This window comes from Ranitomeya imitator, chromosome 2 (genome assembly GCF_032444005.1).
Source record: "Ranitomeya imitator isolate aRanImi1 chromosome 2, aRanImi1.pri, whole genome shotgun sequence".
NCBI classification, from domain to species: Eukaryota; Metazoa; Chordata; class Amphibia; order Anura; family Dendrobatidae; genus Ranitomeya; species Ranitomeya imitator.
The window spans coordinates 107,669,932-107,958,289 of record NC_091283.1 but is presented as its reverse complement, the minus strand read 5'-3'; the positions used below and the strand labels follow the sequence as shown (position 1 = coordinate 107,958,289).

The following is a 288,358-nucleotide window of genomic DNA, read 5'->3' as shown; positions in this document are numbered from 1 at the left end:
CTGGTATCCATGGCCATGCGCAGTGCATCTACTAGCCTCTCACTCCCCTTCTTCACGCTTCTTCAGACTAGGCGGCGTCAGCTGATCCCTAATAGCATGCCACGGCCGTGACGCCGCACAGTCTGAAGAAGCAGGAAGGAGGTGAGTGAGAGGCGATGATATGCACTGCGCATGCCCATGGATCCCTGGCCCGCAGTGGGACTACATTAGATGACACTGTAAGGTTGTATCTCGGGCAGCTTGGACGCACAGGCACTGCCAGCCTGACACCTACATGATGTCAGAAGACGGCCACCGCTAACTGTGCATGGCCAAGGGATAACATTACAGCGCGGGCTCCGTGACAGAACCAAACAACGTTGAGGAGGTGGCGCCCGGCACCAAGGGGGTTGGAATGACGGCTGTGCTGTGTCACATTACAAAGGAAAGTCCCACTTCCGGGATGGTTTGACGGTGTGAGGGGACACATTATATGAGTGTGTACTTCAGCGTTTGCAAGGAGCATAATTTTCGGAGCCACCATTTTCCATGTGCAGTATTACTGCTGTACAAGATGGCTCTTTCAGCAACAAATGCCTGGGGGGGGGGGGGTTAAAGGTTCCCTTTCAACTTGCTCCACTGCAGGCTTCGGCCTACACTCTGCTCCTCTTTGATTCCCTGGGTTTCAACACTGTCAGTTGCCACCTGGAAGTGTTGTCTACACAGAAAAAACACTAGGTGATGTGTCAGTGGGGTTCAGCACCGCCAGCTGTTCCCCTGCTGTGTAGTCGGCAACGTGTCCAGCACAAGCCACGCTGGCACAACAGAACAAAAGCTGCCACCAGTGCAGGCTTCGGCCTACACTCTGCTCCTCTCCTCCTCCTGCTGACCCTGGGCTCAAACACCGCTAGTTTTTGCCCGGAAGTGCTAGCTGCACAGAGAAAAACACCAGCCAATGTGTTAGTGGGGTTCAGCAACGCCAGCTCTTCCCCTGCTGTGTAGCCGGCAACGTGACCTGCAAACGCCACGCAGGCACATGAACTGAAATTAAAGGGAACCTGGCCCCACCCCCCCAGGTGTTTCTATGTATAACAGCCACCTAGTACAGCAGTACTGCTGCATTTGTACAAGGTGGCTGACTTTTTCTCCTTGCCCACGTTGAACTCAACACGTACAAAATGTGTCTCATTGAGACCATTCCACTGTCCCTGAGGTGTGACTTTCCTTTCTAATGATACGCAGCACCCCCCTTGGTAGCGTTTCCCGTCTTTTGTCATCATGGTTAGCTGGCTGCGCCTGTGCATCCGCCCTGCTAGAAACAACGCCCCTCGTTGTCATATTTATTTTGTCAGCGAGGGTGTGGTTTATGGGCACGAGCAGTGCATATGTTCGCCTGTCTTAACTCATCTCCTTCCGCCTTCTTCAGACTGTGCGGCCTCCTGGCCGTGGTAGGCGATAAGGGATCAGCTGAGGCCGCCCAGTCTGAAGCAGGTGTAAGGACATGTGTGAGCGGCAAACCTATTTACTGCACAAGGCCACGAATCCCAGCCACGCAGTGTGATTTTTTTGAAAACACACTGTGGGTCTGGGATTCATGTCCATCGCTAACCGCAACGGCCGACATGAAATGAGGTCAGAAGACAGGAAGCGCTCACAGCGCATGGCCAAGGGATCACAATAGCGCAGACTCCTGTACAGCAAATAACAACGCTCAGGAATCTGCGCCCAGCAGCTAGGTGTACATTTTGACACCTGTGCTGCACCTCCTTAAAAAGACAAGTCACGCCTCCACTACTGTTTGACAGTATAGTGGGCTAAATAGTGTACGTGTTTTATTCAGCGTGTGCAAGGAGCAAATTAAATAGAGCAACCTTTTACTTGTGCAGCATTAATGCTGCACAAGGTGTGGCTCTTGTACCTTGCAACACCTGAGGGGGGGTTAAAGGTAACCTTTGAAATTGGTTCAACTAGGCTTCGGCCTACACTCTGCTCCTCTCCTGCTGACCCTGGGCTCAAACACCGCTAGTTTTTGCCCGGAACTGCTAGCTGCACAGAGAAAAACACCAGTCAATGTGTTAGTGGGGTTCAGCACCGCCAGCTGTTCCCCTGCTGTGTAGTCGGCATCGTGTCCAGCACAAGCCACGCTGGCACAACTGACCAAAAGCTGCCACCAGTGCAGGCTTCGGCCTACACTCTGCTCCTCTCCTCCTCCTGCTGACCCTGGGCTCAAACACCGCCAGTTTCTGCCCGGACATGCTAGCTGCACAGAGAAAAACACCAGCCAATGTGTTAGTGGGGTTCAGCACCGCCAGCTGTTCCCCTGCTGTGTAGCTTGCATCGTGTCCAGCACAAGCCACGCTGGCACAACCGACCAAAAGCTGCCACCAGTGCAGGCTTCGGCCTACACATTGCTCCTCTCCTCCTCCTGCTGACCCTGGGCTCTAACACTGCCAGTTTTTGCCCGGACATGCGAGCTGCACAGAGAAAAACACCAGTCAATGTGTCAGTGGGGTTCAGCAACGCCAGCTGTTCCCCTGCTGTGTAGCTTGCAACGTGACCTGCAAACGCCACGCAGGCACATGAACTGAAATTGAAGGGAGCCTGCCCCCCACCCCCAGGTGTTTCTATGTATAACAGCCACCTTGTACAGCAGTACTGCTGCATTTGTACAAGGTGGCTGACTTTTTCTCCTTGCCCACGTGGAACTCAACACGTACAAAATGTGTCTCATTGAGACCATTCCACTGTCCCTGAGGTGTGACTTTCCTTTCTAATGATACGCAGCACCACCCTTGTTAGCGCTGCCCGTCTTTTGACATCATTGGTTAGCTGGCTGCGCCTGTGAGTCTGCCCTGCTCGAAACAACGCCCCTCAGTGTCTTATTTTTTTGGACAGCGAGGGTGTGATTGATGGGCATGTGCAGTACATATGTTTGCCTGTGTTCACTCATCTCCTTCCGCCTTCTTCAGACTGGGTGTCCTCATGGCCGCGGCAGGCGATAAGGGATCAGATGAGGCCGCCCAGTCTGAAGCAGGTGTAAGGACATGTGTGAGCGGCAAACCTATTTACTGCACAAGGCCACGAATCCCAGCCACGCAGTGTGATTTTTTGAAAACACACTGTGGGTCTGGGATTCATGTCCATCGCTAACCGCAACGGCCGACATGAAATGAGGTCAGAAGACAGGAAGCGCTCACAGCGCATGGCCAAGGGATCACAATAGCGCAGACTCCTGTACAGCAAATAACAACGCTCAGGAATCTGCGCCCAGCAGCTAGGTGTAAATTTTGACACCTGTGCTGCATCTCCTTAAAAAGACAAGTCACGCCTCCACTACTGTTTGACAGTATAGTGGGCTAAATAGTGTACGTGTTTTATTCAGCGTGTGCAAGGAGCAAATTAAATAGAGCAACCTTTTACTTGTGCAGCATTAATGCTGCACAAGGTGTGGCTCTTGTACCTTGCAACACCTGAGGGGGGGTTAAAGGTAACCTTTGAAATTGGTTCAACTAGGCTTCGGCCTACACTCTGCTCCTCTCCTGCTGACCCTGGGCTCAAACACCGCTAGTTTTTGCCCGGAACTGCTAGCTGCACAGAGAAAAACACCAGTCAATGTGTTAGTGGGGTTCAGCACCGCCAGCTGTTCCCCTGCTGTGTAGTCGGCATCGTGTCCAGCACAAGCCACGCTGGCACAACTGACCAAAAGCTGCCACCAGTGCAGGCTTCGGCCTACACTCTGCTCCTCTCCTCCTCCTGCTGACCCTGGGCTCAAACACCGCCAGTTTCTGCCCGGACATGCTAGTTGCACAGAGAAAAACACCCACCATTGTGTTAGTGGGGTTCAGCACCGCCAGCTGTTCCCCCGCTGTGTAGCCGGCATCGTGTCCAGCACAAGCCACGCTGGCACAACTGACCAAAAGCTGCCACCAGTGCAGGCTTCGGCCTACACTCTGCTCCTCTCCTCCTCCTTCTGACCCTGGGCTCAAACACCTCCAGTTTCTGCCCGGAAGTGCTAGCTGCACAGAGAAAAACACCAGCCAATGTGTTAGTGGGGTTCAGCACCACCAGCTGTTCCCCTGCTGTGTAGCCGGCAACGTGTCCTGCAAACGCCACTCAGGCACATGAACTGAAATTGAAGGGAGCCTGCCCCCCACCCCCAGGTGTTTCTATGTATAACAGCCACCTTGTACAGCAGTACTGCTGCATTTGTACAAGGTGGCTGACTTTTTTCTCCTTGCCCACGTGGAACTCAACACTTACAAAATGTGTCTCATTAGAGACCATTCCACTGTCCCTGAGGTGTGACTTTCCTTTCTAATGACACGCAGCACCCCCATTGTTAGTGCTGCCCGTCTTCTGACATCATTGGTTGGCTGGCTGTGCCTGTGCGTCCGCCCTGCCCGACACAACGCCCCTCGTTGTCTCATATATTTTGACTGCGAGGGTGTGATTGATGGGCACGAGCAGTGCATATGTTCCCCTGTCTTCACTCCCCTCCTTCCGCCTTCTTCTGACTGTGCGGCCTCATGGCCGCGGCATGCGATAAGGGATCAGCTGAGGCCGCCCAGTCTGAAGCTGGTGTAAGGACATGTGTGAGCGGCGAACATATTTACTGCACAAGGCCACGAATCCCAGCACCGCAGTGTGACTTTAGGAAAAGGCACTGTGGGTCTGGGATTTATGGCCATCGTTAACCGCACCGGCCAACATGAAATGAGGTCATGAGACGGCCTGCACTAACAGGGTATTGCCAAGGGATAACACAAGAGCGCAGTTTCCTGTACTGCAAATAACAACGGTAAGGAATCTGCGCCCAGCACCTAGGTGTAAATTTGTACAACTGTGCTGCGTCTCCTTAAAAAGACAAGTCACGCCTCCACTACTGTTTGACAGTATAATGGGCTAAATAGTGTACGTGTTTTATTCAGCGTGTGCAAGGAGCAAAATTAAGAGAGCAACCTTTGACTTGTGCATCATTAATGCAGTTCAAGGTGTGGCTCTTGTACCTTGCAACACCTGAGGGGGGGTTAAAGGTTACCTTTGAAATTGGTTCAACTAGGCTTCGGCCTACACTCTGCTCCTCTCCTCCTCCTGCTGACCCTGGGCTATAACACCGCCAGTTGTAGCCTGGAAGTGCTAGCTGCACAGAGAAAAACACCAGCCAATGTGTTAGTGGGGTTCAGCACCGCCAGCTGTTCCCCTGCTGTGTAGCCGGCATCGTGTCCAGCACAAGCCACGCTGGCACAACCGACCAAAAGCTGCCACCAGTGCAGGCTTCGGCCTACACTCTGCTCCTCTCCTCCTCCTGCTGACCCTGGGCTCAAACACCGCTAGTTTTTGCCCGGAACTGCTAGCTGCACAGAGAAAAACACCAGCCAATGTGTTAGTGGGGTTCAGCACCGCCAGCTGTTCCCCTGCTGTGTAGCCGGCATCGTGTCCAGCACAAGCCACGCTGGCACAACCGACCAAAAGCTGCCACCAGTGCAGGCTTCGGCCTACACTCTGCTCCTCTCCTCCTCCTGCTGACCCTGGGCTCAAACACCGCTAGTTTTTGCCCGGACATGCTAGCTGCACAGAGAAAAACACCAGCCAATGTGTTAGTGGCGTTCAGCACCGCCAGCTGTTCCCCTGCTGTGTAGTCGGCATCGTGTCCAGCACAAGCCACGCTGGCACAACTGACCAAAAGCTGCCACCAGTGCAGGCTTCGGCCTACACTCTGCTCCTCTCCTCCTCCTGCTGACCCTGGGCTCAAACACCTCCAGTTTCTGCCCGGAAGTGCTAGCTGCACAGAGAAAAACACCAGCCAATGTGTTAGTGGGGTTCAGCACCGCCAGCTGTTCCCCTGCTGTGTAGCCGGCAACGTGTCCTGCAAACGCCACGCAGGCACATGAACTGAAATTGAAGGGAGCCTGCCCCCCACCCCCAGGTGTTTCTATGTATAACAGCCACCTTGTACAGCAGTACTGCTGCATTTGTACAAGGTGGCTGACTTTTTTCTCCTTGCCCACGTGGAACTCAACACGTACAAAATGTGTCTCATTAGAGACCATTCCACTGTCCCTGAGGTGTGACTTTCCTTTCTAATGACACGCAGCACCCCCATTGTTAGCGCTGCCTGTCTTCTGACATCATTGGTTGGCTGGCTGTGCCTGTGCGTCCGCCCTGCCCGACACAACGCCCCTCGTTGTCTCATATATTTTGACTGCGAGGGTGTGATTGATGGGCACGAGCAGTGCATATGTTCCCCTGTCTTCACTCCCCTCCTTCCGCCTTCTTCTGACTGTGCGGCCTCATGGCCGCGGCATGCGATAAGGGATCAGCTGAGGCCGCCCAGTCTGAAGCTGGTGTAAGGACATGTGTGAGCGGCGAACATATTTACTGCACAAGGCCACGAATCCCAGCACCGCAGTGTGACTTTAGGAAAAGGCACTGTGGGTCTGGGATTTATGGCCATCGTTAACCGCACCGGCCAACATGAAATGAGGTCATGAGACGGCCTGCACTAACAGGGTATTGCCAAGGGATAACACAAGAGCGCAGTTTCCTGTACTGCAAATAACAACGGTAAGGAATCTGCGCCCAGCACCTAGGTGTAAATTTGTACACCTGTGCTGCGTCTCCTTAAAAAGACAAGTCACGCCTCCACTACTGTTTGACAGTATAATGGGCTAAATAGTGTACGTGTTTTATTCAGCGTGTGCAAGGAGCAAAATTAAGAGAGCAACCTTTGACTTGTGCATCATTAATGCAGTTCAAGGTGTGGCTCTTGTACCTTGCAACACCTGAGGGGGGGTTAAAGTTTACCTTTGAAATTGGTTCAACTAGGCTTCGGCCTACACTCTGCTCCTCTCCTCCTCCTGCTGACCCTGGGCTATAACACCGCCAGTTGTAGCCTGGAAGTGCTAGCTGCACAGAGAAAAACACCAGCCAATGTGTTAGTGGGGTTCAGCACCGCCAGCTGTTCCCCTGCTGTGTAGCCGGCATCGTGTCCAGCACAAGCCACGCTGGCACAACCGACCAAAAGCTGCCACCAGTGCAGGCTTCGGCCTACACTCTGCTCCTCTCCTCCTCCTGCTGACCCTGGGCTCAAACACCGCTAGTTTTTGCCCGGAACTGCTAGCTGCACAGAGAAAAACACCAGCCAATGTGTTAGTGGGGTTCAGCACCGCCAGCTGTTCCCCTGCTGTGTAGCCGGCATCGTGTCCAGCACAAGCCACGCTGGCACAACCGACCAAAAGCTGCCACCAGTGCAGGCTTCGGCCTACACTCTGCTCCTCTCCTCCTCCTGCTGACCCTGGGCTCAAACACCTCCAGTTTCTGCCCGGAAGTGCTAGCTGCACAGAGAAAAACACCAGCCAATGTGTTAGTGTGGTTCAGCACCGCCAGCTGTTCCCCTGCTGTGTAGCCGGCAACGTGTCCTGCAAACGCCACGCAGGCACATGAACTGAAATTGAAGGGAGCCTGCCCCCCACCCCCAGGTGTTTCTATGTATAACAGCCACCTTGTACAGCAGTACTGCTGCATTTGTACAAGGTGGCTGACTTTTTTCTCCTTGCCCACGTGGAACTCAACACGTACAAAATGTGTCTCATTAGAGACCATTCCACTGTCCCTGAGGTGTGACTTTCCTTTCTAATGACACGCAGCACCACCATTGTTAGCGCTGCCCGTCTTCTGACATCATTGGTTGGCTGGCTGTGCCTGTGCGTCCGCCCTGCCCGACACAACGCCCCTCGTTGTCTCATATATTTTGACTGCGAGGGTGTGATTGATGGGCACGAGCAGTGCATATGTTCCCCTGTCTTCACTCCCCTCCTTCCGCCTTCTTCTGACTGTGCGGCCTCATGGCCGCGGCATGCGATAAGGGATCAGCTGAGGCCGCCCAGTCTGAAGCTGGTGTAAGGACATGTGTGAGCGGCGAACATATTTACTGCACAAGGCCACGAATCCCAGCACCGCAGTGTGACTTTAGGAAAAGGCACTGTGGGTCTGGGATTTATGGCCATCGTTAACCGCACCGGCCAACATGAAATGAGGTCATAAGACGGGCAGCTCTAACAGGGCATTGCCAAGGGATAACACAAGAGTGCTGACTCCTGTACAGCAAATAACAACGCTCAGGAAGCTGCGCCAAGCACCAAGGCGTTATTTGGGACACCTGTGCTGCGTCTCCTTAAAAAGCCAAGTCACGCATCCACTACAGTTTGACTGTAGAATGGGCAAAATTGTGTACGTCTTTCATTCAGCGTGTGCAAGTAGACAAATTAATAGAGCAACCTTTCACTTGTGCAGCATTAATACTGCACAAGGTGTGTCTCTTGTACTTTGTAACACCTGAGGGGGGGTTAAAGGTTTCCTTTGAAATTGGTTCAACTAGGCTTCGGCCTACACTCTGCTCCTCTCCTCCTCCTCCTCCTGCTTCACCACGGGCTGTAACATCGCGAGTTTTTGCCCGCAAGTGCTAGCTGCACAGAGAAAAACACCCGCCATTGTGTTAGTGGGGTTCAGCAACGCCAGCTGTTCCCACACTGTGTAGCCGGCAAAGTGTCCTGCAAACGCAACGCTGACACAAAGCTGCCTCCAGTGCAGGCTTCGGCCTACACTCTGCTCCCCCTGCTTACCCTTTGCTCCAGCACCGCTAGTTGGGGCTCTAGGAAGACAATCTTTAATAGGCAACGCATCTGGGTTCCAGCACCGCCAGCTGGTTCTCGGCAGTGTTTTTGTCACAGGTACTCCCTCGTGCCAAACCTGGTTTCAGCACCGTCAGCTGTTTCCGGGTTGTGTCAAACTCGCTGAGACGCCTATGCTTGCCCCGTCGTGTTGCGGTCGGGTTAGCCAACTCCAGGGTGCCTCCAGTTTAGGAGCTTCCTATGTGGGCTGCGTGAACTGGTAGTCAAGGCTGGTTCTGTAGTGCCAGTAGGCCCAGCTCCCCGTGTAGGACTGTTGGGGTTCGGTAACTGCGGCTGCCTCGCGGCCTAGCTGTTCTCTCCTCTCCTGTGGGCCTTCGGGTCCACCTCCTGGTTCCAGCACCGTCAGCTGGTTCCAGGCCGAGCCTTTGGCTTAGGTGCCTCCTCCTGGGTATCCGAGTTCCGCCAACGTCAGGCGGTCCTTGGTAGTGCTTTTAAGCGCGGGCACCTACAGCTTAGTAACCGGGTTCCAGCACCGTCAGCTGGTCCTCGGTCGTGCCATTGGCTCTTGCACACTGGGGCAACGCATCTGGGTTCCAGCAACGCCAGCTGGTTCTCGGCAGTGTTTTTGACACAGGTACTCCCTCGTGCCAAGCCTGGTTTCAGCACCGTCAGCTGTTTCCGGGTTGTATCAAGCTCACTGAGACGCCTATGCTTGCCCCGTCGTGGTGCGGTCGGGTTAGCCAACTCCAGGGTGCCTCCAGTTTAGGAGCTTCCTATGTGGGCTGCGTGAACTGGTAGTCAAGGCTGGTTCTGTAGTGCCAGTAGGCCCAGCTCCCCCTGTAGGACTGTTGGGGTTCGGTAACTGCGGCTGCCTCGCGGCCTAGCTGTTCTCTCCTCTCCTGTGGGCCTTCGGGTCCACCACCTGGTTCCAGCACCGTCAGCTGGTTCCAGGCCGAGCCTTTGGCTTAGGTGCCTCCTCCTGGGTATCCGAGTTCCGCCAACGTCAGGCGGTCCTTGGTAGTGCTTTTAAGCGCGGGCACCTACAGCTTAGTAACCGGGTTCCAGCACCGCCAGCTGGTCCTCGGTCGTGCCATTGGCTCTTGCACACTGGGGCAACGCATCTGGGTTCCAGCACCGCCAGCTGGTTCTCGGCAGTGTTCTTGACACAGGTACTCCCTCGTGCCAAGCCTGGTTTCAGCACCGTCAGCTGTTTCCGGGTTGTGTCAAGCTCATGAGACGCCTATGCTTGCCCCGTCGTGGTGCGGTCGGGTTAGCCAACTCCAGGGTGCCTCCAGTTTAGGAGCTTCCTATGTGGGCTGCGTGAACTGGTAGTCAAGGCTGGTTCTGTAGTGCCAGTAGGCCCAGCTCCCCCTGTAGGACTGTTGGGGTTCGGTAACTGCGGCTGCCTCGCGGCCTAGCTGTTCTCTCCTCTCCTGTGGGCCTTCGGGTCCACCTCCTGGTTCCAGCACCGTCAGCTGGTTCCAGGCCGAGCCTTTGGCTTAGGTGCCTCCTTCTGGCTATCCGAGTTCCGCCAACGTCAGGCGGTCCTTGGTAGTGCTTTTAAGCGCGGGCACCTACAGCTTAGTAACCGTGTTCCAGCACCGCCAGCTGGTCCTCGGTCGTGCCATTGGCTCTTGCACACTGGGGCAACGCATCTGGGTTCCAGCACCGCCAGCTGGTTCTCGGCAGTGTTCTTGACACAGGTACTCCCTCGTGCCAAGCCTGGTTTCAGCACCGTCAGCTGTTTCCGGGTTGTGTCAAGCTCACTGAGACGCCTATGCTTGCCCCGTCGTGGTGCGGTCGGGTTAGCCAACTCCAGGGTGCCTCCAGTTTAGGAGCTTCCTATGTGGGCTGCGTGAACTGGTAGTCAAGGCTGGTTCTGTAGTGCCAGTAGGCCCAGCTCCCCCTGTAGGACTGTTGGGGTTCGGTAACTGCGGCTGCCTCGCGGCCTAGCTGTTCTCTCCTCTCCTGTGGGCCTTCGGGTCCACCACCTGGTTCCAGCACCGTCAGCTGGTTCCAGGCCGAGCCTTTGGCTTAGGTGCCTCCTCCTGGGTATCCGAGTTCCGTCAACGTCAGGCGGTCCTTGGTAGTGCTTTTAAGCGCGGGCACCTACAGCTTAGTAACCGGGTTCCAGCACCGCCAGCTGGTCGTCGGTCGTGCCATTGGCTCTTGCACACTGGGGCAACGCATCTGGGTTCCAGCACCGCCAGCTGGTTCTCGGCAGTGTTCTTGACACAGGTACTCCCTCGTGCCAAGCCTGGTTTCAGCACCGTCAGCTGTTTCAGGGTTGTGTCAAGCTCACTGAGACGCCTATGCTTGCCCCGTCGTGGTGCGGTCGGGTTAGCCAACTCCAGGGTGCCTCCAGTTTAGGAGCTTCCTATGTGGGCTGCGTGAACTGGTAGTCAAGGCTGGTTCTGTAGTGCCAGTAGGCCCAGCTCCCCCTGTAGGACTGTTGGGGTTCGGTAACTGCGGCTGCCTCGCGGCCTAGCTGTTCTCTCCTCTCCTGTGGGCCTTCGGGTCCACCTCCTGGTTCCAGCACCGTCAGCTGGTTCCAGGCCGAGCCTTTGGCTTAGGTGACTCCTCCCGGGTATCCGAGTTCCGCCAACGTCAGGCGGTCCTTGGTAGTGCTTTTAAGCGCGGGCACCTACAGCTTAGTAACCGGATTCCAGCACCGTCAGCTGGTCCTCGGTCGTGCAACTGGCTCTTGCACACTGGGGCAACGCATCTGGGTTCCAGCAACGCCAGCTGGTTCTCGGCAGTGTTTTTGACACAGGTACTCCCTCGTGCCAAGCCTGGTTTCAGCACCGTCAGCTGTTTCCGGGTTGTGTCAAGCTCACTGAGACGCCTATGCTTGCCCCGTCGTGGTGCGGTCGGGTTAGCCAACTCCAGGGTGCCTCCAGTTTAGGAGCTTCCTATGTGGGCTGCGTGAACTGGTAGTCAAGGCTGGTTCTGTAGTGCCAGTAGGCCCAGCTCCCCCTGTAGGACTGTTGGGGTTCGGTAACTGCGGCTGCCTCGCGTCCTAGCTGTTCTCTCCTCTCCTGTGGGCCTTCAGGTCCACCACCTGGTTCCAGCACCGTCAGCTGGTTCTCGGCAGTGTCTTTTGCTCTTGTACCTTCTGCTCCCCATCCTGGTTCCAGTACCGTCAGCTGGTTCCGGGCAGAGCCTTTGGCTTAGGTGCCTCCTTCTGGGTATCCAAGTTCCACCAACGTCAGGTGGTCCTTGGGAGTGCTTTCAAGCACGGGTACCTCCTGCTTAGTAACCGGGTTCCAGTAACGTCAGCTGGTCCTCGGTAGTTCCATTGGCTCTTGGACCTTCGGCTACCCATCCGGGTTCCAGTACCATCAGCTGGTTCTCGGCAGTGTCTTTTGCTCTTGTACCTTCTGCTCCCCATCCTGGTTCCAGTACCGTCAGCTGGTTCTGGGCAGAGCCTTTGGCTTAGGTGCCTCCTTCTGGGTATCCGAGTTCCGCCAACGTCAGGCGGTCCTTGGTAGTGCTTTTTAGCACGGGTACCTCCTGCTTAGTAACCGGGTTCCAGTAACGTCAGCTGGTCCTCGGTAGTTCCATAGGCTCTTGAACCTTCGGGTAGCCATCCGAGTTCCAGTTCCATCAGCTGGTTCTTGGCATTTTCTCAGCCTTCTTGTACCTTCTGCTACATTTCCAAGTTGAAGACCCTAAAGTCGACGACCCGGAAGACCACCCCGATGACGACGACGACGACCCGGAAGACCACCCCGATGACGACGACGACGACGACGGCGGAGACGACGACGGCAGAGACGACGACGGCGGAGACGACGACGGCTGAGATGACGACGGCGGAGATGACGACACTGGAGACGACGACCCTGGAGACGACGACATGGAAGACCGAGAAGCAGAAGAACAAGAGGCTGCAGACTAAAGAGCAGAAGAACATTAAGCATAAGACTTAATATCAGAGCAAAAGATATTATCTAAATTATATGCAGAAGAAGACTAAGCAGTGTATGGGGGTGAGTCCGTTCCTCCTCGTGGTGCCCCTGGATAAAGCCTGATGCTGCAGGCCAAACTGAACGCGGACAAATGTAACTTTTGTGACTGGCAGAACGGAAGGTGTAATCTTCCAACTTTTATAGATAACAACTACGGGAATGCCTGTCACAAATGAGAATATGATGAAGAAGTAGAATAGGAAGAATAATAACAGTGGAATAAAAAGAATATGTAGAATAGGAAGAATAATAATAGTTGAATAAAATGAATATGAAGAATGTAATAAAAAAAAAAAAAAGGTAAAGGATGAAGAAGAAGATGAATAAGGTGAAGAAGAAGTTGATGTCAAAGATGCTGATGATGATGAAGATGAAAGTGTGGGAAAAGAAAAAAAAAAAAGAAAAAAAAGAAGGGGAAGGGCGTGGAATAGTGAAACATCAATATCTGACAAAATAAAAAAAAAATTTACATAGTCAATATCTTTGTCACTCCGAACGTCTTAAAAAAAACAAAAAACATGCTATTCTATTTGATTGGGATAAACCTTTATGACTTTAATGTCTCCGCCACCTCCCCAAATACATCCGGCATTATTCTTAGTTGTTTTCCTTCATGTAGAATGAACCTACAAGGCAAGAAAGGGTTTATTTTAATTCCGATATTTTGGTCCCATTGACTTGCATTGGGATCGGGTATCGGTATCGGCGATATCCGATATTTTTTGAATATCGGCCGATCCAATCCGATACCGATACTTTCCGATATCGGAAGGTATCGCTCAACACTAACTATAACCCATTCAGTGAACATCGTAAAAAAAACAAAAAAAAACAAGGCGAAAAACAACGCTTTATTATCATACCGCTGAACAAAAAGTGGAATAACACGCGATCAAAAAGACTAATATAAATAACCATGGTACCACTGAAAACGTCATCTTGTCCTGCAAAAAATGAGCTGCCATACAGCATCATCAGCAAAAAAATAAAAAAGTTATTGTCCTCAGAATAGAGCGTCTAACGCCGCCCGAGGAAGCAACATTGCGAAACGCGCATTGGGATCTGCTTTTCCTCGTCCCGCATTTAGGTTGGTTCACTATGGGCATCCCTTCCCCTTCATTATGTCTGATATAACTCACTGCGTGTCATTTATGGATTTATGTTTTAGTACAATCTTATCAGTATTGGCCTAATTTCATAATACATGATCGTTGGCTTTTGTTATTATTCTCCCTGCATCACTTTGACCCATATGTTTACCTGGATTATACAGTTATTTTATACTCTGGGTCTTTGTATGAATTTTTGAATAGGAACTTCCAACGATCACCACCACATGACTTAGTGGTATATTCTATACATGGCTATCTGCATTGGGATTGTACTTGCATATTTGTATTATTTCATTTTTTGACAACAACCTGACCAACTTTTTTGCGGACGTGGCACCTTGATGTCATTACACCCTAATTTTCTCTGCATTTAGTTGCTTTTATGGTAATATTACTGTGTTGTTTGAATTTTTCAGTAAAATATCTATATATGTTCTCGAGAATTGTTCTAAGGCCCACTTTTTCCGTTTGGTTTAATAACCCATACCTGTCCGCCATACGTCCATGTCCCACGCTGTAAATCCATCTGAAGGGGTAAAATACAGTTACAACCAGGAGCGCTGCTTATGCAGCCGCTCCCCACTGTAACAGACTAGGGAATTAAATGAAGGTAACGTAGCTTCAGTGACTAGCGGTGCTGTCACCGAAGCTGCACCCCCTGGTAGCATAAACTCATATGAACTGTAGCGTGAGAAAATATTCAGAAAAATTCCTACGCTACAGTTCATATTTAAAATATTTGTTTGGTGGGGGTGCCATTAGCTGTTCCCAATGCTGGCGGGCGCAGAAAGTGCTCTGAAGCAGAGTTGCACAGCGCCATCAACTGTATAGTCGCCGTGGCTGGGAACTGAACATCCGCCTCCTATTGATTTGACTGTAAAAATCCTAAACAACCCCTTGAAATCTTACATTGGTCACGGAGCCTCATAAAGGGCTGATACTTCCTGTTCTGTAAAGATCACTTTTTATTAGTCAATAAAAAGTGAGTCTCTGCTACTGCACAGTGACTCACCCTGCCTGCGCAGAAGATAAATGCAGACTGCCCATGGGAGGGTGGACAGGGCTTCAGCAACCGCATGTGTGCATAGCGCATGCACAGAATTACAGTGCCAAACAGATCAGAGTGCTGCTGTTGGGAGGGGGGTACCATTATAATGAAGTCAGGAGGCAGGGATTTCTTCCAGGCACCGCACGCCCCAGAACCTGGAAGAAGTAATTAACATATAGCATGAAACTGGTTTTCTCAGCATCTACACCGCAGCTATGAGGCATACAGGTAAGAGTAGTTTAACCATTCTATTACCCATAGTAATAGAGAAAATACTCCAGGGGGTGACAGATTCCCTTTAATTGGCAATCCTTATAGTTGTTAATGTTCGGTCCTACATATGGACCTTCATCAGAACGGATTGCCTCTTGTAGTATGTATAGTAGTCTGCGTTATGCAGCGCTGCATAACGTCACTGTCATAGTGACAGTTGTCGCGGCTCCACAGCACTACATAACACATACTACTATACATACTACAAGAGGCAATCAGTTCTGATGAAGGTCCATATGTAGGACTGAAATGTTAACAACTATAAGGATTGCCAATTAACCTTGTTTCCTTCATTGCAACTTTGTGAGCGCCAAGTACTCTATTTGCTTGATTTGGCTTATGCTTACTGACTCTTACTTTCCGCAATGTTAGATGTTATCCTTAACTTAGAGGGTTGACAAAGTGCAATATAGTTGGTGGTTAATCAAAGAAAACTATATGTGATATTTGCGCTAAGTTCACCTATATGAAGCCATAAATAGTTAAAATACTGGGAAATGTCATAAACATGGTTCCCCATACAGGACTGTGATTAACAAGATGTGTTTACCTTAATATCAAAGAAAAGGAAATCTGTGTCCAGTGCTGACATGCGGAAAGGTCCTTCACTCATGCGCTGAAAGGTTGGTATCTGAAGCCTTCTCTGAATCTCTGTTCCAAAAATATCCAATATGTTGCAGAGCAAATAGTAGTATAGGAGACGCTGTCCCGGCCAGTGACTAGCGTACTCCCACAGAGCTTGGTAACTGCCGTGCACAGGCAGTGGCGGCCACGTGTATAGAGCTGAAGCCGACAAGGTGCAGGACCTTGTGTGACGTCACAGTCACGTGATGTGTACACGTGATGAGCTGCAAAGCTGCGGAGCTACGAATAGCACACAGGACCAACTAATCCTACGCGTTTCAGAGTCACTGACTCCTTCATCAGGGATGGTGGCATGCATCAATATAGATGGTGGCATGCATCGCGGATTGGTGCTTCTCTTTATATCAAAGGAACCAAACTATTACAGATAACTGATTTCGTTAATAGAAATGATGGTTACAACAACAGAAAAATGAACAGAAAGAAAAAAATCCCTTGTTTATATATTCTTATCACCTCACGAGTTATTTCTCAAGGCAAAATCCATTGGAAAGGCTCCAATTCATTTTATCTAGACAGCACTGCTGAGAGGCGTGAAACAGCTGTTGATAGGAGAGTTTAATCTGACTACCAAGGTTTCTGTCTCTTAAAGGGAACCTATCGTGTGAAATATATGGGGTTATTCTGCATGTTAATAGCATTCTGAAGCTGTGCAGCCACCGCACTGAGAGTTTGTCTACTGGGAGGAGCTTAACTTTCTTCCTACCAGCAACCTCTGACTATAAAGGTACCTTCACACATAACAATATTGTTAACGATATCGTTGCTTTTTGTGACGTAGCAAAGATATCGTTAATAAAATCGTTATGTGTGACAGCGACCAACGATCAGGCCCCTGCTGGGATATCGTTGGTCGCTGAATAAAGTCCAGAATTTTATTTCGTCGCTGGACTCCTGCTGACATCGCTGGATCGGCGTGTGTGACACCGATCCAGCGATGTCTTCACTGGTAACCAGGGTAAACATCGGGTAACTAAGCGCAGGGCCGCGCTTAGTAACCCGATGTTTACCCTGGTAACCATCCTAAAAGTAAAAAAAAACAAACACTACATACTTACCTACCGCTGTCTGTCCTCCAGCGCTGTGCTCTGCTTTCCTCCTGTACTGGCTGTGAGCGTCGGTCAGCCGGAAAGCAGAGCGGTGACGTCACCGCTCTGCTTTCCGGCCGCTGTGCTCACAGACAGTACAGGAGGAGTGCAGAGCACAGCGCTGGAGGACAGACAGCGGTAGGTAAGTATGTACTGTTTTTTTTTTTTTACTTTTAGGATGGTAACCAGGGTAAACATCGGGTTACTAAGCGCGGCCCTGCGCTTAGTTACCCGATGTTTACCCTGGTTACCGGCATCGTTGGTCGCTGGAGAGCTGTCTGTGTGACAGCTCTCCAGCGACCAAACAGCGACGCTGCAGCGATCCGGATCGTTGTCGGTATCGCTGCAGCGTCGCTTAATGTGAAGGGGCCTTAAGTCACAGAAATAAGCATATGCCGACAGTGACTGACAGCCATGGCTGCAGAGGATCAGTGCAAAGACAGCTGTCAGTCAGTCAGTCAATGTGCTGGGCCATACAGTGGCCAATCACTGTATACTGAGCAATGACTGAAGCCAGGCATCCCCTGCCAGGAGGAAATGAACTTTATTCCTCCTGGCAGCCTCCAGCTTTCAGTCATAGAGGCACGGCTTATGTCACCGCTCAGTTCATAGGGAGTGGCAGCTGTGACCACATCACGGTACTAACAGTTGGCTCAGCAGTGTATCAGTACAGAACAAGCTGTCAGTGCGGGGGCTTGGTTACAGACGTCTCTGTAGTGCACTATGTACTGAGCGTTGAGTGCGCCTCTATGACTGAAAGCCAGAGGCTGCCAGGAGGAATACATTTAATTTCCTCCTGCCAGTGGGGCTCTCACATACACAACTTCAGAATGCTATTAACCTGTAGATTAACCCCATGTTGTCAGCCTATTATCACTTCAAGATTGCCATGTGCATTTCTAGAACACTCATTCACAATAATCTCTCTGCATGATTGCACTTTAACTTTATGATTACTGATAGCCATAAATATACAGTATAGCTGGATAATATACAATACATTGGTGGTTATTGCTCAGATCAATGGTGAAATGTGGCGCAAATGACTTGATCGAGCACTATCATTGACAGTAACGGATTTTGGAAGTTGTATTTAAGTTCTCAATTTTTCCATATTTTCTTAAACAAAACCATTCTCTGTAGAATGAGAGGAATTTACTGACAGCATTTATTGAACAGGGTGGCAATTTTCCCTTAACATGCCGGTATATTGCCAAAGTTGTAGTAGTTTTTAATGTGTAATTTCCAGGCTCTAGGATCCCCAACAATTCTCTACGTAAAACACTGTGTCTCCTTTTTCTCCCATATTATACTACGTCTTGTCACCTATAATTTGCACAAGCATTTACACCAGTCTTATATTACCATATATTGATCCAGAATCTATCAAAATTGCTTCTAGGTTTATAAGTTTGTAACACATTGCCCATGATGCCCATGATGCCTATTATGCCTATTCAGAACCTCCCACTCCCGTCTCCAAGACTTTACACGTGCTGCGCCGATTCTTTGGAATGCACTACCTAGGTTAATGCGATTAATCCCCAATCCCCACAGTTTTAAGCGTGCCCTAAAAACTCATTTGTTCAGACTGGCCTATCGCCTCAATGCATTAATGTAAGGATCCCTGTGTGGCCTATTTAAAAAAAAAAAAAAAAAAAAATTGTTCTCATTCACTTTATGCAGTTAATAGCCCTCTGTGTCTGTACTGTTACATACTTAGGCAGTTAACTGGTTCATGCAGCTTTACATGAACACCCGAGCCTTACACTATGGCTGGTCCGAATAACTAAAGCAATTGTTACCATCCACCTCTCGTGTCTCCCCTTTTCCTCATAGTTTGTAAGCTTGCGATCAGGGCCCTCATTCCTCCTGGTATCTGTTTTGAACTGTATTCCTGTTATGCTGTAATGTCTATTGTCTGTGCAAGTCCCCTCTATAATTTGTAAAGCGCTGCGGAATATGTTGGCGCTATATAAATAAAAATTATTATTATATTATTATTACAATAGCTAGTGGGTATCTGAACATGTCACTCCGTTGTGGAAAGTCAACTTGAATGGCCAAAGTCAAGTTCTCTTACTTAGGCTAATTTCACATTTGCGGTTGAGTCCGGAGCGTATCGTCCGCAACCGTATCCGCAAGCAAAAATGCATGCCAATGCATGCTAACGCAGCGTTTTTTATCCGCATCAGCTTACTCATGATGGGAAAAAATGCTGCGTTTCCATGTGTATGTGCTTTTGATATGCATGCGTTCGATAGGATACGCAAATGTGAAACCGGCTTTAGTCATTATAACAAATAGATCCTAGAAAATGCAAGGCTATGTTCAGCGAAGATACCCTGAGATACCCTGAGATAACAATTTTAACATACATCATATTTATCTGTAATAAATTGCATGTATACAACACTTAATTAATTTATTAACAAAAGCCTAAAGATTAGATTAAACCCCAACCAGGTTGGTCAAGTATAGGGGTATTGTGATTTCATTCCTAACAGATGTGTGAACTATTTAATTGACAGTCATTGAATTGCTGTTGTTATTGAGTCGTCTACTGAATGTCAAAAACTTTTGTGATTTTTGTGATTTTTTTTACTATTTGAGGAGTTGGTAACTCCTTCAGTAGAAAATGTTAAGAGTTGAAGAGCTGGAGGGTTAAAAGACATTTTTCCAGTTGAGCCCCAATTTTGGAGTAGATAAAATAAAATTGTAAACTGAAAAAAAAAACTGGACAGTCAGAAACATATTTTATCTTGCAGAATATTACAGCACCTGCTTTAATTATTGTGATAGATACCGTATAAAACATTGCCAATCACCAAATTCACATCATATGTCTCACAGATTCCAAGTCATGCTGCAGAATATATCATGTGCCATGGTTCCCTTTGAATTTTCACTTGGCAGACTTGGATAAATATTAGATAAGAAAAGTTTACTTATAATATTTTCTTTTAAAAATTTTCGTTTAAAAATATCTTGTGTAAACCTGGAGCCAATAAATGACTGACTTATACTGGATTTCACAATGACATCATCCTCTGTAACTGCAGTAAACAGATTCGTAAATTCATGGGTAAAAGCTGAAGTCAACGCATCGTGTGTGAGCTGGTTCATTTTATGTCAAGCAAGTTTTATAGCTTACAGGTTGGAGCTGAAAGGATTTTGTTTGTTTGTGGCCCCCACGAATCTGCCATAAAGTGAATAAATAAGAATGGCATTAAATGGAATATGTCCATTGGTTTTTGCTACCTTATCAGAGAGCAGTATAACGTAGGGAAAGAAATCCTGATTCCAGTGATGCATCACTTAGTTTACTGGGTGCAGCAATTGGGAAACATTCAGAGTTTTTAAATGTAACATGTAGCAAAGCTCTGAAAACTGCCCTGGCCCACACCACAGCTTTCTGTGTCAATTGTATATTGACAGAAAGCTGCTAATCAGTGCTGGGGTGTGGTTGGACCAGGAAACATATGGGCAGCTATTCCTGTTGTCATGACTCTGTTGTCGGGTATCCCGGTACCAGGGCCTTCTTCCCAGTCTCTATCGCTAGGGGAACCCTAGCTCGCCCTGTTCCCTGGATTATTTGTGATGTGAAAATGCCGGGGTCACTTACCTTGCCTCAGCTCCTCAATCCACCTTCAGTCTGTACCCCTCCCCACCCAAGGAACAGGGGAGCAGTACTGTACCGTAATACACCAACCAGACTTACAAGGTAATATGAACAGGGATAAAGGAAAATCCCAATCATACACTCCCTGACAGAAGTTATGTCGCTTATCCATGTTATGTAAATAAAAGCTTATAACCTGACGTTAAATTCATCCATTGGTTGTATAAATTATTCTTTTGAAAGCTGAAACCCTCCGAAATGTGATTTAGGTTAAGAAAATAAATTGGCATCAATGCAGAAATATTGATCAGTTAATGGACACAGAATGGTCAGATTTTGGCAAGACAAAAGTTTTGTCGCCTGGTCATATAATGCACCCAATCCTAGTTTAAATCCTCACCTGTGCTCAGTAAATGATCGCTTAATTAGTGTGTATGTATAAAAAGAAACCCAGCACCCCAGACCTTCACTTGAACTGCAACTTGAGCTCTGACAACATGCCAAAATCCACCCTGGGACCAAAGCCTGGATTATCATGAGGCTGAAGACCAGATCTACTGCAGAGGTGGCTGGCACCTTTAATGTATCTCAGCATCAAGAGCAAAGAATTAAAAAAAGATTTGAAGAGACTGGAGATATGTTTGACAAGCCCATGTCCGGCAGACCTCGCAAGATAACTGCTTAGGAGGAACGTTTGTTGGTTAGAAAATCCAAAGCAAACCCCTCTTCCACTGCAGCAGAGCTCCAACAGGCCTGGTCTCCTCAAGTCCCTGTGTCAGCTAGAACAGTTTGCAGGATTCTGTCTCGAAATGGCCTCCATGGTCGAATCAGTGCCCAGAAGCCAGCACGAAACAAAAGGCAAATGAAAAACCATGTGGCATTTACAAAGTCTCACAGCCTGCTAAACAGATTGATGCTGGAAAAGTGGCAGAAGGTGGATTTCTCTGATGAATCTTCAGTAGAATTACACCACAGCCGCCGCAAATACTGCAGGAGACCTACTGGAGCCCGTATGGATCCAAAATACACCCAGAAAACAGTTAAATTTGGTGGTGGAAAGATTGTAGTCTGGGGTTACATTCAGTTTGGGGGTGTGCGAAACATTTGCAAGGTGAAAGGCAATATAAATAGCCTAAAATATCAAGAAGTATTAGCAACCTCTTATGTTCCAAATCATAAAAGGGGTCAAATTCTGCTGCAGGATGGTGCTCCATCTCATACATCCATCTCTACAACAAAGTTCCACCAGGCAAAAAAGATCAAGGTGCTCAAGGACTGGCCAGCCCAGTCACCAGACATGAACATCATTGAGCATGTTTGGGGTAGGATGAAAGAGGAAGCTTGGAAGACAAAACCAAATAATCTAGATGAACTCTGGGAGGCATGTAAGACTGCATTCTTTGCTATTCCTGATGACTTCATTAATAAATTGTATGAATCATTGTTGAACCGCATGGATGCAGTCCTTCAAGCTCATGGAAGTCACACAAAATATTAAATATGACTCTAATAGCACCACAACTATATTCATCAATGTTATGCAACATATATTTGTATTTTAAGTTAATTATTTATTTGAATATCACATTACTTTCTGACCATTCTGTGTCCATTAACAGATCAATATTTCTGCATTGATGCCAATTTATTTTCTTAACCTAAACCACATTTCGGAGGGTTTCAGCTTTCGAAAGAATAATTTATACAACCAATGGATGAATTTAGCGTCAGGTTATAAGCTTTTATTTACATAACATGGATAAGCGACATAACTTCTGTCAGGGAGTGTACAAATATACTCACACAAACAACAGAGGAATGCATCAAGGAGTGGAGAATGGGCAAAAACCAAAATAGGAGAAGATCAGCACACACACAAAACTTCTCAACAGTCTCAGATAAATCCACCAAATGCCTTTTCAAACAACAACCACAAACCACCATCTCCAACCATGCAGCATAAGCTATCTGACAAAGAGTGCTAGCCAGGACCCAGTTTAGATAGGAGATGAAGTGGCTAACGCTGGTAGTACTAATATTAGCAGTGAACTCTAGGCCAAATTGGTTATTATTCAACCTTATGATGAAGGCATTAAGGTCTTCATAAGAACCCTCCCATATAAAGAAGATATCGTCTATGAAGCGGCGCCAGGCCACTAGGCCCGGATGTAGTACCCCTTCCTTATAAATGTGTAAGGACTCCCACCAAGCGACGTAGGTATTTGCGTAACTAGGCGCAAATCTCGTCCCCATCGCAATACCCCACGTTTGAATATAAAACTGACCTTCATAAACGAAATAGTTATGCTGTAATATAAATTTAATACACTCCAAAATAAATTGTATCTGCTTGTCTGTGTATATATTAAGGCATAGAAGGAAGTATTCTGCTGCCTGACACCCCTTTTCATGGTTTATAACTGTATATAATGATTTAATGTCAAGGGTGCCCATTATATAGTTTTGTTGCCACTTGATCTTTTCCAAAAACTCCAATGTGTGGCCTGTATCCTTCAGATAGGCTGGAATTAACTGCATACATTTCTGCAGATGGACATCAACATATTTGGATAAGTTAGCTGTTAAACTGTTTATTCCGGATATTATGGGTCTACCTGGGGGGTTGATTGTACTTTTATGTAATTTAGGTATGTGATAGAAGATGGCTACACTAGGGTTTTTATTCATAATATAACCAAATTCCTTTTTGTTTATAATCCCTCCGGATTTGCCCTTTTGAGCCAAAATGTTTAATTTGCCAATAAAACGATTAGTAGGGTCGTGGCTTAATTTTTGATATGTAGTATGATCTTCCAAGAGTCTCATGAACTCATGATGGTACATGGTATGATCCAATACCACAATCCCGGTGTCTTTATCGGCGGGCCGCACAATGATGTTATTATTAGATTGTAAGTCTTTAATTGCTTTTCTTTCTTGTGAGGTTAAATTATGCAATACAAATTTATAGTTATTTTGATTAAGTTTCCTGATGTCCCGCAAAACCAATGAATCGAAAACCCGAAAAGCATTAGAATATTCTTGGGTGGGATTAAATGCTGATGGGTTAGCCAAAGAGGTGTGCACATACCCTGATGCACCATTAGGATTGTGATTAATAGAAAATGGCCCTTTTTTAATAAAATATTTTTTGATGGCTATCTGACAATGAGTGCTAGCCAGGACCCAGTTTAGATAGGAGATGAAGAGGCTAACAGTGAACAGCTGGGATCCTTAATGCAGGAAAGCTGATTAACCACTGCACTGTCAAAAGAAGTATGCACTGTTTAATATGAAGGTGAAGTGCTTCTAGTGCAGAAGTAGGAAAAATCAGATTCTGCAGTCTTGTGGCTTCTCTCTGTGGCAGTAAACTCATGACACCTGTAGTGATAATCTCCTGCTGATAAAACACTCATTGAATTGAAACAACAACACACAACCTAATAAGTGACACATCGCTGAAACCAGTGTCTTAGCCCCTACATTATGCTGCCACAAGAATACATAGCAAAAACCTGCTGCCAGATTACCTTTAAATACCAAATATAACATCAATAATGGTGTTGCTTATGAAATAATATTTTTTTTTAATTCTAAATTACATTTTCTTTTAAATGTAGCTTTATAAGTTTCAAATTGAATATGATTTAGGCAGATGTAGAAAAATATTGCAAAGTAAGAATGCTTTCAATATGAGAAGTAATAATACTTTTTGTTAGCAATTAACATCAGTCCAGAGCAACTGCTGCCATTTATTCTACAGTCACACCCAGCAATCCTTATTTTTGCCAGCATTTTTAACAATAGTTTATAGCAACATTTTCGTACAAGTCATCCAGCCAATAGCCCCCTTATGATTGGTTTATATTGTTATGTTACTGCCTTTATTGTTATGCCAGAATTCACAGGAATGTGTTAAAACAGTAAGGTGCAAGATTTGTGTCTAGTTGCTGTAACCTTTCAGCCAACATGTTGCATGAAATACAATGTAGAATTATTCTAAGGCAGGAATTTCATTTCTTGTGACAAATACATTTTTCATCGTGAACATGATACATTTTATATCTGTATATGTAAGGAGAGAGCAGTCGATTTAATCAGTTTTTTTCTTCAATCCTTTCACCCCAGCTCACTGTATATGCACATTCTCCAGTGCTTGCAAAAAAAGGCATATTTCATTCTGTATAGCACAGCATCATTTGTATTCAAAGATATTACTTTGTAGTTGCCTTATTTTTATGGTGTTGCTTGCGTCTGTTTAGAAATGGTGGCACCTACAGTTCTCCCTTGTGATTGCTCATCTCTAGTGACGATTCAATAGATAATTATTTTACCTATAAAACTGTTCAGTACAGCAGCCATACTGCAATCATCAACTGGTATGTCTGAAGAATCTTCAATTTTTCATACCTTGATTTACAATTCCCGTTTTGTTCAAATGTTTCTGGTTTTTAGTTTAGGCTTACCTGTCACCAGGTTTTCCCAATATAAAGTATGGCCACCACCTTTAGGGCCAATTGTACAGCATTTCTAGTATGCTGAATATAAGTTCACAAGCCCCACTGCCCAGCATAAAAAGACCATTTCTTTCACCCACAAACAGTATGGTCCTGTCTGATGGGCATCGCTGGTCTAGATTCAGCGCCTCCTCTCTTCCTCCAATCGTCATCCTCCTTCCCTACTTCATCCTACATCATCTACAGCAGGGGTGTCAAACTGCATTCCTCGAGGGCCGCAAACCATGCGTGTTTTCAAGATTTCCTTAGCATTGCACAAGGTGCTGGAATCATTCTCTGCAGGTGATTAAATTATCACCTGTGCAATGCAAGGAAATCCTGAAAACATGACCTGTTTTCAGCCCTCGAGGAATGCAGTTTGACACCCCTGCTCTACAGAGTGTCCCCCATCACACTCCTGCCCAGGCGCTCTTCTCTCTGCAGTGCTGGGGGCAGTGCAAAGTACTGTAGTATGCAGTTCTATGGCAGACATATTATCACTTCCAGGACTCTTTGTTCTTTTTTTACAGAAAAGAAAGTTCTCAATGATATTGGTTGTATTTTTTTAGATTGTTCTCCTGTTGCAGAATACATTTTGAGTCAATCAAATTCCTCCCTGATGGTATTGAATGATGGATACATCCTTTTGAAATCAGAAGTTGTTCAGCATTAGCTCAAAACTAGATGCAACCCATTGGACCTAGTTACACCCAACTACTATTTTGAGACGTCTGCCCAGAAGTGGTCTTCATGGAAGAATTTTGGCCAAAAAGTAATCCTTCAGCATTGAAGAAAAGCCAACTAACCAGGGTGCCAAATGAATGGCAGCAGGTGCTCTGGACTGATGAGTCAAGAGGCATATGGTTGGCAGGGGAGAGGTACAATATTGAGTGTCTACAGACAAAAGTGAAGCATGGTGGAGGGTCCTTGCAAGTCTGAGGCTGCAGTTCAGCAAATGGAGTTGAAAATTTGGTCTGATCTTTTAGATTTGCTGGTTTTATGATTTCTAATAGTCTATGAGTGCAAAAGTAACAATGTGCTAGTAATACAATATTATATGATGTTGTTATAAAATTAATTCTATAATTCACAAGATGCCACAATTCAATAAATGCTATTTGTAATTTTTATGCATGGAAAATATTTTCCACAAAATAATGGCATATTGCATACTGTTACACCTGGTCCCAGTTCCATACCTTTGTGGGATCCCCGGCGGGAGTCCCACTCTGTGCCGGCCCCATGCCGTCCTGCTGCAGCCCATGCTTCCTCTCTTCCCCCTGCTTCCTGGCATGCAGCCAGCAGGTCCTCGGGTAGAGTGCTTAGGTCGCACGTGCGCTCCCGCTCTCTTAAAGAGAGAGCGCATTTTTCAAAAAGTACTTCTGACCAATGGCATGTTAGTGATTACTATTTCTATCCCCTCTGCCATAGGGAGGGTGCCAGAGCAACAAGTATCCTCTGTTGCTAGGTTCTGGTTTCAGCTAGTGTGTGCTTAGTTTCTGAAGTGTTTTGCCAGTACTCCGCTTACACTGCTTTTCTCCGCAGACTGTCATCTGCCTGCTACCCGGCTATCCTGGACGACGTCCGTTCTGTCCACGCCAGTTACGTCACATCCCACCATTCAGCCATTTGTACCTCTGGACAACACCTGTACCACAGGTGTCAGCTCCTACCTGTACACCCAGAATCCACCGGTCAGCTCCACAACATCTGCTACCTCTGCTTGTCCGTTTGTCCCTCTGGGACAGCTGCCACGTGTCCGGGATCTAACTGGAGGTAGAAACCATGTCCTCCAGGCATTCCATTCTGACCCTGCTCATGGGGACTTACCACGTGTGTCTGGGGCTCACGTAGTTATGCCCCTTTCGGAGCCCCCCTGACCGTGGTCCCGAGGTTCCACAGATTAATCAATAAAACATGAATGTGAACTTCACTACCTGTGCCTCCGCTTCCGTTCGTTACACATGCATTCGTTACACATGCTAGTAACAGTGTCAATATCTAAAAATATGCTATATAGGTTTTAGTGAGCAAATAGCAATGGAGTGAGCATTAGGGTGCTGTAGTGCAGCGGGGTTGGTGCAGTGCGACAGATAGGCAGGGACCACAGAAAATTCAACATAAAAAGTGTCTTTATTCTCAGACTCACATAACAGGAGTGATATCCTCCGGATTGCTGTTGGGTTTCCACATATACAGTCCGTGTTCAAAACCTGATCCCGTGGGAAATGGCACCGCTATGTCTCTTGGGTGCATCAGCCGCTGTTTAAGATCCTGGCTCTGTGTCAGCTCCACACAGGCCTGGGTGCACAGAGCCTTCTGCTCTGCAGCTTGCAAACTACAAACTGACACCCAAGGCCAAACTGAGAGAATTAAATGGAATCGTGGCCATAGAACCACTTCCAAAACCTGGAGTGGAGAGAGGCATTCGCCCCACTACCAAACCTGCAAATCCCTCTAAAAATAAAAGCCACTGACGGATTTTCCTAAAAATCTGTCTGGGTCAACTACTTAGACCGAATCCACTCTTCCTTTTATTTTGCTTTGCGATTCACAGGTGTTCTGCTGTAAATACAAGGCACTCCAGCGGGTTTAACAAGACTCCATCCGCATCCTGGGGGACACATATTGACCCTCGCATATGATCCCCCTCACTGCCTCACAGTGCAAATAACATAACCAAAGTACCAACTACTGTCTTTGTGCAACCTTCACCAACCACATATATCAATAATCACAGCAGGTATATTAGTCTCTGTGTACTTAGCCCTAAGTATTCTGCTTGCTATATCACAAGTCTAGGACACTGACAACTCCCCAATATTTTCTCTCTGTCCCTATCCTGCTCCGTCAAAAAAACTGTAAGGAGCTGTGCTGTTTTCAGCTGACTACTCAGATTGATGAGCGGACTCTGCAATTTAAGGAACAATAACTGATTTTAGAAGTTATTCGACTTTCAGAAAAGTTAGTTGTGACCAGCGACTCCTAGAACTTCGAATATGACAGTGAAAGGGAGAGTTTGTCGGTGGTTGTTGTCTCATTCAATAGGAGTTATGGAGCCCTTTAAATTATGAAGATCCAGGGGTGGCTGCACCTTCTGCACCTAATTCCGTTTTATAAGGAGCAAAGTAATGTGTCTAGACTAGCCGGCACATTAAAAGCCGCCTCATATTTTTATTGCACAGAAACTCTTTAGTGACCTTAGAGGATCACAGAATTTACAGGTATGGACAAAAGGATGGACACCAAGTTGTATAAATGAAACAAATCTATCTTACTGCTGTTCCTTTAAGTTATGTAAATGTGACTCACCTGTGTTGGCTGGAAAAAAATAGTTATGTGTTTACAGAAATTAAGACATATCCTATGACAAACAGTTATGGAAGTTGTGAATTTAAGAACACGTACTTAGTTTCTAAAGGGCCAAATATGTTGGTTATTATCAGAGGAATTACTGTAGAGTGTGTAGGGGTTGATGATGCACCTGAGTCTAGGGGGACCCAAAAGGTATTTTAGTTATGGGGACTGGTCTCTGCTCTCCCTGCTCGCTGGGATGTACTCCTACAATGCACAATGACAGTGCGCTCTCTTGCCAGCTTGATAATTTACATTACAGCTGGCAAGGGAGTGCACTGTCACTGTGAATTGAAAAGGATATCATATAGTGACAGGAGAGCTCGTACTCAGCATACGTCGAAACTGAAAACTAACTCATGCTCTGTAGAGCAAGGACTAGCCCAGCCCCTGGACGTCACTGATGATGCTTCAGGGACAGGAGCTGCATCAGTAACCGCCCTGGTGTCGTCTCATTTGAGTATCCCAGCATGCATTAAAAAATCTCGAACAAAATGTCATCAAACCGGAAGTAGACATAATAAAAAATAAAACAGAGAGTAGAGAGGAAATGGGAAGGATGCTTTAATTAAAGTGTATTAGAAAAGCTATTAGATTATTACATTAAAGAGATAGACATTAGGGATTAAATCAATGTTAGTTTTGGGCCACCTCTTTAAATTAAGAAAAAAATGATGTAATCTTTCTCATTTCATTTCCAGTCCTTTAATATTTTTTTTTGCTGACTGCTTGTTTTCTATGAAACACAATCACTCATGAATCTCAACAGTTTAAGTGAGAAGATGCCTCGTAATTGAAAGCTGTTGTTATGCCTGTCCTCACTTCAAAGCCAGAAGAATGATGCAACATCCAGTTTCCCAGTCTCATTTACAGATCTGACACATACAGAGCAGCCTGTATTAGCAGTGCTGTGAAGAAGACACAAGTTATCTTGGGCAGCGCCATTTCTCGCCAAGAGCTCATTAGAAATCGTGTTTGCACTTAGTGAAATCTGCACACTTGACATCCATGGCTCACTTCAAATGAGCAACTCTCTTTTGTTACGTCCTGCTGATGATTTCAGCTCGAAGAATCCAAACCCACTCAAAGGACCAGCTGTGAGATGAAGGCATTGGATATAAATTAACTCACATGGGCCGTAAACCCTTAATGACTGGACTTTGCTAAATTTTCTAGAACTGAGCCAGCTCTGAGCTTTGGGCGTAATTTCAACAGAGAGGTCTTTGTCTGAGTTACCAGATGGACAATTAAGCTGAAGGTGCTTTGTTTGCTGTGTAAATAATTAAAATATTAGGACGTTTCTTGGAAAGATGTTGATAATAAAATGCCAATTTAATACAAATATCTTTTAAAAGCTTTACAACCGTATGTGGAAATATTTTATGGTTTAATTGTATTCAGCTTACAACTTTATTGACGCAATGTCGGAGACAGATTAATTTCTAATGTGAAACTGGGTTCTCTAAACTACTCCCCAGTGATTTCTTAAAGGGGTTGTCCAGTGAAAATAAGTTATGACTAGTGATGAGTGAGTATTTATTGCTTGGGTTTTCCTGAGCATGCTCGGGTGTCCTCCGAGTATTTTGGCGTGCTCGGAGATTTAGTTTCTGTCAATGCAGCTGCATGATTTGCGGCTGCTGGACAGCCTGAGTACATGTGGGGGTTGCCATGTATTAAAGCTGTCTAGCAGCTGCAAATCATGCAGCTGCATCGACAGAAACTAAATCTCCGAGCACGCCAAAATACTCGGAGGACACCCAAGCATGCTCGGGAAAACCTGAGCAAGGAGCATACTCACTCATCACTAGTTATGACCAATCCAATTGATAGGTGATAACTAGACATGAGCAAATAAATTTGAATGGGATTTACTTTGCCAAAATGCAGAATTGTATTAATTCATTTCCATTCATCAAATTTTCTGAACCATAAGGGCCATCAAAAGGTTAAAAAACATTTCAAAATCTTTATACACACCTTAACTGTCACTTCTCCAGCCCCTCTGTTTCTCACCGTCACCAATCCGGTCATCATCATATCTTCTGATCCTTGCTGCTCATGATGAAGCCCGGACCGATTCAGCACATATGCGCTCAGTATGACGTATCATGGGACTTTTCATGCAGAACTCTCTGGGGACTTATCAGAGCCGGCAGTCCCAGCTCATAGTGAGAGGCCCAGTGATTTCAGCGCTCACAACAGGGATCAGAGGAGAGATAAGTGGTGAGGTGAGTATAAGGATTTTTTTTTATTTTCTACATATTACAATTTTTTATGCTTTTCCTTATGGTCTAGAAGGACTCCAGAGCATAACAAGGGACCATAATTTTGTGTAGAATAACTTCTCTGTGAATCAAATTCTTTGGGAAAAAACTTGCTGATTAGTGTGTGTCACAATCAGCAGATTGGGGAATATTTATCCACGATGGGGAACTTTTATTCCCTGCAAAATGAAGCTGTAGGTCACATGCCCGACCGCCGCTCTATTAAATTTGTATGGAGCTACTGGAAAAAGTCAAGCTTAGCGCTTGGCAGCCCCAAGTGGAATGAGTGGAGCACGGTCGAATATGAATACTGCCGCTTCATTGTAACAGGGATAACAGTTTCTTCATCTATATTGGTTGTCATTTTGGTTTACGTTTTTCAGCATGTGGTAGTAAATGTGTCAATTTGGTATGGATTGAACTGCTGACATTACTAAGTTCATGAGCAGTCACTTCAAAAATAAGAACCCCTCTGCCTTGGGATCGGAGACACCGCGGCAATGCTGCGCGGGGTCCCGATCGCTGCCATGGAGACCCCTTGTCGCCATGACAACATCCAGGTCTCCAGAGCTGAGAGACTTCCTGTCATGAGCAGTGCATGTCAGGAAGTCACTCAGTGTCAGTGTACAGAAGCTGCAGCACTGACAGCTTCTATAGCATGCAGATCTATGCTATAGAAGTGATCTGCCTGCACAAAATGAGTGTCCCATAGTGTAACAGTAAGAATGAAATACATTTAAAAAAAATAAATAATTGTAACACAATTTTAAAAAATAATAATAAAAAATCAGTAGTTATTCTATCAATAAATAAATATTTGAATTAAAAAAATCTAAACAATAAAAGTACACATATTTGTCATCCCCGCGTCAGTAACGACCCGACCTATAAGGCTGCCATCACACTAGCAGTATTTGGTCAGTATTTTACATCAGTATTTGTAAGCCAAAACCAGAAGTGGGTGGTAAATGCAGAAGTGGTGCAAATGTTTTTGCAGCGCCCCAGGGTCCGGGTCATTGCAGTAATATCATTTTCCTCTAGGGGGAGTGATGTTTCGTTTGGAGGCAAAGAATGACAACCAAATCCAGGTATCACAAACATGCAACACATTTCGTACTCCAGGCTACCAGGGGGAGCTCTTTTCCTATTTAGTAGGGCATTCTTCACTCTTAGGTAAAACTGGTTGCCTGGGGAGGAAGTTAGTTAGTTGCTGGCTGAGCTTCGCTCAGGTAGTTGGTCCCTGACAGGGGTGGGAGCTTGTCAGAGATCCAGACAGAAGGACACGGAGCTGCGCCTGCCCTAAGTGCGGCAGTTCCTAAGAAAGGACACGACAAGTGAACTGTATTGTAGAGAGGGTGAAGAAGTCATAGCAAAGGACAGGATACCAGGAGGAGTTCTGCCCTACACAGGCTGCCTCCTTCTGAGGCGCTGGATCCCGGTAGCCGGAACACCGAGGGAGCAAAAGTCCTTTATGCCTTGCTCCAGAGACCGGCAGGACAGCTAACTGCAAGTTACTGATCCGCCCCTACACCTAGGAGGCAAGGTGGCACCCACGAGAGGCCGGGGCATGATAGAGTCCCTGTAAAAAGCCTCAAGCCACTGGTCATATGGGTTTGCCCTATCCATCTGGGGGACAGAGAGACAGAGACATAACATCTACAACATCTGTGAGGACCTTATGAGAGGCTTAGCAGTAAGGTACTGCAACACCAAGGCGCTAGAGGAAGGCTACTAATTTCTACCTGGATAAGGGGACTCTGGATTTTCCTCCAAACCGGCTGGACTCTGCCTGCCCTGGGGTCTGGTGCTCTGGACTGTGGATGCTGAAGCTTCAGTAAAAGAAAAAGAGACTGCAACCTTGTGTCCTCGTTCTTCACTGCGCCTCACACCATCCACCATCTACACACTGGGAAGCCCTGGGGACATACTTCACATGTGGGAAGGTATACCATCTAGCTGCCATAACATCACCCCAGTGGACCCCTCAAAGCAGCGTCGGTCACCCTGACTGAATACCACAGGTGGCGTCATGAACATTTCCCCTTTAAAGACCTTTCCCTTTTTTACTACGGACCTCCCGAGGGCCACGGACCGGGTCAGCCACCGTGACATTCCCCTTGAGAACTGAAGGACCCGGTACCGAGTACCCCTAGCCCTTGGGGGCACTCCATCTTTTGGTGTCACGAACAGGATCTACTTAAGCCTGAAAATTGGGTCATGTGCGACTAAAGACTGTGCCTAACTGATTTGTGCTACAACACAGTGCATTGCGCATTGCTGCCAAAATTCCCGCCAAAACCACCGCCATTACCACGCCACGAGGATCACTGGAGAAGAAGGGTGTACCATCGTGGGCGTGAACTGATTGAGAGTGCGACAGATTATGGCTGCCTAGTCCAACTATTTCTTACCTTGAGGATGTGTCCGTCAGCAGCCGAGATCCGCATCCTAATCCTAAATGGCGGGCGGAGACAAAGGAAAAGAAACCGCCCCTGGAGGAGAGAGTGGGAAAGAGACCAGGAAGGAGCCAGCCACGAGGACAATACCATGGCGAGCTGCCCGGAACCTGAGCGTGGGGTGGAAGCAGAGGACTCCCCCAGCCACCTGGAGACACCGCAGCCAGGCATCACCCGTTGGCCCTGACTTCCTGCAGACCGGTGTGGAGGAGCTCATAGACCAGCTACTGCAGATGTGGCTGAGTGCCAAGGTCCCATGTCAGACAGCACCTGCAGAAGATCCACCAGCACCGCTGCAGACTCCGCCGCCAACGGAACCGACCGGCACCGAAGACACCAATGCGGCAGATAAGAACGCTGACCCTACCCCGGTGACCGAGGGACTGCTGATAGGCCCCGTGGCAGGGCCGCCTTGTGCCAAAACTGCAGCCACTCTCACTATGCATACAGTTACCCCTACCTGCACCTTTACAAGGACCACTGTGTGTACTGTTACCACCACAGAGACTGCAGTAACTACAGAACCAACTGTAGCCTGTGCCAAGGTTCTCCCAGAAAAGAACTCAGTGGGCACTCAGACCCCCCATCTGGAGTGAGAGAGCCCCATATGTAGCACCTGGTAGCCGCCAGTACCCAAAAGGGCTACCTCCACCAGTGCTACCTCCTGAACTGCAATAGAAACCTACCGCAAACAGGAACACTGATTGTATATAGTTGACTGTTCATTCTTTTGCTGCTTTAAACCCATCTAGGATTATGTCTTAAAGGGGTCCTCAGTTCAAGGAGGATTCCAAGTTCTGAATCCGATCAGGGTTATTTCTAAAAGGGGTCCCCTGTTAAAGGGATCCTGTTTTGTTTTTGCACAAGTTCATCGTTGCCTGTTGCCTTAAAGAACTGTAGAATCATGGACGGTGAATGATTCCTCAACTGCTTGTAAATAGTTTGCATCGTATTAAAGGTGCTCCCTATTGGTTTTACAAGAAGAGCTTTTTGAAGAGACTGTTCCTGATGACATCGTGAAAGTTCTTGCTATGTTAGAGTTGATAACTGACTTAAATATTGGTCCTTTGCACTACCTCGCTGAGTTAATTAAATCCTTAAAGGGGATGTGAAGTGTTGCACTTTGCCAGAATAGAGTTAATGTAATAGATAGAATTAAGTTTACATAGTCAGTAATATGTAGTAGAAATATAGATAATAATAATAATAATAACATTGAGATTGAGTTAGATGAAGGAAAATGTTTAATATGATGCATTTGTGAATAAAATTGGAGACGGAAAATGCAGTGAGCCCAAGGGAGGGAAAATAGACAGTCCTGCATGTGAAGAAGAATAAAGGAAAATGTTGATTTGCACTTTCAAGGTTTTAAGAGATAGTATACCTGTAAGTGTAATGGTATTTCATAGTTAGTTAGAATATTGTTTTTGCTAAATGGTTCTATCCCAAAATGTAAATATGTTTTATTATGCAACGTTCAAGTATTTTCACCTCCTATAAAGGGAAGCACAGTTACATTAATTTGTTTCATTGTATTTCAAAAATGTGCATGTCTCTTACTAATGCATTGTTGTTTTCTTTTCCCAGTCCGCGAGTACTGGATTTAACGGGAGGGTGGGGGGAGTGCAGCTCCCCAGGGTCCTGGTCGTTGCAGTAATATCATTTTCCTCTAGGGGGAGTGATGTTACGTTTGGAGGCAAAGAATGACAACCGAAGTCAGAGATCCAGACAGAAGGACACAGAGCTGCGCCTACCATAAGTGTGGCAGTTCCTAAGAAAGGACACGACAAGAGAACTGTATTGTAGAGAGGGTGAAGAAGTCATAGCAAAGGAGAGGATACCAGGAGGAGTTCTGCCCACCACAGGCTGCCGCTTCCTGAGGCGCAGGATCCCGGTAGCCGGAACACCGAGGGAGCAACAGTCCTTTATGCCTTGCTCCAGAGACCGGCAGGACAGCTAATTGCAAGTTACTGATCCGCCCCTACACCCAGGAGGCAAGGTAGCACTCACGAGAGGCCGGGGCATGATAGAGTCCCTGTAAAAAGCCTCAAGCCACCGGTCATACAGGTTTGTCCTATCCATCTGGGGGACAGAGAGAGAGAGAGACATAACATATACGACATATGTGAGGACCTTATGAGAGACTTATCAGTAAGGTACTACAACACCAAGGTGCTAGGGGAAGGCTACTGATTTCTACCTGGATAAGGGGACTCTGGATTTGCCTCCAAAACGGCCGGACTCTGCCTGCCCTGTGGTCTGGTGCTCTGGACTGTGGATGCTGAAGCCTTCAGTAAAAGGTAAAGAGACTGCAACCTTGTGTCCTCGTTCTTCACTGAGCCTCACACCATCCACCATCTACACACTGGGAAGCCCTGGAGACATACTTCCCCTGTGGGAAGGTATACCATCTAACTGCCATAACATCACCCCAGCGGACCACTTAAAGCAGCGTCGGTCACCCTGACCGAATACCACAGGTGGCGTCAAGAACATTTCCCCTTTAAAGACCTTTCCCTTTTTTTACTACGGACCTCCCAAGAGCCACGGACCGGGTCAGCCACTGTGACATCCCCCCTTGAGAACCGAAGGATCTGGTACCGAGTACCCCTAGCCCTTGGGGGCGCTCCATCTTTATTGTACTTTTCCTCTAATTGTTCCACTCCTGGCTTTGGCTTAGAAATACTGATGTAAAATACTGACCAAATACTGCTAGCGTGACGGCAGCCTAAAACTGTCCCACTATTTAACCCCTTTAGTGAACACCATTAACAACAAAAAAAACAAGCCAAAAAACTATGCTTTATCATCATACTGTGTAAACATATAACCCAGACCCATTTCCTCACACTTGGGATGGGTAACACTCTAATAAATATATAAACATACTGACCAACAATACAGTTATTAAACTGCGCTGAATCAAAGAAGTGTTTCTTTTTGATTAAAAAGTTATAACTTTATTGACACAAACACAAACATAATACATATAATTAAAATAGTGCCTCTGAACCAAAAGAATCACAATAATGGCAGGTAAGCGCTAGCAACCATGCAAATTAAGTATAATTACAATTTTGTCAGTTTCCAAAAAGCAGCAAAAAATGATATTAATTCCTTAATGGGAATATATAGGATGAAGGACAATATTGTGCCAAAAAGTCATAAGGCATGCTAAGAAAACACCTTTATCCTTATACCCAGTTAGCTATTTGGGGTTTCATGCAAAGCATTTCATTGTTAATATTTGTGGATTGCTGCCAGAAAAACTGTGCAGGAACAAATTATGAAAGATTCTCCATTTTGTGCTAGATTCTCCATTTTGTGCTTTGACTCCATTTTGTTGTTGGTTAAAGATAAATTCTGTTATTTACTTAGGTAGAAGGTTACAGCTGCCGTGAAGTAACTCTGTCCTGTTTCTCACGAAGATAACATTTTGTTATTCAACTAGGCTATGGTTCATAATTGGTATAAAGACCTTGAGTGTTCTAACTTGAACCGAGCCAGATAAGAGACTCGTGGGTGTATCGCTATACAAGACTGAGGCATCTGGTAATATGTTTTTTTATGCCAAAAAGACATGACCATATCTGTAGTTTCCATTTTTCCTGTATCCTCATGGGTTAAGTTTTTCCTGCATTCTTATAGGTTAAGAACTGTGAGCGTGTTCTTATGCTGATTGGTTGAAGTAGAATTTGCTAATATGATAAAACTGCAACACAATAAACGGGGGCCCAGAGATCTGCTCGATCCCCCATACAGAGGCACGAGTCTCCATCTGGTCATTTTCAGTTGCCGGCAACGCCCTGTAGATTAATTTGGAAATCACTGAGTCAACCGTGAAGGATCAATTTAGATCCTCCCTCAACAGCTTGGCGCCTGAAACGTGGGGCCCCCAAACAGGAACGCCTCTGCCCCCCGGAGGACAACAAGACAAAGGACCCTCGGAGCGGACACAGGCACTGGAAAATTGGGAGTGATCATCCCCCACAACAACCACAGTAAGTTGGCAGTTATACTGTCCAGACTGACCGTTTGGTGTGGTTTTCCTGTGTTTGTGCTGCAAAGAGGATCTGAGGTTTGTCCCCGATGGTGGGGTGATTTTTGGGTGGAATCATATAGAGGTGTAGTTCCGTTGGGAGCCCAGTGCTTGAACCGTACCTCATAAGGGACGGACACCCCGGATTGACCAGTGATGTAATTCTCTTTATAGTCAAAATATCCTAAATTCCTGATCATTGTTAGAATCAGGTGTGGTGAGGTGATCGAAGATTGGGTAGGATACGTAACTCAGGTATATATTGATATACAGTAAATATATCCAGAGGCATCCGGAGGGAAAGTCTAAGACGCCCTCCTCCTTTCACTGAGTACCGTGTTTTTGGGTTGTCCCAGTGGGGGACAGGTAGACCCAGCGGAATAGACTATATACGGCTGCTCTAGTACTATGCACGACAAAGTAAGGATATTTAGCTCTAAAGGAGAATCATGTTTCCATGGAAGTAAGAGAAGACTGTTAATTTGTGTGATGAATCTGATATTGTTAGCCCAAAGATGGGGAAAATATTCTCAATCATTGGTTTTTCTAAGGTGTTCTGGCATGTGAATTGTGTGATGAAGGTTTTGTAGAAATTAATTAAGTCTGAGAACTGCTGTATTCCGTTTCTGTGTGAAATTTCCAAGATGGGAGGGGTCAAACATCTGCACTATTGCTTTCTTTTGTGTTGAGGAATGCTGTGATGTTCTTACCTGTTCTGTGTCTCTGGTATGGAGGGGGCACATAGCTGCATTCTCTCTGAATTTTCTATCCTTGTGTAGTATGTGCTGGGAGATCTGTGTTTTGTTTGAAGCAATAGTACAATATTGTATTGAAGTAGAAAGAAATATTGTAAGTTTAAGGTAAAATATTGTGCCTAGTTTTAGAAGGAAACTTGTAAGAGATTGTTTGGATATCAGTGTAATTGAAAGATTGGTAAAAGATTCATCTGCTTCAAGTTGAGTGGTTGATATATGGCAAATTAAGGATTAACAGAGGAAGTGAGTTCTGATTGTCTCTGTTATTGCTACGTTGAAAAAGGAAAGCTGTCTACTCCTATGATAAAGTCTGGATGTTTTGTGGTGCAGGAAGGTATTGAGAAAGCGATTGAGAATAATATGTCAGAAAGACAAACAATTAAAAATGATGATCTGGAACAGGGGGTCTCCCTGCTAGATGATAAGGTCCCTCCCCAGGAAATCAACCCTCTTCTCCCGACTGTAAGCTCTGTGCCCCTTAACCCCAAAGCTCCAATATATCCTGGGTTGCCAAAACTCAGTGCACCCCCACCCTATGATCCTGCCGGGTGGATTTGTGATGTATGCAGAGTTACTAATTCTCAGTGGAGACAGGTCTGTTACAATTGTGAAGCAAGAAGACCCGGAGTTGTAGCCCCCACCTTTCCCTTGCTAAACGCTGACGGCACTTATTATCAGCCACCGCCAGCACCAGTCCCTGCTGTGCCTAGTATTGCTAGTGGTTATGAGTATCCACCCCCTCCTACTTTAGTTACCCGATTCAGAAACATCCCCCATGGCCTTCTATAGACAAATAGCAGCGAATCGAGAGATTTATTCCACTCCCCGGAGAGATCTGTTACACTTACTCCATGTGAAGGCTGGAGAGGGGTATTTTCCAATTATTGAGGGTGGCATAATGTATAATGTGAACGGGGGAACCTATGAGAGTGATGTTGATTTCTGTAATGCTTTAAAGGTTTGGGCACAAGATAGACTAGCGGACCAAGCTACCTCCCTCACAGATGTCACACAGGATAAGGGGGAGACTGCCGAGAAGTTCTATGGGCGTCTTATGGTAGTATTTAAAGATTTGGGGTTTTCACTGTATAATAAAGCCCATTCACACCTTTTTGTGGCAGCTTTGATGTCCGGCCTTAAATCTGAATTGAAAGAGGCAATAATGTCTGTTAGACCTGACATTGAGAATTCCACTCCGGACAATGCATTAAAAGTAATTAAAAGTTTTCAGAAGAATTTAGCACGTTCTGCATCAACTGGGAAATCAAAGGTTAAAACTGTAGCTGCAGCGATTTCTGCTCCAATCTCAGCCCCCCCCCCAGCTGCAAGGAGGCAGCTCCATTCCTTATCAGTGGCCAACCAGACTCCAGCTCCTGACCTCCTCCCACCTTACACAAATCCAGTGCCATACTCCAATATCCATTTTAACCCTATGTCTGGAAATCTCCCTCCCAAACCCTGCCATGTCAATTCTCAGATCAAGAGCTTGTTTTAATTAGAGTATATGGCAGACCCAATAAATATACTCTTACAAAACCCATCCCTGTGGGACCCTTTACCTGAGGTTACTGCTCAGTTCGTAATCTCTCCCATATGTCCGGTAAATTTACTGGGGGCAGATTTATTATCACAGTTCCGCTCCAGAATATAATTCCAAGATGATGGTCAGATGGTATTTACGTTATATAACCCCTATGCAGATGAACATAATGAGATGTATATCTTACATGCCCTTCCCACGGTTATGATGGCCCTGATAGGCCCAGATTCACCCCCAATAATGCCTGTAGAACCAGTAAAAGTGTTTCTCAAACCTGGTGCCCCTTTTCCCAAAGTCCATCAGTACCCTTTGAAACATGATCAGGAGTGGGGCCTCAAGGGTCAAATACAAACGTTACTCGATAATGGTACTGTGTTTCCCCATGTAACACGTCTTTGTTCCCCGTTAAGAAAAAGACCCCACCCGGCCAACCCCCTGTGTACCGGCTGGTACAAGACCTACGGGCGGTTAATGCAGCTACTGTTCTAGAAACTCCGGTGGTGCCTAATCCACATATTCTTGTCCCAGATACCTCAGGATGCTGCTTGGTTCACAGTCATCGACCTTGCCAATGCCTTCTTCAGCATTCCATTACACCCAGATTGCCAGTTTCTGTTTGCATTCAATTATCAGGGACGACAATTGACGTGGACAGTTATATCATAAGGGGCCCAAAACAATCCCAATCAGTTTGCAAAAAATATGGGCGAGTGTCTTTTACCCTGGCAGTTAGAATATCCTTATGTCACGCTGCTTCAGTATGTGGGTAATCTTTTGTTGTGTGCACGAACAGAGCAGGAAGCCATTGTTGCCACTATTAGTCTCCTCAAGTATCTGGCAGATCTGAACTGTCGGGTTTCGGCCTCGAAACTTCAGTTCTGCCTTGGTCAAGTGATATTTTTGGGTCACTGTCTCCCTCAGGATGCCAGACACCTCATAGAAGAAAAAAAAGAAAAATAGCCGTCCGCTCCCTTCTTTTCCCAAAAGATGAGACTGAACTGCAGCGTTTTCTTGGACTATGTACTTATTGTTGTCAGTGGATGCCGGATGCATCCCGCATAATGCAACCTCTCTACAAAGCCCTGAAAGACGGTTCAAAATATGCTGATGATTTTGGCAGATTCCACACCGGATACACTGTTACTACTGAAGACACTGTAGTGCCCGGAGCTGCACTCCCTCCCTCCCTCACTTTCAGCACAAGTAGAACTTCAGGCTCTGTCTACTGCATGTGTTCTGGCCAAAGACAGGCGGGCTAATATATACATGGACTCACAGTATGCATTTGGTATTGCTCATGATTTCGGAGCCCTATGGGCCAATCGAGGGTTTATTACTACTGCCGGGACTCAGTGGAGAATGCTGAAGCTGTTAAAACCCTCAGAGAACTTCAGGCTCTGTCTACTGCATGTGTTCTGGCCAAAGACAGGCGGGCTAATATATACATGGACTCACAATATGCATTTGGTATTGCTCATGATTTCGGAGCCCTATGGGCCAATTGAGGGTTTATTACTACTGCCGGGACTCAGTGGAGAATGCTGAATCTGTTAAAACCCTCATGGATTCAATCAAATTACCTACCCAGGTGGCCATTATCAAAGTTAAGGAGCACGGTACTATGGAACAGTCCACAGACTGTTGGTAACACCTTTGCGGATATGCAAGCAAAAGCTGCTGCTCTCCTACCCGTTGAACAGACCATGCCAACTATGGTGACCACACGCTCTCAGCGTAAACAGTTACAAGAAACACTGACTCTACAGGAACCTGATGATCCACAACAGACTGAAGTTTTCTGTAGGACCCCACGAGACGGCTTAATGACGATGCAGAGAATGTCTCCAAAGGAAGAAATGAAGCAGTGGAAAGCTGATGGAGCACGTATGGACAATGGTCTCTGGAAAAAGGACCAACTTGTGTGTCTCCCTAAGCGGATGTATCCTGCTATTGCCATGTGGGCACATGGGCCCACACATCGAGGAAAAAAAAACAGGCCCTTGCCCTGGTACAAAAATTCTACTGGACTCCAGGTATTTCTACAGTCCTGACAGCACTCAACCGTGCATGTAACATCTGTCAGACCTGCAATCCCGGTCAACTTCAACGTGTACCCCCGAAGCACCTTGCTAAGCCCGACTATCCTTTCCAAAGGCTCCAGGTGGACCACATCACGTTGCCTAAGTCTGGAAGATATGAATATTGTCTGGTGGTTGTCGACATGTTCTCCAGTTGGCCAGAAGCATTCCCCGTTACCAACATGACTGCAAAAACCACAGCAAAGAAACTGGTGATGGAAGTTATATGCAGATATGGTGTTCCAGAAGTTGTTGAAAGTGACCAAGGCCCGGCCTTTTCTTCTCATGTGTATCAGGAGGTTCTGACAATGCTTGGATCCACTGTAGCCCTCCATACTCCGTACCATCCACAATCTAGTGGGAAAGTTAAGAGGCTGAACGGCACACTGAAGGGACAATTGACCAAAATGATGCAGGAGACTACGGCTCCATGGCCAGAGCTCCTACCCATTGTACTGTACCACATTTGTACTGCCCCTATTGCAAAACATGGCCTGTCCCCATATGAGATATTGTTTGGTGCTAGGCCCTCAGTTACAAATTTCCAGCCTCAGTAGTTATCAGAAGAAACTGACCGTGCTGTTCAATATGTTATTCAGCTTAGTAAAAATTTTGCTAACACCCATGTTTTAGTTTATTCTTCCCTTCCAGATTCAGCAGAAACCGACACTTGTCACAATTTGAAGCCTGGTGGTTTTATGGTCGTGAAAAGCTATGTCAGAAAACACGGACTAGAACCCTTGTATGACGGTCCCTACCAAGTCCTCCTCATTACTCCGATGTCAGTAAAGCTGGAAGGAAGGCCGATGTGGATCAACATATCACACTGCAAGCTGGTCAAACAGACTAGTAGCAAATAAGGGAACATAATGTTTTAGTTTTTTGTATTTCCATTTAATAATATTGGTAACCGCATGGGACAGTCTAAATTCTCCAATATCCTTGAATAATAAGTTTGTACAATATCATGAAAGATTAGTAGTACAGATGGGTATAGCCAATAAAATTGTCAGTTCTATTTTCATTTACCCTATGATTACACAAATGTGGGATAAATTGCTTAGGGCTACAGACTATCTAGATGATCAAATTTGGGGATATATTGGATATACTTAATACTACTGTTGTTGTCCAAAACTAACTTATCATAGTCACTAATCAATATACTGTAGTACTGGACTACTTAACAGCAGCACAGGGTGGTATGTGTCAGATTGGAGCCGCATGCTGTTATTATACAGATCCCAATAGTACTCTAAAGTTAAAGTTAGAAGATATTCAAAAAGTTAGAGATCAATATGATAAAGACAATGACTGTAATAAGGACAGTTGGTGGGCAGACACCTTCTCCTTTCTTAATCCAGCCAATTGGTTTGAGGGACTTGCGGCTGGATATCTGGAATCTTGCAAAGTTTGTTACATATCGCTGCCTTTATCCTTGTCATGTATGTAATACTAAAACTTGTTCTTTAGTGTATTTCTGTATGTATTAGGAAATTCTGCACTAAGACAACTAACGATGAAACCAAAAGCGTTGCCACCCCTGCTCTTCTCTACACCGATTTCACAAAGTTACCTGATGAAGAAGTTGAAGCCAAGTGTATGGCTATCTTCAAAAGATCCCCACCACCGTCATCAATAATTGTTATTCGTAAATTCTAGTATACAGGGGGGACGGGTACGCCGCAACAGCCATGGCTGGTAACATGGCACCAGTCATGTGAAGACCAGTAACCCTCGAGCTTATAGCTTGGGATAGTACCTCTGATGCTGGACATTAATTAACAAAATTTATCTAGGGGGGAATGTGAAGGAACAAATTATGAAAGATTCTCCATTTTGTGCTAAATTCTCCATTTTGTGCTTTGACTCCATTTTGTTGTTGGTTAAAGATAAATTCTGTTATTTACTTAGGTAGAAGGTTACAGCTGCCGTGAAGTAACTCTGTCCTGTTTCTCACGAAGATAACATTTTGTTATTCAACTAGGCTATGGTTCATAATTGGTATAAAGACCTTGAGTGTTCTAACTCGAGCCGAGCCAGATAAGAGACTCGTGGGTGTATCGCTATACAAGACTGAGGCATCTGTTAATATGTTTTTTATGCCAAAATGACATGACCATATCTGTAGTTTCCATTTTTCCTGTATCCTCATGGGTTAAGTTTTTCCTGCATTCTTATAGGTTAAGAACTGTGAGCGTGTTCTTATGCTGATTGGTTGAAGTAGAATTTGCTAATATGATAAAACTGCAACACAATAAACGGGGGCTCAGAGATCTGCTCGATCCCCCATACAGAGGCACGAGTCTCCGTCTGGTCATTTTCAGTTGCCGGCAACGCCCTGTAGATTAATTTGGAAATCACTGAGTCAACCGTGAAGGATCAATTTAGATCCTCCCTCAACAAAACCATAAAGCATGCTAAGAAAACATTCCAATCATTATGCCCAGTCATCTATTTAGGATTTCATGCAAAGCATTTAATTATTAATATTTGTTGATTACTGCCAGAAATATATCAATAAAAAAGTGTCAAGGGATGCCAGTACCCATAGGTAATCAGTAGGGTTATACCAAAAGCAGCACCCAATATTCAGGTTTTAGCAATACTAATGTCTCCCTCTAAACAGTCCTATAAGCCCTTATCCAGAAAACAACATCAACAATCAACAATTAATCAACAATGATTAATGCTGACTAAATTGTATGTATCTGGTAATGCTAATTTACCAAGATCAATATCCAAATATGCAGGTTTAATAGCGATAATATATCGACTTTACAATAGTGTTGAGCATTCCGATACTGCAAATATCGGGTATCAGCAGATATTCTCTGTATCGGAATTCCGATACTGAGTTCCGATATTTTTGAGATATTGGATACCGGAATCGGAAGTTCCCATAGTGCAATGATGCACAATAATGGAGTGTGGGCAGTGCGTGGGCGGAGACTGCGTGCGTGTGTGTGCGGGCGGGGTCTGTGCATGACCGTGGGGGCTCTGTTCATCTTGCCGCGGCTCTGTGCGGACTTGCCGGGGCTCTGTGCAGCTTGCAGAGGCTCTGTGTGGGCTTGCCGGGGCTCTGTGCAGGCTTGCCGGGGCTCTGTGCAGCTTGCAGAGGCTCTGTGCGGGCTTGCCGGGGCTCTGTGCAGGCTTGCCGGGGCTCTGTGCAGGCTTGCCGGGGCTCTGTGCGGGCTTGCCGGGGCTCTGTGTGGGCTTGCCCAGGCTCTGTGCGGGCTTGCCGGGGCTCTGTGTGGGCTTGCCGGGGCTCTGTGTGGCTTACGGGGGCTCTGTGCGGCTTGCAGGGGCTCTGAGCAGGCATTGTCCAATGGGACTACGAGTCCCATCGGACGATGCCTGCAACAGTGACAGTGATTGACACATTAGCCAATGATGGGACAGTAGTAGTCCCATCATCCGGCTAATGTGTTGAATGTAAAAAAAAAATACTACATACATACTACATACATACTATACATTCATACATTACATACAATACATACATACAGTACATTAAACATAGAGTTCATACTCACCATTACTTGTCACTTTGTTCCCCGAAGCCAGTGTCATCTGTAAAAAAGATTAAAATAACAAACAACCAATATACTCCCTGTCCACAGAAATCCACGAGTGTCCCACGACGATCTCCCGTGGAGAATGGCAGCATCAGCTATTGCGACCGCTCTCTAGGACCTCCAGGAACACAATGACGGGAGGAAAGTATCCTTCCGCACTGTAAATTTTCCCACGCAGCAATTGCCATAAAGTGAGACGTTGTCCTAAGGTAACCTCTCAGTGATGCACTGCAGGAGCCATTGTCTCCTGTCAGTGTGTCACTGACGGTCCTATAGAGCAGTGACATCACCCGACATCACCCTCTCTTCCCACTCCTGTGTAGCGGTGGGATATGGGGTAATAAGGGGTTAATGTCACCTTGCTATTGTAAGATGACATTAAGCCGAATTAATAACGAAGAGGCGTCAATAAGACGCCTATCCATTATTAATCAAATAGTAATAAAGGGTTAATAAAACACACACACATTAGGAAAAAGTATTTTAATATTCTTCATTTAACCATACTTACCATACTTCAGCGCCTGCAAAAAACGTAAAATAATAAACCGTAAACTACCTGTCCGCTGTAGTCCAATTAATAACGAGTGTCCCACGACAATCTCCCCTATAGAACAGTGACATTGGGTGATGTCACTGCTCTATAGGACCCTCAGTGACGCACTGACAGGAGACAATGGCTCCTGCAGTGCATCACTGAGAGGTTACTTTAGGACAATGTCTCACTTTATGGCAATTGCTGCGTGGAAAATTTCTCATACAGCAATGCCAAAAGTGAGATTTGGGACTACTTTTTTTACAGTGGCGGAGGAATACAGTGCAGAAGGATACCTTCCTCCCTTCATTGTGTTCCTGGAGCCCCTAGAGAGTGGTCGCAACAGCTGATGCTGCCGTTCTCCACGGGAGATCGTCGTGGGACACTCGTGGATTTCTGCGGACAGGGAGTATATTGGTTGTTTGTTATTTTAATCTTTTTTACAGATGACACTGGCTTCGGGTATCAAAGTGACAAGTAATGGTGAGTATGAACTCTATGTTTAATGTACTGTATGCCTGTATGTATGTATTGTATGTAGTATGTATGTATGTAGTATTATTTTTTTTTTTTACATTCAACACATTAGCCAGATGATGAGACTACTACTGTCCCATCATTGGCTAAAGTGTCAATCACTGTCACTGTTGCTGGCATCGTCCGATGGGACTTGTAGTCCCATTGGACGATGCCTGCACAGACCCCCGGCAGCCCGCACAGAGCCCCGGCAAGCCCGTACAGAGCCCCGGCAAGCCTGCACACAGCCCCCGCAAGCCTGAACAGAGCCCCGGCAAGCCCGCACAGAACCCCCGCAAGCCGCACAGAGCCCCGGCAAGTCCGCACAGAGCCCCAGCAAGCCTGCACAGAGCCCCCGCAAGCCACACAGATCCCCCGCAAGCCGCACAGAGCCCTGGCAAGCCCGCACAGAGCCCTCGAAAGCCGCACAGAGCCCCGGCAAGCCCGCACTGAGCCCTGGCAAGGCCACACAGAGTCCCTGCAAGCCCGCACAGAGCCCCCGCAAGCCGCACAGAGCCCCGGCAAGCCCGCACAGAGCCCCCGCAAGCCGCACAGAGCCCCGGCAAGCCCGCACAGAGCCCCCGCAAGCCGCACAGATCCCCGGCAAGCCCGCATAGAGCTCCGGCAAGCCCGTACAGAGCCCCCGCAAGCCGCACAGATCCCCGGCAAGCCCGCATAGAGCTCCGGCAAGCCCATACAGAGCCCCCGGCAAGCCCGCACAGAGCCCTGGCAAGGCCGCACAGAGTCCCCGCAAACCCGCACAGAGCCCCCGCAAGCCACACAGCCCCCGCAAGCCACACAGAGCCCCGGCAAGCCCGCACAGAGCCCTGGCAAGCCCGAACAGAGCCCCGGCAAGCCCGCACCGAGCCCAGGCAGGCCGCACAGAGCCCCGAGACACCCGTACAGATCCCCGGCAGGCCCGCACAGACCCCGCCCGCACACACAGACACGCACAGTGTTCGCCCACTCACCGCCCAAACTCTTCCCCCTTCCGGAACAGGACGTAGAAGGACAGAAAGGGCTTATTTACATTCCAATATTTGTGTCCCATTGACTTGCATTGGTATCGAGTATCGGTATCAGCGATATCCGATATTTTTGGATATCAGCCGATCAAATCCGATACCGATACTTCTTGATACCGGATGGTAACTTTCAACACTACTTTACAAGGATCATATACTACAAATGTTTCCCCAGAGACAAATCATCAGACCACAGCAATACTTGTTCACCCAGACCGGCATCAAAATATGCTGGTTTAGTAGCGACAATATATCAGCTATACAAGGCTCATGCAATACACTGTTGTTGATAATAAAGTTTGCCAAACACATAAATTAAGCTACGGAAACATGTCAATACATGTTACCTAACTGCATGGTGCTCCCTGTTTATGGCCGCGTGGCACGCTACACCTTGCCAAATCCCGACGCGCGTTTTACGACAGCTTCTTTCTGGGGGCGTCCCATGAGCCTTGTAAAGTTGATATATTATCGACTTTATATTATATTAAAATCGATATTATAGGACTGTTTAGAGGGAGACATTAGTATTGCTAAAACCTGAATATTGGGTGCTGATTTTGGTATACCCTACTGATTACCTATGGGTACTGGCATCCCTTGACACTTTTTTATTGATTTATTTCGGGCAGTAATCAACACATATTAATAATTAAATGCTTTGCATGAAATCCTAAATAGATGACTGGGCATAATGATCGGAATGTTTTCTTAGCATGCTTTATGGTTTTCCTGGCAGCAATCCACAAATATTAACAATGAAATGCTTTGCATGAAACCCCAAATAGCTAACTGGGTATAAGGATTGAGGTGTTTTCTTAGCGTGCTGTTATGAGAGGCAATTCAGTACCACAATGGACATAGCGGTCAGAGCACATACAGTGATCTGACAATAACCCAAAATCATAGAACTAGCTCTGAGACGTGGGAACTCTGCAGACCGCAATCCCTAATCCTCTCCAACCAACACTAGAGGCAGCCGTGGATTGCGCCTAACTCTGCCTATGCAACTCGGCACAGCCTGAGAAACTAACTAGCCTGAAGATAGAAAATAAGCCTACCTTGCCTCAGAGAAATACCCCAAAGGAAAAGGCAGCCCCCCACATATAATGACTGTGAGTTAAGATGAAAAGACAAACGTAGAGATGAAATAGATTCAGCAAAGTGAGGCCCGACTTTCTTAACAGAGCGAGGATAGGAAAGATAACTTTGCGGTCTACACAAAACCCTAAAGAAAACCACGCAAAGGGGGCAAAAAGACCCTCCGTACCGAACTAACGGCACGGAGGTACACCCTTTGCGTCCCAGAGCTTCCAGCAACAAAATAGACAAGCTGGACAGAAAAAATAGCAAACAAATAGCAAAGAAGAACTTAGCTATGAAGAGCAGCAGGCCACAGGAATGATCCAGGGAAAATCAAGTCCAACACTGGAACATTGACAGGAAGCCAGGATCAAAGCATTAGGTGGAGTTAAGTAGAGAAGCACCTAACGACCTCACCAGATCACCTGAGGGAGGAAACTCAGAAGCCGCCGTACCACTTTCCTCCACAAACGGAAATTCCCAGAGAGAATCAGCCGAAGTACCACTTGTGACCACAGGAGGGAGCTCTGCCACAGAATTCACAACAGCGTGCCTTATGACTTTTTGGCACAATATTGTCTTTCATCCTATATTATTATTATTATTATACATTTTTATAGCGCCATTTATTCCATGGCGCTTTACATGTGAATATGGGGCAAATATAGACAATTACATTAAACATGAGCAGATAACAAGGCACACGAGTACATAAGGAGGGAGGACCCTATATATCCCCATTAAAGAATTAATATAATTTTTGCTGCTTTTTGGAAACTGACAAAATTGTAATTATACTTAATTTGCGTAGTTGCTAGCGCTTACCTGCCATTATTGTGATTCTTTTGGTTCAGAGGCACTATTTTAATTATATGTATTATGTTTGTGTCAATAAAGTTGTAACTTTTTAATCAAAAAGAAACAACACTTCTTTGACTCAGCGCTGTTTAATAACTGTATTGTTGGTCAGTATGTTTATTTATTTATCATCATACTGCCAAACAAAAAGTGGAATAACACGCGATCAAAAAGACGGATATAAATAAACGTAGTACCGCTGAAAACAGCATCTTGCCCTGCAAAAACAAGCCACCATATAGCTCCATCACCAGAAAAATTAAACAGTTATAGCTCTCAGAATAAAGCGATGTAAAAATAATTATTTTTTATAAAATAGTTTTTATTGTATAAGGCCGGGTTCACATTAGCTTTTCTGTGCGCAGCGTATGCCTGCGTACAGATCTGCATAGATCCATATGCGTCTTGCATACCTATCTTTAACATTGTATATGCAGGGATATGCGTTTGCATCAGTTTGGGTGCTTATGCATCCGCATGCGTTGCTTCACCGTGCCTGCCGAACGCAACATGTTGCATTTTTTGTCACGTCAAATATGTGCAGGCATGCAGATGAGTGTGTCAAAACAACGCATGACTGTCTATGGGAATGCATTGGTACGCAAGGACATGCATACGCAAGCGTTTGATGCACATGCGTACTTCAGACTGAGCATGTCCAGGAACTGATTGAGACACGCCCTTTGTGTGTGGCTTGTGTCAAGGAAATTCTACTGGAAAAGCATACACAAATTCTCCTGGAAATATCGAGCGCATGTGCATAAACAACGCAAATGCAGGCAAAAACATATACAAACGCATGTACACGCAGCATTTTTTTGGCATCATGCGTAAGATTTATTTAACCAAAAGAAATTGATCCTTGTTATATCATTGTGTTATAATACTGACATAACAATCCACAAAAAAGTCTCAAATTGCCATACAATTGCCAAATGTCACGATTCCCCTGACAACTGTCACCAATTGGTCAGGATTCCCACCGTGACCGTCACCCCTACGTCACGGATTGAGGTGACTTTAGGCCAACAGACGGCTATCACATTTGCAGGGGGGCTTATCTTAGTTATCCCTCCACTCCACGATATGATGAAAAAACCACACACAAGGCTATTGACCTCTTAGTTTACAGCAGGGGCTTATTCTAGGTATCCCACTGCTTTTCAATATACCACGAACTGCAGGGATTTATGTATATCCCACTTACAGTTCCACTTAACACTTGCAGCTCTCTGGCGCCCCCTTACTCTCAGGTCAGATTAGGTACTGCACCCTGGGTAAGTAGTCGCCAGAAAGGCTGCCTGCTATGTACTGGCTATTGGGCACGCTGCAGCGACGCGATAACTACTCCCACTCAGGCAGGAACAATAATTAGCAACGCCGCAGTCGCTTCAGTCGCCCCCTGAGGAAGTGTTACGAAGCGCGCGTCGGGGTAAAGGGACAGAGATACGGACATCTTACCATATGTAAGTTTTGTTGCCAGATTGCCCATATTTTGAGACCGGCCACGATACCTTTGTTATATTGTCATAGGTCTAAGCGCCAGTATATTTACATGCCATATGGCAGTAACAATTTAAAAGTCCCATTGATTGGGTCACCTGGCATGCTTGTAAGCCGTGTGTATACACAAACCTTATCAGTTTGTTAGGTTCAGGTCTTTGTGTAGGCAGTTTTTTTCTGCATGGGGGCTTGTCTGGCTACTAATGTTTCATATTGGTTTCTTTGTAGATGTCATGTGTATTAATCCGCTCCATCACATTTGGAGGTTTTCTCTTATATAATTACTGTTGTTAAATTTGATGTGAATTATTAATAAATATTATTGAATCTAAGTATTATATGTGCATTGTGTATTGAGTCCAGTTGCGTTGTATGGCAATTTGAGACTTTTTGTGGATTGTTATCATGCGTAAGATGATGCGGATAAAAAATGCAGCAAAAACATGCATTTAAATGCGTTTTGGCATGCGTTTGCACATGCAGATGATATGCTGCGCACAGATACGCTAATGCGAACTTAGCCTAAAAGCACTGTCATGAACCGGGGGTGTTTGGTTGCCCCCAGTTCATTGTGCAGAGAATTATTTATCACACTTCCCAGTTCCGGTTTGGAACTTGCAGCTCTCTGGCGCCCCACTTACCTTCAGTCAGGAAACTGCACCTAGGATAATTAGTCGCCAGAAAGGCTGCCCGGTCGTGTACTGGCTATTGGGCACGCTGCCGTGAGGGTGATATAATTATTCACAGCCGCAGCTGAGCAATAGACTTATAAATCTTATTCCGTCAATGCCAGCGCTACCCACCTGCGCAGGACACTTTGCTGCCGCCAGCTCCTATTACTTACGATTAATAATGGGTCAGGAGCCAACCCAATTAGTAGCGTAATTTACGTCAGAGAACTTGGGGTACGTTTTAGAGCAAGGAGGACGAGACTAGTAAATATTTTACCTTTTACTCTAAAAAGATTAGGCAGTGTTTACAAAAGTATATAAAAACAATTGTATATACAGGACGATTACAAATAAAAAGGCATTAAAGATGAAAATAAACTTACATTTGTCTTATATCATGGCTGACCATGCGGCTTGGGGGAGGGGTGACATTAAAATGCATCACAGAGCCTCTCTTTAGCTGGCTCCCTGGGCAAGAACTAGTGCAAAATGAGCTCCCACTATCACTATCACTGAGTGGGCTGAGTTATGAAAGCACTCCTCTTTTCTAAGCAACCAAAATTTCCTTTATTTCATAACTCGGTGGGACAAGCTCGTGGCACGATGACATGACCACCATTGATCTTGGTTGGAGAGTAGCATTCTATTAAGTCTAAACATGACTTGCCTATTTATCTCAGGTAAGCAGTAATGCATTTCTCAGTTTCTGCTGGTACGAGACATTACAACACTGTGCGTGTCACTCTGTCCTGGCACATCCCAGATATGTAACTTTCACACTTATCTCCCTACCTGGGGTCAAATTATTCCATCTTGGATAACTCTCTGATACACAAAAAGCACATGGTTTCAGACAAAGAGCTGGGTGCTGCTCACTCACATTCTTGAGGGAGGGTGGGAAGGAGTATAGGATTACACATGCAGGCAGAGTGAGGAGAAGAGCTTTCTAGACAGTGAGGAGGGGCTGTGGGGGAACCACAGCTGCAGTGTGTGTCTCACACAGACCTAATGGATGTAGCAGAGCTCAGTGTGCGTGATAATATAGAATCAACTACGTCATATACCTGACAAGTGCCAAAACATTAAAAAATATAAATGAGGTATCGCTGTAATCGTACTGACCCGAAGAATAAAACTGCTTTATCAATTTTACCACACGCGGAACGGTATAAACGCCCCCCCAAAAAAAGAAATTGATGAATTGCTTATTTTTGTTCATTATGCCTCACAAAAATCTAAATTAAAAGCAATCAAAAAATGGCATGTGCCCAAAAATGATACCAATAAAAACGTCAACTCGTCCCGCAAAAACAAAACCTCACATGACTCTGGGCCAAAATGTGGAAAAATTATAGCTCTCAAAATGTGGTGATGCAAAAACTATTTTTTGCAATAAAAAGCGTCTTTTAGTGTGTGACAGCTGCCAAACATAAAAGCCTGCTATAAAAAGCAGCTATAAATAGTAAATCAAACCCCCCTTTATCACCCCCTTAGTTAGGGAAAAATAAAATAAAAAAATGTATTTATTTCCATTTTCCCATTGCGACTAGGATTAGGGTTGGGGTTAGGGTTGGGGCTAAAGTTAGGGAAAGGGCTAAAGTTAGAGTTAGGGTTACGATCAGAATTAGGGTTAGGGTTAGGTTTGTGGTTAGAGCTATGGTTAGGGTTGGGATTATGATTAGGGGTGTGTTGGGGTTAGGGTTGGAGTTAGAATTGGGGGGTTTCCATTGTTTAGGCACATCAGTGGCTCTCAACGCAACATGGTGTCTGATTTATTCCAGCCAATTTTGCACTGAAAAGTCAAATGGCGCTCCTTCCCTTCCGAGCTCTGCCATGTGCCCAGTGGTTTACCCCCACATATGGGATATCAGCATACTCAGGACAAACTGCACAAAAACTTTTAGGGTCCAATTTCTCCTGTAACTCTTGGGAAAATGTAAAATTTGGGGCGAAAATCATTTTTGTGAAAAAAAAAATATGATTTTTTATTTTTACGGCTCTACATTATAAACTTCTGTGAAGCACTTGGGGGTTCAAAGTGCTCACCACACATCTAGATAAGTTCCTTGGGGGGTGTACTTTCAAAAATGGTGTCACTTGTAGGGTTTTCCACTGTTTAGGCACATGAAGGGCTCTCCAAACGCGACATCTCACTTCCAGCCAATTTTGCATTGAAAAGTCAAATCGCGCTCCTTCCCTTCCGCGCTCTGCCATGCGGCCAAACAGTGGTTTACCCCCACATACGGGGTATCTGCATACTCAGGACAAATTGTAAAACAACTTTTAGGGTACAATTTCTCTCGTTACCCTTAATAAAATAAAACAAATTGGATCTGAAGTAATTTTTTTGTGAAAAAAGTGAAATGTTCATTTTTTTAAAAACATTCCAAAAATTCCTGTGAAGCACCTGAAGGGTTAATACACTTCTTGAATGTGGTTTTGCGCACCTTGAGGGGTGCAGTTTTTAGAATGGTGTCACTTTTGGGCATTGTCTATCATATAGATCCCTCAAAGTGTCTTCAAATGTGATGTGGTCCATAAAAAAAGGTGTTGTAAAAATGAGAAATCGCTGGTCAACTTTTAACCCTTATAACTCCCTAACAAAAAAAATTTGGTTCCAAAATTGTGCTGATGTAGACATGTGGAAAATGTTGAAAAAGATGCGAAACCGGGCTTGAGGGGATAACGACTCTAGAGCATAAGTGCGAAGCCTACTTATACAATGGTAAAATGCCTAAATGGAGAAGAAAAAAGGGGAGATAAAATGTGTGCATATATACCTGGGGGAACAGGGGAGGAAGGAAAAAGTGATGCACTGGAGGGCCCACGTAGGATGGATGGTACGAATGGCTCGGACCATATGTATATATATATATATATATATATATATATATATATATATATACAGTTAGGGCCAGAAATATTTGGACAGTGACACAATTTTCACGAGTTGGGCTCTGCATGCCACCACATTGGATTTGAAATGAAACCTCTACAACAGAATTCAAGTGCAGATTGTAACGTTTAATTTGAAGGGTTGAACAAAAATATCTGATAGAAAATGTAGGAATTGTACACATTTCTTTACAAACACTCCACATTTTAGGAGGTCAAAAGTAATTGGACAAATAAACATAACCCAAACAAAATATTTTTATTTTCAATATTTTGTTGCAAATCCTTTGGAGGCAATCACTGCCTTAAGTCTGGAACCCATGGACATCACCAAACGCTGGGTTTCCTCCTTCTTGCCAGGCCTTTACAGCCGCAGCCTTCCGGTCTTGCTTGTTTGTGGGTCTTTCCGTCTTAAGTCTGGATTTGAGCAAGTGAAATGCATGCTCAATTGGGTTTAGATCTGGAGATTGACTTGGCCATTGCAGAATGTTCCACTTTTTGGCACTCATGAACTCCTGGGTAGCTTTGGCTGTATGCTTGGGGTCATTGTCTATCTGTACTATGAAGCGCCGTCCAATCAACTTTGCAGCATTTGGCTGAATCTGGGCTGACAGTATATCCCGGTACACTTCAGAATTCATCCGGCTACTCTTGTCTGCTCTTATGTCATCAATAAACACAAGTGACCCAGTGCCATTGAAAGCCATGCATGCCCATGCCATCACGTTGCCTCCACCATGTTTTACAATGGATGTGGTGTGCCTTGGATCATGTGCCGTTCCCTTTCTTCTCCAAACTTTTTTCTTCCCATCATTCTGGTACAGGTTGATCTTTGTCTCATCTGTCCATAGAATACTTTTCCAGAACTGAGCTGGCTTCTTGAGGTGTTTTTCTGCAAATTTAACTCTGGCCTGTCTATTTTTGGTATTGATGAATGGTTTGCATCTAGATGTGAACCCTTTGTATTTACTGTCATGGAGTCTTCTCTTTACTGTTGACTTAGAGACAGATACACCTACTTCACTGAGAGTGTTCTGGACTTCAGTTGATGTTGTGAACGGGTTCTTCTTCACCAAATTAAGTATGCGGCGATCATCCACCACTGTTGTCATCCGTGGACGCCCAGGCCTTTTTGAGTTCCCAAGCTCACCAGTCAATTCCTTTTTTCTCAGAATGTACCCAACTGTTGATTTTGCTACTCCAAGCATGTCTGCTATCTCTCTGATGGATTTTTTCTTTTTTTTCAGCCTCAGGATGTTCTGCTTTACCTCAATTGAGAGTTCCTTTGACCGCATGTTGTCTGCTCACAGCAACAGCTTCCAAATGCAAAACCACACACCTGGAATCCACCCCTGACCTTTTAACTACTTCATTGATTACAGGTTAACGAGGGAGACGCCTTCAGAGTTAATTGCAGCCCTTAGAGTCCATTGTCCAATTACTTTTGGTCCCTTGAAAAAGAGGACGCTATGCATTACAGAGCTATGATTCCTAAACCCTTTCTCCGATTTGGATGTGGAAACTATCATATTGCAGCTGGGAGTGTGCACTTTCAGCCCATATTATATATATAATTGTATTTCTGAACATGTTTTTGTAAACAGCTAAAATAACAAAACTTGTGTCACTGTCCAAATATTTCTGGCCCTAACTGTATATATATGTATATATATTTTTTTATGTTTAACCCTCCTATATACTTTTATCCATTGTGGTTTTGTCTTGCACTTATCATCCTGCGTTTCCAACGCACGGTGTGTGCAATGTTCATAATTCACCCCATTTTTTAGGTTTTTTAATGCGTTATTTATTAAAGATTGTTTTTATTTTTGTATCTTTTTGTTTTTATCATGTACAGCCATTCAGGCACTCCACTCCCTCCCCATTGTACAGTTGTTCATATCCATATTGGTGGTGTGGTCATGGATTTATATCATTCCTGCATTATCTATTTAGCATTTTTTATTCTATTTATTCTTTAGTCTTTTGGGGGTTAGCAAGGTGACGGGCACAAGGGGGCATTCTTTGCGTCTGGAGGAGAGAAGGTTTTTCCACCAACATAGAAGAGGATTCTTTACTGTTAGGGCAGTGAGAATCTGGAATTGCTTGCCTGAGGAGGTGGTGATGGCGAACTCAGTCGAGGGGTTCAAGAGAGGCCTGGATGTCTTCCTGGAGCAGAACAATATTGTATCATACAATTATTAGGTTCTGTAGAAGGACGTAGATCTGGGTATTTATTATGATGGAATATAGGCTGAACTGGATGGACAAATGTCTTTTTTCGGCCTTACTAACTATGTTACTATGTTTATGTATATTCATCTGCCCTGACCAGTGCCTTATTCATTTGCATTATCACGCCTCCTTTTGTGCTCAGAATTAACATATAGTTAACATATAGTGTCTTTCACACACTGAGCTATAGGGGCGGGCCAGGCTGTCGGTGATTAACAGGGTACCGCCTTTATTAGCTGGGAGCAACAGGGGCCTGGTAACCCTGACGAAGAAGGACGCCGTTCCTTTGAAACGCGTTGGTAGCTTTTTGGCCCCAAGACTGCTCCGTAGCTTTCTGTGACGTCACTAGCCAGGTACCTTTGTCAGCCATTTTTTTCTCCCCACACGTATCCAGAGACGCCACCGGCCGGGGCTATCTCTGGCTCTGCGCAGCGTACCCACACCTGCAGCTCACAGACGCTCGCCTCGCCAGCTGCAGGAGTCATGTCAGCTCACCGCCGTCAGTGCCCCGCCTGCCGTTCGGTGAGTTTTTGTAGTAATCCTGATGCATATTGTCTCACTTACATTTTGTGTGGGTGGTTTCTCATTTATGCGGCATTAACCACACATTCGTAGCCCACAGGTTTTTAGACACAAGTGTGCACCAGCTTTCACTCACGCTGAGTCATAGCCCCCCTCCCTTTTTGCGTAGCCTGCAGGAGCCCAGAGATCAGTGTTCAATACACATCGAATCCATCAGAGGTACACCACCTACTTTCAGCCACCTGTCCTCGTCTGCTGGAATCTATATAATAGGTTAGCAGTTACCTCATATTTTATCTATTCTATATTGATGATTATTTTTATATTGCATATATATTGTATTTTGGTTGTAGACACGTACCATCCATCCTACGTGGGCCCTCCAGTGCATCACTTTTTCCTTCCTCCCTTGTTCCCCCAGGTATATATACACACATTTTATCTCCCCTTTTTTCTTCTCCATTTAGGCATTTTACCATTGTTTAAGTAGGCTTCGCACTTATGCTCTAGAGTCGTTATCCCCTCAAGCGCGGTTTCGCATCTTTTTCAGTTGCTATTGGTTTATCCATGACAGTTTCTCAGCACCCACCTGTCCCAATTCCTGCTGCTGAGGGTACACCCTTCAGTGTAGCGCTGGTGTTTTTTTCCTATTTTTTTCCTATGTGGAAAATGTTACTTATTAAGTATTTTGAGTGACATATCTGTGTGATTTAAGGGCATGAAAATTCAAAGTTGGAAAATTGCAAAATGTTCAAAATTTTTGCCAAATTTTCTATTTTTTTTCCACAAATAAACGCAAGTCATATAAAAAAAAGTCACCTCTATCATGAAGTACAATATGTCACGACAAAATATTGTCAGAATCACCAGGATCCATGGAAGCGTTCCAGAGGTATAACCTCATAAAGGGACAGTGGCCAGAATTGTAAAAATTGGCCTGGTCACTACCATGCAAACCACACTTGGGGGTAAAGGGGTTAATAAGTTGAACTATTTAAAGGTCAAGTGATTTTGCAACTGATACTTGCTAAAACTATTATTTCTTTATTACCTGGGAGTAAAACTACAGCAAAACAAATAACCAAATATTTTTAGAAGAGTCTGAATGCAAACTCTAGATATCTACACACATAAGGAACAAGTATTAAAACATATAAATACTGACAATCTGAAACATTTTCGGAAATAGGTGGTTTATTTGCTCCAGTACACTGTATACTTCTAATCACTGCATTCATAGTGCCTTTAGAGTCATTTGGAAAAACAATTACACCTGCCTGATCCTAGCAAAGCTAATCCAAGTAGCTTTGGCCTAGAATTGAGATTTATTTGATAGGAAAAGCTCTTACATTTATAATAATGTCATATTGTCCAGCAACACAAAACCTGTACAATGGAAACTCAGTAAAGTGTTGAAGGCAAGAATGGAAACCTTTTCATAATTAAGGTTACGTGAAAAGAAAACTCAAAATTTAGTGGTAAAATCAGACATAGTTGTGCCAGTGCCAATACAATGTGTCACCTTCTTATTAAATGCTTCGCTCGGACAACTGTCCAGCTGTGCACATGGGTATATTCAGGCAGGCACATAGGCACGAATTCTGTATTTTCTACATTATGGCCTTCCGTTCTTTTATTAAGTTATGCTTATTCCATTAATTTTAACTTTCCAAATAAACATTTTTTTTCTCATAAAGAAGTAACCTGTGTTTTTTTTCGTAGTTGATGCCAACCCTCTAAGGCATAAGAGGAAGCATTTAACTGCGCACAGACTCCTACACACGTGGATCTGCCAGTTACTTCTCTTCAACACACCATGCTTAATAGTCCCTACATTCTGGGTTTGGCGACAATGTTGACTTAAGAATAATCAACTTGCAGTCCGGCTACAAAACCAATGTCTTTAGGCTGCCTCTGATTTTCTCTTCCCGTGCAATGTTTTTGCTTTTAACAATGACCCTTTTCAGTCTTGTCCAGGTACAGAACCTTCACCAAGTCTTCCAGCTCTGTCCGGCAAATTCGAGTTTCACACATGTGGCTAATCTGAGCTTCACCCGCACTGAAGATTTTCCACTGGCCTAAAATTAAACAAGCAAGTAATAACTTAGAGGTTTCAAACTTAATTAGAAAGATTTGCAACATGAATTGTTAAAAAATATACTACAGGAAACAAACATTTATATACCTGTCTCACATATCACTGCTGAAAATGGCATATATCATGATATATTTAATTAAACAGCCTTTATGGATTAATGTATGCTACACTGTCTGCAATTTGTATTTTTGAGTATTCATTTTATTACTGAACAGCTACAGTGCTGTCAAGCCAAAAGGTTAATAAACCTGAAACCTGAATATTTAGGACAGTAAAACTGAGGTTTTATTTTTCTTATGAGAATATCTTTGTGTGCAGAAATATTATACAATAAATGAAAAAAATAGAAATGTTCCCTTCTCATTTGTTCATTTTCATGTTACAGTGAGAATAACCAAACCACTGAAAATGTACAAAAATACATTTCTGATATTTACAATATGGAGTCTATCAGTTTCTTAATTTGTTGCTGATCAACTTTTTGGGCAGCACCAAGCCCAGCGTCTTAGACACTGTTCAGAGAGGTGTACTACTATCCTTCGCCATAAGGGTAAGTTGACACAGGGCGTTTTTTCTGCAGCAAAACCTGATCATCTTGGCAGGAAAGAAGCTACGCCATAAATGCAGGTTTAGGTGCGTTTTTGGTGCATTTTTTTCATGCGTTTTTTTTTTCTCTTTGTGCTTGCCAATAAAGTTGAGTGCACACAGAGTAAAAAAACAACTTCCTGTAGATAGAATTAATAGATAGATTGATAGAATAGATAGAATAAATAGATAGACTGATAGAATACAGTAGATCGATTGATAGAATAGATAGATTGATAGAATCGATAGAATAGATTGATACATTACCTGCGGTATCCTCTTCCCTGGCATTTTCCCACGGTGTAGAGGTTACCTCCAGTCAGGCTGCGAGGAAGCGCAGGCTCGGTGACGTCACCGCTCGTTACTGAGACTGCGCCCGCTCTGTCTCATTCATTCCCAAGTACTTACAGATGGGAGCAGTCGCATTAGCAGCGCTCCTGGTTATAAGCTTTATCTCCCCCAGATACTGCGTGGGACACTCATTATATTGGACTACGATGGATCAGGGAGTATACTTTTGCTTTTTAATTTATTTTTATTACAGAACATCGATGGCTTTGCTTTGGAATGGCAGAATAGTAAAAATATTGTCAAAACTGTGTGGTGTTTTATTTCATTAAGACTTTTTCCTTACTGTGTGTGTGTGTGTGTGTGTGTTTGTGTGTTTATTTAACCCTTTAACTGCTATAGGATTAGTAATGGATATGTGTCTTATTGACACCTCTCCATTACTAGCCAGCTTAATGTCACCTTGCAATAGCAAAGTGACATTAACCCCTCATTACCCCACTTGCCACCACTACAGGGCAAGTGGGAAGAGTCGGGCAAAGCACCAGAATTGGCGCATCTAATAGATGTGCCTTTTCTGGGCAGCTGCGGACTGCTATTTTTAGACTGGGGGGGCCTATATCAATGGCTCCTTACCAGCCTGAGAATACCAGCCCCCAGCTGTGAGCTTTAGAAAGGCTGGTTGTCAAAAATGGGGGGACTCCATGCAGTTTTTTTAAATTATTTATTTAAATAATTTAAAAAAAAAGCGTGAGGACCCCTCTATTCTTGATAACTAGCCTTGCTGAAGCTGACAGCTGGGGTTGCAGCCCCCAGCTGTGAGTTTTGTCTGGCTGGCCGCTCTTGCTCTCACTGTAATTAAAGTGAATGGGGATTGGGTCCACTCTGCTGGATGACAGGCTGCATGGATGCATCATGCAGACTGCCATCTAGATGTAGCAGAGCCAAGTGTGACGTCACATCCGACTGTCCTTGACTTTCCTGCAGCAAATATGCTGCAAGAAAAGTCAACCTGGCTTATTTGCAGCGTTTTTTCACCATCCATTCAAGTGAATGGGTGGAAAACACTGGAAAAACGCTGAAAGAAGTGACATGCCCTATGCAAAAAAAAAAAAAAAAACTCCGCAAAGCACAAAATACTGATCACACAAAAACCCAATGTGTGTGCATGAGATTTCTGAAATCTCATAGGCTTTGCTGGTACTGTAAAAAGCAGCTAAAAATTAGCATAAAAAGCAGCAAAAAGCGCAGCAAAAACGCCCTGTGTGAACTTACCCTAAATCTCCCATTTAAGATGGACCCACAAGCAAGGGTGGATTAAGCGTAGCCAGGGCTGTTCAGACTCTGTGGGCCCCCCGGTCATGTGACTGGGTCATGCGAAAGGGTCATCATATAACAGAACCGAGAGGCGTAGCTAGGGTTTTGGTTCAGGGGGGCAAAGCTTCTGAGTGGGCCCCTAACCAGGTAACCTTGATTATAACTGGGTGACGTGCTCTAAGGCCTCTTTCACACGTCAGTGTCTCCGGTACGTGTACTGACAATTTTCTCACGTACCGGAGACACTGACACACGTAGATCCATTCAAATGAATGGGTCTATGTACATGTCTCCGTGTTTTCAAGGACCGTGTGTCCGTGTGCAAAACACGGAGACATGTCCGCTTTTCTCTGGCAGCACGTACCGCAATACATCCCGCACACGTGCACATGGAGAACAGTGTGCACTCTCCTCCGTGTGCACGTACCGCCCGCAGGAGAGACAGCGCTACAGTAAGCGCTGTCCCCACTGCTTGTGGTGCTGAAGGCGGCATTCATCTCTTGTCCCCTGCAGGAGAAGAGATGAAAAATCAAGTTTTCCAGGACGTCATCCTGACAACACTCTGGAGGACGTCCTTCCTCCCTTGCTGGGACAGGAAACACACGAGAGTTCAAAAAGTCCGGTCCCACCCCCAAACCTCAGTGTTTTTCCTGTCCCTTCAAGGGACGCACGAGAGCAACTTACCGGAGCTCAGGGGGATCGTGCGGCTCGTCCAATACCCTTCCCCCTGTCGAGAGGCTCAGGGCAGATACCCTCCAGTGGGGGGTCCCTCTGCTCCAAAGACCAGGAGTGGACAAGGCTCCTGGTGGCAGCCGCTCCTCCCGGAGGGAGGCTCTCGGCTGCGGACGTGGTTCCTGGAGGCCGGCGGTGCCCGGCTCGGCGTCTTTGAGCGGAAGTTCCCAGGGGCCGCGTCACTTCCGGTTTCGTGGCACCCGTTACCGTCACTTCTGGTAACGCTGATGTACGGGGGAGGTGTGCATTCCAGCGCGGTTCAGTCGGCGGCTGTAGCGCTTCTGTCTGGAGCTCTGAGGACCTCTGCAAGCATGGAAGGAAGCATGCCATCCGAGGAGGGGGTAAGTGCGCATAGCGCAAACTTCCCCACCTGCTCACACAGACAGGTGCTCCTTACCTATTCCCTATCTTATATCGTTTAAGGATAAGGGTACCCCCGCTGTCCCGCCTGGTCCAGTTAAGAAATCTGGCAAGGCCTCTGGAAAGTCCAGTAGATGCCCCATATGTAGCGTAAAGCTGCCAGACTCGCACGGGAAAACCTTATGTGCAGATTGCACATCCAAGGTTATGAGAGATGAGCAGCCCTCACTGCTATCGGAAATGAGGTCCCTTATACGAGAGGAAGTCCAATCCTCTCTGTCTAGTATGATGGAAAGATCTAGCCCTATTCCTGTCCGCAAGAGGGCCAGAAAGGAACGGGACTTTAAAGAACCAGAATTTTCCTCTGAAGACAGGTCTAACTCTGAAGACTTTGTCTCTGAAGAGGAAGGGGAGCTTCCTTCAGGAAACCAGGACCACCAGAGGAAGTACCTCTTCCAGGCTGAGAATACGAATGATCTGGTGCAAGCGGTGCGGAGCACAATGCAAATAGAAGAAACTTCTAAACCGCAATCCAGGCAGGACCTGATGTTTGGGGGACTTATGTCGCGTCGGCAGACAGTCTTCCCAGTTAGCGAGCATATTAAAGCCATGGTACTCGAAGAGTGGAAGGAGGCAGAACGTCGGCTGGTATTGTCCAAGGACTTTAAGGCTCGTCTGCCGTTTGACTCAGAGGAAGTAAAACTTTGGGACGAGATCCCCAAAGATGACATTCCTGTGGCAAAGGTTGCCAAAAGGACTGCTATTCCTTTCGAGGACTCATCAAACTTACGCGATCCCATGGATCGGAAAGCCGACGTACTGTTAAAGAGGACCTGGGAATCCTCTGCGGCGCTAATTAAGACCAACATAGCAGCTACCTCTGTAGCCCGGTCTATGTACCTTTGGTTGGGTCAATTAGAAGAGCATCTCTCTAATAAGACCCCGAGATCCGAGATCCTAAAATCTCTCCCTATAATGAGATCTGCCACGGCTTTTCTGTCCGACATGACGGCTGAATCAGTCAGATTTTCGGCCAGAAATAGTTCATTATCTAATGCGGCTAGGAGGGCGGTCTGGTTAAGATCATGGTCGGGAGATAATGCCTCTAAGACCAAGCTGTGCTCAATCCCCTTTTCAGGTACAAGGGTATTCGTCCATCTCTAGATACTATTCTAGAGTCAGCCTCTGACAAGAAAAAAGGGTTTCCGGAGGACAAGCCTAAGAGGTCGCAGTCCTTTCAGAGAGGGTTTCCCTTCAGGAGACAGTCAGACTTCAGAGGCGGTAGATCCAACAGGGGATTCAACAGGGGTTCACGTACCCAGGGTAATAGGAACAGAATTGTTTTCTTCAGCCCCTCCTCGAAATCTAAGTCTCAATGACGCCACCCTTATAGGGGGAGGCTTCGTCACTTTTCAGACAGCTGGGCCCAAATCACCAAGAATCAGTGGGTTCTTCGGACTGTGGCAGAGGGCTACAGGATCGAGCTTTATTCCCCTCCACCAGACAGATACATTGTACCTACGATGGTTCCTCGGGACTCGACCATGATGATAGACTTAATGGGGATGCTTTCCTCTCAAGTCATAATTCCAGTACCACCATTAGAAGTAGGCCAGGGTCACTACTCTTCCCTATTTTCAATAACGAAACCCTCCGGCGACTCTCGCACAATAGTAAACCTGAAACCCCTGAACCATTGGGTCAGGTACAAGAGGTTCCGTATGGAGTCAGTTCGTTCGGCAATCCTCCTCATAGATCAGAACGATGTAATGTGCACTCTCGACCTGAAAAGTGCCTATTATCAGGTTCCCATTCACCCTCTTTCTCAGAGGCTTCTGAGGTTTGCGGTAGTTCTGCCATCTGGGACCTGTCTCTTCCAGTTTCAGAGCCTTCCGTTCGGCCTTGCATCGGCTCCTCGGATTTTTACAAAGTTGGTGTCGGAGATTGTTGCTTTCCTAAGGAACCAAGGAATCAGAATAATTCCTTATCTCGACGACTTCCTCCTGGTGGCAAGTACTCCGGAGATTCTGGTAGATCACAGGAACCGAACCTTATCTGTGATGGAACAGTTAGGTTGGGTCATAAATTGGCAGAAATCCGATTTAACTCCGGAACACAAGAAGATCTTCCTGGGAGTGTGTTTGGATTCGGTAAACAGAATATCGCTTCTACCAGAGTCCAAGCTGGAGGCAATACGGATCCAGGTCAGATTCTTACTAGAACACAGAGTCTCAATAAGGATGGCCATGAGAATGCTAGGCCTAATGACGGCATGCATACCATGTGTAAGATGGGCACAGTTCCATTCAAGACCTCTGCAGAGATTAATCCTCTCCAAATGGGACCGGCGTCAGTCTTCTCTGGACAGTATTTTAAAGCTGACGTATCAGGTACGAAGGTCTCTCCTTTGGTGGACAAACCCAGAGAAGTTAAGGAACGGGGTGCTATGGTTTACCGATCCCTATGTGGTAATCACAACAGACGTCAGCGCCTGGGGCTGGGGTGCTCATTTAAAAGGCAGGATTCTACAGGGCAGATGGCCTTCAGACGTCGTTCACAGCTCCTCCAACTTCAAAGAACTGTATGCTGTTTGGGAGGCCTTGAAGAGGAACCATCAGATTCTGGAGAATCGACATGTCAGGATTCTATCCGACAATGTGACTACGGTTTCCTTTCTGAAGCATCAAGGAGGTCCAAGGCACTATCGACTTCAGGAACTGGCAGGGAGAATATTTCGCTGGGCAGAAAGATCGGTCCTTTCCATCTCTGCGGTTCACCTAGAAGGCTCCCAGAACGTCATTGCAGACTTCCTGAGCAGGAGAAAAGTGTTTGCAACAGAGTGGGAACTCAACCAGGATATCTTCCAGGATTTATGTCTTCGCTGGGGAACTCCCAGTATAGACCTTTTTGCAAACAGGAGAAATTCGAAGGTCTCAAAATTCTTCTCTCTGAACCCGCGGGATCTTCCGGAAGGGATAGACGGTCTGAGCCAGGATTGGACAGAACCTCTCTCTTATGCCTTCCCTCCTCTGGCATTAATCCCTGCCGTTCTCAAGAAGATCAAGGAAGACCGGGCTCGAGTTATTCTGGTTGTGCCATACTGGCCGAAAAGAAGTTGGTTCTCCCGTCTGGTAGACCTGGCAGTCGAGAACCCAGTAGAGCTGCCTCTCAGGACAGATGTAATCCACCAGGGTCCTGTGTATCACCCAAATCCAGAGAAGCTCCATCTCTCGGCCTGGATCCTGAAGGGATGATCTTGAAGGCCAGAGGGCTGTCAAGTCAAGTAATTGCCATGATCAAGGCCAGTAGGAAGCCTGTCACGTCAGCAATTTATTTGAAGATCTGGAGACGATTCTGTCTGGAGGGTGGCAGGTCCGAGATTGCGGCAGGCACTCCCGACTTACCTAGAATTCTAGATTTCCTGCAGGCTGGGTTTGACAAAGGTCTCAAACCAAGCACCCTGAAAGTGCAGATCTCCGCACTTAGCTCCTTTTTTGACTATCCCCTAGCATCTCACCCTTGGATAGTTAGGTTTATCAGAGCCACCCAGAGGTTACGCCCCAACATTAGGCAACTCTCGCCTTCTTGGGACCTTAATTTGGTCCTCAGGTTTCTCTGTAAAGATACTTTCACCTCAGCTGTTAATATGCCCATTTCGGTCTTAACTCGAAAGACGGCGTTCTTAGTAGCTATTACTTCAGCTAAGAGGGTGGGGGAGATTCAGGCTCTGAGCACTAGGGATCCGTACCTTCAGATTAGAGATGAAAGCTTAATCCTCAAACTTGATCCCTCGTTTATTCCAAAAGTAGCAACTCTTAAAAATAGGAACCAGGAAATCGTGTTACCATCCTTCTGCAATAATCCGGCTAATGCTAAGGAGAGAACTCTGCATTCTCTAGATGTCAGACAGGCTGTCCTTGACTATCTGGCAGCCACCAACTCTTGGCGTATTGATCCAAATTTGTTTATTTTGTTTGGTGGGAGAAATAAGGGCAAAAAGGCCTCTAAGGCCTCTATCGCTCGTTGGATCACTTCGGTGATCTCTGAGGCCTACCGATCAGAGGGGATTCCTCCTCCGGGGGGTCTACATGCACATTCTACTCGAGGGATAGCTACATCTTGGGCAGAGAGGGCTGGTGCCTCTCTAGAACAGATCTGTAGGGCGGCAACATGGGCCAGTGCTAATACCTTTTGTAAACATTATAAACTCGATGTTTTGTCTGGTAATCATACTGCTTTTGGGAGGAAGGTTCTCCAAGCCGTAATCCCACCCAGAGTGCTGTCAGGATGACGTCCTGGAAAATAGGTATTAAGCTTACCGTTAATTATGTTTCCAGGAGTCCATCCTGACAGCACGGTTAGTTCCCCCCCTGGTAATATGGATTGGCATGATATAATATAACTCTGGCAGAGTTGTAGTGTGTTCCTAGCATATGATGTAATATGTGTCTGATATTTAATGTAATATGTTCAATTGACCATTAAAATGTCTTTTCTGCATTTCCTTGAGGCGGTTCTTGTTACAACACTGAGGTTTGGGGGTGGGACCGGACCTTTTGAACTCTCGTGTGTTTCCTGTCCCAGCAAGGGAGGAAGGACGTCCTCCAGAGTGCTGTCAGGATGGACTCCTGGAAACATAATTAACGGTAAGCTTAATACCTATTTTTTTTGTGTTAAAAATAAAGTTTGGGGTCACCTCCCGCCACCCATCCCTCGTGCGCCTGCCCACTTGCCGAGAAATACTCACCCAGCTCCTGTGATGTATGCTCTCAGCGCCGGCAGCCTGTCTTGTGTAGCGGTCACGTGGTACCGCTCATTACAGTGATGAATATGCGCATATTCATCACTGTAATGAGCGGTACCATGTGACCACTCACACAGGACATAACCTCCATATAGTATAATGTGCCATATAGTCCTCAATATAGTACAAGGCAGCACCTCCATAGGCAGACCCTGTAGTATAAGACAGTACCCCTAAAGGCAGACCCTGCAGTATAAAGCAGCACCACCATTGGCAGACCCGGTAGTATAAGGCAGCACCCCATAGGCAGACACTATAGTATAAGACAGCACCCCCATAGGCAGATCCTGTAGTATAAGGCAGCACCCCCCATAGGCAGATCCTGTAGCATAACACAGCACCCCCATAGGCAGATCCTGTATATAAGGAAGCACCCCCACCCCCAAAGGCAGATCCTGTATATAAGGCAGCACCCCCAATAGGCAGATCCTGCATATAAGGCAGAACCCCCCCAATAGGCAGATGCTGTGTATAAGGCAGCAACCCCCCAATAGGCAGATCCTGCATATAAGGCAGCACCCCCAATAGGCAGATGCTATATATAAGGCAGCACATACACCCAATAGCCAGATCCTGTATATAAGGCAGCACCCCCGAATAGGCAGATCCTGCACATAAGGCAGCACCCCCCAACAGCCAAATCCTGTATATAAGGCAGCACCCTCCCCCAATAGGCAGATGCTGTATATAAGGCAGCACCCCCCAAATAGGCAGATGCTGTATATAAAGCAGCACCCCCCCAATAGCCAGATCCTGTATATAAGGCAGCACCCCCCCAATAGGCAGATGCTGTATATAAGGCAGCACCCCCCAATAGGCAGATCCTGCACATAAGGCAGCACCCCCCAACAGCCAGATCCTGTATATAAGGCAGCACCCTCCCCCCATAGCCAGATCCTGTATATAAGGCAGTACTCCCCCAATAGGCAGATGCTGTATATAAGGCAGCACCCCCAATAGCCAGATCCTGTATATAAGGCAGCACCCCCCAATAGGCAGATGTTGTATATAAGGCAGCACCCCCCAATAGGCAGATGCTGTATATAAGGCAGCACCCCCCAATAGGCAGATGCTGTATACAAGGCAGCACCCCCCAATAAGCAGATGCTGCATATAAGGCAGCACCCCCCAATAGGCAGATCCTGCATATAAAGCAGCACCCCCCAATAGACAGATCCTGCATATAAAGCAGCACCCCCATAGGCAGATCCTATAAATAAGCAATAAATACTCACCTCTCTTCCTCCTTGTTCCAGCTGCGCTCCCTGCTCCTGCTCATCTAGTGACAGCGGGTGCCGGGCGGTGATGTCATCGCGCCCGCTGTCAGTGTGGGAGATGATGGGAGAAGGAGCGCAGTGGAGCGCTCCTTTCCTCATCAATGCAGTGAGCTGTATCGGCTAGATGCCGATACAGCTCACCTTGCGATAATGGGCGGGGGGCCCACTGCTGGGGGGCCCACTACTGGCATCGGGCCCCCCACCTGCTCAGGGGCCTCATAGCAGCAGAGCAGGGAGATTGATTCTCCCTGCTCTGCTGCAGAATGTAACTGCATCAGCGTGCACAACTGGAGTTATAGTAGCGTAGCACCGGATGGGCCCCCTCAGATCACGGGGCTCGGGGCGATGGCCCCCTCTGCCCCCGGTAGCAGTCATGGACAAAAATTTTGAGAATGAGACAAATATTAATTTTTCCAAAGTCTACTGCTTCATTTTTTCTAATGGTAATTTGCATATACTCCTGAATGTCAGAGTGATCAGCTTAACAGCAATTACTGTACTTGCAAAATCAATATTTGCCCAGAAAATGAACATTAACCCCCAAAACACATTTCAACATCATTGCAGTCCTGCCTTAAAAGGAGCAGCTAACATCGTTTTAGTGATTGATCCATTAACACAGGTGTGGGTGTTGATGAGGACAGGGCTGGCGATCAATCAGTTATGATTAAGTAAGAATGACATCACTGGACACTTTAAAAGGAGGCTGGTGCTTGGTATCATTGTTTCTCTTCAGTTAACCATGGTTATCTCTAAAGAAACACGTGCAGCCATCATTGCACTGCACAAAAATGGCCTAACAGGGAAGAGTATCGCAACTACAAAGATTGCACCTCAATCAACAATCTATCGCATCATCAAGAACTTCAAGGAGAGAGCTTCCATTGTTGTCAAAAAGGCTCCAGGGCACCCAAGAAAGACCAGCAACCGCCAGGACCGTATCTTAAAACTGTTTCAGCTGCGGGATCGGACTACCAGCAGTGCTGAGCTTGCTCAGGAATGGCAGAAGGCTGGTGTGAGTGCTTCTGCACGCACTGTGAGGTGGAGACTCTTTGAGCAAGGCCTGGTTTCAAGGAGGGCAGCAAAGAAGGCACTTCTCTCCAGAAAAAACATCAGGGACCGACTGATATTCTGCAAAAGGTACAGGGAGTGGACTGCTGAGGACTGGGGCAAAGTCATTTTCTCTGATGAATCCCCTTTTCGATTGTTTGGGACATCTGGAAAACAGCTTATTCGGAGAAGAAGAGGTGAGCGCTACCACCAGTCTTGTCTCATGCCAACTGTAAAGCATCCTGAAACCATTCATGTGTGGGGTTGCTTCTCAGCCAAGGGAATCGGCTCACTCACAGTCTTGCCTAAAAACACAGCCATGAATAAAGAATGGTACCACAATGTCCTCCAAGAGCAACTTCTCCCAACCGTCCAAGAGCAGTTTGGCGCCCAACAATGCCTTTTCCAGCATGATGGAGCACCTTGCCATAAAGCAAAGGTGATAACTAAATGGCTCATGGAACAAAACATAGAGATTTTGGGTCCATGGCCTGGAAACTCTCCAGATCTTAATCCCATTGAGAACTTGTGGTCAATCATCAAGAGACGGGTGGACAAACAAAAACCAACAAATTCTGGCAAAATGCAAGCATTGATTATGCAAGAATGGTCTGCTATCAGTCAAGATTTGGTCCAGAAGTTGATTGAGAGCATGCCAGGGAGAATTGCAGAGGTCTTGAAGAAGAAGGTGTAGCATGGCTAAAGGGTTTGTAGTCGATGGGAGGTATGTGCCACATAAGTGCCTGGTTGCTGTAATGTAGCCCGGAGTATTCCTTTCTTGCACATAATCTTGTATATGTGTTTCAGGACCTGTGGTAATGTCAGACCACATGGCTAATCATGTGATGGGTTACTGGGTGGGGTTAGCTCTTTATAAGACTGGCTAATCCTTTACACAGCAGAGATGTGTGGAGGTGAAACCCTCCTGAGTGTGTTACGGCTTCAGGACTGAGCCGGATGAACTGGACACTTGTTTTTCTTTACCTGAACCAAAGGCTATTTGTTTTCTGTTGTTTGCAACATGGTTTGTGAAGCAATAAACCCGGTGAACTTTAAAGGAACATGTCTCCTGAGTGTCAGCCGTCGCAGCTGAGTGAGTGAAATCCTTACAATTGGTGGAGACGTGCGAGCAGCGTTCCCAGCGGAGACGTGAGTTTATTTTGAATGTCCTGGGTCAAGGCTGTTGCAAGCCAGCAAGCATTGCCGGAGAAAATGGAGGACCTGCTGAAACAATTGGTCCAGATGCAGTCACAGCAGGAGAAAAGGCAGCAAGAGACCAACAGGCTGTTGATGCAGCAGATACAACAGAGCCAGCAGGAGCAACGGCAGCAGATGCAACAAAGCCAGCAGGAGCAACGGCAGCAGTTACAACAGAGCCAGCAGCAGATGCAGCAGAGCCAGCAGGAGCAACGGCAGCAGATGCAGCAGAGCCAGCAGGAGCATCAGCAGCAGATGCAGCTTCTGGCAACCGCCATCCAGGGCAAGGCGAGCGCCCCAACCCCAGGTTTGGCTGATGACACCCACGTCCGGAAAACGGTAAGACGCGCGTTGCAGAAAATGACTCCCGGGGATGATGTTGAGGCCTTCCTGACGGTGTTTGAGAGGGTCGCTGAGAGGGAAAAACTTCCGCCAGAGCAGTGGGCAGAGGTACTTGCGCCATACCTGACGAGAGAACCCCAGAAGGCGTACTATGATTTGACCTTGCAGGATGCCAAAGAGTATCACAAATTGAAAGCCGAGATTCTCGCACGTTTGGGGGTGACACTGACTGTCAGGGCACAGCGAGTTCACTCCTGGGGCTATCACCGGGACAAACCACCTCGTTCCCAAATGTTTGATCTGTTGCACCTGGTCCAGAAATGGCTGCAGCCAGAATCCTCTGCGCCTGCACAGATGGTAGAACGGGTGATGATGGATCGGTTTGACCATTCCCTCCCGAGGCCTATACAGTCTTGGGTTGCCCAGGGTGATCCCCAGAATGCCGAAGAGCTGATCGGACTGGTTGAGAGGTACCAAGGGTTGGAAGGCTCCTTCGGGAGGCAGCCCATGCCGTACTGGGGATCCCAGAAGGCAGCTGAGTCCCAAAAAGGGGTGGTGCGTCCAAGGTCACAAAGGGCGGGGGAGGTGGTGCCCAAGGTCCCCACGGGTGATATTATTTGTTGGAGGTGCCACAAGCCAGGACATATAGCTGCCCGTTGTTCCCAAACCACTGAGCAGATGGACTGCAGCATGGGACGCCGTTGTTCATACTATGCGTATCCAGCTTGCAGTGTGAACTCTCCGCCCAACGAGGGACCTCAAGCATGTCCCGTGAAGGTGAACGGTCAAGCAGTAACGGCACTGTTAGACTCGGGGAGCCTAGTGACCCTGGTGAGGGCCACTTTTCCTCTCCACCTGCTCCCGGGAAAGAAGGTCGGAGTGCGGTGCATACATGGTGATGCAAAGGACTACCCTGTGGCCAGTGTGAACATTGAAACGACATGTGGCACGGAGTCCCACATAGTCGGCGTCGTTCAGGACTTGTTGCACCCTATAATTATTGGCCGGGATTTCTGTTTGTTTTGGGATTTGTGGGGGAAAGGTTCTGAGCTCCCTAGCAAGAGTAGGGAACCAGTGAACCCGGGAAGGGTGGTGCCACACCCAGAGTCAGACAGATTTCCTTTTTGTGTCCTGGCTGGAGATGAGGAGGAAGTGTCCCCTGCATCTGACATTCTGGAGTTAGAGGTATCCGGTGAAAATTTTGGGACTGCCCAACATAGGGACCCCACTCTGAGGGAAGCCTTTAATAATGTCACAGTTATTGACGGGGTGGTACAGGAGCCGGGGGCAGACACAAGATTTCCCCATTTTCTAATGAGCAGGGAGTTGTTGTACCGGGTCACGAGAATAAGGGAGGAGTTGGTAGAGCAGTTGGTAGTGCCGGGTCCATATAGACGGAAGGTGTTGGACATGGCCCATTCACACATCTTGGGTGGACACCTAGGGGTGGAAAAAACGCAGGAACGGGTTGTGCAGAGGTTCTATTGGCCTGGGTGCCACCGGGAAATAGTGAACTATTGCAGGTCCTGCCCTACATGTCAGCTAACTGCTCCCACTCCTCATTTCCGGAACCCCCTTGTGCCACTGCCCATTATTGAGGTGCCATTCGAGAGAATTGCCATGGACTTGGTCGGTCCCTTAGTTAAATCAGCCCGGGGCCATCAGTATATATTAGTCATCCTGGACTACGCCATACGCTATCCTGAGGCAATTCCCTTGAGAAATTCTTCTTCAAAGAGTATAGCTCGCGAGTTGGTCCATGTCTTTTCCCGGACAGGTCTGCCGAAGGAGATCCTGACTGACCAGGGGACACCTTTCATGAGCAAGGTGATGAGGGAACTATGCAAAGCCCTGAAAATCTCCCAGTTGAGGACCTCGGTGTACCATCCCCAGTCAGATGGCCTTGTTGAGAGATTTAACAAGACACTGAAGAGCATGCTGAGAAAAGCTATAGAGAAAGACGGTAGAGACTGGGATTGTCTCTTACCCTATTTGATGTTTTCCATTCGTGAAGTTCCACAGGCCTCCACAGGTTTCTCACCGTTTGAGCTTCTGTATGGCCGACATCCACGAGGACTCCTGGATATAGCCAAGGAAACCTGGGAAGCCGAAGTCACGCCCCACAGAAGCGTCATTGAGCATGTGGCCCTGATGCAGCAGAGGATTGCAAAGGTGATGCCTATCGTGAAAGAACACCTTCTCCAAGCACAAGAAGCTCAGGCCAGGGTCTACAACCGGTCTGCAAGAGTGAGGCAATTCAATCCGGGAGACCGAGTTCTTGTGTTAGTTCCGACAGTGGAAAGCAAGTTCTTGGCCAAATGGCAAGGGCCATATGAGGCTGTCGAGAAACTTGGTGAAGTAAACTATAAAATTCACCAACCAGGAAGACGGAAACCATTCCAAGTATACCATGTCAACCTTATCAAGCCGTGGCAAGATAGAGAGCCGACAGTAACTCCATCGTTGTTAAGCAACCCAGAAGATGAGGTTGGAGCGGTTACTATAGCGGAGACGCTATCGGAGTCCCAGAAACAGCAATGCCGGGAGTTACTCCAGAAAAACAGGGACCTGTTTTCCGAGTTGCCTGGGTACACGAAGGTCATAGAGCATGAGGTCCTGACAGAGCCCCATGTGCGCGTGAACGTGAAGCCCTATAGAATTCCTGAGGCCCGTCGAGAAATAGTCTCCAAGGAAGTGGAGCGTATGTTGAAGCTTGGAGTCATTGAGGAATCCAAGAGCGGTTGGTCGAGCCCAATTGTCCTGGTCCCAAAACCTGATGGGGAGTGGAGATTTTGCAACGACTATAGGAAGTTGAATGAGGTCTCCAAGTTCGACGCATATCCCATGCCCCGAGTTGATGAGCTCATCGAAAGGCTTGGGCCCGCCAGGTACATAACCACCTTGGATTTGACGAAGGGGTATTGGCAGATCCCCATGGCACAGGAAGCCAAGGAGAAGACGGCGTTTTCTACACCAGATGGATGCTTCCAGTATGTCCGGATGCCATTTGGCCTACAGGGAGCTCCGGCCACCTTCCAAAGGGCTATGGATAGAGTCCTTGCACCCCACAAGGCATACGCTGCTGCGTACCTAGATGATATCGTCATCTTTAGCCCGGACTGGGAGAGTCATCTGGAGAAAGTCCAAGCGGTGTTTGATGCTATAAGAGAGGCCGGATTTACAATAAACCCGAAGAAGTGTGCATTGGGTAAAGAAGAAGCTAAGTACCTTGGATACATAGTGGGTCATGGAGAAATAAAACCCCAAATCAGTAAAGTGGAGGCAATTCAAACGTGGCCAAAACCAGTTTCCAAGAAGCAAGTTAAAGCCTTCCTGGGAATCGTGGGATATTACAGGAGGTTCATCCCAAACTTCGCCACAATGGCGGCGCCTCTGACTGACCTGCTAAAAGGGACAAAATCAGTAATGGTTAAGTGGTCCGAAGAAACAGATTCAGCCTTCCAAGAAATGAAAGAGGCTTTATGTAAGCAACCCGTTCTGATGGCCCCAAACTTCAAGAAAGAGTTTATTCTTCAGACAGATGCCTCAGATGTTGGGGTGGGAGCAGTCCTTTCCCAAGAACTACATGGGGAGGAGCATCCTGTTCTCTATCTGAGTAGGAAGCTGTCCTCATCTGAAAAGAACTACTCAGTCGTTGAGAAGGAGTGCTTGGCCATAAAATGGGCAGTGGACACATTGCGGTACTATCTGCTGGGACGTAAATTTAGACTGGTATCTGACCATGCCCCGCTTAGGTGGATGAGAGAAACGAAAGGAAGAAATGCTAGAGTCATCCGTTGGTTCTTAGCCCTGCAGGACTTCAGTTTCCATGTGGAACATAGGGCCGGAAAGCTGCACGGTAATGCGGATGCCCTATCGAGAATCCCTTGTTTAGTGGGGGAAAGTGCCAAGCCCCACGGCTTTAGGCAGAGGGGGGAGGTATGTAGCATGGCTAAAGGGTTTGTAGTCGATGGGAGGTATGTGCCACATAAGTGCCTGGTTGCTGTAATGTAGCCCGGAGTATTCCTTTCTTGCACATAATCTTGTATATGTGTTTCAGGACCTGTGGTAATGTCAGACCACATGGCTAATCATGTGATGGGTTACTGGGTGGGGTTAGCTCTTTATAAGACTGGCTAATCCTTTACACAGCAGAGATGTGTGGAGGTGAAACCCTCCTGAGTGTGTTACGGCTTCAGGACTGAGCCGGATGAACTGGACACTTGTTTTTCTTTACCTGAACCAAAGGCTATTTGTTTTCTGTTGTTTGCAACATGGTTTGTGAAGCAATAAACCCAGTGAACTTTAAAGGAACACGTCTCCTGAGTGTCAGCCGTCGCAGCTGAGTGAGTGAAATCCTTACAAAGGATAAACACTGCAAATATTGACTTGCTGCATTAACTCATTAACATTAACTGTCAATATAACCTATTGGTACTCATAATATGATTGCAATTATATTTCTGTATGTGATATAAACATCAGACAAACACTAATAAAAACCAGAGGGCAGCAGATCATGTGAAAATATAATTTTGGTGTCATTCTCAAAAATTTTGGCCATGACTGTACGCTACTGCCTGAACCAGATTATTCCAGAAAAATAGTTGCTGAATGAAACGCCACTTCTCACCTATCACACATTAACAGTTCCCATCACCAGATCACACATATAGCCGGCAGCTTTTGTTTTGGCCAAAAGATTTTTCAAGCAGCCACCATAACACGGTAGACACTTTTGGCCGGGCCCTAGTCTATTGTAACCTACTAAATATTTGTTAAAATATGCAATACAATTTAGGTATATTTTTATTTTTCAATTTTTAAAATGACCAATAATATCACATACAAGGAACACCATGACCAGACCACATATTACCACCAGTGACCGAATAATATCACATACAAAGAACATATACCACCGCACCATGACCAGACCACATAGTACCACCAGTGACCGAATAATATCACATACAAAGAACAAATACCACCGCACCATGACCAGACAACATATTACCACCACAAAGTGACCAAATAGCACACACAAGGGACAAATACCGCAACACCATGACCAGACCACATATTACCATCAAATAGTGACCTAATACTGCAATACTGATCAGTAATAAAAAAACACAATACTATCACCATAAGTGCCAGTATTCACAGGAGATCTGTACTTAGTATGCAGTGTCTGTGTAGAGGTAATACAGTGTGTTATGACCTGGTGGTTAGGAGCACCCGGCACGACCTGATAGTTAAACTCACACAGGACAAGCTCTGGGATGTGGGAGCTCTGCTGACCACAGGCCCTAATCCTATCACAACAACTAGAAATAGCCGTGGAGTGTTCCTGACTCTCCCTAGATGCCTCTTCACAGCCTAAGAGCTAGCTAGCCCTAGAGATAGAAAATAAAGCCTACCTTGCCTCAGAGAAATTCCCCAAAGGAAAAGGCAGCCCCCCACATATATTGACTGTGAGTAAAGATGAAAGTCACAAACGCAGAAATGAAACAGGTTTCAGCAAAGGGAGGCCAGACTTACTAAACAGACAGAGGATAGGAAAGGTATCTTTGCGGTCAGCACAAAAAACTACAAAAGACCACGCAGAGTGTGCAAAAAGACCTCCGCACCGACTAACGGTGCGGAGATGCCACTCTGCATCCCAGAGCTTCCAGCTAGCAAGACAAAATCATGATAACCAGCTGGACAAGGAAACAATGAAATAATAACTATCAGGAACTTAGCTTCTGCAGGAGAAGACAGGTCACCAGAAAGATCCAAGAGCGAACTGAACCAATGCAGGAACATTGACAGCTGGCATGGAGTAACGATCTGAGTAGAGTTAAATAGAGCAGCCAACCAAAGGATAAACCACGTCACCTGTGTAAGGAACCTCAGAAGCTGCAGCTTCACTCACAGCCACCAGAGGGAGTCCATGGACAGAACTCGCCGAAGTACCATTCACGACCACAGGAGGGAGTTCGACAACAGAAATCACAACAACAGTGATCACCAGTGACATTATACACAGGACCTCTGTATATAGTATACAGTGTATAGTGTCAGTGTATAGGTAACACACTGACTCACCAGTGACGTCTCTAGGTGAAGTCCTTCATCTTTCATCCAGCACAGACCGCCATCACTTCTTCCAGCCAGGGCTCGTCTCTGCAGGAAATAATACAGTTATCTCGAGCTCCGCTTGCAGAACACATTACTGAATTTTTCCCAACTTCTACATTACACCACATGAAGAAAAAGAGGCAACATGGTGTCACTCTACACAGTAACAGGACCACCCCCCATTTAAAACAGTATACTCAAAAAATAAAATAAAAACATCACTGCAGTAATAATATCCCTTATTTAGCCCCTATGGTAATAATAATATCCCCCATCCTGGCACCGTGTATCTCATTCCTGGCTCCAGACATATGTTCTCGCATCCTGCACCATCTGTCTCCATCATATCCATCCTGCCCCATGATCCTGCACCATCTGTCTCCAATCATGCCCCATATCTACATTCTGCCCATGTCTCCAATCCTGCCCTATCTGTCTCCAGTCCTGCCCCCAGTATGTCCAGCATCTCTGCCCCCAGTGTCCAGCATCTCTGCCCCCAATGTGTCCAGCATCTCTGCCCCCAGTGTACAGCATCTCTGCCCCCAATGTGTCCAGGATCTCTGGCCCAAATGTGTCCAGCATCTCTGCCCCCAGTGTCCAGCATCTCTGCCCCCAATGTGTCCAGCATCTCTGCCCCAATGTGTCCAGCATCTCTGCCCCAAATGTGTCCAGAATCTCTGCCCCCAATGTCCAGCATCTCTGCCCCCAATGTGTCCAGCATCTCTGCCCCAATGTGTCCAGCATTTCTGCCCCCAATGTGTCCAGCATCTCTGCCCCAATGTGTACAGCATCTCTGCCATAATGTGTCCAGCATCTCTGCCCCAATGTGTCCAGCATCTCTGCCCCCAATGTGTCCAGCATCTCTGCCCCAAATGTGTCCAGTATCTCTGCCCCCAATGTGTCCAGCATCTCTGCCCCCAATGTGTCCAGCATCTCTGCCCCCAATGTGTCCAGCATCTCTGCCCCCAATGTCCAGCATCTCTACCCACTGTGTCCAGCATCTCTGCCCCCAGTTTCCAGAATTCTGGACCGGGTCCCCCGGATTTACGCTCTCAATTAAAAAAAAACCGAGTTCTTCTCACCTGACCGCACTCCTGCAGCGAAGCTCCCTCCTCGCAGCTGATGCGCGCACTCGCCGGCGACTGACAATTACATCAGACGCCGGCGACATGCACGCTGTGGCTGACGTCAGCTGCCAGCCTCCGATTGGCTGGCGGCTGTTAACTATTGACGTGTGGGTGCGAGCCCGCACGTCAATAGCGTTAAACTGCCGCAGCGCCAGTAGGGGCTTGGTGAGCAGATGAGACAGGGCCCGATGTGGGCCCCCTCTGCCCACCGGGCCAATACACCAGTCAGGGCAGTAATGCCCTGATGGCGGCGGTCAATCTGAGTGGTAGTTTGGAGTGTTGATCTGTGACTGTTGCTTGGTGTTTCGGCTATGTGCAAAACCTCATTCTCTTCTATTTGTTTTTCCTTCCTTTTCTCTTCAATGTTCCTCTGTGTTGTATGTGAGTGCTTATTTGTATGATAGGTATTTTAATTTATCCCTATACGTCCTCCCTTGTTAGTCTGATGTGCGTATATACACTATTACTCCCCACTTCCCTGGGTGGGGAAAGAGGGAGAGATATAGGGCTGATTCAGGAATTCAGGAAGGTACATGACCTCGGTGTCTTCACCATCAGATTTAATCTGGGAAGCAGGGATAGCTAGGTCGCCCCTAGCCTTATGGACAGGGAAGGAACCCCATAGCCCCGGGCAATCCATCAACATTGTTGTGACATTAACACTGGCCCATACTATTTTTTCAACCATCATGATTCCTATTAATGCTCTGGCTGGGCAACTGCAGCAGCTCAACCTGGAGGTGACAGATCTCAGTTATGCTGTTACACTACACCCAAATGCGGCTGGTCTGGAGAACGGTATTCACAGGCAGACCCAAGTGGAGCCCAAGATTGCTTTGCCTGACAGGTTCTCTGGGGTTGAGACAAGTTTGTTGTGTTCAGGGAGGCCTCTAAGCTGTAGGATAAGTTACGTCCTTACTCCTCTGGAACTGAGGAGCAACATGTGGGAATTGTAATTTCTCTCCTTCAGGGGGACCCTGAAACCTGGGCATTTTCTCTTCCAACCGACTCTCAGTTGCTTTGGACAGTTGAAGAATTTTTTCATGGCTGGGTCACATATACAATGACCCTGACCTCGTCTCTTTGGTCGAGTCTATGCTATGTCAGCTTTGGCAGGGAGACCGGTTGGTGGAGTAGTACTGCTCTGAGTTTTGAAGTTGGTCCACCGATACTAAATAGAATAACAGAGCACTCCATAGCCAGTTCTATCAAAGGTTATCTGTAAGGGAACCTTGGTCTGAGTCAACTGAGGAACCAATGCAGTTGGGTAGGGAGGCATGTTCCGTTAGTCCAATGGTAATTCAACGTAAAGGGGAGTGCGCTTCTTCTGTAGTGGAAAGGGCGATTTTGTGAGTGCTTGTCCTTCCATATCCCAACGTAAACAGCCACTGGAAAACTAAGGTGCACGGGTTGTGGGAAGGTTGATAATCTTGGTGTACTTATTTCCTCCGTTGGCAGATCTCAATTTTTTCTACCGTACAAGATCGATCTTGGCAAAGATAAGGCATTCATTTCTGCCTTTCTGGACAGTGGGGCAGGGATTAATTTGATCAATGCTAGGTTTACCCAGGCTCATGGCCTCAAACCACAAATACAGTACTGTATAGATCAATACCCATTATGGATAATGACTCTGCACCCTTGAGCCAGGGGAATGTTCTGTATGACAAAGAAAACAAGTCATGTATCATATTAGACTAAAGCAAATGAACAGTGAATAAGGGAGCTTAATTAGAGACCTTAAGAGATTCATTATCTGTGTGGTAGGCTACCTTTCTGTTACTGCTGGTTAGAGGAAAGACCTTGAGGAGGGGTCTCAATGGGGTAGTTATGGAATCATTTGAAACTTATTCTTGAAATGCATGGAGAAGAAATTGAGGGACAGGAACTGTGACGTAGACACTGAATCCTAGAGCCTCTAAAAATCATGAGAGAAGTGAAACTCTTGTAGAGTTAAGGTCCTGAAAAGCAGCATTTTATTGGAAGAGATGGACCTGAACTGTCAGGATGCTTAAAGAGAACAACACCTGACAAATGACTGACAGGTACTGTACTACAGCGTGGCCTCAGGTCTTTTCAGCAAACTGCTGATACACTTTCACTTCTAAATCAACAGAGCAGTCCTATGAAAAAAATTGTGCATTAATGTCAACTGTTTACAACCTCACCCAAAATAAGGAGATAAAAGATACTACCTTTAAATAAATAATACTGGTAACAACTATGTATCAGTAAAATGTAATCATTGTCATGTGGATCTGAGGTTAGAACCATGAGAAATTGAACCCAACAGATATTGCTCACCAGTCTGATGCACATTTACTCGCTGGATCACCGGGACAGGACACCATGACACTACAGCATGTTCCAAATTATTATGCAAATTATATTTTTCTCGGATTTTTCTAAATGGACAGTGCAAATGACAGTCAGTCTAATAAAAGTCATCACCCGTTAGAATATACATTGAATTTTATTGAAGAAACCTCCCAATGATAACAGTATAATGAATGAAAACTCAAAATGCACTGTTCCAAATTATTAGGTACAGTAGAATTTCTAAACATTTGATATGTTTTAAAGAAATGAAAATGCTAATTTGTTGAATTTGAATCATTAGGAGGTCACATTCACTGAACAAAAAAGCTATTTAACTCCAAAACATCTTAACAGGCCAAGTTACATGTTAACATAGGAACCCTTTTTTGATATCACCTTCACAATTCTTGCATCCATTGAACTTGTGAGTTTTTGGAGAGTTTCTGCTTGTATTTCTTTGCATGAAGTCAGAATAGCCTCCCAGAGCTGCTGTTTTGATGTGAATTGCCTCCCACCCTCATAGGTCTTTTGCTTGATGATACTCCAAAGGTTCTCTATAGGGTTGAGGTCAGGGGAAGATGGTGGCCACGCCATGAGTTTATCTCCTTTTATGCTCATAGCAGCCAATGACTCAGAAGTATTCTTTGCAGCATGAGATGGTGCATTGTCATGCATGAAGATGATTTTGCTCCTGAAGGCACGTTTCTGCTTTTTAGACCATGGAAGAAAGTTGTCAGTCAGAAACTCTATAGACTTTGCAGAGGTCATTTTCATACCTTCAGGAACCTTAAAGGGCACTACCAGCTGTTTCCCCATGATTCTGGCCCAAAACATGACTCATCCACCTCCTTGCTGACATTGCAGCCTTTTTGGGACATGGTGGCCATACACCAACCATCCACTACTCCATCCATCTGGACCATCCAGGGTTGCTCGACACTCATCGGTAAACAAGACTGTTTGAAAATTAATCTTCATGTATGTCTGGGCCCACTGCAACCGTTTCTGCTTGTGAACACTGTTTAGGAGAGGCCAAATAGTAGGTTTATGAACCAAAGCAAGTCATTGAAGGATCCTACACCTTGAGGTTCGAGGGATTCCAGGGGCACCAGCAGCTTCATTATCTGTTTGCTGGTTTGTAATGGCTTTTTAGCAGCTGCTCCGATAAACTTGCCTGGCAGAAACCTTCCTCATTATGCCTTTATCAGCACAAACTCGTCTGTGCTCAGATTCAGCCACAAATCTCTTAACAGTATGATGATCACGCTTAAGTTTTTGGGAAATATCTAATGTTTTCATCCCTTGACCAAGACATTGCACTATTTGATGCTTTTCGGCAGCAGAGAGATCCCTTTTCTTTCCCATGTCACTTGAAAACTGTGGGATGCTTAATAATGTGGAACATCATTTTTAAGTAGTTTTCCTTTAATTAGAATCACCTGGAAAACTAATTATCACATGTGTTTAAGCTTGATTTCAATGATCCATTGAGCCCTGAGACACAATACCATCCATGAGTTTATTTGAAAAACAAATCTTTATGATACTTATATTCAATTTGCATAATAATTTGGAACACGGTGCATAACATTGAGTCTTGTGAGAATGGATATCATCTCACTGGGGACAAGAGGTCAATGTTTTAGTAAGTATGACACACCAAGTAAAAAACAGAATTGATCCTAGCAATAGATACAGTGGCATGTAAAAGTTTGGGCACCCCAGGTCAAAATTACTGCTATTGTGAACAGTTGAAGATCAAATGATCTCTAAAAGGCCTAAAAGTTAAAGATGACACATTTCTTTTGTATTTTAGGCAAGAAAAAAATTGTCATTTTTTTTCATTTTAAAAATTACAAAAACGAAAATGAGCAGATGCCAAAGGTTGAACACCCTTGGAGATTTGTGTGTGCAAATAATGGCGGCCAAGGTTTTAGACTTTAATTAACCTGTTAGGGTTATGGCTTGTTCACTATCTTCATTAGAAAGGAGAGGTGATGCAAATTTCCCATCTATATAATAACCCAGCCTCCTCTTACCTTGTGCCAAAAAACAGTAGGCATGAGTTCTTCTAAGTAGCTGCCTATCACTCTAAAAAGTAAAATGTTGGAGGTCCACAAAGCAGGAGAAAGCAATAAGAAGATAGTAAAGCATTTTCAAGTTGCCCTTTCTTCAGATGGAAATGTAAGAAATGGAGGTTACCAGGAACAGTGGAGGTAAAGATAGAGTCTGGAAGACCAAGCAAAATTTCAGTGAGGGCTAAAATATCAGTGTAAAATTGTTAGAGAAGCAAATCAGAACCCACACTTAACTGCAAAAGACATTTAGCATAATCCGGAGTTATGGTACATTGTGCTATTGTTCAGAGACACCTGCACAAATATGGCCTTCATGAAAGAGTCATCAGTAGAAAACCTCTCCTGCGTCCTCACCATTAAATTCAGAAGTATGAAAAAGATCATCTAAACAAGCCTGATGCATTTTGGAAACAAGTCCTGTGGACCAATGAGGTTAAAATAGAACTCTTTGGTCACAATCATCAAAGGTATGTGTGGAGAAAAAAGGGCACAGAATTTCAGGAAAAAAACTTCTCACCACCCATTAATCATAGAGGTGGATCAATCAAGTTTTGGGGTTGTGTTGCAGCCAATGGCACAGTGACCATTTCATGGTTAGAGGGAAGAATGGATTCACTAAAATTTCAACAAATTATTAATGCAAACATATCACCATCTGTAAATAGCTGAAGCTGAAAAGAGGATGGCTTCTACAAATGAATAATGTCTTAAACACTAATCAAAATCCACAATAGGATAACTCAAAAGGCACAAGTTAAAGGCTTTACAATGGTGCCACAGTCCCCTGAACTGGGCATCATTGAAAATCTGTGGCTAAACTTCAAAATAGCAGTGCAGGCAAGATGACCCAGGAATCTCACAGAACTGGAAGAATTTTCCAAGGAATAATGGATGAAAAGCCCTTAAACAACAATCTTGGCTGGCTACAAAAAGCGTTTACAAGCTGTGATACTTTCAAAAAGGGGTGCTGCTAGATGCCAGCCATGCAAGGTGCCCAAACTTTTGTATCGTCGCATTTTCCTTTTTGTAATATTTACATATTTTTTTGCCTAAAAAAGAAAGAAAATTTGTCATCTTTAACCCCTTCATGACCCAGCCTATTTTGACCTTAAAGACCTTGCCATTTTTTGCAATTCTGACCAGTGTCCCTTTATGAGGTAATAACTCGGGAACGCTTCAACGGATCCTAGCGATTCTGAGAGTGTTTTCTCGTGACATTTTGGGTTTCATGTTAGTGGTAAATATAGGTCAATAAATTCTGTGTTTATTTGTGATAAAAACGGAAATTTGGCGAAAATTTTGAAAATTTTGCAATTTTCACATTTTGAATTTTTATTCTGTTAAACCAGAGAGTTATGTGACACAAAATAGTTAATAAATAACATTTCCCACACGTCTACTTTACATCAGCACAATTTTGGAAACAAAATTTTTTTTTGCTAGGAAGTTATAAGGGTTAAAATTTGACCAGCGATTTCTCATTTTTACAACGAAATTTACAAAACCATTTTTTTTAGGGACCACCTCACATTTGAAGTCAGTTTGAGGGGTCTATATGGCTGAAAATACCCAAAAGTGACACCATTCTAAAAACTGCACCCCTCAAGGTGCACAAAACCACATTCCAGAAGTTTATTAACCTTTCAGGTGCTTCACAGCAGCAGAAGCAACATGGAAGGAAAAAATGAACATTTAACTTTTTAGTCACAAAAATAATTTTTCAGCAACAATTTTTTTATTTTCCCAATGGTAAAAGGAGAAACTGAACCACAAAAGTTGTTGTCCAATTTGTCCTGAGTAGGCTGATACCTCATATGTGGGGGTAAACCACTGTTTGGGCGCACGGCAGGGCTTGGAAGGGAAGGAGCGCCATTTGACTTTTTGAATGAAAAATTGGCTGCACTCTTTAGCGGACACCATGTCATGTTTGGAGAGCCCCTGTGTGCCTAAAAATTGGAGCTCCCCCACAAGTGACCCCATTTTGGAAACTAGACGCCCCAAGGAACTTATCTAGATGCATAGTGAGCACTTTAAACCCCCAGGTGCTTCACAGAAGTTTATAACGCAGAGCCATGAAAATAAAAAATAATTTTTCTTTCCTCAAAAATGATTTTTTTAGCCTGGAATTTCCTATTTTGCCAACAGTAATAGGAGAAATTGAACCACAAATTTTGTTGTCCAGTTTGTCCTGAGTATGCAGATACCCCATATGTGGGGGTAAACCACTGTTTGGGCGCACGGCAGGGCTCAGAAGGGAAGGCACGCCATTTGGCTTTTTAAATGGAAAATTAGTTCCAATCATTAGCGGACACCATGTTGCGTTTGGAGAGCCCCTGTGTGCCTAAACATTGGAGATCCCCCACAAATGACCCCATTTTGGAAACTAGACCCCCAAAGGAACTAATCTAGATGTGTGGTGAGCACTTTGAACCCTCAAGTGCTTCACAGAAGTTTATAACGCAGAGCCATGAAAAAAAAAAAAAATTCTTTTCTCAAAAATGATTTTTTAGCCCGCAATTTTTTATTTTCCCAAGGGTAACAGGAGAAATTTGACCCCAAAAGTTGTTGTCCAGTTTCTCCTGAGTACGCTGATACCCCATATGTGGGGGTAAACCACTGTTTGGGCACATGCTGGGGCTCGGAAGTGAAGTAGTGACGTTTTGAAATGCAGACTTTGATGGAATGCTCTGCGGGCGTCACGTTGCGTTTGCAGAGCCCCTGATGTGGCTGAACAGTAGAAACCCCCCACAAGTGACCCCATTTTGGAAACTAGACCCCGAAAGGAACTTATCTAGGTATGTGGTGAGCACTTTGAACCCCCAAGTGCTTCACAGAAGTTTATAACGCAGAGCCGTGAAAATAATAAATACGTTTTCTTTCCTCAAAAATAATTTTTAGCCCAGAATTTTTTATTTTCCCAAGGGTTACAAGAGAAATTGGACCCCAAAAGTTGTTGTCCAGTTTCTCCTGAGTACACTGATACCCCATGTGTGGGGGTAAACCACTGTTTGGGCACACGTCGGGGCTCAGAAGGGAAGTAGTGACTTTTGAAATGCAGACTTTGATGGAATGGTCTGCGGACATCATGTTGCGTTTGCAGAGCCCCTCGTGTGCCTAAACAGTAGAAACCCCCCACAAGTGACCCCATTTTGTAAACTAGACCCCCCAAGGAACTTATCTAGATATGTGGTGAGCACTTTGAACACCCAAGTGCTTCACAGACGTTTACAACGCAGAGCCGTGAAAATAAAAAATCATTTTTCTTTCCTCAAAAATGATGTTTTAGCAAGCAATTTTTTTATTTTCTCAAGGATAACAGGAGAAATTGGACCCCACTAATTGTTGCGCAGTTTGTCCTGAGTATGCTGGTACCCCATATGTGGGGGTAAACCACTGTTTGGGCACACGTCGGGGCTCGGAAGTGAGGGAGCACCATTTGAATTTTTGAATACAAGATTGGCTGGAATCAATGGTGGCGCCATGTTGCGTTTGGAGACCCCCTGATGTGCCTAAACAGTGGAAACCCCTCAATTCTAACTCCAACACTAACCCCAACACACCCCTAACCCTTATCCCAACTGTAGCCGTAACCCTAATCACAACCCTAACCCCAACACACCCCTAACCACAACCCTAACCCCAACACACCCCTAACCCTAACCACAACCCTAATTCCAACCCAACCCTAACCCTAAGGCTATGTGCCCACGTTGCGGATTCGTGTGAGATTTTTCAGCACCATTTTTGAAAAATCCGCGGGTAAAAGGCACTGTGTTTTACCTGCGGATTTACCGCAGATTGCCAGTGTTTTTTGTGCGGATTTCACCTGCGGATTCCTATTGAGGAACAGGTGTAAAACGCTGCGGAATCCGCACAAAGAATTGACATGCGGCGGAAAATACAACGCAGCGTTTCCGCGTGGTATTTTCCGCACCATGGGCACAGCGGATTTGGTTTTCCATATGTTTACATGGTACTGTAAACCTGATGGAACTCTGCTGCGGATCCGCAGCGGCCAATCTGCTGCGGATCCGCAGCCAAATCTGCACCGTGTGCACATAGCCTAATTCTAAAGGTATGTGCACACGCTGCGGAAAACGCTGCGGATCCGCAGCAGTTTCCCATGAGTTTACAGTTCAATGTAAACCTATGGGAAACAAAAATCGCTGTGCACATGCTGCGGAAAAACTGCACGGAAATGCAGCGGTTTACATTCCGCAGCATGTCACTTCTTTCTGCGGATTCCGCAGCGGTTTTACAACTGCTCCAATAGAAAATCTCAGTTGTAAAACCGCAGTGAAATGCGCAGAAAAACTGTGGTAAATCCGCCATAAATCTGCAGAGGACCAGAATACGTGTACACATTCCTAAACCTAACCCTATCCCTACCCCTAACCCTACCCCTAACCCTAACCCTAACCCTACCCCTACCCCTACCCCTACCCCTAACCCTAAAATCTTTATTTTATTATTGTCCCTAGCTATGGGGGTGACAAAGGGGGGGGTCATTTACAGTTTTTTTTATTTTGATCACTGTGAGGTTTTATCACAGTGATCAAAATTCACTCTGGAACGAATCTGCCGGCCGGCAGATTCGGCGAGCGCACTGCGCATGCGCCCGCCATTTTGGAAGATGGCGGCGCCCAGGAAAGAAGACGGACGGACCCCGGGAGGCTAGGTAAGTATAAGGGGGGGAGATCAGGGCACGGGGGGGCGTCGGAGCACGGGGGGTGGATCGGAGCATGGGGGGGGATCGTAACATGGGGGAGGGATCGGAGAACGGGGGGGTGGATCGCAGTGCGGGGGGGTGGATCGGAGTGCAGGGGGGTGGGATTGGAGCACGGGGGGTGGGATTGGAGCACGGGGGGTGGGATTGGAGCACGAGGGGAGCGGACAGGAGGACGGGGGAGCAAAGCACAGGACAGAGGGGAGTGGTCCACAGATCGGAGGGCTGGGGGGGCGATCGGTGGGGTGGGGGCACATTAGTGTTTCCATTTATGGCCAATGATATTGCAGCATCGGCCATGGCTGGATTGTAATATTTCACCAGTTTTTTAGGTGAAATATTACAAATCGCTTTCACTTTCAACAGCCAATCAGAGCGATCGTAGCCACGGGGGGGTGAAGCCACCCCCCCTGGGCTAAAGTACAACTCCTCCTGTCCCTGCAGGCCGGGTGAAATTGGAGTTAACCCTTTCACCGGATCTGCAGGGACGCGATCTTTCCATGACGCATATGCTGCATCATGGGTCGGAATGGCACCGACTTTCATGACGCAGCGTATGCGTCAAAGGTCGGGAAGGGGTTAACATTAGGCCTTTTAAAAAACATTTCATCTTCAACTTGCTTAACTGTTCACAATAACAGAAATTTTTACCAGGTGTGCCCAAACTTTTACATGCCACTGTACGACCCCATATACTTTGAATGAAAATAGGTAACCCACTGATCATCTGATGTCCAAGGGGTCTCCAAATTCTTCTCCTGAAGTCTGGGACAGAAAAGGGTTGGGCAGTTGGATTTTAATGACTTGATATTTTAGTATGCAGTGAAGATGAAACACCTCTGGCAGCAGTTTAGTTCTTTCTTCTCGCTGAAAATATATGAACACTTGGCTGTTCCGAGATCTTATGTGTATGGGGGAGTTACGGAGAGTCAGGAGAGATTGCTGTATGTATGGCCAATATCTATCTTATGTGTTTGGCCAGCTTTAGCCACGAACAGTAACTGACAAAATCAACAACCATAGCAACAAGTACTAAGCTTTATAATCATATAATATTTGTATTTCATTATGGACCTTCAACTTACAACCAAAGTGAATTTATACTCAAATTGTTCATAGCGGATTTAAGAAATTGCTGTGGAACTGTCAAATTTCCACAGTGGATGAATAAGGTGAAATCTGCAGAAAATCTTCAGCAAAATTTTCTACAATGTCTAAACTTACACTAGATGTAAATATTACAAAAATGATACATACATGTAAATGCGTATACCAAAATTATTTAGCCTTTTATGCTTCGAGAATTATATCATTTGCTAACTTACTTGCTGTTGTTCGTGTTATCTGCTTAAATTCCTGTTGGTCTTCAAATTCGCCCTTAGACATTTTTTCTGTGTAAAACCGGCGCAGAACACCTACCAAATACAAGGGTTCATTGTGTTTAAATGGAACGGAGCAAGTGTGTCTAGTCATGTCTGGCTATGAATGATGTATCCCGAAAGGGCAGTCTCCAAATTTCTTAGTTAAGTAAATCAGGCAGCACACTGCAGCGCTAAAATATGCAAACATGAAACACAAAAATTGAACTGCATTACTGCACTAGAAATATGAAAAATGAGAGCGTTTAGCGCATAAAAATGGCCAAATTTCTTAGTCATTCATTACCTTTCTGGATTGTCCACACGTGAATTTCTGCCACAGGCGGCTCCTCTGTCACCACTGCTATTTTCCTGATTGTTTCTCCTTCCTCCAGGAACACAGACTCAAAGACAGGGATGGTGTCCTCACATAGGAAGTCTTTGTCACCTGACTGGGGGTCTGGGATTTCCTCTGTTATAATAAACAGACAACAAACTAATACCTATCACACATTTCCACAACTAAGTAGGCTGTAAATGTTCAATGAGTACCTCTAGCTTAGAAGTGCTCTCAGTACAATACTAAGGCATTGTATTTTTGGGAAATCCCAATTAAAGGAATTTTCTGCAGATGAGATTGTCCTACTTACTGATTGTAGCTGGATTTTATATCACAATCTTAAAGGTAGTATGCTATCAGAAAATTACCTAAATCAGATTTTTATATATACATAAAGCTCTGGCAAAAATTAAGAGACCACTGCAAAATGTTCAGTTTGTCTGATGTTTCTCTTTATGGGTATATGTTTGAGTAAAATGTAAATTTTGTATTTATTTTCTGAAAATGAGAAATGGTCAAAATAACAAAAAAAGCATTGCTTGCAGACCTCAAATAATGCAAAAAACCAAGTTCATAATCATTTAGAAGCAACAATACTGATGCTTTAACTCAGGAAGAGTTCATAAATCAATATTTGTGGAATAACCATGATTTTTAATCACCGCTTTCATGTGTCTTGGCATGCTTTCCACCAGTCGTTCACACTGCTTACGGCACAAATATTTAAGCAGCTCTTCTTTGTTTGATGGCTTGTGACTATCCAGCTTCCTCTTGATTACATTTCAGAGGTTTTTAATGGGATTCAGGTCTGGAGATTGGGCTGCCCATGACAGGGTTTTGATGTGGTGGTCTCCTAATTTTGCTACAGCTGTATATATAAGATAAAAAAGTTGAGGCAGCACACCATGTCAAAGTTGCAAAGTGCTCTTTAATAGCCCATGCGGCAACGTTTCGGTCCTAGGTGTGGACCTTTTTCAAGCAGTTACAAAAGTGCATGTGCAACCAAAATAACAAGTATTTAGCAGCAATATGAAAAATATACAGCATTGTGATAATAATTAATCATAATTTACATAAAGGTACAATGTAACATGATTACATAAAGTGATATAGTGCCCCCTGGAACTTTTCAATCTTTTACCACATATCATGCTTCAAACATAAAGATACCAAATGTAAATTTTTGGTGAAGAATCAACAACAAGTGGAACACAATTGTGAAGTTGAACGAAATTTATTGGTTATTTTAAATTTTTGTGGAAATTCAAAAACTGAAAAGTGGGGTGTGCAATATTATTCGGCCCCTTTAACTTAATACTTTGTTGCTTCACCTTTTGCTGTGATTACCGCTGCAAGTCGCTTGGGGTATGTCTATCAGATTTGTAAATCGAGAGACTGAAATTCTTGCCAATTCTTCCTTGGTAAATAGCTCGAGCTTAGCGAGGTTTGATGGAGATTGTTTGTGAACAGCAGTTTTCAACTCTTTCCACAGATTCTCGATTGGATTGAGGTCTGGACTTTGACTTGGCCATTCTAACCTCTGGATATATTTATTTGTGAACCATTCCATTGTAGATTTTGCTTTATGTTTGGAATCATTGTCTTGTTGGAAGACAAATCTCTGTCCCAGTCTCAGGTCTTTTGCAGACTCAAACAGGTTCTCTTCAAGAATGGTCCTATATTTGGCTCCATCTATCTTCCTATCAATTTTAACCATCCTCCCTGTCCCTGCTGAAGAAAAGCAGGCCCAAACCATGATGCTGCCACCACCATGTTTCACAGTGGGGATGGTGTGTTCAGGGTGATGAGTTGTGTTGCCTTTACGCCAAAAATATCGTTAGGCATTGTTGCCAAAAAGTTCGATTTTGGTTTCATCTGACCAACCATAGCACCTTCTTCCACATGTTTGGTGTGTCTCCCAGGTGGCTTGTTGCAAACATTAAACAACACTTTTTATGGATATCTTTGAGAAATGGCATTTTTCTTGCCACTCTTCCATAAAGGCCAAATTTGTGCAGTTTATGACTGATTGTTGTCCTATGGACAGACTATCCCACCTCAGCTGTTGATCTCTGCAGTTCATCCAGAGTGATCATGGGCCTTCATGGCTGCATCTCTGATCAGTCTTCTCCTTGTTTGAGATGAAAGTTTAGAGGGACGGCCAGGTCTTGGTACATTTGCAGTGGTATGATGCTCCTTCCATTTCAATATGATCGCTTGCACAGTGCTCCTTGAGATGTTTAAAGTTTTGGAAATTATTTTCTATCCATATCCGGCTTTAAACTTCTCCACAACAGTATCACAGACCTGCCTGTTGTGTTCCTTGGTCTTCATGATGTTCTCTGTGCTTCAAACAGAATCCTGAGACTATCACAGAGCAGGTGCATTTATACGGAGACTTGATTACACACAGGTGGATTAGATTTATCATCATTAGGCATTTAGGACAACATTGGATCATTCAGAGATCTGCAATTAACTTCTAGAGAGAGTTTGCTGCACTGAAAGTAAAGGGGCCGTATAATATTGCACGCCCCACTTTTCAGTTTTTGAATTTCCACAAAAATGTAAAATAACTAATAAATTTCGTTCATCTTCACAATTGTGTTCCACTTGTTGTTGATTCCTTACCAAAAATTTATATTTGGTATCTTTATGTTTGAAGCAAGATATGTGGGAAAAGGTTGAAAGGTTCCAGGGGGGCCGAATACTTTCACAAGGCACTGTATATGCTATCACTTTTTGACTTACCTGGACACACCTTACAGCACTTTCCATCTATTTTCTGAGGATATTTGCAAGGGTATTTCTCTGGGCAGCTAATTTTCTTGCACTCTTGTTTCGTGAAGTTGCATATACACAGCACACATTCCACGACTCCGAAGGCTCGCAAGCTAGGGTGCCAAGACTCTCCGTGGGAGTATGTTTTCCCATTGGAGACACATACTGCAAGGAACAAGGCAAATATAAACAGATGTTGCCTGAGACCTGCCAATGACCTGAATAAATTTATTATGATAGAAAATTAAGATGCAGAAAGGGTTCAGTGATTTAAGGGAACAATTCTTTTTTTTTAAAGGCTATGGTAGATCTGCCAACCACCCTTCATCACAGCAAGTACATAGTGGTCCAGGAGAAATCTTCTCCAAATATGATAAATAAAAAACAGGTTGATAATCATCGTACAAGTTATGTCAGTCTGTCTTACTTAAGATTCTTTGTTTAGCAAAAAAACATACTATAATAGATGCCATTGCCAAATACTTTGACTAATATGACATGGTATTCATCAACATGAATTATCAATAGCAATACTGAGCCAATTGTTTTCAGTAACTGAAAAAATTTAAGACCACCCTCATGTGAACAAATGATTGTAAAAAAAAAACAACTACAATTATTTCAATCAACAAGAGGAAAAATATCAATATTGGTGGAATAGAAAAGAGGGGCAATTGCATCTGGCAAGCAAACATATCACTGATTTCCTTTCTAAAATGGCCTTTACGATAAAAGATGGAATTCATTTGCTTTGGGCAAATACTCCACTTTTTATTTGCTCCAGTTTTCATACCTAATATTTTTTTTTTTTTAAAGTTGTACTTTCGTTTTGAGTTCAGTTCATCCTATCTGTTCCTAATAAAAATACATCTAAATTCTGGCAAATTGATCTAATTTGCTTTCTTTAAATCTACAATTTCTTCTCATTGAAGATGAATGCATTAATTTGCAGAACCCTGGTCCAGTGGACAGATCAGTAGTTTGTGGCTGCCAGGGGCCCCCAATGACTCTTCTGACCGGTAGGCCTGGCGTGATTTGAATGTTGTGGCGTGATTGGCATCGCACCTGGTCTACTGATCGATTCCCACCTCTCTATTTACGGTAGCTTTCATTTGTTGCTACCATATGCACCTTATATTATTTGTTTTGCTTTAACACCTGCAACAAATCATCATAGTCTTATGATATCATAGCCAAGACTTCACACATGCTGCGCCGATTCTTTGGAATTCACTACCTAGGTTAATACGATTAATCCCCAATCCCCACAGTTTTAAGCGTACCCTAAAAACTCATTTGTTCAGACTTGCCTACCGCCTCAATGCATTAACCTAACGATCCCTGTGTGGCCTATTTATAAAAAAAAAAAAAAAAAAAGGTTCCTCGCATCATGTTCTCATACACTTTATGCAGTATTAGCCCTCTGTGTCTGTACTGCTACATACTTAGGCAGATAACTGGTTCATGCAGCTTTACATGAACACCTGAGCCTTACACTATGGCTGGTCTGAATAACTAAAGCAATTGTTACCATCCACCTCTCGTGTCTCCCCTTTTCCCCATAGTTTGTAAGCTTGCGAGCAGGGCCCTCACTCCTCCTGGTATCTGTATTGAACTATATTTCTGTTATGCTGTAATGTCTATTGTCTGTACAAGTCCCGTCTATAATTTGTAAAGCGCTGCGGAATATGTTGGCGCTATATAAATAAAAATTATTATTATTATTATTATTATTATTATCATAGTTGCCAACAGTCAAAACTTTACTATATCCTAGTCTGCAAAAGTGCAAGGTTTAAGTAAACCGTGCACAAAAGCGTGCAGGACATGATTGTAATATCCATAGTATGCCAATTGATATGTTGGTGGATATGAATCACCTGCTGGCCTCAGGCTTTCCTTACGTAGTCATCTTTATTATCCCATCATAACTGCCAATCAACTAAATGCTTCTGACCTAAATTAATTCCAGTGGTATGATAGTTTCAATGAAAAGGGGTTTTCATTTTTTCACGAGAATTAATATACATTTCTGTCTTGTTTTATGTACCGTAATCATTTTTCACAGTTTTATGATCTGGTGATGTAGTATTAACACATTGAATAGCTCGTTTCTTTTCTTGTAACAGACTGAGCACCCATGTGCAGTGTCGGTCTGGGGTGCCAAGGACCAAATAATAACATTGATTCTGGGGGCCCACTATTCAGCTACATGCAAATTTAACATTACCCTCAATGAAAAATTGACCTATGTTTATATATAAAAATACAATGAAAAAATGAATGACAAGATGCTGACTTTGTCTGTACATAGTGAATCAAGTCTTTTGTACCAACTGCTGCTCATATTGGGTGAAGGTGGCCCTTCGGGGAATTCTCCTGCTCTTCTGTGCACCAGTCACAGTCTGCCCATGTGCATATCACATCCCAAGGACAGACTTCATCCACTGGAAGGTTCCTTTTGAATATCATGTTTTATATCAATATCATGTTACGGTACATCACCAAATTAGTGGAAAATATATTTTTGCATTTATAATATTTTCAAAAATATAAGTGATAAAAGTTTAGTTTTGTCAATTATCAAAATGCAAAATTAATGAACAAAAGAGAAATCTAAATCAAATTAATATTTGATATGACAGCCCTACACCTATACTTGGTTTTTGAAGGAATTCTGCAAGGAAGTTGTTGCAAACATCTGGGAGAACTAACTTGAAATCAGGGATCTATGGGGGTCAAATTATCACTATTAGGACTCCATGTTCTTGTATTTGTTGAAGATAGTTTTCAATGAAACTGGCTGTATGTTTTGGAGTCGCTATCCTGTGGAATAAATTTTGAGCCAATCAGACACATTTCTGGTGGTGTTGCATGGTGGATAAGTGTTTGTCTGTATTTCTCAAAATTGAGGACATTAAAGATTAAGAAATGATCAATATTGAAGACTGCGGATTTAGTGGTCAGCCAAGGAAATTTAGTGCAACAGATGAAAGACATATCATGCTTATATCCCTTTGAAACTGGAAGATGTCCAACAGTGCCAGGATCGCAGCAACCAGTGGGACCCATCTACTGTTTGGAGAAATCTGGCCAGAAATTGTCTTCATGGAAGAATTGCTCCCAAAAATTAAGCACAATACATAGGCATTTCAATGTGGGAAAATGAATGTAGGTACTCTGGACTGATGAGCCGAAATGTGAAATATTTGACAGTAACAGAAGGTAGTTTTTTCACTGAAGGGCTGGAAAGCGGTATAGTAATGAGTGTCTGCAGATAACAGTGAGGCATGGTGGAGGTTCTTTGCAAATTTGGAGCTGCGTTTCTGCAAACATAGTTAGCCATTTGATCAAGATTAATGGTACCTTCAATGCTGAGAAATATAACGAGATACTTATCTAAAATGCAATACCACCAGGGAGGCTGCTCCAAATTTATTGTTCAGCAGGACAACAACCCCAAACATACAACTAATATAATTAAAAATTATCTTCAGTGTAAAGATGAGCAAGGAGTCCTGGAAGTAAAAATATGCCATCATCAAGTCTATCTGAGATTACATCAAGAGATGTAAGGAGTTGCTCATTCCTCAATACACAGAAGATCTGTGGTTAGTTCTTTAAAATGCTTGGAACAGTTTCCTTGCCGAGTTTCTTCAAAAACTGTGTGTAAGTGTACGTAGAAGGATTGATGCTTTGATGCTCTTTTGAAGGCAAAATGTGATCGATCCAAATATTGATTTGATTTAGATTTGTCTTTTGTTAATTCACTTTGTGTTTTATTAATTTATAAAAATCAACTATTAACATTTTTATTTTAGAAAACATTGTCACTTTGCAGCATTTGAGGAATGTCTTAAGCAGGGAAAAATCACTTGCATGATATACCACACTTGATCAGGCAATAATTACCTGTAATGAATATAATATAACGGGTCTGTGATCCAATTGAAAGATAAATTACAAAGACACCAAACATAAGGGTATAAAGTCACCCTTTAAGACAAATATTTTCCTCCACCGCAATCTAAAATCATACCTGGAAAAGCCTTCTCTTTTGATAATGTCCCTCCAACCAATTCTCCCCAAACAAGCATTTTACGAACACTACATAACTCTGCTTTTGTTTCAAAAACTCAAACTGTCACTCCACTACTTTTCTTACTAAAATATAGATTACTGTAACTTCCTATTCTGAGACCAATGAACAGGTTGGCACTGACAGTCCTTCATTATGTTATAAATATAATGTATAATATAGGTTTTGGCCAAAATTACACCTTATATAGTATTATTCCACCTCTTATAACTGTCTTTTATATATGATAGTTTGTACGTTTGAAAAATAACCATTTTGTGTTCCTTTCTATATTGTATATTTAGATTTTTTTCTGAAGCTCTACTTAAATGATTTTTACAAATGTATTTAACAGAAAAGATTTCATAATTTACAGGACCAACAAAAATGATGGGCTTATACATAATTAATATCTGTACAATGTTTATTTGTTTTACTTCCGTTTTTACTCTTTACCTCTGCAGCAATGGATATTTTCATACAAGATCTTTAAAACATGCTGTCATCTTTAATTCATACAATTCTAAATTATTTCTTACAAATAGGCTATGTGCACACGTTGATTAAATGGATGCAGAAATTTCTGCACCATTTCTGTATCTCTGGGCAGGAAAAATGCATCTGCCAAAACACGCATTTGTGATGCGTTTTTTTCCCTGCATTTTTGACTGATTTGAGTGAAGTCAATGTTGAAAAACGCACAGAGAATTGACATGCTGTAGATTATTTTCTGCACTAAATCTGCAAGTCACAGGTAAGCAATGTGTGTATGACACTTTTCATTTCTCATTCACTCATGCATCAGGATTGCTTCAGGTTTTACTAGCAAATCTGCATGGCAAAAACGCACCAAATCTGCAACGTGTGCATAAGCCCATTATATGCACATTAAGTGCATATAATATATTTGCATTCACGGTAAGGTAAATATTGTTTTCTCATAAGATATAATTTAATATGTAAATATTATAAAGTCACATTATCCTACATTATTTGGTTGTATACCTTTGCCATGCTTGTGGTTGTTGTTTAATACTATCTGTACAATAGTTCCTGAAGCTTGTTGAGGGTCAGCCACAACTCCACGGTTACTTCTTGTATTAGGGTGTTTGTGGGCATTCATTGCCTGTCTCAGAGCACTTGAGCCAGATGAATGGTCATAAGAACGCTGATAAGAATGGCGCTATATGAATTTAAGCACAAAAATACATTTTATATTAAAAAAAACACTGTGCATCTCAAACCCATTCACATTAAAAGGTTCTTCCCGTGTACCCAAAGTGTGTAAAGTGTTTTCTAAAACTCAGTGTAGACAAAACCAAATTCACCATCTTTCCTCCATATCATGCAACTCCCCTACCTGATCAATCTATCATAATAAATGATGTTACACGTTCCCCTGTATCACTAGTGCGCTGCCTCAGTGAATCCCTAAACTCTGCTCTGTCCTTCAAACCACACATCCAAGCCCTTACCACCTCCTGCAATATCCTTATTTGTGGCCTCCCAGATAACACTCTCCCCTTCCTTCTCTGGTCCGTCAATAAAGCTGCTGCCCAATTAATCCTCATCTCCCCTCTATACCCCTCCACACTCGCCTTGTGCCAATCCCTTCACTGGCTTCCAATTTCCCAGCTAATTCAGTTTAAATTGCTAACAATGAGTTACATGGCCGTCGATCATCTCTTTCCTCCATACATCTCCAAACTGTCCTCTGATACTTTCCCACATGTAATCTCTGGTCCTTTGCAATTTACCTGATATTAAAAATCCTTTCCATTCTTAAGGACACATTTTTTTAAATATTTTATTGTGACTGGCTCACTGCATAGGTTGCAGTCTATAGGCAGCAGTCAACTATGTGCAGTGCTTACAAGATCTTTCCAAAATAGCTTGTAAGCAGAGTGTTGTTGCTGGCCCAGGTTGCTGAAGAATCCTGTTAGCGCTTGATCCCTTCTTATTGGCAGTATACTTACATTTAGGAGTTCCAACCTTACCCCTATATGGTATTCTTGCATGAAGTACTCCCTCCACACTATCTCCTCCAGCTTTAAGCACTCCTCTAATCGTAGTATCATCCTATCATCCTATCTTCAGCTTACCATTTCCAGTATATGCACATCTAGATTTACTCTTCTGTGCAGAGCTACTCAGAACAGTCACTACCTTGAGACCTGGTCTTCATGGTGGTAATGCACCAAGCTAATAGACAACCATGAGCCACACATTATGTGCCCGCGATGCACAGGTTGGTGACCCCTGATAAACACTAAATTACACACTTTCTCTGTACCTCGGAAACCATGCAATTTCCACAAATTCACTGAATAACCCTTGAGATCACATAGCTGAAAGAAACTATGAACTTTTTTGTTTTATGGATTGGCTTCTGTAGAGCATATGATATTATCATTCATATACTATATGTATGAACTAATCATTTACAGTCCCAAACATTGGATTGAATTACTGAATCCACTTACATTATGTTCCAAATATTATACAATCTTAAAGGGAATCTTTCCGGTCCCCCGTGTCCCCAGAAGCACCAGCAGGTGTGTCTACATATCTAAATTCCCTGCTTAACAGTCCCTGTGTTATATTACACACATAAAGAAATCTTTAGAAAAAGTATTTCTATAGCCCGCTTATGATATGTAAATGAGGTCTTTGACCAGTCAGTGGGGCGTTAGTGACCGCGTACACCCGGCTTCAAAGGAACATTGAGGGAAAGAAGCCATGCACATGTGCCAGGTATATATAGTGCTGTCGATGACAACGGCGCTTTTAAGCCATGTTATCACGCCCACAGGGATGTGATAACATGCTAAGTAGTCCAATTAGTCTGCAGACACCAACGTCCTGTCGACTAGTCAAAACCCTCATTTACATATCATAAACATACTTTAGAAATACTTTTTCTAAAGATTTGTTTCTGCGTGTAATGTAATACAGGGACTGTTAGGTAAGGTATTTAGCTATGCGCAACTGCTGCTGTTTGTGTGAGTGCGGGGGACCTGACAAGTTCCCTTGAACACGTCTTTTACAAATCAACATACAGTAGAAGGATGCATCACTTCATACTTACTGCTTCTCTATTAGATGGCTGTCTTATTGTCTCCGTTTCATGGTGCTCCCAGGACAACATCCCATCTCCTGTGGAAAAAGAAAGAGGAAGCCCCTTTATTTTCATAATACCTGATAATTTCTGTACGATGTTTGGATATGTAAGCTAGTGATTTTCTGGCAGTGTGTTTTGGTTGAATGACTGTTTAAGCTTTTGGGCCTAGGTGTCCCTTGACATGAAGGTAGATGAGCAGTTGTTCATGGTTGTCTGGATGAGAGAGTGTACGAGTTTCTGCCCTTGGGTACCTGGAAATAAGAACGTGCCTGAACCCAGGTCTATAGGTTAGTATGATATAGAAACCTACATGACGTTTTGATGTCTGTCTTTCTATCAAATCCCAATAAAAATGTCACCTATGATAACTTATTAATCATACCTAGAAAAGCAGCTTCCAAAGTGGTGATGCATTAACATATTAACTGCTGCTATGCTCACGCCGTGACTGGGTGGCATTAGCGAGGGTATTGTGGTCCCACTGTGCCACAAACCAGACTACCCTGGAAGGGGCGTGACTAAGCAGCTTCCTTGGTGTTTGCTGGAGCCTCTGATGGTGAGGTCAGACTTGTGCAGCAGGTAGCTGCCAGGTACCACTCCAGGGCGGTGTCTGGCTGTGGCAGCTGATCCCACTGAGGGACTGGACACTATTAACAGGTGGGAGCAGGTATGGACGAGCACGACTGGTACTCTTGCGAGCACGGCTGGCACTCTAGCAGGCAGACGGACACGGCTGGCACCATGGCAGGCAGGCGGGCATGGCTGGCACTCTGGCAGGCAGGCACAGCTGGCACTCTGGCAGGCGGGCACGGCTGGAGCCCTGGCAGGCAGGCGGGCATGGCTGGCACTCTAGGCAGGCAGGCGGGCAAGGGTAGCAGGGACTGGAACTGGTTTAGGTAGGACAGGAGCATAGGGAGGAACATGTGGGATAAGGGAACTAGTAGGGACCAGTACAGACTAGAGGCATAAAGAAACAGGTAAGAACTAAGCTGAAGGAACAAGGACACACTGTTTGCTGAGCGGGAGCAAAACCAAGCCGCACGAAGCGGAGAGCAGGACAGAGCCGCAGGAGGCGGAGCAAAGAGCAGAACCGCAGGAGACGGAGTCAAGAGCGGAACTGCTGGAGGCAGAGCCAAGAGCAGAACCGCTGGAGGCAGATTAAAAAGCAGAACCACTGGAGGCAGAGCCAAGAGCAGAACCGCTGGAGGCGGAGCCAAGAGGACTGCCGGAAGCAAAGCCAAGAGCAGAACTGCTGGAAGCATAGCCAAGAGCAGAACCGCAGGAGGCGGAGCCAAGAGCAAACCGCAGGAGCCAAGAGCAAAACTGCAGGAGGCGGAGCTAAGAGCCGAACCACAGGAGGCCGAGCTAAGAGCCGAACCACAGGAGGCCGAGCTAAGAGCAGAACCACAGGAGGCAGAGCTAAGAGGAGAATCACAGGAGGCGGAACTAAGAACAGAACCATGGAAGGCAGAGCTAAGAGCAGAACCGCTGGAGGCGGAGCTAAGAGCAGAAGGAGTGAACACAAGGAAACACAGCCCGTTATTTAGAGAAAGGTCTCCTAGTGGCAGGGAAGTTTCTGGGTACTGGCTACAGGTAAAGTCATTGGAGAATAGTGGAGAGAATGCCACCTCCTCCTGGTTGAGGAAAAGCAAGGACACGAAATCCTCCGTTTTGTCAACTTTAACAGACGGCCACAAAGAAATAGGAGGCACCTTCACAGGATACATTTTCTGCCCGTTGTCCAAAGGAAGAAGTTCAAGAGACAGGGTTGTTCCTGGGAACAGGTCACTGGTATATCCGTTGGAGATGTGTGGAGAGAACGTCACCGCTTCCCCATCTTTGGAGACTTTAGCACACCTTGACTCGATGACTAACAGACCAGCTGAAGAAGAAGATGACACTGCTGACTGTTTTTGATGCATGGGAACCAGACACCTCTCATGACTTGGTTGTTTTAAATGAAGCACCTTGCTGGGTCTCCAGACCAGAACTGGTGACAGAATCTTTGGCTCAGAATGGCCCATGGGCATACCAGACAGCATGTGGAAGACAAATTTCTTTGAGTAGAATGCTCCAACTTGGAGCTGTAGTTGTCCTTGCAGGACTAGACTGCGCTTAAGTAGGGCTCGGACATCACTAGACAACACCCTCACCTGATTCTGGAGCTGTAGAATGGAGATCACACTCCGTATGGCTGGTGGCTTAAACTCACCAAAGCTCCCAGAAGGCAAAGAGACAGTCAGTTACTTAAGTAGAGAGGAAGTACTCATGCCAAGGGCAGTCTCTCCAACTGGCCCAAGGTTTTGGAGTATAGGCTTCTCAGGGCAGGGTCGTGAGGATGTTAAACACAACCACAGCGATACTGCATTCCCTCCTCAAGACTGGATTCAGGCTGCTGCTCTGGCAGCCCACTTTTATCAGTCCTCTTGGGTTTTGGTTGGGTAGCTGCTTTTGCAGGTTTAAGAACAGGTGGATCTTGGAAGGTCATGGACGGACGTGACGGTTTATCCACAGGTTTCTTTCATCTGGACCATCCCTGGAAGCTTGTAGGGGAAGACTTTACAGAAGATACTGAACTTGGCTCGTCGAAGACCTTACAGAGGGCCACCTGGAAGGCTGGAAGGTTTGAGGTGATAGGATCCCCTGCTTCCCGGAGGGGGTTGAGCCACTCTAAGGCATCTCCTGTTAGGTAGGACATTAAAAATCCTACCCTGACCAGATCAGAGAAAAAATAGGGAGCATGCCATTTGAAGTATTGTAAGCACTGCTCCAGGAAATTACGGCACTGCTTTGGATTCCCTTTGTACCTAGGTGGATCCGCTGGGATCTCCTCAACACTTGGAGCACAAATCAGATGTGCTGGGACCATGATTGTGGGTGGTGCAACGAAAGTCTGAACTTCTGATCGGGTAAAGAATTTTTGGGTTGCTCATGCTGGCTCTGAGAGCGAAGGACCATGGAACTCAGCGGGGACCATGGCCTGAGCAAACTGTTATGCACATGCCGTGACTGGGTGGCATGAGCAAGGGGATTGTGGTCCCACTGAGCCACAAACCAGACTACCCTGGAAGGGGCATGACTAAGCAACTTCCTTGGTGTTCGCTGGAGCCTCTGATGGTGAGGTCAGACTTGTGCGGCAGGTAGCTGCCAGGTACCACTCCAGGGCGGTGTCTGGCTGTGGCAGCTGATCCCACTGAGGGACTGAACACTATTAACAGATGGGAGCAGGTATGGATGAGCACGATTGGTACTCTGGCAGGCACGGCTGCCACTCTGGCAGGCAAGCGGGCATAGCTGGCACTATGGCAAGCAGGCGGGCACAGCTGGCACACTGGCAGGCAGGCGGGCATGGCTGGCACTCTGGCAGGCAGATGGGCACGGTTGGCACTCCAGGCAGGCGGGACTGGAACTGGTTTGAGTAGGACAGGAGCGTAGGGAGGAACATGTGGGATAAGGGAACAGGTAGGGACCAGTACAGACTAGAGGCATAAAGGAACAGGTAAGGACTAAGCTTAAGGAACACACTGGGTGTGGAACAGGAACAAAACCAAGCCACACGAAGTGGAGAGCAGGACAGAGCCGCAGAAGGTGGAGCAAAGAGCAGAACCAAAAGAGGCAGAGCAAAGACCAGAATCACAAGAGGCGGAGCAAAGACCAGAACTGCAAGGGGCGGAGCAAAGACAAGAACCGCAGGAGGCGGAATCAAGAGCGGAACCGCTGGAGGCGAAGCCAAGAGCAGAACCACTGGAGGTGGAGCCAAGAACTGCTAGAGGCGGAGCCAAGAGCAGAACTGCAGGAGGCGAAGCCAAGATCAGAACCACAGGATTCAGAGCTAAGAGCAGAACCACATGAGACGGAGCTAAGAGCAGAACCACAGGAGACAGAGCTAAGAGCAGAACCACAGGAGGCAGAGCTAACAGCAGAACCAGAGGAGGCGGAGCTAAGAGAACCACAAGAGGTGGAGCAAAGAGCAGAAGGAGTGAACACAAGGAAACACACAGCGGAATAGGAAAGGCTACAGACAGGAATACAAACGGACACAGGTATAGGACTAAGTTCAGACAGGGTCAGGAATGGGGCAAGGCACAGAAACAAGGATTCAGACCAGGGTACGAAGCCCCTCTGAGTGGCTGACACGAGAGATACAGGACACAGTCACAGGCCAGGGTACAAAGCCCCTCTGGGTGGCTGACTTTGAGAGACACAGGACACAGGTACAGGCCAGGGTACGAAGCCCCTCTGGGTGGCTGACATGAGAGAAATAGCATGACAGGACCTGGCAACTCGGTAGCCAAAGATAGACTGACAGAGTTTGTTGCTCAGGCATCCCCCTAGGGGTGGGAATGCCTTAAGTACCTGATGCCTCTTGGCAATTGGCAGGGGACACCTTAGGAAAGTGCACACAGTCACTGTAAGAAACAGGAAGTGTCGGGGCCGCCGCCCTAAGCATACAGCCAGGAGGGATGCAACAAGCAAGGACATGAGACCCAGAGCATGTAGCCGGTAGAGGACAGAACTCACAGCATGGCCTGGAGTGGTGAGTAAGAGAGGAGAGGGGAAGCCATGCAGCGATGCCGACAAGGATGTTACAAGTGTTTACGTTCTTTCCCTCTCTGAAGATAATTCTGATGTATGATCAGAACTTGTGGGTGCATTAACAGTATGGAGCTGCTTTTTCTGAACATAGGTTTAACCTGCTCTCTCTTCTCTGTTTAGTGCTTAACCACTGACATTCTGGATGCTTCAAATGGTTAAATAACAATTTAATAACATCCACCCCAAACAACTGGAACTGACATGCCTGCAAATAAGTTACTTTTTAAAATAAATATGCATGATTATAAATTATAACATCTCCTGCACCCAAAATACCAAATATTACATTGTTGTTAACATTGAGGGTTGTTCAGTTTTCCACTCACTGCCTTAAAAAGAATCTATCAGCACGATTTTGCAATATAAAGAAATGGCCATAATGGCAATGTTATACAGATCAATTTGATACCTTAGGTGAAGAATTTTGTGCCCTTTTGTTCTTATTTAATAAGCAATTGAAGTTTTCTTCCAATGAGATTTAGGTGAACGGGGTTAGACTGTAAACTGGGTCTTCTCCTCCTGCCTCGGCCCCTCTGATCGCTCTGGTGTTTTACGGACAGGTCAGTGATTTTCCAATTACCTGCCACCTGTTTGAAATCTGGTGCTGACGCCATCATTGCTGTGGCCGGCATGTGCGTAGATTGATTTCCTGGAAGGTTTATTAAAAAATGGCGCCATTAGTTGGCGCATGTGCAGTCGTTTTTAAATTAAATTGAGCCAAAATCTCAATCGCATGTGTCGCCTACGGCACCATGTTATTATAGAAAAGCTGGGAAATTAATTTGCGCACATGACGCTCATGGCCATGACAGCGCAAGCGCCAGATTTCAAACAGATGACTGCTCAGTGAAAAATCAGCGACCTGTTATTCAAACATTGGAGGCAGGTGGAGAGGTCGGGCAGGAGGAGAAGACCCAGTGCACAGTCCCTCCCCTGTGCACCGAAATCTAATTAGAAGAAAATTTCAGCTGCTGATTAAAGTAGAAGAAAAAAAGTGGATTTCTTCATCGAAAGTATCAAACTAATTAGTATTACAGCGTTGTTAGAAACATGTCTTTACACTGCAAAATTGTGATGACGGGTTCTCTTTAAAGAAGAACACAAATCAGTAGCTGAAATGTCTCTTTGTATTTCACCTAATGTCATAATTCAACACTGTAGATAAACTGAAAAAAAAACTAACACTTTATACTGCTAAAGATAACTTTTTTGCAACAAAAAAATTGTTAAACGAGTTTTAACACTTACAAAGAACAGGAAATCTCTAAAATAAGCCATCACATGTGCTGTAGAGCTGATCCACCCACCTGGTCTCCCCCTAATCCTCACGATAAAGGGTTCACAGATTATTTAATTGGAGGAGTAATGTGCTACAGTCCATCAGCCATGCTAATATTATGTCATACCTCAGTATTTTGCCACAGTATGAGATAAGATAGCTAGAATTGGTTAACAGTTAATGCTCTACAGCAAACAGACCATATTACTTCAGGGTTTTAAATATCTTGTCAGGGTAATTTGTTCACTTTTTGTTCTATTTGTTTATGAACCATGAACTGTAAACTGTAAACCTTTGCAATTATTGTTTTTGTGTTACTGCACTGCACATTTTCTCTATCATGTTCTACACACAGAGCCCCTTAAGCAGATCTACCTTCATTTGCCTTATGTGACCTACATGCAATCAATCCACTTAATCCAGGGACTAAACTAGTGGAGTAGGAAAGAATGTGACCTAGGAGTAGGTAAGATAGATGGCGGAAGGTGGTCAAATACTGGTCTTCAGCCAACAATGTGTCACACATAGAAAAACTACATGGCTTTACAGTGGCGCATGCATCATTTAGTAATCATCTCAAATTTTAATGACATAATGTCCTACAAAATTAACAGTTAAGAGACAATTAAGTATGGTCAATAGGCATAATAGGTCACTACATGGCAGCATACATTTGTATATAACAACACAACATTGCTGGTCCGCATGCTGCACTTCCTACTGTGAGCAGCCTACTTGGCCTAAATGTCTATCATGGCCTGCAACATCTCCAGACTTTTCTCCCCCTGAACCCATCTGGGCCATCATTGGTCAATAATTGCAAAAGAAGCTGCCAGCAGAAGATCTTGATGATTTGCCCAAGTGCATTCACCGTGGCAAATCATTCTTCAGAAAATCTTGAATATCCTCTTTAATAACATGCCAAAATATGTAACCACATGTTTTTCTGCACATGGCACTCAAAGTTGATAATGAAATAATGAATAAATCGAGATGTTTTAAAAATGTTGTTTCCATTTATCATAATTTGCATATCATTTATCGTATTATTTTCATAATGACAACACTTTTGTGCATCTGAGCTGAAAAATACCACTGCGAGAGGGAAAAATATTTAGAATCGAGAGTCCTCAGTGGTTGATACCTTTTTTTAATGGCTAACTGAAAAGATGGTAACAAGTTGCAAGCTTTCGAGACTACATACGTCTCTTCATCAGGCATATACTAAAAAAAAATCTGAAGAATCACATATTTCTACACAACAGGGCACAGAAATAATGCAATAGATAAGACAAGTGATGTGAAGCAGAACTATCATTATGGGAGAGGGATAAACAGTTGTGGACGTAAATATTGGAACATGAACAAATTCCAGCGGTATTATTATTATTTATTATTATAGCGCCATTTATTCCATAGAACATCAAAAAGAGAAACAAGTATGCAAAAAAATGGGATCACCAGTACACTATTAATGAGCAAAATATAAAATTTGTATTTATTGAGAACAACACACAAAGCAACATTAAAAACACTTAAAAAACCTCCACCACATGAGTAGAGGTGGCGGGTCCACAATAAAGCTCTATACAAACATTTATATTGCACAAGATTCCACTGACAGGCCACACAAGGTAGGTATTGTACATAGACCTTAATAACAATAATTTCTACAAGGGAAAGCATCGCCAAACCAGGGATTCAAGCTTGAGGAGGCTAATTTGCATATTCCAGGTGCCTTCTGGGAGAAGCGAAGTCTCCCTAAGCTAGAAGATCGTTGGGTACAGCCGGGACCAGCTGCTTGGAAAGCATCGCCAAACCAGGGATTCAAGCTTGAGGAGGCTAATTTGCATATTCCAGGTGCCTTCTGGGAAAAGCGAAGTCTCCCTAAGCTAGAAGATCGTTGGGTACAGCCGGGACCAGCTGCTTGGAAAGCATCGCCAAACGTGGCGCGCCTTATGGCGCGCGAATTTTTGCCTGTAGGATATTATTGCAAGAGAGCTTGGCTGAGTAGATTACACAAGAAGGAAAACACACAGCAAGTCAGCAGGATCTAGGAGCAACATGGCAGATGTGACAACCTACATGGTGAGCTGCAGCATGTGCTACATGTTCACAGACCGACCAGAAGAAGAATCAAATTTCACCTGTCAGAAGTGTAGACTAGTGGCCCTTTTAGAAGAAAAGGTGCGGGGTCTGGAAGAAAGAATAGCAACTTTGAAACTCATCAAAGAGAATGAAGACTTTCTAGACAGAACAGAAGCATCTCTACTGGTCACAGAAGGTGAAAAAAGTGTCAGAGAACCTCCAAAAGCAGATGAGTGGAAGCATGTGACCAAAAGAAGCAAGAAGACCATGGAGAAATCACCAACCACACAACTGAAGAACCGATATCAAATCTTTGTAGAGGATGAAGATGGCACACCTAAGGATGAAGCAATACCAGCAAGCAAAAAAGAAAAGGGCACACAGCAACAAGTGACAGCAAAAAGTACAGCCAAGAAGCAACGAAGAGTGGTGGTGGTGGGAGACTCACTACTGAGAGGCACAGAAGCAGCCATCTGCAGACCGGACATAACTGCAAGAGAAGTATGCTGCCTTCCAGGTGCGATGATCAAGGATGTGACCGATAGGATACCAAAGCTCTTCAGCTCCAAGGACGTCCACCCATTTCTTCTGATACATGTTGGCACCAATGACACGGCAAGGAAAGACCTACCGACAATCTGCAAAGACTTTGAAGAGTTGGGGAAGAAAGTAAAGGAACTGGATGCACAGGTAGTTTTTTCTTCTATCCTTCCAGTAGACGGGCATGGCACCAGGAGATGGAACAGGATCCTTGATGCAAACAACTGGCTAAGACGATGGTGCAGACAACAAGGATTCGGATTCCTGGACCACGGTGTGAATTACTGGTACGATGGACTCCTCGCCAGAGATGGACTACACCTCAACAAACCTGGGAAACACACATTCGCCAGAAGACTCGCTACACTCATCAGGAGGGCGTTAAACTAGAAGAAGAGGGGACGGGAAGAAAAACATTAGACTTGAACAAAGAAGACCCAGGAAAACATACTCAGATGGGAGGTAAGAACATTTCTAAAGCAATCCACAGCGAGGAGATTGGAACAAAACAAAATCCTCTAAACTGCATGCTCGCAAACGCCAGAAGCCTGACAAACAAGATGGAAGAACTAGAAGCAGAAATATCTACAGGTAACTTTGACATAGTGGGAATAACCGAGACATGGTTAGATGAAAGCTATGACTGGGCAGTTAACTTACAGGGTTACAGTCTGTTTAGAAAGGATCGTAAAAATCGGAGAGGAGGAGGGGTTTGTCTCTATGTAAAGTCTTGTCTAAAGTCCACTTTAAGGGAGGATATTAGCGAAGGAAATGAGGATGTCGAGTCCATATAGGTCGAAATTCATGGAGGGAAAAATGGTAACAAAATTCTCATTGGGGTCTGTTACAAACCCCCAAATATAACAGAAACCATGGAAAGTCTACTTCTAAAGCAGATAGATGAAGCTGCAACCCATAATGAGGTCCTGGTTATGGGGGACTTTAACTACCCGGATATTAACTGGGAAAGTGAAACCTGTGAAACCCATAAAGGCAACAGGTTTCTGCTAATAACCAAGAAAAATTATCTTTCACAATTGGTGCAGAATCCAACCAGAGGAGCAGCACTTTTAGACCTAATACTATCTAATAGACCTGACAGAATAACAAATCTGCAGGTGGTTGGGCATCTAGGAAATAGCGACCACAATATTGTACAGTTTCACCTGTCTTTCACTAGGGGGACTTGTCAGGGAGTCACAAAAACACTGAACTTTAGGAAGGCAAAGTTTGACCAGCTTAGAGATGCCCTTAATCTGGTAGACTGGGACAATATCCTCAGAAATAAGAATACAGATAATAAATGGGAAATGTTTAAGAACATCCTAAATAGGCAGTGTAAGCGGTTTATACCTTGTGGGAATAAAAGGACTAGAAATAGGAAAAACCCAATGTGGCTAAACAAAGAAGTAAGACAGGCAATTAACAGTAAAAAGAAAGCATTTGCACTACTAAAGCAGGATGGCACCATTGAAGCTCTAAAAAACTATAGGGAGAAAAATACTTTATCTAAAAAACTAATTAAAGCTGCCAAAAAGGAAACAGAGAAGCACATTGCTAAGGAGAGTAAAACTAATCCCAAACTGTTCTTCAACTATATCAATAGTAAAAGAATAAAAACTGAAAATGTAGGCCCCTTAAAAAATAGTGAGGAAAGAATGGTTGTAGATGACGAGGAAAAAGCTAACATATTAAACACCTTCTTCTCCACGGTATTCACGGTGGAAAATGAAATGCTAGGTGAAATCCCAAGAAACAATGAAAACCCTATATTAAGGGTCACCAATCTAACCCAAGAAGAGGTGCGAAATCGGCTAAATAAGATTAAAATAGATAAATCTCCGGGTCCGGATGGCATACACCCACGAGTACTAAGGGAACTAAGTAATGTAATAGATAAACCATTATTTCTTATTTTTAGGGACTCTATAGCGACAGGATCTGTTCCGCAGGACTGGCGCATAGCAAATGTGGTGCCAATATTCAAAAAGGGCTCTAAAAGTGAACCTGGAAATTATAGGCCAGTAAGTCTAACCTCTATTGTTGGTAAAATATTTGAAGGGTTTCTGAGGGATGTTATTCTGGATTATCTCAATGAGAATAACTGTTTAACTCCATATCAGCATGGGTTTATGAGAAATCGCTCCTGTCAAACCTATCTAATCAGTTTTTATGAAGAGGTAAGCTATAGGCTGGACCACGGTGAGTCATTGGACGTGGTATATCTCGATTTTTCCAAAGCGTTTGATACCGTGCCGCACAAGAGGTTGGTACACAAAATGAGAATGCTTGGTCTGGGGGAAAATGTGTGTAAATGGGTTAGTAACTGGCTTAGTGATAGAAAGCAGAGGGTGGTTATAAATGGTATAGTCTCTAACTGGGTCGCTGTGACCAGTGGGGTACCGCAGGGGTCAGTATTGGGACCTGTTCTCTTCAACATATTCATTAATGATCTGGTAGAAGGTTTACACAGTAAAATATCGATATTTGCAGATGATACAAAACTATGTAAAGCAGTTAATACAAGAGAAGATAGTATTCTGCTACAGATGGATCTGGATAAGTTGGAAACTTGGGCTGAAAGGTGGCAGATGAGGTTTAACAATGATAAATGTAAGGTTATACACATGGGAAGAAGGAATCAATATCACCATTACCCACTGAATGGGAAACCACTGGGTAAATCTGACAGGGAGAAGGACTTGGGGATCCTAGTTAATGATAAACTTACCTGGAGCAGCCAGTGCCAGGCAGCAGCTGCCAAGGCAAACAGGATCATGGGGTGCATTAAAAGAGGTCTGGATACACATGATGAGAGCATTATACTGCCTCTGTATAAATCCCTAGTTAGACCGCACATGGAGTACTGTGTCCAGTTTTGGGCACCGGTGCTCATGAAGGATATAATGGAACTAGAGAGAGTACAAAGGAGGGCAACAAAATTAATAAAGGGGATGGAAGAACTACAATACCCAGATAGATTAGCGAAATTAGGATTATTTAGTCTAGAAAAAAGACGACTGAGGGGCGATCTAATAACCATGTATAAGTATATAAGGGGACAATACAAATATCTCGCTGAGGATCTGTTTATACCAAGGAAGGTGACGGGCACAAGGGGGCATTCTTTGCGTCTGGAGGAGAGAAGGTTTTTCCACCAACATAGAAGAGGATTCTTTACTGTTAGGGCAGTGAGAATCTGGAATTGCTTGCCTGAGGAGGTGGTGATGGCGAACTCAGTCGAGGGGTTCAAGAGAGGCCTGGATGTCTTCCTGGAGCAGAACAATATTGTATCATACAATTATTAGGTTCTGTAGAAGGACGTAGATCTGGGGATTTATTATGATGGAATATAGGCTGAACTGGATGGACAAATGTCTTTTTTCGGCCTTACCAACTATGTTACTATGTTACTATGTTACTATGTATAGAGCTGTATTGTGGACCCGCCACCTCTACTCATGTGGTGGAGGTTTTTTAAGTGTTTTTAATGTTGCTTTGTGTGTTGTTCTCAATAAATAAAAATTGTATATTTTGCTCATTAATAGTGTACTGGTGATCCCATTTTTTTTGCATACTTGTTTCTCTTTTTGATGTTCTATGGTTATATACAAAAGGTGATCCCGTAATGATACATTTGATGGTGCCCACTCTAATATATAATTGTTTGGCCATTTATTCCATGGCGCTTTACATGTGAGGAGGGGTATACATAATAAAAACAGTACAATAATCTTATACAATACAAGTCTCGACTGGTACATGAGGAGAGAGGACCCTGCTCGCGAGGGTTCACAATCTACAAGGGATGGGTGAGAATACAGTAGGCGAGGGTAGAGCTGGTCATGCAGCGGTTTGGTCGATAGGTGCTTACTAGTGATGAGCGAATATACTCGTTGCTCGGGTTTTCCCAGAGCATGCTCAGGTGACCTCCGAGTATTTGTTATTGCTCAGAGATATAGTTTTCATTGCCTCAGTTGCATGATTTACACCTTCCAGATAAGCTGAATACATGTTAGAATTCCCTAACAAACAGGCATTCCTCACATGTATTTAGTGTATCTGGAAGCTGTAAATCAAGCAACTGAGGCGATGAAAACTATATCTCCGAGCAATAACAAATACTCGGAGGTCACCCGAGCCTGCTCAGGAAAACCCAAGTAACGAGTACACTCGCTCATCACTAGTGGTTACTGCAGGTTGTAGGCTTGTCAGAAGAGGTGAGTCTTCAGGTTCTTTTTGAAGGTTTCGATGGTAGGTGAGAATCTAATATGTTGTGGTAGAGGGTTCCAGAGTAGGGGTGATGCGTGAGAGAAATCTTGTATACGATTGTGGGAAGAGGAGATAAGAGCGGAGTAGAGAAGGAGATCTTGTGAGGATCGGAGGTTGCGTGCAGGTAAGTTCCGGGAGACGAGGTCATAGATGTATGGAGGAGATAGGTTGTGGATGGCTTTGTATGTCATGGTTAGGGTTTTGAACTGGAGTCTCTGGGCAATGGGGAACCAGTGAAGGGATTGACAGAGGGGAGAGGCCAGGGAATAGCGGGGTGACAGGTGGATTAGTTGGGCAGCAGAGTTTAGTATAGACTGGAAGGGTGTGAGAGTGTTTGAGGGGAGGCCACAGAGTAGGAGGTTGCAGTAGTCAAGGCGAGAGATGATGAGGGCATGGACTAGGGTTTTTGCAGATTCTTGGCTGAGGAATGTATAGATACGTGAAATATTTTTGAGTTGAAGTCAGCAGGAAGTGGAAAGGGCTTGGATATGTGGTTTGAAGGAGAGTTCAGTGTCAAGGATTACCCCGAGGCAGCGAGCTTGTGGGACTGGGGAGAGTGGGCAGCCGTTTGCTGTTTATCCGTGGGAACAATTTTCATTAAAATTAGCTTTTATTTCGCCATATAAAAATTTGGACATTCAGGGCAAAAAATCCACCATTGTCAATAAAACATCACAGCAGAATATTGGAACAGTTCATAGACAAGGAGTGTGAAAGTTTTATTGTCCTCTGATAGGGGTCTGGTTCTGTGTTGTGATGCTCCTTGGTCAAAGGAGCAAATTCCTTAGTTGATGTAGAATGACATAAATCCGTGTGACACATTCCTGCACTGAGTGTGTCAAAAGGTTGTCATAAGTTTATACTCCCAGATCCTTCTGTCTCTCTGATATTTGAAGTTATTTGCGCTCTCCTACCTCAAAACATCATTATTCACTGTCCCCGTCTAACACCCACAATTCATCATCATTTGCTCCCCCCAAGCCCATTTTATTAACTTTATTTTATATTTTTTTTAAGTTTTTCATACTTACCTCTCCCACGTGTGGCAGCTGTTCCGTGCAGCTTCAGGAAACCCCCGGAGCTGAGATGTGTGCCGCCAATGGCCCGAACCACCTCTTTACTTCTGCTCACTGGGCCCCATAGAACAGTAAGGCCAATAAGGCCTTGATGGTGGTTCTATGTGTTTGATAATAATTTACTGTGCTTCTGAATCTGAGTTGATAAATTTATTAGAAAAATAGGTAAATCAATGTACCCATTCTATTCTCAGGATCAATGATTCTGTTTAATGACAACAAAGGCCATAATGCTGCACTTTTAAGTAGAGGGCTCCATTTAGATTTTGAGTAGAATCAGCTACAGCCTCACAGTTAGTTTCCTCAGAAGATTTGAATTACGGGACATCAGATTTTTACCTCAATCTCAAAAAATGAAAGTAAAACCTGAGTCCATGTAATACCGATCAATGTAATATATTTTGCTGATATGAGAAAAGTCGTAGACTTTTTTTGACTGTTACTTCTTCTATTTTTCTCAAAACCTAACTGCACAGTAAGAAGCTGAATAAGATGTTGTATATGCAGGAGCAGAGATCTGGCTGTAATAGACAGCCAGACTTTCCTAAGAGCGAGACAGAGATAGCTTATTACCATCTCTACCTTCCTTATTGCTTTATACACAGCACTGAATGAGCGATGTATATACAAATTAGAAAGCGCTGACAGCGCTTTGTCCTCCGGATCCATCGAATATTTGATTGCTGAGTGAGAACTGGTGTTGCTGGGTCCTACCTGCCTAAAATCAGCTCCGCAGTGCAGAAAGAAGGCTGAATTACACCGGTAACTGGGGCAAGCATGGCAGCCCCAGTTACAAGAGTGTTATGAAAGGCAATTCAGAATCACAATGGACATGGAGGTCAGAGCACATACAGTGAACTGACAATAACCCAAAATAATAGAACGAGCTCTGAGACGTGGGAACTCTGCAGACCGCAATCCCTAAGCCTATCAAACCACACTAAAGGTAGCCGTGGAGCGCTCCTGACCAGAACCTAGGCGCCTCGTCACAGCCTGAGAAACTAGCTAATCCTGAAGATAGAAAAATAAGCCTACCTTGCCTCAGAGAAATTCCCCAAAGGAAAAGGCAGCCCCCCACATATAATGACTGTGAGTAAGATGAAAACACAAACACAGAGATGAAACAGATCTAGCAAAGTGAGGCCCGACTAGCTGAACAGAACGAGGATAGGGAAGATAACTTTGCGGTCAGCACAAAAACCTATAAAAAACCACGCAGAGGGGACAAAAAGACCCTCCGCACCGACTAACGGTACAGAGGTGGTCCCTCTGCGTCTCAGAGCTTCCAGCAGGCGAGAAAAACCAATAAAGCAAGCTGGACAGAAAAATAGCAACAAAATAACATAAGCAAAACTTAGCTTTGCAGAGCAGCAGGTCACAGGAATGATCCAGGGAAAAAACAAGTCCCACACTGAAACATTGACAGGAAGCATAGATCAAAGCATCAGGTGGAGTTAAGTAGAGAAGAAGCTGACGAGCTCACCAGATCACCTGAGGGAGGAAACTCAGAAGCTGCAGTACCACTTTCCTCCACAAACGGAAGATCCCAGAGAGAATCAGCCGAAGTACCACTTGTGACCACAGGAGTGAACTCTGCCACAGAATTCACAACAGTACCCCCCCCTTGAGGAGGGGTCACCGAACCCTCACCAGAGCCCCCAGGCCGACCAGGATGAGCTACATGAAAGGCACGAACAAGATCGGGAGCATGGACATCAGAGGCAAAAACCCAGGAATTATCCTCCTGAGCATAACCCTTCCATTTAACCAGATACTGGAGTTTCCGTCTTGAAACACGAGAATCCAAAATCTTCTCCACAATATACTCCAATTCCCCCTCCACCAAAACCGGGGCAGGAGGCTCAACAGATGGAACCATAGGTGCCACGTATCTCCGCAACAATGACCTATGGAATACGTTATGTATGGAAAAAGAATCTGGAAGGGTCAGACGAAAAGACACAGGATTAAGAACCTCAGAAATCCTATACGGACCAATAAAACGAGGTTTAAACTTAGGAGAGGAAACCTTCATAGGAATATGACGAGAAGATAACCAAACCAGATCCCCAACACGAAGTCGGGGACCCACACGGCGTCTGCGATTAGCGAAAAGTTGAGCCTTCTCCTGGAACAAGGTCAAATTGTCCACTACCTGAGTCCAAATCTGCTGCAACCTGTCCACCACAGTATCCACACCAGGACAGTCCGAAGACTCAACCTGTCCAGAAGAGAAACGAGGATGGAACCCAGAATTGCAGAAAAACGGTGAAACCAAGGTAGCCGAGCTGGCCCGATTATTAAGGGCGAACTCAGCCAAAGGCAAAAAGGACACCCAGTCATTCTGATCAGCAGAAACAAAGCACCTCAGATATGTTTCCAAGGTCTGATTGGTTCGCTCGGTCTGGCCATTAGTCTGAGGATGGAAAGCCGAGGAAAAAGACAAGTCAATGCCCATCCTACCACAAAAGGCTCGCCAAAACCTCGAAACAAACTGGGAACCTCTGTCAGAAACAATATTCTCTGGAATGCCATGCAAACGAACCACATGCTGGAAGAACAAAGGCACCAAATCAGAGGAGGAAGGCAATTTAGACAAGGGTACCAGATGGACCATCTTAGAAAAGCGATCACAGACCACCCAAATGACTGACATCTTTTGAGAAACGGGAAGGTCAGAAATAAAATCCATAGAGATATGTGTCCAAGGCCTCTTCGGGACCGGCAAGGGCAAAAGCAACCCACTGGCACGAGAACAGCAGGGCTTAGCCCGAGCACAAATCCCACAGGACTGCACAAAAGCACGCACATCCCGCGACAGAGAGGGCCACCAAAAGGATCTAGCCACTAACTCTCTGGTACCAAAGATTCCAGGATGACCAGCCAACACCGAACAATGAAGTTCAGAGATAACTCTATTCGTCCACCTATCAGGGACAAACAGTTTCTCCGCTGGGCAACGATCAGGTTTATTAGCCTGAAATTTTTGCAGCACCCGCCGCAAATCAGGGGAGATGGCAGACACAATTACTCCTTCCTTGAGGATACCCGCCGGCTCAGATAAACCCGGAGAGTCGGGTACAAAACTCCTAGACAGAGCATCCGCCTTCACATTTTTAGAGCCCGGAAGGTACGAAATCACAAAGTCAAAACGGGCAAAAAACAACGACCAACGAGCTTGTCTAGGATTCAAGCGCTTGGCAGACTCGAGATAAGTCAAGTTCTTATGATCAGTCAATACCACCACGCGATGCTTAGCTCCTTCAAGCCAATGACGCCACTCCTCGAATGCCCACTTCATGGCCAGCAACTCTCGGTTGCCACATCATAATTACGCTCAGCAGGCGAAAACTTCCTGGAAAAGAAAGCGCATGGTTTCATCACTGAGCAACCAGAACCTCTCTGCGACAAAACAGCCCTCGCTCCAATCTCAGAAGCATCAACCTCGACCTGGAACGGAAGAGAAACATCTGGTTGACACAACACAGGGGCAGAAGAAAAACGACGCTTCAACTATTGAAAAGCTTCCACAGCAGCAGAAGACCGATTGACCACATCAGCACCCTTCTTGGTCAAATCGGTCAATGGTTTAGCAATACTAGAAAAATTGCAGATGAAGCGACGATAAAAATTAGCAAAGCCCAGGAACTTTTGCAGACTTTTCAGAGATGTCGGCTGAGTCCAATCATGGATGGCTTGGACCTTAACAGGATCCATCTCGATAGTAGAAGGGGAAAAGATGAACCCCAAAAATGAAACCTTCTGCACACCAAAGAGACACTTTGATCCCTTCACAAACAAAGAATTAGCACGCAGGACCTGAAAAACCGTTCTGACCTGCTTCACATGAGACTCCCAATCATCCGAGAAGATCAAAATGTCATCCAAGTACACAATCAGGAATTTATCCAGGTACTCTCGGAAGATGTCATGCATAAAGGACTGAAACACTGATGGAGCATTGGCAAGTCCGAACGGCATCACGAGATACTCAAAATGACCCTCGGGCGTATTAAATGCAGTTTTCCATTCATCACCTTGCTTAATTCGCACCAGATTATACGCACCACGAAGATCTATCTTTGTGAACCAACTAGCCCCCTTAATCCGAGCAAACAGATCAGATAACAATGGCAAGGGGTACTGAAATTTAACCGTGATCTTATTAAGAAGGCGGTAATCTATACAAGGTCTCAGCGAACCATCCTTCTTGGCTACAAAAAAGAACCCTGCTCCTAATGGCGACGATGACGGGCGTCCCGTTCTCCAGGGATTCCTTCACATAACTGCGGATAGCGGTGTGCTCAGGCACGGACAAATTAAACAATCGACCTTTTGGGAATTTACTACCAGGAATCAAATTGATAGCACAATCACAATCCCTATGCGGAGGTAGGGTATTGGACTTGGGCTCATCAAATACATCCCGGTAATCAGACAAGAACTCTGGGACCTCAGAAGGAGTGGATGACGAAATTGACAGAAATGGAACATCACCATGTACCCCCTGACAACCCCAGCTGGACACCGACATGGATTTCCAATCTAATACTGGATTATGGGCTTGTAGCCATGGCAACCCCAACACGACCACATCATGCAGATTATGCAACACCAGAAAGCGAATAACCTCCTGATGTGCAGGAGCCATGCACATGGTCAGCTGGGTCCAGTATTGAGGCTTATTCTTGGCCAAAGGCGTAGCATCAATTCCTCTCAATGGAATAGGACACTGCAAGGGCTCCAAGAAAAACCCACAACGCTTAGCATATTCCAAGTCCATCAAATTCAGGGCAGCGCCTGAATCCACAAATGCCATGACAGAATATGATGACAAGAGCAGATCAAGGTAACGGACAGAAGAAATTTTGACTGTACAGTACCAATGGTGGCAGACCTAGCGAACCGCTTAGTGCGCTTAGGACAATCAGAGATAGCATGAGTGGAATCACCACAGTAGAAACACAGACCATTCAGACGTCTATATTCTTGCCGTTCAACTCTGGTCAAGGTCCTATCACACTGCATAGGCTCAGGTTTAAGCTCAGGTAATACCACCAAATGGTGCACAGGTTTACGCTCACGCAAGCGTCGACCGATCTGAATGGCCAAAGACATAGACTCATTCAAACCAGCAGGCATAGGAAATCCCACCATGACATCCTTAAGGGCTTCAGAGAGACCCTTTCTGAATATTGCTGCCAGCGCAGATTCATTCCATTGAGTGAGCACTGACCACTTTCTAAATTTCTGACAATATACCTCTATCTCATCCTGAGCCTGACAAAGAGCCAGCAAATTTTTTTCTGCCTGATCCACTGAATTAGGCTCATCGTACAGCAACCCAAGCGCCAGGAAAAACGCATCGATATTACTCAATGCAGGATCTCCTGACGCAAGAGAAAACGCCCAGTCCTGAGGGTCGCCGCGCAAAAGAGAAATGACGATCCTAACCTGTTGAATTGGGTCACCAGAAGAGCGAGGTTTCAAAGCCAGAAATAGTTTACAATTATTTTTGAAACTCAGAAATTTAGTTCTATCTCCAAAAAACAAATCTGGAATAGGAATTCTCGGTTCAAGCAAAGAATTCTGGACCACAAAATCTTGAATATTTTGAACTCTTGCCATGAGCTGATCCACACATGAAGACAGACCTTTAATGTCCATTGCTACACCTGTGTCCTGAACCACCCAAATGTCTAGGGGAAAAAAAAGACAAAACACAGTGCAAAGAAAAAAAAATGGTCTCAGAACTTCTTTTTTCCCTCTATTGAGAATCATTAGCACTTTCGGCTTCCTGTACTGTTATGAAAGGCAATTCAGAATCACAATGGACATGGAGGTCAGAGCACATACAGTGAACTGACAATAACCCAAAATAATAGAACGAGCTCTGAGACGTGGGAACTCTGCAGACCGCAATCCCTAAGCCTATCAAACCACACTAAAGGTAGCCGTGGAGCGCTCCTGACCAGAACCTAGGCGCCTCGTCACAGCCTGAGAAACTAGCTAATCCTGAAGATAGAAAAATAAGCCTACCTTGCCTCAGAGAAATTCCCCAAAGGAAAAGGCAGCCCCCCACATATAATGACTGTGAGTAAGATGAAAACACAAACACAGAGATGAAACAGATCTAGCAAAGTGAGGCCCGACTAGCTGAACAGAACGAGGATAGGGAAGATAACTTTGCGGTCAGCACAAAAACCTATAAAAAACCACGCAGAGGGGACAAAAAGACCCTCCGCACCGACTAACGGTACGGAGGTGGTCCCTCTGCGTCTCAGAGCTTCCAGCAGGCGAGAAAAACCAATAAAGCAAGCTGGACAGAAAAATAGCAACAAAATAACATAAGCAAAACTTAGCTTTGCAGAGCAGCAGGCCACAGGAATGATCCAGGGAAAAAACAAGTCCCACACTGAAACATTGACAGGAAGCATAGATCAAAGCATCAGGTGGAGTTAAGTAGAGAAGAAGCTAACGAGCTCACCAGATCACCTGAGGGAGAAAACTCAGAAGCTGCAGTACCACTTTCCTCCACAAACGGAAGATCCCAGAGAGAATCAGCTGAAGTACCACTTGTGACCACAGGAGTGAACTCTGCCACAGAATTCACAACACAAGAGATATCTAGTGTAAAAATGTAATTTAAATTTTGAAAAGTCCCTCCAAAGCACATTTATGAGTAATATACTTCACTAATGTTTCAGGGACCTGTCAGTCAGAGACAGGAAGCAGGCAGCAGGCAGGGAAAAAGCAGAGAATCGGGAGAGCTATAAGTGTGCTGCCTGTCCGCTGAACATGCAACTCATTAGCATTTAATTTCAAGTATGAATTTATCAAAACCAGCAAACCATATTTCTGTAAAAAAGGTAAGGATTTATTCAGCATTAAAGCAACTTTGCAAAAATGTCATAGATTGAGGTATAAAATCCAGGTGAAAGGATGTATTTAAAGGCCAATATCAGGTGATATAGAGTTAACATTATTATTAATAAAAATACTGCAACAATTATAATAATAACCATGTCTACCATTTATATTTTAGAATTCTGTTATCAGTTTTAATTAACTAGCATACAGATTTTAATTACTTGAATGCATTTTTTTTGCTGTGTATTTATTTGTATGTCATATTTCTGTTTTCACGTTGAGCTATGAAAGTCTTGGCCAGTGTCCCAGGCATCTTACAGCTCGGTCAGGTTATAATTGTTCATTGTAAGCTTGATTTGTGGAAATTGCAGAATCTTTCATACTCTCCATATAAAGTAAAAGTGTTTGCTTTCACTGTGAAAAGTTCCAGGGAGAAATCTAAATTTAGATAGATAACATAAAAGATTAGTTCATATAAATACTCACGTAAGTGGTGAGTATACCGGCAGTGCCATTTTTTAGATTAATGGAAGCAAATTGGCATAATTCCTGCAAGCTCCTAAATTATTCTCTCTTTAACCCCTTCCCAATATTGGATATACTTTTACAGGTGCTTCTCACAAAATTAGAATATTTTCAAAAAGTAAATTTATTTCAGTTCTTCAATACAAAAAGTGAAACTTATATATTATATAGAGTCATTACAAACAGAGTGATCTATTTCAAGTGTTTATTTCTGTGTATGTTTATTTCTGTGTATACTGCTCTACCCATTCATTCTGGTGCACAGTCGACTTCAAGTGTTGTGTATCGTGGCTGTAAAAATAAGAGCAACAAACGACGTGGTCGTGGTGCTGCTAGTCGTGATGGTGGAGCGGCTAAAGGGAGAGGACATGGTAGTTCTGTACCTGCTAATTCCCAATGTACAACATCTTCCTCTGGTATATGCAGGAGCAAGGACATTCGACATTTTTTCATATTCCTAGTAATGCTGGCAGAATGATGAGGCCACAAGATGCTGAAAAGGTGGTAGATTTGATGGTCGAAAGTGACTCTAGTTGCTTGGCATTGTCTTCCACGCGTTCCCCTGCAGAAAGCACAGATTTGGCACCTGAGGACCATGGTTTTGAGCATTCTTCCACCTCAACCCCTTGCAAAATAGACAAGCTGTGAGCCACAAGCTGAGCAGCAGTCTCTTCTGCTGTTTGAGGACTCCACTGGCTGTGCTTCCATGGCCCATCCACCTGGCCCTGCTCTACAAGTGGAAGAGACTGAGTTCTCTGGTGCCCAACAATTTGTTATGTTGGAGGAAGAGTATGTGGGAGGGACAGTGCACATGGTCAGTGGATAACTGCTGCACATCTCAGAAGTGCAGTGTGCCAAACAGCAAGGAGGGCAGGGGTGCGGATTGGTTTGGGGATGATGAGGTCCTAGACCCCACATGGACTGAAGGCCATCATAGTGACATATTCAATTTGGAGAAAGGGGAGTTCGTCTCGCTGCCCCAGCATCACAGCCAATGAGGGAGCAGGGTGGAAAAGCACAGCAGTCTGCTCGTAGCCGGTTAGTCGTCTGCTATAGCCCACCATGCCAAGGAAATGAACACACCAAAACCAGCTCAAAGGAGCTCCCTGGCATGGTATTTCTTCAGACTGGTATTTCTTCAGACAGTGCCTTGACGACAAGACACGGGTGGTTTGCACGCTGTGCCATCAAAGCCGAAACACCCCGAAACAGCTGTCTGTGGATGGATACCATGCTTGGCATAGGTGGCTTTCCTTCATAGGATGCTGCCCTTCCCGTGGTTGTTCCTTCCCGGGGAAAGGCCTGGCTATTCACTGCTTGCGTCGAGAAACACGTGATGGTGTCTCCGCAGCTTCTTTACCTGCATCTGCATATTTCCCATAAGGGATGGGGGCAGTGTTCTGGAATCACTGCGTTGAGAAACACGTGATGGTGTCTCCGCAGTGTTGGATGTTTTGGTCTCCCCGAGGCCAATCATCTGTGCCTTTATAGCCTTTTTACTAGGCACTGCTCCTAATAGCCAGATTCCTACTCCACACTGATGAGGGGCAAACACCCCGAAACAGCTGTCTGTGGATGGATACCATGCTTGGCATAGGTGGCTTTCCTTCATAGGATGCTGCCCTTCCCGTGGTTGTTCCTTCCCGGGGAAAGGCCTGGCTATTCACTGCTTGCGTCGAGAAACACGTGATGGTGTCTCCGCAGCTTCTTTACCTGCATCTGCATATTTCCCATAAGGGATGGGGGCAGTGTTCTGGAATCACTGCGTTGAGAAACACGTGATGGTGTCTCCGCAGTGTTGGATGATTTGGTCTCCCCGAGGCCAATCATCTGTGCCTTTATAGCCTTTTTCCTAGGCACTGCTCCTAATAGCCAGATTCCTACTCCACACTGATGAGGGGCAAACACCCCGAAACAGCTGTCTGTGGATGGATACCATGCTTGGCATAGGTGGCTTTCCTTCATTGGATGCTGCCCTTCCCGTGGTTGTTCCTTCCCGGGGAAAGGCCTGGCTATTCACTGCTTGCGTCGAGAAACACGTGATGGTGTCTCCGCAGCTTCTTTACCTGCATCTGCATATTTCCCATAAGGGATGGGGGCAGTGTTCTGGAATCACTGCGTTGAGAAACACGTGATGGTGTCTCCGCAGTGTTGGATGTTTTGGTCTCCCCGAGGCCAATCATCTGTGCCTTTATAGCCTTTTTACTAGGCACTGCTCCTAATAGCCAGATTCCTACTCCACACTGATGAGGGGTAAACACCCCGAAACAGCTGTCTGTGGATGGATACCATGCTTGGCATAGGTGGCTTTCCTTCATAGGATGCTGCCCTTCCCGTGGTTGTTCCTTCCCGGGGAAAGGCCTGGCTATTCACTGCTTGCGTCGAGAAACACGTGATGTTGTCTCCGCAGCTTCTTTACCTGCATCTGCATATTTCCCATAAGGGATGGGGGCAGTGTTCTGGAATCACTGCGTTGAGAAACACGTGATGGTGTCTCCGCAGTGTTGGATGTTTTGGTCTCCCCGAGGCCAATCATCTGTGCCTTTATAGCCTTTTTACTAGGCACTGCTCCTAATAGCCAGATTCCTACTCCACACTGATGAGGGGCAAACACCCCGAAACAGCTGTCTGTGGATGGATACCATGCTCAGCATGTGACACTAACACCATCACTAGTGTCACCGACCATCTCCACAATGTCCCATACAATGGTTCAGTGTTCCATCCGCCAAACCCTGGAGAGAAAGTCTAAATTTATTTCTAACCACCCATGAGCTATTCTCAATTACAGCATTTCAAAATTACTCGCCTTCTAAATTCTTCCATTCTGGTGAAGAATGACAGCTTCAAAAACCTGATGATGGTGGCTGTCCCACATTATGATGCTCCCAGCCACTACTACTTCTGCAGGTGGGCCATCCCTGCCCTGCACACACATGTTGCCGACAAAATCAGGTGGGCACTGCGCAACACCATCAATGGCACGGTCCACATAACGACTGATATGTGGACTGGTAAGAACGGCCAGGGACATTACATCTCCCTAACTGACCACTGGGTCAATGTAGTAGCGACTGGGTCAGAGGCAGAAAGCATTCTAGCGGATGTCCTGCCACCGAGGATTTCTGAACTTTCCTTTGGTCTGGTTGGTGCTTCCTCCATCACTTCATCTGCTTACAGTAAGACCTGCACCACCAACTTGAACTCAGCCAAGAGGAAACAACAGCAGGCGGTTCTGAAACGGATCTGTTTGGGGGACAGATTTCACAACACACAGGAGCTCTGGACTGGGATCAAAGAGAACAGGTGAGTGGTTGGTGCTCCTGCACTCAAGCCCAGCCTGATGGTGTGTGATTGATGGTGTGTGATAATGAGTGAAATCTGGTAGCACAGATCCGGTGTCACACTGCATTTCTTGAGGGCCGCAAACCATGCGTGTTTTCAAGATTTCCTTAGCTTTGCACAAGGCGCTGTAATCATTATGTGTGTAGGTGATTAAATTATCACCTGTGCAGTACAAGGAAATCCTGAATACATGACCTGTTTGCAGCCCTTGAGGAATGCAGTTTGACACCCCTGGTCTAGCGCATGTTCTTAATTTGGTCGTGCAAAGTTTCTTCAAAAATGACCCAGATATGTCTGGTGAAAATGCAGGCAGTGTGTGCACCCTTTCACCGTTCTCTCCCTGTGAAAGTTCACCTATCTGCATTTCAGCACCACTTCTCTCTTCTTGCTCACCATCTCATATGCAATGTATTAACAAGGTGGATGTCATGCCGCCTCCCGCGCCCTGTCATACTCGCCTGTCTTCGGCGTTCCGGCGCGCCTCCTCTCCTGCGGTGTCTTCCTCTCTGCGCTCGCCGCCGGCCTCTGCTGCTCGTTGGGCGCGCGCGCATGCCAGATTCAGCACTGCGCGAGCGCACTTCTAATCTTCCTGCTGGCGCTCCTTCTCGTCCTCTCTATCATCCTGGAGGACTGCTACCTGGAAGTGCTCATTGCGCTGATATGTAAACCGCTTCCTGCCGCCCCTCTGTGCCTGATGATCATTTGTGCCTACAAGTGCTCTTGGCCGTACGCCTTTCTGTGTACTCCTAGCTTCCTGACCTCGGTTCTCTCTTTATTTCTCTGCAGCCTCTCTCGCCATTCCGGTATCCCTGCAGCCTCACTCGTCATTCCGGTATCCCTGCAGCCTCACTTGCCATTTCCTGTTTCTCTACAGTCCAGTGCCGCTGCTGTGCATCTCGGCAGTCCTGTATCCTTGCAGTCCCACTGCTCTGCAGTCTTGTGTCTCTGTAGTCCTCTTGCCGTTCCTGAGTCCCTGCAGTCCTCTCGTCAGTTCTGGGTCTCTGCATTCCTGTGTCTGTGCAGCCCCTGTCTCTACAGTCCTGTATCTCTGCAGTCCTCTCAACAGTCCTGTGCCTCTCCTGCTCTCGTCAGTCTGGTGCCTCTTCTGCTTCCCCTGGTCCCACATCTTCCTTGTTTTTTTTCCCATCTTCTTTCCCCAGCTTCCGAGGCAATAGTCCCTCACGGGCCTGCCTCTAACTCTCCCTGTATACGGGGCGGTCCATCTGGTCAGCTTGTCCGTGAGGGGATCGTCGTCACAGTCCAGAGGGTCCACTTTTGTTTTCTTCTATAGAAGCGTCACAGTGGAATCCACCCTGCATACAGGGCTGCCACTAGGAATTTCAGGGCCCCATACTATTGTGAATTCTGTTGTCGAGCTCCCTCCTGCGGTCGTGAATGGTACTTCGGTGAGTTCTGTCCGTGGGCTCCCTCTGGTGGCTGTGAGTGGAGCTGCTGCTTCTGAGGTTCCTTACACAGGTGACGGGGTTTATCCTTTGGTTTGCTGCTCTATTTAACTCCTCTCAGATCGTTACTCTATGCCAGCTGTCAATGTTTCTGCATTGGTTCAGTTCGCTCTTGGATCTTTCTGGTGACCTGTCTCCTCCAGCAAAAGCTAAGCTCCTGATAGCAACTAATTCGTTCATTGTTTTCTTGTCCAGCTGGATATCATCATTTTGTCTTGCTAGCTGGAAGCTCTGGGATGCAGAGTGGCAGCTCCGCACTGTTAGTCGGTGCGGAGGTCTTTTTGCACACTCTGCGTGGTCCTTTGTAGTTTTTTGTGCTGATCGCAAAGCTACCTTTCCTATCCTCTGTCTATTTAGTTAGTCTGGCCTCCCTTTGCTGAAACCTGTTTCATTTCTGCGTTTGTGACTTTCATCTTTACTCACAGTCAATATATGTGGGGGGCTGCTTTTTCCTTTGGGGAATTTCTCTGAGGCAAGGTAGGCTTTATTTTCTATCTCTAGGGCAAGCTAGTTCTTAGGCTGTGACGAGGCGCCTAGGGAGCGTCAGAAGCGCTCCACGGCTATTTCTAGTGTGTGTGATAGGATTAGGGATTGCGGTCAGCAGAGCTCCCACATCCCAGAGCTCGTCCTGCATGAGTTTTAACCATCAGGTCATTCCGGGTGCTCCTAACCACCAAGTCATAACAGTACAGCTGGCCAAAAGTATTAATGCATCTCAATAGAGGGATAAGAGAAGTTCTGAGACCATTTTTTTTTCTTTGCACTGTGTTTTGTCTTTCTTTTCCCCTAAACCTTTGGGTGGTTCAGGACACAGGTGTAGAGATGGACATTCAAGGTCTGTCCTCTTGTGTGGATCATCTCACTGCAAGGGTACAAAACATTCAAGATTTTGTGGTTCAGAATCCGATGTTAGAGCCTAGAATTCCTACTCCTGATGTATTTTCTGGGAATAGATCTAAGTTTCTGAATTTCAAAAATAATTGTAAACTGTTTCTAGCTTTGAAACCCCGCTCCTCAGGTGATCCCGCTCAACAAGTAAAAATCATTATTTCTTTGTTGCGTGGTGACCCTCAAGACTGGGCATTTTTCCTTGCGCCAGGAGATCCTGCATTGCATGATGTTGATGCGTTTTTTCTGGCACTTGGATTGCTTTATGATGAACCAAATTCCGTGGATTAGGCAGAGAAAATTTTGCTGGCATTGTGTCAGGGTCAGGATGAAGCGGAGGTGTACTGTCAGAAGTTTAGAAAGTGGTCTGTGCTTACTCAGTGGAATGAATGTGCCCTGGCGGCAATTTTCAGAAAGGGTCTTTCTGAAGCCCTTAAGGATGTCATGGTGGGATTTCCCACGCCTGCGGGTCTGAATGAGTCTATGTCCTTGGCCATTCAGATCGATCGGCGCTTGCGTGAGCGCAAAGCTGTGCACCATTTGGCGGTGTTCTCTGAGAATAGGCCTGAGCCTATGCAGTGTGATAGGACTTTGACCAGAGCTGAACGGCAAGAACACAGACGTCGGAATGGACTGTGTTTTTACTGTGGTGAATCCACTCATGCTATCTCCGATTGTCCTAAGCGCACTAAGCGGTTCGCTAGGTCTGCCACCATTGGTACGGTACAGTCTAAATTTCTTTTGTCCGTATCTCTGATTTGCTCTCTGTCGTCCTATTCTGTTATGGCATTTGTGGATTCAGGCGCTGCCCTGAATTTGATGGACTTGGAGTTTGCCAGGCGCTGTGGTTTTTCCTTGGAGCCCTTGCAGTATCCTATTCCATTGAGAGGAATTGATGCTACACCTTTGGCCAAGAATAAACCTCAATACTGGACGCAATTGACCATGTGCATGACTCCTGCACATCAGGAGGATATTCGCTTTTTGGTGTTGCATAATCTGCATGATGTGGTCATTTTGGGGTTGCCATGGCTACAGGTCCATAATCCAGTATTGGATTGGAAATCTATGTCTGTGTCTGACTGGGGTTGCCAAGGGGTACATGGTGATGTTCCATTGTTGTCAATTTCGCCTTCCACTCCTTCTGAAGTCCCTGAGTTTTTATCAGATTACCAGGATGTATTTGAGGAGCCCAAATCCGGTGCCCTACCTCCTCATAGGGATTGCGATTGCGCTATTAATTTGATTCCCGGTAGTAAGTTTCCTAAGGGCCGACTGTTTAATTTATCTGTGCCAGAGCACGCTGCTACGCGGAGTTATATAAAGGAATCCTTGGAGAAGGGTCATATTCGCCCGTCGTCGTCACCATTGGGAGCAGGGTTCTTTTTTGTGGCCAAGAAGGATGGCTCTTTAAGACCTTGTATTGATTACCGCCTTCTTAATAAGATCACAGTCAAATTTCAGTATCCTTTGCCGCTGATGTCTGATCTGTTTGCTCGGATTAAGGGGGCTAGTTGGTTCACCAAGATAGATCTTCGAGGGGCGTATAATCTTGTGCGAATTAAACAAGGCGATGAATGGAAAACAGCATTTAATACGCCCGAGGGCCATTTTGAGTACCTGGTTATGCCATTCGGGCTTTCTAATGCTCCATCTGTGTTTCAGTCCTTTATGCATGACATCTTCCGAGAGTACCTGGATAGATTCATGATTGTATATTTGGATGACATTTTGGTCTTTTCGGATGATTGGGAGTCTCATTTGAAGCAGGTCAGAATGGTGTTCCAGATCCTTCGTGCAAATTCCTTGTTTGTGAAGGGGTCTAAGTGTCTCTTTGGAGTTCAGAAGGTTTCGTTTTTGGGTTTCATTTTTTCCCCTTCTACTACCGAGATGGACCCTGTTAAGGTCCAGGCCATTTATGATTGGACTCAGCCGACATCTGTGAAGAGCCTACAGAAGTTCCTGGGCTTTGCTAATTTCTACCGTCGCTTCATCGCTAATTTTTCTAGTGTTGCTAAACCGTTGACTGATTTGACCAAGAAAGGTGCTGATGTGGTCAATTGGTCCTCTGCGGCTGTAGAGGCTTTTCAGGAGTTGAAGCGTCGTTTTTCTTCTGCCCCTGTGCTGTGCCAGCCAGATGTTTTGCTCCCGTTTCAGGTCGAGGTTGATGCTTCTGAGATTGGAGCAGGGGCTGTTTTGTCGCAAAGAAGTTCAGATGGCTCGGTGATGAAACCTTGTGCCTTCTTTTCTAGAAAATTCTCGCCTGCTGAGCGCAATTATCATGTTGGCAATCGAGAGTTGTTGGCCATGAAGTGGGCATTCGAGGAGTGGCGACATTGGCTTGAAGGAGCTAAACATCGTGTGGTGGTCTTGACGGATCACAAGAATTTGACTTATCTCGAGTGTGCCAAACGGTTGAATCCTAGACAGGCTCGATGGTCGCTCTTTTTCTCCCGTTTTGATTTTGTGGTTTCATACCTTCCGGGATCTAAGAATGTGAAGGCTGATGCCCTGTCAAGGAGTTTTGTGCCTGACTCTCCGGGTGTTCCGGAGCCGGCGGGTATTCTGAAAGAGGGGGTAATTTTGTCTGCCATCTCCCCTGATTTGCAGCGCGTGCTGCAGAGGTTTCAGGCTGATAGACCTGACCGTTGTCCAACGGAGAAACTGTTTGTCCCTGATAGATGGACTAGTAGAGTTATCTCTGAGGTTCATTGTTCGGTGTTGGCTGATCATCCTGGAATCTTTGGTACCAGAGATTTGGTGGCCAGATCGTTTTGGTGGCCTTCTTTGTCATGGGATGTGCGTTCTTTTGTGCAGTCCTGTGGGACTTGTGCTCGGGCTAAGCCCTGCTGTTCTCGTGCCAGTGGGTTGCTTTTGCCCTTGCCGGTCCCGAAGAGGCCCTGGACGCATATTTCCATGGATTTTATTTCTGATCTCCCTGTTTCTCAAAGGATGTCGGTCATTTGGGTGGTTTGTGATTGCTTCTCTAAGATGGTCCATTTGGTACCCTTGTCTAAATTGCCTTCCTCCTCTGATTTGGTGCCATTGTTTTTCCAGCATGTGATTCGTTTGCATGGCATTCTGGAGAACATCGTCTCGGACAGAGGTTCCCAGTTTGTTTCAAGGTTTTGGCGGTCCTTTTGTGCTAAGATGGGCATTGATTTGTCTTTTTCTTCGGCTTTCCATCCTCAGACTAATGGACAAACCGAACGAACTAATCAGACTTTGGAAACATATCTGAGATGCTTTGTTTCTGCTGATCAGGATGATTGGGTGTCCTTCTTGCCTTTGGCTGAGTTCGCCCTTAATAATCGGGCCAGCTCGGCTACTTTGGTTTCTCCTTTTTTCTGCAATTCTGGTTTCCATCCTCGTTTCTCTTCAGGGCAGGTTGAGCCTTCGGACTGTCCTGGTGTGGATACTGTGGTGGACAGGTTGCAGCAGATTTGGACTCATGTGGTGGACAATTTGACATTGTCCCAGGAGAAGGCTCAACGTTTCGCTAACCGCCGGCGCTGTGTTGGTCCCCGACTTCGGGTTGGGGATTTGGTTTGGTTGCCATCTCGTCATGTTCCTATGAAGGTTTCCTCTCCTAAGTTTAAGCCTCGTTTCATTGAGCCATATAAGATTTCTGAAATTCTTAATCCTGTGTCATTTCGTTTGGACCTTCCAGCTTCTTTTGCCATCCATAATGTGTTCCATAGGTCGTTGTTGCGGAGATACGTGGCGCCTATGTACCCCTCCGTTGATCCTCCTGCCCTGGTGTTGGTCGAGGGGGAGTTGGAGTATGTGGTGGAGAAGATTTTGGATTCTCGTGTTACAAGACGGAAACTCCAGTACCTGGTCAAGTGGAAGGGTTATGGTCAGGAGGATAATTCCTGGGTTTTTGCCTCTGATGTTCATGCTGCCGATCTAGTTCGTGCCTTTCATTTGGCTCATCCTGATCGGCCTGGGGGCTCTGGTGAGGGTTCGGTGACCCCTCCTCAAGGGGGGGGTACTGTTGTGAATTCTGTTGTCGAGCTCCCTCCTGTGGTCGTGAATGGTAGTTCAGTGAGTTCTGTCCGTGGGCTCCCTCTGGTGGCTGTGAGTGGAGCTGCTGCTTCTGAGGTTCCTTACACAGGTGACTTGCTAGCTGGAAGCTCTGGGATGCAGAGTGGCAGCTCCGCACCGTTAGTCGGTGCGGAGGTCTTTTTGCACACTCTGCGTGGTCTTTTGTAGTTTTTTGTGCTGATCGCAAAGCTACCTTTCCTATCCTCTGTCTATTTAGTTAGTCTGGCCTCCCTTTGCTGAAACCTGTTTCATTTCTGCGTTTGTGACTTTCATCTTTACTCACAGTCAATATATGTGGGGGGCTTCCTTTACCTTTGGGGAATTTCTCTGAGGCAAGGTAGGCTTTATTTTCTATCTCTAGGGCTAGCTAGTTCTTAGGCTGTGACGAGGCGCCTAGGGAGCGTCAGGAGCGCTCCACGGCTATTTCTAGTGTGTGTGATAGGATTAGGGATTGCGGTCAGCAGAGCTCCCACATCCCAGAGCTCGTCCTGCATGAGTTTTAACTATCAGGTCATTCTGGGTGCTCCTAACCACCAGGTCATAACACCATGCGGTCAAAATATTTGGGCCCCCTTGAGACTCTGCCCAGGCTCTACCCCAGCTCTGCCTCCACCCCTCACACTTTCCACAGTCCCATCGCCCTCTCTTGGAAAAACTCCATTTCAGCACCACATCCTCACTAATCACACATTAGCAGTTCCCATCACCAGATCACATACATAGCCAGCAGTTTTGTCATAGTCAGAAGTGGAACAATCAGAAGAGTAGTATAATAGAAACATGTCACCACTTCTGTATTTATCACCCACTCCAGGTTTTGGCTTACAAATACTGATGTATAATACTGACCAAATTACTGAACGTATGAACATGATCTTAGGATAGGTGATTACTTGTTTTCACAAGGGAACAAATGTAAGTGCACTTTTTCTACTGTGTAATTGTCACAGCACAGGGAGGGGTAAAACTTCCAAGTATTTAATCTCTATTGGAAATGAAGAATTTTCCCCTTATTGATATCAGAGAGAACAAGTGACCTCAATACACAACACCATCTCCTATATCAAGACCAATAATACCAAATAATAGGAACAAATACCGCGACACCATGACCAGACCACATATTACCATCACATAGTGACTTAATAATTACACATACAAGGAACAAATACTGCCACACCATGACTAGACCTCATTTTATGACCATAAACTGATCGAATAATTCCACAGACAGGGGACAAATACCGCCACACCATGACCACATCACATTTAACCACCACAGAGTGACTGAATAATACCACATACCAGTGACAAATACTGCCACATGTGACCAGACCACATTATCACCACATAGTGACCGAATAATACCACATACAAGGAGGAATTACCGCCACATTATGGCTACGCCATGCCATTGCTAATGTAGTGATACCAAAGATGTGTATTTTTTTGATTTCCTAATCGGGGACAAGGAGGGTAATTTGAACTTTTTTTCATATTTTTCAAAGCATTTTTCTTTTACTTTTCTTTGTATTTGTTAGTCCCCTTAGGGGGCTTGAACCTGCAATAATCCGATTACTTGTGCTATATTTAGCAGTGCCACAGCTAATATTGCAAAAATCACAATCTCCTATGAAAGTCAGCTACAGGCTGGTTTTCACAGGAATTTGTAACGACAAGCAAAGGCTCTCAACAGACCTCTGGCCATCAGGGCAACTCATCAGCTCCCCACAATCGCATCACAAGAGTGCCAATGGGCACATTGACCAGCACTCTCCCCTGCTGACACGCTGTGAATGCTGCTGTCACAGATCCACAGCGGTGTTTAACAGATGAACAGTGGCCGTTAGTGACAGATGATGGCTGATTATCACTGCCATCATTTGAAAGGAAAGATGCGGGATCAGCTTGCGATCCTGCATCAAGGCAGGGAGACAACATTTTGTTAAGGGTTTATACACTCTTGGGAGATTTTTCAAAACTAGTAGGCAAAAATGATGTAGCTGCCTATATCAATGCATCAGTATATAGCTATATATGAAGTACACTCACAGTACATATCTATATATAACACACACATATAGAATATACCCATGTATAATAAACACCTGTGTGTACTACATATGTGATATAGTATACATGTATGTATTATAATAGCTATTGAACCCGCTCTACGCCCGGGTGGCGAGCATTTATATTGGTATATGGTCTCCATCCTGGTATGTGCTGCTCCATCCTGCGTCCTCATCCTGTCATGTGCTGCACCCATCCTGCGCCCCCATTCTGTCATGTGCTGCACCCATCCTGCGCCCCCATTCTGTCATGTGCTGCTCCCATCCTGCGCCCCCATTCTGACATGTGCTGCTCCCATCCTGCGCCCCCATTCTGACATGTGCTGCACCCATCCTGCGCCTCCATTCTGACATATGCTGCACCCATCCTGCGCCTCCATTCTGACATGTGCTGCACCCATCCTGCGCCTCCATTCTGTCACTGGCTGCTCCCATCCAGAATATACCCATGTATAATAAACACCTGTGTGTACTACATATGTGATATAGTATACATGTATGTATTATAATAGCTATTGAACCCGCTCTACGCCCGGGTGGCGAGCATTTATATTGGTATATGGTCTCCATCCTGGTATGTGCTGCTCCCATCCTGCGTCCCCATCCTGTCATGTGCTGCTCCCATCCTGTGCCCCCGTTCTGTCATGTGCTGCTTCCATCCTGCACCCCCGTTCTGTCATATGCTGCTCCCATCCTGCGCCCCCGTTCTGTCATGTGCTGCTTCCATTCTGCACCCCCGTTCTGTCATGTGCTACTGCCATTCTGCGCCCCGTTCTGTCATGTGCTGCTCCCATCCTGCGCCCCCGTTCTGTCATGTGCTGCTTCCATCCTGATCCTGCACTGTTGTGAATTCTGTGGTCAAGCTCCCTCCTGTGGTCATGAGTGGTACTTCGGCTGGTTCTGTCTATGAGCTTCCGCTAGTGGATGTGAGTGGGGCTGCGGCTTCTGAGTTTCCTTCCTCAGGTGACGAGGTTAAGTCGTTAGGTGCTGCTCTATTTAACTCCACCTAGTTCTTTGTTCCTGGCCTCCAGTCAATGTTCCAATATTGGTCTGGCTCTCTCCTGGATCGTTCTTGTGGCCTGTCTGCCCTGCATAAGCTAAGTTCTGCTTGGGTTACTTTTGTTGCTATATTTTCTGTCCAGCTTGCTATATTGGTTTTTCTTGCTTGCTGGAAGCTCTGAGACGCAGAGGGAGCACCTCCGTACCGTTAGTCGGTGCGAAGGGTCTTTTTGCCCCTCTGCGTGGTTGTTTGTAGGTTTTTGTGTTGACCGCAAAGCTATCTTTCCTATCCTCGGTCTATTCAGTAAGTCGGGCCTCACTTTGCTAAATCTATTTCATCTCTGTGTTTGTATTTTCATCTTAACTCACAGTCATTATATGTGGGGGGCTACCTTTTCCTTTGGGGAATTTCTCTGAGGCAATGTAGGCTTATATTTCTATCTTCAGGGCTAGTTAGTTTCTCAGGCTGTGCCGAGTTGCATAGGGAGCGTTAGGCGCAATCCACGGATACCTCTAGTGTGGTATGATAGGATTAGGGATTGCGGTCAGCAGAGTTCCCACGTCTCAGAGCTCGTCCTATGTTAGTAACTATCAGGTCACTTTGTGTGCTCTTAACCACTAGGTCCATTGTGGTTCTGAATCACCTGTTCATAACAGTACTGGAGGCCCAAAGTACTAATGCTTCTCAATAGAGGGAAAAGAGAAGTTCTGAGACCATTTTTTTTTCTTTGCACTGTGTTTTGTCTTTCTTTTCCCCTTTACATCAGGGTGGTTCAGAACACAGGTGTAGACATGGACATTCAAGGTCTGTCCTCTTTGATGGATAATCTCGCTATAAGTGTTCAGAACATTCAAGATTTAGTGGTTCAGAATCCTATGTTAGAACCTAAAATTCCTATTCCTGAGTTATTTTCTGGAGAAAGAGCTAAGTTTCTGAATTTCAAAAATAATTGTAAACTATTTCTGGCTTTGAAACCCCGCTCCTCTGGTGACCCAGTTCAACAAGTAAAGATCATTATTTCTTTATTACGTGGCGACCCTCAAGACTGGGCATTTTCCCTTGCGCCAGGAGATTCTGCATTATGTGATATTGATGCGTTTTTTCAGGCGCTCGGGTTGCTTTATGATGAACCTAATTCAGTGGATCAGGCAGAGAAAATCTTGCTGGCTCTGTGTCAGGGTCAGGATGAGGTAGAGATATATTGTCAGAAATTTAGGAAGTGGTCTATGCTCAATCAATGGAATGAATGTGCTCTGGCAGCAATTTTCAGAAAGGGTCTCTCTGAAGCCCTTAAGGATGTCATGGTGGGATTTCCTATGCCTGCTGGTCTGAATGAGTCTATATCTTTGGCCATTCAGATCGATCGACGCTTACGTGAGCGTAAAACTGTGCACCATTTGGCGGTATTATCTGAGCATAAACCTGAGCCTATGCAATGCAATAGGACTTTGACCAGAGCTGAACGGCAAGAACACAGACGACGGAATGGGCTGTGTTTTTACTGTGGTGATTCCACTCATGCTATCTCCGATTGTCCTAAGCGCACTAAGTGGTTCGCTAGCTCTGCCACCATTGGTACGGTACAGTCGAAATTTCTTTTGTCCGTTACTTTGATCTGCTCTTTGTCATCCTATTCTGTCATGGCATTTGTGGCTTCAGGCGCTGCCCTGAATTTGATGGACTTGGAGTATGCTAGGCGCTGTGGGTTTTTCTTGGAGCCCTTGCAGTATCCTATTCCATTGAGAGGAATTGATGCTACGCCTTTGGCCAAGAATAAGCCTCAGTACTGGACCCAGCTGACCATGTGCATGGCTCCTGCGCATCAGGAGGATATTCGCTTTTTGGTGTTGCATAATCTGCATGATGTGGTCGTGTTGGGGTTGCCATGGCTACAAGTCCATAACCCAGTATTGGATTGGAAATCAATGTCTGTGTCCAGCTGGGGTTGTCAGGGGGTACATGGTGATGTTCCATTTCTGTCTATTTCATCATCCACCCCTTCTGAGGTCCCAGAGTTCTTGTCGGATTACCGGGATGTATTTGATGAGCCCAAGTCCAGTGCCCTACCTCCGCATAGGGATTGTGATTGCGCTATCGATTTGATTCCTGGTAGTAAGTTTCCTAAAGGTCGACTGTTTAATTTGTCTGTGCCTGATTACGCCGCTATGCGGAGTTACGTAAAGGAATCCTTGGAGAAAGGTCATATTCGCCCGTCGTCGTCGCCATTGGGAGCAGGGTTCTTTTTTGTGGCCAAGAAGGATGGTTCGCTGAGACCTTGTATTGATTACCGCCTTCTAAATAAAATCACTGTCAAATTTCAGTACCCCTTGCCGCTGCTGTCTGATTTGTTTGCTCGGATTAAGGGGGCTAGTTGGTTCACCAAGATAGATCTTCGTGGTGCGTATAATCTTGTGCGCATTAAACAGGGCGATGAATGGAAAACAGCATTTAATACGCCCGAGGGCCATTTTGAGTACCTGGTTATGCCATTCGGGCTTTCTAATGCTCCATCAGTGTTTCAGTCCTTTATGCATGACATCTTCCGAGAGTACCTGGATAAATTCCTGATTGTATACTTGGATGATATTTTGGTCTTCTCGGATGATTGGGAGTCTTACGTGAGGCAGGTCAGAATGGTGTTCCAGGTCCTGCGTGCGAATTCTTTGTTTGTGAAGGGGTCAAAGTGTCTCTTTGGTGTTCAGAAGGTTTCATTTTTGGGTTTCATTTTTTCCCCTTCTACTATCGAGATGGACCCTGTTAAAGTTCAGGCCATTTATGATTGGACTCAGCCGACATCTCTGAAGAGTCTGCAAAAGTTCCTGGACTTTGCTAATTTTTATCGTCGCTTCATCAATAATTTTTCTAGTATTGCTAAACCGTTGACTGATTTAACCAAGAAGGGTGCTGATGTGGTCAATTGGTCTTCTGCTGCTGTGGAAGCTTTTCAAGAGTTGAAGCGTCGTTTTTCTTCTGCCCCTGTGTTGTGTCAACCAGATGTTTCGCTCCCATTCCAGGTCGAGGTTGATGCTTCTGAGATTGGAGCAGGGGCTGTTTTGTCGCAGAGAGGTTCTGATGGCTCGGTGATGAAACCATGCGCCTTCTTTTCCAGGAAGTTTTCGCCTGCTGAGCGTAATTATGATGTTGGCAATCGAGAGTTGCTGGCCATGAAGTGGGCATTCGAGGAGTGGCGTCATTGGCTTGAAGGAGCTAAGCATCGCGTGGTGGTCTTGACTGATCATAAGAACTTGACTTATCTCGAGTCTGCCAAACGGTTGAATCCTAGACAGGCTCGTTGGTCGCTGTTTTTCTCCCGTTTTGACTTTGTGGTTTCGTACCTTCCGGGCTCTAAAAATGTGAAGGTGGATGCCCTGTCTAGGAGTTTTGTGCCCGACTCTCCGGGTTTGTCTGAGCCGGCGGGTGTTCTCAAGGAGGGGGTAATTTTGTCTGCCATCTCCCCTGATTTGCGGCGGGTGCTGCAAAAATTTCAGGCTAATAGACCTGACCGTTGCCCAGCGGAGAAACTGTTTGTCCCTGATAAATGGACGAGTAGAGTTATCTCTGAGGTTCATGGTTCGGTGTTGGCTGGTCATCCTGGAATCTTTGGTACCAGAGATTTGGTGGCTAGATCCTTTTGGTGGCCATCTCTGTCGCGGGATGTGCGTTCATTTGTGCAGTCCTGTGGGATTTGTGCTCGGGCTAAGCCCTGCTGTTCTCGTGCCTGTGGGTTGCTTTTGCCCTTGCCGGTCCCGAAGAGGCCCTGGACACATATCTCTATGGATTTTATTTCGGATCTCCCCGTCTCTCAAAAAATGTCGGTCATTTGTGCTGTTTGTGATCGCTTCTCGAAGATGGTCCATTTGGTACCCTTGTCTAAATTGCCTTCCTCCTCTGATTTGGTAGCATTGTTCTTCCAGCATGTGGTTCGTTTACATGGCATTCCGGAGAACATCGTTTCTGACAGAGGTTCCCAGTTTGTTTCGAGGTTTTGGCGAGCCTTTTGTGCTAGGATGGGCATTGATTTGTCTTTTTCCTCGGCTTTCCATCCTCAGACAAATGGCCAGACTGAACGAACCAATCAGACCTTGGAAACATATCTGAGATGTTTTGTTTCTGCCGATCAGGATGATTGGGTGTCTTTTTTGCCTTTGGCTGAGTTCGCCCTTAATAATCGGGCCAGCTCGGCTACTTTGGTTTCGCCGTTTTTCTGCAATTCTGGTTTCCATCCTCGTTTCTCTTCAGGGCAGGTTGAGTCTTCTGACTGTCCTGGTGTGGATACTGTGGTGGATAGGTTGCAGCAGATTTGGACTCATGTGGTGGACAATTTGACATTGTCTCAGGAGAAGGCTCAACGTTTCGCTAACCGCAGGCGCTGTGTGGGTCCCCGACTTCGTGTTGGGGATTTGGTTTGGTTGTCATCTCGTTATATTCCTATGAAAGTTTCCTCTCCTAAGTTTAAGCCTCGTTTCATTGGTCCGTATAGGATTTCTGAGGTTCTTAATCCTGTGTCTTTTCGTTTGACCCTTCCAGCTTCTTTTTCCATCCATAACGTATTCCATAGGTCATTGTTGCGGAGATACGTGGCACCTGTGGTTCCATCCGTTGATCCTCCTGCCCCGGTTTTGGTTGAGGGGGAGTTGAAGTATATAGTGGAGAAGATTTTGGATTCTCGTATTTCGAGACGGAAACTTCAGTACCTGGTTAAGTGGAAGGGTTATGGTCAGGAAGATAATTCCTGGGTCTTTGCCTCTGATGTTCATGCTGCCGATCTGGTTCGTGCCTTTCATTTGGCCCATCCTGGTCGGCCTGGGGGCTCTGGTGAGGGTTCGGTGACCCCTTCTCAAGGGGGGGTACTGTTGTGAATTCTGTGGTCAAGCTCCCTCCTGTGGTCATGAGTGGTACTTCGGCTGGTTCTGTCTATGAGCTTCCGCTAGTGGATGTGAGTGGGGCTGCGGCTTCTGAGTTTCCTTCCTCAGGTGACGAGGTTAAGTCGTTAGGTGCTGCTCTATTTAACTCCACCTAGTTCTTTGTTCCTGGCCTCCAGTCAATGTTCCAGTATTGGTCTGGATCTCTCCTGGATCGTTCTTGTGGCCTGTCTGCCCTGCATAAGCTAAGTTCCGCTTGTGTTACTTTTGTTGCTATATTTTCTGTCCAGCTTGCTATATTGGTTTTTCTTGCTTGCTGGAAGCTCTGAGACGCAGAGGGAGCACCTCCGTACCATTTGTCGGTGCGGAGGGTCTTTTTGCCCCTCTGCGTGGTTGTTTGTAGGTTTTTGTGTTGACCGCAAAGCTATCTTTCCTATCCTCGGTCTATTCAGTAAGTCGGGCCTCACTTTGCTAAATCTATTTCATCTCTGTGTTTGTATTTTCATCTTAACTCACAGTCATTATATGTGGGGGGCTGCCTTTTCCTTTGGGGAATTTCTCTGAGGCAAGGTAGGCTTATTTTTCTATCTTCAGGGCTAGTTAGTTTCTCAGGCTGTGCCGAGTTGCATAGGGAGCGTTAGGCGCAATCCACGGCTACCTCTAGTGTGGTATGATAGGATTAGGGATTGCGGTCAGCAGAGTTCCCACGTCTCAGAGCTCGTCCTATGTTAGTAACTATCAGGTCACTTTGTGTGCTCTTAACCACTAGGTCCATTGTGGTTCTGAATCACCTGTTCATAACACTGCACCCCCGTTCTGTCATGTGCTGCTGCCATCCTGCGCCCCCGTTCTGTCATGTGCTGCTGCCATCCTGCGCCCCCTGTTATGGACCTGGTGGTTAGGAGCACCCGGAACGACCTGATGGTTAAACTCACACAGGTCAAGCTCTGGGAAGTGGGAGCTCTGCTGACAGCAACCCCTAATCCTATCACACAACTAAAAATAGCCGTGAAGCGTACCCAACACTGCCCAGACGCCTCTTCACAGCCTAAGAGCTAACTAGCCCTAAAGATAGAAAATAAAGCCTACCTTGCCTCAGAGAAATTCCCCAAAGGAAAAGGCAGCCCCCACATATATTGACTGTGAGTTAAGTTGAAAGTCACAAACACAGAAATGAAACAGGTTTCAGCAAAGGGAGGCCAGACTTACTAAACAGACTGAGGATAGGAAAGGTATCTTTGTGGTCAGCACAAAAAACTACAAAAAGACCACGCAGAGTGTGCAAAAAGACCTCCGCACCGACTCACGGTGCGGAGGTGCCACTCTGCATCCCAGAGCTTCCAGCTAGCAAGGCAAAATCATGATAGCAAGTTGGACAAGGAAACAATGAACAAATAATTAACTAGCAGGGACTTAGCTTCTGCTGGAGTAGACAGGTCACCAGAAAGATCCAAGAGCAACTGAACCAGTACAAGAACATTGACAGCTGGCATGGAGTAACGATCTGAGTGGAGTTAAATAGAGCAGCCAGCCAAAGAATAAACTACGTCACCTGTGGAAGGAACCTCAGAAGCAGCAGCTCCACTCACAGCCACCAGAGGGAGTCCATGGACAGAACTCACCGAAGTACCATTCATGACCACAGGAGGGAGTTCGATCACAGATTTCACAACAGTACCCCCCCCTTGAGGAGGGGTCACCGAACCCTCACCAGAGCCCCCAGGCCGATCAGGACGAGCCAAATGAAAGGCACGAACTAGATCGGCCGCATGAACATCAGAGGCAAAAACCCAGGAATTATCTTCCTGACCATAACCCTTCCACTTGACCAGGTACTGGAGTTTCCGTCTCGAAATACGAGAATCCAAAATCTTCTCCACCACATACTCCAACTCCCCCTCGACCAACACCTGGGCAGGAGGATCAACGGAGGGAACCATAGGCGCCACGTATCTCCGCAACAACGACCTATGGAACACATTATGGATGGCAAAAGAAGCTGGAAGGTCCAAAGGAAATGACACAGGATTAAGAATTTCAGAAATCTTATAAGGCCCAATGAAACGAGGCTTAAACTTAGGAGAGGAAACCTTCATAGGAACATGATGAGATGACAACCAAACCAAATCCCCAACCCGAAGTCGGGGACCAACACAGCGCCGGCGGTTAGCGAAATGTTGAGCCTTCTCCTGGGACAATGTCAAATTGTCCACCACATGAGTCCAAATCCGCTGCAACCTGTCCACCACAGAATCCACACCAGGACAGTCCGAAGGCTCAACCTGCCCTGAAGAGAAACGAGGATGGAAACCAGAATTGCAGAAAAAAGGAGAAACCAAAGTAGCCGAGCCGGCCCGATTATTAAGGGCGAACTCAGCCAAAGGCAAGAAGGACACCCAATCATCCTGATCAGCAGAAACAAAGCATCTCAGATATGTTTCCAAAGTCTGATTAGTTAGTTTGGTTTGGCCATTAGTCTGAGGATGGAAAGCTGAAGAAAAAGACAAATCAATGCCCATCTTAGCACAAAAGGACCGCCAAAACCTTGAAACAAACTGGGAACCTCTGTCCGAGACGATGTTCTCCGGAATGCCATGCAAACGAACTACATGCTGGAAAAACAATGGCACCAAATCAGAGGAGGAAGGCAATTTAGACAAGGGTACCAAATGGACCATCTTAGAGAAGCGATCACAAACCACCCAAATGACCGACATCCTTTGAGAAACAGGGAGATCAGAAATAAAATCCATGGAAATATGCGTCCAGGGCCTCTTCGGGACCGGCAAGGGCAAAAGCAACCCACTGGCACGAGAACAGCAGGGCTTAGCCCGAGCACAAGTCCCACAGGACTGCACAAAAGAACACACATCCCGTGACAAAGAAGGCCACCAAAAGGATCTAGCCACCAAATCTCTGGTACCAAAGATTCCAGGATGACCAGCCAACACCGAACAATGAACCTCAGAGATAACTCTACTAGTCCATCTATCAGGGACAAACAGTTTCTCCGTTGGACAACGGTCAGGTCTATCAGCCTGAAACTTCTGCAGCACGCGCCGCAAATCAGGGGAGATGGCAGACAAAATTACCCCCTCTTTAAGAATACCCGCCGGCTCCGGAACACCCGGAGAGTCAGGCACAAAACTCCTTGACAGGGCATCAGCCTTCACATTCTTAGATCCCGGAAGGTATGAAACCACAAAATCAAAACGGGAGAAAAAGAGCGATCATCGAGCCTGTCTAGGATTCAACCGTTTGGCAGACTCGAGATAAGTCAAATTCTTGTGATCCATCAAGACCACCACGCGATGTTTAGCTCCTTCAAGCCAATGTCGCCACTACTCGAATGACCACTTCATGGCCAACAACTCTCGATTGCCAACATCATAATTACGTTCAGCAGGCGAGAATTTTCTAGAAAAGAAGGCACATGTTTCATCCCCGAGCCATCAGAACTTCTTTGCGACAAAACAGCCCCTGCTCCAATCTCAGAAGCATCAACCTCGACCTGAAACGGAAGCGAAACATCTGGCTGGCACAGCACAGGGGCAGAAGAAAAACGACGCTTCAACTCCTGAAAAGCCTCTACAGCCGCAGAGGACCAATTGACTACATCAGCACCTTTCTTGGTCAAATCAGTCAACGGTTTAGCAACACTAGAAAAATTAGTGATGAAGCGACGGTAAAAATTAGCAAAGCCCAGGAACTTCTGTAGGCTCTTCACAGATGTCGGCTTAGACCTTAACAGGGTCCATCTCGATAGTAGAAGGGGAAAAAATGAAACCCAAAAGCAAAACCTTCTGAACTCCAAAGAGACACTTAGACCCTTTCACAAACAAGGAATTCGCACGAAGGACCTGGAACACCATTCTGACCTGCTTCACATGAGACTCCCAATCATCTGAAAAGACCAAAATGTCATCCAAATATACAATCATGAATCTATCCAGGTACTCTCGGAAGATGTCATGCATAAAGGACTGAAACACAGATGGAGCATTAGAAAGCCCGAATGGCATAACCAGGTACTCAAAATGGCCCTCGGGCGTATTAAATGCTGTTTTCCATTCATCGCCCTGTTTAATTCGCACAAGATTATACGCCCCTCGAAGATCTATCTTGGTGAACCAACTAGCCCCCTTAATCCGAGCAAACAGATCAGACATCAGCGGCAAAGGATACTGAAATTTGACTGTGATCTTATTAAGAAGGCGGTAATCAATACAAGGTCTTAAAGAGCCATCCTTCTTGGCCACAAAAAAGAACCCTGCTCCCAATGGTGACGACGACGGGCGAATATGACCCTTCTCCAAGGATTCCTTTATATAACTCCACATAGCAGTGTGCTCTGGCACAGATAAATTAAACAGTCGGCCCTTAGGAAACTTACTACCGTGAATCAAATTAATAGCGCAATCGCAATCCCTATGAGGAGGTAGGGCACCGGATTTGGGCTCCGCAAATACATCCCGGTAATCTGATAAAAACTCAGGGACTTCAGAAGGAGTGGAAGGCGAAATTGACAACAATGGAACATCACCATGTACCCCCTGACAACCCTAGCTGGACACAGACATTGATTTCCAATCCAATACTGGATTATGGACCTGTAGCCATGGCAACCCCAAAACGACCACATCATGCAGATTATGCAACACCAAAAAGCGAATATCCTCCTGATGTGCAGGAGCCATGCACATGGTCAATTGCGTCCAGTATTGAGGTTTATTCTTGGCCAAAGGTGTAGCATCAATTCCTCTCAATGGAATAGGATACTGAAAGGGCTCCAAGGAAAAACCACAGCGCCTGGCAAACTCCAAGTCCATCAAATTCAGGGCAGCGCCTGAATCCACAAATGCCATAACAGAATAGGACGACAGAGAGCAAATCAGAGTAACGGACAAAAGAAATTTAGACTGTACCGTACCAATGGTGGCAGACCTATCGAACCGCTTAGTGCGCTTAGGACAATCGGAGATAGCATGAGTGGATTCACCACAGTAAAAACACAGTCCATTCCGACGTCTGTGTTCTTGCCGTTCAGCTCTGGTCAAAGTCCTATCACACTGCATAGGCTCAGGCCTATTCTCAGAGAACACCGCCAAATGGTGCACAGCTTTGCGCTCACGCAAGCGCCGATCGATCTGAATGGCCAAGGACATAGACTCATTCAGACCGGCAGGCGTGGGAAATCGCACCATGACATCCTTAAGGACTTCAGAAAGACCCTTTCTGAAAATTGCCGCCAGGGCACATTCATTCCACTGAGTAAGCACAGACCACTTTCTAAACTTCTGACAGTACACCTCCGCTTCATCCTGACCCTGACACAATGCCAGCAAGATTTTCTCTGCCTGATCCATGGAATTAGGTTCATCATAAAGCAATCCAAGCGCCAGAAAAAACGCATCAACATCACGCAATGCAGGATCTCCTGGCGCAAGGGAGAATGCCCAGTCTTGAGGGTCACCACGCAACAAAGAAATAATGATTTTTACTTGTTGAGCGGGGTCACCAGAGGAGCGGGGTTTCAAAGCTAGAAACAGTTTACAATTATTTTTGAAATTCAGAAACTTAGATCTATTCCCAGAAAATAAATCAGGAGTAGGAATTCTAGGCTCTAACATCGGATTCTGAACCACAAAATCTTGAATGTTTTGTACCCTTGCAGTGAGATGTTCCACACAAGTGGACAGACCTTGAATGTCCATCTCTACACCTGTGTCCTGAACCACCCAAAGGTTTAGGGGAAAAGAAAGACAAAACACAGTGGAAAGAAAAAAAAATGGTCTCAGAACTTTTCTTATCCCTCTATTGAGATGCATTAATACTTTGGGCCAGCTGTACTGTTATGACCTGGTGGTTAGGAGCACCCGGAATGACCTGATAGTTAAAACTCTCGCAGGACAAGCTCTGGGATGTGGGAGCTCTGCTGACCGCAATCCCTAATCCTATCACACACACTAGAAATAGCCGTGGAGCGCTCCTGACGCTCCCTAGGCGCCTCGTCACAGCCGAAGAGCTAGCTAGCCCTAGAGATAGAAAATAAAGCCTACCTTGCCTCAGAGAAATTCCCCAAAGGAGAGGCAGCCCCCCACATATATTGACTGTGAGTAAAGATGAAAGTCACAAACGCAGAAATGAAACAGGTTTCAGCAAAGGGAGGCCAGACTTACTAAATAGACAGAGGATAGGAAAGGTGGCTTTGCGATCAGCACAAAAAACTACAAAAGACCACACAGAGTGTGCAAAAAGACCTCCGCACCGACTAACGGTGCGGAGATGCCCCTCTGCCTCCCAGAGCTTCCAGCTAGCAATACAAAATCATGATATCCAGCTGGACAAGAAAACAATGAACGAATTAGATACTATCAGGAACTTAGCTTTTGCTGGAGTAGACAGGTCACCAGAAAGATCCAAGAGCGAACTGAACCAATGCAGAAACATTGACAGCTTGCATGGAGTAACGATCTAAGTGGAGTTAAATAGAGCAGCAAACCAAAGGATAAACCCCGTCACCTGTGTATGGCTACGTTCAGATTAGCACGACGCACAGTGTGCTTTCCGATCCCACCCCCCTTTTTTTGTACCATACTTTTTTGCACTATTGCACTTTTTTATAAGGTGCTGGCCATATGGCCAGAATATATTACATCAAGGGTCAGTGACTTGTTGGCCAGAATATATTACATCAAGGGTCAGTGACTTTTTAATTTTTTCAGTTTTTTTACGGATATTTTTGTGATTTTTTACACTAGTGATATACACTTTCATTACTTTTTCCATCACTGTTCATCCGTATGAGAGACCTGTTATTAACTATTTTTTGGCATACCACATATCTACTGATATATATTTGTCATTTATAATCTATTGATTTTATTGTAATTATGTTTTTGATATCCTTCCATATGTGCACATAATTATTTGTTATCACCATTACGTAATAAAAGATTGTTATACCATATATATACCCGTGCCACGTCTCTTGTTTTGGGATTGGGTCCTTGGCTCTTATGGTTGGTGCTTTTGTTGCTGTCGAGTGGTTCCCACTCACTTTTTTGTTTTCACTGGGGCACTTTTGGTTATTATATGATATCTTCGTAATTTATTATATATATATATGTTGCCTCCTAGAGTGTTAAACAATTTGTATCTAACGTGTGCACATAGCCTGACAGTTGGTAAGTGAAGGTGACCGGCCCCCTTGCCCTTGGTTCCTGGTGAGCTGAAACAAAGAGGGGAGGGGCCCGAGCAGCCAGCATTTCTGGGCCCTGCTGTTTCCTTCTGCCCTCTGGGCCCCATACACCAGTATGGGCAGTAATGCCCTGATGGTGGCCCTGCCTGCATATGCTGGAAAGGCTGTGTGAGCAGCAGCAGGCAATTATAGACTTTCAGCTGCAGCACACATGGGTGAGTCACTCTACAGAACAACCACACTTTACCATCAATGGCTGGGCCTCCATGCAGGGCGTGTGTGCTGTGTTGCATTGATTTGAATATTCCAGCAACATGGCCATCTCTGATGACACCATCATCAGCGCTATGATACCAATCGATTGTCTGCTGGAAACAACACTACAGGATATGATGCATGAAGTAGTTGGAGTGTGGGAAGAGGAGCAGGAGGAACAGGGATAATTTGCAACTTTTTCAGGCCTGTCATCAACCCAAGTGTACAGCGAGGCTACAGCTTTGTTGAATGAGAAGGAACAAAGAGGCAATAACAAAATTGAAAAACTTGCAAGACGTCGTATTTAAACAGGCGGACAAGGGGGGCAATGTAGTCATTTGGCCCAGGTCATTATACGAAAATGAAGCATTTAGACATCTGAGGGACAAAAATTGCTACCGTAAACTGACATTTAACCCTTTGAGTAAATTTCAATCTGAATTGGTGACTATTTTTCGTGGGGCTTTAGATGGGGAAGTGATTTCTAAAGATTTTTTCTTGGCACTACAAGTGACTGAGCCCACTATCTCCACTTTGTACTTCCTCCCGAAGATACATAAAAATAAAACCAACCCCCCTGGGAGACTGATTATTTCTGGCTGTGGCAACTTTGCCATCGTTCATTAAGGATACTGGGGATTTTTTAAAGAAAATCGATGGACTCCACATCAACCAGGAAGCATTCCTGGTGACCTGTGATGTGGAGTCCTTATATACGAACATAAAACATGCTGATGGTGTTCAAGCGGTCAAATATTTTTTGCACTCATCCTCTACTCCAACGTCTATGGATAAATTGGTTATTGAACTTCTCGATTTTTCATTAAGTCATAATTTTTTTCTATTTAAGGGGTCCCTCTACCTACAGCTCCAGGGCACTGCAATGGGGGCGTCTTTTGCGCCCGCCTATGCTAATTTGTTCCTGGGGCTGTGGGAGAGGGACCTCTTTGCATCTGAGATTTTTTCATCTATGGACCGCATCCCATTATGGGTGCAGTCCATAGATGATATTTTTATGATTTGGCAGGACTCTGAGGAGGCACTCCACTCCTTTATGTCCCACCTGAATCAGAACAATCTGAATATACATCTGACTTATAAATTGGATAGGGATAAAATTGAGTTCCTGGATGTCCTCGTGAAAAGAGGAGAGGATAATTGTTTACGGACCGATTTATACCGTAAATCCACATCAGTAAATGCCTTGTTATATGCCACTTCTTCACATCCATCCACAATGATCAAATCGATCCCGATTGGTCAGTTCTTGCGGCTCCGGAGGGTGTGTTCCGATGACAATGACTTTGAGAATCAGGCTAGGGAACTAAAAACTCGGTTTTTGGAACGTGGATATAGCCAACGCTCCATAAAAAGGGCTTACCATCGGGCCAAATATACATCTAGGCACAATGCCCTCTATTGTTCTAAACCCACTACATCTAACAAAACTGTCAGATACATTACCCAATTTCATGGTCAGGCAGATTTGATGAGATCTTATCTCTCCAAATCCTGGTCAATTCTCCAGGCAGATCCCATTTTATCACAATATGTTGGTAATGCCCCTAGTATTACATATAGGAGAGCAAAAAATCTGGGCAATTATCTTGTTAGAAGCCACTATGATCACTTTTCCACAATTCCTTCCTTTTTGTCCCTTTCCAAAGCCCCCTCTGGGTGTAGACCTTGCACTAAATGCGTGGCCTGCCCAAATGTGATAAGAGCAAAGAACTTCTCCAATTCTAAAGGGACAAGGGTGTATGAAATTAAAAGTGCAATAACTTGTGAAACCAAAGCGGTTATATACTATGCTACCTGCCCATGTGCCTTGATCTATGTAGGGATGACGACTAGACAATTAAAAGTCCGCATTCGCGAACATGTTCGAGGGATTACAGCAGCTAGAGAAGCTGATGACACCACTATTTTAAAAACCCTACCGAAACATTTTAAAAACTTTCATGATTGTGATGCATCCTTACTTAAAGTAATCGGGATCGATATGATTAAACCTAATGAACGGGGGGGCAAAATCAGTTCTCGCCTGGCCATGTTAGAGACTAAATGGATCTGGACACTAGATACTGTCTCCCCCAAGGGATTAAATGAATACCTATCCTTTGCCTCCTTTTTATGAATTTGTGCCTACCACCACCTTTTAATCCTTTTTATCTCTTTTTACAATTTTATGTGTTTAACACCTTTTAATTATTCTTTTAGATTTCGTTCAGCCGCTATTGACTACGTCACTATTATTTGGTTCCAGTTTTCCGGTTCATTGAGGTGTCCTGTTCCACCTGAAGTCTTGATAATGGACACTATGATATAACTATTCCTGGACAGGACCCCCGGGATCCTTGGACCTTTTGGATCACTTTCCTACATGTTGAACATATTTTGTTGCCCTCCTCTTCCCCCCCCCCTTTTTTTTTCTTTTGGTCTATTATACATTGTTTATTATTATTTTTATTATTTCTCATTATTATTCTTCTTTTATTATTTTATTATTAATTATTCATTATTATCATTCATCATTTAGTAATTAGTTTTTCTTATTTTCATTATTATTTATTTATTTTCTTTATTATTATTTGCTGGCAATATATATTCTTTATTGATTATGTTCATCATTAATGATTATTGTTTTATTTATCTCCTTATTATTCCTCTTAATTACTATTATTATTTTCCCCTCCGTATATATTATGCATTTCCAGTGGCTTATTTATCGCTTTTTTGCGGCCTTTATAATATTGTTGCGCTATTTGTCTGCTGCCCATCAGTGCAAGGGTCTCTGCTGCGACAATCATTTTGTCCCTGCAATCCTATGTTGCTATCTATTCTGGCCGCTGTATATACTTACATGTACATCCTCCCTGTAGATGGCGCGGCCCTGGCTGTGCGCATGCGTGGTCTGCGTCCTCGGGCTCCGGGGTGCTGCGTCACTGTGGCCTTGGCAACGCCGGACCCATAATGCCGTGCGTCCGGTCACGTGATGCGGCACCCCAGGACTTCCTGGACCTTCTGACGGCGCATGCGCCGAGCATGCCCGGGCCGCGTTATCTTCAGGGTCAGTTCTCCTATAAATAACCGGTGTTAAACACTACCTACCATTCCCCCTGACGAAGGAATCTCTACCAAAACACGCGTCGGGGCGCGTGTGCACGCTGACACCAATTTTATAAGGTACTTTATATGTCCGGACCATTACAACTATTTTATCTCCTTTTGATCTATGGTACGTTTGGGATAGCTGTGTTATATTCACATCGCTATTCCCCCTCCCCCTCTTTTTAGTTGTGGCACTATTTCACTTTATTGGCTTTATAGGCAATACTGCTACACAGCGGTTATTTTGTGACATTTGTCACAGGCATCAGCCACATTCTTCTGAACACACTGTGGGACTTCTATGCTTAACCAACATAGACTGTCCCCCTTCCCCTTCCCCTTTTTTTGCTGTGGCACCTATGCACTTTATATTTTTTATTTTTTGCTAGATATTGCACTATACAGCTGTTTATCACTTGCTTTTTTATAAAATATATACATATTTTAACAAGTATTTCTTGTTCACTTTTTTGTTTTTACGTCCTGAGATCGTTTTTATCATGTTTATTCCGGACATATGGCATATATAAAAAAAATCAGGCCTTTCTATGTAAATTAATCATTTTGTACCTCATTGGTTGTCTCGTGTTGCACTTCTTTTCTTATATATTTTTTTATATTTTTTTGTATTTAATTTTTATATATTATCATTTTTTGTAATTTGACTTGCTGCTACTTCAATAAAGATACACCTATATGAATTCCTTGTTTGTATCTCTCTCTCTCTTCTTTAGTTTCTTTTTCTGGGTTTGGTGTTTTTCCTTTTTAACGTGTGCACATAGCCTGACAGTTGGTAAGTGAAGGTGACCGGCCCCCTTGCCCTTAGTTCCTGGTGAGCTGAAACAAAGAGGGGAGGGACCCGAGCAGCCAGCATGTCTGGGCCCTCCTGTTTCCTTCTGCCCACTGGGCCCCATACACCAGTATGGGCAGTAATGCCCTGATGGTGGCCCTGCCTGCATATGCTGGAAAGGCTGTGTGAGCAGCAGCAGGCAATTGTAGACTTTCAGCTGCAGCACGCATGGGTGAGCCACTCTACAGAACAACCACACTTTACCATCAATGGCTGGGCCTCCATGCAGGGCGTGTGTGCGGTGTTGCATTGATTTGAATATTCCAGCAACATGGCCATCTCTGATGACACCATCATCAGCGCTATGATACCAATCGATTGTCTCCTGGAAACAACACTACAGGCTATGATGCATGAAGTAGTTGGAGTGTGGGAAGAGGAGCAGGAGGAACAGGGATAATTTGCAACATTTTCAGGCCTGTCATCAACCCAAGTGTACAGCGAGGCTACAGCTTTGTTGAATGAGAAGGAACAACAGCTGTGTTCACAGCAGGGTGGCTCTCCAGAGCAGCTCATGGGCATCAGTGGAGCGTGGATTAGAGGATAGTGAGGACACACCCCACCTCAACTTGGACCTTTGTGTCATGATCTATTTTTTTTATTTTTATTTCATTTTTTGTTTCTGTTATTTTAAGTAATTTTCCTTAAAAAAATACAGGATGGATGACGAATGGCTGGATGAGCGAGAGATGGAAGCATGGATGGATGAGATGAGGATGGATGGATGGGGAGAGAGGAAGTGATGGACGAATGGATGGATCTATTTTTGACAACCAACTGAGGGAAAGCAGACAGCTGAGGATGCAGCCCTCCACTGTCTGCTTTCCTTTAGCAGGTGATTAAAAATAGTAATAGGGAAACCAATACATTTTTTTTCCATTTACTTTTTACTACTATAAATAAATAAATGGGAAAAAAATACATGGGCTCCTCCCTATTTTAAATAACCAACTGAGGGAAAGCTGACAGCTGGGGGCTAATGTCAATATTTTTGGAAAGGGCCAAAATACATAAAGGTTTCCAGGCTATTAATATTAGCTCACAGCTGTTTTCTTAGCCTTTACTGGTTATTATAGGGGAGACTCCTACAAAAAATGATGTAGGGCCCTCCTATATTCAATAACCAGCAAAGGCTAAACACACAGCTGCCGGCTGATATTAATAGCCTAGGAAAGGGTCATGGGTATTGGCCCCCTCCTAGACTAATAAAATGAACCCTCAACAGCCCCAGAAATGGCACATCCATTAGATGCATAAATTCCGGCGCTTAGCCTTGCACTTCCCCCCTGTTGCGGTGGCAAGTGGGGCAATATTTGCGAGGTTCATGTCAGCTTTGTAATGTCAGTTTAGATTATGCCCAGGGGTTAGTAAAAGACACAACCATAATAAAGTTCTTTATATGAAATAAAACTCCCCGACACGGTTTTACCTATTTATTTACAAAAATTTGACGTTTTGAAGTTTTCTGTCTTTACTCTATTTACTGTTGTGAATTCCGCTCTTGGGCTCCCACCGGTGGTTGTAAGTGGCACTTTTGTGAGTTCTGCTCTTGGGCTCCCTCTTGTGGTTTCAAGTGGTATGGCTGCTCCTTGGAGTTAGGCTGTCATCAGCTGCCTCCACTTATCGTCTCTTCTGCTCGGCTATTTAAGCCTGGCTCTTTCTTCAACCAGTGCCACTTGTAAATGGTTCCTGGTTGGATTCACATCTCTTTGGATTTCCCTGTTATCCTGACCAGTTCAGCAAAGCTAAGTTTTTTGCTTGCGCTTTTCTGTTCACAGTTTGTGGACTTATCCGTTCAGTGCTTTCTATGTTTGTCCAGCGTTATCAGTATGAATTAATTCTGTCTTGCTGGAAGCTCTGGGAAGCAGATTTACCCTCCACACCTTTAGTCAGGTGTGGAGATTTTTTTGTAAACTCTGCGTGGATTTTTGTAGTGTTTTATACTGACCGCACAGTATTCCATCCTGTCCTATCTATCAAGCTAGACTGGCCTCCTGTGCTCATCCTGGTTTCATTCTGTGTATGTCTTTTCCCTCTCCACTCACAGTCATTATTTGTGGGGGGCTAATCTATCCTTTGGGGATTTTCTCTGAGGCAAGATAGTTTTCCTGCTTCTGTCTTTAGGGGTAGTTAGCTGTTAGGCTGTGACGAGATGCCTAGGGAGAGTTAGGAGCATTCGACGGCTACTTCTAGTGTTGTGTTGAGCTTAGGGACTGCGGTCAGTACAGTTACCACTTCCTTCAGGGCTCGTTCCATGTTGCTCCTAGACCACCGCATCATAACAGTACAAGTGGCCCAAAAATGAATTAAATGCATCTCAAAAGAAGGAAAAGAAAGTTCTGAACCATTTTTTTTTCTGTGCTTTGTTTTTTTTTTTTTCCTCTTGATATCTGGGTGGTTCAGGATATATGCTTTGGCATGGATGTTCAGGGTTTGTTTTCTTGTGTGGATCAACTTGCTGCAAGAGTACAGAGTATCCAGGACTATGTTGTCCAGACTCCGGCTTTAGAGCCTAGAATTCCTACTCCTGATTTGTTTTTTGGGGACAGATCCAAGTTTTTGAACTTTAAAAATGACTGCAAATTGTTTTTTGCTTTGAAACATCGTTGTTCTGGTGATCCCATTCTGCAAGTAAAAATCATCACATCCTTGCTGCGTGGTGACCCTCAAGACTGGGCTTTTTCTCCTGAAACAGGGGATCCGGCATTATTGAATGTTGATGCATTTTTTCAAGCGCTCGGATTATTGTATGACGAACCTAATTCTGTGGATCATGCAGAAAAAACCCTGTTGGCCTTGTGTCAAGGTCAGGAAGCAGCAGAGTTATACTGCCCGAAATTTAGAAAATGATCTGTGCTCACTAAATGGAATGAAGAGGCTCTGGCTGCTATTTTCAGAAAAGGTCATTCTGAAGCCCTTAAAGATGTTATGGTGGGCTTTCCTACGCCTGCCGGTTTGAGCGAATCTATGTCTCTAGCCATTCAGATTGATCGGCGTCTGCGCGAGCGCAAAGCTGTGCACCATATGGCAGTATCCTCCGAGCAGAGTCCAGAACCTATGCAATGTGATAGGATTTTGACTAGAACAGAACAGCAGGAATTCAGACGTCAGAATAGGCTGTGTTTTTACTGTGGTGATTCTGCTCATGTTATCTCTGATTGCCCTAGGCGTACTAAGAGAGTCGATAGGTCTGTTACCATTAGTACTATACAGCCTAAATTTCTCTTATCTGTGACCCTGATTTGCTCATTGTCGTCCTTTTCTGTCATGGCATTTGTGGATTCAGGCGCTGCCCTGAACTTAATGGACTTAGAATTCGCCAGGCGCTGTGGTTTTTCCCTGCAGCCTTTGCAGAGCCCTATTCCTTTGAGGGGTATTGATGCTACACCCTTGGCCAAGGATAAACCTCAGTACTGGACACAGATGACTATGTACATGACTCCAGCACATCAGGAAGATTGCCGTTTTCTGGTGTTGCATAACCTGCATGATGTTGTTGTACTGGGTTTTCCATGGTTACAGGAACATAATCCGGTGCTGGATTGGAAAACTATGTCGGTGACTAGTTGGGGTTGTCAAGGGGTACATAGTGACGTTCCTGTGATGTCAATTTCCTCTTCCCCCTCTTCTGAGGTCCCTGAGTTTTTGTCGGATTTCCAGGATGCATTTGATGAGCCCAAGTCCAGTTCCCTTCCTCCGCACAGGGACTATGATTGTGCTATTAACTTGATTCCTGGTTGCAAGTTCCCTAAGGGCCGACTTTTCAATCTGTCTGTGCCAGAGCACGCCGCCATGCGGAGTTATGTTAAGGAGTCTTTGGAGAAGGAGCATATTCGGCCCTCTTCGTCACCATTGGGAGCGGGTTTCTTTTTTGTTGCTAAGAAGGATGGCTCCTTGAGACCCTGTATTGATTATCGTCTTCTTAATAAGATCACGGTCAAATTCCAATACCCCTTGCCTTTGCTTTCTGATTTGTTTGCTCAGATTAAGGGGGCTTGTTGGTTTACTAAGATTGACCTCCGAGGGGCATATAATCTTGTTCGTATTAAACAGGGTGACGAATGGAAAACTGCATTTAATACGCCCGAAGGCCATTTTGAATACCTTGTGATGCCATTTGGGCTCTCTAATGCTCCATCTGTGTTCCAGTCGTTCATGCATGATATTTTCCGCAATTATCTTGATAAATTCATGGTCGTATATTTGGATGATATTTTGATTTTTTCCGATGATTGGGAGTCTCATGTGAAGCAGGTCAGGATGGTGTTCCAGATCCTTCGTGATAATGCTTTGTTTGTGAAGGGGTCTAAGTGCCTATTCGGAGTTCAGAAGGTCTCTTTTTTGGGTTTTATTTTTTCTCCCTCGTCTATAGAAATGGATCCTGTTAAGGTCCAAGCTATTCATGACTGGATCCAACCCACATCTGTGAAGGGCCTTCAAACATTTTTGGGCTTTTCTAATTTCTATCGCCGTTTCATTGCCAACTTTTCCACTGTGGTTAAGCCCCTTACTGATTTGACGAAGAAAGGCGCTGATGTGACGAATTGGTCCTCTGAGGCTGTTGAGGCCTTTCAGGAGCTTAAACGCCGATTTACTTCTGCCCCTGTGTTGCGTCAGCCGGATGTTTCTCTTCCTTTTCAGGTTGAGGTCGACGCTTCTGAGATTGGGGCAGGGGCCGTTTTGTCCCAGAGGGAGTTTGATGGTTCTTTGATGAAACCGTGTGCTTTTTTTTCCAGAAAGTTTTCGCCTGCGGAACGCAATTATGATGTCGGCAATCAGGAGTTGTTGGCTATGAAGTGGGCGTTTGGGGAGTGGCGACATTGGCTTGAGGGAGCTAAACACCGCGTTGTGGTCCTGACCGATCATAAGAATCTGATTTACCTCGAGTCGGCCAAGCGGCTGAATCCTAGACAGGCTCGATGGTCCCTGTTTTTCTCCCGTTTTGATTTTGTGGTCTCGTATCTTCCGGGATCTAAGAATGTTAAGGCTGATGCCCTCTCTAGGAGTTTTTCGCCTGATTCTCCTGGAGTCCTTGAGCCGGTTGGCATTCTTAAGGAGGAGGTGATTCTTTCTGCTATCTCCCCTGATTTGCGGTGGGTGCTTCAGGAATTTCAGGCTGATAGCCCTGATCGCTGTCCTGTGGGGAAGCTGTTTGTTCCTGATAGATGGACAAGTAAGGTTATTTCTGAGGTTCATTGTTCAGTGTTGGCTGGTCATCCTGGGATTTTTGGTACCAGAGATTTGGTTGCTAGGTCCTTTTGGTGGCCTTCCTTGTCGCGTGATGTGCGTGCTTTTGTGCAGTCCTGTGGGACTTGTGCCCGGGCCAAGCCTTGCTGTTCCCGCGCTAGTGGGTTGCTTTTTCCTTTGCCGGTCCCTGAGAGGCCCTGGACGCATATTTCCATGGATTTTATTTTGGATCTTCCTGTTTCCCAGAAGATGTCTGTTATCTGGGTTGTTTGTGGCCGGTTCTCTAAAATGGTCCATCTGGTACCTTTGCCTAAGTTGCCTTCCTCCTCAGATCTGGTTCCATTATTTTTTCAGCATGTGGTTCGTTTGCATGGCATTCTGGAGAATATTGTGTCTGACAGAGGTTCTCAGTTTGTCTCTAGATTTTGGCGGGCCTTTTGTGCTAGGATGGGCATTGATTTGTCTTTTTCTTCGGCGTTTCATCCTCAGACTAATGGCCAAACTGAGCGAACTAATCAGACCTTGGAGACCTATTTGAGATGCTTTGTGTCTGCTGATCAGGATGATTGGGTGCCTTTCTTGCCGTTGGCCGAGTTTGCCCTTAATAATCAGGCTAGTTCGGCTACTTTGGTTTCACCTTTCTTTTGTAATTTTGGTTTTCATACTCATTTTTCTTCTGGGCAGGTTGAGCCTTCTGATTGTCCTGGTGTTGATTCTGTGGTGGACAGGCTGCAGCAGATTTGGACTCATGTGGTGGACAATTTGACGTTGTCTCAGGAAAGGGCTCAACGTTTTGCTAACCGCCGTCGGTGTGTTGGTCCCCGGCTTCGTGTGGGGGATTTGGTTTGGTTGTCTTCTCGTCATGTTCCTATGAAGGTTTCTTCCCCTAAGTTTAAGCCTCGGTTTATTGGTCCTTATAAAATTTCTGAAATTATTAATCCGGTGTCTTTTCGTTTGGCTCTTCCAGCCTCTTTTGCCATTCATAATGTTTTCCATAGATCTTTGTTGCGGAGATATGTGGTGCCCGTTGTTCCCTCGGTTGACCCTCCTGCCCCGGTGTTGGTTGAGGGAGAGTTGGAATATGAGGTTTCAAACCAGGGATTCAAGCTTGAAGAGGCTAATTTGCATATTCCAGGTGCCTTCTGGGAAGAGCGAAGAGTCTTCCTAAGCTAGAAGATCGCTGGGTACAGCCGGGACCAGCTGCTTGGAAAGCATCACCAAACCAGGGATTCAAGCTTGAAGAGGCTAATTTGCATATTCCAGGTGCCTTCTGGGAAGAGCGAAGAGTCTCCCTAAGCTAGAATTTTTGCCTGTAGGACATTATTGCAAGAGAGCTTGGCTGAGTAGATTACACAAGAAGGATAACACACAGCAAGTCAGCAGGATCTAGGAGCAACATGGCAGATGTGACAACCTACATGGTGAGCTGCAGCATGTGCTACATGTTCACAGATCGACCAGAAGAAGAATCAAATTTCACCTGTCAGAAGTGTAGACTAGTGGCCCTTTTAGAAGAAAAGGTGCGGGGTCTGGAAGAAAGAATAGCAACTTTGAAACTCATCAAAGAGAATGAAGACTTTCTAGACAGAACAGAAGCATCTCTACTGGTCACAGAAGGTGAAAAAAGTGTCAGAGAACCTCCAAAAGCAGATGAGTGGAAGCATGTGACCAAAAGAAGCAAGAAGACCATGGAGAAATCACCAACCACACAACTGAAGAACCGATATCAAATCTTTGTAGAGGATGAAGATGGCACACCTAAGGATGAAGCAATACCAGCAAGCAAGAATGAAAAGGGCACACAGCAACAAGTGACAGCAAAAAGTACAGCCAAGAAGCAACGAAGAGTGGTGGTGGTGGGAGACTCACTACTGAGAGGCACAGAAGCAGCCATCTGCAGACCGGACATAACTGCAAGAGAAGTATGCTGCCTTCCAGGTGCGATGATCAAGGATGTGACCGATAGGATACCAAAGCTCTTCAGCTCCAAGGACGTCCACCCATTTCTTCTGATACATGTTGGCACCAATGACACGGCAAGGAAGGACCTACCGACAATCTGCAAGGACTTTGAAGAGTTGGGGAAGAAAGTAAAGGAACTGGATGCACAGGTAGTTTTTTCTTCTATCCTTCCAGTAGACGGGCATGGGACCAGGAGATGGAACAGGATCCTTGATGCGAACAACTGGCTAAGACGATGGTGCAGACAACAAGGATTCTGGTGAGGGTTTGGTGACCCCTCCTCAAGGAGGGGGTACTGTTGTGAATTCCGCTCTTGTGCTCCCTCCGGTGGTTGTAAGTGGCACTTTTGTGAGTTCTGCTCTTGGGCTCCCTCTTGTGGTTTCAAGTGGTATGGCTGCTCCTTGGAGTTAGCTATCATCAGCTGCCTCCACTTATCGTCTCTTCTGCTCGGCTATTTAAGCCTGGCTCTTTCTTCAGCCAGTGCCACTTGTAAATGGTTCCTGGTTGGATTCACATCTCTTTGGATTTCCCTGTTATCCTGACCAGTTCAGCAAAGCTAAGTTTTTTGCTTGCGCTTTTCTGTTCACAGTTTGTGGACTTATCCGTTCAGTGCTTTCTATGTTTGTCCAGCGTTATCAGTATGAATTAATTCTGTCTTGCTGGAAGCTCTGGGAAGCAGATTTACCCTCCACACCTTTAGTCAGGTGTGGAGATTTTTTTGTAAACTCTGCGTGGATTTTTGTAGTGTTTTATACTGACCGCACAGTATTCCATCCTGTCCTATCTATCAAGCTAGACTGGCCTCCTGTGCTCATCCTGGTTTCATTCTGTGTACGTCTTTTCCCTCTCCACTCACAATCATTATTTGTGGGGGGCTAATCTATCCTTTGGGGATTTTCTCTGAGGCAAGATAGTTTTCCTGCTTCTGTCTTTAGGGGTAGTTAGCTCTTAGGCTGTGACGAGATGCCTAGGGAGAGTTAGGAGCATTCGACGGCTACTTCTAGTGTTGTGTTGAGCTTAGGGACTGCGGTCAGTACAGTTACCACTTCCTTCAGGGCTCGTTCCATGTTGCTCCTAGACCACCGCATCATAACAATTTACCATATGATTTAAATCATTTTATACTTACATTAGACTTTTACAGATGTGGCAATAATAAATATTTTAATTTCTATATCTATTTTTAAACTCCGAAAAGGAAAAGATTTATAATTTTATATTTGTTTATTTTTTTAAAAACTTTTTTCTTTACTTTTATTTTTAATTAACTTAACCTGCAATTATTTAATCCATAGTTTTATATACTGCTATAAATGACTATTGTGGTGTATAGGAAAACCAATAGTCTCCGATGAAGCCCATCCTATGACTGGGTTTCACAGGAGTTATAAAATGGCAGACATAGGGAATTCAGCAGACTAACATAGGGGATTCAGCAGGCAGACATAAGGGATTCAGCAGGCATCTGGTACCATTACAACCAGTAACACCCTGCAATTAAGTTGTGAAGGTGGTGATGTGCACATAAAAAGACATGCCCCCAGGATTGCACTCTTTGTTTACAGAGTCCGGAAGCTCTTTGAACTTCAGATTACTTTTCTTGTGCTGAGATATCAAGTTTTCCATCATAACAGTCAGAAATTGCTGTGTAGTAGAATAACCAGCCATAGCCTCTCAGAGAAAGCTAATTTCCCTACTAACAAATGCCTCCATGGAGGTTATTTTGGACTGCATACGGACTGTTTGCTAATACCACGATATAAAGAGTCGCAATTTCTAAAGTTTCCAGTATTTATATTAGTCATTTCAAATCAGCCATCAAATCAAGCAAGGAAATCTTTTGGAAAAGTTATCCTCTCTTCTTAGATCAGTGGGAGTTAAGTGTAAAATTATGGATATCATAAATTCCAGGCACAAAAGGTTTAGGTGGGAATGAACCACAGCAGGCGTAGAAGATAAGCACTTCTCACCAATCTATTTGCCTAACTGTTTGAGGGAAGGCAATTTACCATGTCTTGCAAGTGGCCCATGGCATGCAGGTTTTTTAGAGACCATGATGGCACAAGTGCAGATGCAAGGGTTGTGATGTGACCCTCCATTCCTTGAAGTCGAGCAATTTTCTAGAAGGAATGTGTCTGTTGTTTTAGGCACTGGTTCTGAGATGGCAAAGCTGCTGAAATGGAAGAAGAGGCCAAGTCTGTGTTGGACACACCAGCTAATGTCGGCAGAAACAGCCAGTTGGGAGGTACATGCATTCGGTGATCAGCACACCATTCCAGGAAAATGTCTAAACTATTAGGTGTTCATGAGAGTGGACCTCCTGAAACCCTCCAAATTACATTTTTTTCCCATTTTAGAATGGTGAAACAGTCAAAGAAGCAAGAACAATATGCATAGCCAAAATAAGTCATGTCTGCTTCTGCTGTACGTCAAGCCGTACCTCCGAAACAACTGATATCTTGACCTTCAATAACATAATAATATTATGGGGTTTTTTTGGCTTCCAAAATAATCTAGCTAAGGTTCACAATAAATAGCAAATTAAATTCTATCCACAGCTATATATTAAAACATTTAAAAGGGCTGTTTGATCTTAGACTATAAGTCTGTCATGCACGTGGATCGTGGACCCACTATGCCCTGGTCTAGGCTTACCTTTGGAGAGGGGCATGGCTAAGCGGCTACCTGATTTACACTAGAGCTCATGATGGTGAGATTAGGCTTCAGCTGCAGATGGCTGCCAGGTACAACTTCAAGGGCAGTCCAGAGAATAGGGGCAGCTGACCCCAAGGGTCATGATTGCAGACTAAGGACTCAAAGTCTAAGGCAGGACTGAACACTGATGCAGGTTTAGACAGTGCAGAACCTGGGACACCTACCAGGATGGACACTGGTGCGGATTCAGACAGTACGGACCCTGGCATACCTGACAGGATGGACAATGGTGTAGGTTCAATATTTGATTTGCATATATATGTTCACGTGCCTAACTAGACGTGCATCGCTCAATGCAAGTGTATTGAGTGAGTCCGGACACAGTCTAGACAGAATGTGGCCAAAGTATGCAAATCTCATATGTAAGCGTATTAGAGGAATAAAATATAACTTTTATTTGTCATATATATTTATTTTTTATTTGCATATCTAAAAAACTATTTTAATTGACAAATAAAAGTCAAATTTTATTCCTCTAATACGCTTACCTATATTTGACTCTCTAGAGGTTATCCGGCTTTGCAAATCGCATACTTGCGGTCACATGACTAAACTCTCCCAGCGCCAGTGAATCCTCACAGTGCGCAGTACCATCACATAGAATGACTGCATATTTGTTGCCTAAGGCTGGATAACCACTTTAACTAGTCTTAGATCACAAGTAATATTTGGGCACAGTTAGATCATATTATTGTATAATTATTTTCCATTCAAAACGTATTGACAACAAATAATACATTTTGAATGTTGCATTTTCCATAAAATTTTTATTTCACAAAGTAAAATACTCTCACACAGCATGAACTTTTGAAACTATTGTAGATCGTGGATTTTGGCACATGTTGGCACTTCCATACTGTGCCCGCTGGTGAATAGGAACTATGTCACTCCCATGGTGTTATTTCCCCCACATGCAGAGAAGACATGAAAAGAATACAGTGATTTTTTTATAGAGTAGAGATCTTAGTCCGGTTTTTCTAAAAAATAAGTAACCAATAAGCAAACGATCTCTTTACTAATTGCACACATTCTTGGGTTACAAAAAGCAAGACTTTCTGCTCATGTGAGTCTGGCATTACACAAAAAGAGCACAGCACATAAACACAATCATACATCACGATTCTGTGACAGAAATCAAGTAAGTTATAGCGTGAGGCTGTAGTATAAATAGAGTTTGTCTCTATTTTTTAAGAGTTGGCAAAGAGAAATACGAAGATGGAAAAGAGTCAAAACTAGAGTGACACAGACTTGGGTAAACTATGAGCATCTGGAAAGTGTAAACTTGGTGTAGATAAAAAATACATTTTGTAGGAAGGATGAACCTTACAAAATAGCAAGTGTAATTACGTTATTAAATGGTAGACAAATCAGTCATGTCCTTTCCCAATAATTGTACCTGTGGACTTATTACTTAATGTGAAAACCAACAAAGATGAGCATCGAGAAGCGATTTAAGGTGTAAATGAAAGTAAAAGGACAAGAATAATTATGGTAGTATAAAAGACTAGCCTTTATTGAACAAAGTATAATGGCAGATGGTGGCACAGAGGCGCACACATCAGATTAATAAAATAGCAAATAGCATGAAATGTCTAAAGAAAAAGGTGGTACACATATATCCAGAGCAAAGAATTTTAGATTAGGAAAAAGTGCAGCTATGCTATGAATAACCATGGAAAAATGTAGACAGTATATTCAATCTTTAAAGTGCTGAGTGTCAGATAGGAGTCTCAAGAGGGGAGCATATGAGTCGACCGTCAGGGCAGTTGGGTACTTGGTACCGGGTCCGGTCGCAATTAAAGTTGGTGGTACAGTGGCAGCGACCTGGTCAGTGGCCCTGGGCACCCAAGTAAAATGGACGGTCTTTAAAGGGGTTGTTGAAATAATGAAAGTTCGTGACACCACCTGTGGTTCTCGGTCAGAGGTGACCGACGTTGCTTAAAGGGGTCCTCTGGGGGCAGTGGTGCTGCAGCAAAGATGGAGTCACTTCCCACAGGTGAAGCGGTGTCCCCAGGGCTCCCGGTGTATTTGGCAGGGATGGTGAATGCCACAAATAATTGGAGGACACAGGGTTGAAGTCTTTACCTGGTTTACTGGTGTTAAGCAACCTCAGTCCAGGGTACCAGCAACAGGTATAGATGGAGTCCAGGCAGAGAACCATGAATTTTATTACAAAAAGTGAGGTGCGCTCTGACTGTATGACCCCTCTCTCCCTGGTTTAACCCCTTTACCCCCAAGGGTGGTTTGCACGTTAATGACCGGGCCAATTTTTACAATTCTGACCACTGTCCCTTTATGAGGTTATAACTCTGGAACGCTTCAACGGATTCCAGTGAATCTGACAATGTTTTCTCGTGACATATTGTACTTCATGACAATGGTAAAAATTATTTGATAGTACCTGCGTTTATTTGTGAAAAAAACGGAAATTTGGCGAAAATTATGAAAATTTCGCAATTTTCCAACTTTGAATTTTTATGCAATTAAATCACAGAGATATGTCACACAAAATACTTAATAAGTAACATTTCCCACATGTCTACTTTACATCAGCACAATTTTGGAACCAAAATTTTTTTTTGTTAGGGAGTTATAAGGGTGAAAAGTTGACCAGCAATTTCTCATTTCTACAACACCATTTTTTTTTTAGGGACCACATCTCATTTGAAGTCATTTTGAGGGGTCTATATAATAGAAAATACCCAAGTGTGACACCATTCTAAAAACTGCATCCCTCAAGGTGCTCAAAACCACATTCAAGAAGTTTATTAACCCTTCTGGTGCTTCACAGGAATTTTTTGAATGTTTAAATAAAAATGAACATTTAACTTTTTTTCACAAAAAATTTAATTCAGCTCCAATTTGTTTTATTTTACCAAGGGTAACAGGAGAAAATGGACCGCAAACGTTGTTGTACAATTTGTCCTGAGTACACCGATACCCCATATGTGGGGGTAAACCACTGTTTGGGCGCATGGCACAGCTGGGAAGCGAAGGAGCGCCATTTGACTTTTCAATGCAAAATTGACTGGAATTGAGATGGGACGCCATGTTTCGTTTGGAGAGCCCCTGATGTGCCTAAACATTGAAACCCCCCACAAGTGACACCATTTTGGAAAGTAGACCCCCTAAGGAACTTATCTAGAGGTGTGGTGAGCTCTTTGACCCACTAAGTGCTTCACAGAAGTTTATGATGTAGAACCGTAAAAATAAAAAATCATATTTTTTCACAAAAATTATCTTTTCGCCCCCAATTTTTTATTTTTCCAAGGGTAAGAGAAGAAATTGGACCCCAAAAGTTGTTGTACAATTTGTCCTGAGTACGCTGATACCCCATATGTGGGGGTAAACCACTGTTTGGGCGGATGGGAGAGCTCGGAAGGAAAGGAACGCCGTTTGACTTTTCAATGCAAAATTGACAGGAATTGAGATGAGACGCCATGTTGCGTTTGCAGAGCCCCTAATGTACCTAAATAGTAGAAACCCCTCACAAGTGACACCATTTTGGAAACTAGACCCCCTAAGGAACTTATCTAGATGTGTGGTGAGTGCTTTGACCCACCAAGGGCTTCACAGAAGTTTATAATGGAGAGCCGTAAAAATAAAACAAAAATTTTTTCCCACAAAAATTATTTTTTAGCCCCCAGTTTTGTATTTTCTCGAGGGTAACAGGAGAAATTGGACCCCAAAATTTGTTGTCCAATTTTTCCTGAGTGCGCTGATACCCCATATGTGGGGGGAAACCACTGTTTGGGCGCATGGGAGGGCTCGGAAGGGAAGGAGTGCCATTTGATTGCAGACTTAGATGGAATGGTCTGCAGGTGTCACATTGCGTTTGCAGAGCCCCTAATGTACCTAAACAGTAGAAATCCCCCACAAGTGACACCATTTTGGAAAGTAGACCCCCTAAGGAACTTAACTAGATGTGTGGTGAGCGCTTTGACCCACCAAGGGCTTCACAGAAGTTTATAATGGAGAACCGTAAAAATAAAACAAAAATTTTTTCCCACAAAAATTATTTTTTAGCCCCCAGTTTTGTATTTTCTCGAGGGTAACAGGAGAAATTGGACCCCAAAATTTGTTGTCCAATTTTTCCTGAGTGCGCTGATACCCCATATGTGGGGGGAAACCACTGTTTGGGCGCATGGGAGGGCTCGGAAGGGAAGGAGTGCCATTTGATTGCAGACTTAGATGGAATGGTCTGCAGGTGTCACATTGCGTTTGCAGAGCCCCTAATGTACCTAAACAGTAGAAATCCCCCACAAGTGACACCATTTTGGAAAGTAGACCCCCTAAGGAACTTAACTAGATGTGTGGTGAGCGCTTTGACCCACCAAGGGCTTCACAGAAGTTTATAATGGAGAACCGTAAAAATAAAACAAAAATTTTTTCCCACAAAAATTATTTTTTAGCCCCCAGTTTTGTATTTTCCCGAGGGTAACAGGAGAAATTGGACCCCAAAATTTGTTGTCCAATTTGTCCTGAGTGCGCTGATACCCCATATATGGGGGGAACCACTGTTTGGGCGCATGGGAGGGCTCCGAAGGGAAGGAGCTCCATTTGGAATGCAGACTTAGATGGAATGGTCTGCAGGTGTCACATTGCATTTGCAGAGCCCCTAATGTACCTAAACAGTAGAAACCCCCCACAAGTGACACCATTTTGGAAACTAGACCCCCTAAGGAACTCATCTAGATGTGTTGTGAGAGCTTTGAACCCCCAAGTGTTTCACTACAGTTTATAACGCAGAGCCGTAAAAATAAAAAATCTTTTTTTTCCCACAAAAATTATTTTTTAGCCCCCAGTTTTGTATTTTCCCAAGGGTAACAGGAGAAATTGGACCCCAACAGTTGTTGTCCTATTTGTCCTGAGTACGCTGATACCCCATATGTTGGGGTAAACCCCTGTTTGGGCACACGGGCGAGCTCGGAAGGGAAGAAGCACTGTTTTACTTTTTCAACACAGAATTGGCTGGAATTGAGATCGGACGCCATGTCGCTTTTGGAGAGCCCCTGATGTGCCTAAACAGTGGAACCCCCCCAATTATAACTGAAACCCTAATCCAAACACACTCCTCACCCTAATCCCAACGGTAACCCTAACCACACCTCTAACCCAGACACACCCCTAACCCTAATCCCAACCCTATTCCCAACTGTAAATGTAATCTAAACCCTAACTGTAACTTTAGCCCCAACCCAAACTGTAGCCCTAGCCCTAACCCTAGCCCTAACCCTAGCCCTAACCCTAGCCCTAGCCCTAACCCTAGCCCTAGCCCTAGCCCTAACCCTAGCCCTAACCCTAGCCCTAACCCTAGCCCTAACCCTAACCCTAGCCCTAACCCTAGCCCTAACCCTAGCCCTAAACCTAGCCCTAGCCCTAACCCTAGCCCTAACCCTAGCCCTAACCCTAGCCCTAGCCCTAGCCCTAACCCTAGCCCTAATTGTTGTGAATTCTGTGGCTGAGTTCACTTCTGTGGTCACAAGTGGTATTGCAGTCTCTGGGCTTCCTCCCTCAGGTGTTTTGGTGAGCTCGTTGGCTGCCTTGCTATTTAGCTCCACCTGAGTCTGTCTTCCTTGCTCCTTGTCAATGTTCCAGTGTTGGATCTGAGCTACTGCATCTTTTCTTGGGCCTGCTGCTCTGCTAGATAAGTGCTTCTAGTTTGTTTTCTGTTTTTTCTGTCCAGCTTGTTATTATCTTTTGCTGGAAGCTCTGAGAAGCAAAGGGGTGCACCGCCGTGCTGTTAGTTCGGCACGGTGGGTCTTTTTGCCCCTTTGCGTGGTTTTCGTTTTAGGGTTTTTTGTAGACTGCATAGTTCTCTTTGCTATCCTCGCTCTGTCTAGAATATCGGGCCTCACTTTGCTGAATCTATTTCATTCCTACGTTTGTCTTTTCATCTTGCTAACAGTCATTATATGTGGGGGCTGCCTATTCCTTTGGGGTATTTCTCTGAGGTAAGTCAGGCTTGTATTTCTATCTTCAGGCTAGTCAGCTCCTCAGCCAGTGCCGAGTTGCATAGGTAGTTGATAGGCGCAATCCACTGCTGCTTCCAGTTGTGTGAGGATAGATCAGGTACTGTAGTCTACAGAGATTCCACGTCTCAGAGCTCGTCCTATTGTTTTGGGTTATTGCCAGATCTCTGTATGTGCGCTGATTACTGCACGCTGTGTTGCCTGATTGCCAGCCATAACAGTACAAGGAGCCTTTCAATGATTTCCAATAGAGGGAAAAAAGAAATCCTGACATCATTTTTTTTTCTTAGCTCTGTCTTCAGTCTTTTTTTTCCCCTAGACATTAGAGTGCTTCAGGACACAGCTGTGGACATGGATATTCAGGCTCTGTGCTCCTCAATGGATAATCTCGTTGTAAATGTACAAAAGATTCAAGATACTATTGATCAGAAATCGATGCTAGAACCAAGAATTCCGATTCCTGATTTGTTTTTTGGTGACAGAACTAAGTTCCTGAGCTTCAGAAATAATTGTAAGCTATTTTTGGCCTTGAAACCTCATTCTTCTGGTAATCCTATTCAACAGGTTTTGATTATTATTTCTTTTTTGCGCGGCGACCCACAGGACTGGGCGTTTTCTCTTGCACCAGGAGATTCTGCATTGAGTAATGTTGATGCATTTTTCCAGGCGCTGGGATTGCTTTACGATGAGCCTAATTCAGTGGATCAAGCTGAGAAAAATCTGCTGGCTTTATGCCAGGGTCAGGATGATGTAGAAGTATATTGTCAGAAATTTAGAAAATGGTCAGTACTCACTCTGTGGAATGAATCTGCACTAGCGGCTTTGTTCAGAAAGGGTCTCTCTGAAGCTCTTAAGGATGTAATGGTGGGATTTCCTATGCCTGCTGGTTTGAATGAGTCTATGTCCTTGGCCATTCAGATCGGTCGTCGCTTGCGCGAGCGTAAATCTGTGCACCATCTGGCGGTATTGTCTGGGAGTAAGCCTGAGCCTATGCAGTGCGACAGGACTATGACTAAAGTAGAACGGCACGAACACAGACGTCTGAACAGACTGTGTTTCTATTGTGGTGATTCTACTCATGCTATTTCTAATTGTCCTAAACGCACTAGGCGGTTCGATAGCTCTGCCGTTATTGGTACTGTACAGTCCAAATTCCTTTTGTCCATTACCTTAATGTGCTCTTTGTCATCATATTCTGTCATGGCGTTTGTGGATTCAGGCGCTGCCCTGAATCTGATGGATTTGGATTATGCTAAACGTTGTGGATTTTTCTTGGAGCCTTTGCGGTGTCCTATTCCGTTGAGAGGAATTGATGCTACACCTCTGGCCAAGAATAAGCCTCAGTACTGGGCCCAGCTGACCATGTGCATGGCTCCTGCACATCAGGAAGTTATTCGCTTTTTGGTACTGCATAATTTGCATGATGTGGTCGTGTTGGGGTTGCCATGGCTACAAACCCATAATCCAGTATTGGATTGGAACTCTATGTCGGTAACCAGCTGGGGTTGTCAGGGAGTACATGGTGATGTTCCATTTTTGTCTATTTCGTCATCCATTCCTTCTGACATCCCAGAGTTCTTGTCGGACTTTCAGGATGTATTTGAAGAGTCCAAGTCTGATGCCCTTCCTCCGCATAGGAATTGTGATTGTGCTATCGATTTGATTCCTGGTAGTAAATTCCCTAAGGGTCGTTTATTTAATTTGTCCGTACCTGAACACACCGCTATGCGCAGTTATGTGAAGGAGTCCCTGGAGAAGGGACATATTCGCCCATCGTCGTCACCATTGGGAGCAGGGTTCTTTTTTGTAGCCAAGAAGGATGGTTCGCTAAGACCGTGTATTGATTACCGCCTTCTTAATAAGATCACTGTTAAGTTTCAGTATCCCTTGCCATTGATTTCTGACTTGTTTGCTCGGATTAAGGGGGCTAGTTGGTTTACTAAGATTGATCTTCGTGGTGCGTATAATCTGGTGAGAATCAGGCAGGGAGATGAATGGAAAACGGCATTTAATACGCCCGAGGGTCATTTTGAGTATCTGGTGATGCCGTTCGGACTTGCCAATGCTCCATCTGTTTTTCAGTCTTTTATGCATGACATTTTCCGTGAGTATCTGGATAAATTCTTGATTGTTTACTTGGATGACATTTTGATCTTCTCAGATGATTGGGAGTCTCATGTGAAGCAAGTCAGAATGGTTTTCCAGGTACTGCGTGCTAATTCCTTGTTCGTGAAGGGATCAAAGTGTCTCTTCGGTGTGCAGAAAGTTTCATTTTTGGGGTTCATCTTTTCCCCTTCTACTATCGAGATGGATCCGGTTAAGGTTCAGGCCATCCAGGATTGGACTCAGCCGACATCTCTAAAAAGTTTGCAGAAATTCCTGGGCTTTGCTAATTTTTATCGTCACTTCATCTGTAATTTTTCTAGCATTGCCAGACCATTGACCGATTTGACCAAGAAGGGAGCTGATTTGGTTAATTGGTCTTCTGCTGCCGTGGAAGCTTTTCAGGAGTTGAAGCGTCGTTTTTGCTGTGCCCCTGTGTTGTGTCAACCTGATGTTTCTCTTCCGTTCCAGGTCGAGGTTGATGCTTCTGAGATTGGTGCAGGGGCGGTTTTGTCACAGAGAGGTTCTGGTTGCTCAGTGTTCAAACCATGTGCTTTCTTTTCCAGGAAATTTTCTGCTGCTGAGCGTAATTATGATGTGGGCAACCGAGAGTTGCTGGCCATGAAGTGGGCATTCGAGGAGTGGCGTCATTGGCTTGAGGGTGCTAAGCATCGCGTGGTGGTTTTGACTGATCATAAGAACCTTACTTATCTTGAGTCTGCCAAGCGCTTGAATCCTAGACAGGCCCGTTGGTCGTTATTTTTTGCTCGTTTTGATTTTGTGATTTCATACCTTCCGGGCTCTAAAAATGTGAAGGCGGATGCTCTGTCTAGGAGTTTTGTGCCCGACTCTCCGGGGTTATCTGAGCCGGCGAGTATCCTCAAGGAAGGAGTCATTGTGTCTGCCATCTCCCCTGATTTGCGGAGAGTGTTGCAGAAATTTCAGGCTAATAAACCTGATCGTTGTCCGGCCGAGAAACTGTTCGTCCCTGATAGGTGGACTAGTAAAGTTATCTCTGAACTTCATTGTTCGGTGCTGGCCGGTCATCCAGGAATCTTTGGTACCAGGGAGTTGGTTGCTAGATCCTTCTGGTGGCCATCTCTGTCACGGGATGTGCGTGCTTTTGTGCAGTCCTGTGGAATTTGTGCTAGGGCTAAGCCCTGCTGTTCACGTGCCAGTGGGTTGCTTTTGCCCTTGCCGGTCCCGAAGAGGCCTTGGACACATATTTCGATGGATTTCATTTCTGACCTTCCCGTTTCTCAAAAGATGTCTGTCATTTGGGTGGTCTGTGATCGCTTTTCTAAAATGGTCCATCTGGTGCCCTTGGTTAAATTGCCTTCCTCCTCTGATTTGGTGCCTTTGTTCTTCCAGCATGTGGTTCGTTTACATGGCATTCCTGAGAATATTGTTTCTGACAGAGGTTCCCAGTTTGTCTCGAGGTTCTGGCGAGCCTTTTGTGGTAGGATGGGCATTGACCTATCTTTTTCCTCGGCCTTCCATCCTCAGACTAATGGCCAGACCGAACGAACCAATCAGACCTTGGAAACATATCTGAGATGTTTTGTTTCCGCTGACCAGGATGATTGGGTGTCATTTTTGCCGTTGGCTGAGTTCGCCCTTAATAATCGGGCCAGCTCGGCTACCTTGGTCTCTCCATTTTTCTGCAATTCTGGGTTCCATCCTCGTTTCTCTTCAGGACAGGTTGAGTCTTCGGACTGTCCTGGTGTGGATTATGTGGTGGACAGGTTGCAGCAGATCTGGACTCAGGTAGTGGACAATTTGACCTTGTCCCAGGAGAAGGCTCAGCTTTTCGCTAATCGCAGACGCCGTGTGGGACCCCGACTTCGTGTTGGGGATCTGGTTTGGTTATCTTCTCGTCATATACCTATGAAGGTTTCCTCTCCTAAATTTAAACCTCGTTTTATTGGTCCGTATAGGATTTCTGAGATTCTCAATCCGGTGTCTTTTCGTCTGACCCTCCCAGACTCCTTTTCCATACATAATGTATTCCATAGGTCGTTGTTGAGGAGATACGTGGCACCTATGGTTCCATCTGTGGAGCCTCCTGCCCCTGTTTTGGTGGAGGGGGAATTGGAGTATATTGTGGAGAAGATTTTGGATTCTCGTGTCTCTAGACGGAAACTCCAGTATCTGGTCAAATGGAAGGGTTATGCTCAGGAAGATAATTCCTGGGTTTTTGCCTCTGATGTCCATGCCCCAGATCTTGTTCGTGCCTTTCATGTGGCTCATCCTGGTCGGCCTGGGGGTTCTGGTGAGGGTTCGGTGACCCCTCCTCAAGGGGGGGGTACTGTTGTGAATTCTGTGGCTGAGTTCACTTCTGTGGTCACAAGTGGTATTGCAGTCTCTGGGCTTCCTCCCTCAGGTGTTTTGGTGAGCTCGTTGGCTGCCTTGCTATTTAGCTCCACCTGAGTCTGTCTTCCTTGCTCCTTGTCAATGTTCCAGTGTTGGATCTGAGCTACTGCATCTTTTCTTGGGCCTGCTGCTCTGCTAGATAAGTGCTTCTAGTTTGTTTTCTGTTTTTTCTGTCCAGCTTGTTATTATCTTTTGCTGGAAGCTCTGAGAAGCAAAGGGGTGCACCGCCGTGCTGTTAGTTCGGCACGGTGGGTCTTTTTGCCCCTTTGCGTGGTTTTCGTTTTAGGGTTTTTTGTAGACTGCATAGTTCTCTTTGCTATCCTCGCTCTGTCTAGAATATCGGGCCTCACTTTGCTGAATCTATTTCATTCCTACGTTTGTCTTTTCATCTTGCTAACAGTCATTATATGTGGGGGCTGCCTATTCCTTTGGGGTATTTCTCTGAGGTAAGTCAGGCTTGTATTTCTATCTTCAGGCTAGTCAGCTCCTCAGGCAGTGCCGAGTTGCATAGGTAGTTGATAGGCGCAATCCACTGCTGCTTCCAGTTGTGTGAGGATAGATCAGGTACTGTAGTCTACAGAGATTCCACGTCTCAGAGCTCGTCCTATTGTTTTGGGTTATTGCCAGATCTCTGTATGTGCGCTGATTACTGCACGCTGTGTTGCCTGATTGCCAGCCATAACACCTAATGGGAAAATGGAAATAAATACATTTTTTTAATTTTTCCCTAACTAAGGGGGTGATGAAGGGGGGTTTGATTTACTTTTATAGCGGGTTTTTTAGCGGATTTTTATGATTGGCAGCCGTCACACACTGAAAGACGCTTTTTATTGCAAAAAATATTTTTTGCGTTACCACATTTTGAGAGCTATAATTTTTCCATATTTTGGTCCACAGAGTCATGTGAGGTCTTGTTTTTTGCGGGACGAGTTGAAGTTTTTATTGGTAACATTTTCAGGCGCGTGACATTTTTTGATCGCTTTTTATTCCGATTTTTGTGAGACAGAATGACCAAAAACCAGCTATTCATGAATTTCTTTTGGGGGAGGCGTTTATACCGTTCCGCGTTTGGTAAAATTGATAAAGCAGTTTTATTCTTCGGGTCAGTACGATTAAAGCGACACCTCATTTATATCATTTTTTTATGTTTTGGCGCTTTTATACGATAAAAACTGTTTTATAGAAAAAATAATTATTTTGGCATCGCTCTATTCTCAGGACTATAACTTTTTTATTTTTTTGCTGATGATGCTGCATGGTGGCTCGTTTTTTGCGGGACAAGATGTTGCTTTCAGTGGTACCATGGTTATTTATATCTGTCCTTTTGATCGCGTGTTATTCCACTTTTTGTTCGGCGGTATGATAATAAAGCGTCGTTTTTTGCCTCGTTTTTTTTTTTTTTTCTTACGGTGTTTACTGAAGGGGTTAACTAGTGGGCCAGTTTTATAGGTCGGGCCGTTACGGACGCGGCGATACTAAATATATGTACTTTTATTGTTTTTTTTTATTTATTTAGATGAAGAAATGTATTTATGGGAATAATATATATATTTTTTTTCATTATTTAGGAATATTTTTTTTTTTTTTTTTTACACATCTGGAAAATTTTTTTTTTACTTTTTTACTTTGTCCCGGGGGGGACATCACAGATCGGTGATCTGACAGTTTGCACGGCACTCTGTCAGATCACCGATCTGAGAGCAGTGCAGGCTGCTTCACAGTGCCTGCTCTGAGCAGGCTCTGTGAAGCCACCTCCCTCCCTGCAGGACCCGGATCCGCGGCCATCTTGGATCCGGGCCTGGAACAAGCAGGGAGGGAGGTAAGACCCTCGCAGCAATGCGATCACATCGCGTTGCTGCGGGGGGCTCAGGGAAGCCCGCAGGGAGCCCCCTCCCTGCGCGATGCTTCCCTGCACCGCCGGCACATCGCGATCATCTTTGATCGCGGTGTGCCAGGGGTTAATGTGCCGGGGGCGGTCCGTGACATAGTGCCGGATGTCAGCTGCGATAGGCAGCTGACACCCGGCCGCGATCGGCCTCGCTCCCCCCGTGAGCGCCGCCGATCGTGCTGGATGTACTATCCCGTCCGTGGTCATGGGGGCCCACCCCACCTCGACGGGATAGTACGTCCCATGTCAGAAAGGGGTTAAAGATGACTACAGGTAATTATGATTGCTGAGATAGTCTTCATGGTTACATGGTAACCGATGATAGTGCTCACCCTGACATTTGGTCAGGCACAGATTGCTACATATCCTGTATGTCAGCCGTATCGGTACAATGAAGGACATTTAGCATATAGTTTCTACCGGTATCCTATATTCTTTCTCCTGGGGAGTCTTATCAGTCTTTGGCTTCTGTTATGACCTTGTACTCATTTATTATAATACCTCACCTGTTTGTTACATTGTTTGTACTGGTTTTAACTTTTTGTAATAAAAGTCATGGTTTTATTGATTAGATTTGTGATCCAGCCTCTTCATAGTTCTCTATTGGTATCTATATGGTTGTTGATGAAGGGATCTTGTTATTAGATATGAGGGTATGTTTTCTTGTATCATAGATGGAGTCCAGGCAGCCTGAAGACAAGTGGAAATCCCCTTGACAGGTCAGTTTGGGAGTCCTCCACCATGCCGTGGTCTGCAGTCCCTTGATACCTGTAGTTGTCTAAAAAGGTCCTCTTTCTTCCCCTGTCCAGGGACAATACCTGCACGGTAGGCAACTTGAGCCGTTTCACTGAGGTCTCTGTCCACGGTGACTCCGGACTCTGATTGCTGCTGTACCTCAGGTATTATGTGGACAAGTCCCTTTTAGTTTCCTGCCCTCTGAGTCTGCCATGGGACATGTAGTTCCTCATGACCTCGGGCTCCAGGTGCCCGGTCTCTGCGCTCAGCTTGGAGAGGCCGAGTTCTCTAGTTCCTAAGTCCTTCTGTGCTACTTCACTGTCTGTTACCAACTGTAAACTCTTCCTAACTGCCTAGCAACTGCCTAGCAACTAACTCCTCCTCCCGACGAGAGAGAGCAGCTCCCCTGAAGTTGGGTGTAGAGTTCCCCCTTCTGGCCTGGAGTCAGATCGGTGTTGTATGTGCTAATTACCTGTTAAGAGGAATCTTCCATCGCTTCCAAGCGTGACATCACTCTCCACGTGAGGAAAGCAATGTGAAAACCAGGACCCTGGGGCATCACACATACAGTACAGACCAAAAGTTTGGACACACCTTCTCATTTAAAGATTTTTCTGTATTGCCAAGAGTGTGCAAAGCAGTCATCAAAGCAAAAAGTGGCTACTTTGAAGAATCTAGAATATAAGACATTTTCAGTTGTTTCACACTTTTTTGTTAAGTATATAATTCCACATGTGTTAATTCATAGTTTTGATGCCTTCAGTGTGAATGTACAATTTTCATAGTCATGAAAATACAGAAAAATCTTTAAATGAGAGGGTGTGTCCAAACTTTTGATCTGTACTGTATACGTATAGGGATGCAAGACACGTAAAGATAAGTAAAATAAGCCCCAACCTGGGTATTGATTGTATATAGTTTATGTATACATTTATATGTACCCACTCATGATATCAAATGCTTTGTTGGTTTTCTTATCTTATCCAAGTGGTTCACACTCATGTCCATACTGACACCATTGACAAGACTTCTAATGGTTATGAATCTATAGGTGTCACTTTTTGTGTTCCTTGTAATAAATTCACCTCATTTATTGCCTAATGTGCCTAGTGTTACAATTGTTGTGCTGACACTTAGCGGTAGCCAAATGAAAAGAGAAAGGTACTAAATATGCCCATTAGTGTCCTCCAAACTTATGAAAGGATAAGGTTAGCAATCCACTTCTCATAACTCAATCTATCAGGTGGATAACTGAATATTAAAGAAGCACTCCTCCTCCCATTAAAGTTTTTATGCTTCCAATATATTGCAGTCATTATATTATACAACACTGTGTACTTGCAATTGCTAATTTTGCCCTCCTATCAAGTTAATCCTTCTTTTTTCCATTAGGTCTATGACATCACATGATTAAAAATTGACTAGCTGAATCCTTCTAAGGTCTATGTAGGAACAAGAAGTATGTTTACCTTGCATGAGTTGCCATAAGAACTACAATATTACATCACTACAAAGTCCCTGGCAGGCCAGATCTACCTCCTCTTCAACTCCTGAACTAGCTGCTCTGCTCCTCCTCCTGTCAGTGATTTTACAGTTCTAATGATGACTCATGCAGGAAAAAGAGACTTCCTGTTCCTACATAGAGCTTAGAAGCATTCAGCTAGTTTGTTTTTAATCATGTGATGTCATATATATGGTAGAAAGACAAAATAAGCAATTATAGGTACACAGTGCTACATAATATGCCAAGGTAAACAAGAACATGTGTTGCATTAAAAGAGGTCTGGATACACATGATGAGAGCATTATACTGCCTCTGTACAAATCTCTGGTTAGACCGCACATGGAGTACTGTATACAGTTTTGGGCACCGTTGCTCAGAAAGGATATAATGGTACTAGAGCGAGTACAAAGGAGGGCAACAACATTAATAAAAGGGATGGGGGAACTACAATATCCAAAGAGATTAGCAAAATTAGGATTATATAGTCTGGAAAAAAGATGACTTAGGGGTGTTCTAATAACCATGTATAAGTATATAAGGTGACAATACAAATATCTCTCCAAGGATCTGTTTATACCAAGGAAGGTGACGGTCACAAGGGGGCATTCTCTGCGTCTGGAGGAGAGAAGGTTTTTTCACCAACATAGAAGAGGATTCTTTACTGTTAGGGCAGTGAGAATCTGGAATTCCTTGCCTGAGGAAGTGGTGATGGCGAACTCAGTCGAGGGGTTCAAGAGAGGCCTGGATGACTTCCTGGAGTGTAACAATATTGTATCTTACAGTTATTAGGTTCTTTAGAAGGACGTCAATCTGGGGATTTATTCTGGTGGAATATAGGCTGAACTGGAATCCACAAATGTCTTTTTTGGCCTTCCTAGCTATGTTACTATGTTACTATGATGATTGCAATATATTAGAGAATAACAAATTTGATGGGAGGAGTGCTTCTTTAACTTTTTAACTTTTTTTTGCCTTTAACGTTAAAATTAAAGTTACAGTGTGCTACGTAAAGAGTTTTTTCAGTTTTAAAAGATCCCAGGTACAGTTTGTATTTAAATAAAAAAAAGCTGAGTTGAAGTCCCCAGATCCAGTGCCAAATCTCCACTGCAGCTCTCAGTGTCTGTTATTCTGTGCAGCGGTGTAGACATGACTGCAACCAGTACATTCAGTGACTCGGATTGGCCCATGCCGCTTAGCCAGGCAAGAGCTGCTGAACTTACTGATTGGATGCAGCGCTGTCGACATGATATCCGCAATGCAGACAACAACAGATACCAGGAACAATGGCGGAGACTCAGCGCTGGGCCTGAGGAGGGTTAATAAAGCACTGTTTATTTGTTTTTTAAAACAAACTATGACTTTGCACAGGGGTTTTCAGAAAAACAAATTTAAGGAAAAGGATAAATTAACAAAAACAATGTGGTCTTGAACCCTGGGGTTGATTATATATGAAATAATTTAGCTGGTACTGTATGTCGGTAAGTTGTTAGTTATCCGAAATTAGATTAATTAAAATGTCAAGAGAAATCATGGGGGCAATGATGGGGGATAGTTTATAGGGGATTAGGTTGTGACGACACCTGTAGTGTTCAGCAATAGTATGTTGGCCAACGCTGCGATTCAGGTTCACTGGGGTGGTTGGTGACACAGCTGAGATGTTACTGCTCTCCACGGGTAGAGGTAGGCCCTAGTCTAGAGCTGTTAAAGTGTTAAAGTCAATGATGAACTGTAGTAGTGCAGGGCAGGTGACGAAGTAATAATTCTGAGAACACAGCAGAGTGCAGTTTTGCTAAAAACAGAAACCGCGCTAGGGTGACTAAAATGCCAGTGCCTCTGGCCACAGAAATCCAATCTAGAAACCACACATGTATGCAGCAATATAATGTGAAGCACCCGACCAGGAACGCTAAACCCAAATACGAGTTGATGTATATGCTGCCAAACTATGGATGCCCTATGGTACAGGAACAAACATGCGTAGATGTGTAGCCCACAAACGCTAATGGTGCCGCACCTGCGTACTTAAAAAGGATAATCAATACTCTTACCGAATTGCAGATATTGCCGGCAAATGTCCTGTGCTGAGCTGTGCTCCCACAAGGCAGCTTGGTGTAAGGTGCCGAGGGTACTACGCAGCGTTACCCGGCCTCAGTGACGGATATGGAGGCTGTATATTCTTTCAGAAGGTGGCGGTCAGGTGGACGCATATTTGTTGGTGCTGGCCGCAACCAACGTGGGGTATTGCTGCTAGGTGCAGAGCCAGGGAACGTCCCGGCCGGAGGCGTCCCTGGTTACACTGATGCGAATGGCCGGCGTTGACAAGCAGCGTGTGACGTCACAGGCCTACGGAGCCCTGCTACGGACAAACAACTACCGACGCGTTTCGAAGGGATGCGCCCTTCTTCATCAGGGATGAAGCCCTGTGTGAGCGCTCCTGTGTAGCTGGGGCAGCAGTAGGACGTCAGGGTTAATGACGTACATGTGTGGCGGAGGTATATATAACAGGAGCGCTCACACAGGGCTTCAACCCTGTGTCTGGGTGAGGGTTTATTTTGTGCGTTTATAACTTGATCCCCCGTTATTTAATTTTAATGCAATGTTGTGGTGACCAAAAAAACATAATTATGGCTTTTTTATTTTTCTTCTCGTTACTCCATTTACCGATTAATTATTTTTTTATATTGATATATTGGGCGATTCTGAACGTGTTGATACCAAATATGTGTGTTTTACTTTTTTTATTGTTTTATTTTGAATGGGGCAAATGGGAGGTGATTTAAACGTTTATAAATTTTTTAAACATATTTTTTTTTTAAATGTTTTACTTTATACTTGCTTCAATAGTCTCCATAGGAGACTAGAAGCTGCGATCATCTGATGGCCTGTGCTACCCACAGCAGAGCTTCAGCCCTGCTTGGTGTAGCAGAAATACTCACTTGCTATGAGCAATGACCATTGTGTAGCGCTCATAGCTATTAGACAATGACAATCACAAGGATCAACCTTGTGATACAACCGTATTTTCAGTCTGAGTCCTTTCCATGAAAAAATACTGATGGCACTCTGACCAATATTATTCAGTGTAGCTGTTCATCTGACCATTTTGGTTCATGGGCCGAACGTCTGGAGCGCCAGCTAGGGCCTAGGGGAAACTCAGTGCCGGGTTTGGTGGTCGTTAAATGGGTAGTCACGGTGGCAGTGACCTGGTCCTTGGCCCTGGGCATCCAAGTTAAAGGGAAGGTCTTTAAAGGGGTTGTTGAATAAAGAATAAAGTTTGTTTGTGAAGCCACCTGTGGTATTCGGTCAGGGATGACCAACGCTGCTTAAAGGGGTACACTGGGGTGATGGTACTGCAGCTAGGATGGTATGGCTTCCCACAGGTGAAGCTTAGCCCCAGGGCTCCTGGTGTAGTAGGTAAAGATGGTAGATGGCAAAGTGCATAAAAGAATGTGAGGACACTAGGTTGCAGTCGCTTTACCTTTTACTGGTATGATGCAGCCACAGTCCAGGGTACGGATCACAGGTACTGGTGAGGTCCGGCCAGCTTGGAAGCAATTTAGAATTATTCTAGCCAGGTGGGGTTGGAAGCCTTCCTTACAGCGCTGTGTTGTAGTCTCTTGCTGCCTAAGGCTTCACACAAGGTCCTAACTCTTTCTCTGTCCCTTTAAGTAGGACACTACACACATGGCAGGCAACTCGAGCCTTTTCACAGGAGTCCCTGGTTGCGACTCTGGGCTTTATATACTGCCGTGCCTTTGGGTGTTAATGGTGGACAGGTGACTTGAAATCTCCTGCCTGCCAGTTTTTGCTATGGGGCATACAGTTACCCCATAACCTCGGACTTCCGACTTCCAGTATTCTTGCGCTTCAACGTGGAGGGAGCTCAGTCGCAGCTCCCCTCCTGCTCTTCACTTCTCCTGTGCTTCACTTCTCTTGTGCTCCTTCCTCCTTCACACTTTCCTACTGACAACAGTGTTGTATGGGCATGCTACATGTTAAAAGTATCTTTCTAGCTTCCAAGTATGGCATCACCCTCCCCGTGAGGAAGGCAATGCCACTGTGACAACCGGACTCCTGGTATGTCACACGTCTGCGTGAAAAAAATTGCAGTATACCCTATGTTAGGTGTCGAGATCCAGCCTCTGCACAGGGGAATCTTAAACCATCTCCGCTGCTGTCTCCCATTCTTCTCTGGCCGCAGTGGAGTCTGCTCAGCAGAGACGTCGGTCCCATCATCTAGCTCATGCTGATACTGGACAACTGGTTACTGTTGTCTTTCCAGCTTCTGCAATTGTAGCCAGTACTGGGCAGCGGCCAGCAGATGTTTTTGGGACTAAGTCCTGCTCTTCCCTTTCTGAGCATGCCCAGAGCAAGATCTCTCGTTGGTGATCAAGGGTCACATGCTTAGATACTGCAGCAAATCCCATTGGTCCTTTAGGAAGGTCCTGAAGGTGTTCTTCTTCTGTGGCTGACTCCCATTGGTCCTTCTGGGAAGGTCCTGTTCTTGTTGCAGCTATAAAAGGTTTGCGTGGCCGCATGGCCATGTGCTAGTGTACATTTGGAATCGTGTGTGTGTTGATGAGTTCAAGTCGTTCTTTAAAATCCCCTCCCTTGTGTATGACTGTTTGCATAAGGTGGATGCTTGCTGTCTAGCGGCCGACTAAGCTGTCAACATAAAGACACACAATACAGTTTCTATTGCTGTAACTGCCAGTGTGGTGCCGTGCGCTTATAGAGCGCTTTCCTATCCCAAGTCTGGGTGGTTAGTGGCATCCGCCAAAGTGGCACAGCACGCACTCTTGTGCTTTAAGTTATTTTCTGTTACTTTGACACCCCAGTTGCGGTGTCGAGCGTAAGTGGTCTGTACGTACTCTAATCCTGTGTCTTGGGATAGAGTCCTGAGACTCCTTGCTTGCGCTCTTGGTGCGGTACTGCGGCCCTGTGACGCAACAGGGTTTGCTTCCTTCACACAGGGTGAAGTTAACCCGTGTGTGTATCCACATTGTACCGCCATATAGTCCGTCATTACTCAGCAGCAGGTTCCATCTCTGTGGACCCTGGGCTACGAACGCACCTTATACCATCTCTCTTATAATTTAGTGCGTTCCACTAGCCCTAACATTACACAGGGTCTGGCTAGTAATGACGGACAAACAGCAATCCTTGCTGTACATCCAGCAGCTGGAGGGTAGGTTGGCGGCTCTCGAGCGCACAACCTCAGCTGTGGATGTAACCGCAGTTGCTGTTCAGGCTGCTAGCGTGGCTGCAGCAACCTTGTCCACTGCCACCCCTGTTCCGACTCTATCTCGTCTCCCGCTGCCAGAAAATTTTTCTGGTGATAGTAAGTCTTGTAGGGGTTTCGTGAGTCAGTGCTCTATACATCTTGAGCTTCTGGCCGCACGTTTCCCCACAGAGCAGGCTAAGGTGGGATTTATTGTGTCTCTTCTGTCGGACAGGGCGTTGGAGTGGGCTACGCCGCTGTGGGAGCGTGGCGATCAAGTGGTGCAGAGTGCTTCGTTGTTCCTGAGCACTCTGAAACAGGTCTTTTTAGGACCTCATGTCACCCATGATACGACGCTCCAGCAGTTGGCATTGACTCAGGGCTCATCCTTGGTCAGCCATTTTGCTGTCCACTTTCTCACCCTAGCATCTGAGTTGGAGTGGTCGGATAAAGCCCTTATTCCGATATTTTGGAGGGGCTGGCTGACCACGTTAAGGACGCTCTGGCCACTAGGGAGATTCCGGCCCCACTGGAGGAGTTAATAGCAGTGTCCACTCGTATTGACCTCCGTTTTCACGAGCGGAGGTTAGAGCGAGCCCAGTGTAGGCATAGGTTTCGGCTAGCTCCCACCTTCGCCAAGCCTTTGGAATCTCCAGTCCAGGCCTCTGAGTCACATGAAGCCATGGAAGTGTCACGAGCGGGATCTAAGTCCCAGACCGCTCGTGCACTCCAGGTTTGTCATGTTTGCCAGCAGTTAGGACATCTTGCCACCAGATGTCCCCAGCGGTCGAGGAAACATCAGCGTCTAGAGGTAATAGGTGGAGGTACACTAGACACGGCGACGTTTACCGCCAAATTCTCCTTTAAGGGGACAATTACTATAGGCCCATTTTCCCACTCGGTAGAGCTCTGCGTGGATTCTGGGGCGGAGGGCAATTTTTTGTCATCTGCCGTTGCCCAACGTCACGCAATTCCCCTGGTAATGTTAGCTCAACCAGTGACCGTACAAGTGGTAAATGGGTCAACACTGCCCTCACAGATAACACACCAGACCATCCCTTTCACTCTGTCCATGTTGCCATCTCATCAGGAGATTATATTCATATATACATCTTCATTCATATTACATCTTTTTAATTATGATTCTGAATTAGACTGAATTGGACTGGAATTGACTGGAAGGTAACAGAACACCAACCACTACAATGTTTCGGTTTCTTTTCTCTTTCACCCCCATACTACTTTCCTTCTTACAATCTCCTGCAATCCCTCCTCCTAGTAAGGAACTAGTCATTTCTTCCTCCATACTCCCCAGCCATCTCACCTTCCCCTCAGAACTGTTCCTCCACATACAATCCTTTTTATCCAGACACACACGGCCACATCATGTCCTATCCTGCTCCCACCTTCTAATGATCTGTCTGTTACTCCTCATTGCTGGTGACATATCCCCAAATCCCGGCCCTCCCCAATTCATCCCCACACTCGTTTCTAACCCCCTGCCACGATCCTCCGCACGTTTTCCCAACCACGACAACCTCATACCCATTCATCCAGCCCCCACTCCCCCGCTCCCCCTACTTGGAGCACTATGGAACGCACGCTCCATCTGCAACAAACTGCCATTTATCCATGACCTCTTCATCACCAACAAACTCTCCTTCCTCGGCCTCACTGAAACCTGGCTCACCCCCTCTGACTCGGCCTCTCCAGCTGCGCTCTCCTATGGCGGATTCCACCTCTCTCACACCCCTCGCCCCAGCAACAAACGCGGTGGAGGAGTTGGCTTGCTCCTGTCCGACACCTGCTCCTTTACTCCAATCCCGCTACCACCCTCCGCTACTCTTCCCTCGTTTGAGGTGCACTCTGTCCGCATCTATTCCCCCTCCAACCTCCAGCTGGCTGTCATCTACCGCCCCCCAGAACTAGCCATCTCCACCTTTCTCGACCACTTCACCACCTGGCTACTTCATTTCCTCTCTGTTGACATCCCCACTATCATCATGGGTGATTTCAATGTCCCCATTGACACTTTCACCTCAGCTACCTCTAAACTTTTATCACTGACTGCCTCCTTTGGCCTCACTCAATGGTCCTCTGAGGCCACTCACAAAGATGGCCACACGCTGGACCTCATCTTCACCCGCCTCTGCTCCCTTACTAACCTCACTAACACACCCCTCCCCCTGTCTGACCACAACCTACTGACATTCTCGTCCCTCTCCTCTCCTAGTGTGCAACCCCCACTCCACAAACTCACTCACCCTCGCAGAAATCTCAAACATCTCAACTTACAATCACTCTCTGAGTCCCTTCTCCCTCTCACAGACATAGCCTCCCTTCATGACACAGATGCTGCTGCCACTTTTTATAACACCACAATAACAACAACACTCGATTCGGCCACCCCACTCATGCATAGTAAAACTCGTACAATTAACAGGCAGCCCTGGCTGACCAGCCTGACCAAAGAATTGAGACGGGCTTCCAGGATTGCTGAGCGGAGATGGAAGCGATCCCACTCTGCCGACCACTTCACTGCATACAAGCAGTCCCTCGCCAGCTTCAAGTCTGCGCTCACTGCCGCAAAACAAACTTACTTCTCATCCCTCATATCCTCCCTGTCCCACAACCCTAAACAGCTTTTCAACACTTTCAATTCTCTACTCCGTCCCCCCGCACCTCCTCCCTGCCCCCTCATTTCTGCTGATGACTTCGCCTCTTTCTTTAAACAGAAGATCGATACGATCAGAGAAAGCTTTGGCCCACAGCGCCCACTGCCCCTCTTAGCTGCTCAACCCTGCTCCTCCAAAACCAGCTTCTCCACCATGACAGAAGATCAGCTCTCCACCCTCCTGTCAAGATCACACCTCACCACCTGCACGCTTGACCCGCTCCCATCCCACCTCATCCCTAACCTTTCCACGGTCTTCATCCCAACCCTAACACACCTCTTCAACCTCTCACTCACAACAGGTGTCTTTCCCTCATCCTTCAAGCATGCCAAGATCACACCCATCCTCAAAAAGCCATCCCTCGACCCATCCTCTGTGTCTAGCTATCACCCAATATCTCTTCTCCCTTATGCCTCCAAATTGCTGGAGCAACACGTCCATCTTGAACTGTCCTCCCACTTCTCCTCCTGCTCCCTCTTTGATCGGTTACAATCAGGCTTCCGTTCCCATCACTCAACTGAAACTGCCCTAACTAAAGTCACCAATGACCTACTAACTGCCAGGAGCAAGCGACACTACTCTGTCCTCCTTCTCCTGGACTTGTCTTCTGCCTTTGACACTGTAGACCACTCCCTTTTGCTACAAATCCTCTCATCCCTTGGCATCACAGACTTGGCCCTTTCCTGGATCTCGTCATATCTGACAGACCGAACATTCAGTGTCTCCCTCCCCCACACCACCTCCTCACTTCGCCCCTTGTCAGTCGGTGTTCCTCAAGGCTCTGTTCTAGGACCCCTACTCTTCTCCATCTACACTTTCGGCCTGGGACAGCTCATAGAATCCCACGGTATGCAGTACCATCTCTACGCTGACGACACGCAGATCTACCTCTCCGGACCTGGCCTCTCCTCCTTGCTTACCAAAATCCCGCACTGTCTGTCTGTCATTTCAGCCTTCTTTTCTGCTCGCTTTCTACAACTGAACATGGACAAAACAAAATTCATCATCTTTCCCCCATCTCACTCTACCCCTCCACCAGACCTATCCATCAATGTCAATGGCTGCTCACTATCCCCAGTCCCACACGCCCGGTGCCTCGGGGTGATCCTCGACTCTGCCCTCTCTTTCAAGCCACATATCCAAGCCCTTGCCTCCTCCTGTCGTCTCAAACTCAAAAATATTTCCCGGATCCGTGCTTTCCTTGACCGCAACACTGCAAAAACGCTAGTGCATGCCCTTATCATCTCCCGCCTCGACTACTGCAACCTCCTACTCTCTGGACTCCCCTCTAGCACTCTGGCACCACTCCAATCCATCCTACACTCTGCTGCCCGACTAATCCACCTGTCCCCCCGCTATTCCCCAGCCTCTCCCCTGTGTCAAGCCCTTCACTGGCTTCCTATCGCCCAGAGACTCCAGTTCAAAACCCTCACACTGACATACAAAGCCATCCACAACCTGTCTCCTCCATACATCTGTGACATGGTCTCCCGGTACCTACCTACACGCGACCTCCGATCCTCCCAAGACCTCCTTCTCTACTCCCCTCTCATCTCTTCTTCCCATAACCGCATCCAAGACTTCTCCCGTGCTTCCCCCATACTCTGGAACTCTCTACCCCAACACATCAGACTTGCGCCTACCATAGAAACCTTCAAAAAGAACCTGAAGACTCATCTCTTCCGACAAGCCTACAGCCTGCAGTGATCCTCAACCTACTGAACAGCCGTACAGCCAGCTCTTCCCTCTCCTAGTGTATCCTCACCCACCCCCTGCAGACTGTGAGCCCTCGCGGGCAGGGTCCTCCCTCCTTATGTACTCGTGTGCCTTGTTATCTGCTCATGTTTAATGTATTTGTCTATATTTGCCCCGTATTCACATGTAAAGCGCCATGGAATAAATGGCGCTATAAAAATGTATAATAATAATAATAATAATAATAATTATATCTCTGCTCGTCATTCCTAACGGAATTGACGAGGTCCTGTTAGGGATGCCTTGGCTACGGTACCATTCTCCTCATATTGAGTGGTCCACAGGCAGGATTTTGGGATGGAGTGAATCTTGTGAGGGTAGATGTCAGAGGGAATGTGTTCAGGTTGCTACTACTGAGGTATCCGCAGATCTATCCTCTCTCCCCAAGCAATATTGGCCCTATGCGGACGTGTTCTCCAAAAGAGCTGCGGAGACCCTTCCGCCTCATCGCCCCTATGACTGTCCTATTGACCTCTTGCCTGGTGCTGAGCCTCCCCGGGGTCGAGTCTATCCATGGAGATGGAGGCAATGTCACAGTACATCCAGGAAAATCTGGCAAGAGGATTCATTAGGAAGTCAGTGTCACATGCAGGGCCTGGGTTCTTCTTTGTGCAGAAGAAGAACGGGGAACTACGTCCATGCATAGATTACAGGGATCTTAACGCCATCACCGTTAAGAATAAGTATCCTTTGCCCCTGATATCTGAGCTCTTTGATAGGCTTCGGGGAGCAAGGGTATTTACTAAAATTAGATCTGCGGCGTGCTTACAACCTGATTCGCAACTGTGAGGGGGACAAATGGAAGACGGCTTTTAACACCAGGGATAGGCACTATGAATATCTGGTGATGCCCTTCAGGCTCTGTAATGCTCCAGCCGTTTTCCAAGACTTTGTGAATGACATCTTCTGGGATATGCTCTCCACCTCGGTCGTAGTCTCTCTGGGTGATATTCTCATCTACTCTCCAGATATTGACTCCCACTGGAGAGATGTTTGCAGAGTCTTCAATCTCTTACGGGCAAATTCCCTATACGCAAAGTTGGAGAAATGTGTGTTTGAGCAGGAGTCCTTACCTTTCCTTGGCTATATCATCTCTGTCCAGGGATTGGCTATGGATCCTGCCAAACTACAGGCTGTGATGGACTGGCAGGAACCCCATTCTCTTAAAGCGGTGCAGCGCTTTATGGGGTTCATTAATTACTATAACCAGTTCAATCCACATTTCTCAACTTTGGTAGCTCCCTTGGTTGCCCTCACCAAGAAGGGAGCAAATCCCAAATTGTGGTCTGAGGAGGTCTCCAACGCCTTTCTCTCCATTAAGTCACACTTCGCTAGCGCTCCCATTCTACATCTCCCCTAAGTAGATAAGCCATTTATAATGGAGGTGGATGCCTCATCTGTTGGTGTTGGAGCAGTCCTTTTCCAAAAGGATGCTCAAGGTTGGAAGCAACCTTGCTTCTTTTTTTCTAAGACCTTCTCACCAGCAGAGAGGAATTATACCATCGGGGACAGGGAATTGCTAGCCATGAAGATGGCCTTCTTGGAGTGGAGACATCTCTTGGAGGGAGCTCATTTTCCCTTCCAAGTCTTCACAGATCACAAGAATTTGGTGTACCTGCAGACAGCCCAGCAGTTAAATTCTCGCCAGGCAAGATGGTCCTTGTTCTTCTCCCGGTTCCATTTCACCCTTCATTTTCTTTCTGGGGAGAAGAACATTCATGCCGACGCTCTCTCTCACTCCGTTGTATCATCTGAGGAGGAGGAAGAGGAGCCTCGGCTTACTGTCCCCACCGAGAGCCTGAGAACTGTGGCCCCGATTTCGCTCGCGTCTGTGCCTCCGGGCAAGACTTTTGTACCATCCAATCTGCATCCAGAGGTTCTCTCTTGGGCTCACTCGTCCAGGGTGGGTGGACATTTTGGGTCCAAAAGGACATCTGAGCTACTGGCGAGGACATATTGATGGCCGCATATGGCTCGTGACGTCGCAGACTATGTTCGGGCGTTTGTCTCTTGCACCAAGAACAAGTCTCCTCGGCAACGGCCAGCTATGTTGCCTTACCCCCTGCCGATGGCGGACAGGCCCTGGGAGATGGTCGGGATGGAATTTGTATAGAGGATATGAAAGCTAGCACACAATCAATAAAGTTCACGGTGCCAGTGAACGGGATAGTCGATCCCACAAGTCATAAAGTCAAAATAATCACTGCACTCGTATGGTTTCCAAATGCATTAATCAAAAGTTTATTAAACTTGAGTAAGTGAAAATAGGTACTTGGCGAATTGACATTTCAGCCAACCTGTGGCCTCGCTCACAAAATCGCCTGTTAGAACTCGGTTGCATATAAAGAAAGGACCCTGTACGTTTGGTGAGTCAGATAAGGTAGTGTAGTTGCATAACCCAGCTGGGATGCTAGAGAACGTATGCCAATGCACTGTAGCCGTATTTCCGGCTGAAACGAGACTTGTGGCTGTCCTGCGAGTACAACAGGCAATAAACTTCAGGCTGTGTCCGTCTTGTGCTCTCTGTAATGTACCGGGGGGAACATAAAGATATAGTGCTGTATCACTTATACATGCGGGGACACAGACATGTTCTGGACTATAGTTGTGGAAGTGACCTCCCTGTGAGGTGTAGTATGCTGCAAGTTTGATTAGGAGTAGCTATCGTCTTTGTCGCATGTGCAGGCAAGGGGTAGGCGTTGGTGGCGAAGTGGAGGAAGCCGACACAGTCCTGTGTCACGGCGGTGTCCCTCTATAATAATTATAATTAATATGTTGATATTAATATTGAGTAGAATTAATTTCAGCCTATTGGTTCGATCCTTCATAACAGTCATTGTCTCTCATGTGACCCCTCAAGAAAATTAATTGCCCACCCTTGGTCTATGGGGTAGTTTGCATGTCAGTGTATGAGCCTTTTACAAGCTACTCAGTAATATGCGGGAACAATGGCTATTTCGCACTATGTGGAAAAACCCATTTTGCTCTATGGTAAATGATTCTGCAGAGATTTTTAAAGAAGCAAAGAGATCTACCAGCATCATCTTATTGAGAGCTTTGGGGAAAATATGTGGCTTTAAAAAGTATTTTCAGTTTATTTTTCTACAGGAAAAAATCTGCAAAAATGTCTCCAAACTCTGTTTAGAAATAGTAAATTCTCTGACAAACCACATGTCAAACAAACATTGTGTATTGGCTGCGTTATATGATCGAGGTGCCGTAGTGCCAGGCTTCTTTATGTGTAAAGCCAGCCTAGCAAAAACAATTTCACATCTAACAGAATGAAAGACAAAAATAAATATGCAAACTTAAGTACAGACATATCTGATTTTTATGAAGCTTACCTGGACATCGTGGGCAGCACAATTGTGGAATATAGACCGGATTACTACAGTGAAGACTTGGACATCTCACTCTGCTGCACAAAACATTTCCACCCTGTAACAGAAAACTCCAGATCAATAATAATTGATTTCTGTAACTTTTTACACAGTCATATTTCACTTATGTATTACCTAGAATTTATACCATGTTCAGACTTAAAAGATTGTCCCACAAAGTACATTTTAAAAAATAGATTTTGGAATATTAATAAGTTCCATAATTGGATGATGTAAAAAATGTTCCTGTGCTGATATAATCTTACAAATGTGCCACTGCTGTGTACTGTGTAATGTCTGATTCCTTTTGTGAGGTAAAACATGTTTTTAAACAGGCACGGAGATATTTTACTCCACCGAAAGATTCAGCTGTGATCCCCTGCTGTCCTGTTTGTACACTCTCTTTTGCTTCCTCCCCTGGCCAGGAGCTGTGGTATGATCAGCCCATGTCCCTGTACGGTTAGACACTGACATTACACAGTGCACAGCAGGGGCACATTTATAAGATTATCTCAGCACAGGAAGATTTTTTAATACATCCAATTGTGGAAATTATTATTATTCCAAGATCTATTGATTAAAGTGTACTTTGTTGGTGAGAAAACCCCTTTAAGCTTCTACCCAAATTTGGAGTGAAAATATTATATACAAAAATATACAAAAACCACAAATCCATCAAGAAAAAAAAGATGGTACAAAATTCTCATATCAGGGCGGTTCAGGGAACTGATGTTTCAAGATTATTAGCTGCCAGCTGACTATAAACTGGTTTAAGATAGCTTTATGTTTATGTCACTTACAGGCTCTGACACCCATGTTTAGGGGTCAAACAACATGAAAGGGTCCAATCGAACTGCAATCAAGTGTTTAGGATAACTGGCAATGAGTCTTTCACAACGCTCTGGAGGAATTTTGTCCCACTCATCTGTGCAGAATTGTTGCAATTCAGCCACAATGGAGGGTTTCTGAGCATGAACGACCTTTTTAAGGTCATGCCACAGCATCTTAATCGGACTAAGGTCAGGACTTTGACTAGGCCACTCCAAAGTCTTAATTTTGTTAAGCCATTCAGAGGTGGACTTGCTGGTGTGTTTTAGATCTTTGATCTGCTGCATGGTCACGGCATTATGTCTAGCTATTGAGCACTTTTGATCTACTTTACTTTGCAGGCAGGTCCTATTTAAATTATTTCTTGATTGAGAACAGGTGTGGCAGTAATCAGGCCTGGGTGTGGTTAGGAAATTTGAACTCAGCTTCCCAAAGATGTGATAAACCACAGTTAATTTATGGTTTATGTAGGGGCAATCACTTTTTCACACAGGATCCTGAAGGTTTGGATTTCTTTTTCCCTTAATAATAAAGACCTTCATTTAAAAACTGCATTTTGTGTTTACTTGTGTTTTCTTTGTCTAATATTTAAATTTATTTGGTCATCTGAAACATTTAATTGTGACAAACATGCAAAAGATTGGGAAATCAGGAATGGGACAAACATTTTCACACAACTGTGTATGTCCCAGATGAGAGATTTTCTTTAAGGCATAACGTAAAATAGATGAAAATAACAATTTGACTATTTACACTCTTCAATATTTGGAAATCTAAAATATGTACAATGCCGTCTACTAAATATTTTCGTGCTCTATTTTTATTGTCACCGAAGTTCCCTAGCACAAGCCTCAGATGCTGTATAACACTATATCAGCCACAGATGCCTAACAGTAGGTCAGCTACAGATACCCTATAACATTGTGCCATTTTCAGATGCCCTATAACAGTGTGTCACACACACACACACCCACAATCTTTAGATTGCATTCACACTTTGTTTCTGCGTTGCAGCTATTTGCTGCGATTGTGGTAGAAACTCAACATTTTTGCAGTAATTTTCAAAAAATGCAGGCAAACTATTTTATTGTTGCAATACACGCAAACCAGGCACAATGTGAACACAGCCTTAGAGTTTTTTCCGTGTTATATAGTTTTCTCTCCCAATCTCTATGAGTAGGCTATGAGAAGTAATCCCTGTGTGGCCCATTAAAAAAAAAAAGAAAAAACAGCAACCTTAAACCATAATTGGGTTCCTCGCATCATGTTCTCATACGCTTTATGCAGTTAATAGCCCTCTGTGTCTGTACTGTTACATACCTAGGCTGTTAACTGGTTCATGCAGCTTTTACATGTACACCCGATCCTTACACTATGGCTGGTCCGAACAATGAAAGCAATTGTTACCATCCACCTCTCATGTCTCCCCTTTTTCCTCATAGTCTGTAAGCTTGCGAGCAGGGCCCTCATTCCTCTTGGTATCTATTTTGAACTGTGATTTCTGTTATGCTGTAATGTCTATTTTCTGTACAAGTCCCCTCTATAATTTGCAAAGCGCTGCGGAATATGTTGGCGCCATATAAATAAAATTATTATATTATTATTATAAGTAATGTTCCTTGACTGTCACGGCCACTCCTTCTGCGGCCGTGCCTGCTACCGGGACCACCACCGCTCCCCCCGCTCATACTTACACGCTGCGGCGCGCTCCTCCTGCAGGCGCGCGTTTTCTCCTTCATTCTTCTCTACTCCCTGGTTCTCGTCGGGTGCGCATGCGCACCGCCCACTCCAGCACTTCCTCTTTCTGATCTACAGGCACTCTGTATCTCCTCTCTGTGATCCTGGAGGACCGTGACCTGGAAGTCCTTCAGCACTCCATGTATTTAAGGCGATTCCTTCCTCTGCTCCTTGCCTGTCTGTCATTTGGGCTTCTGTGACTCAGGTCCACCTTTGTCTTTGCACTGCCTTTTCTGAGTCTCCGCTCTGTCCAGCCAGTTCAGCTTCTCGGCCTTTCCCAGGCTTCCTCGTGTCCTCGTCCAGTCCAGCCTTCCCAGTGTCCGCTCCATACTCTGTTAGTCTGGTGTCTCTGTCCTGTCCTGCTTCCTTTGTGTCTTCCCCTTCCTATTGCTCCTTTGGTCTCGCTTGTACTCAGCTCTTACCAAACTGTACTTCATCTTACCCCGCTCTGTCCGTCCTACGCCCAGCTTCTCTATTTTGTACCACCTACTACCTACGCTTCTGCGGCAATAGACTCCCTTGGGTCTGCCCCTAATGCTCCCTTTATAGGGGGTGGTCTACCTGGTCAACTTACCCTAGTGAGGTTCATTGTCGTGGATCTGCGGGTCCACTCCAGGTGTTCCAAAAGATCTCACATTCACTATCCAGATTCACTGTAAAATGGCTTCTGCATTCCATGTCTCTGCTTTTATACAGACTATGATAGTTCCTCCTGATTGACTGTCATACACTATATGATGTGACCACTGCAAGGCAATTCTGGGAAGCCTGCCAGGCAGTACCCGAGGTCATATGAGCCTTCTCTAGCTGATGCAATCTTCTATATTGTGTAAAATCAAATTTTTGGAAATTTGTGCGAGCAAATTGGAATTGTTTACCAGGACTAATAAATGATGAAAAATAATTTTCAATTATCAAATTGAGTCACTCACCTCTAATGGTAATGTAGACTTGGCTTGGAGTGTTTGTAACAAGGACTATCTAATGGAGCCCCTGTGCTGGAACAAAGCCAACTTTCATTCCAGGAGATTATGTAATACTGCCTTAATAATAAAATCTATTCCTCTAAAGCAAAGGTCCCCAACCTTTATGACCTTGAGAGAGGGTCGCAAGCCACATTCAGCTCTGTGAGAAGAGCATGAGCCTCAGCCTCAGTCAGCTCCTGCCCTACTCTCAGTAGTGACGCCCAGAGTCCCCTATTACCGCTATAATGACAGCCAAAGCTTTTCCACTGAAATCACACCAAAGGAAGTGTACCAAGCTCTAGAGTTTTCTATCTTACCCCCATTTAAATCTGCTCTTCTGAACAGGGCTACACTCAAACATCACCATCTCTAGATCTACTCTTAAAGGGATCACAACTGATTTTTTTGTGAGGTAAAGCATTTGCCTGACTATTTTTAAAAAAATGTTTTACCTCAAAGAAAAAAATATTTGTGATCCCCTGCTGTAATGTGTGTATTCTCTCTTTTGCTTCCTCCCCTGCTCAGGAGCTGTGGTATGATCAGACCATATTCCTGAATGGTCAGACACAACCATTACTCATACACAGCAGGGGCACTTTTATAAGATTATCTTGGCACAGGAACATTACACAACCAATTATGGAACTTACTAGTATTCCAAGATCTATTGATTAAAATGTACTTTGTTCCCGGGAAAACCCCTTTAATAGCTGTTTGCTACACCTGATGCTAATGCACCAAACTGACTGGTAGACAGCCGTGAGTTACACATAATGGGCCCGCGAGCAACATATGGCTCCCAAGCTACAGGTTGGGGACCCCTGTTCTAAAGAGAACCTATCACTTAGCATAGATATGTAGTTATGGAGTATGGTGTAAATGTGACTGTTCTCTTGAATATGGTGTTTTTTCTTTTTTATCTCCCCTCTCCATTCCTTATATTTGGCACTCTCCACCCTGTTTACAAATCTAACCTTTTAGAAGTGGGCGTGAATCAGAACTCTTTCCCATGGGAGTCTCCTTTAGGATCATGCCTATTTGGCTACCGAGACTAGATTTATATACAGGGAAGAGGGGGCCATATCTCAGGAATGGAGAGGCCCGGGAACAAAAGAGAAACAACATTGAGAACAGCAGCACAATTACAACAGGTAAAAAAATATATTAATGGCAATTTAACATGATGCTTATGAGACATGGCGATCATCACAAGTTTCCAACTATATTTAAATAAAACCTGGAATGTTATACAAGATCTTATACTAGTAAATTACTTTTGTGGCAACACATCATGTGGCATATTGGAGAAGGGACACATCATGTGGCATATTGGAGAAGGTCCACATTGGCAGTCATAAACTATAACAGTCATCAAAACATTAACACAATATATCATTTTGACATATTACCTCTCGGCACAAACAGTTAACACAATATACAAGTCCGTATGGTTCCAGGTAAGGATGCCATCTCTCGCCAATTCGATACTTTCTGTCTTGGAAGACGCAGTATGTCTCTGAATCTACAGGGGTGACAGAGACGGTATTCAGTTACTTCCTCCAGCTACAGGGCACAAAAGTGGTTAAGAGATGGTTTTGCTATAGTCGGGATTCTCATGATTGTGACTGTTCACTATATAAAGAAATGCATAGAAAGCTCGTGAAATATTTATGTGGCTTTTCTGGTTTGTATTTTTTGGCTTCACAATCAGTTTATAATGTTCTTGGTCTCTGGAGCCCGAACAAGTCTAAAGGGAACACTGTAGGCATTAGTGACTACTGGGAATACTCCGTAAACCGGACCACAGAAGAACGGACCATTAGATCCAAACATTGGAGGTAAACCCAAAGCTGTCAGCACCTCTGACTGTGAAGTCTACCAAGCAGCCAAACACTTCAGCTGAAAGAAAACCTTTCACAAATTGGCAGCTTATTCCGAGTCTAATGCCAAGAAAAGAGAGAAAGCAGCTGAGAAGCATATACCTACACATGATACAGCTTAGGCTGAAGAATGATATGTTAGTATGCAAACATGAAAGAGAAACGTTACAAGAAGAATAAATATAAGATGCGTGACCACTTAGGCTTGTGAACCTCGATGTCCTCTGGTGGATCTACAATATCCCTGGTATGTAGAAGGTTAAAGTCTAGCTCTTCTCTAGTGAGTACTAAAATTCAACCTCCAATATATCATCAGGATAGGCTGCAATGCAAATCCATATATAATTCTTACATATGCGCCATTTTGATGGAGGGGCTAGATTTACAGACCCTTTTTTTTACCATATTGATTGATATTTATAATAGTAATATTTGTAAATTACAAAACAATATTCCAGAGTTCAGCCGGAAAGCTTGGCGTGAAGTAAAGGTGGAGAAATGTTTTTGTGTATTTGTGATTATTCATTAGGAGAGGAAAAAGCAGCAGTTGTTCCAATGTACTTGTATGGTTAGTAGTAACAAGGGAAAGTGACCCTATAAATGTTCGAAAGAAAAAACACATCTATAAGAAAAATATGCTACCAATAAAATGTATGCAATAAAGTATTCAATAATAATAAATCAAGCCATTAAAAAAATCATACATACTATTTGCAAAATATTTTCTCGTGTCATTAAAAGGGTTTTCTACAAGGGCAATATTTTTTCCAAAGCACAGTATGTGCATGACTATTGTTAATATACAGTACAAGCGCAACATAAAAATTTCTTTCTTGTACATTTGAGTCTTGTTAATTTCCTTCTGCCTCTTTCTGCATCTGTAAGAATGGTGGACTGTACAGTCGCATTCCTGCCCCAGAAATCATCAATTGTCTTATGTAAATGATGTCATGCATTTTATGCATACATTGTGTCACGTGAAGTGTGAACTGCGTATTACAATTTTAGGTGTATATGTTGGTATGGTAATGTGTAATGCATAAGCAATGTTTAGTGTATAAGTATAGAGGTAAACATAGGTTAGAACAAAAAGTAGTGATTATAGGGTGAGATAAGCTTTAGTAAAGGTACCTTCACACTGAGCGACTTTAGAACGATAACGATAGCGATCCGTGACGTTGCAGCGTCGCTGAATAGCGATATCGTTGTGTTTGACACGCAGCAGCGATCAGGATCCTGCTGTGACATCGTTGGTCGGAGCTAGAAGGCCAGAACTTTATTTCGTCGCTGGATCACCCGCTGACATCGCTGAATCGGCGTATGTGACGCCGATTCAGCGATGTCTTCACTTGTAACCAGGGTAAACATCGGGTTACTAAGCGCAGGGCCGCGCTTAGTAACCCGATATTTACCCTGGTTACCTAAAAAAAAACACTACATACTTACATTCCGGTGTCTGTCGCGTCCCTCGCAGTAAGCTTCCCGCACTGACTGAGCGCCGGCCGTAAAGCACAGCGGTGACGTCACCGCTGTGCTGTGCTTTACGGCCGGCCGGCGCTCACAGTCAGTGCGGGAAGCTGACTGCGAGGGACGCAACAGACACCGGAATGTAAGTATGTAGTGTTTTTTTTTTTTAGGTAACCAGGGTAAATATCGGATTACTAAGCGCGGCCCTGCGCTTAGTAACCCGATGTTTACCCTGGTTACCCGGGGACCTCGGCATCGTTGGTCGCTGGAGAGCTGTCTGTGTGACAGCTCTCCAGCGACCACACAGCGACGCTACAGCGATCGGCATCGTTGTCTATATCGCTGCAGCGTCGCTTAATGTGACGGTACCTTAAGACTTATAGGTGTAATCTGCTTAATGTATCATGTGGGGATAAATATTGTTAGTATAATGAGTATAGGGTGCAGAAAGAAATATAGGGAATGCAAAGTATAAATATACTATGTTTAATGTATGTTTGTGAAAGTATACCTGTCAGCTACAGATATAGGGACAGACATAGTTAAAGTTTGGGACTAGCTCATAGTGGGAGGGACAAGCCCCAGTAAAGGGGACCTGCTTCCTAATTGCAGATCAGATAGGGAAGTACAGTAGCCAAAGTCAAATTCAAGTTGCAGTGGTTGAGCATCTTTTGCTCATGGCAGTGGGAGGCGTTACTGAAATCCCTTGTGGACAATCCTGCAACATTCATAGATCAAGGCTTGGTACAGGTACTAAAAAGAGAGCCTTATCTCCTGGAGTACAAGGTACTATGAAGACTAGAGTGCTTTATCTACTAGCGTACAAGGGATGATAGACTTGGATATGCGTGATGGGTAGGTAATGGATCGCGGGTGCAATGCGGGACTGGATGGGAAATCCCCGGGACTGACAGGAACAGTCGATATAGGGATATTCCAGGAGGAACGGATAGTAAAGCTGAAGACCTACAGTACTAAGGAATTAAGAAGTGTTGTGCCCAATACTGCATGTTACAATCTGATGAACTTGAACAGTCCAGTAAATATTTGCTTGTTGAAACGAGCTGAGTGTCCCGTGAGTAATGTGTGGCGGCTCCTGAAGATGGAGGCCTGGAGAAGGCGGAGGTCTGCGGACTACAAGTGAGTGTGCTCCCCCCCACACCTGGTAGAACATTGGGACTGAGACACTATTTTTTCATGCTTACCCCTGCATGCATAGCTGATCATAGAGTAACATAATCATTCTGTTAAGGCAAATAGGATGTCATGAGAGGGTCTGAGGGATGTATTATTAGACAATGTCACAGGTACATCTGTTTTTTATTAATCAGACAGGGTCATTAGGTGCAAATGCAGCTGAAATATTCAGCATAGCATAACTGGGCTGGGCAACAACATGTCAGATGCTTTATTAGACAGGGTCATTAGATACATCTGAGCATGCCCTACTAACAGCACTTAGACTAATGGTAATAGATGGTAGAGAGAGCCTGGGGGGTGATGATTAGGGGGTAATAACTGCAAATAAATGCAGATTCAAAATAAAGTTCTATAGACACACTTGATTTATTCTTCACATACAGAAAACTGAGACCACATTACCATTTTTTTAAAATCCTTTAGGGCTTCTATAATGGAAGATGAGATCATAGTATTAATACATAAGAGCTGCAGTCACTGCCACATCCAGAGATTCATGATCAAGTCAGAGATATTTTGGAATGAGATACTCAAAGCTATAAAAATAAGGTCAAGTAAATGATAAATAACCAAAAGACCCATTTATTATTATTTATTATTCAAGAGGGTATTTTAAAAATATTAGTTGCATTCTTGGATTTACCTTATACTTGGCTATCTAACAAATCTATAATGCACCACAGGACATCTGCTTGGAAATCGTCCATTTCAAGTCAACTCTACATGAAAGCTATTGCAGCCTTCACCAGCAAACAAACACTGATTGATTTCAGCATGAACGTCTTTTTATAATTTATGTGAGATTTTAAAACCATGCATGACTAGTCTAAACTTTGGTTTAGAATTTTGGTACCGTCATTTTTTATCTGAATAAAAGTACGGTATATCTAACGAGAGATAGCTCTATGGAATACAGACAAAGAACGATAAAGAACAAAAAGAGCAAGAGAATCCCATATGTAAGGGACGTTGCTATACATAAAAAAGGAGGAAACTAGGTTTTATATAAACACCTAATAATATCCCAAATAAATGGCCATGAAGGGCAATATATAGATACACCAAAGAAACTATGGGGGTCAAAGACGAAGCATTTCAAGCGAAACGCGCGTCGGGTGTGGTGGGTCTCCAGGAGCGCTCAGAATTGGTAACTATACCTTGCTGTACTTATTAGTTATTTTCCTCATTAGTGGTTGTATATCATTATAAATAGGTACATGACTAACTGCATATGGACATGTGGCACCCCTAGAGGTATTTGCCACAAATATAGTTACTGACACTGAATACAAATACTAAAATAGCAAGACTGCACTACCTCCTCCGGCCAGAAGGGGGAGCTCCAGAGACTCCCCTTGATCCATTCTGGTCTGAGGGAAGAACTGGCAGTTGGGCAGTTGGGCTAAGGAGTTGAAAGTGAGAGGTCATACAGCTGAATTTCTAACAGCCCTATGACGGTTTCCAGGCCCAAATCACCGGCCTGAGGAGAAGAGGGATAGAGAAAAAGGACATTGTGAGAACCGGGTAGCATTAATCACTACCCAGAACAGGCGCAAAGACGGATACCGGATCCGTGGCTGTATTCATTACATATAATACAGCAACCGGAAAAACGTGAGGTGATATCAGCTTCACTAGGGTCGGACGCAGCAACAGACACAGAGTTCAGCGGTACTCCCGGAGGGGGTAAGCCGATAAAAGGACTCGGGTTGCCCGTCGAACCAGGACCCGGAGGGGACAGATTGGGCCGGCAGCCAGTTCACATACAGCAGCAGGGCCACACAGATATTGCGTACAATAAGAGGCGAAGACCCCGGCAGGGTCAAAGTAACTCAGAGTTCCCATACAGACTCCGGTGTCAGGACTGGTTGTAAATCCTTTTTTGTTAAAGTAAACTGGTTAAACGTTTCAGTGCCTCAGTCTTTCATTTGGACAATAGCCATCTATCCAGGATTGGGATCATCACCGCTGGGAGAACCTGCTGCTGATCAAGGGATTCAAGCTTGAGGAGGCTAATTTGCATATTCCAGGTGCCTTCTGGGAAAGCGAAGAGTCTCCCTAAGCTAGAAGATCGTTGGGTACAGCCGGGACCAGCTGCTTGGAAAGAATCATCAAACCAGGGATTCAAGCTTGAGGAGGCTAATTTGCATATTCCAGGTGCCTTCTGGGAAAGCGAAGAGTCTCCCTAAGCTAGAAGATCGTTGGGTACAGCCGGGACCAGCTGCTTGGAAAGAATCATCAAACCAGGGATTCAAGCTTGAGGAGGCTAATTTGCATATTCCAGGTGCCTTCTGGGAAAGCGAAGAGTCTCCCTAAGCTAGAAGATCGTTGGGTACAGCCGGGACCAGCTGCTTGGAAAGAATCATCAAACCAGGGATTCAAGCTTGAGGAGGCTAATTTGCATATTCCAGGTGCCTTCTGGGAAAGCGAAGAGTCTCCCTAAGCTAGAAGATCGTTGGGTACAGCCGGGAGCAGCTGCTTGGAAAGAATCACCAAACCGCGCGCCGTAAGGAGCGCAAATTTTTGCCTGTAGGACATTATTGCAAGAGAGCTTGGCTGAGTAGATTACACAAGAAGGAAAACACACAGCAAGTCAGCAGGATCTAGGAGCAACATGGCAGATGTGACAACCTACATGGTGAGCTGCAGCATGTGCTACATGTTCACAGATCGACCAGAAGAAGAATTAAATTTCACCTGTCAGAAGTGTAGACTAGTGGCCCTTTTAGAACAAAAGGTGCGGGGTCTGGAAGAAAGAATAGCAACCTTGAAACTCATCAAAGAGAATGAAGACTTTCTAGACAGAACAGAAGCATCTCTACTGGTCACAGAAGGTGAAAAAAGTGTCAGAGAACCTCCAAAAGCAGATGAGTGGAAGCATGTGACCAAAAGAAGCAAGAAGACCATGGAGAAATCACCAACCACACAACTGAAGAACCGATATCAAATCTTTGTAGAGGATGAAGATGGCACACCTAAGGATGAAGCAATACCAGCAAGCAAAAAAGAAAAGGGCACACAGCAACAAGTGACAGCAAAAAGTACAGCCAAGAAGCAACGAAGAGTGGTGGTGGTGGGAGACTCACTACTGAGAGGCACAGAAGCAGCCATCTGCAGACCGGACATAACTGCAAGAGAAGTATGCTGCCTTCCAGGTGCGATGATCAAGGATGTGACCGATAGGATACCAAAGCTCTTCAACTCCAAGGACGTCCACCCATTTCTTCTGATACATGTTGGCACCAATGACACGGCAAGGAAGGACCTACCGACAATCTGCAAAGACTTTGAAGAGTTGGGGAAGAAAGTAAAGGAACAGGATGCACAGGTAGTTTTTTCTTCTATCCTTCCAGTAGACGGGCATGGCACCAGGAGATGGAACAGGATCCTTGATGCAAACAACTGGCTAAGACGATGGTGCAGACAACAAGGATTCGGATTTCTGGACCACGGTGTGAATTACTTGTACGATGGACTCCTCGCCAGAGACGGACTACACCTCAACAAACCTGGGAAACACACATTCGCCAGAAGACTCGCTACACTCATCAGGAGGGCGTTAAACTAGAAGAAGAGGGGACGGTAAGAAAAACATTAGACTTGAACAAAGAAGATCCAGGAAAACATACTCAGAAGGGAGGTAAGAACATTTCTAAAACAATCCACAGCGAGGAGATTGGAACAAAACAAAATCCTCTAAACTGCATGCTTGCAAACGCCAGAAGCCTGACAAACAAGATGGAAGAACTAGAAGCAGAAATATCTACAGGTAACTTTGACATAGTGGGAATAACCGAGACATGGTTAGATGAAAGCTATGACTGGGCAGTTAACTTACAGGGTTACAGTCTGTTTAGAAAGGATCGTAAAAATCGGAGAGGAGGAGGGGTTTGTCTCTATGTAAAGTCTTGTCTAAAGTCCACTTTAAGGGAGGATATTAGCGAAGGAAATGAGGACGTCGAGTCCATATGGGTCGAAATTCATGGAGGGAAAAATGGTAACAAAATTCTCATTGGGGTCTGTTACAAACCCCCAAATATAACAGAAACCATGGAAAGTCTACTTCTAAAGCAGATAGATGAAGCTGCAACCCATAATGAGGTCCTGGTTATGGGGGACTTTAACTACCCGGATATTAACTGGGAAACAGAAACCTGTGAAACCCATAAAGGCAACAGGTTTCTGCTAATAACCAAGAAAAATTATCTTTCACAATTGGTGCAGAATCCAACCAGAGGAGCAGCACTTTTAGACCTAATACTATCTAATAGACCTGACAGAATAACAAATCTGCAGGTGGTCGGGCATCTAGGATATAGCGACCACAATATTGTACAGTTTCACCTGTCTTTCACTAGGGGGACTTGTCAGGGAGTCACAAAAACACTGAACTTTAGGAAGGCAAAGTTTGACCAGCTTAGAGATGCCCTTAATCTGGTAGACTGGGACAATATCCTCAGAACTAATAATACAGATAATAAATGGGAAATGTTTAAGAACATCCTAAATAGGCAGTGTAAGCGGTTTATACCTTGTGGGAATAAAAGGACTAGAAATAGGAAAAACCCAATGTGGCTAAACAAAGAAGTAAGACAGGCAATTAACAGTAAAAAGAAAGCATTTGCACTGCTAAAGCAGGATGGCACCATTGAAGCTCTAAAAAACTATAGGGAGAAAAATACTTTATCTAAAAAACTAATTAAAGCTGCCAAAAAGGAAACAGAGAAGCACATTGCTAAGGAGAGTAAAACTAATCCCAAACTGTTCTTCAACTATATCAATAGTAAAAGAATAAAAACTGAAAATGTAGGCCCCTTAAAAAATAGTGAGGAAAGAATGGTTGTAGATGACGAGGAAAAAGCTAACATATTAAACACCTTCTTCTCCACGGTATTCACGGTGGAAAATGAAATGCTAGGTGAAATCCCAAGAAACAATGAAAACCCTATATTAAGGGTCACCAATCTAACCCAAGAAGAGGTGCGAAACCGGCTAAATAAGATTAAAATAGATAAATCTCCGGGTCCGGATGGCATACACCCACGAGTACTAAGAGAACTAAGTAATGTAATAGATAAACCATTATTTCTTATTTTTAGGGACTCTATAGCGACAGGGTCTGTTCCGCAGGATTGGCGCATAGCAAATGTGGTGCCAATATTCAAAAAGGGCTCTAAAAGTGAACCTGGAAATTATAGGCCAGTAAGTCTAACCTCTATTGTTGGTAAAATATTTGAAGGGTTTCTGAGGGATGTTATTCTGGATTATCTCAATGAGAATAACTGTTTAACTCCATATCAGCATGGGTTTATGAGAAATCGCTCCTGTCAAACCAATCTAATCAGTTTTTATGAAGAGGTAAGCTATAGGCTGGACCACGGTGAGTCATTGGACGTGGTATATCTCGATTTTTCCAAAGCGTTTGATACCGTGCCGCACAAGAGGTTGGTACACAAAATGAGAATGCTTGGTCTGGGGGAAATTGTGTGTAAATGGGTTAGTAACTGGCTTAGTGATAGAAAGCAGAGGGTGGTTATAAATGGTATAGTCTCTAACTGGGTCGCTGTGACCAGTGGGGTACCGCAGGGGTCAGTATTGGGACCTGCTCTCTTCAACATATTCATTAATGACCTGGTAGAAGGTTTACACAGTAAAATATCGATATTTGCAGATGATACAAAACTATGTAAAGCAGTTAATACAAGAGAAGATAGTATTCTGCTACAGATGGATCTGGATAAGTTGGAAACTTGGGCTGAAAGGTGGCAGATGAGGTTTAACAATGATAAATGTAAGGTTATACACATGGGAAGAAGGAATCAATGTCACCATTACACACTGAATGGGAAACCACTGGGTAAATCTGACAGGGAGAAGGACTTGGGGATCCTAGTTAATGATAAACTTACCTGGAGCAGCCAGTGCCAGGCAGCAGCTGCCAAGGCAAACAGGATCATGGGGTGCATTAAAAGAGGTCTGGATACACATGATGAGAGCATTATACTGCCTCTGTACAAATCCCTAGTTAGACCGCACATGGAGTACTGTGTCCAGTTTTGGGCACCGGTGCTTAGGAAGGATATAATGGAACTAGAGAGAGTACAAAGGAGGGCAACAAAATTAATAAAGGGGATGGGAGAACTACAATACCCAGATAGATTAGCGAAATTAGGATTATTTAGTCTAGAAAAAAGACGACTGAGGGGCGATCTAATAACCATGTATAAGTATATAAGGGGACAATACAAATATCTCGCTGAGGATCTGTTTATACCAAGGAAGGTGACGGGCACAAGGGGGCATTCTTTGCGTCTGGAGGAGAGAAGGTTTTTCCACCAACATAGAAGAGGATTCTTTACTGTTAGGGCAGTGAGAATCTGGAATTGCTTGCCTGAGGAGGTGGTGATGGCGAACTCAGTCGAGGGGTTCAAGAGAGGCCTGGATGTCTTCCTGGAGCAGAACAATATTGTATCATACAATTAGGTTCTGTAGAAGGACGTAGATCTGGGGATTTATTATGATGGAATATAGGCTGAACTGGATGGACAAATGTCTTTTTTCGGCCTTACTAACTATGTTACTATGTTACTATGTATGTAAGTAAGTGCCTGTTCCCTCACGATACCCTTTACACTGTGCATTGCCTGAGGCCACAGCACCGGGTCAAGCCACCCGTGACATCCCCCTCAAGAGACAGACCCCATTGGCCCGGTGCTGGGTACCCCGGTCTCTCGGGCGTCACAGACACATGTCTGGATACGTGTTATTCACTATGTATTGACTCTTATCTTGGAGCCTCTCTGGACTACCCACCTTCTGTTCTGTGTTTGAGGTGTTCCTTCACCAATGTGACTTTTATTATTATTGTCCATTAATAAAAGTTATATTTTACTACTGGCCCTTTTGTGAAGTTAGTTTCTTTGGTGTATCTAGGTTTTATATAGACAAACACACAAATACAGTATTTTTACAGTACACTACAATACGCAGTCTGACAAACTAAATGATTACTAGTATAAAATATTTCATTTTTAGAATCCTCATTATTAGATTCCTCTGTAATGATGGAGCTTTACTCGTATTCTAAAACATAACTACAAACGATGAATTGTTTACATATCTATCTCTATGTGTAAACTGTCTCATACTCCACGAAGGAAAATCACATGCGAGATGATTCATGAACGAGCTTCCTCGGATGAACAGGAAGCATAAACCTCGCGAAGCCTCTTGTAATCCTACTGTTAATGATGTTGACCTTTACAAGTGCCATGTTTTGGTTCTTGGAGCTGTAAATGAAACCTTCTTCCTACAATAAATTAGGCAGGTGCTTCAGGAGCCAACTTTACCCTTTGCACAATCCAAATAGGCTTTATATTCCTGTACCTAAAATTAGTAGTGTACTTAACCCCTTCAAGACCCAGCCTATTTTGACCTTAAAGACCTTGCCGTTTTTTGCAATTCTGACCAGTGTCCCTTTATGAGGTAATAACTCAGGAACGCTTCAACGGATCCTAGCGGTTCTGAGATTGTTTTTTCGTGACATATTGGGCTTCATGTTAGTGGTAAATTTAGGTCAATAAATTCTGCATTTATTTGTGATAAACACGGAAATTTGGCGAAAATTTTGAAAATTTCGCAATTTTCACATTTTGAATTTTTATTCTGTTAAACCAGAGAGATATGTGACACAAAATAGTTAATAAATAACATTTCCCACATGTTTACTTTACATCAGCACAATTTTGGAAACAAAATTTTTTTTTGTTAGGAAGTTATAAGGGTTAAAATTTGACCAGCGATTTGTCATTTTTACAACGAAATTTACAAAACCATTTTTTTTAGGGACCACCTCACATTTGAAGTCAGTTTGAGGGGTCTATATGGCTGAAAATACCCAAAAGTGACACCATTCTAAAAACTGCACCCCTCAAGGTACTCAAAACCACATTCAAGAAGTTTATTAACCCTTCAGGTGCTTCACAGCAGCAGAAGCAACATGGAAGGAAAAAATGAACATTTAACTTTTTAGTCACAAAAATTATCTTTTAGCAACAATTTTTTTATTTTCCCAATGGTAAAAGGAGAAACTGAACCACGAAAGTTGTTGTCCAATTTGTCCTGAGTACGCTGATACCTCATATGTGGGGGTAAACCACTGTTTGGGCGCACGGCAGGGCTTGGAAGGGAAGGAGCGCCATTTGACTTTTTGAATCAAAAATTGGCTCCACTCTTTAGCGGACACCATGTCACGTTTGGAGAGCCCCCGTGTGCCTAAAAATTGGAGCTCCCCCACAAATAACCCCATTTTGGAAACTAGACGCCCCAAGGAACTTATCTAGATGCATAGTGAGCACTTTGAACCCCCAGGTGCTTCACAAATTGATCCGTAAAAATGAAAAAGTACTTTTTTTTCACAAAAAAATTCTTTTAGCCTCAATTTTTTCATTTTCACATGGGCAACAGGATAAAATGGATCCTAAAATGTGTTGGGCAATTTCTCCTGAGTACACCAATACCTCACATGTGGGGGTAAACCACTGTTTGGGCACATGGTAAGGCTCGGAAGGGAAGGAGCGCCATTTGACTTTTTGAATGAAAAATTATTTCCATCGTTAGCGGACACCATGTCGCGTTTGGATAGCTCCTGTGTGCCTAAACATTGGCGCTCCCCCACAAGTGACCCCATTTTGGAAACTAGACCCCCCAAGGAACTTATTTAGATGCCTAGTGAGCACTTTAAACCCTCAGGTGCTTCACAAATTGATCTGTAAAAATGAAAAAGTACTTTTTTTTCACAAAAAAATTATTTTCGCCTCAATTTTTTCATTTTCACATGGGCAGTAGGATAAAATGGATCATAAAATTTGTTGGGCAATTTCTCCCGAGTACGCCGATACCTCATATGTGGGGGTAAACCACTGTTTGGGCACACGGCAGGGCTCGGAAGGGAAGGCGCGCCATTTGACTTTTTGAATGGAAAATTAGCTCCAATTGTTAGCGGACACCATGTCGCGTTTGGAGAGCCCCCTGTGTGCCTAAACATTGGAGCTCCCCCACAAGTGACCCCATTTTGGAAACTAGACCCCCCAAGGAACTTATCTAGATGCATATTGAGCACTTTAAACCCCCAGGTGCTTCACAGAAGTTTATAACGCAGAGCCATGAAAATAAAAAATAATTTTTCTTTCCTCAAAAATGATTTTTTAGCCTGGAATTTCCTATTTTGCCAAGGATAATGGGAGAAATTGGACCCCAAATATTGTTGTCCAGTTTGTCCTGAGTACGCTGATACCCCATATGTGGGGGTAAACCACTGTTTGGGCGCACGGCAGGGCTCGGAAGGGATGGCACGCCATTTGGCTTTTTAAATGGAAAATTAGCTCCAATCATTAGCGGACACCATGTCACGTTTGGAGAGCCCCTGTGTGCTTAAACATTGGAGATCCCCCAGAAATGACACCATTTTGGAAACTAGACCCCCAAAGGAACTAATCTAGATGTGTGGTGAGGACTTTGAACCCCCAAGTGCTTCACAGAAGTTTATAACGCAGAGCCATGAAAATAAAAAAAAAAATTATTTTCTCAAAAATGATCTTTTAGCCTGCAATTTTTTATTTTCCCAAGGGTAACAGGAGAAATTTGACCCCAAAAGTTGTTGTCCAGTTTCTCCTGAGTATGCTGATACCCCATATGTGGGGGTAAATCACTGTTTGGGCACATGCCGGGGCTCGGAAGTGAAGTAGTGACGTTTTGAAATGCAGACTTTGATGGAATGCTCTGTGGGCGTCACGTTGCGTTTGCAGAGCCCCTGATGTGGCTTAACAGTAGAAACCCCCCACAAGTGACCCCATTTTGGAAACTAGACCCCCAAAGGAACTTATCTAGATGTGTGGTGAGCACTTTGAACCCCCAAGTGCTTCATAGAAGTTTATAATGCAGAGCCGTGAAAATAATAAATACGTTTTCTTTCCTCAAAAATAATTATTTAGCCCAGAATTTTTTAATTTTCCCAAGGGTAACAGGAGAAATTTGACCCCAAAAGTTGTTGTCCAGTTTCTCCTGAGTACGGTGATACCCCATATGTGGGGGTAAACTACTGTTTGGGCACATGCCGGGGCTTGGAATTGAAGTAGTGACGTTTTGAAATGCAGACTTTGATGGAATGCTCTGCGGGCGTCACGTTGCGTTTGCAGAGCCCCTGATGTGCCTAAACAGTAGAAACCCCCCACAAGTGACCCCATTTTGGAAACTAGACCCTGAAAGGAACTTATCTAGATGTGTGGTGAGCACTTTGAACCCCCAAGTGCTTCATAGAAGTTTATAATGCAGAGCCGTGAAAATAATAAATACGTTTTCTTTCCTCAAAAATAATTATTTAGCCCAGAATTTTTTATTTTCCCAAGGGTTACAGGAGAAATTGGACCCCAAAAGTTGTTGTCCAGTTTCTCCTGAGTACGCTGATACCCCATATGTGGGGGTAAACCACTGTTTGGGCACACGTCGGGGCTCAGAAGGGAAGTAGTGACTTTTGAAATGCAGACTTTGATGGAATGGTCTGCGGGTGTCACGTTGCGTTTGCAGAGCCCCTGGTGTGCCTAAACAGTAGAGACCCCCCACAAGTGACCCCATTTTAGAAACTAGACCCCCCAAGGAACTTATCTAGATATGTGGTGAGCACTTTGAACCCCCAAGTGCTTCACAGACGTTTACAACGCAGAGCCGTGAAAATAAAAAATCATTTTTCTTTCCTCAAAAATTATGTTTTAGCAAGCATTTTTTTAGATTCACAAGGGTAACAGGAGAAATTGGACCCCAGTAATTGTTGCGCAGTTTGTCCTGAGTATGCTGGTACCCCATATGTGGGGGTAAACCACTGTTTGGGCACATGTCAGGGCTCGGAAGTGAGGGAGCACCATTTGACTTTTTGAATACGAGATTGGCTGGAATCAATGGTGGCGCCATGTTGCGTTTGGAGACCCCTGATGTGCCTAAACAGTGGTAACCCCTCAATTCTACCTCCAACACTAACCCCAACACACCCCTAACCCTAATCCCAACTGTAGCCATAATCCTAATCACAACCCTAACCCCAACACACCCCTAACCACAACACTAACCCCAACACACCCCTAACCACAACACTAACCCCAACACACCCCTAACCCTAACCACAACCCTAAGGCTATGTGCCCACGTTGCGGATTCGTGTGAGATATTTCCGCACCATTTTTGAAAAATCTGCGGGTAAAAGGCACTGTGTTTTACCTGTGGATTTTCCGCGGATTTCCAGTGTTTTTTGTGCGGATTTCACCTGCGGATTCCTATTGAGGAACAGGTGTAAAACGCTGCGGAATCCGCACAAAGAATTGACATGCTGCGGAAAATACAACGCAGCGTTCCCGCGCGGTATTTTCCGCACCATGGGCACAGCGGATTTGGTTTTTCATATGTTTACATGGTACTGTAAACCTGATGGAACACTGCTGCGGATCCGCAGCCAAATCCGCACCGTGTGCACATAGCCTAATTCTAAAGGTATGTGCACACGCTGCGGATCCGCAGCAGTTTCCCATGAGTGTACAGTTCAATGTAAACCTATGGGAAACAAAAATCGCTGTACACATGCTGCGGAAAAACTGCACGGAAACGCAGCGGTTTACATTCCGCAGCATGTCACTTCTTTGTGCGGATTCCGCAGCGGTTTTACATCTGCTCCAATAGAAAATCGCAATTGTAAAACCGCAGTGAAATGCGCAGAAAAAAACGCGGTAAATCCGCCATAAATCCGCAGCGGTTTAGCACTGCGGATTTATCAAATCCGCAGCGGAAAAATCCGCAGAGGACCAGAATACGTGTGCACATTCCTAACCCTAGCCCTAACCCTACCCCTAACCCTACCCCTAACCCTACCCCTAACCCTAACCCTACCCCTAACCCTACCCCTAACCCTAACCCTAACCCTACCCCTAACCCTAACCCTACCCCTAACCCTATTCTAACATTAGTGGAAAAAAAAAAAATTCTTTATTTTTTTATTGTCCCTACCTATGGGGGTGACAAAGGGGGGGGGTCATTTATTATTTTTTTTATTTTGATCACTGAGATAGATTATATCTCAGTGATCAAAATGCACTTTGGAACGAATCTGCCGGCCGGCAGATTCGGCGGGCGCACTGCGAATGCGCCCGCCATTTTGGAAGATGGCGGCGCCCGGGAGAAGACGGACGGGACCACGGCTGGATCGGTAAGTATGATAGGGTGGGGGGGGACCACGGGGGGGGGATCGGAGCACGGGGGGGGAATCGGAGCGCGGGAGGGGTGGAACGGAGCACGGGGGGCGTGGAACGGAGCACGGGGGGGCTGGAACGGAGCACGGGGGGGTGGAACGGAGCACGGGGGGGGTGGATCGGAGTGCAGGGGGGGTGATTGGAGCACGGGGGGGTGATTGGAGCACGGGGGGAGCGGACACGAGCACGGGGGGGAGCGGAGCACTGGACGGAGGGGAGCCGGAGCAGTGTACCGGCCAGATCGGGGGGGTGGGGGGGCGATCGGAGGGGTGGGGTGGGGGCACACTAGTATTTCCAGCCATGGCCGATGATATTTCAGCATCGGCCATGGCTGGATTGTAATATTTCACCCGTTATAATGGGTGAAATATTACAAATCGCTCTGATTGGCAGTTTCACTTTCAACAGCCAATCAGAGCGATCGTAGCCACGAGGGGGTGAAGCCACCCCCCCTGGGCTAAACTACCACTCCCCCTGTCCCTGCAGATCGGGTGAAATGGGAGTTAACCCTTTCACCCGATCTGCAGGGACGCGATCTTTCCATGACGCCGCATAGGCGTCATGGGTCGGAATGGCACCGACTTTCATGACGCCTACGTGGCGTCAAAGGTCGGGAAGGGGTTAATGGATGTTTTCATGTAAAACATAGAAAAAGAACTTTGAAAAGGTTAGAGCTAAACTGCGAGACACAACACAATTCTTATTTGTGCTATTGTTACTATCTAAAGGGAATACTATGGACAAATGCAATTAAAACCTAACACTATTTTATTTCTATTTTATAAGATGCACTGACTCAAATGATTTATTTGATGATGCATAGTTTGTGCATCGTGATAACTCAGTTAAAGGAATTGTCCAAAATTTCTACTGCAATTCTTCTTTTAATCTCCTTTTCTTTGATCCTATTTTATCTCATACTACAATTAAAAGAGAGAAATATATCAGAAAACCTTCTCTTTGTGTCTTGGGCAATCAGCCATGTTCCTCTTCTCTTCTTCTCTCCAGGAGAGGAGTCAACTCTGAACATACCAGTCAACTCTCTCCAGTCCACTTACCATATTTTTCAGACTATAAGACGCACCACAAATTTTCAAAAGAAGAATAGGAAAAAAAAATTAATGCATCAAATGAGGGTCCATCTTACAGTTCGAATTCTGCTTATCGGGGGGTAGAGTGTGATTGGGAGCGCTGGTGGAGATCTGACTCATCCCAGGCTGGTGTGGCAGGTTCAGTGGTGCGGGGGCTCCGCTGACATTTTGAGAAAGCCTGGATCCCCCACTTATTCATCCCAGGCTAGTGTGCGGCAGTTTCGAAGATGCTCGGTGGTCCTGGGGCTCTGCTAACATTTTGTAGAAGCCCGGAGCCCCCACACATTCATCCCAGGCTGGTGCACGACAATTTTGGAGATGCACGGTGGTGTGGTGGCTCCACTTACATTTTGTGAAAGCCCGGAGCCCTCACACTTCCATTGCTGTAATGCGGTGGCCTCCATGAACATGGCTGCCGGAGGCAGTGCACTTGCAGAATGAGATCTCGACACCGAGATCTCGTCTACCGAAATCTCAATCTGCACATGCGCCACCTCCAGCAGCCATTTTCTTCTAGCCCACAGCATTACAGCAATGGAAATGTGGGGGCTCCGGGCATTCACAAAAAGTCCGTGGAGCCCCGCACCACCGAACATCACCGATACTGCCACACACGAGCCTGGGATGAGACCGGTAAGTATATCCGGATTATAAAACGCACCCCCATTTTCCTCCTAAATTTGGGGGAAAAAGTGTGTCTTATAGTCTGAAAAATATGGTATTTCTATGCAATGGTTAGCTGTTTACTTCCCTCTCCTTACTTTCAGCTAAGGTGCTCTTATGAAACCAGTAAAATCATAATCCCCCAGGCCACCAGAATTGGCAATTTCCACTGCAGTTGTCCTAAGGACTACTCTCACTGTCTGGAGCTGTGTGCTTGTTTAAATGCAGAATTTTGTTATCTCTGTAAGTATATATAGTGATAACAGTGTAGACTGACAGCAAACACTGTTAAATAATGTGTTACAGCAGAACTTGTACTAAGTTTTATAGTTCTACTAATAATACTTCAGCTCAGATACTCACCAGAACTGTCACTCAAGGAGGAGAGCCCACCCTGCCAGAAACCAGGAAGCAACAAGACTGCAGAGTTGTGAGCTGCTCAAGAGACAACTTGAGAATACCTCCTTAAAGGGAACCTGTCACCCCCAAAATGGAAGTTGAGCTAAGCCCACCAGCATCAGGGGCTTATCTACAGCATTCAGGAATGTTGTAGATAAGCCCCCGATGTAACCTGAAAGATGAGAAAAAGAGGTTATATTATACTCACCCAGGGGCGGTCTCACTGAGGTGGGTGTCGCGGTCTGGTCCGGGGCCTCCCATCTTCTTATGATCACGACCTCTTCCTGCTTTCACGCTGCAGCTCCGGTGCAGGCGTAATTTGTTTGCCCTGTTGAGGGCAGAGCAAAGTACTGCAGTGCACAGGCTCCGGGAAAGGTCAGAGAGGCCCGACACCTGCGCACTGAAGTACTTTGCTCTGCCCTCAACAGGGCAGACAAAGTATGCCTGCGCCGGAGCCGCAGCGTGAAGACAAGTATAGGACTTCATCCTATGAAGATGGGAGGCGCTGGACCAGACCGCGATGCCCATCAGACTGGACCGCAGCGGGACCGCCCCTGGGTGAGCATCTTTCAGGTTACTTCAGGGGCTTATCTACAGCATTCCAGAATGCTGTAGATAAGCCCCTGATGCCGGTGGGCTTAGCTCAACTTCCATTTTGGGGGTGACAGGTTCCCTTTAAGTAGCTGTTCTTATAAAATTCTGATAAATTTGATTATGACACAAGTGATTAGAAATTAGGTTTGCAACATTGAAATCGCATTGTCACATTGAGACATTGCATCTAATAATTTTCACCATATTAAGGTGACCCAAACAGGGTCACCTTGACATGGTGGGATGGCTTTTACATTTTCTTATCAAAATTATGTTCACTAAGCATCTTATAATATTTTCATTCACGATTGCTATTTATTTACTGCAGGGTGTTTGCTTATATTGTTTTTGTCTTGGGTTTTGCTCATTTAGTGGCGTGTGTGAACATTTACCTACAAACTGCATGCGTACCAAATTATATTCCAGGCTTTTTTAGCACTCTGTTCAAATAAGAGTGTGGTTTCTCTTTTCCTTGAGCTGGACATTACATTCATATAGTTCCAAATGGCTGGGTGTCCATTAGCCGGGTCTCAGCCCTTATTCACATTACATCACTTGGCAGATGGTATGGTTTTAATGATAGAGGTTAGGACCATTCCACATAGGGTCATCATGACGTGGTGGGTGGCTAACTAAGCACCCTATATTATTTTCATGCACTATTACTATTTATTCATTTAATACAGGGTGTTTGTTTATTTTGTTTTTAAATTTGATTATGATACAAGTGATTAGGAATTAGAATAGGCAACACTGAAATCGCATTGTCGCATTGAGACATTACATCTAATGATTTCCTATTGTGACATGATTCCTATTGTGACTGCAACACAAGTGTAATTGTGTTGGATTTTCTGTTGCTGGTTGCAAGTTGCACGCACCTCACGTTCCACAGACTTTAATGCTGGTAGTATGTGAATGCGAATTGCATGCGACTTGTCTGCGATTTTTCTATTTTATTTACAACACAACCACCTAACATGGATGTACATTGTAGCAGCACTCTGTAAAACATCTTTGCAGTAAGCATTATTGGACATTAACTTCTATGTGTGCATGTTCTATAACGACAAGTACAGTGTTACTTACTCTTAACATGTTCTAATCTGCAGCCATCCATGATGAGCAGGAATAAAAGGCAAAATAAACTGTATTTCTCTTCCATCTTTGTGGGCTTAAACAGTAAAGGCTGAAAAAAATGAAAAAAAAATGTGCAAAATAACACATTAAATCAAATTAAAACATACTAAAACAAAGTTTTACAGATCATTGTCTCATAAATAAAAATGAAGGCATTTATTTTATGGTTCAACCATTTGGAACAGTGGGAGTTTCTCTTCATGTTTCCTGGGGCAAGGCAAGTGTAGTTATTTTTTTCTCACTTGTCATCCGTGTTGCTGTGCAATCCTTTTTTTTTTATAACTTAGCAGTTATTAATACTTTGCAGAACCATTTACAGTTTCCCATCTTACAGAATTGCAATATATCATCAAAAATCGGATGCCATACTGATGGTCCTTATGGCATTCAATTTTATTAAAAGAAGAGAATGTCCAGCTTCACTGAATCCGTAAAAAAGAGTTTTCTTTATTCACAAACTTTAAGCATAGAGGATAGAGACTTCAGCACGAACCATATGGGTAAGAATCTCAACGCGTTTCTGGAGACTAAGCTCCCTTAATCATGACATTCAATTTTATTCTCGCACTGAACCACACTGATTTCGGAGCCAAATCGCCCGATGTATACGTTCGTGCAGGTCTGGACTGGGGCTGAAATTCAGTCCTGGCATTTGAAATCACACAGGCCCATGTGGTCCACGTGCTCATGAACCAGATGGGATTTATTACTAATATTACCCTGGATGGAGGAAAGGAAGTTTCTCTTCAAGACCAATATTTCTAACTAGATGGTGGCCCGATTCTAACGCATCGGGTATTCTAGAATAATAATAATCTTTATTTTTATATCGCATTAACATATTCCGCAGCACTTTACAGTTTGCACACATTATCATCACTGTCCCTTATGGGGCTCACAATCTAAATTCCCTATCAGTATGTCTTTGGAAGTATATTGCACAGCCCACATAGTATATTGCTCAACCACGTAGTATATTGCCTAGCCACGTAGTATATTGCCCAGCCACGTAGTATATTGCCCAGTCACGCAGTATATTGCCCAGCCACGCAGTATATTGCCCAGCCACATAGTATATTGCCCAGTCACGTAGTATATTGCCCAGCCACGTAGTATATTGCCCAGTCACATAGTATATTGCCCAGTGACGTAGTATATTGCCTAGCCACATAGTATATTGCCCAGCCACGTAGTATATTGCCCAGCCACGTAGTATATTGCCCAGTGACAAAGTATATTGCCCAGCCACGTAGTATATTGCCCAGTCACGTAGTATATTGCCCAGTCACATAGTATATTGCCCAGTCACGTAGTATATTGCCCAGTTACGTAGTATATTGACCAGTGACAAAGTATATTGCCCAGGCACGTAGTATATTGCCCAGCCATGCAGTATATTGCACAGCGACTGTTATGATCTGGTGGTTTAGGAGCAACATGGGACAAGCTCTGAAGGAAGTGGTACCTGTACTGACCGCAGTCCCTAAGCTCAACACAACACTAGAAGTAGCCGTGGGATGCTCCTAACACTCCCTAGGCACCTCGTCACAGCCTGAGAACTAACTACCCCTAAAGATAGAAACAGGAAAACTATCTTGCCTCAGAGAAAATCCCCAAAGGATAGATAGCCCCCCACAAGTAATGACTGTGAGTGGAGAGGGAAAAGACATACACAGAATGAAACCAGGATGAGCACAGGAGGCCAGTCTAGCTAGATAGATAGGACAGGATGGAATACTGTGCGGTCAGTATAAAACACTACAAAAAATCCACACAGAGTTCCTCAGTTCCTGCAATCACACCCCATTGGGCATGATTGACATCTTTGCCTACTATACGTCATTACAGCAGCTGAGCATGTACAGAGCGCAGATAAGGCTGTCGAGAGTCATTGGTGAAGCCGTCACCTGCCGGGCTAGTCCTGGCTAATAAGAATAGGATGAGCAGCACTTTTATACTTGTTTTTTACAATAATGAAACTTTTATATGGAATAACATGGACATTGTTGTTAAGCAGTAATAGGCCAATTTACAGTTATGGTGATCATGACCAGTTTCATGACATTAGTGTCCCTGAACCAATTCAACCTTGATTTAATGGTTGAAAAAGATTAACGGTTGATCTTGAGTACTTCATTGTTCTCCCATTAAAGATATCTCAGATTGCATGTCTGATCACCAAGAAGTCTATGTACAAATGCAATAATCGGTTTTAGTGCCAACTCCCTTTATTTTATTGTGATGTGGAAATAATAAGACATTGCTGCAATAGTGTTGTGATTTTTACTTCTCACCGTTATCTAGTCGGAACAAACAGATGTCCATAAATAGAGTCTTTGCCTCAGAGTTGGCTTTAGTACATCTTTAGTATGTCTGGCTCACAAGCTTGGACTCTTTTCAAGACAGGAAATAAAGAGAGATCATTCAAGTGTTTTGTGCAGATTGTAATGATGGTTACAGTTAAAATAGAAAATCAGGTAATATAGTTATCTCCTAATCCCAGGAACAGAATTTATCACTTAAGCTACTTTCACACAACAGGTTTTTGCCGTCAGGCATAATCCGGCAAAATTTTAAAAAACTGGATCCGGCAAAAGATGCCGCCAGATCCGGTTTTTCCCCATAGACTCGTATTAGCGCCGGATTGCGCCGGATGACCTTACGTTTCGTTCAGTTTTCCGGCGTCTGGCAAAAACGTACACAGTAATGTTTTTTGTCTCTGGCGACAAAGCCGGAAGTGACGGATCTGGTGCGTCCGGCTTTTTGATAGAATGGAAGCCTACGGGTGCCGGAAGGCACTGAATCCGGCAAATGACGGATCCGGTGCTGGATTCCATTTTTTTTATCTGAGCATGCTCAGGAAACATTGGCCAGCCTCCAATTTGGAAACATATATAAAGCCAGCCATGTAGGCCTTCACTCAACCATTTACCTGCCAGCAAGAGACACAGAGACCCTGACGCCATCCAGACCTGAACCTGCTGCCAGCCAGAGCCGGAGCCTCCAGCCACCAGAGCGGAACCTGACCCTGGCCAGCCACAGCCAGCAGCCAGCCAGCCAACCTGCTGCCAGCCAGAGCCGGAGCCTCCAGCCACCAGAGCGGAACCTGACCCAGGCCAGCCACAGCCAGCAGCCAGTCAGCCAACCTCCTGCCAACCAAAGCCCGAGCCTCCAACCACCAGAGCTAAAACTGCTTCAGGCCAGCCACAGCCAGCCAGCCAACCTGCTGCCAGCCAGAGCCGGAGCTTCCAGTCACCAGAGCTAAATCCGCCCCAGGCCAGACACAGCCAGCCAACCTGCTGCCAGCCAGACACGGAGCCTCCAGCCACCAAAGCAAAACCTGCCCCAGGCCAGCCACAGCCAGCCAACCTGCTGCCAGCCAGAGCGGGAGCCTCCAGCCACCAGAGCTAAATCAGCCACAGTCAACCAGCCAACCTGCTGCCATCCAGACGCGGAGCCTCCAGCCACCAGAGCTGAATCAGCCACAGCCAGCCAGCCAACCTGCTGCCAGCCATACGCGGAGCCTCCAGCCACCAGAGCTAAACCTGCCCCAAGCCAGACACAGCCAGCCAACCTGCTGCCATCCAGAGCCGCAGCCTCCAGCCACCAGAGCTGAATCAGCCACAGCCAGCCAGCCAACCTGCTGCCAGCCAGACATGGAGCCTCCAGCCACCAGAGCTAAACCTGCCCCAGGCCAGACACAGCCAGCCAACCTGCTGCCAGCCAGAGCCGGAGCCCCCAGCCACCGGAGCTAAATCAGCCACAGTCAACCAGCCAACCTGCTGCCATCCAGACGCGGAGCCTCCAGCCACCAGAGCTGAATCAGCCACAGCCAGCCAGCCAACCTGCTGCCAGCCAGACACGGAGCCTCCAGCCACCAGAGCTAAACCTGTTGTGAATTCTGTGGCAGAGATCCCTCCTGTGGTCACAAGTGGTACTTCGGCTGATTCTCTCTGTGAGCTTCTGTTGGTGGAGGGAAGTGGTACTGCGTCTTCTGAGTTTCCTCCTTCAGGTGATCTGGTGAGGTCGTTAGGTGCTTCTCTACTTAACTCCACCTAATGCTTTTATCCTGGCTTCCTGTCAATGTTCCAGTGTTGGACTTGCTTTTCCCTGGATCATTCCTGTGGCCTGCTGCTCTGCATAGCTAAGTTCTTCTTTGCTATTTGTTTGCTATTTTTTCTGTCCAGCTTGTCTAATTTGTTGCTGGAAGCTCTGGGACGCAAAGGTTGTACCTCCGTGCCGTTAGTTCGGTACGGAGGGTCTTTTTGCCCCCTTTGCGTGGTTTTCTTTAGGGTTTTGTGTAGACCGCAAAGTTACCTTTTCTATCCTCGATCTGTTAAGATAGTCGGGCCTCACTTTGCTGAATCTATTTCATCTCTACGTTTGGCTTTTCATCTTAACTCACAGTCATTATATGTGGGGGGCTGCCTTTTCCTTTGGGGTATTTCTCTGAGGCAAGGTAGGCTTATTTTCTATCTTCAGGCTAGTTAGTTTCTCAGGCTGTGCCGAGTTGCATAGGCAGAGTTAGGCGCAATCCACGGCTGCCTCTAGAGTTGTTTGGAGAGGATTAGGGATTGCGGTCTGCAGAGTTCCCACGTCTCAGAGCTCGTTCTATGATTTTGGGTTATTGTCAGATCACTGTATGTGCTCTGACCGCTATGTCCATTGTAGTACTGAATTGCCTTTCATAACAGTACAGGAATCCAAAAATACTAATGATTCTCAATAGAGGGAAAAAAGAAGTTTTGAGACCATTTTTTTTTCTTTGCACTGTGTTTTGCCTTTTTTTTCCCCTAGACATTTGGGTGGTTCAGTACACAGGTGTAGCGATGGACATGAGAAGTCTGTCTTCATTTGTGGATCAGCTCTCGGCAAGAGTACAAAAGATCCAAGACACTATTGATCAGAAAGCTATGTTGGAACCAAGAATTCCTATTCCTGATTTGTTTTTTGGAGATAGAACTAAGTTTCTGAGTTTCAAAAATAATTGTAAATTATTTCTGGCCTTGAAACCTCGCTCCTCTGGTGATCCAGTTCAACAGGTTTTGATTGTTATTTCTTTTTTGCGCGGCGACCCTCAGGACTGGGCATTTTCTCTTGCGCCAGGAGATCCTGCATTGAGTAATATCGATGCGTTTTTCCTGGCGCTCGGATTGCTGTACGATGAACCTAATTCAGTGGATCAGGCAGAGAAAAATTTGCTGGCTCTTTGTCAGGGTCAGGATGAGATAGAGGTATATTGTCAGAAATTTAGAAAGTGGTCCGTGCTCACTCAATGGAATGAATCTGCGCTGGCAGCTATGTTCAGAAAGGGTCTCTCTGAAGCCCTTAAGGATGTCATGGTGGGATTTCCTATGCCTGCTGGTTTGAATGAGTCTATGTCTTTGGCCATTCAGATCGGTCGACGCTTGCGTGAGCGTAGGTCTGTGCACCATTTGGCGGTATTACCTGAGCTTAGACCTGAGCCTATGCAGTGCGATAGGACTTTGACCAGAGTTAAACGGCAAGAACACAGACGTCTGAATGGGCTGTGTTTCTACTGTGGTGATTCCACTCATGCAATCTCTGATTGTCCTAAGTGCACTAAGCGGTTCGCTAGGTCTGCCACCATTGGTACGGTACAGTCAAAATTTCTTCTGTCCGTTACCTTGATCTGCTCTTTGTCATCGTATTCTGTCATGGCATTTGTGGATTCAGGCGCTGCCCTGAATTTGATGGACTTGGAGTATGCTAAGCGTTGTGGGTTTCTCTTAGAGCCCTTGCAGTGTCCTATTCCATTGAGAGGAATTGATGCCACGCCTTTGGCCAAGAATAAGCCTCAATACTGGACCCAGCTGACCATGTGCATGGCTCCTGCACATCAGGAGGTTATTCGCTTTCTGGTGTTGCATAATCTGCATGATGTGGTCGTGTTGGGGTTGCCATGGCTACAAGCCCATAATCCAGTATTAGATTGGAAATCCATGTCGGTGTCCAGCTGGGGTTGTCAGGGGGTACATGGTGATGTTCCATTTCTGTCAATTTCGTCATCCACCCCTTCTGAGGTTCCAGAGTTCTTGTCTGATTACCGGGATGTATTTGATGAGCCCAAGTCCGATGCCCTACCTCCGCATAGGGATTGTGATTGTGCTATCAATTTGATTCCTGGTAGTAAATTCCCAAAAGGTCGACTGTTTAATTTGTCCGTGCCTGAGCACGCCGCTATGCGCAGTTATGTGAAGGAATCCCTGGAGAAGGGGCATATTCGCCCGTCATCGTCACCATTAGGAGCAGGGTTCTTTTTTGTAGCCAAGAAGGATGGTTCGCTGAGACCTTGTATAGATTACCGCCTTCTAAATAAGATCACGGTTAAATTTCAGTACCCCTTGCCATTGTAATCTGATTTGTTTGCTCGAATTAAGGGGGCTAGTTGGTTCACCAAGATAGATCTTCGTGGTGCGTATAATCTGGTGCGAATCAGGCGAGGAGATGAATGGAAAACTGCATTTAATACGCCCGAGGGTCATTTTGAGTATCTAGTTATGCCATTCGGACTTGCCAATGCTCCATCAGTGTTTCAGTCCTTTATGCATGACATCTTCCGAGAGTACCTGGATAAATTCCTGATTGTGTACTTGGATGACATTTTGATCTTCTCGGATGATTGGGAGTCTCATGTGAAGCAGGTCAGAACAGTTTTTCAGGTCCTGCGTGCTAATTCTTTGTTTGTGAAGGGATCAAAGTGTCTCTTTGGTGTGCAGAAGGTTTCATTTTTGGGGTTCATCTTTTCCCCTTCTACTATCGAGATGGATCCTGTTAAGGTCCAAACCATCCATGATTGGACTCAGCCGACATCTCTGAAAAGTCTGCAAAAGTTCCTGGGCTTTGCTAATTTTTATCGTCGCTTCATCTGCAATTTTTCTAGTATTGCCAAACCATTGACCGATTTGACCAAGAAGGGTGCTGATTTGGTCAATTGGTCTTCTGCTGCTGTGGAAGCTTTTCAAGACTTGAAGCGTCGTTTTTCTTCTGCCCCTGTGTTGTGTCAACCAGATGTTTCTCTTCCGTTCCAGGTCGAGGTTGATGCTTCTGAGATTGGAGCAGGGGCTGTTTTGTCGCAGAGAGGTTCTGATTGCTCAGTGATGAAACCATGCACTTTTTTTTCCAGGAAGTTTTCGCCTGCTGAGCGAAATTATGATGTGGGCAACCGAGAGTTGCTGGCCATGAAGTGGGCATTCGAGGAGTGGCGTCATTGGCTTGAAGGAGCTAAGCATCGCATGGTGGTATTGACTGATCATAAGAACTTGACTTATCTTGAGTCTGCTAAGCGGTTGAATCCTAGACAGGCTCGTTGGTCGCTGTTTTTTGCCCGTTTTGACTTTGTGATTTCGTACCTTCCAGGCTCTAAAAATGTGAAGGCGGATGCTCTGTCTAGGAGTTTTGTGCCCGACTCTCCGGGTTTGTCTGAGCTGGCGGGTATCCTCAAGGAAGGAGTAATTGTGTCTGCCATCTCCCCTGATTTGCGGCGGGTGCTGCAAAAATTTCAGGCTAATAAACCTGATCGTTGTCCAGCGGAGAGACTGTTTGTCCCTGATAGGTGGACCAATAAAGTTATCTCTGAGGTTCATTGTTCGGTGTTGGCTGGTCATCCTGGAATCTTTGGTACCAGAGAGTTGGTGGCTAGATCCTTTTGGTGGCCGTCTCTGTCGCGGGATGTGCGTGTTTTTGTGCAGTCCTGTGGGATTTGTGCTCGGGCTAAGCCCTGCTGTTCTCGTGCCAGTGGGTTGCTTTTGCCCTTGCCGGTCCCGAAGAGGCCTTGGACACATATCTCTATGGATTTTATTTCTGATCTTCCCGTTTCTCAAAAGATGTCAGTCATTTGGGTGGTCAGTGATCGCTTTTCTAAGATGGTCCATCTGGTACCCTTGTCTAAATTGCCTTCCTCCTCTGATTTGGTGCCATTGTTCTTCCAGCATGTGGTTCGTTTACATGGCATTCCAGAGAATATCGTTTCTGACAGAGGTTCCCAGTTTGTTTCAAGGTTTTGGCGAGCCTTTTGTGGTAGGATGGGCATTGACTTGTCTTTTTCCTCGGCTTTCCATCCTCAGACTAATGGCCAGACCGAACGAACCAATCAGACCTTGGAAACATATCTGAGATTAGTGTTGAGCATTCCGATACCGCAAGTATCGGGTATCGGCCGATACTTGCGGTATCGGAATTCCGATACCGAGATCCGATACTTTTGTGGTATCGGGTATCGGTATCGGATACATAGGGATGTGTAAAATAAAGAATTAAAATCAAAAATATTGATATATTTACCTCTCCGGCGGCCCCTGGTGAGTCCGCGGGTAACCGGCAGGCTTCGTTGTTCAAAATCAGCGCTTTTAGGACCTGAGAAACACGTCCCGGCTTCTGATTGGTCGCGGGCCGCCCATGTGACCGCCACGCGACCAATCACAAGCCGCGACGTCACCGCAAGCTATTAACGGGCTCATTTTTAAAAATGAGCGCGTTAATGGCTTTGAAAGACATAGCGGCTTGTGATTGGTCGCGTGGCCGCGACCAATCACAAGCCGCTACGTCTTTGAAAGTCATTAACGCGCTCATTTTTGAAAAATGAGCGCGCTAATAGCTTGCGGTGACGTCGCGGCTTGTGATTGGTCGCGGCCACGCGACCAATCACAAGCCGCTATGTCTTTCAAAGCCATTAACGCGCTCATTTTTAAAAATGAGCGCGTCAATAGCTTGCGGTGACGTCGCGGCTTGTGATTGGTCGCGGCCACGCGACCAATCACAAGCCGCTATGTCTTTCAAAGCCATTAACGCGCTCATTTTTAAAAATGAGCGCGTCAATAGCTTGCGGTGACGTCGCGGCTTGGGATTGGTCGCGGCCGCGACCAATCACAACCCGCTACGTCTTTGAAAGCCATTAACGCGCTCATTTTTAAAAATGAGCACGCTAATAGCTTGCGGTGACGTCGCGGCTTGTGATTGGTCGCATGGCGGTCACATGGGCGGCCCGCGACCAATCAGAAGCCGGGACGTGTTTCTCAGGTCCTAAAAGCGCTGATTTTGAACAAAGAAGCCTGCCGGTTACCCGCGCTGAGTTCAGGGGCCGCCGGAGAGGTAAATATATCAATATTTTTTATTTTTATTCTTTATTTTACACCTCCCTATGGATCCCAGGGCCTGAAGGAGAGTTTCCTCTCCTTCAGACCCTGGGAACCATGAGAATACCTTCCGATACTTGATGTCCCATTGACTTGTATTGGTATCGGATATCGGTATCGGCGATATCCGATATTTTTCGGGTATCGGCCGATACTATCCGATACCGATACTTTCAAGTATCGGACGGTATCGCTCAACACTATCTGAGATGCTTTGTTTCTGCCGATCAGGATGACTGGGTGTCCTTTTTGCCTTTGGCTGAGTTCGCCCTTAATAATCGGGCCAGCTCGGCTACCTTGGTTTCGCCATTTTTCTGCAATTCTGGGTTCCATCCTCGTTTCTCTTCAGGACAGGTTGAGTCTTCGGACTGTCCTGGTGTGGATACTGTGGTGGACAGGTTGCAGCAGATTTGGACTCATGTAGTGGACAATTTGACCTTGTCCCAGGAGAAGGCTCAACGTTTCGCTAATCGCAGACGCCGTGTGGGTCCCCGACTTCGTGTTGGGGATCTGGTTTGGTTATCTTCTCGTCATATTCCTATGAAGGTTTCGTCTCCTAAGTTTAAACCTCATTTCATTGGTCCGTATAGGATTTCTGAGGTTCTTAATCCTGTGTCTTTTCGTCTGACCCTTCCAGATTCTTTTTCCATACATAACGTATTCCATAGGTCATTGTTGCGGAGATACGTGGCACCTATGGTTCCATCTGTTGATCCTCCTGCCCCGGTTTTGGGGGAGGGGGAATTGGAGTATATTGTGGAGAAGATTTTGGATTCTCGTGTTTCTAGATGGAAACTCCAGTATCTGATTAAATGGAAGGGTTATGCTCAGGAAGATAATTCCTGGGTTTTTGCCTCTGATGTCCATGCTCCCGATCTTGTTCGTGCCTTTCTTGTGGCTCATCCTGGTCGGCCTGGGGGCTCTGGTGAGGGTTCGGTGACCCCTCCTCAAGGGGGGGGTACTGTTGTGAATTCTGTGGCAGAGCTCCCTCCTGTGGTCACAAGTGGTACTTCGGCTGATTCTCTCTGTGAGCTTCTGTTGGTGGAGGGAAGTGGTACTTCGTCTTCTGAGTTTCCTCCCTCAGGTGATCTGGTGAGGTCGTTAGGTGCTTCTCTACTTAACTCCACCTAATGCTTTTATCCTGGCTTCCTGTCAATGTTCCAGTGTTGGACTTGCTTTTCCCTGGATCATTCCTGTGGCCTGCTGCTCTGCATAGTTAAGTTCTTCTTTGCTATTTGTTTGCTATTTTTTCTGTCCAGCTTGTCTAATTTGTTGCTGGAAGCTCTGGGACGCAAAGGGTGTACATCCGTGCCATTAGTTCGGTATGGAGGGTCTTTTTGCCCCCTTTGCGTGGTTTTCTTTAGGGTTTTGTGTAGACCGCAAAGTTACCTTTTCTATCCTCGATCTGTTAAGATAGTCGGGCCTCACTTTGCTGAATCTATTTCATCTCTACGTTTGGCTTTTCATCTTAACTCACAGTCATTATATGTGGGGGGCTGCCTTTTCCTTTGGGGTATTTCTCTGAGGCAAGGTAGGCTTATTTTCTATCTTCAGGCTAGTTAGTTTTTCAGGCTGTGCCGAGTTGCATAGGCAGAGTTAGGCGCAATCCACGGCTGCCTCTAGTGTTGTTTGGAGAGGATTAGGGATTGTGGTCTGCAGAGTTCCCACGTCTCAGAGCTCGTTCTATGATTTTGGGTTATTGTCAGATCACTGTATGTGCTCTGACCGCTATGTCCATTGTAGTACTGAATTGCCTTTCATAACATAAACCTGCCCGAGGCCAGACACAGCCAGCCAACCTGCTGTCATCCAGAGCCGCAGCCTCCAGCCACCAGAGCTGAATCAGCCACAGCCAGCCAACCTGCTGCCAGCCAGACATGGAGCCTCCAGCCACCTGAGCTAAACCTGCCCCAGGCCAGACACAGCCAGCCAACCTGCTGCCATCTAGAGCCAGAATCTCCAGCCACCAGAGCTAAACCTGCCCCAGGCCAGCCACAGCCAGCCAGCCAACTTGCTGCCATCCAGAGCCGCAGCCTCCAGCCACCAGAGCTGAATCAGCCACAGCCAGCCAGCCAACCTGCTGCCAGCCAGAGCCGGAGCCTCCAGCCACCAGAGCTAAACCTGCCCCAGGCCAGCCACAGCCTGCCAGCTAACCTGATGCCATCCAGAGCCGCAGCCTCCAACCACCAGAGCTGAATCAGCCAAAGCCAGACAGCAAACCTGCTGCCAGCCAGAGCCTCCAGCCACCAGAGCTAAACCTGCCCGAGGCCAGCCACAGCCAGACAACCTGCTGCCAGCCATAGTCGGAGCCTCCAGCCACCAGAGCTAAACCTGCCCAAGGCAAACAACAGCCTGCCAGCCAACCTGCTGCCATCCAGAGCCGCAGCCTCCAGCCACCAAAGCTGAATCAGCCACAGCCAGCCAGCCAACCTGCTGCCAGCCAGAGCCAGAGCCTCTAGCCATCAGAGCTAAACCTGCCCCAGACCAGCCACAGCCAGCCAACCTGCTGCCAGCCAGAGCCGGAGCCTCCAGCCACCAGAGCTGAATCAGCCACAGCCAGCCAACCTGCTGCCATCCAGAGCCGGAGCCTCCAGCCACCAGAGCTAAACCTGCCCCAGGCCAGACACAGCCAGCCAACCTGCTGCCAGCCAGAGCTGGAGCCTCCAGCCACCAGAGCTAAACCTGCCCCAGGCCAGCCACAGCCAGCCAGCCAACTTGCTGCCAGCCAGAGTTGGAGCCTCCAGCCACCAGAGCTGAACCTGCCCCAGGCCAGCCACAGCCAGCAGCCAGCCAGCCAACCTGCTGCCAGCCAGAGCCGGAGCCTCCAGCCAACCAGAGATACAGTAAACCTGCCCGAGGCCAGCCACAGCCAGACAACCTGCTGCCAGCCATAGTCGGAGCCTCCAGCCACCAGAGCTAAACCTGTTATGACACGGTGGTCTAGGAGCAACATGGAACGAGCTCTGAAGGAAGTGGTAACTGTACTGACCGCAGTCCCTAAGCTCAACACAACACTAGAAGTAGCCGTGAAATGCTCCTAACTCTCCCTAGGCATCTCGTCACAGCCTAAGAGCTAACTACCCCTAAAGATAGAAGCAGGAAAGCTATCTTTCCTCAGAGAAAATCCCCAAAGGATAGATTAGCCCCCCACAAATAATGACTGTGAGTGGAGAGGGAAAAGACATACACAGAATGAAACCAGGATGAGCACAGGAGGCCAGTCTAACTAAATAGATAGGACAGGATGGAATACTGTACGGTCAGTATAAAACACTACAAAAATCCACGCAGAGTTTACAAAAAATCTCCACACCTGACTAAAGGTGTGGAGGGCAAATCTGCCTCCCAGAGCTTCCAGCAAGACAGAATTAATTCACACTGATAAGCTGGATAAACATAGAAAGCACAGAATGGATAAGTCCACAATCTATGGACAGAAAAGGGCAAGCAAAAACTTAGCTTAGCTGAACTGGTCAGGATAACAGGGAACTCCAAAGAGATGTGAATCCAACCAGGAACCATTTACAAGTGGCACTGGCTGAAGATAGAGCCAGACTTAAATAGCCGAGCAGAAGAGACGATAAGTGGAGGCAGCTGATGACAGCTAACTCCAAGGAGCAGCCATACCACTAGAAACCACAAGAGGGAGCCCAAGAGCAGAACTCACAAAAGTGCCACTTACAACCACCGGAGGGAGCCCAAGAGCAGAATTCACAACATAAACCTGCCCCAGGCAAGCCACAGCCAGCCAGCCAACCTGCTGCCATCCAGAGCCGCAGCCTCCAGCCACCAGAGCTGGATCAGCCATAGCCAGCCAGTCAACCTGCTGCCAGCCAGAGCCTCCAGCCTCCAGAGCGGAACCTGCCCCAGGCCAGCCACAGCCAGCCAACCTGCTGCCAGCCAGAGCCGGAGCCTCCAGCCAACAGATCTAAACCTGCCCCAGGCAAGCCACAGCCAGCCAGCCAACGTGCTGCTATCCAGAGCCGCAGCCTCCAGCCACCAGAGCTGGATCAGCCATAGCCAGCCAGACAACCTGCTGCCAGCCAGAGCCAGAGCCTCCAGCCACCAGAGCGGAACCTGCCCCAGGCCAGCCACAGCCAGCCAACCTGCTGCCAGCCAGAGCCGGAGCCTCCAGCCACCAGAGCTAAACCTGCCCCAGGCAAGCCACAGCCAGCCAGCCAACCTGCTGCCATCCAGAGCCGCAGCCTCCAGCCACCAAAGCTGAATCAGCCACAGCCAGCCAACCTGCTGCCAGCCAGAGCCAGAGCCTCTAGCCATCAGAGCTAAACCTGCCCCAGACCAGCCACAGCCAGCCAACCTGCTGCCAGCCAGAGCCGGAGCCTCCAGCCACCAGAGCTGAATCAGCCACAGCCAGCCAACCTGCTGCCATCCAGAGCCGGAGCCTCCAGCCACCAGAGCTAAACCTGCCCCAGGCCAGACACAGCCAGCCAACCTGCTGCCAGCCAGAGCTGGAGCCTCCAGCCACCAGAGCTAAACCTGCCCCAGGCCAGCCACAGCCAGCCAGCCAACTTGCTGCCAGCCAGAGTTGGAGCCTCCAGCCACCAGAGCTGAACCTGCCCCAGGCCAGCCACAGCCAGCAGCCAGCCAGCCAACCTGCTGCCAGCCAGAGCCGGAGCCTCCAGCCAACCAGAGATACAGTAAACCTGCCCGAGGCCAGCCACAGCCAGACAACCTGCTGCCAGCCATAGTCGGAGCCTCCAGCCACCAGAGCTAAACCTGTTATGACACGGTGGTCTAGGAGCAACATGGAACGAGCTCTGAAGGAAGTGGTAACTGTACTGACCGCAGTCCCTAAGCTCAACACAACACTAGAAGTAGCCGTGAAATGCTCCTAACTCTCCCTAGGCATCTCGTCACAGCCTAAGAGCTAACTACCCCTAAAGATAGAAGCAGGAAAGCTATCTTTCCTCAGAGAAAATCCCCAAAGGATAGATTAGCCCCCCACAAATAATGACTGTGAGTGGAGAGGGAAAAGACATACACAGAATGAAACCAGGATGAGCACAGGAGGCCAGTCTAACTAAATAGATAGGACAGGATGGAATACTGTACGGTCAGTATAAAACACTACAAAAATCCACGCAGAGTTTACAAAAAATCTCCACACCTGACTAAAGGTGTGGAGGGCAAATCTGCCTCCCAGAGCTTCCAGCAAGACAGAATTAATTCACACTGATAAGCTGGATAAACATAGAAAGCACAGAATGGATAAGTCCACAATCTATGGACAGAAAAGGGCAAGCAAAAACTTAGCTTAGCTGAACTGGTCAGGATAACAGGGAACTCCAAAGAGATGTGAATCCAACCAGGAACCATTTACAAGTGGCACTGGCTGAAGATAGAGCCAGACTTAAATAGCCGAGCAGAAGAGACGATAAGTGGAGGCAGCTGATGACAGCTAACTCCAAGGAGCAGCCATACCACTAGAAACCACAAGAGGGAGCCCAAGAGCAGAACTCACAAAAGTGCCACTTACAACCACCGGAGGGAGCCCAAGAGCAGAATTCACAACATAAACCTGCCCCAGGCAAGCCACAGCCAGCCAGCCAACCTGCTGCCATCCAGAGCCGCAGCCTCCAGCCACCAGAGCTGGATCAGCCATAGCCAGCCAGTCAACCTGCTGCCAGCCAGAGCCTCCAGCCTCCAGAGCGGAACCTGCCCCAGGCCAGCCACAGCCAGCCAACCTGCTGCCAGCCAGAGCCGGAGCCTCCAGCCAACAGATCTAAACCTGCCCCAGGCAAGCCACAGCCAGCCAGCCAACGTGCTGCTATCCAGAGCCGCAGCCTCCAGCCACCAGAGCTGGATCAGCCATAGCCAGCCAGACAACCTGCTGCCAGCCAGAGCCAGAGCCTCCAGCCACCAGAGCGGAACCTGCCCCAGGCCAGCCACAGCCAGCCAACCTGCTGCCAGCCAGAGCCGGAGCCTCCAGCCACCAGAGCTAAACCTGCCCCAGGCAAGCCACAGCCAGCCAGCCAACCTGCTGCCATCCAGAGCCGCAGCCTCCAGCCACCAAAGCTGAATCAGCCACAGCCAGCCAACCTGCTGCCAGCCAGAGCCAGAGCCTCCAGCCACCAGAGCTAAATCTGCCTCAGGCCAGCTACAGCCAGCCAACCTGCTGCCAGCCAGAGCCGGAGCCTCCAGCCACCAGAGCTGAATCAGCCACAGCCAGCCAGCCAACCTGCTGCCATCCAGAGCTGGAGCCTCCAGCCACCAGAGCTAAACCTGCCCCAGGCCAGACACAGCCAGCCAACCTGCTGCCAGCCAGAGCTGGAGCCTCCAGCCACCAGAGCTAAGCCTGCCCCAGGCCAGCCACAGCCAGCCAGCCAACTTCCTGCCAGCCAGAGTCAGAGTCTCCAGCCACCAGAGCTGATGCTGCCCCAGGCCAGCCACAGCCAGCAGCCAGCCAACCAACTTGCTGCCAGCCAGAGACGGAGCCTCCAGCCACCAGAGCTGAATCAGCCACAGCCAGCCAACCTGCTGCCAGCCAGAGCCAGAGCCTCCAGCCACCAGAGCTAAGCCTGCCCCAGGCCAGCCACAGCCAACCAGCCAACTTCCTGCTAGCCAGAGTCAGAGTCTCCAGCCACCAGAGTTAAACCTGCCCCAGGCCAGCCATAGCCAGCCAACCTGCTGCCAGCCAGAGTCAAAGCCTCCAGCCACCAGAGCTAAATCAGCCACAGCCAGCCAGGCAACCTGCTGCCAGCCAGAGCCGAAGCCTCCAGCCACCAGAGCTAAACCTGCCCCAGGCCAGCCACAGCAAGACAACCTGCTGCCAGCCATATTTGGAGCCTCCAGCCACCAGAGCTAAACCTGCCCCAGGCAAGCCACAGCCAGCCAGCCAACCTGCTGCCATCCAGAGCCGCAGCCACCAGAGCTGGATCAGCCATAGCCAGCCAGTCAACCTGCTGCCAGCCAGAGCCAGAGCCTCCAGCCTCCAGCCTCCAGAGCGGAACCTGCCCCAGGCCAGCCACAGCCAGCCAACCTGCTGCCAGCCAGAGCCGGAGCCTCCAGCCACCAGAGCTAAACCTGCCCAAGGCCAGACACAGCCGGTCAACCTGCTGCCAGCCACAGCCTCCAGCCACCAGAGCTAAACCTGCCCCAGGCCAGCCACAGCCAGCCAGTCAACTTGCTGCCAGCCAGAGTCAGAGCCTCCAGCCACCAGAGCTGAATCAGCCACAGCCAGCCAGCCTGCTGCCAGCCAGAGCCGGAGCCTCCAGCCACCAGAGCTAAACCTGCCCCAGGCCAGCCACAGCAAGACAACCTGCTGCCAGCCATATTTGGAGCCTCCAGCCACCAGAGCTAAACCTGCCACAGGAAGCCAGCCAACTTGCTGCCATCCAGAGCCACAGCCTCCAGCCACCAGAGCTGAATCAGCCACAGCCAGCCAGCCAACCTGCTGCCAGCCAGAGCCGGAGCCTCCAGCCACGAGAGCTAAACCTGCCCCAGGCCAGCCACAGCAAGACAACCTGCTGCCAGCCATATTTGGAGCCTCCAGCCACCAGAGCTAAACCTGCCCCCAGGCCAGCCACAGCAAGACAACCTGCTGCCAGCCATATTTGGAGCCTCCAGCCACCAGAGCTAAACCTGCCACAGGAAGCCAGCCAACTTGCTGCCATCCAGAGCCACAGCCTCCAGCCACCAGAGCTGAATCAGCCACAGCCAGCCAGCCAACCTGCTGCCAGCCAGAGCCGGAGCCTCTAGCCACGAGAGCTAAACCTGCCCCAGGCCAGCCACAGCAAGACAACCTGCTGCCAGCCATATTTGGAGCCTCCAGCCACCAGAGCTAAACCTGCCCCAGGCAAGCCACAGCCAGGCAGCCAACCTGCTGCCATCCAGAGCCGCAGCCTCCAGCCACCAGCCACCAGAGCTGAATCAGCCATAGCCAGCCAGTCAACCTGCTGCCAGCCAGAGCCAGAGCCTCCAGCCTCCAGAGCGGAACCTGCCCCAGGCCAGCCACAGCCAGCCAACCTGCTGCCAGCCAGAGCCGGAGCCTCCAGCCACCAGAGCTAAACCTGCCCCGGGCCAGCCACAGCCAGCCAGCCAGCTTGTTGCCAGCCAGAGCCAGAGCCTCCAGCCACCAGAGCTGAACCTGCCCCAGGCCAGCCAGAGTCAGCCAGCCACAGCCAGCAGCCAGCCACAGCCAGCCAGCAGCAGCAAGTCATGTCTTCTTCTGGAAGCCCTCCCTCGCATCGTCAGCGCTGTGAGGTAAATATTAGTGTTGAGCATTCCGATACTGCAAGTATCGGGTATCGACCGATATTTGCTGTATTGGAATTCTGATACCGAGTTTGTGATATCGGAAATCTGAATCGGCGTGTGCGGTGTGTATGGTTCCCAGGGTCTGGAGAAGAGGAGACTCTCCTTCAGGCCCTGGGATCCATATTAATGTAAAAAATAAAGAATAAAAATAAAAAATATGGGTATACTCACCCCTCCGACGAACCCTGGCTGTCACAGCTGCAAGCGTCCGCCTCCGTTCCTGAGAATGCAGTGAGTGAAGGACCTTCGATGACGTCATGGTCACGTGAGCGGTCAGGTGACCGGTCACCTGACCGCAACGTCATCGAAGGTCCTTCACTCTCTGCATTCTCAGGAACGGAGACGGACGCTTGCAGCGGTGACAGCCAGGGTTCGTCGGAGGGGTGAGTATATCCATATATTTTTTTTTTTTCTTTATTTTTTACATGAATATGGATCCCAGGGCCTGAAGGAGAGTTTCCTCTCATTCAGACCCTGGGAACCATCCAGGATACATTCCGATATTTGTGTCCCATTGACTTGCATTGGTATTGGGTATCGGCGATATCCGATATTTTTTGGATATCGGCTGATACCATCCGATACCGATACTTTCAAATATCGGAAGGTATCGCTCAACACTAGTAAATATATATCTTTTTTTCCCTTTTTTCTTGACGTTCACCTAACAATATGCTTTAATTCTTAACAGGAACCTGCAGCGTCAGAGGTGCTTCTAGAAGGAGACGGAAGGGGTGGAGAGATACCCATAGCAGGCGAGCGTGTAGTAAGTATTTAAATGCATCACAGAAATACATCATGACAGACATGACAGTACACACAACTAGTGTTGAGCGATACCGTCCGATACTTGAAAGTATCGGTATCGGATAGTATCGGCCGATACCCGAAAAATATCGGATATCGCCGATACCGATATGGCGGTCACATGGGCGGCACGCGACCAATCAGAAGCCGGGACGTCATACCACAGGTCCTAAAGGCGCGCATTTTGAAGAAAGAAGCCGTGCCGGACGCCGGTTCCTCGCGCAGATGTCCAGGGGCCGCCGGAGAGGTGAATATAACAATATTTTTTATTTTAATTCTTTATTTTACACTTCCGATACCGATACCCGATATCACAAAAATATCGGATCTCGGTATCGGAATTCCGATACCGCAAGTATCGGCCGATACCCGATACTTGCGGTATCGGAATGCTCAACACTACACACAACACATAATAGATCATTACAGACATCACTGAACACACAACACTTAAGCCAACATCCAAGCACATAATTTTTGTTTTTCTTTTTTCTTTTAGTCTTCCGATTCTGGGGCTCGATCCACAGGTCCTCAAAGAGCCTCCCAGGGTCGCCGGCATGAGCGTCGTGGCGATCACCAGTAATTTTTATTTTTTTTATTTTTCCCTCTTTTTTTTTTTAACAGGCTTCACAGCGGGCTCTTGATTCAGACGGTGAGGAGGCTGGTCTCAACATTGGACTCCTCATTGATCTAGTTTGAGAGCGGGAGCCCCTGTGGAACATGCAGGCCACGCACGACCAATCAGCGATATTGGCGCGGGATTTAAACACCGCTTCAGTGATTGGTAGCTCATGGCCGGCCGCGACCAATCAGCGATATTGGCACGGTGTTTAAACACTGCTTCAGTCATTGGTCGTGCCCGTCCTGCGGCGACCAATCAGCAACATGCGCAGAGAATTGGCACCAGATTTGAACCATGCTTCACTGATCGGCCAGCCGGGCGCTACCAATCAGCGATATTGCGCGGAATTTAACCCCCACTCACAGCGCGATGTACATACATACATACATATTCTAGAATACCCGATGCGTTAGAATCGGGCCACCATCTAGTTACAGTTATAAGTGTGGTTTCACAGTAGGAGATAAAATAAAAATGGATTACCGTAGAGCCACCATCAGACGCTCTGCAGGTGAAACGGAGAAATGGCAATAGGTATCACTTCTTGCGATGAGGTGTCCAATTCATTCCACCAACACCTCGAATTCTCCGCTTTCATCCGCACATAGCTGAAAAACTTCTCTGGGTCTCCTTGTAGCTCCATGTATAAAGTTGAAAAGACTCCTCGCGTCATTCTCTGTGCTGTGATGAGATGGATCCACAAACGCCGTCGCTGCTGACGCATGATGTGCTGCTGTCTCTCTCCCTCCTTCTCCAGAACAATTGCTCTCAAACGATTCGCCTCCACAGTAAAATCCACGTTGATCTTCAGAATATTCGCAATAACGCCTTCCATCTTGCTCTCCAACCACTTGCTCCTCTACAACCTGTCAAAGATGGGCTGTAGGAACACGGTACATATAGGTTTTCAGTAGCCAATCACGTTTGGGAGCCTCCCATGGGTGTTTTTAAAAACCGGATCTGTCGTAAAACGGATAAAAAAAACGGAGAAAACGGATGGAAAACTGATGAAACAGATCCGTTTTTTTGCCAGATCCGCTAGTTGGATCCGGCGGAAAACCGGAGCAGTTTCATCAGTTTTTCACAATGTACGCCGGATCCGTCGCTGCGGCGCGACGCCGGATCCAGCCTGACGGAAAAAACCTGATGTGTGAAAGTAGCCTTACTTAGAAGTTAGGTCTGCTTTTGTGAGCATGAATATTAAATAAAGCAGAGGTTATATACATATAGTACAGCTCCATTCATGTAGGCTACACAGGACCTTGTTCTCGTGAAAAGTGGGGATCCCATTTTCATATTCTGTGAATTGATGATAAATGTTGTTGGTGAGTAGTAGACATTGGGGGTCACAGGTAAATAACACTATAATGTCCTCTGCATTTATACTGAGCGATAAAGCCAACAAAACACCATCACTCTGATAACACTGGGGAACACAATTTTTTAGGAGTTAGGTCAGACAACTGTTCTTAACTATTTTTTGGATGCTGAATCCAGAAATGATCTCAGTTTTTCTCTATCACGTCAAGTTTTTGAACCATAGGATTTTTGTCTTCTCAAAAATATGTAAACTACTGTACCTAAAAAGTGTTTTGTTTTTTTTTAAATAGTACAAATAGGCATTTACGACGAGACGAAGAAGGAGCAGACATGATCTGAAACAAAGGAAATATGTACATATGTAAATAAAACACTGAGATGGAAAGTTATAAGCTTTGAAAACTAACAAAGAAAAAAATAATAAAAGATATATAAATTACAAGTAAGCGCCCAATGTAAAGAGAAAAGCTATCACAAATCCTATTTATTCCTACTATGATAAATTTTTTGTGTAAAGATATTGATAATTATGACGTATTGGGAGCTGCACACACCTCTCACCACACTGTCTCAGTTGTGACTACTCTTACAAGTTGCCACGTAGCTCTATATGAGTCGAATTGTAATCAGATAACAAGTCGTATTACAGATATCAGTGCAATTGTGCTTCTCTGGCAGGTAAGTTGTGGAGGAAAAACTTGACGTGCTAGAAAAAAACTGACTACATTTTTGTAATCAGCATGCCAATTTTAGTATAAATCAGCTCAAAAACCTAACTCAACAGAAATTTTTTTTCAAATTGTTCCCCAGTGTAATAGATGAAAACCTTGCTACCACTAGAATTTCAATAAAAAATTACAATAAATGACACAGGTGACTTTCGCCAGTAAAATCATAGGTATGGATTGATTATCTTAGTGTGAACCCGTGAGCCATGCATAATTAAAGGGGTACTCCCATTTCCAAGATCCTATCTCAATATGTAGTAGGTTTAATAATAATAATAATATTAGCAAATACCTCCATTTAGAAATGTAGCATAGTTTTTGTGATTCGCTATGTCTCTTTCTTCATCTCCAAGCACTGCTGGACCTCAGGTATCCATGGCTACGACTACTGATATAGTGACAGTTAGCTAATTGCTAGTGGTCACAACTATGGAGACCTAAGGTCCTGCAATGCCTGTACAAATCACTGTAATGATAATAATATTAGCAAATACCTCCAATAAGAAATGTAGTATAGTTTTTTAGATTCGCTATGTCTCTTTCCTCATGTGCAGGCATTGCAGGACCTTAGGTGTCCATAGTTACATCCACTGATAAAGTGACAGCTGGTTGCTAGTGGTCGTAACCATGGATATCTAAAGTCCTGTAATGCCTGCACATGAGAAAAGAGACAGAGCAAATCAGTAGAACTATACTACATTTCTAATTTGGCGTATTTTATAATATTGTTATTATGACACTATTATTATTATTAATTTTGGTTTATGAAAATTGTTTTAAATCTCTCATGTTTTCTTATTACCTGATTTAAAAAAAAACACTTCTATTTTTAACAATCACTTATGGATTTTGCACAAAGCGCACATGAAGTTACGTACAAGTGAGATTAACAAGAAAAATCTTTACTGCAGCTAAAAATGTACACAATATTATATATAGCAAAATGTATTGAACATTCATGCTTCAACCTTTGTTTTTATTTCATTAAAATAATTTTTAATAATGTGTTTGTGTTTTTTTTAACCCTTTACTAGTATTGGATTAATAATGGATAGGTGTCATAATTGACGCCTCTCCATTATTAATTTGGCTTAATGTCACCTTACAATAGCAAGGTGGCATTAACCCTTCATTACCCCATATCCCACCGCTACACGGGAATGGGAAGAGAGTGGCCAAGTGCCAGAATAGGCGCATCTTCCAGATGTGCCTTTTCTGGGGTGGCTGGGGGCAGATATTTTTAGCCGGGGGGGGGCAATAACCATGGACCCTCTCCAGGCTATTAATATCTGCCCTCAGGAACTGGCTTTACTACTCTGGCGGAGAAAATTGCGCGGGAGCCCACGCCAATTTTTTCCGCCATTTAACCCTTTAATTTAATAGCTAGAACGGCCAAATTTTGCATATACACACTACTGACATTAGTAGTGTGGAATATGCAAAAAAAATGGTGATATGAGATGGTTTATTGTATGTAAACCAGGTCTCATATCATGTCGGGTTTAGGAAGGAGATAGCAAAAGCCGGCAATTGAATTACCGGCTTTAAAGCTATCTAGCGCTGTATGAAGTAATAATATATATACATATATGTGTCTCACTGACGTATATATATATATATATATATATATATACCTATTCTATGTGTACACATTTATTCTACCTATTCTATTGTAAGCTGTCAGTGTGATTTTACTGTACACCGCAATGAATTACCGGCTGCATATTTCTCGCAAGTCACACTGCTGGTCCGTGTGTAATCCGTATTTTTGGGGCTTCCATAGACTTTCATTGGGGTTTTTTTGCGCAATATGGTGACAAACGCAGCATGCTGAGATTTTCTACGGCCGTAGAAAGCCGTATAATACTGATCAGTAAAATACGGCAGATAGGAGCAGGGGCATAGAGAATAATTGTGCCGTTTGTTTGGCGAGTTTTACGGACGTATTTTCAGCGCTCTTACATCGCTAGTGTGACTCCAGCCTAATGAAAACCAAAGCCCTTTTCTCAACAGCTTTTATTTTTGTTTCAAAAACATCATCCTTCATGAGATTTCAAATATCCGCACCCACAAAAATGCCTTCCTTCAGTTTTTGCTTTGGACAGTTTGGTACACTGTGGAGTGGTGGCCGGACAACTTTAGTGGGATAAACTGAACTTTCCGCAAATATGTCCATGAGTCCAGGTTGTAAAGATGTTCTCGTTGGTCGACTTTTTTGGTTCTAGTGATGAGTCCTATCCCAGCTGTCCTAATCACACAAAAGCATGGGAACTTCATGTATCCTTCTTGCTGCCCAAGGAGCAAAGAGAGAACTTTCAGATCACCATATATTGACCATCCCTCATCCTTGTAGTTACATTTCTTGAGACTAAAGTCTAAATTCTCACAGCTTTTCTTCAAATGCACAGAATGTCCTACAGGCACAGAAGCATACTTGCTGCCATTGTGCAGTAGCACAGCTTTCAGACTTTTTTTGGATGAATCAATGAAGAGTCTCCACTCATTCACATTGTACTCAATGTTAAATTTTTCCATCAGCCCAGGAACATCACTGCAATACACCAGAGCACTGTTGTGAGAAAAGTATGGAAGGAATTCCTTTTCATTGCTTCTGAACCATGAAAAACTAATTCTAACCAATCTAATTACACCAAAATCATCTACCAAACGTTATGCAAAGGGGTTAAAGTATGGTGCAAGAAAAAAGTTTATGGAATCAGTCCTTGTGAAAAAAATGTACATGATGGAATATGTTCTGAGTTCTGCAATCGAAAGTAGATAAAAATCACTTCTTGCTTTTCAAACTATTTTACACCTGCAGACCTATTAATTGGCTTACTGCATGCCAGAAATGTGCGCCACAGTTTTATTGTTTTTTTGGGTACATTAAGCCACACTCTTTTCAGCAAAGCCATAGGGCTCATTCAGATGTCAGTTTTTTTATGTGAGTTCTAGCCAAGTTTTTCACTGATAAAACTCATACTTATTAGGCCGGCTTCACACTTGCGAGTTTTACGGACGTAAGAGCGCAGAAACTACGTCCGTAAAACTCGCAAAAAATACGGCACAATTATTCTCTATGCCCCTGCTCCTATCTGCCGTATTTTACTGATCAGTATTATACGGCTTTCTACGGCCGTACAAAATCGCAGCATGCTGCGTTTGTCACCGTACTGCGCAAGAAATACGCCAATGAAAGTCTATGGAAGCGTGAAAAATACGGATTTCACACGGACAAGCAGTGTGACTTGCGAGAAATACGCAGCGCTGTTAGAGAGAAAAGCCGGTAATTCAGTGCGGTGTACAGTAAAATCACACTGACAGCTTACAGTAGAATAGGTAGAATAAATGTGTACACATAGAATAGATATATATATATGTCAGTGAGACACATATATGTATATATATTAATATTTATTCCAGCGCTATACAGTTTGAAAGTCGGTAATTCAATTACCGGCTTTTTCTTTCTCCTTCCTAAAACCCGACATGATTTGAGACATGGTTTACATACAGTAAACCATGTCTTCTCTCCATTTTTTTTGCAGATTCCACACTACTAATGTCAGTAGAGTGTATCTGCAAAATTTGGCCGTTCTAGCTCTTAAAATAAAGTGTTAAATGGCGGAAAAAATTGGCGTGGGCTCCCGCGCAATTTTCTCCGCCAGAGTAGTAAAGCCAGTGACTGAGGGCAGATATTAATAGCCTGGAGAGGGTCCATGGTTATTGGCCCCCCCCTGGCTAAAAATATCTGCCCCCAGCCACCCCAGAAAAGGCACATCTGGAAGATGCGCCTATTCTGGCACTTGGCCACTCTCTTCCCATTCCCGTGTAGCGGTGGGATATGGGGTAATGAAGGGTTAATGCCACCTTGCTATTGTAAGGTGACATTAAGCCTAATTAATAATGGAGAGGCGTCAATTATGACACCTATCCATTATTAATCCAACTGAATGAAAGGGTTAAATAAAACACAAACACATTATTTAAAATTATTTTAATGAAATAAAAACAATGGTTGTTGGAGTATTTTATTCTACGGCCAATCCAGTCACTGAAGACCCTCGTTCTGTGAAAGAAAAAACATAATAAACCATCAATATACTTACCCTCCGCAGATCTGTAACGTCCAACGATGTAAATCCTTCTGAAGGGGTTAAAACATTTTGCAGCAAGGAGCTTTGCTAATGCAGGCTGCTCCTCGCTGCAAAACCCCGGGGAATGAGTCTAAATATAGATCAATGACTCATTGCGCGGGAGCCCACGCCAATTTTTTCCGCCATTTAACCCTTTATTTTAAGAGCTAGAACGGCCAAATTTTGCAGATACACACTACTGACATTAGTAGTGTGGAATCTGCAAAAAAAAAGGAGAGAAGACATGGTTTACTGCATGTAAACCATGTCTCAAATCATGTCGGGTTTTAGGAAGGAGAAAGAAAAAGCCGGTAATTGAATTACCGGCTTTCAAGCTGTATAGCGCTGGAAAAAATATTAATATATATACATATATGTGTCTAATGACATATATATATATATATATATATATATATAGACAGTATATATATATATTTTTTTCTTTTTGGGACACATGGATCATTTCTATAGCGGTATGTTGGTTTTGCAAGCCTGCGAGAAAACCACGCAGTACGGATGCCATACGGATTACATACGGAGGATGCCATGCGCAAAAAACGCTGACACACCCTGCCTACGGAGGAGCTACGGACCACTATTTTCGGAACATTTCAGCGTATTACGGCCGTAATATACGGACCGTATTTTCATACTCTGAGTGTGAAGCCGGCCTTATAGTTTATGGTTCTGTTTTCGTGTCTATGAATTGTTGACTGAGTGGTCTACACAAAGTCACTGAGACATGTCCGACTTTGATCTGAGTCTCAGATCAATCTTGCCAGTGCTAGTCTATATATGGGTCCATGAAAAAAAATCAGGCACGACACTGATGCCATCAGTGTGCCGTCTGCTTTTCATGGACATCATCATCATCTATATATAGCATTAGCATATTCTGCAGCGCTTTACAGTTTGCACACATTAACATCACTGTCCCCAATGGGACTCACAATCTAAATTCCCTATCAGTATGTTTTTGGAATGTGGGATGAAACCGGAAAACCCGGAGAAAACCTATGCAAACACAGGGAGAATACACAAACTCCTTACAGATGTTGTCTTTGGTGGGATTTGAACCCAGGACTCCAGCGCTGCAAGGCTAACCACTGGGCAACTGTGCTGTCCTGAACTGTTTGATATCAGAAGCTTGAGAAATCTTCATACTCTTTTTTAACATCCAAGAAAACCTAATGAAACTCTGACTAAGCTCTAATGGTAAAAACTGACATTGGTCAAACTCTGATGACACTGTAATTAAAAACACTTGTGAAACTCAGACTATTTTGTGAATACAAGAAAAATCACTGATGTCTGAATGACACTTTACCCTCCACAATTTTATTAATGCAAAGGCACCAGTATATGTAAATGAGGTCCATTGTGTATTGTTAAAAAGCCATTCACAATTAAACTCTTAAACAGCAGTCAGTGCACAGCTGCCATCATTCAAAGTGACTTATTAACCCCATAAAAAGTTTACCTGTTCTAGTAGGATAGTCCTGACATTTTTTTACTAACATTATAAAGCAAAAGCCATGATCTGTAAACGGCTTACAAACACAGCAAGGGGATCTCATTGTTGAAAGTTATTAGTCAGGAGAAGGGTACAGAACATTTCCAAGGCATTAGGTATACAATGGAACACGGTGAAGACAGTCATCAAGAAGAGGTTTAAATTTGGCACAACAGTAATATTACGTAGAACTGTATTTCCCTCAAATATTGATTAAAAGACAAAAAGGAATTTGGTCCCAGAGGATGCCAAGAGGCCTACTGCAACATTGAAGAAGCTGCAGGAATTTCTGGCAAGTACTGTTGGTGTACTGCATGTGACAATATCCCATAGTCTTGATATGTCTAGCCTGTGGGGTAGGCTGGCAAGACGTAAGCCTTATTTTACAAAGAAAAACATCAAAGCCTGGCTTTGTTTTGTCAAAACCTGCATCAAGTCTGCGAAAAGCATGTTGGAAAATATTTTATAGCCTAATGAGACCAAGAGACCAAAATCCCAAAGGGTATATTTGCCACAAAGCCAATACTGAGCAGCAGAAAGAAGATACCATATCCACAGTAAAGCATGGGGGGTAGCTGTATGCTTTGGGCCTGGATTTTGCCAGGTGGAACTGGGGCATTATTCAAGGTAGAGAGAAATATAAACAGTTCAAACTATCAGTCAATTTTGCATCAAAAACTTCAAAAATTTACTAAACAGTTGAACATGAATGGAAAATTCACCTTTCAGCATGGCAACGACCCTAAGCATATCTCCAAATCATCAAAAGAATGGCTTCAGCTATGGGTTGACCTGAATAAGGAACTATACAAAGAAGATGTCCTCATGATCTGAAAAATGTGGAGCTCTACTGCAAGGAGCAGTGGTCCAAGATTGGCAATTCTAGATGTACCATTCTGAAAGACTCCTACTCAAAAAGACTGAATGCTATCATAAATTTAAAGGGTACTTCTACAAAATATTAAAGAAGCACTGCCATCAAAGTTTTTATCCTTTTAATATATTGCAGTCATCATATTATATAGGACTATGTACCTACAATTGTTAATTATGCCTTTCAAACCTGATAATTCTTCCCTTTTCCATTAGGTTTATGACATCACACAATTAAAAACTGACTAGCTGAATCCTTCTAAGCTCTATGTAGAAACAAGAGGTCAATTTTCTCTGCACAAGTCATGAGTAACTGCAAACATCTATGGCAGGGGGAGGAGGGAGCAGTTGTGTCAGTAGTTAAAGAGGGGAATGAATCACACAGGGACAAGAGACTTCCTGTTTCTACATAGAGTACAGAAAAGAGAAGAATTAGCTGGGTAGAAAGGCAAAATGAGCAATTTTAAGTACACAGTGCTATGTAATATGATAACTGAAGAGGATAAAAACTTTGATGGGAGTGCTTCTTTAAGGGTGTGAATATTTACCCATATTTTGGGTGACATTAAAGGTAGAAAATTTCTCACATGAGTCTTCTTAGTTTCTAATTTTATTTTTTTTAAGACTTTTTACATCCAATGTATGTGTCAGCTCAACTTTTCACACCAGATCCATGCCATTAACCTACTTGGTGTGCAGGAAAAAAATGCGGTGTCAGTTCAAAGCAATGATGTACTTTTTTCAGGACTTTTTTTATTTAAATGCATATGATTTTGGCTAAAAATGATTTTCACAAGTGGATTTCATTAGAGAATGGTGTGTCAGTGCAGAACTGATAGTTATAAAGAACTGCAATGCTCGTGCATTGCAATGCTTTATAACAGTGATCAGACTTGCAAACGTATATCTAACTAATATTTGCTCTATGGGATACCCAGTGTGGGTTAGACCAATTATCAGGAAGATGAATTGGATGGATTTTACTAAAATATATAGGATAAAAGCAAGAACATTAGATAAAACTGTAACCGCTTATAAACATCATAATTTCTTAAGTCATCCCTGACGAAGGAATCCGAGAATTCAAAAACAAGTAGGAAAGTTTGGTCCATTGCGCCACCCAGTCACGTGAGCGATGTTAGGAGTCGAGTTCCCGCCACTGAACAGGGGGAATCTCGAACCATGTCCGCTGCGGTCTCCCATTCTCCTCTAGCTGAAGTGGAGCCTGCTCAGCGGAGACGTCGGTCCCAGCGTCTGGCTCAAGCTGATACTGTGTGCTTGGTTACTGCTGCCTTTCCAGGCTTTGCCTTTGTAGCCAGTGCTGATTAGCAGCGAGAAGGCATTTCAGGGACTAAGTCCTGCTTTTCCCATACTGAGTATGCCCACGGGACGACCTCCCATTGGAGGTCACGGGTCACATGCTCAGGTCCTGCAGCAGCTCCTATTGTACCATTAGGAAGGTGCTTGAGAGCTACAGCTATAAAAGGTTCGCATGGCCGCATGGCCATTCACAAGTATAAACTGGATAACGTGTGTGTGTAGATGAATGTCTGTCGATGGATAAAAGCATCCATCCATCCATTAATCATTCCCATTCATCCATCCATCCATTAATCATTCCCATTCCTAGTGATGACTGCTCGCAAATGGTGGAAGCTACCAAGCGCCCGACAGTGCTACCTGCACACTTAGCACACATTTCTGCTTCTATTCGCATTGCTCGCTTGTACGTCACCGTGCACAATCAGTGCGCTTTCCTGACAGTTGGTCAGTGTAGGGTGGGAACTCCCGCTTGGACTCATCATGTGACTCAAGGCATCCTACAGGCGCGGGCTCAAAAGCCACCGAGGGTCAGCGCGAGTCCAATCACCAGTTTAGTGGGGGTGATTCATAGGGATTCCACTAGTATCTTTTAGCTGCACCCTGTAACTGCTAACAGGGCGCAGCATATTTACGGCAACTCTGTGAAGCAACAGAGTTCGCTTCCATTCACACTGGGTGAGGTCAAACCCACGTGTGAGCAAGCGTCCATCCACCATTACTCAGCTGCAGGTGTCACCTCTGCACGGTGGACCCCGGACTGTGAACGCACCTCATTCTCTAATATTATAATTTTGTGTGTTCCGCCAGTCCTAACAAGTGATTATGTGACTGTGACGTCACGAAAGCTCCTGTTCGATCAGTGCACCTACTGGCTTTTCACAGCAGCATCGCATTCCCGCTGCACACGGGTGATCTCTCACGAAGGCGACCTGTCACCGGCCGGGACAGGGCCCCCTCGCACCTTTATCGCCCCAGCACCACATCGCGGGCCTTATACCACAGCTATTGATCCGGCAATACGACATCACAGGTATTTTTATTGAAAACTTAAGAAATTATAGTGTATCTATACTCAACTGTTCATATACCTGCAATATATATTACTAACCAAGATGATTTATATTCCTTGATAGCCGGCATTTGTCAACTAGGTTTATAAGCGGTTACTGCTTTATCTAAAGTTCTTGCTTTTATCCTATATATTTTAGTAAAATCCATCCAATTCATCTTCCTGATAATTGGTCTAACCAACACTGGGTATCCCATAGGGCAAATATTAGTTATATATACTTGATTTGGTCTAAACGTTCTAGACATTGAAACAGATTTGGTGGCATTGTCCTACTATTTGCAGCAGAGATCACCCTGAATGCTAGCGCCACTAGTTAAGCTATTAGACTTGCAAAAATGAAAGTCACATAAACGGACTACTTATGTTATAAAGTACAAAATTTTAAAAAAAAATTTAAAAAAAAAAATCACAAAATAATAAAAAAAATTATATTAGACCCATAGATTTGTATTTTTATGTAAAAAAGGAGACAAAAAAACGATGTTTTTACATGATACTGCCGAACAACAAGTGGAATAAAATGCGATCAAAAAGACGAATGTAAATAAAAATAGTACATATTGACCTGCAAAAAATATAAGCTGCTGAACAACTCCATCAAAAAAGTTATAGCTTTCAGAATAAAGTGACACAAAAATAACAATTGTTTTGTAAAGTAGTTTTTATTGTGTAAAAGTGCCAAAACATAGTTTCCAAAATGGGGACACTTGTGGGGGTGTTTCCACTGTTTAAGCACATCAGGGGCTGTCAAAATGTGACATGACACCCGCAGACCATTCCATCAAAATCTGCGTTCCAAAACATCACTCCTTCATTTCTGAGCGCTGCCATGCATCCAAACAGTAGTTTTCAACCACATATGGGGTACGTGCCTACTAAGGAGAAATTGCACAGCAAATTTTTAGTTTCATTTTTTCCTGTTCCCCTTGTGAAAATAAGAAAATTGAGGTTAAAAGAACTTTTTTTGTGTGGAAAATTTGATTTTGATTTTCATGGCTCAACATTATAAACATCTGTGAAGCACCTGGTGGTTCAAGGTTCTTAATACACATGTAGATAAGTTCCCTGAGGTGTCATGTTTGGGGGGCTTCCACTGTTTAGGCACATCAAGGGCTCTCCAAACACAGCATGGCATCCGCTAATGATTCCAGTCAATTTGAACTGTGTTCCTTCCATTCCAAGCCTTGTCATGCACTCAAACAGTAGTTTTCCTCCACATATGGGCTATCGGGTACACAGAAGAATTTGCACAACAAATTGTACAGTGCATTTTCTCACGTTACCAATGTGAAAATAAAAAAATTGGGGGTAAAACATTTTGGTGGAAAAATGTGATTTTTTTTTTCACGGCTCAACACCACACATCTAGATACATTCCTTGAGGGGTCTAGTTTCCAATATGGGGTCATATGTGGGGGGTTTCTCACGTTTAGGCACATAAGGGGTTCTCCAAGTGCGCCATGGCATCCACTCTCGATTCTAGCCAATTTTGAGTTCAAAAAGTCAAACCGTGTTGGTCCCCTTCCGAGCCCTGCCTTACACCCAAATAGAAGTTTTCCTCTACATATGGGATATCTGGGTACCTGAAAAGTTAATAAACTTCTTGAATTTGGTTTTGAGGGGTACTATTTTTAGAATGGTGTAAGTTTTGGGAATTGTCTGTAATATTGACTTTTCAAAGTCACTTCAAATGTGATGTGGTTAGTGGTTACTACAAAAATGATTTTGGAAATTTTGCTGGAAAAAGGGGAAATTGCTGGTCAAATTTTAACCCTTCTAAACTCCTAACAGAAAAATATAATGTTTCAAAAATGATGCAGATGTAAAGTAGACATGTGGTAAATGTTTTTTATTAACTATTTTGTGTGACATAACGCTCTGGTTTAAGGGCATAAGAATTAAAAGTTTCAAAATTGCAAAATTTTCACCAAATATCAGATATTTTCACAAGTAAGCGCAAGTCATATCGAACAAATGTTACCACAATCATGAAGTAAAATATGCCTTTAGAAAACATTCTTAGAATCAGCGGGATCCATTGAAGCGTCCCAGAGTTATTACCACATAAAGTGACACTGGTCAGAATTGTAAAATTAGATCATTTGTCATGAAGGTAAAAACAGGCTTGGGGGGTAGTAAAGGGGAAAATCTTCTCGCCAAATGTACATAGCCCACTTTGTGGCCTCCTCCAAAACCCTTAGTGAGGTTAAAACTTCCTAGCTATTTCATATAGTTGAAAAAACCATGCAGATGTAGTAAAAAGTCCGAGAAAATACAGACACAATAACTAAGTTGAGTTGTTTTAAATGTACCTGCTTTTTCTGGCAATTTTACATAATCTGTATCATTTTTTTTATCCATATGAAATAAAGGTTGGATGTTTTAATCTTTCTTTGAGTGCTGAAGACTGCAACAAATGTTTGATGTTTTGTTTGTATAAATAACGCATGCTGTATTTTTCACGAACGTATGATGACATTTTATACCAAAAAGTTACATTATTTTTTAATCCTTTTGAAAATATCTTAGCTAGAGGAAGCAGTGCATTTTATGGCTTTTGCACATGGCCATATTTTCGGTGCGATCTGACAAAATATTGGATCATACTTGGACCATTTTTATGGAGCCATGCGCATGTCAGATGTTTCCTTCAGATGGAGCCCATGTAAATGTAGATATACGGGCAGCACGGTGGCTCAGTATTTAGCACTGCAACCTTGCAGTGCTGGAGTCCTGGGCTCAAATCCCACCAAGGACAACATCTGCAAGGAGTTTGTATGTTTTCCCCGTGTTTGTGTGGGTTTCCTCCCACATTCCAAAGACATACTGATAGGGAATTTAGATTGTGAGCCCCATTGGGGACAGCGACGATAATGTGTGCAAACTGTAAAGCGCTGCAGAATATGTTAGCGCTATATAAAAATAAAGATTATTATTATTATAAACCATTGGACTGCACTTGGATGCCAATGTGGTTAAGCTATATAGGGGGGGGGGGGGCAAAAATCTTTTTGCCCCCAGATGTAGCAAGACATAGAATTGTGTCTGGTTAGGCTGGGGCTACACAGTAACTATGACAATGACATCTCTCACAAGACCAAACTTTGCTGCATTACATCTATATTACAGTAATGGAGTCGCATTGAGATGCCAAGGGTACTGACACATGGACAAGCAAGTCACAACATTTTCCATATAGACAGAAGTAGGACTAAATAAAGACATTTTTTAAAAGCTATATAAATTTGGAATCGTCATTATTGTACTGACCCATAAAATAAAGTTAATGTCACCAAACAGTGAAAGAATTTTAAAACATTCTAAACTTGAAAAACTGCTGAATTCCTGTTTCATTTTTTTGTCTAATTTGTTTGGATCCCAACATAAAAAAAATGTTTTGTGCCTTTGTATAAAAAATGGAGAATGATCTAGAGCATTTCGTGCTTTCAGAGTGAACACCCCTATATTATTTGGTGCTGTAGCGTCTCTGTCTACCTTCAAACAGAACACTCCTGGACTGTGTGCTCCCATACAGGCTCCGTACACATGGCTATGATGCATGCACAGCGCTCCTATTTCATCCATGTTTATTGTCACATAGAAATACTGGATAGCTGCTAATTTTTGGTATTTAACAAACTTACATCTTTTACACTTTGACTGCCAGGCTGCTAAGTTAAAGATCAAATTATTAAAATATTTTAGAGAAAAGAATCAAATCTTTCTCTAGGAAACAAAATCCTGTTATTCAGTTCCAAATGATTTATTAAACATTTCTCTCTACAGATTAAGTAATGGAATGAGACACTTCAAAGGGCTTTTATTTTCCATCTGACCCCTAACATTTTTTCATAGGCATACATTACTTAGAGTTATCTGAACTTAATAGTCTATATTGTAGATTACTGGAAACCTAAATATAAACCATATATTATTATCTGGTTGATATGTAAATTCTAATCTTCTCTAATAATTAGCTGATAACTTTCCCTATAAGCCAGAACAAAAAGTCCTCTGTGGGAGAAGCTCCTATTCTGGTAGACTCAAGCTGATTTTGTATAAGCGGCAATTAATCTGAATGGTTTATCTCTCTCGAAATGCCAACTGTAAGGAAGGTGCCTAACTAGCAATGGCATCCCCTGGCAAAATTAGATGTTACCACCAGTGATGTCTGGCGCAGGACCTGGGATAGTCAACTGATCATCCGCAAGTCACATTCTGGAAAGAGGATTATGTCTGATAAGACTACCTCTTTAACCCCAATCAAGTAAGTTGTTGTACATCTTGAAACCCATATATTATTTGCACTCAGGGATTTGTTAATCATACTAGTAGGTTAAAAGGCTTAATATGGACAAAGAATGTGTGAATGTGAGCTCCATTAGGGCAAGGACTAATGTGAGAGGTAACAGTCTTTTCACTGCAGAATATGTTGGTGCTATATAAGCAACATAAATAATTAATACCGTAATATTACAAACATTTTTTACTCAGATCACAAAGTCATTACTCCATGTAAAATGGAAACAAATGAGTGCCAACTGACATGGTATATCATTATTTGGTTCTTGTTAAGCAGATGATTAGGCCCAAACCACACTATTATCAATCTAGAGATGGGCAGCAATGTTCCTTTTGGAGAGTAGTAGTTCCTTTTGGAGAGTAGTGGCTTTCTCCTTGCAATCCCGACATGCACACCATTGCAGTTCAGTGTCCTCCTATTGGTGGAGTCATGAACATTAGCTAAGTGAAAGAGGCCTTTAGTTGCTTAGAGGTTATCATGAGTTCTTATAATGCCTTGTATGACTTGCTGTTGGAGCAATCATTGTTAGTTAACCACCACTGAGAAGGGCAGTAATAATCTTGTATTTCCTCCATTTGTACACAATTTGCCAGTAGATTGTTGGAGTCCAAACTCTTTATAGGATGGTTTAGTAACCTGTTCAAGCTTTATCTGTGTCTACCAACTATTCTGCATGGTCCACTGAAAACTCCTTTGTTCATGCCTTGAAACAGTTCCACAAACATTTGTTGTGAAGATCAGACTTTAATAGATCCATTATTTAAATAAAATAGGCTGCACACTCACATCTGATTGTCATCCCATTGATTGGTAACACAGACTTTAATTTCAAATTCAAATTAACTGCTAAATCTAAAGGTTTATCTACTTTAAGGATATGTGTGAAAATCTGAAGGTAGTTTTATGTCAAATTTATGGAGAAATAAGGAAAATTCTGAAGAGTTCACAAACTTTTAAGCACTACTATAGGGTTACTGAGCAGGATATGCCAATGTTGCTACAAGACAGATCTGACAATGCTGTGACCTAAATTGTATGCAGTGAGGAAATTATGTAGGCATATGTGGTTCCTGAGCCCTTTGGGTGCATTCAGATGTCTGTGCAAATTGGTCCAAGATTGGATTGCAATGCACTGAGCATTGTGGTCTGAATGCACCCTTAGTCCAAGGTTTATTAACTAGACTTTCTGCCTGTATCAGTCTCTGAGTGTTTATCAGTGTTTTTCCAATAAGTCGGTATGGGTAATTCTGTTATTTATACCACAGTTGCATGGTCCAAAAAGGTGCAAGTTTTGCAAACTCTTAAAGCTTCAAATCTTACATTATACAACCATGCTGGAAATTGGTGCTTCTATAATCCAGACACCTGTTGACATTCAGCTTCTTGGAGAAGGTGAATGTTTCTATCTGTTTGCCAGGTGTCACGACTCTGTTGTCGGGTGTTCTGGGACCAGGGGCTTCTTCTCTGTCCCTAACACTAGGGGTGCCCTAGCTCGTCCTGTTCCTCAGGTTAATTCTGATGGTGAAGGTGCCAGGCCCATGTACCTTGCCTTAGCTCCCAAATCTGCTCTCAGTCTGTACCCTTTTCCCACCCATGGAAGAGGGGAGTAGTAGAATAGCATAGCACACCAATCAGACAAGATAACACGAACAGGGGTAAAGAAAAATACCAAACATACAAATATATTCACATAAACAACAGAGGAATGAACCAGATAGTGGAGGATAGGGTAAAACAAAAGTAGGAGAAGAAAGGAAATTATCACACACTCAAAACCTAGCAACGGTCACAGATAAATCCACCAAACACATTTCTCCAATAACCACCAACAACAACCTCCAGCCATGAGGCATAAGCTATCTCTACAATGAATGCTGTGGCTAGCAGTGCACAGCTAAGAGCCTTAGCTTCAGGAGCTCTCAACAGAGATTAACCCCTGAACTGCCCAAAGAAATTACACTGTTTAAAGGGAACCTGTCACCCCGTTTTTTCAGTACGAGATAAAAATACTGTTAAATAGGGCCTGAGCTGTGCGTTACTATAGTGTATTTTGTGTACCCACCTATGCTGCCGAAATAACTTACCAAAGTCGCCGTTTTCGCCTGTCTATCAGGCTGGTCAGGTCATATGGGCATGGCGACATCGCTGTTTCTTCCCCCAGATCTTGCATATATTTCCGTTGGTGGCGTAGTGGTTTGCGCATGCCCATCTTCTGAATCCACTGGGCAGGAGAAGAAAAAACGCGCGATCGGCGCTATTTCCCTGGTGATCTGTGGGGGCGGCCATCTTCCTGAGGCCGCGCGTGCGCATATGGAGTCCTCTGCTGCCCGGGGCTTCAGGAAAATGGCCGCGGGATGCCGCGTGTGCGCAGATGGAGATCGCGGCGGCCATTTTCCTGACGCCGAGTTCGTGACTTTGGTAAGTTATTTCGGCAGCATAGGTGGGGAATCAGGGTACACAAAATACACTATAGTAACGCACAGCTCAGGCCCTATTTAACAGTATTTTTATCTCGTACTGAAAAAACGGTGTGACAGGTTCCCTTTAATAAGAAGGTGAAGTGCTTCTAATCTGTGCAGGAATAGGAGAAATTAGACTCTGCATTCTTCTGCCTCCTCTCTGTCGCCGTAAACCCATGATACCAGGACTGACTGAAATCAACAGATCCATAAACTACATTTATGCTGGAGAATTGTTCAGTAAATGACAAACCAAAGTTGTTATTCAGTCCATCAATTAAATAACGTCCCTGCCAGCAGAAAAACAGGTTGTCAATATAACGATGGTATAGTATTATGTTATGCCTCACTGCCTCATTATTAAATATACACAGTCCCTCAAGCAACCCCATGTATAGATTAGAGTCAAACAGTGCAAATCTACTGCCCATAGCACAGTCCTTTGCTTACGATTCAAAAGAGAATTACATTAAAATATGTTGTCTTTCAAAATGAATGTTAAACCCTTAAAGAAGCTCTCCCATCAAAATTTTGATCCTCTTAATATATTACAATAATCATATTATATGGCACTATGTACTTATAATTGCTCATTTTGCCTTTCTACACAGCTAATTATTCTCTTTTCCATTAGGTCTATGACATTACATGATTAAAAACTGACTAGCTGAATCCTTCTAAGCTTTATGTAGAAACAGGAAGTCTTTTTTTCCTGCATGAATAGATAAGAAGTTGAAGAGGGGAATGGTAAATGCAGGGACAAGAGACTTGCTGTTTCTACATAGAGAGGAGAAAAGAGAATAATTTACAGGGTAGGAATGCAGTGAGTGAAGGACCTTCGATGACGTCGGGGTCAGGTGACCGGTCACCTGACCGCTCATGTGACCGCGACGTCATCGAAGGTCCTTCACTCACTGCATGGAACGGAGGGAGACGCTAGCAGCGCTGAGAGTCAGGGTTAGTCCGAGGGTGAGTATATCCATGTTTTTTATTTTTATTCTTTATTTTTTACATGAATATGGATCCCAGGGCCTGAAGGAGAGTCTCCTCTCCTCCAGACCCTGGGAACCACACGCCGTATAAGATGACTGGGCGTATAAGATGACCCCCGTCTTATACGGCGGGCATATCCCAAATTCCATATTTTATATGGAAAAGTTGGGGGTCGTCTTATACGCCCAGTCGTCTTATACACCAGAAAATACGGTACATACATTACTGGCATAAAGCGTCAAACATATATATCTACATATGTGTGGTGGTACATACCCGTAGATTAGAAGGTATAAATAAATATACAACCAGCTCGCATCCACCCCGACGCACGTTTCGGCAGATGCTTTTCTCAAGGGGGTGAGCCTTACATATACCCATGTATACAGTATGTAATACTGCCATTAATAGATACTATTGTATGCACCCACTTGCGTCCTTTTTTACGTGCTGAGGGTGTCACAGGGGATATTTTTTTTCTCTCTGCTGGTTTATACCGGTTGTTATCAATAAAGTTCTTTGTGATTTGCATACGATGGGTCTTATGACTGCTTTTTTATGGGTTTTATGGTCAATACAAGTCTATGGAGCGAGGTCTCGCCCACTAAATGGAGCATGGCCGGGAGTATGTATAACGCATACATACCGTCCGGTAACGGGTCAAAAACCAGCAAATCCCAACAGTGCGCAATACGTATGCTGGAGGGATTCGTAAGTCTGCAGTCCTACCCAATATCAGAGATACACATACGCCACAAGTCAGGTGTGTGGGTATGGAGCTGAGCTAGCTCTGATCGATTTTAAGCTTTTAAATGCTGCTGTCAATCACTGACAATGGCATTTAAGTGGTTAAGTTGCTGATGTGTGCATGCACCATTTCCCATCAGCCATTCATGACTCCACAATTTCACTATATAATTGAATACTATAGTACTGCAGTACACAGTATAAATGATCAGTGCACACAGATTCACGTTGGCTAGGTGGATTAAGAAATAAAATAAAAACGAGAAAAAAAAGGAAAAATAAAATAAAAAAATAAACTTAAAGGGAACCTGTCATATCCTTATTAGCATGTAAACTGTCCCAGTGTGTTGGTAGTGATTAGTGATGCAATGTGCATCACTAACACTTTTTTAAAATTCAAATGCTAGATAAACAAATCACAATGGCGCTATTCACACTGTGTCTGAAGCCAAAGCAGCAGGCAATCTGGCAGATGTGGTGTGTGAAACTGCCTTGAAAACAGTAAATGAATGAACAGTGAAAGAAAGATTGCCGCGCTAAGAGGCATTTACAGGAACACGTATGATCCTAAAGAGGGACGGTTCCCTCGAAACACGTCGGGTTGGCCCCTACACACGTCCGTTATCCACGACAGGTGACGTCAATGTTTAACTACGCCCCCATTCACCATGCTACTCCCACAGCGGCGCCATCGGCCGAGGCCAACCGCTGTGATCATCAGCGTCTCTACAGGGTGCTGCAGCTTTGGGAGGACAGTCCCTAATCTGATACACCCGGACATTGTGCAGCATACCACTACACAAGCCCAACCATCCCCCAAAGGATCATACATGTAAATGTAAGTGCCTCTTAGCGTGGCAATCTTTCTTTCACTGTTCACGTTTTTAAAATTAAAAATGGCGCTGTAATCATGTGCAAAAAGCACTTTATATAGTTAGATCGTACCTGCTTATTTAGTCTTAGGGGTGTGCTTCATTTCAGTCAGTCACGGTTGTCACCACCTATGCAATTTAAATGATGTTCCCAGGGTTGCGCAGAAGTCACTCAAATCTGCTTTGAAAAATCCTGAGCTTGCGCAGTATATCATGGAGCTGCGCATGCGCAGTGTTGAAGCTGGGTGTAATACTGTGTTTTCCCAGAGACGCATGTCACGGCGCATGCACGGCTCTTCGATTGACGCGGTGCAACCCAGGGAACATCATCATTCAAATTGCGTGGGTGGCAACAACCTTGACTGAATGAAATGAAGAATGTCCCTATGACCAAATGAGCAGGTACGATCTAACTATATAATGTGCTTTTTTCATATGATTACAGTGCCATTGTTAATGAAAAAAGTGTTAGTAATGCACATTGCATCACTAACAATGCACTGGGGACAGTTGAGGTGCTAAAAAGGAAATGACAGGTTCCCTCTAAATCACCTTATTTTATTTCTATATTTTTAACCCCTTTCTGACATCGGACGTACTATCCCGTCGAGGTGGGGTGGGCCCCTATGACCATGGACGGGATAGTACGTCCAGCGCGATCGGCGGCGCTCACGGGGGGAGCGCCGCCGATCGCGGCCGGGTGTCAGCTGCCTATCGCAGCTGACATCCGACACTATGTGCCAGGAGCGGTCACGGACCGCCCCCGGCACATTAACCCCTGGCACACCGCGATCAAAGATGATCGCGATGTGCCGGCGGTGCAGGGAAGCACCGCGCAGGGAGGGGGCTCCCTGCGGGCTTCCCTGAGCCCCCCGCAGCAACGCGATGTGATCGCGTTGCTGCGAGGGTCTTACCTCCCTCCCTGCCTGCTCGAGCCCCGGATCCAAGATGGCCGCGGATCCAGGTCCTGCAGGGAGGGAGGTGGCTTCACAGTGCCTGCTCAGAGCACGCACTGTGAAGCAGCCTGCACTGCTCTCAGATCGGTGATCTGACAGAGTGCTGTGCACACTGTCAGATCACCGATCTGTATTGTCCCCCCCTGGGACAAAGTAAAAAAGTTAAAAAAAAAATTTTCAAATGTGTAAAAAAAAATTAAAAAAAATATTCCAAAATAATGAAAAAAAATATATATATTATTCCCATAAATACATTTCTTTATCTAAATAAAAAAAAAAATAAATAAAAGTACGCATATTTAGTATCGCCGCGTCCGTAACGACCCGACCTATAAAACTGGCCCACTAGTTAACCCCTTCAGTAAACACCGTAAGAAAAAAAAAAAAAAAACGAGGCAAAAAACAACGCTTTATTATCATACCGCCGAACAAAAAGTGGAATAACACGCGATCAAAAGGACAGATATAAATAACCATGATACCACTGAAAACGTCATCTTGTCCTGCAAAAAACGAGCCACCATACAGCATCATCAGCAAAAAAATAAAAAAGTTATAGTCCTGAGAATAAAGCGATGCCAAAATAATTATTTTTTCTATAAAATAGTTTTTATCGTATAAAAGCGCCAAAACATAAAAAAAATGATATAAATGAGGTGTCGCTGTAATCGTACTGACCCGAAGAATAAAACTGCTTTATCAATTTTACCAAACGCGGAACGGTATAAACGCCTCCCCCAAAAGAAATTCATGAATAGCTGGTTTTTGGTCATTCTGCCTCACAAAAATCGGAATAAAAAGCGATCAAAAAATGTCACGTGCCCGAAAATGGTACCAATAAAAACATCAACTCGTCCCGCAAAAAACAAGACCTCACATGACTCTGTGGACCAAAATATAGAAAAATTATAGCTCTCAAAATGTGGTAACGCAAAAAATATTTTTTGCAATAAAAAGCGTCTTTCGGTGTGTGACGGCTGCCAATCATAAAAATCCGCTAAAAAACCCGCTATAAAATTAAATCAAATTCCCCTTCATCACCCCCTTAGTTAGGGAAAAATTAAAAAAATGTATTTATTTCCATTTTCCCATTAGGGCTAGGGCTAGGGTTAGGGCTAGGGTTAGGGCTAGGGTTAGGGCTAGGGTTAGGGCTAGGGTTAGGGCTAGGGCTAGGGCTAGGGTTAGGGTTAGGGCTAGGGTTAGGGCTAGGGTTAGGATTAGGGTTAGGGCTAGGGCTAGGGCTACAGTTTGGGTTGGGGCTAAAGTTACAGTTAGGGTTTAGATTACATTTACAGTTGGGAATGGGGTTGGGATTAGGGTTAGGGGTGTGTCTGGGTTAGAGGTGTGGTTAGGGTTACTGTTGGGATTAGGGTTAGGGGTGTGTTTGGATTAGGGTTTCAGTTATAATTGTGGGGTTTCCACTGTTTAGGCACATCAGGGGCTCTCCAAACGCGACATGGCGTCCGATCTCAATTCCAGCCAATTCTGCGTTGAAAAAGTAAAACAGTGCTTCTTCCCTTCCGAACTCTCTCCCGTGTGCCCAAACAGGGGTTTACCCCAACATATGGGGTATCAGCGTACTCAGGACAAATAGGACAACAACTTTTGTGGTCCAATTTCTCCTGTTACCCTTGGGAAAATACAAAACTCGGGGCTAAAACATATTTTTTGTGGGAAAAAAAAAGATTTTTTATTTTCACGGCTCTGCGTTATAAACTGTAGTGAAACACTTGGGGGTTCAAAGTTCTCACAACACATCTAGATGAGTTCCTTAGGGGGTCTGATTTCCAAAATGATGTCACTTGTGGGAGGTTTCTACTGTTTAGGTACATTAGGGGCTCTGCAAATGCAATGTGACACCTGCAGACCATTCCATCTAAGTCCTCATTCCAAATGGAGCTCCTTCCCTTCCGAGCCCTCCCATGCGCCCAAACAGTGGTTCCCCCCCACATATGGGGTATCAGCGCACTCAGGACAAATTGGACAACAAATTGTGGGGTCGAATTTCTCCTGTGACCCTCGGGAAAATACAAAACTGGGGGCTAAAAAATAATTTTTGTGGGAAAAAATTTTTGTTTTATTTTTACGGCTCTCCATTATAAACTTCTGTGAAGCCCTTGGTGGGTCAAAGTGCTCAGCACACATCTAGATAAGTTCCTAAGGGGGTCTACTTTCCAAAATGGTGTCACTTGTGGGGGGTTTCTACTGTTTAGGTACATTAGGGGCTCTGCAAACGCAATGTGACACCTGCAGACCATTCCATCTAAGTCTGCATTCAAATGGCACTCCTTCCCTTCTGAGCCCTCCCATGTGCCCAAACAGTGGTTCCCCCCACATATGGTGTATCATCGCACTCAGGACAAATTGGGCAACAAATTTTGGGGTCCAATTTCTCCTGTTACCCTCAGGAAAATACAAAACTGGGGGCTAAAAAAATAATTTTTGTGGGAAAAAAATTTTGTTTTATTTTTACGGCTCTGCATTATAAACTTCTGTGAAGCACTTAGTGGGTCAAAGTGCTCACCACACCTCTAGATAAGTTCCTTAGGGGGTCTACTTTCCAAAATGGTGTCATTTGTGGGGGGTTTCAATGTTTAGGCACATCAGTGGCTCTTCAAACGCAACATGGCGTTCTATCTCAATTCCTGTCAATTTTGCTTTGAAAAGTCAAATGGCGCTCCTTCCCTTCCGAGCTCTCCCATCCGCCCAAACAGTGGTTTACCCCCACATATGGGGTATCAGCGTACTCAGGACAAATTGTACAACAACTTTTGGGGTCCAATTTCTTCTCTTACCCTTGGGAAAATAAAAAATTGGGGGCGAAAAGATAATTTTTGTGAAAAAATATGATTTTTTATTTTTACGGTTCTACATTATAAACTTCTGTGAAGCACTTGGTGGGTCAAAGTGCTCACCACACCTCTAGATAAGTTCCTTAGGGGGTCTACTTTCCAAAATGGTGTCACTTGTGGGGGGTTTCAATGTTTAACCACATCAGGGGCTCTCCAAACGAAACATGGCGTCCCATCTCAATTCCAGTCAATTTTGCATTGAAAAGTCAAATGGCACTCCTTCGCTTCTGAGCTCTGCCATGCGCCCAAACAGTGGTTTACCCCCACATGTGGGGTATTGGCAAACTCAGAACAAATTGTACAACAATGTTTGGGGTCCATTTTCTCCTGTTACCCTTGGTAAAATAAAACAAATTGGAGCTGAATTAAATTTTTTGTGAAAAAAAGTTAAATGTTCATTTTTATTTAAACATTCAAAAAATTCCTGTGAAGCACCAGAAGGGTTAATAAACTTCTTGAATATGGTTTTGAGCACCTTGAGGGGTGTAGTTTTTAGAATGGTGTCACACTTGGGTATTTTCTATCATATAGACCCCTCAAAATGACTTCAAATGAGATGTGGTCCCTAAAATAAAATGGTGTTGTAGAAATGAGAAATTGCTGGTCAACTTTTAACCCTTATAACTCCCTAACAAAAAAAAATTTTGGTTCCAAAATTGTGCTGATGTAAAGTAGACATGTGGGAAATGTTACTTATTAGGTATTTTGTGTGACATATCTCTGTGATTTAATTGCATAAAAATTCAAAGTTGGAAAATTGCGAAATTTTCATAATTTTCGCCAAATTTCCGTTTTTTTCACAAATAAACGCAGGTACTATCAAAGAATTTTTACCATTGTCATGAAGTATAATATGTCACGAGAAAACAATGTCAGAATCACCAGGATCCATTGAAGCGTTCCAGAGTTATAACCTCATAAAGGTACAGTGGTCAGAATTGTAAAAATTGGCCCGGTCATTAACGTGCAAACCACCCTTGGGGGTAAAGGGGTTAAATAGGAAAAGACATTTGATATTGCTGTAAAGCACCATGGAATAAATGGCGCTCTAGTAATAAATAATAATAATATTTTTAAAAGTTCAATCTACCAAGATATAAAACTGCTTCAAACATATGTTAAAAGTCAAAAAGAAAAAAGTTAAAATGCAAAAACATCTTTTTTTCGGTTGTTGCACTACCCACAAAAGATACAATAAAAAGGTGATTAAAAGCGACAAAGGCTCATCACCAATACGTGCGTTGGGACTGGTACCATTCCAGCAGGAGAGGATCTGTGATGGGTTTGTGTGCAACATACTTACCTCATTACATATTCGTATATTTATTGAATTTCTACTGCACTGCCTTCATGCTACTTCTGTGACACCATGTACATACAGCTCGGGCAAAAATTAAGAGACCGCCACATCAAAACCCTGTCATGGGCAGCCCAATCTCCAGACCTGAACCCCATTGAAAACTCTGGAATGTAATCAAGAGGATGGTGGATCGCCTCAAGCCATCAAACAAAGAAGACGTGCTTACATTTTTGCGCCAGAAGCAGTGTGAAAGCCTGGTGGAAAGCATGTCACAACGCATGAAAGCTGTGATTAAAAATCATGGTTATTCCACAAAATATTGATTTCTCTTCTTGAGTTAAAACATTAGTTTTGTTGTTTCTAAATTATTATGAACTTGTTTTCTTTGCATTATTTGAGGTCTGAAAGCACTGGGGGGGTGGGTAATTTTGTCCATTTTTCTTTGTCAGAAAAATAATACAAAAATTATTGCTTGGAAATTTGGAGACATGTTGTCAGAAGTTTATAGACTAAAGGAACAATTTACATTTTGCTCAAAAATATACCTATAAAGAGAAAAATAAGACAAACTGAACATTTTGCAGTGGTCTCTTTTTTTTGCCAGAGCTGTATATGTGATGTCCTCTCGTGCTGTGTATGTCACTTTTTTTTCAAATGCTCTGTCCATTTCCCCATTTTTTAATGTTTTATTCAAATAAAGTCTTTGATATATATTTCATACTTATGGGCTTATAACCATTTCTTCCACTGTTTGCTCTCCTTCTTGGAGAGCAACTATCACTAGTCTGGGGCTGACCTTTTTTACTTATTAATAGAGTGGATAACCTCAGACTGGTGTATTTTCTGAATGTTGCCCATTAATAAAAAAGGTCCAAGTGTCCCCCTTAAGGATTCAACTGATCAGAAAAAGTCAGGTTTTAACTTCCGGATTATATGTTCCTTCATGTTCTTTAATTATGAAGGGGGTTAAATGTCTGATAGATTAAAAAAAAAATAAAAGGGAATAACTATTTTTCTATTCGCACATCAACATATTCTGCTGACATAAACATTGCTCTACTTACAGCAGTAACACATCTTATACCCCTACATGTGTCATAACAAGCTAGGTGCCAATCCTCAACTCTTAGAAACGGAAAGCAACCGGCCAATTCTCTGTTATTAAATCTTACAACTAACTAGAGCCAAACCGCTGAACACTGAATCCAGGTAATTCATCTAATAAAATGCTCAGTGTAGTAAAATAAATTGACTCGCAGCACCCGAGTAATTAATAAAAATAATGTCTGGTAGAATATCAATACTTCCCTGTAGAATTGGCTGACGAGCTGGAGGAGATACACAGTAGGTACACATATTCTGTGCTGATTTTGCACAAATAATAACACAGAGGTGACTCATAAAACATTGTTGCCATTATGTTATGGTTATGTGTTGACTGATGTCATCTTTGGAAGTGGCGTTATTAATTACTACAACAGCACATAACACATAGGTATCAGATCTTTGTTACGTAAATGTGCTGTAAGTGGGATATTAAAATATTTGTATGCAAAAGTCAATCTTAAAAGTTTTAAGTGAAGCATTAGCTTCCATTCAGTACAGACTCAGGATCATAATATAAATGATAATATTTCTTCCACAATGCATAGGAATGGGTCGCATTGAAAAGCCACAAATTAGATCAAGTCTGTAGCTACTGGATGTACAGAGAATAAAGTCAGTCCTTGTTCTTATGGTGCTCATATCTCAGGGGCAGTGTTGGATTGGGGTGCTAGGGGCCCACCAGAATCATGATGTTGGGGGCCCACTTTTCAGCTACATGCAATATTACCTGGTCCTCGTTTACAAATTTGACTATGCTTTTATATAATAAACTGGGTAGTTTGATAAGGCGGTTACCTGGGATTTTTATATTACTGGCCTCAGGATAGGTCATCAATATCTGACAATGAGCTGTTCCAGGTGCGGATGGTGGTCAGGTTGTGCTGAGCAGTGGAGCTGCACAGCCCAACTCCTTCAACTCCATAGTGGTGGCGGCCAGGTACTGCACATCCACCCCCTGGGCAGTACATGGCCGTGGCCACTAATCCATTGACGGAGTTATGTTGTGCAATTCTACAACTCAGCACATCCGGCAGCTACCGCCACTGGCAACAGCTGATTGGTGAGGGTCCTGTGGGTGTCACAACCCCACTGATCAGATATTGATGACATCCTCAGGATAGGCCAGCAATATATACCATCACAGACTACCACTTTAAATGAGGAGATGCTGCCTTTGTCAATAACTGTTGCATTAAGTGTGCATGTAGGGAGGTGGGGTCCCACTCCGCACAGGGAGCCCCAAGGGTGTTTACGTGTTCTTCTATGGCACAGTCTGAGGAGTTTAGCCAAAGGGTTGCTGGACGAGCAAGTAAGACATACGTGGTGTGTGCCGTGGGGATACCAACAAGGCACTCTGTCTTAAATCTCTGCCATAAATACAGTTTATCTACAACGATGCATAATGTCACAGACAATCAGAAGCTAAGAATTCTTGAAGAACACCTGTAAAAGAGAATTTCCACGACTTTAATACTGATGACCGATCCAAGCAAATGAAGGTGCCATTCACAGCCACCACACAAAGTTGTTATCCTTCATGTAGCAGATCACTGGTGGTGTGATGGGTCAAACCCACTGATACTGATGACGTATTCTGAGGATAGGTCACCAATAATAATGTCATGGAAAGCAACTTTAGTCAAGTCAGTAGGTTTTTGGATTGGGAAAATATGTGAACATATCCACTTTATTCAAGCCACAATGTTATATGGGAAAATTAACCCCTGCAAAGCAAATTGTCTTCAAAATAAATTTATATTAAGAGAGTTGCTAGAAATGCCATGTCGGGCGTCAGATCGAGTTTCAGCATAAAAACTTCTATACAATTCTTTACATGCTATAAATATAAAAACAGACTTGTTAATTACGTTCTCGTACACACTGTGCTACATAGTTACAACATAGAGAAGGGGTATGTAACCAGCTCACCAGTAATCACCGCAGGTGCACGGAACTCCGCTGCAGACAGGCGAAATGTTCATACTTGAAGAAAAGGATCACAGTTCCAGCTCCTTAAAACGATTAGTTTATTAAGTTCAAAAATATAAAATCCAAATATCCAAAGTGAGTAAACTCCCAGCGGTTGGTGCTAAGATAGCGAAGACTGACTGGCAACGCGTTTCGATCACATTGATCTTTATCCGAGCCACCTCCAAATATCAATGGATATTTGGATTTTATATTTTTGAACTTAATAAACTAATCGTTTTAAGGAGCTGGAACTGTGATCCTTTTCTTCAAGCTACATAGTTACGCCACAGTCTTGTCTGTACACATAGTTTACATAATTTACAGTAAAAGTATGTGAGTAAAGCAACAAAGTATAAAACAAATCGATAATAACATCAGTCAGTAAATTCTATGTAGCATAAAAGTGCTGTGTTGTCCAGGATTTACACACTGACTGACACTTTTTAGGCTTCTTTCACACTAGCGTCGGAATCTCCCCGTCGCAATGCGTCAGGGAGAGATTCCGACGCTAGCGTTTAACGCTTTGCACAATGGGTGCAGCGGATGCATTTTTCCGGCGCATCCGCTGCCCCATTGTAAGGTGCGGGGAGGTGGGGGCGGAGTTCCGGCCGCGCATGCGCGGTCGGAAAAAGCGGTCCGTTGGGAGAAAAAAACGTTACATGTAGGGGGTTTTTTTTCCGACGGTCCGCCAAAGCACGACGCATTCGTCGCAAGACGGATGCGAAGTGTGCAAATCCGTCGCAAATGCATCGCCAATAGAAGTCTATGGGGAAAAAACGCATCCTGCAAGCACTTTTGCAGGATGCGTTTTTCTGCAAAACGACGCATTGTGACGGATTTACAAAAAACGCTAGTGTGAAAGTACCCTTAGATGTCAGGTTATATTAAAACATTAAATCATTTTCTACTAGCCAAGATTTATATCCGGCACACACCCTAGCATCACATTTGCAATTCCAAATAAAGCATAATTTGCAAAATATAATCTAATTATCCTGCACAATTTTCCCTTTCACTACAGTCTAAGCATGGGGTTATCATAGTCAATGTATCAGACAGATAAAGTAGGGGTGTTCAAGCAAATTCCACCATAAAACAAAGTGTTTAAGAAAAACAATTTTTTGGCATTGCAACTTAACCTGATATAAGTTGCATCTCATGAAGTACAATAGGGTTTGAGCCCGTAGAAGCGCGTTGACAGCTCGAAACGGCCGTCGTCCTTCACCTTATGCCGCTCAATCCCTCTCTACTGTGTTGTTTGTTACATTGATGGAATAAATAATTTTACTACAGAGCCTGGGAGTGACGCGTTTCACTTTTTTCTAGGATGGCATTGACATACAATAGGGATTAGTTTTGCCACTTCTGTATTATACTGCAAGCCTCCTTTTCATTGTATAAAGAGGAACTAAACAGTAACAACCACCTGAGTCCCCCAAAATGACCCCCATATACCACTACTAGATTTCTCAAAGAATTTAAGGATGAAATGGATCGCCTGTCCTAGTAAAATTATCATCCAGACTAGGCGCTAATTTGTCGCACCATGCAAAACGTATGTAAGTTTTTAAAGAACCCTACATGCAGCATTTATAGGTGTAGTCTCATCACGTCCTTTTAAAATACATTTTATACAGAAATAGCTCAATTGACCATTTATAGACATTTCTGAATATAAAGAAGTATTTTCTTCAGATGTTTCAAATGGAATATATAAAACTTTATGACGGAATTTGATACATTGTATTCCACAAAGTCATAGCAGGAAAATACAATGCATTCTTTTAGCTTCATATAATAACCATGTGTCCCAAACGGGATGCACTTTCCACAGTAAGATTATTGTAATGAACTATGAAACTTAAAATCACAGAAACGATATTTATATTGATTATTACATCATATTTAAGGGCTATTGATTTATTTGCAGAACAAACTTACACACGTTTTTCAGTACTAATACAGAATGTACTCCCCAGCAGCAAATATGACAGATTACTCACCTTCTTAAGATGTGTCAGTGTTTGATGCCGGTTCTTCCTGACAGAATGTATTATAAATAATCCAGTGACTTAGTGTCTCTGTTGCAAAGTGCTGTTCTTCAGTATGGAGCTCCTTGGTTCTCCCTGGGGAAGGCAGTTGCAGGCAGAGTGTGTGGAGAGGGAGGGCAGAGCTAGTATCTGACTCATTGATTGCCAGAGCTGGGGTACCTGCCTCCCCTCACTCCTCCTCCCTCTTCCCCCACCTCTGTCTGTCTCGCTTTCTATCTGGAACTATTGGACACCTGCTACTGGATGTAGGTGTAACGTTCAACCACCCAGAGGAAAAGGGGTGGCAAAAGTAAAATTAAATAAAGTATATTTTACACCCATATTTTTGTATTTTTTTTAATTTGCTTTAGAGGTGCCGCACAACAGTTCTGTATGTATTAACCCCTCAATGACGAGGCATGAATGGGCCTTATTGACTGGCCATTTTTTTTATTTTTCCCTCTCTGCTTTATAGTGGCAAATTTGTTTATTTTTTTCACTTACATCACTGTATGAGGCTTTGTTCATTTGTGATTAAGGAGTTATTTTTTCATATTTCATGTAGTGGAGAATCTTTAATTTTACATTGATTTACATTTTCTTCCCAGATTTTTAAAATTTACATAGATATATGTACGCACGCACGCACGCACGCACACGTATGTACCATTGCCTGAATGACTTGGGTCAAACGTTTGGGATATCCTCCCACAAGCTTCTCACAATAATTGGTCTGAATTTGGGCCCATTCCTCCTGACAAAATTGGTGTAACTCATCCAGGTTTGTAGGTTACCTTGCTTGCACCTGCCTTTTCTGCTTTGCCCATACATTTTGAATAGGATTGAGATCAGGGCTTTGTTATGGCCACTCCTATACATTGACTTTGTTATCCTTAAGCCACTTTGTTACCATTTTGGCAGTATGCTTTGGGTCTTTGTCCATTTGGAAAACCGATTTCCGCCTAAGCTTTAACTTCCACTGCCCACGTAGTATATAGCAGCCATGTAGTATATAACGCAGCCCACGCAGTATATAACATTGCCCACATAGTATATAACACTGCCCACGTAGTACATAGCAGCCATGTAGTATATAACGCAGCCCACACAGTATATAACACTGCCCACATAGTATATAACAGCCATGTAGTATATAACGCAGCCCACGCAGTATATAACATTGCCCACATAGTATATAACACTGCCCACATAGTATATAGCAGCCATGTAGTATATAACGCAGCCCACGCAGTATGTAACACAGCCCACATAGTATATAACAGCCATGTAGTATATAACGCAGCCCACGCAGTATATAACATTGCCCACATAGTATATAACACTGCCCACGTAGTACATAGCAGCCATGTAGTATATAACGCAGCCCACACAGTATATAACACTGCCCACATAGTATATAACAGCCATGTAGTATCTAACGCAGCCCACGCAGAATATAACATTGCCCACATAGTATATAACACTGCCCACGTAGTACATAGCAGCCATGTAGTATATAACGCAGCCCACGCAGTATGTAACACAGCCCACGTAGTATATAGCAATGTGGGCACTTTATGCGTGGTTAAAAAAGACTTAAAATAAAAAATAAACATATACTCACCTTCCGTAGGCCCCTTGTAGTCCTGGCGCCTGTGTGCGGTGCACACGGCAGCTTCCGGTCCCAGGGTTGGTATGAGTGCAGGACCTGTGATGACGTCGCGGTCACATGACCGTGACGTCAAGGCAAGTCCTTCTCGCATAGCATCCTTGGCACCGGAACCTGCCGCTTGCACTGCCGAGGACAGCGCGCACGTTGGAGGGTGAGAATAACCTTTTTTTTTAAATTATTATTATTTGTAACATTAGATCTTTTTACTATTGATGCTGCATACACAGCATCAATAGTAAAAAGTTGGTCACACAGGGTTAATAGCTGCGTTAATGGAGTGTGTTACACAGCGGCATAACGTGGTCCATTAACGCTGCCATTAACCCTGTGTGAGGGCTGACTGGAGGGGAGTATGGAGCGGGCACTGACTGCGGGGAGGAAGGAGCGGCCATTTTACCGCCGGACTGTGCCCGTCGCTGATTGGTTGTGGCAATGGTCATGGGCGTTTTGCCACGACCAATCAGCGACTTCGATTTCCATGACAGACAGAGGCCGTGACCAATGAATATCCGTGACAGACAGACAGACAGAAGGACAGACGGAAGTGACCCTTAGACAATTATATATATATATATACATATATATATACATATATACATATACATATACACAGAGTTAAACTTCAGGAACATGCGCCATAAATTTAGGGCACTTAGTCATTACCTGGTTAATATAACAGTTAGCACAATTAATTACTCTCTATACTAAATTTACTTAACAATTTACTATTATGTAAATACATTTCACAATTAACAACTGTAAAGGACCTAGGTAACAGGCCTGCACTTAGGGTCACATTTTATTTCCTTATCTTAGGTCATGTTCACATGTTCAGTATTCCGTCAGTATTTTACATCAGTATTTGTAAGACAAAACCAGGCGTGGAACAATCAGAGGAAAAGTATAATGGAAACATGTGCACCACTTCTGTATTTATATCCCTCTCCTGGTTTTGGCTTACAAATACTGATGTAAAATACTGACCAAATACTGAAAATGTGAACATGGCCTTAATAGGGTACAGGAGAGTAAACCACCTGAGAGTGAGGACAAATTGCTCAAAAATCTTTCCCTCGAGATTGGAGGTTGCTAGAGCAGCATGGAAGAGGCTCCATCAATGCCAATAGTTCTGAAATTTCATTTTTAATAAAGACATGTACAAATAAAGCTCTGGTTGATCTGCACCTTCTTTTTGTAAAGTAGTGTATTCAGCAAAAACGTATTACATTCTTTTTCCATTAGAGAAAGTATGGATGAAACACACGTTGGGCTGAGGGTGCAGGACAGACCCTTCATCACACTGTAAGTTACTGAAGTACAGACAATTTTGACCACATTTATCCTGGTTCCATAGAGACATACATAGAGTAGTATCCAGAGTCCTGTCGCTTTTAGCCCTGTTACAACGCAAGTCAACTTAGGACGGGTTCTAATATAGCTCATGTTCTTGAAACTATTAATTTATCCACCATGATAAAATAATGTTTTGATGGTTTTTGCTTGCACTACATGTACTTTACCCTTCGTGCACAGGCACTTTAGAATATCCTATAATTTTTAAGGGATGAATGTGTATCCTTCACTGGGGAGATATCTATGTTTGATAATACTGTATCTGGCTGTGTATGTCCAGGACTCCATCTTAGGGTATAGTAACATAGTAACATAGTTAGTAAGGCCGAAAAAAGACATTTGTCCATCCAGTTCAGCCTATATTCCATCATAATAAATCCCCAGATCTACGTCCTTCTACAGAACCTAATTGTATGATACAATATTGTTCTGCTCCAGGAAGACATCCAGGCCTCTCTTGAACCCCTCGACTGAGTTCGCCATCACCACCTCCTCAGGCAAGCAATTCCAGATTCTCACTGCCCTAACAGTAAAGAATCCTCTTCTATGTTGGTGGAAAAACCTTCTCTCCTCCAGACGCAAAGAATGCCCCCTTGTGCCCGTCACCTTCCTTGGTATAAACAGATCCTCAGTGAGATATTTGTATTGTCCCCTTATATACTTATACATGGTTATTAGATCGCCCCTCAGTCGTCTTTTTTCTAGACTAAATAATCCTAATTTCGCTAATCTATCTGGGTATTGTAGTTCTCCCATCCCCTTTATTAATTTTGTTGCCCTCCTTTGTACTCTCTCTAGTTCCATTATATCCTTCCTGAGCACCGGTGCCCAAAACTGGACACAGTACTCCATTTTTGCATTTCTCTGATCTACTGAGCTATGTGTATAATTGTAACCTTTTACACTAGATGTTGTACAGGGTGGAGCGCGGTAATTTGCTGATTTGGGAATGAAATAAAAAAATTATGATCATTAGAAAAATTTATTTTATATTTTAATTATACTGAACAGTAATGGAATTTTTAAATTACATGGTTTTAAATAGTGTATCTGGCAAATGTCGACCTTCGCTATCCACACACTGCTGCATACGTTTTCTGAAGTTTTCATGAACTCTAACAAGCATGTCCACTGGTATTCTGCCAATTTCAGCTTCAATATTGTTCCTTAGGTCTTCCAAGGTGTTGGGACGGTTGATATACACCTTAGACTTCAGGTAACCCCAAAGGAAAAAATCGCATGGGGCTAAATCTGGTGAGCGTGCTGGCCAGTTCACATCTCCCCTCAAAGAGATAAGCCGTCCAGGAAACATTTGCCTCAAATAAATCATGGTAACCCTCGCTGTGTGTGCAGTGGCACCATCCTGTTGGAACCATGTATCCTCTAGTTCCATTGCCTCAAGAGCCGGCTGAAAATAATCCTGTATCATAGACAAGTACCGTTCGGAGTTCACAGTTATGGCACGACCATTATCCTGAAAAAAGTAAGGACCAATGATGCCTACTCGTGATATGGCGCACCACACAGTGACGCGGTCCGAATGCAGAGGTCTCTCGTGAACTTCTCTGGGGTTTGTTTCACTCCAGTAACGCATATTTTGTTTGTTTACACACCCACTGAGGTGAAAATGTGCCTCATCAGAAAAAAACACAATTGCGTCACGGGGTATCGTTGCTAACATGTCTTCACAAGAGGTCCGCCGTGTCAAATAGTCCCATGCTGACAAATGTTGGACCACGCACATTTTATACGGGTGAAAATTCAGTTCATCATGAAGAATCCGGTGGAGAGAACGTCTTGAAATGCCAAGAGCAAATGATTGCTTCCGAGCAGAGCGTTTCGGAGATTGCAGTACTGCTGCTCTAACTCTCTCGATGTTTTGTGGTGTTGTAATCCTTCTCTCAGGTCCCCTTCGTACACATGACACATTCCCTGCTGTTCTGAATGCATTCACCCAATTTACAATTGATTGCCGTCCAGGAACACGTCCGCGTGGAGGAACAGCGAATTGTAAACGAAAAGCACGCTGCACTGCAATGATCGAGTGGGCATTTGAAAAATACGCTTCAACACAAAATGACCTCTCCTCACGTGTCCACTGCATGATGGAAACTGAAAGGCAGAGGAATACAAATCTCCCATCAGCCACTGTAAGCCACACCCACTCTCCCCTCTCTTCGACCGACAGTTCCGCCACAGCATGCAGTGCAAAAAAGCAAATTACCGCGCTCCACCCTGTATAATAGGATCTATATCCATAAGCGTCCTTCACACGAGTCATTTGTTTTATCATTATTTAATGTTTAATTTGTCTATTGTAATAAAGTTCATATAATTTTTTGTCTTACAATTGTTGTGTTCATATCTGGCCACTCTGCATCTTCAACAACATAGGGAGGCATAGTGGCTCAGCCTGTTTTATAATTTTAACAGGGTTGTGTAGACTTAATATATCCACTGTGTATCCATTGGGCCAGGCTATTTCTCTTTGACATGGCCAGACAAAACTGATGGTAAAATGTTACCACTGTCCAGGCTTGTTCGAAGTTCACATTTGGACAGAGAAGCACTTCTGGAAATGAATCTTTGTTTGACAGCTAACATTAATGCCACCAGATGCAAAATTGACTTTACAGGAACTCTTAGATCAGTTTTTTCACCAATTCCTTACAGCAATTTCATAACAAAAGTGGCTAGAGGACTGGTCCAACGTGAAAAGATTTCTCCATTCATTACTGAACAATTTGATTTGTTTACAAAATTTTGGAGTAATATAGGGCATGCTATAATTACACCACACTTGGTAAATACAATGAGAAATGTTCCCTCTCTGCAGATTAGACTTGCCAAAATTTCTAACAGTGCTAGCTAGGATACCAGGAAGGCAGAAATATTTTTGTATATGGCTTTATTATCAGCATCACTATGAAACAATTTTATTTTGGCATGCAATGCTGTTGTACGTGTTCCAACAGTGGTCCCTAACACTACACTTTCCGCTCTCTGCAGTGAGTGCTCTACAACCTTTACCCTCAGAAAGGATTGAAGTGTTCAGTTAGAAGGTGGCAACAGCCATAGCTCACAAGCAGAGAAGGCGGATTATGCGGCTTTTGTTGCAAAGTACTGTACTTCAGCATTAGGGACAACCTACAAAGCAATGGCAAGATAACACCATACTCAAACGTATGTTTATACTGGCCGGCTGTTTGACAGACGCAACACATGTGGGGATTACCTGTTTGTTAGGCAATCGCTGAATGTGTTGCGGCTGTTGAACAGCCGTGAGACATGCAGACTCAGGGACTCGAACATATTATTTGAGTACGCCGAAGTCACTCTCTTAGCACCCAAGCATGCTCAGATAACACCTTATCCAAGCATGTTCGCTCATCACTACCTTACTACACACTATTCCCAATAGGTGATGGTCACAGCTCACCTCCTCCCCTTCCTTGAAAAGAATTCTCAGCACAGCTCATGTTGGTTACTCAAAAATCTCTTTTATAGAAGCTATGTCTATGAACATATCCAGGTGTCTGCTGTAAATCAAAAACAATTTTAATCAAAAATTAAAAACACACAAAAACCTTTTAATGTATTGAAAAAAATTTAGATTTATTGTAAAATTTGCCTTAAATGTTTGATGGTCTTAAGAGGCATTTACACTGCAAGATATTCTTGAATGAGTGTTGTTAAAACGCTCATTTCACGATTATCCTGCTGTGTATACAGGCTGCAGATTACAAGGTGAAGGAGCAAAACACTCCTTCATGAGCTAAAATGATTATTTATGCAGCGTAAAAGATCATCATCTTTGGCGGCACATTGTCCTGTGTACTGAACGGTTTAGTATAGATTACTCAATGCGCATCATTTACTAGCTAAACAGGTATTGAAACGACCGTCGATCGGTAAAGGTTTATCGTGCTGCTGGTTGGTCTGTGTACAGAAACCTTTGTTTTTCTGTGTTAGTAACAGAATTATCTTATAAATGCCTACTAAGAACGCCAATTAACATATCAGTAGGTTGGAAATCAAGAACAATGGCAGAACCTATACATAAACCTATATCTACAGTATGAAAACTAATTGTTAAGCTTCACTGTGTTGGTGTTGTACTCGAATGACTACAATTCTGCCACTACAGTGAACTTTTTTAAACCAATTATTAAATGCAATGTCATTTGTTTTACCCCATATCTTGGAATATTTACAGGAAAAAAAGGTTTAATTTCTCCTATATGGATTGTACAAAAGTGTTTGAAAAATATTTGAATTAAAAAAAAAAAATAGTTTTTAGTCAGCCATCAACTGTGCAAGTTATCCCACTTAAAAAGATGAGAGAGGCCTGTAGTTGACATCATAGGTAGACCACAACTATGAGAGTCAAAATGAGAAAACAAATCCAGAAAATCACCTTGTCTGATATGACAAGATTTATTTTGCAAATTATGGTGGAAAATAAGTATTTGGTCATTAACAAAAGTTCATCTCAATATTTTGTTATAGATCCTTTGTTGGCAATGACAGAGGTCAAACGTTTTCTGTAAGTCTTCACAAGGTTGGCACACACTGTTGGTGGTATGTTGGCCCATTCCTCCATGCAGATCTCCTCTAGAGCAGTGATGTTTTGGGCCTGTCCCTGGGCAACATGGACTTTCAACTCTCTCCAAAGGTTTTCTATGGGTTTGAGATATGGAGACCGGCTAGGCCACTCCAGGACCTTCATATGCTTCTCACAAAGCCACTCCTTCGTTGCCCTGGTGCTTGGGATCATTATCATGCTTAAAGACCCCTCCACATTTCATCTTCAATGCCTTTGCTGATGGAAGGAGGTTTGCACTCAAAATCTCACGATACATGGCCCCATTCCTTCTTTCAGGTACATGGATCAGTCGTCCTGGTCCCTTTGCCGAGAAACAGCCCCAAAGTCTGGACTGCAGAGGGACAAATACCCCTAAAGTCAGGCACAAAGATTAGTTTATATTTAGAATCAAACAAATACATTTAGTATAGAATACCTACATATACCTGAGAAACATTGCTCAATTTTGAATCGAAACACGTTATAGTTTAATCCCAACATAGCATCAATTTCTATTTATTCACCTTGCTCATTATGGTTTGATCACTAGACTCAGACACCCATTGCAGCCGTTGTTGATGGCACCTAAGTATCAGGAGGCACAGAGTGATAATGTAGCAAAACACAGCGATACACTTCTGTCCAGTGGAGATGACATCCCTGACCATCCACTAACATGTCCTTCCTTGCCTTTTGAGATGTATTACTGATGTAAGGGATTTTCTGCAACAGATACATGAGTTATCAGGGACCTTATTGTTACCCTACAGTAAGGAAAAACTTGCGGCTACAATTAAACCTCGCAAAAAGACCACTAGTTTGAGAAGATCACCTTTTCATCTAGATCAAATTCCCATGACAGATTTTCGGTTTCATCATACACTACACATAATGGTCATCTTCTTTGAGAAAATCATCCATCTAGAAGACCATAATTTTATTGCAATTTGAGTGGTTTCACTGTATGGGAAGCATAGTTTTAAAGTCTGGTGTCCGGTATTTCTGGACATTTTTGTGCTGTAATCATTTTTTCAGCTCATAAGTTTTCTTCTATACACTTACATACAGTAGCTTTATATAACCTTTCGAATGTTCGCGTGACATACAGGATTGTGACTTGTGCAGTCAAGCACTTGAGGCTCCTGGTTAAGCCAACTATAAGTTAGATGGATTGACTACTGGTATCAACATCTCGCTGGTAAAAGCATCCCACTGGTATCCTAGAAATTCTTGGGTCATTTTGCTGTTGTATTTTCCCATGTCAACAATATGTGGATCAGTAACCGGAGAAAATAGGAAAGGCATAAAATCAAGCACGGTAACATAGTAACCTTGATGGGAGATTACAGAGAATAGCCTTTGAAAGGTGATCATTTCTGTTCCACCGCACTTGTAATAAAAAAAGGAATCTTAGATTACAGTTCACTCTCGATGGCTGAGCCCCTTTAAAAAGGTATAGACGAGATGCAATAAAGTAGAAACATTTAGCCCAGTGACACACTATGTGAGACTTAATGTCTGTCATACGTAAAGATATTTTTAACAACCTTTTTTAAGCTGGGTATGAAAGCTGTGGTCATTGCGACAGTCACCCAACCCCTGAATTCCATGTTCCGGAGGTAGGAATGCTACACTTATATAGGTGGAAAATCTATAAAATACAATAATAATACCGACATTCTATATGCATATTTAACAGAGGACACGAGGGAAATGATATTTAGACAATACCCCAGTGTAAAAATAAAATAGCCATTCATTACATATTTTCCATAAGTACAACTAGCATTTATCTTCTAAGTTTGGTGTATCGCAATGACAATTTCTTTATTACTTCACTGAAAATTCAGAAATAAAATACTTAATATATGTGTACTTCCATTGTATACCAAATACCGTATATTAAAATGAATAATTTGTCTATAACACCTTATAACATAATTCAGGGTGAACGATTAAAACCTTTGTTTTGTCATTTTATACTTATTTCCAAATATTTGGCCCTTTAGATGGAGTATCATGCAGGAAGGGCTTTCCCCAATGAGAGTGAAATTAGGAGTGAAATTGACAGCAGAGAGAGGCGTTTGTGTACACTTGTGTTCTGCTTGGTGACTAGATGGCTAATATGTAATTTTTATAATTAAATCATAAAATAACCTCATATAGGTACATAGAATATTTGTAAAGTAAGCAGGCAAGAAATCAAAATAAAGAAATGATGTCAAACTAAATCAAGTGTTAATTCGATGACAACAATATAATTTTCGCAGGAAAAATATCCAAATAAATAAGGGGAAACGAAAAGGTAGAGAAATAAAGAAGAGTCATGGGTTCAATGAGCACAAAAGTGCACATTAGCATCTAAAGGCCCTAATAAGACTCTGAAGGAGCTGTTCCCTACCTGACTATGGAGCTTGGCACCCTAGTGAGTCGTATGGTGCCCAAACTCAATTTTTAGTCACTTAAACAAATAAAAGGAGTGAATACTTATCTTAGACTTCACCAGAGTCCCATTATACTTACTGTAAATGTAACTTGAAATCTCCATCAGTAAAGCCCCCGTCACACACAGCGAGATCGCTAGCGAGATCGCTGCTGAGTCACAAGTTTTGTGACGCAACAGCGATCTCAGTAGCAATCTCGCTATGTGTGACACGTAGCAGCGACCAGGCCCCTGCTGTGAGATCGCTGGTCGTGTCGGAATGGCCTGGGCCATTTTTTGATCGTTGAGGTCCCGCTGGGTAGCACACATCGCTGTGTTTGACACCTTACCAACGACCTCGCTGACAGGACGTCCCATTGAATCATCATGAAATAGCATCGTTCTACAGGTCGCTACAGGTCGCTACAGTTCGCCGCATCGCTGCTGCGTCGTTGGGGAGATCGCACTGTGTGACATCTCACCAGCGACCACATAGCGACGCTTGAGCGATCCCTGACAGGTCGTATCGTTGTCGGAATCGCTCAAGCGTCGCTATGTGTGACGGGGCCTTAAGAACCCAGTCATAATATGTCTGAGATCCCAGTCCCAACATGTCTCCCCATATTGGCACAAGGGTTCAAGAGGAGCACAGATCCTTTTTAGGGCAAAAACGCCCATGGCACAAAATAAGGGGTATAATAAATGGGTATTGTGCACTTTTGTTCTCATTGAACCCATGACTCTGCGCTATTTCTCTACCTTCCTGTTTTCAGTTACCGTATCTATATTTTTTTTCTCGAAGGATTAATGTATTGTTGTCATCAAACTAACGAGTGATATTACTTTTTTATTTTGATTTATTATCTTCTTACATTACAAATATTCTATATACCTTTACAGGGGTTATTTTAAGACTTAAAAAGATTAAACATTTTAATATGTATATTTTTTTCTGGTTAGATGTCGATATGCTCATTTATTCTATGATCTGTATAGATGACTAATGCTCAGCTACTTAAAACCAAGAAAGTTAACTATGGTTGATGCTTCTATATTTAAAGGGAATCTGTCAGTAGGATTATCCATCCCTTCTAAGCCATCTATATGGGCATGTAGGAACATAAATAACTAGTAAATGAATAAAATAATACCTTTATATCTGCGATCCGATGTCTTATTTCTAAGAAATCCATATTTTTCTTAATATGCAAATTATCATTTCTCCCTGAGAATTTGCCTTCAGAAATCAGAGGTTGCATTTATATCTAAATGTGTCTGTAGATCCAAAGCCTCTGTCACTCCAGCTCTATTCCCTGTCAAGCACAACCTCCTCCTGCTTGACTGGCAGTCTCTATGCTGTGTGACTTCAGGCAAAGGAGCCGTCAGCCAAGCAAAATGTGGTGGCGCTGGGCGGGGAATAGAGCCGGAGTGATAGAGGCTTCAGATCAGTCATTTTCATATCAATTCAAGCACTGATTTCTCCGTAATGGAGGAACGGACTGGCCAAATAAAGGTGTTGTTGGACTTTTTTTTTTAAAGAGCTACATGAGCATGTAAGCAATTTGGGATGTGAAATCCTGCTGATACATTCCTTGTAAATAATTTAAATATTGTTACAATATATTATATTACTTTTCTAAACAAAAAGTAAAAAACTAAATCTTGAAGCAGAAAATGTAGTGTCAAACTGAGTTTTAATTACTTAGCTTTTTTTAATTGGAATGAAAAGTGTTGAAGACCAGCCCAAGGTTAGAGTTCACCTCACTTTACTCTATCTAACTTCACCACCTCCCCTCTCCCTCTTTTTGACAACCATCTGCTCACTTTCTTATCCCTGACCTTCTCACTAGTCACCCATGTCCAGCAACATCCGTACCCCCGCAGAAACCTTGCACACCTAGACTCCCACACGCTCTTTGACTCTATCCTACCACTGGCATCCATATCTTCACTCCATGACACAGACAGTGCAACTGCTTTCTACAATGCCACTCTCGCATCAGCTATTGGCACGGTCGCCCCTCTCATTCATGGCAGAGTGCAACATATCAATAGACAACCCTGGCACAATAACACCACTAAAAAGCTCTGGCAACTGTCCAGGGTTGCAGAGCAGCATTGGAAGAAATCACATTGGCAAGATGATTTCACTGCATTTAAACAGGCAACACTCGCTTTTAAATCTGCTCTCACCTCTGCTAAACAGGCCTACTTCACAACCCTTGTATCTTCCATATCCTACAACCCCAAACAGTTAATCAAAACCTTTAACTCCCTCCTCCACCCCCACTGCCCCCTCCAACCTCCCTCATCTCTGCTGAGGACTTTGCCACACACTTTAAAAATAAGATCAACCAAACAAGGCAAGTCTTCATTGTTCAACCACAACAACCCCTTTGTATACCAGACCAATGCCCAAACCCCATAACCTCCCTATCCAAGAGCACTGAAGGGGGGCTTAATTGTCTCCTCTCCAAATCACACCTCACCACCTGTGCGCTTGATCCCATCCCATCCCACCTCCTCCCCAACCTCACCACCACACTTATCCCATCCCTAACCCACCTCTTCAACCTATCACTAACTTCTGGCACCTTCCCTTCTGCTTTCAAACATGCCACAATCACGCCTATCGTTAAAAAGCCAACCCCTGACCCCTCAGCTATGTCCAGCTATTGCCCAATATTGCTGCTTCCATTCGCTTCCAAACTCCTGGAGCAGAACGTCCACGCTGAACTTCAATCCCACCTCTCATCTAACTTGCTCTTTTACAATCTACAATCTGGTTTCCGCCTCATCACTCAACTGAGACAGCCCTGACCAAAATCACTAATTAGCTACTTACAGCCAAAGCTAATGGACAATACTCTGTACTCCTCCTTCTAGACCTGTCCTCTGCTTTTGACACAGTTGACCACTGCCTCCTACTACAGATCCTCTCCTTCTTTGGCATCAAAGACCTCGCCCTATTCTGGATCTCCTCTTACCTTTCCAGCCGCACATTCAGCCTCTCCCACTCCCACACTACCTCCTCATCCCACCCTCTCTCTGTTGGAGTCCCGCAAGGCTCTGTTCTAGGATCCCTACTCTTCTCAATCTATACACTTGGCCTGGGACAACTCATAAAGTCTCATGGATTCAGTGGCGTAGGAAGGGGGGTGCGGGGGGGGCGGGCCGCCCCGGGCGGCACAATGCGGGGGGCGGGTATCAGCGCGGCTGCGCGCACTCATTCTCTGCTCCTTCCTCCCTGCATAGTGAGGACTGGAGCAGAGCGCTGGCAGTGCGCGCGGCCGTGCAGAGTTGCTGGCTGCAGTGTAGCAGGGGCACACAGTCACACACGCTGTGACTCACCCCCGCACCTGCAGTCAGCAGCAGAACCTCCAATCCCTCCCCTCCAGCAGCGTCACAGCTCTCACACTGTGAAGAGCCACGGAGGGGCGGGGCTAAATGTCGGGGGCGGAGCCACGGACAAGCAGGAAGAAGAGGCAGAAGGAAATATAAAAATCAGAGCGGGAGACAGAAAAGATGTGAGAGACAGAAAACACAACAGAGAGGCAAAACACAGGTGAGAAGTTTATATATATATCTATATATATATATATTACATCATTGTCTAAGGGTCACACTTCCGTCTTTCTGTCTGTCCTTCTGTCTTTCTTTCTTTCACGGATATTCATTGGTCGCAGCCTCTGTCTGTCGTCGCTGATTGGTCTCGGCAGCTGCCTGTCATGGCTGCCGCGACCAATCAGCGATGGGCACAGTCCGATTAGTCCCTCCGCTGCAGTCAGTGCCCGGCGCCCGCTCCTTCCTCCCCACAATCAGCGCCCACTCCGTAATCCCCTCCAGTCACCACTCACACAGGGTTAATGGCAGTGGTAACGGCCCGCGGTGTAACGCACTCCGTTACCGCTGCTATTAACCCTGTGTGTCCCCAACTATTTACTATTGATGCTGCCTATGCAGCATCAATAGTAAAAATATGTCATGTTAAAAATAATAAAAAACAAAAAACCTGATACTGGACACACTGGGGCAATGCTGGAGACACTGGGGCAATGCTGGAGACACTGGGGCAAGGCTGGAGACACTGGGGCAGATTGCTGGACACACTGGGGGCAATGCTGGAGGACACACTGGGGCAATGCTGGACACACTGAGGCAGATTGCTGGACACACTGTCTGGGGGCAATGCTGAAGACACTGGGGCAGATTGCTGGAGACACTGGGGCAGATTGCTGGAGACACTGGGGCAATGCTGGAGACACTGGGGCAGATTGCTGGACACACTGGGGGCAATGCTGGAGGACACACTGGGGCAGATGATTGCTGGAGACACTGGGGCAATGCTGACGTCATTGTCAGTCGCCGGCGAGTGCACGCTTCAGCTGCGTGGAGAGAGCAGGAGCACGGTCAGGTAAGCAGAACTTGTTTTTTTTTTTGCAGTCCTGATCATGCGTGTTGTCCTATTTTTGGTAACCTTTGTGTGTATTGAGCCGGGGGGGGGGGGGGGGCGCCAAACTCGGGAGCAGCCCCGGGCGGCAAAAGCTCTAGCTACGCCCCTGCATGGATTCCAGTACCACCTTTATGCTGATGACACTCAGATCTACCTTTCTGACCCAGACGTCACCTCTCTGCTATCCAGAATCCCGGAGTGTCTATCAGTCATATCCTCCTTCTTCTCCTCTCGCTTCCTCAAACTCAATGTGGAAAAATCTGAACTCATCATCTTTCCTCCATCTCATAGATCTTCCATACCTGACCTATCTATCGCAATTAACGACATCATGCTTTCCCCCGTACCGGAAGTCCGCTGTCTCGGAGTAACCCTTGACTCTGCCCTGTCCTTCAAACCACACATCCAAGCTCTTTCCACCTCCTGTCACCTCCGGCTCAAAAATATCTCCAGAATCCGTCCTTTCCTCAATTGTCAATCTACAGAAATGCTTGTCCATGTCCTCATCATCTCCCGCCTTGACTACTGCAATATCCTTTTCTGTGATCTCCCTGCTAACACCCTTGCGCCTCTCCAGTCCATCCTTAACTCTGCTGCCTGACTAATTCATCTCTTTCCTCGCTACTCCTCCGCTTCCCCCCTTTGTGAATCTCTTCACTGGCACGTGAGGGCACGTGCCTAGGGCGGGGACAATGCAGGGGGCGGCACCTGAGCAAGGTTTTTTTTTTGGTTTTTTTGTTTTTTTTTTAAAGCTGGGTCACCTCCCGAACGACCCCGCCCCCCCGCCCCAACAGGGGGGGTGGAATGTGAGCCATGCATACAGGGGGGGTGGAATGTGAGCCATGCATACGGGGGGAGTGGAATATGAGCCATGCATACGGGGGGGGTGGAATATGAGCCATGCATACAGGGGGGGTGGAATATGAGGCATGCATACAGGGGGGGTGGAATATGAGCCATGCATACAGGGGGGGTGGAATATGAGCCATGCATACAGGGGGGCGTGGAATATGAGCCATGCATACAGGGGGGGTGGAATATGAGGCATGCATACAGGGGGGGTGGAATATGAGCCATTCATACAGGGGGGTGAGGAATATGAGCCATGCATACAAGAGGGGGGGTCATTATACAGTATGGAGAACTGTGTGTGGCCATAATACAGTATTGAGCATCATGTGTGGCCATTATACAGTATGGAGCATCATGTGGCCGTTATACAGGATGGAGCATCATGTGTGGCCATTATACGGTATGGAGCATCATGTGTGGCCATTATACAGTATGGAGCATCATGTGTGGCCGTTATACAGTATGGAGCATTGTGTGGCCATTATACAGGATGGAGCATCATGTGTGGCCATTAAACAGGATGGAGCATCATGTGTGGCCATTATACAGTATGGAGCATCATGTGTGGCCGTTATACAGTATGGAGCATTGTGTGGCCATTATACAGTATGGAGCATCTTGTGCGGCCATTATACAGTATGGAGCAGTGTTTGGCCATTATACAGTATGGAGCATCATGTGTGGTCATTATACAGTATGGAGCATCATGTGTGGCCGTTATACAGGATGGAGCATCATGTGTGGCCGTTATACAGTATGGAGCATCATGTGCTGCCAATATACAGTATGGAGCATCATGTGCGGTCATTATACAGTATTGAGCATCATGTGTGGTCATTATACAGTATGGAGCATCACGTGCGGCCATTATACAGTATGGAGCATTGTGTGGCCGTTATACAGGATGGAGCATCATGTGTAGCCGTTATACAGGATGGAGCATCATGTGTGGCCGTTATACAGGATGGAGCATCATGTGTGGCCGTTATACAGGATGGAGCATCATGTGTGGCCGTTATACAGGATGGATCATCATGTGTGGCCGTTATACAGGATGGAGCATCATGTGTGGCCAATGGCCATTATACAGTATTGAGCATCATGTGTGGCCATTATACAGTATGGAGCACGTGCGCCGCAAACTTCGTAACTCCTTCACTTTTTCAGAAGTTGGTAGGCATGGTACCGCATTTGCCAGATCATGGCAAGTGCCGCAAATCCCATAGGGAATGAATGAGGTTGAACGCAGTGTTGCCATAAGTGATCCGGTACGTGGCAGATGCAGAAAAACTGCCGATCTGCTGCAAAAGGCGACTGCCGATAGTGTCTTACTCACCAAAGTGGGAGGCAGCACTAAAAGTGCCTAGGGCAGCAGAAACTCTAAATACGGCCCTGATAATAACTGTTCCAGATATAAGATACATTGGGACAGGGGTCTATCTGTTCCCTTTCGAAGTCCATTTCCAGCGTTATACTGTATGAACATCAAACTCTAGACTGTGAAATTATCAGACCTGGAGCAGTGCCAAAAAATAAAACAATTTATTGGGGGCTGACAATTAACAAAAAAACAAAGAGAAAGCTTGATTAATTGTGGCACAGCCCAGCAGGGAACAGTAACATACAGGTCTCAGCTGTGTGCAGTGGCCATGGTCCTACATCACAATTTACACAGCATGTTCATAGACATTTCCTATTTAGCACCAAGTGTGAAATGTGGACAACACTTCTCATTATGTGACTGAGGGGGGCTGGGGAACAGAGTGACTAGACCTTATGCAATCATATATTCCCCCTAGCATGTTTTACACTGGGGAATTTCAGTTTATTCATTCACTAAAATAGAAAGAAGGCAGAAGCATGAAAAAACAGCAAGTGAAAAGCAAAGGACTGCAAAATCTACATTCGTTTTTCAACCAAAGAAAATATTGTTTCCTCTGGGTCAAGTCACTTCTGATGTACAGGCCTTTAACCCCTTCACCCTCAAGCCTGTTTTCACCTTCCTGACCAGGCCAATTTTTACAGTTCTGATCAATGTCACTTTATCTGGTTAAAACTCTGTTTTGCTTCAACGGATCCCACTGATTCTGAGAATGTTTACTCGTGATATATTGTAACTCATGATAGTGGTAAAATTTATTCAATATTACTTGCAATTAATTGTGAAAATATCGTAAATTTGGCAATAATTTAGAAAATTTTACAATTTTAATTATTATGCCCTTAAAACAGAGTTATGTCACACAAAATAGTTAATAAATAACATTTCCCAAATGTCTACTTTACATCAGCACAATTTTTGAAACTTAATTCTTTTTGTTATGACATTCTAAGGATTAAAAGTTGACCAGCGATTTCTCATTTTTCTAACCAAATTTGCAAAACTATTTTTTGGGGACAACATCACATTTGAAGTGACTTTGAGGTGCCTATAGAACAGATAATCAGATAATATCCAAAAGTGACACTATTCTAAAATCTGCACCCTCCAAGATGCACAAAACCACATTTAATAAGTTTATTAACCCTTCAGGAGTTTCACAGGAATGCAGTGCAATGTGGAAGGAAAGGATGAACATTTCATTTCTCTCCTCATGTACAAGTCGTGACTTGTATTGATTAAGATTATTGTACTTGTTTTTATTATGTATACCCCTCATCACATGTAAAGCGTCATTGAATAAATGGCGCTACAATAATAAATAATAATAATTTTACTTTTTTCACATTTTACCCTGAATTTTTTTATTTTCTCAAGGGTAACAGGGAAAAATGGACCACAAAATTAGTTGTGCAATTTCACCTGAGTATGCTGATACCTCATATGTGGGGGAAAACCACTAATTGAGTGCAAGGCAGAGATCAGAAGGGAAATAGCGCCATTCGACTTTTTGAACGCAAAATTTGCTGGAATCATTAGTGGATGCCATGTCAAGTTTGGAGAGCCCCTGATGAAGGTTGTGTTTTCTGAAACGCGCGTTGGGGCGGAGGCGCGTCCCCAGGAGTGATTATCTGCATTGCGGTGGGTAATTTATGCGGCGGCTTATGTCTATGGCCTGATAGGTGATTCTGTCTTTACCACTAGTCCTATATACTATTGTCACTGTGACATTGTTGATTGTTGTGCTGAATGAAGCTTCTAATGTGACTGTGGTTTATAGATATTTTCCCAGGACTCCGCTCACAGAGAAAATTCCTTGCCACCAATTATTTCTCTTATATCCTGCAGATACATCTTATGGGCAATAATTAAGAATTAGTCATGATTATTGGTAGTTTATAATGATTTTTTTTGTAGACTTATATCTCCTGAGTACGTGCCTCCTGCTATCTTAACAATCCCCTCATTGATGTCGCCTGTTATATATCACCTTTCTTACACTTGTTGTCTTTGTTTTTATTAATGATTAAGAAAGTGATTACTTTTTGATACGGTATTCCTTGACCTAGTATCATCTTTTTCTGTGTTACTGTGCCTATATTGTGGAAATCCCCCCAAAACTACTCTGTTTTAGAAACTAGACCCCTCAAGTAACTTATCTAGATGTGTGGTGAATACCTTGAACCTCCAGGTGTTTAATGGAAGTTTATAATGTTGAGCGGTGAAAAAAAAAAACATTTTCCATACAAAAATGTTTTTTAACCCCAAATTTCTTTTATCATAAAAAGGGTAACAGGAGAAAATATACCCGAAAATGTATTATGCAATTTCTCCTGAGTACACAAATACACCATATGTGGGGGGAAACTACTGTTTGGATGCACGGTATGACTCAGAAAGGATGGAGTGATGTTTTGGAATGCAAATTTTGATGTAATGTTCTGCAGATGTCTTGTTGCATTTGGAGAGCCCCTGATGCATCTAAACAGTGAAAATCCCCCACAAGTGACCCCATTTTGGAAACTAGACCCCTTGAGGAATTTATCTAGATGTGTGATGAGCACCTTGAACCTCCAGGTGCTTCACAGAAAGTAACCCCTGGAGCTTTTTTCAGTTTTGCGTTTTTGTTTTTTCGCTCCCCTCCTTCCCGGAGCCATAACTTTCTTATTTTTCCATCAATATGGCCATGTGAGGGTTTTGTTTTTTGCGGGACGAGTTGTACTTTTGAGCGACACCATTGGTTTTATCATGTTGTGTACTAGAAAACAGGAAAAAAAGTGTAGTGAAATTGCAAAAGAAGTGCAATCCCACACTAGTTTTTTGTTTTGGCTTTTTTGCTAAGTTCACTAAATGCTAAAACTGCCATTGTAATTCTCCAGGTCATTATGAGTTCATAGACAACAAACATGTCTAGGTTATTTTTTATCTACGCGGGTAAAAAAAATTCCAAACTTTGCTAAAAAAAATTGTGCAATTTTCCCAGACCCGTAGCGTCTCCATTTTTTGTGATCTCGGGTTGGGTGAGGACTTATTTTTTGCATGCCGAGCTGATGTTTTTAATGATACCATATTGGTGCAGATGCATTCTTTTGATCGCCCATTATTGCATTTTAATACAATGTCAAGGCGACCAAAAAAATGTTATTCTGAAGTTTTTGAAATTTTTTCTCGCTACGCCGCTTAGCGATCAGGTTAATTCTTTTTTTAATTGATAGATCGGGCGATTCTGAATGTGGCGATACCCAATATGTGTAGGTTTGATTTTTTTTAATTGTTTTATTTTGAATGGGGCGAAAGGGGGGGTGATTTGAACTTTTATATTTTTTTTTATTATTTTCATATTATTAAAACCATTTTATTTTTACTTTTGCCATACTTCAATAGCCTCCATGGGAGGCTAGAAGCTTGTATAGCCTGATCAGATCTGCTACATAGGAGCAATGCTCAGATAGCCCCTATGTAACTGAATTACAGCATTGCTATGAGCGCCGACCACAGGGTGGCGCTCACAGCAATCTGGCATCAACAACCATAGAGGTCTGCAAGAGACCTCTGGTTGTTATGCCAACGCACCGATGACCACTGATCATATGATGGGGTCACCAGTGCATGCATTTCCTACCATATGGCCGGAAGTGCTTTTTAAATGCCGCAGTCAGAGTTTGACAATGGCATTTAACTAGTTAATAGGTGTGGGCAGATCGTGATTCTGCCCACGCCTATTGCGGGCACATGTCAGCTATGCAAAACAGCTGACATGTCCCGGCTTTGATGCGGGCTCACCGCTGAGCCCGCATCAAAGCGGGGGTTCTGCCATCGGACGTACTATTCGGTCCGATGGCAGAAAGTGGTTAATAAAGTTGAGCCATAAAAATAAAAAAAATCAAATTTTTTCCCACAAAAATGTTCTCTTAGCCGCAAATGTTTTATTTTAACAAGGGAAAATGTATCCCATAATTTGTTGAGCAATTTCACCAATACCCCATATGTGGCCAAAAAGTACTTTTAAGGCACAGTGCAAAGCTCAGAAGGGAAGAAGTGCCATATTGAAGTTCAGATATTGCTGGACTGGTTTAAGGGTGCTGTGGAGACACGGGGGGGGGGGGGGGAGAGTCGGCAGGCACCCAGATCCGCTAGCCAGAACCGCATGGACCAGGGATAGTCCTGTGTAATTCCCGCTCTCTCGTTAACATGGTAATAACACTACTCAGACAACACAGGGTGAGGGGTAAACCAGTGTGGCAATGCTTTATTGAACCACAAAACAGGCAAATAGCACACAGAACAGTCCCAGCAAAATTCTTTAAGATTGTGTACATTACAGAGTCTCACCCATCTGCTGACCCGCCGGGATAATGGCATCTGTTAATTCAGAGCTCCCAGGGTCGGCTACCCTACCTGTGGTACACACACACAGAGAGGAGGTAACGATAAGAATATGAAGATGACAGTCAATTGAGTCCATACGAGGTACAAGGCCAGTTGATACAAGAGTCACAACCTGGCTTATCCGAACATCTCCATGGAGCCAGGCGACCAGCGGGTCCCAATCCTGGATTTCTCCAAAAGTATCCATGGTCCAGTGATGGTCAATGGAGCAGATCTGTATTCTTCCAACCGGAGCTGAAAACCCCTAGGTTGTATCCAGTAGAATGATAGATCCATGTCCCTTGTGATGGTGCCATGATATTGGCTGCTGTCCTGTATGTGGGCCTTTGGATGTATATGTCTTGGCAGAATCTTTGGCTGTCTCTCCCCATCTCTGTGTCTCTGAGTCTCTTTATACAGAGGCATGTAACCTTTTTTTTACCCAGTGTCCTTCTGTCCAGCATCAAGATAAAGGGAACAATGATGATGATATCAAGTAGCATTACTTGATTATTTAATCTATTTGCATCGTTTTTGCCTCTCTGCTTTCAATTTCAACAAACTGGATCCATAAAACAATGCATAATTAGCATATCAGCAAACATCACTAGTCATCAAAGATAAGCACACACTATGTTATATGAAATATCAGCTTACAAGTCACTATTACAGGCCTACTCAAGCAAAAGTATAGAAACAGCATATTCTTCTTGGTTTGTTAAAAATATTCATCTGTGTGATTAAGATATAATCTGCTTTCTTCACAGGTGCCATGTTACATTGGTAGAGCCCCTGAGGTGCCAGAATAGCAGAACCTTCATAAGTTACCCCATTTTACAAACTACACATTCTCAATGAATTCATCTACAGGAGCAGTGATCACATTAAAGCCACAGGTGTGTCACAGAATTTCATACCATTAGGCAGTGAAGAAACAATAATTACATTACACCAAAATTTTGCTTTACCGCCTGATTTTACATTTTCACACTGAGAAATTTTAAAAATGGCACTAAAATTTGTCCCACATTGTTTTGCTGAATGTAGAAATACCCCATTGAAGTTCAGATTTTGATGGAATGAATTGAGGGTGCCATGTCGAATTGGCAGAGCCCCTGAGGCAATAAAATTTGTCTCACAATTTTTGATGAACGTGGAAATACCCCATATGTGGCTGTACAGTATTACTTAGCCATACGGCAAGACTCGAGAGGGACGGAGTGCTATTTTCCTATTGGAGTGCAGATTTTACTAGAATAGTTTGTGGACTCCGTATACAGAGCCTCTTAACTAGAAGAGTAGAATACCCCTCAAGTGATGCCATTTTGGAAATTATACCCCTTTGGGAATTTATCTACAGGTGTAGTGACGATTTCGACTCCATGGGTGTTTTCCAAAAACAAGCATTAGTGGATGTTGTTGAGTGAAAATTGCAAACTGCCATTGTGGTGCCCGTATGTTGTAGTCCCCAGTACGTTGTAGCCACCAGTACATGGTAGTCACCAGTACGTGGTAGTCACCAGCTCATGCACCTGTAAAATTAAGAGGGCTGCCATCGCTACAGAAATGCCAAACATGTGGACACTAACTGTGGTTTAGGCACACTATGGTGCTTAGAAGGGATGGGGCAATTGGATTTGGGAGTGCAGAATTTGCTGAATTTATTTTGGGGGATGAGGAGCTATAGCATTTTTCCAGAGCCTTGTACCACCAGTAATATGGAAACCCCCTATATTTCCATTAACAGATTACGGTGCTGAGCGGATAATGCTTTTTTGTGGATTGATTTCAAGCTCTGAAGGGAACATTTTACTTAACATTTGGGATCACATTTATCTGGCGCTCAAAATCTCCTAGTGACGCGATTCAGATGATATTCCTGAGGGATCCATTCACTATAATGTGGCAGCAGTGTTACTCTGGACTGTGTCTGGCCTCTGTTCAGATATGTTCTTCTTTTCAGAAGTGCACAAAACTGTGCTTAACCGTGCATTTAAGGACGCCTGAAAAGATAGAAACCGCTGGATGATAGGCAGATACACGGCATCCACAGTGCCTCCATCTGCCTCATTATACGGAATCTTCTGCCGAGGGTTCCGTCTGAATCACATATTTAAGAGATTTACCCAGAAAAATGGTGTAAGTGCTCAAAAATAATAAAAAATCAACAGCATGCGAAGTATTGATTTTATTTATTTTGTACGCCATTCCTCGTGCAGTATAAGTGATTAGACGACTTTATTCTATGGGTTCATGCAATTATAGCGATACCAAATTTATATCGGGTTTTTATGTTTGGCTGCTGTAATACACTAAATACACTAAAAAAATGCTTTTTACTTTTTTTGCATCACCATATTTTGATAGCTATCATTTTTCCATATTTCGGATAAATTGACATTTTTATTGATACTATTTTTGGGCACATGACATTTTTTGATCGCTGTCTCTTCCAAAATAGAGGCAGCCAGATCTCAATCTGAGCATGCGCCACTTCCGGCAGTAATTTTCCCAAGTCCACTGCAGTGAAAGGAATGGAAAGTGCAGGGATTCCGGATTCCAGCCATTTTGTCAAAGCCGGCAGCCCACCGCAGCTTCCCACTGTCTCCCAGACTGGTACCTGCAGCATCGCTTCAATCATGCAGCTGCCAGCTTCCTTCAGCAGCGACCCTGCCTCATGGGACCATGATCCACCACAGCCGCCCCCTGGGTAAGCTACCGTTAAAGCGGACTATAGGACACACCACCATTTTATCGAAAAAAATGCTATTCTCCTCCCCAAAATTTCGGAGGCATCTTATTGTCCATTGCGATTTATAGTCCGCAAAATACGATGACCTCAATTGAATGCATTTACAAAGAATTCATGAAAATTTGTTGAACAGTGTAATTACTAGTGCTTTCATTTTACTCACTTATTTTGTATCTAATAAGATCTTATAAAGCAGAAAACTTGAAAAAAGATTAATAAAAATAAAGAAGACAAAAGCATTTCCTATTCTTTTGTGTTCACGTTCTCGTGTGTAGAATTGATGTGTGTTGTATGTACGAACCGTTTTAAGGAAATACAAAATATAAAGTGCTGATTAAAGGGATTGTCTGAGCTAATGATATTGATAACTAATTCTTAGGATAGATCATTAATATCATATAAGTGGTGGTCGGACCCCCAATGATTAGCTGTTATCAGGTCTGGCTGGATACAGTGAATACAGCTACAAAAGCACCACTCAATTTATTGTATAATGGCTGCAGCTCAGCATCTATTCAGTTAAATAGGCTCCATTCACTATTTACATCTGAAAACACAGCAAACCCACCGATCTGATACTAATGGCTATACAATTTATTATATTAATTTGCTTTTTAGAATGACATAATTTACACAGCTATTTCTTACTACTACGAATAATGCCCATTATAATTCTATATTGTTGCATCTATTTGATCAGGTTGCCTTGAATTTATTAATTTATTTTGGTCACTTATATAGCACCATTGACTCTGCAACGCTTTACAGATATCCGCATCTCTGTCCTTATTGTGGCTCACAATATAACTTCCCTATCAGAATGTCTTTGGAGGGTGAAAGAATACCGGAAGAAACCCACACAAACACGTGGAGAACATACAAACTCCTTGCAGTTGTTGTCTTGGTGGAATCTAAATCCAGGTTCCCAGCTCTGCAAAGTAACAGTACTTTCGCTGAAAGCCCTTTATGCGCCAGGCTCCACCCCCAAACACTCACACCCATTTGGACGGGGCGTCGCCCGTGGGACAATCCGGAGCTGCCACATCACCAGAGCGGAAAGCATCTAAGCACCAATGCCAAGGCGCCACATCACAGACATGCTCAGTAAGGTTATTTCTGGACTTAGACTCCAGAGAGTGGGGCTGCCTCTGTATACCACTGGTTAACATAGATTTGAGCTGGAGAGCCAGCAGTAACCACACATAACAGGAGTCTGAGCAGGATGATGGGCCCAATGTCTGTGTTAAGCAGCAGACCCAGTGGCCGGACCTGAATGGAAGACCAGAGCAACAAACAGTGCCTGTGATAGATCACACCTGGCAGGGAAGTCCTGGCCTCTAGTAGAGGAGATCCATAAAGAAATGGTTTTGTAAATTTTGTTGGAAAAATGAGAAATCGCTGGTCAACTTTTAACCCTTATAACGTCCTAACAAAAAAAAATGTTTCCAAAATTGTGCTAATGTACAGTTGACATGTGGGAAATGTTATTTCTTAACTATTTTGTGCGATATGACTCTCTGATTTAAGGGTACAAAAATTAAAAATTTTGCCAAATTTCCATTTTTTTCATAAATAAACACAAGTTATATCGAAGAAATTTTACTACAAACATTAATAAGATATGTCACGGAAAAGCAATCTCATAAATAATCAGTGGGATACGTTGAAGCGTTCAGAATTGTAAAAATTGGCTTGGTCATTAAGTACCAAATTGGCTCTGTCACTAAGGGATTAAAATAACCTTAGACTTTCACTGGGAATGACAGCGGTGTTCCTCCTCAGAGCTGAAACCACTCGGGTCTGTACCCTCTAAATAGGAGTGACTTAGGCTACATTCACATTAGCGTCATGCGACGCAGCGTCGTCGACGCAACGCACGACGCATCGGAAACGCACACAAAAACGCACCCTTTTTGACGCATGCGTCGAACAGATGCGTCATAAAACTCAGCATTTTTTGTGCGTTTTTGTTGCGTTTTCCCGAAAAACGCAGCGTTTTCAAACGCATGCGTTGTCAAACAATGATGTCATTTTTCAACACAATTTAGTGTCTAGACACTAGATAATACCACCAATGAATAGAAGAGGGTGGGTCTAGTGTCTAGACACTAGATAATGCCACCAATGGATAGATGAGGGTAGGTATAATGGAATTGTGGTATATATACCCCGGCATAGATAAATTCCTACCATACAGCATCAAGATGGAGCGTCCCATGGAGAGTATCTACCTCAATATGGAGCTGGATTTTGCCATTGCTATTGCTTACGCTATTGCCTGTCATGAACAGAGGAAAAGAGGAGAAGGAGTCGTCGGCGTTTTTGGCTACACCCTATAGTGGAAGTCCGAGAGAGTCGTGGAGCCTACCATTGTTTGTTTGGCGAGTTAAATGACAACCAGGAGAAATACTTTGAGTACACCAGGATGTCTCAAAACAGCTTCCGCTATCTGCTGCGTCTGGTGGAAGGAGCCATTTCCAGGCAGGACACGCAGCTCCGTAAATCAATTTCCCCCGAGGAACGTCTGCTGGTGACTCTACGGTACGTAATGCAATGTGAAGGATTTATATGTTCTTGCCATTTTTTAAAGTAACGTGTTTTGGTTTTGTGGGGTGGGGGATTGGAATTAAAAATGAAAATTTATTTTATAACAATGTAATTAATTAAATGTATTTATTTTTCTTCTTGTCAGTTTCCTGGCTACCGGAGAGACCTTGAGAGCACTGCATTTCCAGTTTCGGCTTGGAGTCTCCACACTTTCGGGTATTATTGCCGACACATGCCGCGCATTGTGGGACAACCTCCGGGAGGAATTTTTACCAATACCAACGACAGCGTCATGGGAGGCCAACGCCCAAAAAACTGTGTTCTTTCCCTAACTGTATTGGAGCAGTGGATGGGAAGCACATTAGGATTACAAAGCCTGCAAGAAGTGGATCTCTGTTTTTCAATTATAAAAAATACTTTTCCACCGTGCTCATGGCAATTGCAGGTGCGGACTGCAGGTTTCTCGCCGTGGACATTGGAGCGTTTGGCCGTGCAAATGATTCACGGACATTTAAGGAGTCTGACATGGGCCGAAGATTATACGAGAACAATTTTAATTTCCCCCAGCCACGACCTCTTCCCAACACCGAAGGCCCGGCCATGCCATTTGTTGTGGTTGGGGATGAGGCTTTTCAAATGAGTGCCAACCTACTGAAACCGTACTCCAGTCGGGGGTTGGACTGCACAAAAAGTATTTTTAATTATAGACTGTCCAGGGCCAGAAGAACTGTGGAGTGCGCCTTTGGAATCCTTGTCTCCAAATGGCGTATCTTAGGATCCGCAATAAATTTGAAAATTGAGACAGTGGATGAGGTGGTGAAGGCTTGTGTGGTTCTCCACAATTATATTATTGATAAAGAGAGAGTCAACGTGGAACTAGATGAACCCATACCAAATCCATTGCCTGATTATCAAGATCATCCTCTGAGGACAACTTTGGACATTGCTCATATGAGAGACCGATTTGCTGCATACTTTGTTTCAGATGTTGGGCGTGTTTCATGGCAAGATCAAATGGTTTAATTCATCTTGGTATGATACAATAAAAACACTGTCATGTAAACACTGTTGAGTCCATGACATTTTACCAGCCTATGTAATGTTATTTAAATGTTGTAATGTCCCCTGAATTTCTACTGCGTTGTGTTTTGAAATAAAGTTCTTTGTTGTGCCTTTCCGTTTTAACAAAACAAATCTCCCATATGTTTTTCCAAAGTAAACAAAATTTAAAATCCAATGTTCTAGAAACTAATGTGTGTCCCACAAAATTTAGTAATGTGAGCACCAGTACCCAAATTGACTGTGACAAAACAAACAAATTGTTCAGCCGTGTGTTCCATAGTTTTGAAATATAACATGATCGGCTCCCACCTTGTCAACCATTTTTAATCTTGCAGACTATTTGCATATGGAACCTGGCTTGACAAGGAGGGAGACGATCATGTTTGCAAAACTCTACTGAGTTAACACTATTGGACTCAGGATGCTAGAATACGTCCAGAGTCAAATAGTGGCGACACTGTGAACATTGCTACCACCTCAACTGACCAATATTCTTAAGGTACCGTAATAAAACGATTAGCCAACGATCCCGACCAGTGATACGACCTGACCGTGA

General features: G+C 44.6%; 1 protein-coding gene across 1 annotated transcript; it reads right to left on the bottom strand.

Annotated features, from left to right (window-relative positions):
• Positions 1-57,799: 57,799 nt before the first annotated feature.
• CHRDL1 (chordin like 1) lies at positions 57,800-260,453 on the bottom strand. The gene is made up of 10 exons (XM_069747130.1): positions 260,329-260,453; positions 210,889-210,988; positions 191,625-191,737; positions 186,650-186,743; positions 98,843-98,910; positions 96,760-96,937; positions 91,647-91,841; positions 88,863-89,027; positions 88,523-88,612; positions 57,800-58,849 (listed from the first exon to the last, which is right to left on the bottom strand). The coding sequence occupies exons 2-10, from the start codon at positions 210,962-210,964 to the stop codon at positions 58,719-58,721; spliced, it is 1,110 nt and encodes a 369-aa protein (XP_069603231.1). The 5' UTR covers positions 210,965-210,988; positions 260,329-260,453; the 3' UTR covers positions 57,800-58,718.
• Positions 260,454-288,358: the final 27,905 nt, after the last annotated feature.

What these genes read in the sequence shown, in the direction of transcription:
- CHRDL1 (XM_069747130.1), bottom strand. Translation starts at nt 210,964, where the DNA reads ATGGAAGAGAAATACAGTTTATTTTGCCTTTTATTCCTGCTCATCATG. An exon ending in GTGCTGCCCACGATGTCCAG is followed by an intron (nt 98,911 to 186,649) that starts GTAAGCTTCATA and finishes CTTTTTCCACAG; the next exon opens with GAGATGGGATGTTGTCCTGG. An exon ending in CAACCACAAGCATGGCAAAG is followed by an intron (nt 91,842 to 96,759) that starts GTATACAACCAA and finishes TGTTCCTTGCAG; the next exon opens with TATGTGTCTCCAATGGGAAA.